Source organism: Semicossyphus pulcher, unplaced genomic scaffold, assembly GCF_022749685.1.
Source record: "Semicossyphus pulcher isolate SPU_LCO1_2020_fin unplaced genomic scaffold, fSemPul1.0.p SCAF_10, whole genome shotgun sequence".
NCBI lineage: Eukaryota > Metazoa > Chordata > Actinopteri > Labriformes > Labridae > Semicossyphus > Semicossyphus pulcher.
Window position 1 is genome coordinate 10,108,273 of NW_027211604.1, and position 243,793 is coordinate 10,352,065.

General features: G+C 41.7%; 11 protein-coding genes across 13 annotated transcripts; 5 read left to right on the forward strand and 6 right to left on the reverse strand.

Moving 5' to 3' along the window:
* Positions 1–36,065: 36,065 nt before the first annotated feature.
* LOC138596757 (carotenoid-cleaving dioxygenase, mitochondrial-like) lies at positions 36,066–46,936 on the reverse strand. Of its 2 annotated transcripts, XM_069668103.1 has the most exons (13): positions 46,826–46,936; positions 44,189–44,275; positions 43,106–43,304; positions 42,810–43,021; positions 42,213–42,328; positions 40,875–40,977; positions 40,650–40,778; positions 40,403–40,563; positions 40,146–40,313; positions 39,842–39,979; positions 38,294–38,476; positions 37,636–37,746; positions 36,066–36,604 (listed from the first exon to the last, which is right to left on the reverse strand). In XM_069668103.1, exons 1-13 carry the CDS (start codon positions 46,851–46,853, stop codon positions 36,491–36,493), a joined length of 1,749 nt encoding a protein of 582 aa, XP_069524204.1. In that variant the 5' UTR covers positions 46,854–46,936; the 3' UTR covers positions 36,066–36,490. The 2 variants fall into 2 exon arrangements, with proteins under 2 accessions (XP_069524204.1, XP_069524214.1); XM_069668113.1 differs by lacking the exon at positions 44,189–44,275.
* An 8,546-nt stretch (positions 46,937–55,482) lies between these two features.
* snx19a (sorting nexin 19a) lies at positions 55,483–63,052 on the forward strand. Its single transcript, XM_069672875.1, has 11 exons — positions 55,483–56,958; positions 57,043–57,181; positions 57,506–57,606; positions 58,065–58,184; positions 59,747–59,865; positions 60,201–60,291; positions 60,388–60,538; positions 60,737–60,860; positions 61,541–61,725; positions 61,830–61,917; positions 62,602–63,052. The coding sequence occupies exons 1-11, from the start codon at positions 55,483–55,485 to the stop codon at positions 62,738–62,740; spliced, it is 2,733 nt and encodes a 910-aa protein (XP_069528976.1). The 3' UTR covers positions 62,741–63,052.
* Positions 63,053–123,280: 60,228 nt separating this feature from the next.
* On the reverse strand, positions 123,281–135,238 carry adamts15a (ADAM metallopeptidase with thrombospondin type 1 motif, 15a). The gene is made up of 8 exons (XM_069675000.1): positions 134,285–135,238; positions 130,547–130,679; positions 130,280–130,447; positions 127,813–128,096; positions 127,549–127,726; positions 127,265–127,437; positions 126,189–126,364; positions 123,281–126,036 (listed from the first exon to the last, which is right to left on the reverse strand). Exons 1-8 carry the CDS (start codon positions 135,212–135,214, stop codon positions 125,244–125,246), a joined length of 2,835 nt encoding a protein of 944 aa, XP_069531101.1. The 5' UTR covers positions 135,215–135,238; the 3' UTR covers positions 123,281–125,243.
* Positions 135,239–137,002: 1,764 nt separating this feature from the next.
* On the forward strand, positions 137,003–143,152 carry stk36 (serine/threonine kinase 36 (fused homolog, Drosophila)). Its single transcript, XM_069675301.1, has 20 exons — positions 137,003–137,126; positions 137,199–137,339; positions 137,468–137,545; positions 137,627–137,757; positions 137,845–138,094; positions 138,561–138,654; positions 138,792–138,979; positions 139,065–139,237; positions 139,328–139,433; positions 139,565–139,696; positions 139,785–139,961; positions 140,048–140,139; positions 140,250–140,313; positions 140,410–140,520; positions 140,601–140,675; positions 140,778–140,889; positions 140,977–141,103; positions 141,214–141,394; positions 141,604–142,527; positions 142,902–143,152. The coding sequence occupies exons 1-20, from the start codon at positions 137,043–137,045 to the stop codon at positions 142,995–142,997; spliced, it is 3,336 nt and encodes a 1,111-aa protein (XP_069531402.1). The 5' UTR covers positions 137,003–137,042; the 3' UTR covers positions 142,998–143,152.
* An 864-nt stretch (positions 143,153–144,016) lies between these two features.
* atf5a (activating transcription factor 5a) lies at positions 144,017–147,664 on the reverse strand. The gene is made up of 3 exons (XM_069675470.1): positions 147,523–147,664; positions 146,025–147,213; positions 144,017–145,940 (listed from the first exon to the last, which is right to left on the reverse strand). The coding sequence occupies exons 1-3, from the start codon at positions 147,662–147,664 to the stop codon at positions 145,754–145,756; spliced, it is 1,518 nt and encodes a 505-aa protein (XP_069531571.1). The 3' UTR covers positions 144,017–145,753.
* Positions 147,665–156,099: 8,435 nt separating this feature from the next.
* On the reverse strand, positions 156,100–183,675 carry phldb1a (pleckstrin homology-like domain, family B, member 1a). 2 transcript variants are annotated; one of them, XM_069673152.1, is made up of 25 exons: positions 183,647–183,675; positions 180,967–181,065; positions 179,853–179,976; positions 178,761–178,931; positions 177,127–177,252; positions 174,962–175,977; positions 171,643–171,864; positions 171,421–171,552; positions 171,198–171,335; positions 170,561–170,689; positions 169,513–169,668; positions 169,315–169,425; positions 169,111–169,200; positions 168,876–169,007; positions 167,762–167,881; positions 167,446–167,604; positions 166,662–166,802; positions 165,743–165,850; positions 165,563–165,641; positions 165,259–165,406; positions 164,931–165,021; positions 163,130–163,276; positions 161,495–161,714; positions 157,708–157,793; positions 156,100–157,052 (listed from the first exon to the last, which is right to left on the reverse strand). In XM_069673152.1, exons 1-25 carry the CDS (start codon positions 183,647–183,649, stop codon positions 156,912–156,914), a joined length of 4,089 nt encoding a protein of 1,362 aa, XP_069529253.1. In that variant the 5' UTR covers positions 183,650–183,675; the 3' UTR covers positions 156,100–156,911. The 2 variants fall into 2 exon arrangements, with proteins under 2 accessions (XP_069529253.1, XP_069529260.1); XM_069673159.1 differs by lacking the exons at positions 166,662–166,802; positions 167,446–167,604; positions 167,762–167,881; positions 168,876–169,007 and having other exon boundaries at positions 171,421–171,864.
* Positions 183,676–189,619: 5,944 nt separating this feature from the next.
* On the reverse strand, positions 189,620–190,282 carry h2ax (H2A.X variant histone). The gene has a single exon (XM_069672862.1). The coding sequence runs from the start codon at positions 190,192–190,194 to the stop codon at positions 189,766–189,768; it is 429 nt and encodes a 142-aa protein (XP_069528963.1). The 5' UTR covers positions 190,195–190,282; the 3' UTR covers positions 189,620–189,765.
* Positions 190,283–190,766: 484 nt separating this feature from the next.
* On the reverse strand, positions 190,767–209,406 carry c2cd2l (c2cd2 like). Its single transcript, XM_069677999.1, has 15 exons — positions 209,348–209,406; positions 208,611–209,052; positions 199,143–199,238; positions 198,788–198,907; positions 198,112–198,222; positions 196,644–196,757; positions 196,415–196,514; positions 196,196–196,328; positions 195,889–195,953; positions 195,530–195,651; positions 194,854–195,025; positions 194,666–194,758; positions 194,096–194,229; positions 193,456–193,669; positions 190,767–192,762 (listed from the first exon to the last, which is right to left on the reverse strand). The coding sequence occupies exons 2-15, from the start codon at positions 208,974–208,976 to the stop codon at positions 192,512–192,514; spliced, it is 2,091 nt and encodes a 696-aa protein (XP_069534100.1). The 5' UTR covers positions 208,977–209,052; positions 209,348–209,406; the 3' UTR covers positions 190,767–192,511.
* A 1,442-nt stretch (positions 209,407–210,848) lies between these two features.
* dpagt1 (dolichyl-phosphate (UDP-N-acetylglucosamine) N-acetylglucosaminephosphotransferase 1 (GlcNAc-1-P transferase)) lies at positions 210,849–215,344 on the forward strand. The gene is made up of 9 exons (XM_069673007.1): positions 210,849–211,286; positions 211,439–211,559; positions 211,647–211,860; positions 212,170–212,316; positions 212,460–212,544; positions 212,657–212,845; positions 212,975–213,062; positions 213,987–214,142; positions 214,241–215,344. The coding sequence occupies exons 1-9, from the start codon at positions 211,120–211,122 to the stop codon at positions 214,304–214,306; spliced, it is 1,233 nt and encodes a 410-aa protein (XP_069529108.1). The 5' UTR covers positions 210,849–211,119; the 3' UTR covers positions 214,307–215,344.
* Positions 215,345–216,044: 700 nt separating this feature from the next.
* hinfp (histone H4 transcription factor) lies at positions 216,045–219,672 on the forward strand. Its single transcript, XM_069673517.1, is given in 10 exon segments — positions 216,045–216,132; positions 216,363–216,521; positions 216,993–217,219; positions 217,314–217,424; positions 217,483–217,663; positions 217,769–217,846; positions 218,131–218,251; positions 218,361–218,499; positions 218,591–218,715; positions 218,790–219,672. Coding segments are annotated over 9 exon segments (1,470 nt in total). The 5' UTR covers positions 216,045–216,132; positions 216,363–216,364; the 3' UTR covers positions 219,121–219,672.
* A 6,451-nt stretch (positions 219,673–226,123) lies between these two features.
* Positions 226,124–243,064, forward strand: abcg4a (ATP-binding cassette, sub-family G (WHITE), member 4a). The gene is made up of 15 exons (XM_069668069.1): positions 226,124–226,244; positions 227,839–228,076; positions 233,094–233,211; positions 233,344–233,476; positions 233,555–233,605; positions 234,583–234,728; positions 234,823–234,946; positions 235,142–235,256; positions 235,336–235,475; positions 237,387–237,485; positions 237,599–237,767; positions 237,860–237,960; positions 238,035–238,193; positions 239,272–239,390; positions 239,572–243,064. The coding sequence occupies exons 2-15, from the start codon at positions 227,848–227,850 to the stop codon at positions 239,795–239,797; spliced, it is 1,929 nt and encodes a 642-aa protein (XP_069524170.1). The 5' UTR covers positions 226,124–226,244; positions 227,839–227,847; the 3' UTR covers positions 239,798–243,064.
* The last annotated feature ends 729 nt before the right edge of the window (positions 243,065–243,793 follow it).

Consider the following 243,793-nt stretch of genomic DNA (forward strand, 5'->3'; position numbering starts at 1 on the left):
AAAACAATTATATAGCATTATTTGTGGCAGTAAGACAAAATTAAATCAATCACAGACCGGAGGACAGAACGCGTACAACATGCAGCAGCAGCGAGGTCTGTGGGCCGCTCTAATGAAAGAGATGCCACTGAAGGGAAACACCATACAGCCGCAGGGGGAAGAATACGGCCTTGGCAGCCAATTATGTAAAAAGTTCAGTATCACTTAACCAAAACGATATATTTCCTCTGCTCAGCTATGTGGTGAAGACACTGCTGTGATGAAAACAGCCAGTAACAACTTTCACTGCTTCAAACCACCAAAGCCACAGGCCCCTCAAATCATCTGTGTCCCTGAAAGCAGTGTAAAATACGCCGCTTTGTTGCTTGATTTGAGGCGTTTACCCAGCAATTTCTTGTGATTTTGTTCAGTTTTCATGTGACTTTTAGTCGCTTTTTTCCAATCATAATTTAGCTGCATAGTTTTGATCTCTGTTGGAGGCTACATTTCTGATCCAGTTTGTTGGAATTTCAGTCATGGGCTCCAGTCGACGCTGAATGTCACTTATGAATAAAATCAAGCAACTTCTGCGTTAAAAGAAAAATTATTTAATCGTTTGCAAAGTTTTTCAAGTCATATTTTACTTAAATAATGCAGTTGTGAAAATTAATCTTTCCTGTTAAATCCTTTTTAGTCCTCCGATAGGGTATTTTCGTTTTACAGTTGTTCGTCCAAACTAATCTAATGCATAAAACGTGACAGTGGATGCGGTTGGAGATGGTGTCCCTGCAGTAAAGTGTGCTGCTGTGTGCAAATGTGTAAAGCATGGAGTGGTATGATGATGAAAGACTGTTTCCACTTAAACCCTTCGCTCTCTGTCCCGAGGCCACCGGGTTCGATGGAGGTGGAGTAAGGAGCTCTGTGGGCCAGAGTGAAGCGGGGGCCTCGGTACGGGGCAGCTTCTGCAGTACGAACGAGCGAGCAGTCACTTACAGTAGATACTAAATGACGGGAAACGTGCTTTGTTTTTTCTTAGTGCTTAATTACCCTGCTCAGTCTGTTACAAGCAAAGTGTTTTTTATTTGCAGCCCCGTCTGTGTGCGATGTTTTGTTGTGGCTTTGGGGTAGTGTGTTACAGTGTACAGCAGGAGGCACGCAGGAGCGCTCCCTGGTGACCCCCCAGCACACACACCCCGCCCTCCTCGTAGAATCTAAGTGTAGGTTTTTGTCTTCAATGAAAATTTCTATAAATAGTCCGGTTTAGCTGTTCTAATGTTAGTTCTGTGTGTGGCTGACTCAAAGCGTCAGCATCACTTTAAAGGAAGGAAAAGTAAAGGAAGGCACATTATAAAACGGAGTTATATGAGCAGAAGCGTCACTGTGCTGAGGTGCATGTGATGTGTTTAGACACCTCAGCGTCTGACGTCTGTGACCCAAAGAGAGGCATCTGAGTTAAATATGAGAAAATTGAATAAGTCTCTTATTATAGTAAAGTCAGAAATAAAAAAGGTGAGTTCTGTTTATGATGTTGTTATCGACCTTCAAATCAAAGACAATATATCCACAAATATATCGGTTCAAACCACAGGAGGGAATGAGGGTGATCGTGTTGGACCACACAGGACATTTTTCTGCTGTCACTGATCTCAGCCCATTGTGTGTTGTCCGTCAGAGAAACCCTGTTCCAGTAATTCCCTTTCTCCCCATTTGTCTCGCTTTCTTACCATCTTGTCCCCCGTCCTTTTTCACATGCCCTCTCTGCTGCTTTACAGCAGCTAATACTTACGAAATATACGGCTCCGCCACACCTCCACCTTTGAGTTACATTTCCTTAACGGCTCCTTGAAGTTGTGAGTTCTCCCTCCCTTACTGCCTTCTTTTCTGTTTCTTTTTCAACTTATGCTGCTTATTGGGGGGTTTTCAGATATGATAGAGGAAGTATATCTGATCCAATCATGGCAAAGATCCACCTTAAATACAGGAAGGTTTGAGCAATGCGCCTGCGTGTTCCTACTTGAAATTATACCTCTGAATGATAGAGGCCGCTCAAGAGCCAATCACACGGATTGCATGAAGGTAGGGCTGAAAACTGGGCCAGAGTTTAGTGTGAAATTACAGACGAAAGAAGGTGGTTCTGGAAATATTCCATTTATTACAACAATGTTTAAATGAGGTAAACACACCATCCAGAAACAGATCAATCAAAGCTTTAATGCCTGTTTCCATCTATGAATGTCTCAACTAGAAAGAAAGCATTAAAGATGTGGTGTGAGTGAATAAGGGACTTAAGGAGGACAACAATCAAACATAATTTTTGGTCAAACCTGCTGAGGAAGTTAACAAATGCATTGAAACTAAGAAGTGTATTGAGAAGGAACTTTAATTTGTATTAAATTAAGACAAACTGCAGCAGACTGGTGCGAACGTCCATGCTGTAAGATTGAGCTCGGTCTGGCCAGTAAGAGGGAAGAAGCTAGCCGCCAAAAGCTGAGAGGATGTATCCGTTACAAAAGAGAAAAAAAACGTATGTTAATCGTTAAATAGAAGGGAGATTATGAGTATTGACAGGCCATCTCAGTAATTGAAAAACAAGTCACTTTTCTGTAGATTTAGTTTGTAGCCTGAGAGGTCATGAAAATGTTCGGGAGTAGAATTAGCAGTCAGACATGAACAGCAGCAAGTCGTCTGCATACAAGGAAACCTTTGGTTCTTGATCTTCTCTTTTGATACCTATTTTTGTGTTATGTCAGAGTAAAAGTGATAAAAGTTTGATGGCAATGGCAAAAGGTAAGGCAGGACCTGTCTTGTACTGGGACCTACATAGAAATATATATGAGGTATTATTAGGGGCACCAGTTAAGCTCAGTCTAGAGTAGGCGACCCATATACGGAGGGGAAGTCCTTGCTCCAATGGCCCCTGGTATGACTCCAACCCTCAGCCCTCTGGTGCATGTCATCCCCACTCTCTCTTATCCATGTCTCTTGTCTCTCTTTAGCTGTCCTATCGATAAAGGCAAAGGGTAATGAATAACCCCCCCCCACACACACACACATTTTTTTGTGAAATTGGGTAGTAAGAATTCCAACAGTGGAGGTCTTCAGGTGTTTCAGTAGACATGTTTGGAAGTAATGGTAATTGGAATAGGTAGACTTTCAACAAACCTGTGCAGGTGATCAGGGTTAGGCCTTTGTTACGAGGTGTAGGGAGGAGCATAGAAATATTTAAAAGGCTTATTAACCTCTTGGAGGTTGCCAGTAAAAACATCCACTTGGTTTTTCACCATGGTTGAGGAAGACGTGTGTGGACCTGATGAGCATTTCTTTAGCGTAAAGTTTCTCTTTTTATTGATTGGCAGATAGACAGATGTTTTATTTTCACTGGGTAAAAGGGCATTCATGTTAACATACAGAGAATATGAACTGACCCCTTGTGTATTTTATAGACATTTCCAATAGTGTGCTTTGATTTATTTCAGAAGTGGTGTCGAGTGATACGAGTCAATTTTACGTAAATAGGAGAGAGTAAAAAAGCAGCTCATTGACACAGTAAGGGATGTTTCTGTAATGAATAAGAAAAATGTCTTCGAGTAGGATTGAGAGAATCAGTTCCTCTTCGGGCTGGTTACAGGTTTTGTAAACTTACTTGGAGAGTCGCGTTAAAGTGAGTTTGCTGTAACTTGCAGAATCTCGACTTCTTGCGTCTCCGCCAGCAGCTTCCCCAAAACGCAGCTCTCTTGATTGACTGATTGATTGATTGATTGATTGATTGATTGATTGCAAGGGAATATATATTATGACCAGACTCTTTAAGACATGGTCCAGATCTGACGCACCTGGGAAGGGATGAGTTGGTGGACGAATAATGAATCCTGATAACAAAATGGTGGTTTTGTTGGTTTTAAGTCCTTTAAATGTTGTCATTCAGGGGCTTTTCTTTCTCCCAAGTATCTCCTGCAGTAGACTGGACACAAATTCAGTTAGGGACCTGCCTTTTTGGCGCTGTGGTGTGCGCACCAAATGTATCTTATATGTCCTTGATCTGTTCTTAGTATCTTCTCACTTGGCTTGGACATCTTGACTACATTTTCTATGGCTCACTGGTTGCTGTTGCCACCTCCTTTAAGCCTCTGTCCTGCTTGTACCTCTGTATGGTGGCCACAGATGAAGTTAGCTCATCTCTGACAGCAGTAATATCTGTCTGTAAACAGCCATCATTGTGTAAATGTCACTTTTTATAAAGTCTAAAACCTTTGTGAACATACCAGCAGCTAGCTTCTCTCCCTCTCTGGGACAGCCTAGCTCCATCTCCTCTGTGGACGAGTTAGCATTAGCACCACGAGTGGACCTGTTATTCGATGGGAGTCTCCCTGGCTCGCTCTCAGAGTCAGTCAGTCTGTGCTGTGGTAGTCTGATATAAAAGGGAACGTTGTTTGATAAGGAATGAAGGTTGGAATCTGCTGTTTGTATGAAAATGAGAAGTCACCTCATGGAGCTTGCATAAAGTTCGCCTACATCTCTTCCGCGCAACAGCGCCCCGCTCCCCCTCCTCCTCCTCCTCCTCCTTTCCTCTTTCAGTCTCTTGGACCCTCCCTCCTTTTCCTCCATGATTGCACGCTGTAATACCCAGTCACTCTCGCAGACACAGAGGGGGAGAGAGACAGGAACAGAATCCCGGACTTGCCGACTGAAGAAGGATTTTTTTTCTTTTCCTAAATGAAAGGGAGCGTGAAAAGAGACGTTGTAAGATAAAAATGTGATTAACTATCTCTGCCTTCTGTCTTTCTCCCTCTGCTCGCGTTTGTCTTTAATCTTTGCCACTTTCTTCCTCGCTCTCTACCTCTTCTTATCTCCGTTTCTCTGCATATATAGCAGGCCTTTCGTCTGTGATTTCAGCTGTGGGGAGGGAAATGAATGGATGATATTTATTTCTCTTTTCCCCCCGCTCTGCTTCTGCTGTTTCACTGCTGTATGTAACAGGCAGAGGGGCAGGCAGAGCCTCTACAGTTTCTCTGCCCTGGGGACTTGAGCCTGCAATCCATGAAGCATGCGAGGCAGAGGAGGGAAAGAAAATACAGAGGCACAGACAGAGAGGTGTGATATAGTGAGACTAAAGCGGCGAGCAGGAGCAGATAGAAAATGTGACACAGATGGAGCCGGGGGAGAGACAGACAGACAGACAGGGGAAGGAAATGATGGGTAGTAGTGTCACATGGAGAAAGAGGGGTGAGTAGCAGCGGCCAGAGGCACTACAGCAACAGGCGTTACACATTTTTTCCTATTATTCACTGCTGTGGCTGTTTGGGCACACAGTCCCAGCTTACTTTCATGGCTTTTAACCATATCTGCAAAATTCAGATGATAACAGGAAGTTCCGTTCGTCTTTGTTTGTTTTTTTAAGGACTTCTGTAAAGCAGGGATTTATCTGGAAACTTGCAGAGATTGTGGGCCCAAGTCCACTTTACTGTACGTGGTATGCATGTGTGTGTTAGGGTTGTGCTTCCTTTTAATTCAAATAATGAATTACTTTCCCTAACCTTACTTAAATGCTGCTCTTTCCTTCCTGTCTTTCTTTCTCATTCTTTTTCTCACATGTCATTTGTTCCTGCTCTGCTGTACCAGTAAGCATGTAGCAGTAAGGCCCATTGATTTTTTTCCTTTTACTATTAAGCACTCTTATTTTGAAAAGCTTTAGGAGAAAAGATTGAGCTTTTTTTGCCTACATTTCATGCTTCTTTCCTCCATACTTTCTGTCCTGTCAGTTCGTCTTCTCCTCTATTGTAATCCCATCTCTGCTTCTTTCCTTGCTCACCTAATATAACCCTTTAACCTCACACCTGCCCTCCCTTTCATCTCTCTGTATCTCTCCCTCTCTCTCTCGCTGCACATGGTATAGTCTTGCATGTCTGAGCAGCAGACGGCTAGACAGCAGCAATCTGCTACAGCAGCCTCATGTGCTAGTGCGAATTATCCATTCAACAAAGCCTGAGCTAGCAGCACTAAAAACCTCTTCCTCTACTCCTCTCTCCAGCGTTCTCTTTTATCGCAGATCTCCCCCTCTCTGTTAGTCTGGCCACATCCTCTGCTCCTCTGACCGGCTCAGACGCACAGCGAGGACTGCGGCAGCCTTCCGCCACCGCGGTCAGCTGGGTGAGTTTTCTTCTTCCCGTCTCTCTCTCGCATCTCGTCTTCCTCCTCCTCCTCTCTGCTCTCGTTCTATCCACCTGAGCTTTCCCTCCATAAAGTCAGAGCTGCGTGATTGACAGGTGCGGTCTCGTAGGAGGGACGAGCTCGCCGTGTCTGGAGAATAGGAAGAATGTAAATGGGGAGAAGCTTTTTCAGTAATGTGGAGGGATTTTTATCGGAGTGAAACCCTGGCGGTCGGGTTATCGGTCTCTGCTGCTGTCCTTGTTGTCTGCCCGCTGCTGCTGCGTGCGAGCACTGTGCAGGATTTTGGCATGTTAAGTAAAAAGAATCAAAGATTATCATTGCAGGCTGTGGCAGCGACAGGGAGGCCAGAATACGCTGAGGCAGAACCTTTTCTTATGAACATCATGTGATGATTAAGTGCTGTCTGTCTGTCTGGGTGTGTTTGGCCATTCAGTGGCAGCACAAGTGTGTACATATGTGTGTGTTCACTTGTAATCAAGTGATGGTATGTGGTCAGTTTTGCTTGTGATTTACGGCGTGTATCTGTATCTAGTTTCATACGCAGAATACCGCAATGCTTATTGTCTTTTACAGTCTGAAACTGTTATGAATGAGTGACAGGGTCGTGCTGACTGTGACTCACTGATCCCCGACTGGAATTAGGGGCAAAACTGAGACTTAGGGTAGAGAAGAGCACAAAGCCAGGCAGAGAGGAAGCTGCCATTGTCTGCTCCAGTCTCTGCCACAGCGCTCTTGCAGCAGATGATCCACTGTGCGTCGCATATGAAAGGCCAGGAGGAGAAAAAAAAAAGCAACCTGTACCTCTCTCATTCCCTGAGACCCTAACTTGTGACGTTTGCTGTGATGTGCACGGGTTGGGTTCTTGGGAGCTGCGAGGGGCACTCACACATCTCTGAAAAAAAAAGAAAAGAAAAGGAAAACATGGCGGAAAGACACAAAGCGAAGCGAAGAAGGGACGGCTTCCCTTTTTTTTTTTTAAGACAGGCACGGTGACAGGGAGTGTTCGTGTCTTCCACCCACACGGCGAATAAAGAAATCGAAAAAGGAAGGGCTTTCTTTCGTTACATGGACGGGTTAGACCCAGAGGCAGGCACGGCGTGTGGGGCGTCGGGTGGGTGGGGGGGTAGATGGGTAGAGGAATGTGGGTATGAAGGACATGTGACTGGGATGGAGGGATGTCCAGACAAGGTGGGGTGATGTGGCGAAACGCTGTGACATTTACAGTATCCTGGGGGTTTTTTGGGGCAGGTACAATGAATGAATGAGGAATTTGTGACTAAGGTTACACCCACAGTGACTAATGTTACACGTGTTAACACAGACGAGCAGCACAAGGAGCTCTCTCTCATACACTTGTAGACGCACTGTGCTGTGTTTACTGTACAGACACACAGTCGTACTTTGCAGAAACCAACAATATATCCAATAAGAGAAATAAAGTTGCATGACTAATATCACTTTGGCTGTAAAGGGAACCCCCCCTTTTATATATTCAGTGTTTTATATTTAAGAGAGAAAAGTCACACATTCATCATGACACTTCTGCAGGCTCTTCATGCCTCATCTTGAGAGCAGCACAAAGTACTGGTGAGAGCGTGACACTGAAAGCTCAGTACACTTGTGTTTGACCTCATGACAATTCTCCTCCTCTGTTTTCACACCTTGCTGCGTCTACCTGTCTTTGTTACACACGAATAGAAGGCAGTGAAAAGGCTGGATGCGTGTGCATGTGTGCAGCAGGGGGACGCCCCCATGGCTGCAGAATGACAGTAAAAGCAGCCGTAGCGTGCATCGTGTTTTAATGGCTCTTAATAAGCGAGACGGTGCTGTACGTGGGGGCACTTCAGGTCTGCAGCTGCAGACCAGCGTATCAAGCTAACTGCTGCTGTTGTTCTGCAGAAACTACCGCTCAGTATGTTGAAATGCGTCTGGAGGCAAATGTCTGTTTCTATAATTGGCCGTTGATCTGTGATCACAGTAACAGCTTCATTTCCAGCTCTCTCCTCCCTTCATCCACACCTACAGCCTGTAACCCTTTCCTGTCTCCTCCTTCCTCTTCAGCCACTCTGAAGCCGCTCTCGCTCTTCCGGAGAGCTTTCAGAAGCATCCGAACAGAGCTGCTGTTTGATGTTTTGTCCTCATTCTTTCATTAGTTTTTCATTAGACGGGATGCGATGCGGCGATTATGCGGTTGAAGGACAGGTAGCTTTGAGCTCTGATTCTATTTTGGGGCTTTGATTTGAAGGCATTTTTAGCCATGTCGGCTTGAAGAAGCAGCTGCCACTTTTGATACCGGCCCCCTCCATGCTTGAGGAATTCACAGATTCATTAAATAGGCATTTTTACTGTGTGTTCAAATGACTTCTGTAAATGTGTAACCCATTCACATTGTCACGCACTTCATATCTCATTGGGACTTTTGCTCCCAGGCCTGGTTTCAGTTTACATTGTGAGAGGATGCAGCTGGAAGAAAGGTTGTCTAAGAATGACTCCAGCTGTGTGTAAGACAGGTTTTCAATTAGAGTAAACAAGCATATGATACCTTAATCATCTCTAAACCTCCTGAACCTGCAGCAGCAGACACCAGTAAAGTCTTATTTCTTTAACATCTGACCTGTGTTACAGCTTGAATCCAGTTTTTTGCACCAGGTTTGTCTTTCATTTTAAGGGTCAGATGTATATCACAGCTGAGGTCTCCAGCTCTGTTTGATCACCTGATTGTTGGGATGTTTGAGCAGCAGTGAGGAGAAGCAGTACACTATCTTGGTCATATGTAAACGCGGTCATGTGATGTCGTCTCGGTTCAGCGGTACTTGGAGCAGCAGTAGGTCAGGGTGTCAGTGTTTTCCTTGTTCAGCAAAAACATGCAGCAGAAGATTACAGACAGACAGACAGAATCTCTGATTAAAAGCAGTGATGGAGGAAAGAGAAAGCTACACTACAACTAGCATTCACACTGTACTTCCATCAGTGTCTGCACGCGTGTCCACATTATTAAGACCTCCCACAACAGCCTTGCCCCCCCCCCCCCCCCCGGCCTCGGCTGGATTTTTTTCCGACGTTTAAAATGGCCGACCACTGAGAGGACCTCAGATCTTTCAGTGTCTGTCACTGACAGCCTGCTACTTGTAAATGTATATTTTTAAAGTGCTACAATGCACATGCAACTGTAGTGCACACAGCTGGACCTGTAGTGGTGGAAACTGATTGACAAGCAAACAAGGCAAACGTTAATCTGAGAGGCTTTTGACGGAAGCAGATGTGATGCTTGTACATTTAGAGATGAAGGAAAAAATAGACCTTAATAATATGTCTTATTTATGTTGCCTGCAGTTTAACATACATTTTATATATATAGTTAAGTGGTGCATGTACAGTCAGTTACTGCTGTCGGTCAGTGTGGTTTCATGATCATAAACACTGTAAAAGGAGACAGTTAGTCCTGCAGTTTAGATCCATGTGAATGCACTGAACGATGAGGTCACACTGTAGATCACAAAGACCCTCAGGGATCTGCTGCTGACTGAACTGGGAGTCAACCTCAAATGCATCATGCAGTTGTCATGTTTCATGTCTAAATGCATGAAAAAACTCATCTGTCATGTGTGTGTGTGTGTACAGCATATGTCAGTGAGTATGGTTTTGTCAGCTTTATGCCCCCCCCCCCCCTCTCTGTCATCTCCAGCTCTTCCCCTGCGCTCTGATCTCACTCACGCTCTCGCGGCGTCCTGAGATAACCTCTGATCGCTGCAGGAGAGGCTGGACTCGCGTTTGAATCCAGCTCCGTCTCTCTCTGTCTGCTGCTTGTTAGAGTGCTGCTGTTGCTCCAGCAGCAGGAGCAGGTGTGTCTACCTCCTGTGTTGCCCCCCCCCCCCCCCCCCCCCCCCTTCCTGTTCCCTTATCACTGCAGTACGGCAGCTCTGTCTGGGAGGCAGCCATTCCATTGTTCTCGCGCCCCCTGCACCTATCGGTGCCCCTGTGGGTGCCGTCTCCGCTCTGCCCGCCCCTACCGGTAGATGGGACCGGCTCCAAATCTCTGTGATACTCGGCCCTCTGTGCCCTGAGCGAGTTGCGCTCGGTTACGCAGGCTTTCTGTCTCTTTTCTCCCTGGACACAGCTTACTACTCCCTGCTGCAGACCGCCGCCATCTTGTTACTGCTCCTGCTGTCGGTCTGCTGCCTCCGCTGCACCCAAACTAAAACATCGAACCCAACCTCAAGTGTTTGCCAGCGTCTCTCTCCTGCCACAGTCTTTCTCTGCCATGCTAATCTGTGTAGCTTTATCGCAGCTCTTCCCCGCACCCGGCTAATGGACGCTTTTCAGATGCATGCGTTGTACCTGAATGTTTGTCACAGAGCAGAGGCTGCAGACTGTCATCACAGCAGATTCATACCTCTTACTGCAAAAAGGAAGTATGTTGTTTGTAAGATATTTTCAAGCACGGACTGGGTGTCTGAATCTCAAACTGGTTGAGTTAGCGGAACCATGACCAAAACTTTACCTGTCATCAGAATTAATCTCATCTTTACTAGACTAACTTAATAAAGCTCTATTCTTTATTATAATCACAATTAAACTGAACAACAACGAACCACAACTTAGCCAAACAGGTGTGCAGATGAACTGTAAACATTATTTTACTAATTTTCAAATGATGTTTTAAAATAATCTCCTTTTTGCAAGATGTGATTGTTGTTGTTTTAAAGTTAATTGTACATCTATGTATGCAGTCTATCCCTGATATTACAGGCATGTCTATTTATGGAGCCTAATGTTTGCTAAACACATTATACTGATACCTTTATTATTTATAGGTTCATGTTTGTGTAAAATGAGCTTTTGTTTTATTGTTTAAATCATCTCTCACTTCCAAATCAAATATTCTCGTTAAGGTCTTTTATTTGCAGAAAATGACGACTGCTTATGAAAACCAAGAGATGCAAAAAATATGAATAATGCAAAGAAAGCATGTTCATGTTTCAACAACAGAATGTTTTAACTTAAAATGAGTATTTGGTGGAATAACATGGTTTTTAATTACAGCGTTCATGCGGCATGCTCTCCACCAGTCTGTCACATTGCTGTTGGGTGACGTTAGGCCGCTCTTGGCGCAGCCCGGCTTTGCTCAGTGGCCTGTGACCATCCATCCTTATTGATTGGAGGTTTTGAATGGGGTTCAGATCTGGATTGGGCTGGCCGTGACATGTAGAGAGAGAGATGCTGATTTCAGGAACATTTGGAGCGGTCTCTTAATTTTTTCTGAAGCTGTACATGTTATCTGTAGATGTATGAGGCAGAGAAGTCCTTAGTCTTATTGTTTGTGTGCTGGTTGACGAGATGTGCAGAGAGCCAACTTTAAACACACAATGACTTCTTCACGCATGTTCACATACACTTCCAAGAACAAGCCTGAAAATTATTCGATTGTATCGATTAAGTAGCTTCAATTATTAACAAATGTCTGCATTTAGCTATTCCTGCCTCAGACAAACATTTATTACCAAAGTATTTAACACGCAAGGACTACCCACTAGTTTTATTTATTTAAACTGTGTGGGCTGAATTGACCCCAATATACTGTAAAACAAGTATCGCAAACCTTCACTAAGACATACAACATTTGGATAATAGAAATAAGCACCTGTTAGATAGGAGACAGAGTTCAGCCTGTCTCTGGGGTGAGCAGGTAGAATTAAGGTGAAGCAAAGGGTACACACTCAGAAGGCATACATCAGCTTACAGTATGGAAATGTTATTGCTGGATTGAACTGAGCTTTGGTGAAAAACGAGTGGATGTGAGTGGGCGGAGGCCAGAGCGATGCAGCAGTGAGTTCAGAAGGTCTTCAATCCTCTCAGACACTCTGCCAAGAAGAAACTATACTAATGCAATCGTAAAGAGGATGAAGAACAACCAAACCGTCCCTCAAGGATACATCCATACATCTGAGGTCGCCTGTTTCACTCTTCCCTTGTGCCTTCGAGCCTACATGCACAGTAGCTTCACGGTGATGCTGTATGTGAAGGGGCCAAAGGCTGCCTCGCTTCAGGGTTAAAATGCTGTCAGCTTTTATCAGACGTTCCTCTTTTCAGGCCCGTGGTTCAGTCAGTCCTCATGTCTGTATCAGCTGCAGAAATGTTGCTAAAGTAATTTTGATACGTTTCCGATGTAAAGGAGAGGTTTCTTTTATTCTATATCAACAGGTTTCATTCCTGACAGATGACACACGGGTATATGTACCGACATCTGCCTTTTTCTTTTGAGGTCAAACTATTAAGGCAGAAAAATCAAGCAAGTTATGACACATATTTAGATTAATTTTGACAATTAACAGAGTTAATAGACAGCCTTATAGTATAGATCAGTCAAATGCAGCAACACCACAGACAGTGTCCCAATCCAGGGGCTGCAGCCTTCGAAGGAGGCGGTCTACGGAGGATGCCCCATTCATAGCCTGCGTGGACCATTAAAGTTGAATGCATCACCAATCGGCGCTGCTGTCACCTAGCAACAGGTAGCTAGCAGGCTAACTAGCTAGCATAACAAACGTCAGGTAAATTAACCAATTATTTTAAAGATGTTTTGGTTCAAGGGCTGCATTTGTCGGCCGCATCTGAAGGAGCCTTCAAATTGGGACGCACTTCTGAGACGCAATCGGCCTTCGTATTTTGTATTTTCTCAGGATTTAGTTTTATTCCACTTTATTTTCAAGTGTTTCTATTTTTGTAAACCCCTGATTCTATGTGTCATTATGAGCAGAGGTAAAGTAAAACAATAATGTCCATGTTTAAATGTGATTGTTTTCACATCACCGTTTCTATGCATAAAAGTGTGTGTAGTTTGGTTCCCCTCTTTGGTCCACCCTGAAATATCTCATCAATTTCTGATAAACTTCTCTACAGATAACCATGGTACCCACCGAGGATGAATCCTAAAGACTTTGCTGTTCCCTTTACTTTTCACATAGCGCCACCAGCAGGTAACATTTCCCGCTTATCCAGTGAAAAATCAACATTTCTCTTTGATACAATGGCAGAAAAATTTTGTACAGACATTTTAGTTTCCCAGTCAATGAATGACATACAGCTCCGGAAAAAAAATAAGAGACCACTGCAAAAATATGTTTTTCTCTTCCGTTTATTGGTTTGTGTAAATAGTGTCTCACTATTTCCAAATAAAATATTCTCATTTAGCTCTTTTATTTGCAGAAAATGACGACTGGTTAATGGAACAAAAAGGTGTTTTTAGACCTGGAATAATGCAAAGAAAACAAGTTCATTTTAAGCAACAGAATACTAATGTGTTAACTCAGGAAGAGTTCAGAGATCAAATTGGCTTTTAACTACAGCTGTCATGGCACGCCCTCTATCAGTCTGTCACATTGCTGTTGGCTGATGTTAGGCGCAGAACTTAAAGCAGCTCATCTTTGCTCGATGGCTTGCGACCATCCATCTTCCTCTTGATCACATTCAGGAGGTTTTCGATGGGGTTCAGATCTGGATTGGGCGGGCCGTGACGTGTAGAGAGAGAGATGCTGATTGAACATTTGGAGTGGTCTCAATATTTTTTCTAGCACCACAAGGTTGACATGTGGTCAATAACTACTGAGTTAATTGCCATGACGCTCATATTCTTTGATGATACCTTAACTTGTCATCCTACACAGTCATCATGTCAACTTACTTTGTTGCTGTTACTTTGTTTTCTAACCAAACACCAGAAAAACACCCCATTTCTATTAACCTCAGCTTTGGTCATGAGCAAATATCATCATACACTAGAATAAGTTGGTGGACATTAACTCTGCTTAATATCAGCATGTTAGCATCATCATTGGGATCATGTTAGCATGGTGATGTTAGCATTTAGCTCCTCTGTGTGCAGCCTCAAAGAGCCACTAACATATCTGAAGACTTGTCGTTACTTTAGTTTTATAACCAAATCTTCTGAAATTTGGTGCTTTGTATTTGTTTATTGTTATATTATGATTTCCCGTATGTTGTTACATTTATGTCTGATTGATGGCGTTTCTTTATGTGGAGTTTCAATGGCATTTATCATGTCTAGACAACATGTCAGACCTTGCGTCTTTTTGTTTTTAACATGTATGTTTCTTTCTTTTTCTGTTTATTATCCACACTGCATATTAGTTTCTCTTTGGGAATCACACAGACCGATATTTTGTGGTGAAGCTGAGCAGGTAGAACCTTGGCGTGCTCCAGCAGTGTGGATAAATCACTTAAAGTTCAGCAGGCCGTCCATCATTAAATCGATCAGTAGTTCCGGTCTTTAATCCCGCTGTATCTGTAAACTAGCTGTGAACACACACCCTACTTTACTGAGGAATAGGATTGTAGTGAATGCAGCAGAGCAGACGTACTGTAGGTTGCATGACATGCTGCAGTTTGCACATAGACTGTAAAGAGATTTCAGGCCGTCGGTGATGAAGGCCAGATGTTTGAGTTATGCAAAGGAAGTCGATTGTCTACAGTTGCTACTGGTTATGACAGTGATGCAGCCAGGCACCAGCACTGGTATCTACTGTATAATCCAATTAAAGTCAGCCCTTGTATATAACCAATACATGTACTCGGTCTTCAAAGGACATTACATAAACAGAAAGGCATAAATATAAATAGAAACTGTAGATGAAGCAAGAGGAGCTGCTTGTGAATTCACGGGTTGCAGTTTGTATAGAAACTAATCCATAAACCTGAACACAGTCAGATTAATTTTGATGATTGGTCGATAACTGAACAAGAATAGATAAATATATTTCTGTAAGGTGAGAACGCCAGGAGTCCCATGTCTTTAGTTTAAAGTCCTATTCATGGTTTACATGTTTCTGTGTGGGAGGAAATAGTTAAACATCTCCAGGTCCTTTAAAACTTCAAAGTCACTCACACACGTCACAGAGAAAAAAAAGCTGAAAAAGGAGTCAGCTTTCTCTTTTTTTCCCCTGTTTTCATCCAAGAGCAGTGACAGGAAAATCAATCACCTGCCAAAGTTTTGGACTTTGAGAAATAATGCATATTTATACGCAGCAGCCAGAGTAACAAACTGAAACTCATCCCCTCCTCCTACTGTAGCCCTTTTCCCTCCTTCTTTCTCTCTGCTTTTTCCTCCTCGTCTTACACACAATTACACACACCCATCTCACACACGCACACACACACACACACCGTCTTTTGTTTGGATTCAGACGGCATTGAAGGCAGATCCTGTGGCCCTTCTGAGGAGAATGTTAATATGGCCGCTCTGGTCTCTCTGGGGACGCAGAGAATGGACTCTGGCTGCTAATGCACTGTCACACTAACCCGCTCACTCCTCTCGCACAGATAGAAACAGCAGCAGTGCACTCATGCAAGCCCTGAAAACTATTCAGCTGCTCTCACAACTTAGTGATTCATTAAAATAATTCAACTTCAAAACAACTTTCCCACATGCATCGAGTCATGCCAGGTGGGCTGCTGTGTACTTTGTTTTACGCCTCTATTTAACCTCCTTTGTTCTGTAAGAGTTTTGTCAGAATGTCACTAAAGAAAGCAGCTGATTGGAGCATTTAGAGATGCTTTCTTATATTTATGTGCACCCTTATTTAAAACCCATATGTTGAAATTTTTTTTTTGTTGACTCATGACCACAACTTAGATAGATAGATTCATAGATTACATTAATGCAATCATCACGGACAGGCGAATATGAGCTCAGTAAAACTTTCTCTGCGTAGTTTATGGAAAAGTTCAGATATTAAGCAACTTTTTTTTTTAAATGGCAAAAGGTAGAAGACATTTTTTTGCTTTGGTTCATTAAAAGAAAACGTAAAGATAGGATATTATGCTGTTTCACATTTTAAGACATATATATAATGTAACAATGTTGGCTGTCAAGTTTCAAATCTGTAGGTCAAAGTATGTTGGAGTAATCCCCAGGCTTCTCAGTTCAGTCTGCTGTGAACGGCAGGTTTCACACAGTTTTTTCTACATACTGCACATTGTGACGTCACAAAGTGCAGCAAGCTTCGGAGAGCTGGCCAATCAGGAGAAAATGGGCTTGTAGGGGCGGGGTTTCTTAAAGAGACAGAGCTGAGTGAGTCGTTTCAGGCAGAAGCTGTATGAGGGCCTGCACAAAGCACCAGTGTGAGAAACATGAAGTAACTGTAAATTATGCTAAGCTACTCCACAGCTCCTTCACAGAGTGAAATATGAAGCTTGAAATTAGCATAATACCCCCCCTTTAAACCCCAAAAAATTCACAATAGAAATTCTTTAATTTGAGCTGTGTTCACTGGAGTTAAAGGCACATTCAGCCAATTTTCCAAACAAAACTTATCCTTGTATCATCCGGTCATTCAGTCATTTTATTCACTCTGGAAAATGGAAAATGAAACAAACAGATCTGCTCTTGTAGTAGATTATCCAAATAAAAAACCTGTGTTTCTAATACAATTTATTTTATTTATGTACAAGCAGAGATATACAAAACAGATACCGTATACAGGAATTAGTATACGACAGGAGTGGAATAACCAGGGGTATAGAGGACAGAAATATTATAAAAGACAAATATTAAGAGTCTTGATGCCTTCTGAGGAGTCAAAGTTAAGAGTTGTGTCCCAAACAAAACGGTGTTTTATTTTCATGATTGTTTCCTATAAGTCATGAACAGACTGACCAGAAGTCAAAGTCATAGCTCAGTTATCTCAGCCTTTCATCATCCACGCAATACAAAGTTCTAACAGGCCTGAAACAGAACTGCTTCTATGACTTTTGGTTGCTGGATATTTCCAATCATTATTTCAGTTTTTTACACATTGTAATGTTGTTGTTTTTTAACAGTTCATTTTTTTGCATTTTCAATTTTTACAACATTTCAATACCCCAATCTACCCTCCTAACCCGCCTTCCACCCCCAACCCAAGCAACCCAACACACACACAAATACACAAAAATGGCTTTGACATATCAGAAAAAAATAAATATATAAATAACTACCAAAATAAATTGATTAATTAATTAATTAATCTGACTTCTTAATTGTGACAGTTTAACAAAATTGTATCTTTTAACTGTGAAAAATGATTACATGCTTTAGAACATTATCTACACGTATTTATTCTGCCAGCTGTGCCAAATGTACTATAATGTACTGCACATCTGCAGGACAAGTAAGCACACATATTTACATGAGCATTATTTATACTCAGATAAAATGTGACTAAACAATCTCAGATCATGATCCACTTATTTGCTTTTTCAGTTTGAAGAGTCAGGAACCATCGCTGTCTTATTTCCCAATACCTGTTAAGCACATATGAGCTAGAAGCAGTAGCCACCTGTTGCTAACACCTACAGTAGGTCTAAAAAGTAGTCCCTTATTGTCAAAACAGTAAATATGTCTCATGTATATACAGTGATTCTGTAAGTCTCAATGAACTTTCCTTCACCGTACTGTAAACTGTAATTGTTCTTTCACTCATTCACTCCTTCTGCTTCTGTTTACCAGCTGTGAGCAGAGAAAGCGCACCACACCTTCCCCCGCTCCCCTCTCCCCCACCACCCGTCTCACTCCCCGTTCACTGAAGTCCTTTCATAATGAATGGCAAGGTACGATAATAGCCTTCAGGTTGCCATAGAAATGAGACAGGGGCCCTGTATGTGATTTTCTTTCCAAGCATAAATGACAAGACTGTGAGGAAAAACTCTTCCTCCCCGCTGTAACACGCAGCTCTGCACTTTGCCTCCATCTTTATTAATCAGCATTTCTTCTTCTTCATGGCCTGTTTCTACCTCGTCGGGTTTGATGTATTTATATAAGAATCATGTCATTTAAAACAGTGTTTGTTCCTCTCATACTGACATCAGAAACAATCTGGACAGTTTGATACCCAGGTGCTCTGAGGTGATCTTTGACCACTCTGCTCAAACAGCCCGGTTACTTTTCAACATTCCTCTGATGCTGAAGAACGATCCAAGACTGGAGGGAGCAGATGGAGCGTTTTCTCCACACGAGGCCTCCGCCCCACTCGGGTCTCCTCCCTGCTTTGAGCGTCTCGCGTGCAGCTGCTCGTGTGGCCGTTGAAACTGAGCTCCCGTGATCTCAGATCGCCACCAACAGCTGCTCTCGAGCTAAACAAAGTATCGATCCAGTCGGTCGTTTTCACACTGCTGGTGATGATCTGTGATGTGTTGCCATTTCTTGCCTGTGGTGTCAAAGTGTGGCCTGGTGAAAGGAATGAGTTATGACTATTAGTTCATATGTCTGTACCCCCATTAGACAGTGTATTAATCTTTATTTATGGATATATTAAACACATAATGGATCAAGCAGACCTGCTGGTGTTGATTAAATGAATGAAGAACAGACTTTTAATCAGCCATGAGCTTCATAAATCATCAAACAGCAGCTAAGAAAACATTGTTAAATCTAACCATCAGCACATATATGAACATCTGCTAATATGCACGTGGCTACAGGACATGAACATAACACTCAATACCCACAATCCATTCAGCATGACATACAGTCGGCTTGAATTGGAAAATAAAACAGGCCTCAAATCAGCCACTTTGAAATTACAATCACTTTGTTAAAAATACACGAGCATTGAAACTATTAGTTATAGAAAGAAAAATAATCAACAACACATTTGATGGTTTATCGATAAAAAGTGATTGGCTGGTTTGGCTTCTCATAAATAATTGATTTTATTTGACCTTTTTTAAAAATGCTGTGAACTGAACTCATTCGGATTTGGAATTAAATTAAATTCAAACTTTCTTACAGACTCCAGATAAAAGACAGAACATTACAGAGAATAAACATCTGTAAACCTTGTTGATTGTTACTGTCACCATATTGATCACCAGTACATAACAAACATAACACACCAAGTCACAAACACATCACATATTTATACACCAAATATTCTCAGGTCAAACAACCCAAATTAAGTAACAATGTTTGAATACTAAAGGAAGTGAGGATTATGTAAATAAGGTTAAAAAAAAAAAATCCATAACAGAAACAATTCTAATCATTATTATAATAAATGTAACAGTCTGTCAGAACGATCCTGTCAAAAAAGGAAAAATAAATAATCAAATAAAATAAATTAAATTTCTACTAATTTCTATTTTCCACCTTTCCAAATGTTTTTTAATGTCTCCATTCATATTTGCAGTATAACCCTCTAAGATAAAATGATGTTTGATAAACATTCTGAAATTATAAATATTCAAGGAGTCTGCTCCAGCAGCTCTAAAGATAAATCTTTTTCCTATCAAAATAATCAATTTAATAATATAGCAATCTGTAAGATCGCCAAATATCACAGAGAAAAAATCTAGTTTAAGGCACAGTTTCCTTACATTGCACATCTCTTCAACCTCCCTCCAAAAGGCAGACACAACATGACAATACCAGAACATGTGTACTGCTGACTCCGATTCCATACAACAAAAACGACACTAATCCGATTCAGCAATACCCCAAATCTTTAGCATTTTCCTGGTAGCCAAAAAGTTATACATTATTTTTGTTATTTTGTTTCCTTTAAGCATCTTGTATTTCTTAAAGCAGGTTTTCACACACAATATCATTTATAAAGCAAACGCCGTGATCAAATACATTCTTCCAAAATATTGGTTTCCCTTCAATAAATATGTTGGAGTTTAACTTTATTATTTGCTGCAGGATTTCATCCCGACTTTCTGGAGGATGAAACTGAAAACACAACCAGCATTGAATTGCTTCCTTTAAAAACAACAAATGATTCACACATTGTATACGAGGTGGCTGAATCTGTAGGAAAGGATAAAGTTGTTTTTTTCAAACAGTGGATGGGCACTCTCCAGTAGCTTACATGAATACCAGTCTTCATACAAGTATACTTTTTGAACAAAGGAGACTTTCAAAGAGAAGCATAAAGCCTCAAGGTTTAATATTTTGAACCCGCCTTGTTCATAATTATTATAAAGGACTCCTCTTTTGATTTTCTCTGGTTTGTTTCTCTAAAGGAATTCAAAAATCTTTCCTTCATGAGACTTGAAAAAGGACTGTGATGGAGTTGGTAGAAACAACCAAGAAATTAAGTGTTAAGGTTTTTCCCTTCCATGGTTGCAAGATCTTATCCATCTTTTTCAGTATGTTGTTGTAATCTATTGTGCAAAGGTCTCCTAAGTTCTCAGGAATCTCAATACCTAAAACATTAACTGGCCCATCAGTCTAGATGATTGGTAACTTACATGGCAATTTATAATTTGTACCTTTCAGCCCCCCAATTCTAAGAATTTTACATTTTTCATAATTTGGTTTCAAACCTGAATACTGTGATTTGAATATTTGAATTGTTTTTGTATATTCCCAACTCTCAGCGCCTCTACGTCCAGGTTAGACCTCACTTTAATGGCTAGTATTTCAACAGCTATTATAAATAAATACGGTGACAAAGGGCATCCTTGTTTTACTCCTCTTGATAAAGAAATTGATTTAGAGATGTATCCATTGTTCATTATCCTACAACTGGTGTCATTATATGACATTCTAACCCAATTGGTTAAGGATACGCCAAAAATTTTAAAAAAAGCCTACACTTTTTAAAATAAATTATAACTGAACCTTATCAAAGGCTTCCTCCAAATCAGCAATACAAATTAACCCAGCTTCACTCTTCAACTCATAATATTGATGAATAATGCATGTCAGCACATTCTTTAATCTATGCGCTATACATTTAGCAAGTATCTTTTTTTAATTTTTTAGATTCACTGGGTCCTTATATTGGCCACTGGGTTCCTGCTTGAGTAACAGGGAGATAAGGCTGAATTAATCTTACCGAGAATCATGTCTCCAGAGTTGGGAATGTTTGCTTGAAGTACTTTATGTTTGAAAAACATGATTTCATTATTTTTATTTGAGGCATCACCCCAGAAAAAAAATTTAAACACAAGATTTCTTAAAACAGTTTGGAAAGTGTTGACTCCTGTAGCCACAAACTGTTCATTTGCTGAACACCATGAAGGTCGCTTAAGTACACGGGGTGTGCATCTCTCCCTTTTCAGACGATCGGATACGCTTCTAGATACACGGGCTGCGATACCATTCATGGACGGTACATTTTAGTTTAGAACGATTCAGTGCGATTTCATTCGATGAAATTTCATACAGTTCTTCACATTTCTTCAAGATATAAATTTTCTATAATAGATTAATTTTTTTTTCTTTAAGGAACGGGGGAAATAGGCCCTAACACGTAGAGATTCTTAGTTCTTCACATTTCTTCAAGATATAAATTTTCTATAATAGATTAATTTTTTTTTCTTTAAGGAACGGGGGAAATAGGCCCTAACACGTAGAGATTCTTAGATCTTACTAATGGCACAAATAAAGCCAAATAAACTAGTAGATTTGATGGGGAAAAACCCTTGTAAAAGATAAATGGTCAGTGTCAGAGTCTCGTGAGATTAAGAATGCTCAGCACAGTGTGCAAGATTAGCAGCAGCTCTTCAGTAAACCCATTCATAACTTTATAATCAGGCCTTCAAGCCAGGGCTCTGTGTACTGATGTAGTCGCATCTGCAACGTTAAAATCAGTTACTGATTCGTCTTAGTGAAGCTTTGCATAGGATCATTCAGAGTAGAGAGGTGTACTATACGCCCTGAACAGAGACATCTTAGACCACTCTTTACACACACTTTAGTTGTGTGAAAGAAAGTTAAGTACACATCTTTTTGCATTGCCTGTTAATATCATCATCTGTCATTTGTTTTGTGATAAACTGTCCAAAATATTTCACATTACAACAAACAAGATTTTTATCAGACAATTCCAAGTCAGAAAATCAAAAGATCCACATCACTCTTTGTTATATTTAATGTTTAACGCCATAAACAGAACCTATATTAAGGAGCAGACTAAAGAGCACAATATCATCTGCATACATAATATGGCTCAAAAGACTATAACCAATCATGCACCCAGTATAACGGGCTGTAAGTAAGGGATAACATATAGTGAGCAGGTTCATCCCGCTCATTACACTGCTTTTTACTTACAAAGTCAATCAATTGAAATGATTGATTTGGAAATAATTTATTAATTTAATAAAAAATCGTCTGTTTCAATCACAGTGAGAGCTGCGTTTATAGCAACGGTTAGCTCTGTAACCTTCTTAAAATGAGCTAACTAAGCTGTTTTCACTCGCATTAAAATGAGCTAACCTTGCTATTATTATATGGCTGTGTTAAATACATGATTCTGATGGTGGTTAATTACGGCATTCCAAGGTCTGTTATTTCTCGATGACAGACCGTTGTCATGAAGGACAGACCGTTGCTAGGGATGTGGCTCTAATCGCACAATCCAGAGGACTAACTGAAATCCTGTAAATTTGACGTCGGTCTGTTAACAGAGGAAAAAAGAAAAGAGACGAAAACAGTGGAGAGAAAACAATAAAGGTTAAACGATGCAAAAACTGTCGGCTACGACAGAGAGATCTACAAAGAACTGAGGACAGATTTTGCTCTTGTCTGACACCTTTAAAGACACTATTTAACATTTTGCTTGAACATGTGTCGGTACTTTGGTTGGAGAAGAAGAATTTATGAATGTAATGTTGATCTGAGAAGCTTGATGAGCACTTTACATCATTTTTAAATTTGACAGACTCAACGATTGGGCCTTGATGAGAAGGTGCATGTTTTGTGAAGTGTCTTTTTTCAGTTGTTTTCTATTGGCAGTCCTGGGCACCTCTGGTTTTAGACAATTGGAGCCTCTCAAGTTTTGCTGGAGCACTCTGAACCACCTGGGCTGAAAAAACTTCACATTGAGCAGAAAGGGACCCAGCATTGACACGTTTGTTTCCCATTGTCCAGCCGGAGGTATTAAGAAGTGTGGAGGTGACGACAAGGTCAACTTTGCTTGGCAACAAGAATTTTGGAGGACAAACTAGAGGCAGCTGTCGGTGCTTATCTGGAGGTTGAGAAAAGACAGAATCCAGGTAATTTTGTGTAGCCAGATATTTTTTTGGGGAGGGGGGTACTGTGCAAAAAATTTAGGCAGGTGTGAAAAAATTTTGTAAACTAAGAATGCTTTCAAAAATATAAATAATAATTGTTTATTTTTATCAATTTACAAAATGATAAAGGAGTGAACAAAAGGAAAATCTAAATCAAATTAATATTTGGTGTTACTACACTTTGCTTTCAAACCAGCATCAATTCTCATAGGTACACCTGCACAAAGTCTGGGACTTTGTAGGATTATAGTCATGTGTATGATCAACCAATTATACCAAACAGGTGCTAATGATCATCAATTTCACATGTAGGTTGAAACACAGTCATTGACTGAAACAGAAACAGCTGTGTAGGAGGCTTAAAACTGGGTGAGGAACAGCCAAACTCTGCTACCAAAGTGAGATTGTGAAGGACATTTTCATGTCACAGGTCATACGCCATGGCAAGACTGAGCACAGACACAAGGTCGTTATACTGCATCAGCAAGGTCTCTCACAGACAAAGATTTCAAAGCAGACTGGGGTTTCAAGATGTGCTGTTCAAGCTCTTTTGAATAAGCACAAAGAAGCAGGCAGCGGTGAGAATCGTAGACGCAGTGGTCGGCCAAGGAAAGTTAGTGCAGCAGATGAAAAACACATCAAGCTTATTTCCCTTCCAAATCGGAGGATGTCCAGCAGTGCCATCAGCTCAGAACCAGTGGGACCCAGGTACACCCATCTACTGTCCGGAGAAGTCTGGCCAGAAGTGGTCTTCATGGAAGAGTTGCAGCCAAAAAGCCTCCGACATGGAAACAAGGCCAAGCGACTTAACTATGCACGAAAACTGGGGTGCAGACAAATGGCAGCAGGTGCTCTGGACTGATGAGACAAAATTAGAAATATTTGGCTGTAGCAGAAGGCAGTTTGTTCGCCGAAGGGCTGGAGAGTGGTGCAATAATGAGTGTCTGCATTTCTTCAAATGGAGTTGGAGATTTGGTCAGGATTAATGGTGTCCTCAATGCTGAGACATACAGGCAGATACTTATCCATCATGCAATACCATCAGGGGGGCGTATGATTGGCCCCACATTTATTCTGCAGCAGGACAACGACCCCAAACATACAGCCAATGTCATTAAGAACTATCTTCAGCGTAAAGAAGAACAAGAGGTCCTGGAAGTGATGGTACGGCCCCCACAGAGCCCTGATCTCAACATCATGGAGTCTGTCTGGGATTACATGAAGAGACAGAAGGAATTGAGGAAGCCTACATCCACAGAAGATCTGTGGTTAGTTCTCCAAGATGTTTGGAACAACCTACCAGCCGAGTACCTTCTAAAACTGTGTGCAAGTGTACCGAGAAGAATTGAAAGGGTGGTCACATGAAATATTGATTTGATTTAGATTTCTCTTCTGTTCATTCACTGCATTTTGTTAATTGGTGAAAATAAACTATTAACACTTCCATTTTTGGAAGCATTCTTAGATTACAGCATTTTTTCACACCTGCCTAAAATTTTTGCACAGTACTGTACATACATCAAATTGTTGAACCCCTGAGACCTTGCCTTCGGTATGTAAGAACTAAAAACTCTATCCTATAAAATATTTATAAAGAAATAAGTGACAATCAAATCAACAGCAACAACAATCTGCTTCATCGTGGCTGTGAGGGGCGCTGATTTAGCTCAGTGGTAAATTGTGCGTCCCATGTACGGATGCTAGGACCAGGGTTTGACTCTCACCAAAGGCCCTTTGCCCGTGTCATCCCCCACCATCTACCCACTGTCCTGTCTCTTTCTATGAAGGCATAAAAGGCAAAAAAACAAAAATGCATTGTGGCTGTGGTTTGATCAAATTTGATTAACAGCAAAATTGAGCAAATGAAGAAAACTTCCTTACTACTTTTTCAACAGCTGAGCAACACTGTAAATAAATCACAATTTTTATCTGATCTCTCTTTTTAAAGACATCATGTGTCTCAAAAGTCTCCCAGGTTAAAAAAGGATAAAATAAATGTCATTAAAATTAGCTTATTTTTACACCATCGCATGAACATCCATTTTTTTTCTCCTCTAAAATTGGGGACATTGTCTGTCGCACTCAAGTTTGAGACGGAGGAAATGAGGTTATTGTGTTATTACAACAGGCACTTTTTAATCACCTTTGTCCAAATGTCAGCGGTTAATTCCTCTTCCTGTTTCTCTCATTAGCGCAGAGTCATGTTTTGATTCTATAGTTTTTCAGGCCAAAGTGTCACATCGATTCCTCTCGCTGGAGCGATCACACGTCTCTTTTGTGTTCACACCAGCAGCTGCACAAACCTGACGCCCTCGTCATTCTTTTATCACGTTTGAAGAGAAATATGGTCACATCTGTCACGAGTACTCTGCGGATCACTGACAGCTCGCCAGAACTTTTCACGTTCTCTCATGTTTGTTTTTAAGTCACCGCAGGCTCAGGCTCAGGCTCAGGCTCAGGCTCAGGCTCACTCCCTCCGCACTGTAATCTATCCAAAGGTGGCTTCAGTGGTTTTGCACTCCCTTCATCCTTTTTTCAGTTCAGTCGGTAGTTTGTTTTATCTTGTGTGCTGTTTAATGAGAGACGCAAACACTATTTTTTGAAATGCAAAAAAAATAATGAAGGAATTCATTCAGCTGCAGCAGCAAAAGTGTCCTTCAGAGTTAAAGTGACTTTACAGCAGAGTCAATGTTAGGCAGCCGGTGGATGAGAGTCACATGAGGTTAATTTCAGCACTATTTCCTGATTATTCTTCTAAAACACACAAATAAAAGAAAGACTCATTTATTAATCAAGCCGATAGAAAAATCATTTTATTCATCACTTTTTGACATTTCAACAAGAGGTTAATCACTCTCTCGTCTTACTAGTCCGCGTCGTGAAATGCTCGACCTCTGAGCGTCCTGATGTTAATTAAGCTGTTAATCAGTGATCAGAGAACTCAGAGATCAGATCATGTCACTCTGAACTGGATCTTAATTTACTTCATAAAGCTACTAAAACTGTTTGTGGAAATGCTCGAGGGGGAAAAGATTCCAAATTGTAGTTTTTAAATAAATAAAACAAAAGCATCATAACGCAAGCATGTAGAAATGACGAGCAGCTAAAGATGTTTCTGAGGTTTGCCAGATAACCACAAGTTTGCCTCATAATTGATTTGTGTTTTAAAATATGTTTGCTTTAAAGCACAGCTCCTGCTTTAAATGATAAATTGTGTCTGATATGTTTTTTCTGCAAAACACTTTTAATTACCTTGTAAAAATCCTCCCAAGGCATCTCCTCCTTCTCCCACATTTATAATTCCTGAATCTGCATCGTCCTCACCCACTATGCACTACGTGTCTCCTTTCAGAAAATTACAGCCAAAAACAAATCATGTCTCTGCCATCGTTTAGTGGCAACTTGTTGAAATGTAGTCATTAGCAGTAGTAACGTTGATGTTAGTAGTCAGTAGTGAGTTTGCAAAAATTACGATGACGGTTACAGCCGGCTCGCGCATCGCCAAAGTGGTTGCCATAGGTTACACATAATGATATGCATAGTGTCACCCCGTCCATGAACGGGATTGGCTCCTTAGGTTTGTGACGTCTCAAACCTGCCAATCTGAAAACGTGTTGTTCAGCCTGTCCTTGGTAAACTGCAGTTTAAAAGCAAACAGGCCCAGCCATGGAGATGACTGCTGATGTTGTCCCTGATATGTCTTGTAGCACATGAAGAACACCAAGATGGAGATGTTTACAAGGTTAATTTGCACTTAATTTTCACCGGAGGGGGTCTTTAAGACTTTCACAAACTCTGAGGTTTGCTGCAGTTTGTCCGTGCATCTAAACTTTAATACGTGTGTCTGTAGTTTTACTGTAAATGTAGCAGCTGCAGTACGGATCTACTGTCTCTGTTTAAAACCTTTAACTAAAGAAAGACAGGGCTTGATATCATCTTCTAATTAACACTAAAGCAAGGTTAGAATACCTGCTTCATTCTTCTAAATCGTCCTTTTTTATTCACCTTATTGAGTTGCTTTATTTAAATTAAATCTTGTGTGGAGTTCATGTAAATGAAATAGAAGGATTCTGCTGCTGTGTCTCACAGAGCAAACGTCCAGGAAGACGTACTTCTTTTTTTACCCTCTTGTATAAAGTCTTTGAGTGACTGTTTTTAACACACGTGCAAGTTTATCCTTGAAAAAATATTGCATGAACAGAAAGTTACCTAAATGTTCATGAAAGTTGGATATTGGACAGTGAGCAAGTAGATGTTCCATCATGTCAGCTTGCTAAGAATGTCTCTTAATAACTGTTGTTACTGAATGAGATGGGTGGGACTAGAACGTTATGTATTTGTGATTGTGTGTGTGTAAAGCTGCTTAAGTTTCAAGGGTGCTTAAAACGCTGTTATGACTGCTCAGCTTTAAGATCTGCATCTTAAAGACTGGATCACTTCAGGTGTTCAGGGCGTCGTCTCTCTTTGAGAGCCATTTAACATCGGATGTCTTCGTGTTGGATATCTGTTGTGACTCATGAAGTCTTAATTTACGCTGATCTTTGTGTTCAAAAAGTTTGTAGCAACAAAACATCTAAATACCCAACATCTGTCCCGGTGCCCTTAGCTCGTTGTCTAGCTAACATTAAGGCGACCACGCCGAGGAGCGCCCGTCTTCCTGTCACGGACGTGTTTTTCGCAGGTCTCTGTGGCCTTTGCAACCCAAGGCTCTCTTGGCCAAAGTCCACGTGGCACAAAAAGGCAGCAGCATTCCTGATGTCTGTGGCTAATCTGTGGTGTCAGCTTGTGTTAACGCCGCACCGCCAAATTTGAGGGCACACAGGGCCGGGGAATATTAAAAACTCCCATCAGCAGCATTCCTCCGCAGAGGAGGGCGGGTCTGACGAGAGCAAGGGTCAGCTAAGGTTGAACGCTGGTTGTGTGTTCGAGCCGCTCGTACTGTAACGGTCTGATCCGGTGGACAGGAGGCGGGGCCGGAGCGGGACGGAGGGAACACACTTCAAAGGCAGAGCGCTCTTTCCTTGTCTGTCCTCATTGAAAGCGGGCTAAATGAGCTTTGTGGGGGCTTTTGTTCCTGCTGTTAGACAATTCAGAGACTGGACGGAAGATGCCGAAAAGGACAGGAGGTCAGATGGGCAGTTAATTATCTGCTTCTCAACCTGCCAGACGCTTTCCACATCCCCCTCCCCAATTGACTTGTAATGACCATGAGATATTGTTCTGCTAAATCTGAGAAGTCCTGCAAGTGTAAGGTCAAACTGTTCCTGCAATTGCTACATGTCAAATTTCACACAGGCATGAGACGGAGACTTCAGTGCCGGCATTTCTCTTCACATATCCGACGCTGCAGCTTCCTACTCTCATTTAGATACACTAAAATCCTTTAGCAAATAAACCGTGACAAAAAACATGTCCGATTAAAAGTACATTCAGACTTCTGAAGCAAACTGCGACCCGTACCTGAGCTCACTTTGAGCAACATGATAACCGAAACATTCAGCTTACTCCTGGTTGTCTGAGGCTGCTGTGCAGACATGTAACATGTGCTCGGCTCTCCCCGACTCCCAGAGGGGCAAGGACAGGAATGCAGCGAGGGTCAGGGGTCGGACAGCCATGTGCACGTGCACCGCTGCAGCCTGGCAAGCAACAGGTGCTGTGCAAGAATCGAAGCCATCTACGGCAAAATATCAATCATGATAAATAACGTTTGTTTTTCATCTGAATTTTTCTTCTTTAGAAAAGTACTTTATCTCGAAATACCTCATTTTTATTATAGTTTTGTTAAATGTTTTAGGTGTTAATAAAGCTTTGAGTGGAACATCTGCACACACACACACACACACACACACACACAGAGAAGCTCGTAGCTCAGAGGCTGGTAGTGTCTCGGGGAAGTGATAGCTCTGTGCCAAGGTATTCCTTCTCCCTCCTGAGAGGCCCCGCCATTCAGCGCTGTGAGGTCAACAAGTACAGACCATTACCCACAATGCCCCTGAACAGAGGAGAAAAAAAACTTAAATATGCAGGGCTGTTCCTTTAAGATGGTAAGACAGGAGCTGCCTGAATGCGCTCGCAGACAGAGCTGCGGCCAAGATGGAGAGAAGGAGGGACAGAGGAGGGAGGAAATCAGAGATCTTCTATTCATGAGGAAAAGATAAACTTGTGTTTCCCTGATTGTGCGGCAAAGCTGTGAAGTTGTAATTATTCATTTTGTCAAATTACGGGTGTCGGTTTGCTGATTGCACCGCGCCGAGAAAAGGAGTCTTGTTGCTAGGAGAGGAGGGATTCAGCCTTCTCTTATTGGCCGCTAGGATGCGTAAGACGGCCCAATGAGAGCCCTCCCCCTCACAGCAGCAGAGCTATAGTGGAGCGACCCCCACATGCAGACCTGATTAATATGTCAGACATGTTTTATGGGTTAACGTGAATCAGGCTGGATGTATTGAAAAGGCTGCAGCGGGGATTCTGTGTGTGTGTGTGTGTGTGTGTGTGTACGTTTGTACAGTATGTGTGCCAGGGGAACACGCCACACCGACATATCACACACACACTCCACTTTGAGGTCAAGTGCTGCTCTGAAAAATGTGAACATACACACACACACATGCAGCACACACACTGTAGTAATGAAGTAACTGGAAACAGACTGGAGCAGGGTGGAAATAGGAAATAGGATTCCTCACATGTGCGTGATTATCAGGAGAATGCAGCACAAGAAAGAGAAACACAAGTGAAACCTTCGCTCTGTTTGTCTTCTGATGTGACTGTATTATATTTAAAACACACTGTACAGATGTTAACATGGCGCCAAGCTCAAAACTGATCTGTCAGGCGGTTTTTTTTTTACCTGTCAGGGGAAGAAAACGTTAATATCTTTATTTCTCTGACAGTGTTAGCTCTGCAAGTCAGATGTGTCTGTATTTTTAAGGCGTTCCCATAATAGCCTGATTCTCTCTATATTCAAAAAGCAGAGCAGGAGTTTAAAAGAAAAACAGCTTGAGAAATAGGTGTGTTTGATGTCTTACCTACAGTCAGATTACAGGATTGACATTGTTATTCCTGTTCCTGTCCAGCGTAGAGACAATTTAGTCCAGATGCATTTCTCAATATGCAATCTTCCATATTTTCATGTGCTAATTCGAGTGCATTCATGCATTTACATTTACATTTACAATTATTGCATTAAACTATTATTAAAAAGTTGATGGTGGAAGGGCAGGAAACGCTGTCGGGATGTAATTTCCAGCTCGTGTAAAAACAGGAAACAGAAAAGCTAAAAGTAAAAGCACATTCAGTGTTATTAATTTTCTTATTTAATATAGAATTTAAGGCAACAACCTGGCAGGTATGTTGGCGGACTACAGCAGCAGGTGTTTTCACTTTCACTGATTAGACGTCTGATCAGGACTCTGAGCGTGTTCTCCTGCACCTGTGAGAAGCTACATGACTTTGTGCAGTTTTTATGTCACAATCCTTCACTGTTAATTTCTATTTTAATTATTTTCTGATATTTGTAACAACTTTATAGTTTGGCTTTTTGGGGAGCTTCTACAGCTCCACTTGACATCAACCTTAAGTGGAGATATAATCAGCTGCAGTTAAAGGAAACATCTGTGCAGGTTACCCCAGGGTTCTGAAAAATTACCTTTAAAACTTTTAAGTCCTGTTTTATACCATAATAATGACATTTTACCCCAATTTCTCTGCCACAGCAACAAAAATAGGAAGTATATAATGGTAATACTGTTTACACAGTAATGAGCTGTAATAGTACTCCGTCTCTACCAGCTAGATTGCGTCAGTGTACAAGTATCAAGAACCCTTTAACCAGCAGAACCTCGGTGGTGGACCAGCATCATTTACCAGATCTTAGTGGTAGAACAGCTTTATCAGCATACCTATACTGCCCTGTGAGCACTGCCATAATGGGTCACCAGCCAAACCAGTACCAGATCAGGACACATTACATTACTTTTCAGCAAATCAAAGTGAAATAAAAATGGATCGAATATGATCTGTGATAAATAACCTTTTTCCTACCTGTGCTCTGTTAGCAGCGAACTCTTTGCAGCAAATCAGAACCGAACATTAAAACAGGATTTAAAATGTAACTGCTCTGCCTCCATCATTTTTAGTGTACGGATGATCTGCTGCGTCAAGTGGTAATTGTACCTGAAGCAAAAGAGGAAAAATAAGAGGGTCAGATTTACAACATCACAGACTGAATGGCAAATAAAAAATGCACTCAAAAGCATGACTTACACTTTGTGCTAATGTAACTGCTCGGCTTTGTTCGGTGGCATGACCAACACTCTTCCTACCAACTCAACACCAACAGCTTTGCATCTTCCGTTAGCTTTCTCTCTAGTGCATATTCAGTAGCTCATACACACTTTATGCAGGATAGAAAACTTTTAACTGCACTTTTTTATAGCCTCAGTAAACATGTTAAACTCCTTCGGCGCACCTAAGGTGGCAGCGTGAGTTACCACTGCCATCTAGCAAAGTTAATTAAGAGCACTTACTGTTAAAACAACACTTCCCTTTCTGAGGCGACAAGCTAACGTTAGCATGTTTGTAGCATGTACGTTTTGCTTTCCGTCAACACGGCAGATTCATGTCAGAGCTCACGTACACTCCGGGGTAAATGTGTGAAACATACACTGTTGAAAAGGTACCTGTACAGTCGCAACATACCTGAGTTATGTTAAACACAAGCAAAACATTTTGTACATGTTTTACAGTGTCATGACTTAATGGTATTTCTCTAATCCTACGAACAGGACAAGAAAAAAAATTAAGACCATTGCTTATTTTGAGAATATTAAATTCTGTACTTTTATCAAACTTTTATCACCCCAAGAGTACCCTGCTGTGTTCGTGCCCAGGGCCCTATAACAGTTTTTAGCTGGGGGCTTGATTTGGCAGATAGCCTGCTGCTGTCTCATATTTACTGTAATCATGTTTGCTTTTCAGTTCCGTGTTTAGTACAAACTAAGCTGACTCTACTCTGCATCTTCATTTCTCAAGACCTACTGTAGTGTATTACTAACATGAGTATAGTTAGTAATACATTCTGTTAGTCTTATTACAATATTAAGTGTCTTTCAGCTCACGTTTTTGACCAACTTTATCACTTGGTTTCTTCTTAAGACTTTTATCAGTGTTGTTTACAGACGCAGTGGGTCGTACATTACCAGCTCAGCAAACTATACACCAAGTTAGCAACTAAAGCTAATAAAATACAGCTGCTAATATTTTCCTCACACATAGGAAGAAAATAACTCTGTGCGACCAACCTTATATTAATTTACCATACAAGAAAAAATTAAATGTAATGACTTCAACCATTTGTAAAAAGATGAGCCATCTTGTCACTGAGTTGTGACAACTCGGAGCATTTATTTTTACTGTTTCAAGTGTTCATCAATTCTATATAGTGAGCATCGGTTAGCGAGCCCCGGAGTGTTTACAACAGTTAGCTATTCAGGGTCTCTAAAATACCTAACTGTATATTTTAGATAGTGAACTTAATAAACAGCTTTCATCATCGTTACAATAAGGTCGTTTCAGTTTTCACTGGAGGTAACAGAGGAGTGTCATATTTTTAGGTCTGTTGTCTGTTTGCTAACCTTTCTGCAAAAACTCCTGCAGACAAAGTCCCATCATTAAAAGTATAATTTAATTCCACTATAATAAAATAGGTCTCAAAGAGTCCTGGTGACTCAGGCAGTACAGATGCTCTCAGCGCGCGCCTGACTTCAAACATTTCTTGAGTTTACACAAAAGGCAGCAGCTTTCAGAGCTATTCATATTACAAAGGAGAAACACGCTAAAAATAAACGCTGTGCTTTTTCTGACACAGCTGATCACAAACTACTACCCTGTCTGAAAATCACACTTCCTGACCTGAGACACATCTGACTGCTTTAATAAATATTACAAACCTGCTGCCACAGAGACGCTCCCTGCAGAGCAGCCAGACTGTGCTAAGGAAGAGAATTTAACCAATATTAAGAAGTCAATAGCTCTGAGTGAGAATTTAGCTAATGCGTGTTTAAAAACAAATACCGATCTTTGCATATGTGACGTAAAATAAACTTTATTTTGAACTTCTATTAACAGGATTTAGATTTTGCTGCAGGGACGACGTCTGTCAGCAGAATAAATCAGAAGCAGCAGCTGGTGGATTCCTGTTCAGTGAGCTGTTCGAACTGAAGCGGATCGATGTAAAATCACGTCAGATCTCTGATTTATCACTGCAATTATCTTTGATTGATTTATTAGGTCTTGTCATGTTACATTCCTTAAGTTGCTGCATGCAAAACGCACTAATGTATTGATTGTGCAGCTTCCCTGCAGAGATAAACGCACACTCAGGAGCCAGTGGTGTGTGTTGCTATGGAAGAAAATCAGAGTACGGTCACATCGTTCTTTAAATCCTTTTTAAGTTGAAGGATTTACTATTGTTCCATCATACTGTAGCCCTCGTTGTAACCATCGATAATGTGTTTTCTGCACTCACAAAGAATCCCTGAAACTTAAAGAGCTCAAACTGTCAGATTTCGAGGTTTTCTTTTAGGAGTTTGGTTCCTGTTGCTTTAACCGGCTGTCAGGAACACACACCGTTTTTTTTTCCTCTCCCTTTTGTTCACTCCTCTATGGAAATGCACATCTGTTCTCCGGCCACACACGCAGCCCAAAAACTGGAATTAGCTAGCTGCCCTGAGTCCTCTGCTTTTATCTCTTTATCCAAATCTTTTATTTTTGGTTATATTTCAAACCGAGGTGTTCTCTTCCTCTCGTCTTCGCTCTCAAAGTGCTCAGATCTATTTTTTTCTTGCGTCTTGTCTTTTAGTTTTTTCCAGTTCAGCCTCTCTGTCTCCAGTGTCCTTTAAATGCAGTAGTTAAGGTCACAGTGTCGGCCCCCCTCTGAACCCCTCTGAGGTTCAATGCCAGCCTGCTCCAGTGTTTGCAGTTTGGGTTTGAAGTAGCTGGCAGTTACAGACTGTGCAATCATCAGAAGGTCACAGGTTTGATCCCTCTTATAGCCGCTGTGGCCATGTTGAGCCCGCCTCCCTCAGAGACGTCGACCCCTTTGTTGTAACAGTTGTATGAAGAAGAAAGTAGATCCGTTAAGACTCACAGTCATGCAGCTGAAAGCATGGACGGCTTCTGTTCACATGGGTTATAATACAGAGAGTCACTGAGGGGGGAAGTTGTCGTCCGATTGCCCACAACACAAGTTTATCTTTCTGCCCTACCTTTTCTTTTCTTAGCATATATTTTTATTAACAAGTCCTGGTCCAGTGAGTTGAGGTCGCTGACAGTCTTTCTGCCGGCCTCATAAATGGGATCGTGTGCTGACCTCTAGTGGCCGATGTGTGAATTACGGTCACAGACATTTAGCACAGATTCTTTTAGGTTTGGCTTCGGGGACTTTCTGCCCTGTACTCAAGAGTTTAATATGCTCGACTTTTAAAAAGCTGTAACTAAAACTAAATCACCCTCCTGGTTATTCAAACAGTGATTTAGATTGATTTATACTCTCCGATAATATGATCAACTAGTAAGAAAGTTTGCAGACTCTTTGTCACAGGACATTTTTTATACCTTGTGTTGGATTGTCCAGTTAAAATCTATGTACTTCAAATGTATATGGAGATTAGACAGGTGTTACCCGTCACCCTGCGGCCACCCTACGGGGCTAACAACTATTCACAATCAAAAATAATCAAATAAAACACCTTTAAACACTCAAATACAGCAAATGTATTGAAGAACACACAAACAACCAAATCATCAACTGAAGACCAACAACACAAAATCCCAGTCTGAGAGCTGGTGTCTTAAATACTGCTCCACGGCCAGGTGCACCTCGTTAACAATCAGGGGAAAAGGGACAAACAGAACAGGCCGTAACAACAGGAAAATGTTTTCATGTGTCCTTTTATAGATGTGTATCCTGTGTATTTAAACCCTCCCTATAAAACTGGTGAGAGAGAGTGTCTACGCAGTGACCCTGTGTGCATCCCAAAAGTCGATTTCCCTCTCAGCGATCACTGTGACCGTTGAATGACAAGATAAGAAATATTGATTTATCATCTGCTGCAGAGCAAGTCTGCCCATTTCTAGTGTCACTGGATGAACACATGTTGTGAAATCAAACTATTCCTTAGTTGTGCTTAAACATTTGCAACACTGTCGTCACTGTTAGACTAATCCGACTCAAAGTTTTAGGAGTTTAACTTTTTTTTTTCTGTGTATATTTTGGGAAGCAAGATTTGAGTTTTTGAGAAATTCTTACTCATGTGAAATGCATTTAAAAAGCAGTTTTTATTTGCAAGCACATTTTATAAAATGACAAATATTGTCAGTGATTTTGTGCGCGTTGTTATGAGAACGACTCAGGGGTTTGGCTCCTGGCGTGTCTAGGGCAAGTTCATTCTCTAACACAAAGTGTGCATAGAAGAGAATAGGCTGGTTGGCAGTGGGTGGTGCGGGGTTTACCTCCGGTCAGCAACAGTGGCTAGCTCTAACAGAGATCTCCCCACGAGCGGCCAGCCCAGGCGGCGTCAGCAGACATTTCTTGTTCATGTTTTATTGTTGGTGGTTGGTCCAGGAGAAATAAACTGGAGATAGTAGGCTTTTAGTCCTGGTCGTTATCAAGGCACAAAACAAAAGGTGCTCTGGCCTCAATCATGTTGTGAAACTAAACCGTTCCTGAATTTTTGAAGGGTTTTTTTCTGTGTATATTTTGGGAAGCAAGATGTTTTTTTTAATTCAAACAATTAAAATAAAATTACTAATAAAATCCTTTCAGAATTAAAGTAGTTTTTATTTTCCAGCACATTTTATAAAAAAAACAACTCTTCACACAGGTGTTTAGAGAAGTACAACTTTAATGGAAAACACAGTTTGTAAAATCATCCTATAAAAAGAGTTTGATTGAAAAGGCGTACAAAAGAAAAGATCGTTGGAGCGTCCTGCAACCTGGGAGTCACAGGTCTGATGCCCACAGAAGAATAACTCATGAGTGCTCTCACCGAGCAACAATGTTAGCTGCAGGTTGACATGAAAAGAATATTTAATACTAGTCTTTAGTATCTTTGAGTTTAGTAATCAATGCCATCACTGTTTGGTTTGTGGTTTGTATTAACATCCGTTTGTACCTCATCAGCATTTAGTAAGTAACAGCACACTTCATCCATCTTTATAGTGCAGCAGAGCGTCAGTACCATGAGGAATATAGTGGTTATAAGGATTAACACTGTTTGGTATTCTTCATGTCATCTTTAATATCAGAAACACTTTGAATGCAACTCATTTATGAGGCGCTGAAGGCACCGTGGAAGCCATACGCCATGTTCACAGGCACGTCAGCTCTGCCCAGCTCTTTGAAGGTTTTAGCATCCAAAACCAGCAGGAATGTTCCTTTATCCTGGAGGGAGAAGGTTTATAGAATTATTATCAAAAACAATACAGAACTATCATTATCACTATGTCAGTATAAGTTGAGTTAGTCCAAACCAAGTACTGAGTGTTTCAGAGTTGCATAATGCATTTATAGAGCAGCTCTGACGGCCTTAAAGGACCAACAAGTATTTTAAAGCACAATGAAATACATTACATCGGGTGTGTGAGTAGCTCAATGAGGCATTTAAAATAGACAAGAAAAATGCAGTGTTATTGAGGAAAAAAAAAAAAAGAATGAACTAAAAAATAAAAGGAAATGTAATTAGGAATATTGGAAAATATTTTGTACTTTGTTGCATAACCTGAAAGTCTCCTGCATGTCGGCCGGTTGAGCCCTTCTATTTGCTTTCCTGTCTTTCATTGTGCAACACTTTGACGTCAGCTCTGTAAAGGTGCTGTATAAATAAACTTGTTGTGCTTTACAGAAACAGCTCAGTTAAGAGAAATGATTAATACACTGCAGCACAACTTCGATTCAAGCTGCCAGGCAGGCTGCAAGGAAGAAGCAAAAACCCCTTAAGATGGTTCACACTCTTCTACAGGCCTTTTAAATATTAATAATATGGCTGAGATCTCTTAAAGCTTCTCTTACACAGAACCAATTTGCTGTATTGATCTCTCAGATCTACAAGAATCTTTAGACACACTTTCTCACTTTCAAAAATTCTAAACTTTAAGCTGAAGATTCATTCTGTGTAAATCTATCAATGAATATTTATGTCTCTGCTCGTCTCCCTCATTAATATTCATGGTGGATTATGTGTCTAGCTGAAAAAAGACTTAAGAGATAATTAACCAAGCTCAGGTGGACTTGAGGCCTGCTGGTGATTAGAACTCAAGAAAGCAACAGGCCTTGTTGCTTTTTATCCAGAGATGAATAGTATGCGGTACTAGCAGGAACTTTCCCTGCTAAACCTTTAACAAAATATTTCACTTTACACGTGCGCTCTCCTGAAATTCCTGTTGCACCTCTTTACTCCTCAGACGGAGTCTTACCTGTGAGGGGGTGAGCACCACAGACAGGATGACACCATCGTCCTCGTCCACAGCATCGGGTGACGGGACAAACACCGGCTCTGACGGGTAGAAACCCTTCTGGTACCACACCTGAGGCCACACACAAGCACACACAGTTATAGTTTATTATCATGACTTCAACCATTCCAGCAGAGGATAGTGTAGATTATAGCTGTTACTCCCTTGAGGTAGCAAACACTTGGATAGACACTTATTCTCTCACGCAAGTTGGCAGTTAGCTTAGCATAAATACTAAAAACAGGGGGAAGCTGCTAGCCTGGCAGAGTCTGATATAATCACACATAAATGTCCTAAAGTAGTGTTTAAAATGTATAAATTAATGTTAGGGGTGCCCTGTGTAGATTTCACTACCTTCCTACATAGCTATGCTAGCTGTTTCCCTGGGTTTATGCTAAGCTAGGCAGACCAGCTGCTGGCTATAGCTTCATATTTAACAGACAGATGCAAGAGCTGTATTCATTCTCATTTAACTCGGCATTAAAGTAAAAAGTGTCGCTATTCCTTGCCTTTGTTGTGTTAAATACTTTTACGCTGACTAAATGTGGTTGAAGCTATACATTTTCTGCTTAGGTGCACAGAGTTACATTTCCCATCGTCCCAGGAGACACACTCTCACCTTGAGCTTCTTGTCCTTCAGGTCCATCTTGAGCAGAGAGTCTCCCACCAGGTGTCTGAAGCCACAGCCGTAGAAGTAACGGTAAGGTTTTGTGTTATATTTGGCGTAGTTGATCTGAGGGAACTCCAGGCCACCGTAGTCCTGCAGGTCATCGCCATGGAGATCCTCGTGTTTGCAGAACACCTGTTGATAATTGATCAAATGTCTGTTATCACTTTGTTTACAGAGTTGTTGTTTTTGTCGTGGTCATGAAGTGAAACCCTCTGTGAGTTCTGAGCTTCAGCTGCAGAGTGCGATGCTCCTGTAGAAAAGACTTTTGGGTTTATTTGTGATTTAGATCAAGCAAAACAGTCCTGTTGATACTATGAACTGGATTTTGTAAATTTGAACATAGTTTTTTTTAAGCAACCCAGAGAAGATGTAAACTGTGGTAAAATATCTATCAGGGGCGTAATGGTAACTACCTTTGGGACTGTGTAGAAGTAGTGAATAGAGACGAAAAAATTACTGTCCAGCTATCTGATGGTAAATAAATAAAAATCCTTTCTTGAATCTGTCATTTTTTGTCTCTATTCATTTCCTGCCCTATCCTTGAAGATTGACCCAGTGCAGCACTCACTTAATTCTTCTCTTGTGTATAAGCAGTATTGTATTTTGAGAATTATAAGTATTTTAGTATTAATAAAATGCAATCATTTTAGAAACCACTGAGAAAAATATGAAAAAAAATATTGTGCTGAGACCCATTTAAAAATGGCCCATAACACATGCTTTATATCCATCCATCCATTATCTAGACCGCTCATCCTGTTCAGGGTCGCGGGGGGCTGGAGCCTATCCCAGCTGTCATTGGGCGAAGGATTGGGTACACCCTGGACTGGTCGCCAGTCAATCACAGGGCTGACACATAGAGACAGACAACCTTTCGCACTCACACCCACACCTATGGGCAATTAAGGTCACCTAAATGTTGGGTCACCAATTAACCTTACGAGCATGTCTTTGGACTGTGGGAGGAAGCCACAGCATGCACGAGGAGAACATGCAAACTCCGCACAGAAAGGCCCACCTAGCCCAAACCGGGGTTTGAACCTTCTAGCTGTGAGGCAACAGCGCTAACCACTGCACCACCGTGCAGCCCCATGCTTAATATATCATTATTAAATCTCTATTGGTTACTTAGCATTTAAGTAGCTATATAAAAAAAAAGTGTAATTTTGTCGTGAGACGTAACAGAGTACATGTACGTAAATATCAGCGTTTTGCCACCACATTGTAATTGATTGGAATACAGATTAAATTTATGTAACACTCGATCATCCTAAATAAATTGAATTGTTGTACATTAATCTACCTAGTAATGTACAAAGTGACTGAATTATTAACAGCTATAACAACAAAAATCTACTCAAGTAAAATTCTTGAATTCAAGACATTTAACGTATTTATTTCATTTACTTTTACACATTAACAGCTTCAAGTTTTAAAATGAATGAACCAAAACAAGTTTGGACGATAAAAATACAGTGAAAACATTTTCTAACTCACCTTATCTTTGTCAGTTTTGACACACGTTGCCTTACTGGAAGGCCGAGTGTTCAGGTTTTGGTCTATCGGGGTTTCATTGGTCACATTCAGGGGGAAGACAAAGCGCCGAGGGAAAGACCTGCACATCGTGTTGTACACCTGGGACACGGTGCAGGAAGAAAGCAGCAGGTGAGCGTTTTAGGGATTCATCTACAGAAAGTCTTTGTCACTTGTTGTAAAAAGAGAAAATTCCATGAAACAAACATTTGATGATATTGTATTTGAGTTTTGTTCTAATAATGTGCCTGCTTTTTTACATGCTGACCTCATCTAAAGCCTCCCCTGACGCGCGTAGGTTCTGGATGAGGTAGTTGTTGATGGCTTGGCCGTCATCTGAGCAGCACAAGTCGAGCATCAGGAACCCATCCTCCTCGAAGGCGTTGATCTGGTGGAAGGTGGCGATGGCTTTGGTGTAGTACTTCACTGAGCTGACCTGGGGGGACAAACAGATTAGATCATTCAGGATTTTTACCCCACAAAAAGTTTCTCCCTACACAGAAAGTCCATTAAATCACATCTCACCTCGCCTGTCCGCTTGTCGATAAGGTGGAAGATAGTTTGCAGCTTTGGATCCCAGTAGATGCCCTCGCTCAGAGCCTTCCCCCTCAGCTTACACGTGACGATCTTCAGCAGGTCCATCTTAATGGGCTGCTCGATGAACACCACGTAGTTCTCAGACATGGCTAGAAGCAGGAGAAGGGATTTACTCAGCAGCAGCGCGACAGATACCAACATCACTAATGAATGATGTCCAGGTGAGCGGGCTTACCAAAGCTGTGGTAGTAGGAGGGGTGGGCCTTGTCTGAAGGTACGATGGAGCAGAGTACCTTGGCTCCTTGTAGGGTGTCTGTGGCAGCTGTCTTCTCAGGAGGCACTTTGATTATGTTGTACAGGGCCCCTAAATAATCATTTACACATTAAATCATCTTAACTGAACATCTCATATTTTATTTATCACAATTAGGCTTTGCTTATAGAGGAGAATGGGTCTAACCTTTGCTTCCATAGGAGTTGCCCATATTGTAGGCAGTACCGTCTGGGTCAATGTGTGGGTGGGCAGTGGCTCCATTTACAGCAATGAACTTGCTCCAGTCTACCTACAAAGCAAAGATTAAAGTGTGTCAATCCTGCTGTATGAGTGGAAATGGGATTATTATAGGCAATAGAGATAGACTACTAGATAAAAGCTGTAACACGGTAACTGGAGAAATATTGTCATTAAACATATCAAACGCTTTCTGTGATTCTTGTGCGGCTAACTCGCTGGTTTCATGAAGAATCTGTTGATGCCCGGTCAGTGTATGTACAGAGTGCTCACAGGTAGGCTGGATTGTAAGATGTCAGGCAGGTAAGCCACCCATTTGATGGACTTTTTAATAGCAAGGCACAGCCTCAAATACCAGACTTTTTGGTCTAGATATTTCAACAAATATGACAAAAATACTTTTAAGATTTACCCTAGCTATATGACATTAACATTTTTTAGGGGGCTTCCAGTGTAGCCAGCATTTCGGGATGAAGGACTCTTTACTGTGCGCTGGTCATATGTTACAGTGAGGCTACTTGAGATGGAAATGGACTGCACATACAGTGCTTTTCTAGTTTTCTTCAGACCACTCAAAAGAGCTTTTGCTCTACATTTCACATTCACCCTTTCACACACATTCACACACTGATGGCAGAGGCTGCTATGCAGTGCAAAGTGCCAATCTCCAAAGAGGGTGTAACCATTCACGCACCAACATACACAGATGGCTATGCCTTCAGGAGCAAATTGGGGTTCAGCGTCTTACCAAAGGTCACTTTTGACATGTAGCATGAAGGCAGTAGCAGCCAGGGATTAAACCCCAAACCTTACAAATGAAAGACGACCGACTCCACCACTGAGCCACAGCAACCAGAACTGAGTATGAAGTTGGAGTGGAGAGACTAAGTTTAAGACCGGATTGTTAGCAGCCAATATATGCAGATGTTTAAGAAGAAAAAATTAAGGGAGCGCTACATTGGGTCAAAATGGGTTTAGATGATCTTGTGGTGAAAAGGTGCTCTTCAAGGATAGGGCGGTTAATGTATAGAAACAAGGAAAATTGCCTTCTCATTTATGTTTAGTCACTTCCGGATGCTTTATCGTGGTCTGATGATTGCTGTCATGTTCTAGTACTGCATAACAACAAGTGCCATCCCCATCGCTTGCTCCCCACACAGACTTTTTTCCTGCATGCAACAGAAGTCTCCAGAAACGTGATTTGCAAACGAGAAAGCTTCCAACACCAGAAATAATATGCAGATGTGTTTTTAGAGATGAGTTAATCATTGGCATTAATGATGGTACCTTTTCCACTGTCTCCAGGTTCTCGGGGTTCACTCTGTGCATGAAATTCGTCTCTGTGCTGACATAGTAGTCTCCTTTGTATTTCACAAAGTTCACACTTGCATTGTCCGTGGAGTCTGAAACAAACAAAAAACAAGGCCTTTTATATCAACAGAAATCTTTTAACATATTCTGCTCCACGATCCGCTGCTCATACTTGGACAAAAAGTTCAGTGGTAATGTAAAACATGAGATGTCTGCTCCCCTCTCTGGCTCCCCACTGTAAAACATGTTATTATGTAACCTTCAATTTACAAGGCTTACATAATGATATTTACTTAAGAGGCTACCACCCAACCGAGGCCTCCCAGATGTAAAAAATAAAGTGTACAAACTGTACAAATTGTTCTTTACGTTAAACTATATCCATATATTTCAGTCGTCCTGCCTCTCCTGCTCCTCCTCGTTTAACCGAGCTGAAACCTCAGAGCAATAACGAAATAAAGTGAGGCAACATTCTTGCACAATAAGTCAACAAACCAACTACAGCTGTCTTCATTGCCCCTCTCCATAGTCTCATACGATCCATCAATGCTTTTACAATCCCTTCCGACTCACCGATCATCTCGAAGCGGGACAGGAAGCGCTGGAAGAAGTTCTTACAAGGGTCGGGCATGGCGAGGGTACCAAACTCTGATATCATGATGCGGTCCCGCTCACTGTTCTTCTTGTAGGCGTCGCTAAGCAGGAACCGACTCATGTAGGTCACCTGGCCTTTGCTGATCTTAAACTGGTGCATCATGGCCATCCCGTCGAACCAGTGGTTGAAGCTGTGATGAAATAGACACAGGCCTCATCACATCTTTTCAGAAACTCTTTTAGTTTTTAGCAGCGGTGTGTTTAGGTGAACTCACTGCGTGTTCCCGAACTCGAACTTCCCTGGGCCGTTGCGGAGCAGGTTGCCATTGATCCAGGAGGGGATGGTGCCGTGTACTTTAGTGGAGATGGGTTCAGGGGTCTCTTTTACAGAGCGGACCAGAGGGGCAATCGTCTCCAGTCCCTTCACTAACGATTTGATACAGTCCTTGGCCTTCCCGTTTTCAACAGGCACATCTGTAGCACACACACAGTATATTATTAGGGGTGTAATCATACCATGTAAATGAAAACAAAGTGAAAATATCAGTCCATATCGTCATCTTTAAAGGACCAATTCGCCCCTGGAAAAAGCAGTCAGTCAAAGCTGGTGTTCTCTGTAATTGATAGAAGCAATAATATTTGAAGTTGACGTCATAGCTTTGGAGAAAGTTGTACAAATAGATCGTGGTTTCGCCCATTCTACATTCCTACAACACCCAGCGTGCATTGCGCCTCTCCCTCTGAAAGGAACGGCCCAGTGAGAGACACTGGAGTGAAATACTACCGTTTCGCTGCGGGCAATGGCTCAGAGCGGTACAGAATCAGAGCTACAATGAGAATATACCGGCGGATCGTCTAAAAAAATCTTCGGGTTACATTACATCTACATTTCGTACCTGACAATTTTGAACGAGACATGACATCTGAGGCGGGCATCCCTGGCCTCCGCCAGACTACGTACAACACGTCATTTGGCATTTTCCAGGGCCCATTGGAGAAGAGGATAGCGTCCTCCAAATCAAAGAGCCAAATTGCATTTTTTTTAACATGACAGGACTGGGGTTAAAAATCAGCGAACTGGCCCTTTAAGATATGTTGACCGATATACCAGTCCACCTACACATTTTTATTGATTCTTTTTTCTTCATATAAATGTCCAACAAGATCAGCAAGGCATTTTAAAATCTTATAAAAAATGTTTGTGTCCATGCAAATGTAAAAACCTTAAGTTTGTACCCATTATCCTGTGCTTTGTTTCCATCTAGTTTCTGACTTTGTTTCTGAGTTTCTTTGCAAAATGTACCCGTAATCTCTTAATTTGACAATAAATTAATGTATTACGGTAGCCGGCCTGTTACCTGCATTCCGGTCCTTTCCTCCTGCCCATCCCATCCCTGAATGAAGTAGCAAACAACATAGCGAAATGGTCTGTTTATGGAGTGAGGCTGATGAGAGAAGTGGAGACAGGTGAGCAGGTGGCCATGGAGGGTAGGGATGCACCATATTATCGGCACGTTATCGGTATCGGCTGATATTGGCTTAAAAATGAACTATCGGATATAGGCCAACACGCCGATAAAATAATGGGCTCCTGCATACTCGATTAAATGCCCGACCTCGGCGCAATGTCCCCGGTGCGAAGAAGACCTGCGCGGCGCAGCGTGATGACGTCACGTGTGTCTACCTGCAGCATGAGAGAGTTAGTAGCCAAAATGTCCGACCGACCGTTGTAACAAATGTGATAAGAGTATCACCATTATACTGTACGCTAATTCCAATACAGAAGAGAGTTGATGATCTCTGCAATTAGGTGTGCAGGAAAAAAATATCGGTATCAGTAATCGGCTAAATGAGTTGTAAAATATCGGCATATCGGTTATCGCCAAAAAATCCAATATCGTGCATCCCTAATGGAGGGTGGGGAAACTGCAGGACTTATTATAACTGGGGACAGGTGTGTGGATTTGGAAAAGAAGGGGGTGCACGAGTGGCAGAATAAGGGAACCAAGGAGGAGACCGTAACAGTGAATGTCTTATAATTAAACTCAATAAAACAAAGAGGATTTTCGAATGCAACATTTCCCTCGCTCTAATTTAACAGTTACAGTATTTCACTTTACTAACGGGAATTAAATTTGAGTTGTACGAAACTTAACCCTCTTGCAGTCCTGCCCCAAACAACAAACAAGCAGAAACTGTGATAAGTCCCTGAACTTTCGCCTCACATGTTTTGTGTCTGTCTGAATATAAAATCATTAGATCTTGTTCAGCCTCTTCACACTCCAGCTGACTGTAAACTCTTAATCTCCATCTTTTACACGCTCATGTTTACAGAAAAGTGGCAGTAAATATGCAGACCGACAACATTCCCAAACCCAGAAATAAACTGAAGGATGAATGCTTCTTATTACACATTCCAGCGTTCCCAAAGACACGTGAGTTAAATCACTGTCAACAGTCGGCTCCATTGTTACCACTGGTCAAAGCCATCTGCTCCTTTAACTCTTAAACTGGTCTTATAAGGAATTCATCTTAGAGTGAAAAAGACTCTTTAGGGAATATACTTTAATGTACATATACAGTCATATATTTAATTAATTACTTACAATGTATTTCTGAATACATGCCGGTAAAATCTGTTAACATGCAAACTAAAAGAAACAACCTCAGGACAGAGTGTTCCCCCCTCACTCAAACATGAGTTTCTTGTGACTGAACTTGAACATTTGCAGATTTGGTAACGCCCATTTAAACCAAAGCACACACTAACTGAGAATTCTTTGGGTTTTTTTATGTACTTGATCGGTTTGGATTGATTAATTGATTACATTTTTATTTATTATTATTGTGCCATGCATAAACAATACGCGTAGCCCAAAAGAGGCTAACAAGCCGGCAAGAAAGAGACCAGAAAAGAAAGTAGACGCAAAGATACCAGAATTGACGTGAAATAAGTAAACCATCCTGATGTTTTATCCTGGCTCTAGAAACAAAACTGGCCAACTTATAAGTATTAAAATTAAACATACATCCCATCCTGTCATCGTCAGTGGCAGTGCAGCAAAGCATGGAAGGATTTTGAACATACAATTAATTCATCAAAGATGACAGTTTGTGTCCAGCATTCGACATTTTAAACAATATTTAAATACACTTTAATTTACAAAACATCACTGGAGGGGAAGTTTGAGTTCTTAACACAAAGCCAAAGTATTAAGTAGTCCAGTCATTAGACAAACTCCATCCTTAAGGAGGATAAAAGTAGCCTATAGTATTTTTGCACAGCAGACCTCGTTACTGAACCTTCTGTGGAGCACACATCAGTTGGGACCGGCAGATGTGGGCGTGTACACACGGGTGGCAGTTTGACTACAGCTCAACAGTTTTTCGTCCTGCGATTGCAGCAACTAAATATGATATAATATTTTATTATATATAAGCTATATAATTAATATCGCAGTAACTGCAGTTTTGTGCCGATATAGTTTGTTTTAGAAACACTCATCTAGCCTACACCGCACGTGTTTCGGCTGTAGTAGGCTACAGTTCAAGTCAAGTTCAGACACATCCTCAGGGAATGCAGAAGGGTTTTTTATTTTAATTTTTGCATACCTTAAATTGCCTTTCAAGATCACTGAAGCTACACGCGTAAAATTATAATTTAAATATATTCAAAAAACTGTGTTGATGACACTTGACACTGTAGCAGAGTGAGGAACAGTTTGTCCTGCCAGCACATGCAGTCTCCATCAGAGCTGTCTGCTCTACAGACACAGACAAAACAGACAGAACCATACAGAATTAGCTCGTGTTGGATATTATGAACATGTGAAATGAGGCTTGACCGACAAAGTGACGTGCTTTTAGCTGCACACGGTTCTGAAAAGGGTCCAGTCGCTGTCTGTGTCTGTACAGTGAAACTGGCAGCAGGTGAAAACACGGAACTGTTTTCTCTGTACAAGAAAACATGCGCAATAAAGATAGAGGATGCTTACCTGAGCTCTCGAGCTTCACTGGAGCCATGACAGTGGTTGGAGAGGATGGATACAGCTTCTGCTCTCTGTATCTGCGTCCCGCTGAACCATAAAACCCCTCGGCAAAGAGCGTGCGTAATTCACAACAGCGCGGTTACGTAAGACGCTTATGTAATACACGTAATACGGTATGAATAGAGAGAAAGAGCGAGAGAGGGTGTGTGAAACATGTAGGCGTAAAAAAAAGCCGCAGTTGTTTACTTTTCTGGTTGTTTCAGACACAGTGATGGGAGGACTCAGTGTACTAACAGTGGTAAAAAAAAAAAACGTGTACTGACTAACCTGCATTCAGATTCTTACTTATGTAAACGTAAAATATAAGCGTCAAAAAACACAAAGAATGAGTAACGACGCGGAGTAGCATATTTTAAAAATAATTAAGTTATAGGCCTAAGTAAATTATAGTTGTTGATGCATTATCCTTTGTTTCTGTTCAGCATCCCGTGAACCTACTGTTATCACCGACATGTTGTTGTTGTTGTTGATGCCTGATTGTGACGTCAGCCTATGCACTTTATTTGTTCTATTTATTCTTTTTTTATTCTTCTTATGGATGGGTAAGATTGTAATAATGAATCGCCCTCTGGAATTGATATAGTGTTCTGAATCTGAATAAATGTGTACGCTACATCACATTAATGTTGCAGGGTAACTTCATCTCCAATTATATTGTATAAGCGTTTATACGATTATATTTTGTATTAATAATCCTAATCTGCTACGTAACTTGTTATTAAAGCTGTCAAATAAATATAGTGGAGTATAAAGTAAAATACTTGTTATAGAGGCTAAGCCAACGCTTTAAGCCACTGAGGTGCTACACCACGGGTAATTGACGCACCTTATCCGGGTCTGACGCATGTCCGTTGAATTATAGTCCGAGAGACAAACTTTTCCTTGGAACACTTGTCCGTTTATTTTCTCTTCCTTTTAGTGTCCATTAAACTCGAACATACAAATACAAGCAACAAACATCCAACACGAGTAACTGCTGCCACCAGTTACTGCAGCGTGTGCGTGCGTGTATGGAGTTCTATCGATATCAATATTAGCAGACAGATGCGCAGCAACGTGTGTGTGCACGCGTGATTAACATGGTAAATTTTGGTACCTATTCCTACCACACCTTTTCCTTTCACTTAACTTTCTATAAATATGCTTGGACACAACACTCTGTGAAAAGCCAGCTTCTTTAGCAATGACCTTTTGTGGCATACCCTTCTTGTGGAGGGTATCAGTGACTGTCTTCTGGACAACTGTCAAGTCAGCAGTCGTCCCCATGATAGTGTAACCTACTGTACCAGACTGAGAGACATTTTAAAGGCTCAGGAAACCTTTGCAGGTGTTTTGAGTTAATTATCTGATTAGTGTATGGCACCGTAAGTCTACAATATTGAACTTCTTCACAATATTCTAATTTTCTGAGATACTGAATTTTGGGTTTTCATTAGCTCTAAGCCATAATCATCAATATTAAAAGAAATGAAGGCTTGAAATATTTCACTTTGTGTGTAATGAATCTATATAATATATGTGTTTCACTTTTTGAATTGAATTACTGAAATAAATAGAACTTTTCCACGCTATTCTAATTTTTTTAGATGCACCCGTATGTCATTTAATCAACCTTGAACTCTGATTTTGATTCAACATCAGTTTACACCCTAAATTAATATTGAAACAATTTTGATTTTCTGACTTAAGATCAACAATATTTCAACTGACATTAAACCACAAAAATGACTAAATATGCCAGGTAACTGGTTGGTATTTTGACAGGTTTATACACTGCTTTTTCTGGTAAAAAAAACGGCTTATTACATTATTATCATTTTCATATTTATTTCTATTTCAGACTTTCTGTTCTTCTTTTGGAGTTTGATCTAATACATTTTTTTTAATACACACACAAAAAAACATAGCAATGGTGAGTGCTGATCCCATAATATGTGGACTGTAATCCCAGCTCCTTACCTAGTGAGCTAACTCTGCCCTTTGTGGTGATGGTACAATAAATATATGTCAATATATAAATATGTCATTCAAATCCTTTCTTCCACAATACTAAAAAAGAACTGTATCTAGGGTACTTACTTTGTGTCTGTGTTTTTCTAATTACATCTAATAATAATACTTAAAAAAAAACTATAATTATACATGTCTGTATAGAGTGTATTATTGGCTTGACGGCACCATCTACTGGATGAGAATGGAACACAGAAATGGAATGAAATAGAGGAAAACTACGTGAGGAGTTCATGTACGCGGACTAGTTTGCGCGATGCAGATCAACTTCCGGTTGCGTAGTTTCAAAAAATGCGAATGCGCGTGTGTGTGGAAGCTTAACAAAATTTCAGTGACAGACGTGCGTGCACACACTGTAAGTGCAGTACGCATGTTCTTTTGACGCGTGATGTAGTGTGCGCACGTAACAACGCACACGTACCAAAATTTACTATGTTAATCACGTGCACACACACGTTGCTGCGAATGTGTCTGCTAATATTGATATGGATAGAACTCCATAGTACGTGTGTGTGTGCCTATGGTCAAAAACTGTTTAGCTTCCGGGCGCAACACCTGACCAGACAAACAGTGGTTCACATTTATAATCTCCGGAGTGCAAATTGGCTCCTACACACCAGCCCCTAATTGTTAGTGCAGGCAGACATAACAATTCAATACAAAACAATATAGGAGCCAAATATGAAAACCTCAAATAGCATACATGGAAATGCTAATTAACATAATTAAATCTACACCTCTTGTATTAAACAAAGTTTTGCTACAGGTCGTCTGTAGCTTGACAGAACGCACTAGGCCCCTTTTGTCAGGAAAAACCTCCAATACTTTGCCGAGAGGCCAGGAACCACGTGAAGCTGAAGAATCCATGATGACGACCACATCACCACCAACTAAACTCCTTTTCCTTTGGTTCCACTTCTGTCTCTCTTGCAGCAATGGCAGGTACTCCCGGACCCAACGCTTCCAAAACAGATCAGAGATGTACTGAACTTGTCTCCATCGACGTTTCACATACATATCAGAGGGTTATACAAGTCCAGGTGGTAAAGCTGGTTCTCTTTTCAATTGTAGAATATGATTTGGCGTGAGAGGTTCCAGATCATTTGGATCGTCAGAGAGCTTGGTGATTGGGCGATCATTTAGAATGGCTTCTACTTCACACATCACTGTGTTGGTACCATTGTCCGACCTGATATGGGCAACTTGCCCATATCTACTGATAAACAGACGTAAAGCATTTATACATGCGTCAGTCTCAAGCGAGTTTGATGAACTGCTCTACTCGCCAAGCAGGTAGCGTTTGCAAGGTCCAAAATAATCAACTCCAACATTGGTAAATGGAGGTAGATCCTGAATAATTGTCTTTTGGAAGATCTGCCATCTTTTGCTCTATAGCTCTTCCATTATAGCATCTGCAAAAGCTGCATTCAGATATGATCTTCCTCACAGCTGAGTGGGCATTTGTTATCCAATACTTCCTCCTCAGTGCAGACAGTGAATGATTTTGACCACTGTGACCTAATAGTTGGTGAATATCTTTGAGGATAAGCTTGGAAATATGCTGAATATTGCTTAATCTTCCTCCAACTCTTAGGAGTCCATCTTCCCAAATCGGATCCAGCTTGTAAATGGAACTTTGTCTGCTTACTGTTCCTTTGTCAGATAACAGAGAAGAAATTTCATCCTGAAACCTTTGCTGCTGCCAATAGCGAATGATAGCCAACCCTGCGTCAAGATGTCACTCTGTTTGATTGTGGCTTTTAGTTTTTCCACTTGAGTAGCTTGTGCATTTCCAGAGGCCTTCAAATCCTTTCTACAGTGACTGAGCTCCAACAAAATTGTTTTCAGCCTGAGAAACCACACCACTGTCACTTTGAGCCTTTTCCAGTCTGAGAAGTAAGTAATGAGCTGATCAGTGGCAGTAAGTGAATCGTCAGCAACGAAATTCACCGAGATGTCCTTTCTGACTTCTGGATCTGGAGTCCACTATGACCTCACCACCATAATTTGCTGGCCAATCTTCCTCAGCCTTCCAAAGAAACTTGGGAACCTCAAGCCAACTGTGGTTCTTTAGAAAATCAGGCACCTTCATTCCTCTGGATGCAGCGTCAGCCGGGTTGTCCTTGGAGTCAATGTGCCTCCATTGGGAAGGTCTTGAAACTTCTCTTATGGCTGTGATCCTATTTTCCACAAAGGTATGGAAACGCTTGTCCTCATTATTAATGTACTTCAGAACTGAAGTACTATCTGTCCAAAACACAGATTCGTCAAACTGAATTTGAAGCTCTGACTTCAGCATCACATCCACTCTTGCAGCCAGGACAGCAGCTGATAGTTCCAGTCGTGGAATGGTTACAGATTTCAGAGGCGTAACTCTGGCCTTACCCAATAGGAAAGCAACATGAACATTGTTTCTGCAGCTCTGCAGCCTGATGTAAGTTAAAGTCCCGTAACCATCAATCAGACTTATTGTCATCTGCAGTTTTCCTCAGCGCATAACTAGCGCAGCTGGGTGATAAAACAGCCCTGAACAAATGTCATCCTGTAGTCCTGGAGCTCCCTGCTGAAGTCTCCTTCTGGCCACCAGAGAAAGCGAAGGAGATCTCTGTCTTGTTTTGCTACCTTCCCCTGATGGAACATAGCTTGTATGACTCCCATAAGTGCCACAGGTTCCTGTCTGAATCGAGTAAGAACTCCAAGCAATGAACTGGTGAGGTTAGGACCTTGCAACAGTTTACTATTTAACGATGTCCCTTTAAATGTGGCCCCGCAATCAAACACCACTCGTAGAGAGCCTTTTCTAGGATGATAAACACTGTGATGTGGAATGTACCATACCTTTCCACTTTTACACTGCAATTGCTGCTGAGGTACTTGCTCCGCGTAACCTTTATCAATACCACCATTAAGATAGCTTGAATATTCCTTGTGCAGCTGTGGATTATTCATAAACTTCCCCCTTAATCCAAGTAGCCTTTGCTTAGCCACTGCAAAGTTATTTGGCAGGAGAACATCAGGTTTCTTAAAGGGGCAACTTCAGGCAATACCTCTTATCCTGTAGTGTTGCAGAGCCTTCCATGATTTCCACAAATCTTAAATCTTCTCTAGACATCTTTGTCCTCTGAGGTCTTTTCATTAAAGTCATGGTTATACTGATTCTTCAGCATGAGCTCCAAGTTGGATACAGAGATTCTATTCACCACAGCAGAAAGAAGCTCCTTGTCAAAATTGCTGCCCTTTCCATTTCCATTTAAAGGACCAGTGATGACCCATCCTAACACCGTTCTTATAGCGTATGGGCCGTCTCCACAGCTGTTGACAATTTCCGAAGGTTACAATACCTTGGGAGCGTCCGTCCCTATCAACATGTCAACATTAGCCTTTATACTGGGGATATGCACTTTTGACATATGAGGCCACCTTTTCACATCTGCAGCAGTAGCAATGTTGTCTGCAGTGACTGGAATTTGCTTCTGGGTGAGGACCTCTGGGAGAGGATAAAAGTTGTTTCCATCAAGACATGACACCTCCAACCCAAATAAGGAGTACGCTGGAACCACCTTTTTCTGTCCCATAGTTTAAGAGAAAATTAGTTATTTTTCCTGTGATGTTCAACTTCTGCATGAGATCTTCAGAACAGAATGTAGCTGAGCTACCAGGATCCAAAAATGCATAGTGTGGTGGCAATTTCTGATGACAAGACCAATAAAGTTCTTTGGGAAACATAGATGTCTTTTGATGTCATTTAATTGAAGAATATTAAAAGATGAGTAAAAGCAATTAACAACTCCAGCTGGCTCAGACCAGTACTACACAGGACGCAGCTGACTGACACAGATTAAAGGTACACAGTGTATTTTATACATTACAGAAAGAATTCCTTCACGCTGAGACAAAGCTAGATGTCATTGTTATGACTTTAGCTGAGGCGCCTGACTATCTAGAGTTTACCCTTGGCCTTGGAGGTCTCAGCCCCAGACAAGGCCACCATCATCAGTACCTTCATTTTCAGACACCCACTCTTTTGTATTGGCAATAAATTCATCACCCGGGGGTCTGATGCATGTCCGTTGAATTATAGTCTGAGAGACAAATTTTTTTCCTTGGAACACTTGTCTGTTTATTTTCTCTTCCTTTTAGTGTCCATAAAACTCTAACATACAAATACAAGCAACACACATCCAACACGAGTAACTGCTGCCATCAGTTACTGCAACGTGTGTACGTGTGTGTGTGTGTGTGTGTGTGTGTGTGTGTGTGTGTGTGTGGGGTCAAAAACTGTTTAGCATCCGGGCGGAACACCTGACCAGACAAACAGTGGTTCCAATTTATAATCTCCGGAGTGCAAATTGGCTCCTACACTTGTCTTGAAACTCCAGATAGTAACAATAAAAAACAAAAGTCCACAGGTAACGCGACAATGAACCAGCCACGAGACAGGGGAGCACAAAGACTAAATAAACTCAAAGGAGGTGACCTTAAAAGACACAAGTGAGACAATCATGGACAGGTGAAAACAATCAGGTCAAGGCACACAATCAAACAAGCGGGAAACACACAAAGGTAGGAAGTGGATATCACTGTCAAAGTAAAACAGGAAATAATCTAACCCATGAAACAAACGAAATGCAAAACTAAACAAGACCAAATCCTGACAAGAACACAGAATAAACTAAATACAAAACTAAACGATGAGAACTCATGACAATAGAAAAAGTGACATGGTAAAACAAGAAATAATACAAGAACACCGAAATACAAGACAAAACCAGAACTAAACGAGAAACTGACAAGATAGAATATTTATTTAATTATTTATGAGTAATTGATTTTTTTTTGTCGTCTGTAAACTCATCCTAGTATTTATATTTAGAGTTTTTATTGTCCCCCACAGAGCTGTGTTTGTTTGCTGGCAGGTGAAGCGGACAGCTAACAGCTAGTTATCTGTCCATATGGGCCATGTCTGTCTCCGTCGACTTGCAGACTGATCCAGATAATCTTTGTTGGAGGATTAAAGTCATGTCCAGGAGGAGGAGGGCGTCCTATACTCCTACTTTCGTGTTATAAAGCTCCTACAATCTTTGAGGTAATGTATGTTTTACTGTGTCCTAGATGCTTTAACAATTGGGATACATATTTGTTTTAACTGCTGTCCAGTGTTTGTAATCTGTTAGACTGCATGCTAACAAGCTAGCTACAAGTGTGCTAGGTGTACATTAAGTGTTAAGTTTTGTGAGGGGCTTTTCTCTAAAGTTTAAGTCAAAGTCCCAAATAAATACTCAAGAAAGCGGTAGCCTTGATGCTTGTAGTCTAACAACAGGAGGACTGACTGTCCATGGACGTTTGCAAGTAGCCATGGCAACAAGTCCGTTCTAACCTGCTAAATGATGAAGTAAGCTCTCAGTAAGCTAGGCTACAACTTATTTGTATACTGTGGCCATTTTTTTTTCTACTACAGTGCAGTGAACTGTTACTATTGTGGAAATACCATTAGTTCTTATGATAAAAAGGTATATATCACATACTATAAAGTTAAGTCAATAACAATAACTCTTCGCTATATTATGTAAAATGTCAACACAGAATCAAAATAATAAGATAGAAGAAATTAGGCAAATGCAAGAAAAGTAAGTAAAACTACAAATAAAAACACTACAAAAAAAGAAAAACAAAAAATTATTGGCTAACATCTGACAATTAAAAGGGAAAGAAAATATGATCATCAATGATTGAGAAGGTCTAGCTGCGCCAACAGGAGTCTTGGAGCAGCTAGCAGTGTAGCTAAGGAAACTACCCTTCACGACAGAACCGACTTTGTTGTTAAAATTTCATGAAGAAAAACAAGATTTTTATTCTCATGATGCAAATTTGCTGACAGAGGCCAAAGCGCTTCACTTAAGTTTGTGTGAGAGCTCTGTGGACGTACATAAGTCTCATAAACAGCCAGTGGAGTGTGTAAATGACAAAGCAGTAAAGCATAGCTGATAAGCCTGTCTCAATTTTACCAGGTCTTTTTTTTAGCACTGTACAGTTGGGAATAAATGTATTAACTTTCTCATACAATATATTTTATAAATTATATATGGGACAGACACACAGTATCAACTCTGCAATACTACTAATAATTATTAACTAATTATTTTTTTAATTAGATGTAAATAATTTTTTCTAGTGTAAGAATGCCCAAATTCTCTGCCTCCAGCTTTTCCATTGTGATTATTTGCTTCTCAGTTTTATAGCACTATAAACTAAAGTTTTAGACAAACAAAAGAAGGAATTTTTCCCTTTTTTCCCAAACATTTCTATTTATGGACCAAATGATGCAACAAAAAACTGACAAAAAATAGTCAGATTAGTTAATAATTAAAGAATGTACTGGTAACCCCCAAGAACAGTGAACAGTTAATCAATATGCAAATATATTGTGCAAGTAGGGTTGCAACTGACTTCATCATGAGTGTATTAGAGCAGTGTTATTTGCTAGTTAATAAATCAAATACAGTTAGCAAAACACTCTTATTCTGGCTGCTTGTTATATGACAGAATGAATCTCTCTATTCTTTCAACAGGACACATTTCACCTACAGACCATAATGCCCTCCAGAAAGAGCTCCAATCACTGGACTCTATCAGAGGTGCTGGGGCAGCGGAGGCTGTTGGGGCTCGGCGCTCTGCTGGCGTGGCTTGTCCTCTTCCACCTCCTCGTGAACGTCTGGCTCCTCTGCGTCTTCACCAGCCTCCTGGTGGTCCTCGGGGGTTGGCTCGGGTCCCGTGCCGCCCTGGATGCAAACAGCCTTTTACACCTGGAACACTTTCTGCCTCTTGGAAAAGTGAACCCGCCTCTGTATTCTCCTGAACACGAGTGGAGGCTGAACCATGAGATCCACAGCGCTGTCCACAAAGCGGTGCGTGACTTTGTGTCCTCGTGGTATCGAACTCTGCTGCCGGAGGTGGAGGGGGAGTTTGAGCGAGCGGTGCGGAATTCGATGCTGGAGTCAGTGATGGAGCTGAAGGAGCGTGCGCGAAGGCTGAATAGAAAAGCGCTGGTTCAGCGTCTGCTAGAGCTTTACGGCTGTCACCTGCAGAGCTACATGACCGCACGGCAGATACAATCAACCCAAAAGGAGAGAATGAGCCTGTGGCAGCTCTACAGTGAGGTAGATTCCCCTCATCCAGCTGTGAGCAGTGCAGCTGCTGAGCTCAGCTACTCCAGGGCTCTTGTAAACCTCGTCCTGCACGTGCTGGTCCCGTACCCTCAGATGGAAACAAGAACCGGAGGCTACGTGGTTACAGAGCTCATCACCTGCAACGTGCTGCTGCCGCTCATAAGCAGAGTGTCTGATCCTGACTGGCTAAACCAGACCATTGTAGACATAATCACCAGGTCCAGAGAACCAATCAACCAATCAATCAATGTGGATGAGCTCCCAGAAGAGGCTCTGTACAGATGTCCGATCCAGCAGGAGTCCTGGACCACGTGCAGGTCGGATTCTTCTTCTGATCCAGCTGGATTCACCTTCAGAAGCGTCTCCGACTGTGACGATCTGCAGAGTCAGAGGGACTCCTCACAGGGCAGCATGGTTAGCCTGATGTCTGCAGGGAGAGTGGAAGGATGCCACGCAGGTTTGCTCACACCGTGCAAAGTAAACTGCTGCTCACTCACATCTGGACGTCACTCCTGCTCATCAGAGACCAAAATGATCTATCTGGACTCCCTGATTCAGTCCGACTCTGAGGATGACCTCACAGGGGGCTTCTGCGACTGCGGTCCTCCGAAGAATTTCTGCACTCTGAAGGACGACGAAGACTTCGGCTGCTTTGGTCCTTTGAAAAATCTCGGGCCCAAGGTGGTGGTGCCCGAGGACTCCCAGTGGCCAGCTAGTATAGCCCAGGAGAAATCCCCTGTTTGCCTTCCAAGGAGAGTTTGTCTGAGCCCCTGCAACTTTGATTCTTCCCCCAACAGCCAGGCTGCAGCTGTGAACATCCAGAACGTGCAGATCTCTGGGACTGTCACTGCCATGGAGCAGCGTGGCACAGGGACACACCCATACACTCTCTACACCGTAAAGGTAACGACAACTCCCACTTCCTCACGTTTGACTTATATTAGAAAATGTAATATTGATTTTCACTTTCTACTTCCTGTGTTACAGTTTGAAACAGTGGCTGATGCAGAAAGTTACGGCGGTCTGCAGCCTCCGTCCTGTCGCACTGTCAACAGGAGATACAGCGAGTTCCTCAACTTACAAACACGTCTAGAGGAGAAACCTGACGTCAAGAAATTAATCAAGAGTAAGAAATGATCCTCTGCTTTTACTGACCTTTGAACTTTGGTGTACCATGACAGATTCAGTATTGCAAGTTGTGGTAGAAATGTATGGACATTAGAGTTTAATTCATTGGACCTTGTTATGTTTTAGACTCCTCTGAAAGTCAAACATGTTGTTTGCTGTAAAGATCTTAAAACTATATTTCTGTGTCCATACATACTAGCTGTACGAAGATCTTATATAGTCTAAGGACAGCTGAGAATCATCAAGTTTATCTTCCTATCCGTAAAAGTATAGATTGAACAGAACGTTTTTCTGCATTACAAGTCAATGTTTTGGTTTTCAGACGTCAAAGGGCCGAAGAAAATGTTCCCTGACCTCTCGTTTGGAAATGCAGACAGCGAGAAGGTGGAAGCACGGAAAAGCCAACTGGACACGTTCCTAAAAGTAAAGTAAAAAGTATTTCGTGCATAATATTAATTAAATGATTTCTGTGGTTATGTAATCTGATACGGGCTGCACGGTGGTGCAGTGGTTAGCTGTGTCGCCTTACAGCTAGAAGGTTCCTTGCTCGAATCCCTGTTCGTATATGGTGGGCCTGTCTGTGTGCATGTTCTCCCCCGTACATGCGTGGGTTCTCTCTGGGTACTCCGGCTTCCTCCCACAGTCCAAAGACATGCTCGTTAGGTTCATTGGTGACTCTAAAAGTGCCCGTAGGAGTGAATGTGAGTGTGAAAGGTGTCTGTCTCTGTGTGTCAGCCCTGTGATTGACTGCCGATCAGGGTGTACCCCGCCTCTCGCCCAATGACAGCTGGGAAAGGATCCAGCACCCCCGCAACCCTGAACAGGATACGTGGTATAGATAATGGTTGGATGTAATTTGACACATTTTTTTTTTATTCTAGCAACTGAACAGCATCCCTGGGACATCCAACAGTGAGGACATGCAGGAGTTCCTCTCTCTCAACTCAGATGTTAGCACATATTTTGAAAAAAAGCCTTTTGTCAAGTCAAGAATTGATAAGGTGAGAAATAACCGTCACACTGCAGATCTCATGAAGACAGGATGTGATTGTAAGAAACATTGTGTTGTGAGATCTGTCAGCTTTTCATTTATTATATGAGAGAATATAAGATAAGTATATGCGACCTGAAGGAATAGTTTGACATTTCGGGAGATACATTTATTCTCTTGCTCGCTTGCTTGAGCTTGACAGACATGTATGCTAAAGGTACATGTTAAACATACATGTCTGTATTCTGAATATGTATCTGAAGTGAGATGCTGCAAGCTTAGCTTAGCATTAAGATGGGAAGAAAGGGGGACAGTTCATATGGCTTTGTCCAAAGGTGCGAAAGTCTGCATAGCAGCACCATTAAAGCTTGCTAATTCACACTACACATTTAGTATGTTCTCCAACATGATTGCCTTTAAAGATGGTGGAACATAAGAGTGTGTTCTCCAACATGAATGCCTTTAATGATGGTGGAACATAAGAGTGTGTTCTCCAACATGATGGCCTTTAAAGATGGTGGAACATAAGAGTGTGTTCTCCAACATGATTGCCTTTAAAGATGGTGGAACATAAGAGTGTGTTCTCCAACATGATTGCCTTTAAAGATGGCGGAACATAAGAGTGTGTTCTCCAACATGATTGCCTTTAAAGATGGCGGAACATAAGAGTGTGTTCTCCAACATGATTGCCTTTAAAGATGGTGGAACATAAGAGTGTGTTCTCCAACATGACTGCCTTTAAAGATGGTGGAACATAAGAGTGTGTTCTCTAACATGATTGCCTTTAAAGATGGTGGAACATAAGAGTGTGTTCTCCAACATGATTGCCTTTAAAGATGGTGGAACATAAGAGTGTGTTCTCCAACATGACTGCCTTTAAAGATGGTGGAACATAAGAGTGTGTTCTCTAACATGATTGCCTTTAAAGATGGTGGAACATAAGAGTGTGTTCTCCAACATGATTGCCTTTAAAGATGGTGGAACATAAGAGTGTGTTCTCCAACATGATTGCCTTTAAAGATGGTGGAACATAAGAGTGTGTTCTCTAACATGACTGCCTTTAAAGATGGTGGAACATAAGAGTGTGTTCTCCAACATGATTGCCTTTAAAGATGGTGGAACATAAGAGTGTGTTCTCTAACATGATTGCCTTTAAAGATGGTGGAACATAAGAGTGTGTTCTCCAACATGATTGCCTTTAAAGATGGTGGAACATAAGAGTGTGTTCTCCAACATGATTGCCTTTAAAGATGGTGGAACACAAGAGTGTGTTCTCCAACATGATTGCCTTTAAAGATGGTGGAACATAAGAGTGTGTTCTCTAACATGATTGCCTTTAAAGATGGTGGAACATAAGAGTGTGTTCTCCAACATGATTGCCTTTAAAGATGGTGGAACATAAGAGTGTGTTCTCCAACATGATTGCCTTTAAAGATGGTGGAACATAAGAGTGTGTTCTCCAACATGATTGCCTTTAAAGATGGTGGAACATAAGAGTGTGTTCTCCAACATGGTTGCCTTTAAAGATGGTGGAACATAAGAGTGTGTTCTCCAACATGGTTGCCTTTAAAGATGGTGGAAAACGCTTTAGACACCTTGAAGACAGCGTTCCCACATCCTGAGCCCCTCAGTCCTGCAGAGGAGCTGGAGGGAGAACCTGATGGAAGAACAATGTACAACAGGAAGTACAGGTGAGAGTTCAAACAAAGAGTCATTCCCCCTTTTAGATTGAGTCTGAATATATGTCATTATTTTAAAAAACGCTAAATTATCCAAAATAGAAAAAGGCAAAAAGTAAATTAATTTTACTGGTAGTAGTAAAGTTTTTTTTCTTGTGTCATATCCACATCTCCCCCCACTTAGAGGCTCCATAACCAGCAGGTGAGGAAACATGCTTCTGTCTCACAACAATCAAACATATATACAACAATAAATACAGAATCGCTACAAAGGACACTGAGTGAAATCGTCTCTCTGGTATTCTTATTAATTTGTTTATCTTCTGGTTTTGTGTTTCGTGCATTAGGAGGCTTATGTTCCCCAGCAAAATCTCCCCGTCTCTCAATATACCCGACCTACATCCTAAAGTGACATACTGCTTTAGTGAAGGCAGCGCAGTAAGTCACTATTCTCTATGTACCATCTCTGATTGTTAAATGTGTGTCTAAAGATGATACTGAGCACAGTTTGCACTCCTCATTGTTTCTCTTCAGGTCCTAAACGGCATGTCCCTGTCTGGTCTGGAGAACTTTGTCAGAGAGCAGGAGAGACTTTTATGTGAGCCGTGTGGAAACAAGACGTCCAGGCAGAGCTGTGAGCAGGCCGGGAAAGACAAGAAGACTTCAGGGAAAGCTCACGGGACAGGTTCAGACTTAACAGACTTGTCTGTTGCAGTACTCCAGTATGACCACTAGGGGGCAGCAACCATCCACAGTTAGTTTAGACATTTGTTGAGTTGCTCTCGTTTGTTTCTATCTTTAATGTATCTGTCTGAAAGGTGTATCACATGTGTTTTTCTGTATCCCACTGTACCTGTTCTTGTGTTTTTTGTGTGCACTGCAGACACAGCTGTGGCAGACGTTGCTTTGAACATCTTATGTCTGCTGATGAAGGACCAGTGGAGCTGGCTGTGCACAGAGAACATACAGAAGACCATCAGGCTGCTCTTTGGCACTTTTATTGAGAGGTTGGATTTTCTCTCAGTTTATGTATTATTAAACAATATATATATAATCTTATGATGATTATTAGAACCATTCAGGCTTTTTTATTCTTAACTTTTCACATACAGCAATTGCAGAAAAGTCTTTCCTGCATTACAATAGAGTCCTGGAAGCAGTCACGTTTACTGCAGTTGATTTGACTTAAATATGAAGTAATGCAACTTAAGACATTCTCTTGCTAGCTTTTGACATTGTTTTTCCTTTACACAGCTGACATCTAATGAGACACCAAGTGGTTTGTAGCATGCATGACAAGCTGCGTGACATTTGAAAATATAATTTCTTTCCTTGAATTTAATGTTTATGGCTTACTGGGAATCTATTACCACTGGGATTTTTTTACCCAACAGTCTGTGGGAACTGTGCTCGTGTAATCTCTCGTGTCCTGCTGTCATTAACTGATTACACTGACCTCTGTTTTGGGAAATGACCTGGGCCTCTGGGAGTTTTGGGGTTCACTAAGCATGTCAGTAAACACTGTTTCTGCAGTGGTCTGTAGAGATTTAAAAATGCTTGTTTGTGTTGCTTCCTCTGTGTGCATGTCTTTCATCCCCTCTGAATCACTTAAAGCATGTTTGCTTGTGTATGTAGTAAGGCAGACACATGATCACAGAGGAACATTAAACTTCTGATTCGGTCTCAGATGGTTGGATGTAGGAGTTGCCCGCCTTACCAGCGCCCCCTGCTGGGTGATTTACCTGCAGGTGCTGCAGGAAGCTGTGTGGCCAGGCGGCACGCTGCCCGCTCAGCCCCGACCTGAGCGCAGTGCTGCAGAAAGAGAGGAAACAAAGGAGGAATGTCTGGACTGTCTGATGCAGCTGCTCCCAGGTAGGCCGCGGCACTCAGACTGTGGTTAGACTGCGGCTTGAGTGCTCATTAAATGTTTGTAACGCTCCTAAAGCCATGAAGTCTCACTGTCTGTGCCTAAACAGAACTCATCACCGACATGCTGGGAAGTGAGAAGTACAGACTGAGCTTGGAGACCATGCTGGAGTCTTTACAGGACCACCACATAAACAAGTGAGTCAACAACCAGACTGTCAATTAAACACATTTTCACATCCCAGCTTTTGTAAGACGCATACAAGCTCTGAAAATGGATCGACACACATCTGTTTACCTACAAGGGATAATGCAAAGCTGTGATCTGTGTCTGTTAGTGTCACATCTATGTGTTTATCTGCAGACAACATTTTTAGGATGAACAATACTTTAGCACTCTTGGCTTTTTATCGTGCACTTCTGAGTCTCTTCCTGACCCCTCAGTTTCTTGTCTTGCTGTTCAATAGTTAATCATGATGTAGAATAACATCTGTGAAACATCAGGGGAGCTTAATCCGGTGTAAACTGTTGAACACTTTAAGGATGAAGCTCGCTGACAATCACAGTTTTTAACTTAAACCTAAGTACACCACCGGGCTTTTAGTCTGTGGGGTATTTGTTTACATTCTGGCACATCTGTATCCCTAAGAGCTCTGCTGCTTGGCCTGCTGGCAGTTCCTGTTTGTACTGTACAGACAAGAATCCACTGGATTACTCTGTCTGAAAAGAAACAGACTCGTACACCACTGGGAATCTGCGGGCCGTATGAATGTGTGTATGATGTTAAAAGAAATGTGTCTCCCATCTAATCTATATAAAAATCTGCATTAACAACAATTGTTGTGAGTCTGTCATGAACCCTGTTTGTGTGATTCTGTGCAGACATCTGATCTACTGCATCTGTGACCTGCTGCTGGAGTTTCTGATCCCGGAGTCGTGTGACGAGAGCTTCCAGAGGTCTCTGCTGCAGAGCCTGGCCAAAGACGCAGACAATCATCACATATGGTCCAAAACACTCTGACTGTGTACAGTTGTAAGACATAGTGTATAAGGGTTGTGACACTTTGATAACAGCCTGTTCACTAGCAAGGACCACACCGTCAACAGGATATGATTTAACAATTTATTGATTAATGAGATTGATGATAATGATGCTTGGAGAGGTCGAAGTTCTTGTGGTTAGCGTTTTGGGGAAGCTTCGCTGGGGATCCGCCGTAGCACCCGGGAACGACGAACCCCCTCAGGGCCCTACGGATAAGAGGACAGAAAAAGCAAAGGGGTGGGAGGGAGGAGGAGAGGGTTAGGCTTGAATTTATGGGAATGCTGGAAGAGGCGCGGGTGAGGTGCGGCCCTGCTCCTGAAACTTTGCTATATAGCATCAATAATACCTCCAGTAGAAGGGGTTATTATTGCACAAATAGCAGCAGTTGTTAGCAGATTGGTCGGGGGTAAAAGGGATCTTGTTCTTTGCCTGTGTGCACATCAGAATCACACGGCCTCACCTTGACTCAGGAACGTATCATAAACTCCTCTTCCTTGTGACTAACTCATATAATATATATATGTGTCCGATCGCATATCAACAACCAGTTACCTCGAGGTAAAAACAGACTTTTGTTGTGTATTGTTTTTACTGAAGCACTTCATTCATTCATTCATTTATATCGGGTTTCAAATGTTGCACAGCCTTTCCAGAAGCCCTTCTAAACCTCTGTGTTTTTAAGATTTGAATCCTAATGTGACTTTTTAAAGCATTTATAAATCATCAACACATCTGTTAAACTATTTGATGTAAGACTTTTAAAATAAATCCATACAGATGTTTTAAGATTGGATATCAGACTTTTGTTTTGTAGCTAAATGTAAAAAGAATTGTCATAAGAGTTTGTATTAGACTGGACTTCACCGTCTGTGGGACCTGTCTCTGGATGAATAAATGAGTCAGTCCTTACTATATAAGTAAAAGCTTTTAAGGTTTGACTCACACACTTGGAGTGATTTATCTGAAATCCCAGACTGAATATTCGTCAAAAAAGTGATTTAACAAACGTGAACGCAGGTGTAGAAGTCTTCCCATGATCCTTGATCCTGACTGGCCTTTGAAAAACACTCACAGCCTCTCTCTATAGCAGCGTGGAAGATGAACACCTTACTGCATGAGTTATGTGACCACGGTGAAAAAGGCTCCTTTTGTATTTGACCAGTGATGCAAATGAAGAAAAACGAGGAACAAAATCACCTTTCACACCTTCTGTGTGGCAAACAACACAAAAAAAGTTTGCTCAAATTAATTTAAATCATATCCATGAATATCTGTATATTTAGGGGCCTTACTGTTCCATCTAAGTAATTTCAGATGTTGCCTTCAATAAAACCAAAGGGTGTCAATATTTTCCATTTGCTCTTTTTTCTCCCCGTGTGTTGGAGGTGTGGACATTTTAATGATGTAAACTATGTGTGATTGTTTTGGTTTCATGTGTTCCTACAGGCAACGCCTTTATTTAGAGGTGTTGCACCAGAACATGTGGAACACTCAGAGAAAATAATGTTTAATAGCTTCCAGGCTCCAAATAGATGCTGAAGAAAAACAAAAGCTTCGGCCAAACCGTCAAACATCCGACGTAGTTAGAGTCACTTTAAAGTGTTTTGGTGAGTTTGATAACTTAAGAGACTTTTGGCCTGCTGACAATTTGTATATGAATCAATAACACCACGCTACAGTGCAGAATGGTTTTGATTTACAGTTATGTATCAGTTCTTGGCAGTGTTTAGATTCAATAGGTGTCTGTATGCCACTAAAATGCAGTCTGCACCCTTCAATATAATTTCCCTGCAACAAATACTGTCCGTGTGAGTCTTTAAGATGACACTGTGCCTTGAAGTTGGGGCCGACACAATAACAGGAACACCTGTCAACGCGACATCTTCCTGACGTTCACACATTGGATCTTGTGTCAGATGTCAGTGTGAACCTGCTCCCTTTGTTTCCAACAACTTCATAAATTGGATCTTAGGAACATTGAGCACAACTCGCTTCCTTTCTCATGATATCATGGGCTGATACTGGCCCGCTCCCACCTCGTGTCTCATGCTTCGGGATTTCACTGGCAACTGGAGGAGACAAAACAGTGGAGCTGCATTGATGGTGGCCCATACGTCTCGCAGCGAAAGCAGCTGTATTTCAGCACTTATCTCTCAGTGGGACAAACATCTGTGAAATTTCACAATTTATCTCTGACTGACGTGTGGACTGATACCATCTCAGATTTATCAACTGCTATTATGGATCAGCTGTGATAACAATTATGTTATTCTTTAAATTCTTTAAAAAAAAATGACTTTAAATATCTTAAATTTGATCATTTTTTAACAAAGACAAAATTCCCATGCCTCATAGTCCATCTTTGGCTGAATATAGAAAATGCAAGACTATACTAGGACTAGTCTGTATTGGGGTTTTAGATCTATCCATCTACTTTCTATACCGCTTATCCTGCTCGGGGTCGCAGGGGGGCTGGAGCCTATCCCAGCTGTCACTGGGCAAGAGGTTGGGTACACCCCGGACTGGTCGCGAGTCAATCACAGGGCTGACACATAGAGACAGACAACCTTTCACGCTCACGCTCACACTTACGGGCAATTTAGGGTCACCAGTGAACCTAACAAGCATGTCTTTGGACTGTGGGAGGAAGGTACCCGGAGGGAACCCACACGTGCACAGGAAGGCCAACTTCGTCCGAACGGGGGTTCGAACTAGGAACCTGCTAGGAGTGAGGCAACAGTGCAGCCCCTGTTGCACAACTATGAGGCCAAAATCGGGCAATGTCAATATGATGCAGACAATCCAAGCAAAGATGCTGAAAGTTATAACATTATACAAGCTTAGCATTAGCATGGTAGCATTGTCAGTGTCACTTTGTAAAAATGAAAGTTCCTTCATAGAAATACAAATAGATGTAATTTATGACTGCAAACGATGACATGGTGCTTTCATTAACCAGTCATTCCCTTAAGTGTTAGTGGGAGTGTTCGCACTTTATGCATCTACTGTCTGCATTCAGGCCATGAGGGATGTTGCTTTGTACTTATGTCTGAGGATATTCGGTCCTCTAACAGCAGAAGCCTTAAAGCAGATGTGGAAAATGTTCTGGATGACGCTCACAGTGTCCTTCATCAATGAAAGACGATAGACTAATAAAACGCTGTTCTTGATTGTGCCCCGGGACATGGATCATTAACATTATTATGATGATGAACTGGACTTGATTTTGTTCTTTAGGCGCCAAACATCAGCTGCCCTGTAGGCCGACATGTGTGTGATATTTGGGGTGCCAGCCAGAGATGACACTTTGCTCACTGACCGCAGTGAGTCCCACCTTCAAACCACGGCGCTGACAGTGGAACTAAAGCAGAGCAGCAGCTGCAGTATCATGAGGTGAGCATGGGGGATTTCCATTTTTAAAAGATGAATGTACACACTCATGAACAATTGTGCGCACACTCCCAGATGTAGCGATTACTCAGAGCGGAGGAGTAGCACCAGCTGAGGTTAACAAATGTGCTGCATCTGAATCGTGACGTAAACCTCCATTTTTCACCCCAACTTTTAGTCGATTTGATGAGGTTTGATTAAAAACAGGATTACGCCTGATTCTTTGCAGATCATCGGTGTTGTAATTTACGATAACATCCAAAAAAACATTGTTGGAATATGAGTGAGAGTGACAGAGAAATGCGTAAACATCTCTGGTAAGCGTGCCTAAGTGCTGATTCTGGTGTCTGACCTTTCAGATGAAGTGAATCTGGTTCCTGTTAGCGGTGTGTCCTCTGCGGCACACTGCAGATGTGCTGTAAGGCCTTTAAGGAGCTCTGACACCCCGCCTCAGTGCCCTACTTACATCTACTTACACTGGAAAAAATCTGATGATCAAGTTTTCTGGGAAACAACAAACATTTTTCAATCGTTATACGACTTTATCCAATTGCGATCCTCCCTCTCACACTCCACCTCTGCGCTGACTGATTTGTCTGTCCTTAAGGTCGAGGAGAAGCATTTAGCGAGCAGACAGACAGGCAGACAACCGTGTGTGAGTGGACTCTTGTGTTCTGTTGTGTTTAAGATTAAAACCTCCTCCTGTGATGAGCAGAGAGAGAGGCATGATACCTCGGGGTTGGGAAAAGTGAGAATGGCGATGTTGACCTCCTCCTGACCTCCTCTTGCCTTGGGACAAAGTCTGAGTCAAACCATCAGTCACTCTCAGTTCTGGTAAGTGTCTGCTTGTGATGACTCCTGACCTCTGGACGAGCTCCTCAAGGTTCATCGGGAGTTTCTGCCAGGTCAACATGAGCTCTTAAAGCCTATTGCACGGATTATTTCAAAACTCAGATTATGGCTGCAATTTTTGGAGATACTTTTACTTAACAGTGTTATTACTAGACCAAAGATTTGACCACTTTAAACCTGCAATAAGTGATTTTTTTTGGGCCTGCAAAAACAAGCTGTGAACCCAGAATTTTTTGTATCATTACCTTTAAATTGATATGGCAAACTTGTAAACAGTCAAGCCTTGTGGTCCATTATTAACCCCCTTAACTCGAGTATCTGGCGCTCTTACAAATGTAAGACCAGTGTTCAAGCAGTATTCAATTTCACATCCGTTTTTTTTTCTCCAACAACTCCTGATGGAAAGTTTTTTCCTCTTTAGTCTCAAAATGCTGCACTATTAAATTGAACTAAATTCATTTTATTTGATACACTGTAACATGGTTCCATTACAGAGTATACAATTGATGCGTTGCGAAGAGTTGAGTCCATAATTGGGCCTTTATTTCCCAGCTACTTGCTGAGTGCTGAGCATATGGTTCAACAAAACCGTTCAGTTGCGGACTGGACGGCTAAGCAATGAGCTAAATCTTACTGTAAAGCTCCATGAAGCTGAGGAGAGCTGCAGGATCAGGTGATTATTCTCTGAAGGAGAACTACGAGCGCCCCCCTTCACACTACACATTTAATACGTTGTACAAATAGTGGTTAGAGACACTTTAACATGCAAAACATATGAGTTTTTAAAGATTGTTTTTTGGGCAGCTGAAGAGAGACAGGAAACACCGGGAGAAGAGGATGGGGGACGACATGCAGCAAAGGGCCGAGGTTGGGAGTCAAACTTGCGGCCGCTGCATTGGGGACTATATCCTCTGTACATGGGGCGCCCACTCCAGCGACCAAGCCAAACCAGCGCCTCACATATTACGAGTTTAAGATGGAGAAGATTGTGTCTCTTATGAGCTTTTTTAAAATATGCTGCCTTGAAAGCTTGCACATCAAAACGCTAACCTCATGCTAATGCTACCACATGCTAACAAGGTAATAAAGGTCAAAGTACAGCTGTAGTAACTTTATAATATAATGACTTCCATGTCCTTTGCCATGTGGTTTTTCCATTATCGTGTCCGTCATAACTGCGTCACAAATTAAAGAGCCCTGTGAAGTAAAGACTCACCAAAGAATGTCCCAAACCAAGTTGTTTTTCTTCGTCCCCTGAAGGGAAAACTCTCCTCTCAGTCCTTCCTCTTCGCTCAGGTCAGCCGGTGTAGAGGCGCCCTGAAGCTGCGGACGAGTCGGCCCTTTGCTCAAAGACACTTCAGCAGTGTGACTACTGGCTGCTGAAAGTTGAGACAAAACCGACGCACTCGTCTCACCACTGTTTCACCACCAGTCATAACAAAGCGAGGCGTTTTGACAGACGTTTCTTCCAGAGGTCAAGGTGCTCTGTTCGGTATGTGTTTCATGGTGGCATGTATTTGACTGTTTGCCTGCACCACAAAATAACATGTCAGAGATCTTAAAATAGTGCGAGTTAGAGCACGTTTGGTAAAAAGATTTGTATCTTCAGTGTGTAATTAGTGGTTGTCATGGGCAGGTTGGTTAACTCTGTCACCAACATGATGCTCACTCCCACAGCTACTGTTTTTACTTTTTATTACAGGCATGAAGAAGGGACAGACCTGTGGTGTGTTTATGGAAAAACTGTCATCATCACGCTCGGCCACTGGTTCTTAAATATATAAGCCTTTGACCCTTTATAGCCAAGCAGGGCTGTGAGCCTCATCACAGGATGCATGTCTAGAGTTGCATCTCAGGTATTTCAAAATAAAAGAGCAAAGGTTTTTGTAAAGAAATAAATAGATAGACACAGAATTCTACAAGAAAAGCTTCTTAGTGATCACTTGTCTTTGCTGAGATGCTGAACCAAGCACTCCAAACACTGTCGAAGTTATTGAGACTGAAGTTTAATAATCACGTGAACCTGCCAGAGAGGGGTCTTACTCTTTATTTTTGTTTTCACTGGACAGTTTTATAGCTCCTCTTAGGAGTTTTTTACTCTGAGGGAATGAAGTCAAATTCTCTGAATCTGAGTGGAAAAATGTTGTTATTGTTATCTCAGTAATTCACAGCAGAACTTCAATGAACCATATAAGGTCAAATCTGCTATTTTTGTGCACCGAAACATCTGAACAGCGTTCTCCACGTTCTCCACGTTCTCCACGTATCCTATTGTTGAGTCTCATCTACCAACATGCGTTATGTACACTTTTAGAGCTGTTGACGATACCTTAGCGGCATTACAGAGAAATACATTGCAAGCAGAGATTTCTTTGCAGCTGTCTCGTGGTGATGAAATGAAGCACGTCAGCGTGAATTCTCTTTTTCACATGTGAACAGACGACAGAGGAGAGGGGTGCCTCTTGAAGTTTAACATTATGCAACCATCTCGTAAAGTTGTTTTTTTTCCTGCAGCTCAGTACACTTTTTTTTAAACATGATAGTAGTTGCACCTCAAAGGAAGTGTAAAAAGTGACACCTGTCATTTTAATAACTAGCCTTTGTAAGCCCTGGGCAGTCTTCTCTGTTTAAAGAGGAACATGGCGATAAGGCTACCACAGGGGTCCTGGTTTGATTTCTACTTCAAACTCTACACAGCTCAGTGCACCACCCTCTGCAATATTATAACACTGATCTGTACAACGTTTAAAATAAAAAGAAAGGTGATGGAGCGAGGTTACATTGGGAAAGCAGTCAAATATGACTTACACCAGGCCCTCATTACTTACCTTTACCTCTATAGAGACAGAGGCATGTGAGCAGTGTTACAGTATGTGTACAAATCAGGACAGAGACCTGAATTATGGAATAATGCATTTTCATGCTAAGTCAGTTTATATGTATGATTATTATTTGATATGGGCATCATGTGGTGCAAGATAAGCTGAAATAAATAAGTGTTTCCCAGGGCTGAGAATAAGATAGGAGGGGCAGATGTTAAGATCTGTAGAGTTTGCAAGGTCTTAAGACCCCCTGAAAAAAGCCCAAGCCCCCCTTCCCTTAATAATTTTGTGATGAAAATATTTATGGGATAAAAACTTTAAGATATACATAAGGAGCCATCGGTCAAGCTTATGTATAGCTCTTTAAAAAATTTAAAAAAAAAAAATTGTAATAATAATGTAATATTTACGTAATGGCGTAACAATGACGTCAAGGACGATAACCGTTGACCTTTGCTGCTTGTTTAGAAACTTTATTTAAAACATGTTTTTAGCGGGTCGTACCATTTCAAGTCTGACTGCGCGTGTGGGACAACATAAACATGCATTACTCTAGCAGTTTCTAGTCAAGGAGTTATCACAATCTGTTTCATTGAAATACAATAAGTTCGCGCGAATCAGCTGATAATTGACCACGTTACTTTTATCAATTGGAAACAAGGGGAAGTTTAAGTTAATGATGTGGGTGGCTACTATCACAGACGGCTAATTCCAGAAATGACACTGCTAACAGATTGTAATCTCCACAGTTGGAGGATAACCGAGACGATGAGGAGACTGCATTTATACAGTAAGTTAGTATCGTGGACTTAAAGTAAGCTACTTCTATAACATGCTGTGTGCCTCGGGCTAAAGTTAGCTACAGCTAGCACGCAGCTGCTAGCTAGCAGGAGCTGTATATGGCTGTTTCCATAGTAATGCTAAATATCTCAGGTAATGAAAATATAGTCATTGCAACGGTCGTTTTTGCTCACAGCCGTAAATCCACAAATGCTTTTTGTGGTGGCTGTGATTTGGATAGTGTATATGGAGTTGTTTTTGTGTACTTTTTGTACACTATTTTAAGCATTAAAGCACCCCCCCCCCCCAGCCCTCTATCTGATAGACGGTCCTGGTATAAGTGCTGAACTACTTGCTGAGCAGGTGTGAAGGTAAAAAGACAGAGACTTTGGTACAACACACTTCTTATATCAAAAATGATAGTCCCACTGACAGAGTTAAGAGTTTCATGTCATGTCATCAGTCAGACAGAGAACTAATGTTCAATACAGAAACTCCCTTTAGTTTTAGTTTAAATAAATCAAGAACAAAAACGCATAAAAGGCTGCAGTTTCATATCACTCATGTCATATAGAATCACTTCTTTTTTAAAATCCTTACAAATTTTGATTGGTGGTTTTTTCAACCCCAGTGAAGTAGGGAAACTGACCCTTTCGTGACATGATATGCATATCACACTGTAGCCCAGTATACATTAGAGAGATGACTGTAAGCTATGTCTATTTTAATGTTTATGTTGAATATATTGCTAACGAAGAGGCTAGGTTCTTGAATTTTGTGTGATGATATAATTGAAACGGTCTCACAGAAGAGACTTCATTCATGTGTTAGAGAAGGAAGCACACAGCCCATCTGCAGGATTTGTAACAAAAGCTTTTTAATCAACTGTTGTATTTGACTGTAGCAGTCGGTTCCTCACACTTGTGCTTTTGACGTGGCCTGGGGGAAATGAGGTCTGAAAGCTTTATTGGGGCTTTGAAACTTGAGGGAAATTGCTGTAATTGGATTTAGACTGGGACTGGTCTCCTATGGTGTGACACAAAAGCTATGACAGGTTTTACAGTAGTTAACACAGTCCATGTTGTTGTTACACAACATGCGATTTAAAACACTATTAATGATTAAACAATCTTATTAAAGTGTGTTTGGGATTGACCCCGAGATATCTTCCAAAACGTCCAAATCAATTTAAAGTTTTTCTTTGATATCGTCAACACCTCGTTTTGTTTTTTAGGGCTACGGTGGCTTAGTTAGGTCATTTGTTTCTTGTGTGATTTGTGTAAAACCATAATTGTGCTAACATTTCTGGCAGCTCTTGCTCTCTGAGAATAATATAAGAATAGGGTTTATTGCCAAGTATTCCCACACAAGGATGCGACCTTGTTATTTGTTGCATAACAGCGGACATAGCAGGAAAAAATAAAGAATAAAAAAATAAAACAATAAGGAGCAAAAATATATAAAATATGTGTATTTTTCAGAGAAACCTGTGCACATAACAATGTGTCAACGCTTCTGTCTGCCGTAAGAGGCCATAGGGGGGCGCTGCAGTGAGCCACATCAGTCTGCAGTGATGAATGCTGTGGGGTGTGTGTATGACATTGCTACAGTCAGTGACAAACCTTCAAACGACCATTGCCTTGCAGACTGTCACACATAAGCCTTGACTTCAGAGGATGCATGTTCTCTCTGTGATCTCGGATGAAGCCTCGTTTCAGAGTGTGAGAGGAAAAATGGGTTAAGAAAAACTTCTCCTCTAACATGCAATACATGAAAAAACCATGACAGCTGATATAACGCAGAGTAACCAGACTGAAGCCAGAGCTGACGTAGGGCTGCAGTCACCTCATCGTCTGTCAGGGCTTAACTCAACCATCATTCGTACGATCGATTCTGACTTATAACACAGAGTAGGAGAGCTGTTTGTGGGCTGCGGGCCAGCAGCCAGAAGGTTTGGCACAAAGATGCTGTGTGGAGAAAGAACAGAAAAGTCTGACTTTACCCAACATGTACAGAAAAAATACTTTTGTAGTTCTTGTATTACAACAAAAATAGATGCTTTAAATCTAACTGTCTTTGTGGTTACAAAGCGATGACAAAGTGGTTACAGTGTAGTCTCTTTTTTTTTGGTGATTCAGCAGCTTGTATAATACATTATGTGATGTGTAAACACAACATTTTATATGTCTTTTTTTACCTGCTTTTTCAGAAGAAGTTTTTCAGAATAAGGAAATTGATTTAACAAGAATCATGCATTGCTTTCCTGTCGCACTTTTTGACACGATTGACCATCACCTCCTGTTCCAGAGACTAGAACAATTAATTGGCCTTACAGGTTACGCCTTAAGTTGGTTTGAATCATATTTATCTTGGTTTGTACAGGTTAATGATATGTCCTCCATGCACACTACCACACTGTTTGTCACGGAGTCCCACAAGGTTCTGTGCTCGGGCCGATTCTTTTCTCCTTATATATTGCTGTTGCTCTGTTTGCTTGTATCTTTCCTGCATCTCCCTCTATCCGACTTTTCGGCCCATCCAGTCAAGGCAGATGGCTGTTCAACATGAGTCTGCTCGAGGTCTCTGCCTGTTAAAAGGAAGTCATTCCTTTCCACTGCTGCCAAATGTTGCCAAGTAGTGCTCATGGTGGATTCATGTCGGGTCTCTCTCTAAATAATAAGGTCTAGACCTGCTCTTTTTTTAAAGTGTCTTGAGATAACTTTGGTTATGATTTGGCACTATACAAATAAAATTGATTGATTGGTTTTGTAACCAAATTTAGTCTTGTAACGACTAAAGTATCAGGAAGCTAAATTTCAAACACTCGGACGGAGAAGGTCAGTAACTACTAACAGCTAAATAAACTGCTGCCGTGTTTATGTGAAGTTGATTTCAGGACGATTGTGATTCCTAAATAACAACATGTTTACTTATAGAGAAAACATGTTTACTGATGAAGTAAACAAAGAAATATATAACAGTCTGCTCTTGTCCCTTTTGGCAAAGATAAATGAACTGAATACCCACCCAGCTGCTCCCCCAGAGAGAGCATGATTGAATTATATTACGCTGTACATTGTGATCACATACATCTCATGCAGGGATGATAAAGAGAGAAATGATATCACTCGACTGTGCTGCTCTTGAACCAGAGCTGGTTTTACCCTCTCCTGTGGAGTCAAAGGGTTTGCATTAATACTTGGCTCCACACAGAGGGACTTTCTGAAACTCGCTCTTGGAAGTTCGCTCTCTGCCACGACTGAGAACAGTCTCAAACAAGGCACAAACACTGAGGAACACGAGCGCAGGGTTTCTGCTCACGTTATCAGACATGAGCTTCATCTTTAAGTGTCTCTGGCATCTCGCTTTGATTGGACTGTGATGGCTAAGCGAGGACTTCATGAGCTCATATCACCACTGTACACACTCATGTTGTTACTTGTATGTTTAAGTTTGTGTTCACATGACTTTTTCCTCTCTGCATGTGATGTATTTATTTTGTTCTTATGGAAACGGCAGCAGGTTTACATCCCAGCTGCGGAGCTGTAATCACAGTTTGAACTGATTTTCATATCTGCTTTGAAAGTCACATATGAAACCCGTTTAGTGGCCCGAACACCGGTTTGTTCCAATGACGTCTTGTTCACATGAACTGTTGCAGTCATTGTTCTTTACATATTTAAAGTTCTAAACATTCTTGTGGCAACTTATCATTGCTATTTTAAATTGCCTTTTTAAGCTAAAGTTGCTGTGATAAATGTGTTCCAGCAAATCCTGTAATTATGAAGCAATGTTATCATACACTGGCTTTGTGTTTCTGGCTACATGACAAATGAACTCTGTTCTAGCTCTACTTTGGTCTCCACCAACACCTCAGAAAATATTTGAGTAGCTCAAAAGATGTTTGACCTGCATGTTCACCAGCTAGGCGGCGACTTTTTTTGGACTTTTGAACTGAAAGCGGATAATTGACAGGATAACAGTTGATATTTCTATGTGAGAAACTCCTTTATAATTACTCATCGTGTGATCTTTTGTTGATTGACTTACAGCACTTGGATGACACCAGTGTCACGCAAACTCCTGGTCGCTGCAGCAGTGAAAACACAGGCAAGAGGAGGCTGCTGTCGAGGACCTCCCAGCAGGTGATGCATGTTGCCTGTAATTGTGTGCACTTTAAATCTTGTGTTGTTTAGATACAAGTGAATTTATTTCTAGTTATTCTGCTGTTGGCTTTTATTGTTTTTGCACAGTAAATGCTGTTGAGATGCAGGTGAAGGTACTTTGTCTTAGTTAATATGCTGTTAGTTTAATTGTGTGTGTAGTATGTGAACTGGTTCAGGTGAAGGAAGTTATTGTGCTAAGAACTGTGGGTACAACTATGTCTCCTATTGACACATCCAGGAAGTACGGAGAAACATAAAGCATTATTTTAAGTTGTGTTTATGGACTCCTTGTGAATGTTAGACTCTAGGTGGTGTAATAATCCCGCCTTGAACTGGCTGTGTGAAAGGGCCCACATATTCACTCTTTTGAGCTCTTGTTTTGTTCCGGGGAGCAAACGAGCCGTAAACAAGCAGTTTGTTTAAATCTGGTTAGCACTGCTAGTTCTCATTGCACATTTTTAACTAATCTTAGCATTGCTGCGCTGCCTCAGCGGTTGTCAAATAACACAAAATAAATGATGCTCTGCGTTTGCTGTGTTTCTAAGTAGGGATGCACGATATTATCGGCACGTTATCGGTATCGGCCGATATTGGCTTAAAAATGAACTATCGGCATGTTGGCCGATATCTGCCGATATAATTCACCGATAAGATAATGGGCTGCTGCATACTTGATTAAATGCCCGACCTCGGTGCAATGTCCCCGGTGCGAAGAAGACCTGCGCGGCGCGGCGTGATGACGTCACGTGTGTCTACCTGCAGCATGAGAGAGTTAGAAGCCAAAATGTCCGTGGTGTGGAAGTTTTTCAAAGTGTCCGAAATAGATAGAAAAACTGCTATTTGCAATGACTGCTCAGCTTCGGTGATGCGAGGAGGAGCCAAGGCAAAGTCTTTCAACACTACAAACTTGATTAACCATCTCAAGACCCGTCACCCAGACCGTTGTAACAAATGTGATAAGAGTTTCACCATTATACTGTACGCTAATCCCTTTTTAGAAGAGAGTTGATGATTTCTGCAATTAGGTGTGCAGGAAAAATTATCGGTATAGGTAATCGGCTAAATGAGTCGTAAAATATCGGCAAAAAATCCAATATGGTGCATCCCTATTTCTAAGTTGATACTGCAAAATAAGCTCAGTAGGCATGCTCAGAATATTCTTCTCTAGTTTTTGATGTTTATTGATGTAGACTTTATGGCCACCTACTGGCTCGGCATGTTTGTTTGACGTTTGGAATCTTTTTCATGATGTGTTGACATATTGTGGACAACAAAGGTTGTGTACACAGGCTAAGATCTAAAACACTTCACAGAGGGGCGCTGCAGAGTTTATCCCAACTCGGTGGATAAAAGCCACAGATTTGTCTCTTCTCCTGGACGACTTCTGTGGGCCCCAACGACATGTTTTATCACTGTTTGTCTCCACTGTGAAGCACCTGTAATGACACCCGTGTGGCAAAGAACCACCCAGCCGTTTAGAAGATGAGTCGGCTCCTGACGGCCCCGCGTCGGGCCTCCACCGCAGGCACTTGTGTGTTTGGCGTCAGTAAACCCCTGCTGGGTTATGTAACACCTACAGGAGTGGGCTGGTGATTTATTGTACAGGTGTTGGGAGGCTCGGAGCCCGGTGGAGTGATGGTCATAAAACAATGCTAGGGGCATGTTCAGTGAGGAGCAGGGTCAATACGCACATGTGGACAGGTGGAGCACACGTTAGCCTTCACTCTTATGTAGCGTTCACACTCACACCTTTATACACACATTTATTAGACAATCACATCCACGACATGAGATTGTCTGGTTTTCTCCTTGGATTCTGTTCTAGTGCCAGGTGTTGTCAAAGTGTGTGTGTGTGTGTGTGTAAGGACGTATAATGAAAGACGAGGAAGGCCTGAGGCTCATCTGTGCTTCTCCAATCTCCTAAATCTCACAGTGAATTGTTTTAAGTCTTTTTCCACATTTTTTATGGTTACAGAGGATTCAGTTTTAAAGTCACAACAAGAGGAGAGATGTTTTTTGACGTTTAGGGGGAAGAAGACTTAGTGATCTCTCGATATGTCCATAAATCCTAACACTCAAATTATGGTTTAACAAACTTTTGTGAGTTCTTGTTTATTTAGCAACACTTGTACATACCGGTAGATATAATGTGACGTCTTTTAGAACGTAGCAATAGCTAAAAAAGACATAGCTTGAAGTGTGATCTTGAAATTCTGTCACGTTCAGCTGAAATGTAGAAGTAATGGAGACTTTTGATCTCTTCTCTTTAATCACAAAGCCAGGGCCGGGAGACAAAAGCCTGCAGACATGAGACGTTCAAATGGTGGGAACTCTTGAGTTGGGTGGAGGAGGGATCCCTGATGTCTCTGAGAGGAGACGAGTATTTTCCAAAGTTTTTTTAATGGCTGACAAATCTCCCTGATCTCTCTGGGAGGGGACGGAAAGGCCTTTGATCGGCCTCAGGAGCAAACTCAAAGAGGATCAGGCCTTCGTGGATGTGGGAGTGAAGAAGTTTCTTCTTTTGTAGACTGGTCTGTGTGAGATTCCTGACGCTTGATTTTTTTAGAAACATTTCAAAAGTTTAGAACGTATTTATTCAGGCTCAGGTCTCTCTTCATCCCAAATATGATTTTTTTTGGTTAAGAGCCACATACAAGTCAGAGACATGTTGACATATTTTTGCTTAAATCAGCATTTCTACTCTCAGTAACATGAAAAATATCCAGAAATGGAAGCAAAGTGGAGAAACTTGGTTTTCGAGCCGTGTTAAAGGTCCACAAATCTTTCATTAGGATTTAAATAATCAGCTCAGGAGTGCAGTCAGGGAATTTACACAGTTAATTTAAGGCGTTAAGTAACATCATATTTTCTCTATTTGCTTACAGGATCGTGATGGAATAAGAGTGATTTATATTGATACATGCTAGCCTTGGATCGGTCTTCACCCTGGTGTCATAAATATTGTCAGGGGGAAAATGTGGTTTGAAAATAAAGAATATTTCAAAGAGGTGATGTTAGGGATACGTTCTGTGGTTGGAGACAGATGTCAACAGGTTGGTTGGTTTGTGTCAAAAGACACAACCTGAGCAAAGTTGTTGTGCTAATGCTAATGCTGTCATTTCTTCTTTAACTTTGACATCAGAAAGCTTCAACACTCCTCAAAAAGAATTACAACCTTTGTTTTATGTCACTTTTTACTTTGGGCTACACTTTAGGCTCGTTCTTAAGTTGGACTTCTTATGTTTGTTTCAAAAGATGCTAATCCCTTTAGTTTCATAAATGACAGAAGTTTTCCCTCCGGTGCTAAACTGACTTTGGCAAGTCTGATTTTATGTCCCTGACTTCAAAACAACGTGCTTCAGAAAAAAAATCATACAATCAAGAACATATTTTGTGATCTAATCTCTATAAACAGAAATCTAAATCCTCAACAAACATTAGCAGAAGGGTTCAGAGATTGCTTCCAGTCTGGTTTGCTCAGACACATCCAGAATATTTCTTCAAATTTTAAATTGAATCATGTAGAGGTTGAAAGAAACTTTATTTTTAGATATAAACTACTCAACATGAAGATGAACAGTCTCTCAACACGGCACCAACAAAAAACAGCCTGGTTGATTCTATGTCTTTTATTCTTTATTTTTTTCCCTCATTGAAAAAGAACAAATATACAAAAAGTCATGTAAGATATCCATTTTTACCTTATAGCAGTTTTCATTGGTTGATTTACATCATGTAATACCATTAAGGGCCTGTGTCCACTAACAGCGTTTTTAGCGCGGGCAATGCCCAGGACCTCAATTCCCAGGACCTCAATTCCCAGTGGCGCTTACTGTTTCTTCCCTTGGTAGTGACTGTGAAGTCTGTTTTAAATTGCTCGGTATGCTTAATATTTGCTTTTATTCAAGGAAATGTAACATAGATCGGAGTCCCGCCCCTTCTTGATTTTGCAGCGATAAACTGTGTTTGTGTATATTATATTATATCCTTCCCCCCCTCCCCCCCATCAGTGTTGGACTCATATTGGAAAACATATTTTTAAAAGATGCTCTATGATAGATGAAACACATCAAAGCACCCCGATGCGTAAAAGCTTCAGACATGCTTAAAAAAGGTTTAGAACCGTTTCACTGTAAATGCATCACTACTGCGTGCAGGTGCCCCTTTAGTTATTTTTGCCCCTGACCCTAGGACAGGCTGAGTACACCACTGGAAGCCCTACTTGCTGAATGTGCAGAGCTTGATTTTCCGTAAGGTCCAGGTGAGGGTAAATCATTCATGATTAGCAGATGGGTATGACGATACTTCAGCTCTATCACAATATGTCCATCGTACATCATGTAAGGTTGTCTTAGCTTGGCAACAAAATAAAAGGTCTGAAATATTTGACTAACAGAATAAACTTTTGCCCTTTGACTCACAGCCCTTAATAAGTATATGAAGAAAATATCTGTACGAGCACAGGCCGTTTAGCTGTTGAAGAACCTCTGCCCTAAATGCTGAGTGTGCCATGTAGAATTACTTCTGTACTCAGTAAAGGGCCAACGGCAACGTGTCTGTTTGTGATTATAGTGTTAAGGTTACCAAGATCATGTGAAACTTCAAACCCTTTGTGAGAATAATGAACATGAACAACTTTGTCCTCTGGATGACTGAAAGGTGCAGTTTGAGGCATTAAATTCATCGCAGTGCCATTAAACTTCAACTGACTTTGGCTGCAAACATTTTAGGGTCCACTCATTGTCTTTTAATCCATATATGGGAATGTTGTCTTTTGTTTATGGACCTTCACGTAGATAATTTAGCTTGTTCAAAGTGCGACTGAGTGTTGAAGTGTGAACACTTACTATCGGTGCCATTTGGAAAACATTAAGAACAATCATCTCTGAAGTAAACCACACTTGCAGTTGTTTTCAGTCAACACTGAGTCTTTCATTAGCTGTAACCACAACTTCAAATAGTCACTTACCATCGATAGGCCGCAGAGTTTGAGTCACTTAACCTAATAAAAAAACAGATTGATCTCAAAATGTTTTTGGATGATTAAGAGGACATTAACTTACCATGACGCAAAGTGCAAGCCACACTATATAAAAAAGTAAACTGACATGCCTATATTAATTGAAACAAAAAAAACAGACAAGTTATGCATTATTAAGCTTTGAAGGCCCTTAAAACTGTAACCTGTGGATTTGATTTCTGGAAGCTATGAGAGAAGGATACATTTATTAGACTTTCACAAACATTAAAAAGTTAATTTAACGATGTGCTGGACCAAACTCTGAATCCAAAGAGATAAAATTGATATTGTTATCTATTATTATTACTGGGAAGTAAGAAAGCAAGAACGATTCCCACAATGTCGCACTCGTAAAAGAGTGAGTAAGTCTGGCACCAGGTCAAAGAGTACAAATGTCAACTTGCATGCATGAGACTCATTCTGGTCATCATAACGAAGCATCCGGGTTTGCACAACCTCTCATACCAAAATGTATTGATTCTTGAATGTTACCTTCCTTGTATCTAACATAGGCAATTATTTTATTAATTTCCAGTGGCCGATAGGTGGCGCTGTGACTATTAATAAATATTTAGTATAAAGATATTTTCAGGTCAGGTCTCTTGTTATTCCTGTGGGGAAAAGTTTGACGTAGATTGGACAAAAACTACAACAAAATTAGTTTGGTTTAGGCCGAGGTCCCAAGAGACTTTATTAAAAGTCTGATATCCTGATGCACCTGGCACTGACTTCCTCAAATAGATGCTGCAGTTTGTTCTATCCAGTACATTTGGCATGGGATCCAAGCACCCCCCACTGCCTGACAGCAGCAACCATAGCAGTTTTCTCTTGCCAGGGCCTGTGACACCCATCGTCAACATCCAACGACAGCGCCGTTTTTCTCTGTCCGAGGGATTTGGCCCTTTGATTCCAGGGTACCCCATTGCCTACAGCCAGCAAATGCACTGGCCTACTCTAGCCAACGCCAGTGCCCCTAGCTGTCAACCATATTAATCTGAAATATTCTTGCTAACTAGAAAAGATTTACCCCCTTCTAAGACTTAAAGCTAAACCATCCACATTAAATTAGTTGTTGTACCAATGCAGCTCCTTCTGCTGTGAATCCAGAATAAAAGATTTGCAGACTCCCACAAGACAGTGGCGCCACCATATCCAACTCTGATCACATGATTACCTTCTCTCAGAAATCCATCCTTAAAAGCATATCAACCCTGACCTCAAAACAAATTGGGGGGAAGAAAACATCCCAACACTGATTACCTTTTCTCTAAATCCCTGACCATAACATTGACAGATCCTCTCTTAACCTTAGAGTCCAGACAAGTAGCTGCTTGATTGTGGTTTCAGCAGTACTTCCACCACCCACGACCTCTGCCTCCCACAAGCCAAGGTAGTGGTTGCTGAGTACAACACATAAAACGAATCATGAGCTGTCGGTCGTTCCACGGGAGCAGCAGTTAAATTCGTGCAAATCTCAAGGATCTTACATCAGTTCAACACGGCATTTAAGTAACTCAAGGTTTTGGGGTCTGTCTTGTGCAGGTCCTCGACGGATTCACGACAGAAGCTTCCCCACAACGCATCCTGAAGGATAATGACTCATGGCCAGAACAATCGTCAAACAACAACCCAGTCTATTAATATATTGTTCAAACGCATCTTGTTGATGATGTGGCGCTTGCTAATAATTTGCAGTAGCTAAGTTTAAGGAGCAGGACCACACCTCAACCGTGACTAAACGCTCTTCCTCAGTTTGGCTCTAGCATCCTGTGTCCCTCCCTCCCATCCCATTTCTCGTTCTTCCTGTCTTACTTCCTTGCTGTGGGGTCCTAAGAGGGTTCATGGTGCCCAGATGCTGTGAATGATTCACTACCAAAGCTTCCCAAAGCGTAATCCTCGCACACCAACCTTTTTCATTAATATTTTAAGGCATCTCTTTGGTGGTGTGGCCCTTACCAGTGAAACTCCCATTAACAAGTCAAACTCATACAAATTTGAAGGAACAAACAATAGTTTTTAAATGTAATTCTTCATATTATCTCTCTCTGAAAGAAGAATTGCTCTCACTATAATGCGTGTAAAGTAAGACCTACTACTCATTTGCATGTGCAGTTATTTAGATTACAGCTGCTTGAGCAAAGTGACCCAGAGACCTGAAAACTGGCCCAGTTATGATGTTACACCTCCTGGACAGTCTTCCCCTCTATTTCCAGGGGTGTAGTTTGGAAGGGAACCTCCAGTTGGGGTTTTTTGGAGATACTGGAAGACTCAAGAGAGCAAGTGTGGTTTTCCTGCTTTGGAGGCTGTTTTCCTGCCAAACCATGGAAATGTGTGCTGTAGCGTTGGGGTTGCTGTGATGTGATGCTGACTCCATTACAACGTGGCAGTGAGTCAATCTCCAGGAACCTCCCTGGGGGTCGAAGTGCCGGGCCCCATCAATCTGTAACAACAACATGACTGAGAAACACAACACATGATTCAAGAGATTAGCTCGCCTCTGCTGTTATTTTCCCCTGAGAGATAGCAGTGGAAACGTTGAGCAGATCAGAGTCTACACATACTGGAACAAGTGAACAGCAATATGGAACATGGATGCCGTCATTGCTTTCCTTTGCCTCTATACTTTAGCAGCACACTTATTGTTGTAAATGATGGTGTTTAAGCTAAATGATGGTTAACTTAATCAGGTTTTACAGTTTTAACATCAAGCGAAAAATGTTATAATCCCTATAAATATATGTTCTTTTACTTCTTGTACCACAACATGGAAATCATTATCACTATCTGCTCCATATGAGTGAATTAAAAGTAATGCTTCAGGTATGTTATATCCCCTCAGCAGGTCGTAGACAGCTCAAGAACAAACTGTCAACAATCTGGATTCAATGTGTCCTAATGAGCAGCTGTCCCCTTCAAAGAGCTTCATAATGGTTAAAAATACAGTACCTCTTGGTTTATTGTGCCTCAGCTTTTCATGCCATACATTATAGAATCACTATATAGTATATGTCCCCTAAAGGACAGGTGTGTGCGATAAAGGTATCCTTAATTTGGACCTGTGAGTGGTTACATCCTGCTGAGTGCAGATGCAGACTCCAGAGATCAGTGTTATAGTCTATACTTCTTTGACCTGCGATATATAACATTTGTATGTAGGATTACACTACGCAGGTGTAAGTATAATATCTGAAACCGACTTGAGACATTCTCTCAGAGTTGTTGTGGAGCATAAATAAGCTCATGCAGCCACACAGCAGTGCTCTATGTAGAAAACCAGCAGAGCAGCTTGAGTAATGCTCTGCAGGGTGCTGCGGTTTTATGAGTCCTCCCTAGTTCATAGACCAAACCCGTAATCCTGAGACACCCAGTGCTTTGAACTGCAGGAGTGAACTCTGGTCGTTCTGTCTGTGCCGTCTTCCAGGAATCACTCACATATGCACACGAGCATGCAGTGTTCCTTGAAGAACGACAAAAGAATAAAACTTTAAAAGCTACAGCTGCAGTTTTACAACATGGAAGGACAACTTGGGATCAGATAACTCTCTTTTTTTTTTGGCTGTGTTGCTCCGTCCACTGTGGTCTTCCTTCTGAATGATACAGCTGAGCGACTATTGGATATATTGCCATGAAATTTGTTTGAGGCATTTATGATCCACTGAAGAGAAATCTTTTGGTGATCCCATGACTTTTCATGTAGCGCCACCAAAGGGTCAAGTGTCATTGTTTATCCTGTGAAATATATCCATCTCGACTGAATGAAATGGATTAGCATAAGATGAGCTAATGACACACAGGCTCCTGGAACAATGAAATGAAGTGACCGGTAACGTCATCGAGTGCCGTTATATACAATTGTAGTTACAGTGATATATGTTTTGAGTTCTGACATTCGTGTTCCCCGAAAGACGAACTGTAAAAACTGTTGGTAACGCCCTGAGATTCCCATCAGCGTCTGCACTATGTATTTTTTTAAATGATAAAGATTGCTTACTCTAGATGATGAAACGGCGGTGGTGTTTTTCCTGCTCGGAGAAGAAAACACCTCGCAGTACGTCAACAAGAAGGGGTTGTGTCATTTAATATTGTGCTTCTATAAAACGTGGAATCCATCACACTGTGACATCAATAGTTTTTCCTCTTTAAATGACATAAAAGCGACAAAGACAGATGAGACTCATTAACTAAAGATATTAGAAGTGAGACACAAATTGGAGTATCGCCGTCCAACGCGAGCTCTGGCATTGTAGCATTTATAGCGGAATGAAACATGCGTCTTGCCAACATTTCGAGAGGCCGCGACCTTAAACCCTGCGAGCTCATTGGATGGATCGCTTTACCAGAACAGTCTGACAACCTGTCTGTCTGTTGCACTCACTAACAGGTGCTTTTCATCAGACTGAAATGTCCTTACATGGTGCTATGCTGCGCCCAAAGATTACTTTTATTTCTCTTCTTCCAAGATAGCAAAATAAAACACATTTATCATGACCAGTCTTTTGAGTTTATGGGGACTGGGCTTACTTAATAAAAGCTTATTGAACAAGTCAGACCACAACACACAACGGGACTCTCTGACTGCCCCGTACTTTGGGGTTAAAAGTGGAAAAATTAATGAAACTCTACTTAAGTGTTGACTTTATAGTCTGGCATCAGTTTGAGTGGCTTTCTTTTCCCATAAACTAAGAAAACAATACTTTCTAAACACAAACTGTTCGTCTTTAGATGACGGAGATTTATACGTTCAGGCCCATCTGTCTAATTGGTTTCAGAGTGTCAGAGTAAACCACATTATAATAACTTTCTCTGTAATAAAAGTAAATTAAACCAAACAAGTAGAGAGGCAGTGATGTAATCTTTAAATACAGAGAGTTAAGCCTTCAAAAGCCGTTCCTGGTGTCTATTAGCTGATCGGCTGCCTTTACTCCCCAGCTTAGAGTTATTTCAGTGGGGAAATTAAAAATTATAGAGAAACATTTGGAGTTGGTGATTGTAATCCTGACTCCATCCCACTCGGCAGTAAACCTCTCAAGTGCACACCAGAGATTAAAAATGTGGCCAAAAGGACGACATCATCGGCAAACAGCACGGGGGCAAAACCAGATGTTTACAAAGCAGAACTCTCGTGCAAAAACTTTTCCCTCTTCTTATTTTAATTGTTTTTGCTTGTGTTCAGGGAGGCTTATTCAGAAAAGTATTAAAGGGCATGTTAAGAAAAGTCTCATACGTGAACAAACTTGTTGTTGAGTGCTTATATCTGCCTGATGAAACCACCTTTTCATAAACAGGTTTGCATTTGTCATATGTAATTTTTTACAATAGTCTACACCAGGAGTGGGAATTGCAGGGTAACTCACGATACGACACACAATACGTGGCCAACAATAACGATAACATAGGCACCACTGTGAAGTTGTGATGCAGTACCAGCCTATTGATTATTGTAGTGCACAAGTCAGGACGACAATATATATTGCCATATTGATATTTTGTCTACACTCCAAATATTGGCACATGAGCTGAGCTGTGTCTCTTCATTTGTGGGAATATTTCATTAACAGTAAAGTTATCAAATAGTCAAAAGAAGACTTTAAAGCTCCTGTGAGGTAGAGGTACGGCTTTGTCCGCAGGGGGCGCCGAAAGCAACATAAACCAAAAGTTCCTCACAGGAGCTTTAACACAGCGGTGAATCTAGTCCTGTTTTGGGAAATCCAAAATTAAGCAGTGTTAGTCGTGTTAGAGGAACATTAAAAATCTGAGCTGCATTGTGCTGTGATACTGGACAGGGACCTCCATGAAAACACATAGAAACTGTCTCACATAAGATATCAACTACTTAACTGTACAGTTGACAAAGTATTACAATAAAACCATAACATGTAAAAAAGAAAGACCTCAATCAGTACGCTGCATGCATAGTCAAACTGAAATAACATCCCTTTCCTTTTTCTTGTCAAGCAAAATGTCAACTTGTTTTTTTTATTGTTGTTTTTTTATGATTTAAAGTTAGAAAAAGACTGTTTTGTATTGTTCCTTTTCTTCTCAGCAGACTGGAGGGTAAGTTTGTGTCTTTATTTGATTGACAGCAGCCAGAAATCAGGGATGTTAGCAGAGCACTTTTATGAAGTGAATTCCTGCTTTAATGCAAGATTTGATTGGCTGTATAGAAATGTGTCTCCCTCTACGTAGATGATACCTGATTCTATTCTGTCAAACAACTACAAAACTATGTGGCCATGTCATGAAACCAAACGTTTTAGGTATCAAATCATCCTGTTTTTTTTTCTTAATGTTTGGATGTTTTTTTCTGTAGCAGCTAAACAATCCTGTGATTTCACTTTCATAAAATATCTGTCACTGCATCAGCAAAACAAGTTCTGTTTCACTCAGGCTGCACCGTGACACCAATGTGGAGCGTTTCCATGACTGGTTGATTATCTGCTCTGCCTGCTCCGTACAATATCACCACTATTCGTCTCTTGTTGTCACTCTAGATCCGGTTATTACACTCCATTATGACCCAAAGGATTTTCAAACTTGAGTCTTTTTTTGTAGTTAAACTATCATCGGTGAGTCTTTCAGTATAAAGCCATTGATTGAGACAATTTTAGCAAAACTATCAAGAGTTTTATTTTGATGGGTTCCTACAGGTATTTCCTTATAGAAACATATTGTAGGTATTCTTTGTACTTCTTCTTCCTCTTGTTGTATTGCACATCCTCTCAAATATCTTACATCAAAAGTTGGATAATAAAAGAGTGGTTTTAATGTAAATGTGAGAGCTCACAATCTGCTTTTCCTGAACATAAAGGGAGGTGAGTTTTTGAAGTAAAGGAAGAAGTCCTGTGTTTTTCCTGTCTCATGTAATCCCCAAATAAAGCCCCGTCAACACCTGTGAGAGTGTTCACTTCCCTCCTGCAGCTCACAGGACGTACAGGAGGAAAAGGATGTGGGTCAGGGGGAACCGCTGCAGGCATGTGTGTTTTCCATCGCTACAGTTATATCTGTCAGTAGATCAACTGTGGCTAAACAAGCACGAACTGGGTGCATTTACCGCACGATGGCTGCTGAAGGAATCTGAAACTGTGCCATGAACTGGCCTACATGTTGCTGAGCAGTAATGGGAATGCAGGCGAGTCACAGTCGACTTGTTGGCTTCCACTTCCTGCTGGCTGTAAGTGACGATTTGGTGCCAGAGTTTGGCAGAAGATTTTACACACTTGACTCTGTTACTACGGTAACACAGGAAATGGCATGCAGGGTGGTGGCTGAATTTGGGAGAAAACTGGCATCCTCACTCGTGTCCTTGGTTCACGCTCCTTCCAGCTGCCGAACACTCACGTGTGTCTGTCCTGAATGAGAGAACAGTTTTATAGATTATTTCAGGCAATATAATAAAAGTAGTTTCCAAGCTTGGTTTAAAAGATTTAACATGTTTTTACTACCGCAGGAATCACTTCGCTTAAAAATTTGATTGCAACACTTGTGTTGGCTGATTCAACTTGAAAACTCTATAATAACAAATAACTCAAAGTTGCAGTTTTATAAGCCATTGATTTATATGTTTAGTGTTGCTTACACACTGACTTATGGCCTACATACAAGATGGAAAAAGAAACACTTTTAGAGTTCGGGTAAAAGTTTCCCAGATAAACTCATGGCGTGAGGATAACAGAGTCCTCATCAGGATTTTTAGATTTATTAAAGCATCTGTGTGTAAATTCCACCTTTGTGTAGCTTTTCTCTCAAGTCACATACTCACACGGTGCAGGCGTGGATCAGAAATATTTATGACTTTGTCTGCCCACCCCGCCGAGCTAACACAGACAGCATCACGGTTACCGTTGCGCTAGCATGCTAACCGCCTGTGAGCTTGTTCTACCCGGTTTGAGGCACCTACCTGTCCAACAGAAAGCAGGCCAACTCTGCGTTGCTCTTTCGCCATGTTCGCCGGTCTGAATGGGGCCCAGTTGCTAATTTGAACCACTCCCACACTCACCTGTACGCTGTGATTGGCTCAGGGAACCAGAACAGCACCCCTCCTGAAAACATCCGGCGCAAAGCAAAACAACAGAATAGATGCAGAGGGAAGGGTCCCACAAGGGTCTGCACACACACTCACCAACACACAAGTATAGAGGCCCATGAGTGATGGTTTATATTATTTTATATTTGTATAATCTATATTTCTATATTTTATTTTTCTAGGAAAATCCAACTCATTATAAGAAAACTGTTCAGTCTTAAGTCTTAAGTCTTTTTCCCAACTGCACCACATTTTACTAATATCAGAAGGCCTATAGGAAGTCAGGTGATTTTTAAAGCCATAAGTCTGCACAACATGGTGGATTGATGGTCAATTAAACACAAAACTGTAATCCTGGAAAGGCCAGTTTGTGTCTCTTGTAAAAACAAAAGTAGCTAGTGATTACTATTCAAACCCAAACCATAATCTCTTCCTAAACTGAACCAAACTGTGACTAATTTACAACCTTAACCCTGTGCTTATAATGCTTTCTTCTGGTCTCGTATGCACTCTGTGTTGGCATTTTTTCTGTGGCTTTGGCATGTCATTTTTACACATCACATTCCACCACCACGTAATGCTGTGTGGAGATGTTATGGTAATTTCAGGGGGGAAAAAACAGGAAAACTAAAGTCCATGTGCACGTATTGATTACATTTCATGACTATTTTAAGAACTGCAGTGATGCTGTGTTGACGGTCTTAGACTTTTCAAATGTAATTTACTGTATTAAACATTTTCTTATGTTTTTGGCAGGAGCTTTAACAACGTGGCAGCATCACTGACAAGAGGCCTGACAGAGCCAGAAACATGATTGGATTTTAAACTATTCCAAACTGTTTTTATGTGAAGAATTATTACTGACATGTCACGTGTACTCGCTGACCACGGCATTCCTGCCTCGTTTATTTGTAGTGATGTTGCAATGATCTCAGCAAATGCTCTGCTGAATGCACTTTTATTATAGCTTTAAATGCAAAAATAAGATCCAAGTAGTAATAAACCGAACTGTTCCTTTAATGTCTTTTACAATATAATGACTGTTTACATGAATTCTAGATAATACATAAGACCTGTTTTATTGCAGTTTGATGACGAATGTCCATCACTGCCTGAAAACAGTTTGACAAACATGAGTCTTTATTGATCGAATGAAGGATTAACAGAATCAACAGTGAGTCAACAGAGAAGTGAGTCAGTGATCGTGAAATTCCTCCGCCTTCATCGGGTCACCTGCAGAGCATCACCTGAGGGGCTTCCTGTCGTAGGCAGTAAAACTGCCTGGGACATGTGTGGGGTTGCCCTCTGCAGAGCAGCGAGCTGCACAGGCCGAGGGGTCAGTCCACCCCGAGTGTATATTTCAACTTCAGTCAGACAAACATCGAGCATGTTACTTTGTGATGCTGAACATCTGTAGCCTCTTTCATGGCTGACAGCAAATGAAGCTTAAGCTTAAACAGCATCAGCCATCGTCTCTTGTTTCAGTGCAGAGTCCTCAGATGACCCTTTGGTTTCACAATCAATCAAACTAAACAGTCCCCATGAAAACGTGACAGTCCGGACAGACGTGCTAATGCTTTCTGCATGCATCCTGTCCAAGTCTAAGCTGCAGCCGGCTGTAAATATCCCGTTTGGCTTTGTGTCCTGACCGATGGCTCAAGCAAAATAAAGGGGTTATTAAGGGTTATAAGGGAGTTGGGACAACTTATTTTATTTACATAAATCACTAGCCCAAATCACGTCATGGTGGTGCAGTGGTTAGCGCTGTCGCCTCACAGCAAAAAGGTTCCTGCTCTGAATCCCGGATCGGACGAAGTGGGCCTTTCAGTGTGGCGTTTGCATGTTTTCCCTGTGTGTTCCCTCCGGGTACTATGGCTTCCTCCCACAGTCCAAAGACATGCTCGTTATGTTCATTGGTGACCCTTAAATTGCCCGTGGGTGTGATTGCAAGTTTGAATGGTAGTCTGTCTCCGTGTATCAGTCCTGTGGTTGACTGGCGATCAGTCCAGGGTGCTCCCCTTCTCTCGCCCAATGACAGCTGGGATAGGCTCCAGCCCCCCATGACACTGAACAGGATAAATAGGATGGATTATTCTAAATCCTATAATGTTACCCTAATGTTCTGATTTGTTGGTGTGACAGTTAATCAGGTACAAAGTTGTGCAGTCACACCTAAAGCAGTGTGTTGAATCCACCTGTGGATTCTCATAAAAAGATTCTTACGTACATCCTTCACTCATGTTTGAATGACTATCTGAATTATATGCTTGGTAAATAATAGCTTACTCCATGCACACAAGCATTATATCATAAAAATGATGTCATCCCTGTTAAGAGGATTAATTATACTGTATAGTATCTGCTGTGGGACTTGATTAAATCATCACTCCTGTTCTTGGATGACTTTTAACTTGAGCTCTTCTGCAAGCCAGCTTTTACATTTTATTCATACGACATGCCTGGAGCCATGCTTCTCCCTCTGCTCTGATGGTGCAGATGAAACACAAATTGCAGGCTGCGCTGAGCTCACAGGCGCCAAGCCTCGGCGAGGCCGAGCTTTATAACGCTGGCAGCTTTCAGGCCTTTTGGTTCTAATTAGAGCTGCTCTCCTCTGAACAAGACGGACACCACAACGATTTATGTCACAGCTTGTTTGGAGGTCTTAAATCATTCGGCGCTTAATATCTTTATATCAGTTATATACATGCAAGGGATACGGAGGAGTACAAATTATCACATAATAAATGAAAGACACCAACGTTGTTCAATAGATAACGATGCATGTGTGTAGGTACTTATCCTATGACAGATCTACGAGTAAGTGTTTCTACGTTGTATCATGTCGTCTCATAAAACAACCATATGGTGACCTTTGATACTCTCCACTGTCTGTTTGTTTACAGCTCTGCCTCCTCTTCCTCCTTCAACACATCCCCTCATCCCCCTCTGCAGTATATCTGCAGCCTATAAAGCTCTAACATTCAAGTTGTTTTTATCCGAGCGAATAACATCAGGTGTTTCTACTTAAGACATCACGTTAGGCTGCATGTCGGTGGTCTCCAGGCCTGGACCCTGTCTCACTATGTGTTAAAGTTTAATTGGATTCATCTTGAATCAATGTTTTCATGCTCCTCCAGACTATTATGTAATCTTTTTATACTTTGATACACTTTAGATATCATCTTATATTTTGACATTTTTGCTGCATTATTTCAAACAGTCATAATAATTGAATTTATCTTCCTTAAACGCTTGCCATGAAAAGTAAATTGCAAAACAATAGTTAAGAGTAATGCGTCATGCGTCTGTGTCATCATGTCTTCAGCTCTCCGTGTTTTTTGTTCTCTTCACCACGTTGTTTTGAACTTTGATAGCAGACGTTATTTTCTGAGAACGGGAAAACAACTGATGACGCATTCTTACTACGAGAAGCGATGAATGTACTCTCAGAATGTGATTACAAACATACGCTGCTGTACGTCTGCACGGGTATAGATTCAAATGTTTGATACTATACATTAAACATGCCCTTTATTTATAACAAGAAGGAGTATTTCTCTTCAATCAGCAGACCTTTTTCTTTTTACAAAAGATTCACTCAACAAAAAAGGTTTATAATGCAGTGTATTTTCTGCTTGTTTTATTGTTGGACGTCGTTCGTTATCCGTTGTGTCAGGAGAGGAGAGACAAGATTCATGGTAGGCCGGCTGTTTTCTGGAAAATATAGTTCTTAAATCTGAGCTGGTTATGTGATCCAATATGAGCCAAGGTGAAGTAAATATTACACACACAATCTTTTACAAACAATAATAAAAGTGACGTTTGTTATTAAAAAGCTTTTTATAAAGTTGTCAGAAAAAAGGCTAAAAAGAAAGTCTATGATCCTCTGTCAATTTTCTATCATTCATTTTAATACTTGCAGTTTTATTGACACTGTGTGAAATCCACTTTATGGACTCCATGTCCTGGAGACAAAAAAACTAATCCCTCGAAACCAACATCAAGATCTCCACGAGGAAGGCTTGGCAGACCTCTCCCCAGTCGCTTCATCTCGCTTTACTCCACGCCGGTGCTGAAAAATAACTCCAGGTATTTCTGTATTTCATGTCCAAGCCCAGTTTTATGTCCAAAGCTGAAGGACACTTTATTGTTCCAGAGCTTAAGAGCAGCTTTAGTGCACCCTGTTGGCTCTGATGTGTTTTCCATGATGCTCGTACCCTCCGTCCAATCAGGCTCCTTCCTGACACGTTTTATTAACCGGATGGGGACAGTCGGTCTTTTTGGGTCTCGCATGAGGCTCAACGTCCTCGGACAGAATTGACTATGTGTGGAGTAAACTAAGCTGTTGGTAATTGTATGTTGAGCTAAAACGGAATTCGCCAAAAGGTCAAAGTTCAACCTTCAAATGAAGTTTTCATGTACATAATTTTCTCCAACTGTTCCAGCTTCCTTATCTGTACTGTAACTCACTTCTTTCATTGGCCTCAGGGAGCCATTGACCTCCCGACAGGCTGTCTGTTGCTCGTCTAAGTGTGAATGTTTACCCTAAACTCGACTGTTTTTGAAACACAAACCCTCCAAAGACCATAAATCCTCCCTCCGTCTTCTTCCGAAAACATCGCCCTGGCTCCATAGAGCAACCACATCGACAAAGAAATATACAAAATATGACCATAAACCCATTTTAATTGTCAGTCTTTTCTTCTCTAAACATAACCAATAAACCTCCCACATGCAAAGTCACAATATGGTTTGGATGCAGGACAACATGTAAACATTGTCAACCAACCAAATTAAAGAGGAAGCAGTGGTGACATTTGTAAAGCTTTGAGAAAATATGACTTGTTTAGTATTTAGTGTTTGTTTAAGTGGTACTTAAGCTGGAAGCGGACGTGGTTTAGCATTAAGATGCTACAGCTGTGTTCAATACCACTGATACAAGAGACATTTGTAACTTTCACTGACCTGTAGATGTTTACCTTTTTGGCTGAATTACATTGTTCATACAACAAGATTTGATTTTGTTGGTAGGTTTCTATAAACTTCTAGAAACCAGACAAAGTCCCGGCCAAGAAATAGTCCCCACATACCCCCTTGTAAATCCACAACCCCAACCCTACCCTGTCAGCCAAGCTAGCTGTGACCCCTGGCCTTATGCTAAGCTAAGCTACCTGTCTGTGGCTCTAGCTCCATTTTGATTGGACAGATAAGAGAGTCCTGGCCATCGTTGATTGAAAATAATTATTTACCTCAATGACAAACTTTTCCTTAAAGAAACTGAACCTTTTTCTTGAGTCCCATCCCCACATTGAATAACTTTAAAATAACGCACTGAGCTAGCACATCTTCTGCTTTTCAGCTAACATGGGTATGCTAACATGTTTTCTGCCTCACTACACATTTCCATGCCGTGTTGCTAACATAAATTCCCCCTCCTACTCATCACTCCTGGCAGCTTTCCCTCATACTGTAAAACCGGCTCTCTGGTTTAACCATTACTCTGGGATATATCAAAGCTGAGATTCTTGACTGAGTTCCACATCCATTAGTTCCCGCTTGCTTAGCGGAAGAACTGTTTGCAGGGAGTGTAATTGTGTGTTATGAACTGTTAAACCAAGAAATAACAGCAGCCACTCCTTTGAGAAAGATTTCAACTTCTTTTGAGTTTGATGAATTTACTGATTGCCAGACGAGAAAACTGTTGACACCACCCGAGCAACGTGTTTCTGGGACTGGGCCTCACTGACAAAAACACAGATCTTTAACTTTAACTGAACTTGATGAAACTGGATCCTATTTTATAGAGACATTGTTTCTGATGGACAGGATAGCTTTGTCTTGGAGCTCTTTGCACCATGAATTTTTGTGTTGGTTTTTAACTAACCATTGTATAAAGAGGTTTATATTTCACAAAATTATATATAATATTGAATATAAAAATTGATGTAAAAGTATCTCCTCAACTGATGTTGCTGTTCATTCCTGGATCTGCCCCCTCTTCTGCTGCTTGTATTTGCAGCGGCTTTTTGGGGTGACAGACTTCTTGAACCTCCTCCACCGAGAGATCTCCTCCATCTCAGGTGTCCTCAACTGTTTCTGGAGTGTCCTCTGTGATCTCAGGAGTGTTTTCCCTACCGTCTCTGATTGTGTTCTCAACAATCTCGGGTGTGTCCTCTACCATTTCGGGAGTGTTCTTGATCGTCTTGCGAGTGCCCTCCACCGTTTCTGTAGTGTCCTCGACTGTCTCTGGTGTGTTGTCAGCCATCTATGGAGTGTTCTCGACAGACTCTGGTGATTCCTGCACCGCCTCTGGTGTGTCGTCAACCACCTTGTGCCCCTCTTCTGCTGCTTGTATTTGCGGCGGCTTTTTGGGGTGACGGACTTCTTGAACTTTCTCCACAGAGAGATAACCTCCATCTCGTGTGAATCCTGCATCGTCTCTGGAGTGTCCTCGACTTTTACTGGAGTGTCCTCGGCTGTCTCTGGAGTGTCCTCAACTGGTTCTGGAGTAACAAAGTAAACTGACCTCCTTTGGTCTGGGGGACTGTGTACACCCATGTCTAGGCCTCATAACCTCCCAGCGGCCTTAATGTCCTTTGTACATTTTTCTGATAGTATACGTTTCACCAAAATCCAGTACCACTTAGTGCCCCCTGCAGGCCTGGAGCACTTCAGCTGATGACTGGATATGCAGCACTTGTTATCTGGGTGTTTTCACTTTGCACCATTTATGTATTGGTGCATGTTTGATGTATTTTTTGAGGACACTTGGCAGCACTTTTTCATTTGTATAATGTAATGTATTTGTTTTGGTGTTTTGAACGTGTTTTGGTATTTTCATCCCGTTTCTCCTCGTGGAAATCTTTTGGGCCGTTGCAAATCATAATTCTAAAGAGGGCGACATGGTGGTGCAGTGGTTGGCACCGGAGAAGAGCCATCTTTGCTGTATGTAAGTTGTGTCAAGATTTGTTCATTCATTCATGTTTGTACTTGAACAAGAGGAAGAAATGACTCGACTCTGACTGATTGCTGTTGATGGTGATGATTTCGAGCTTCCTCTGCGACTGACATTACCATGTTTCTCAGATCCAGACCGTCCCTAGATGTGGTTTAACTTTGGAGGGTAAGCCGTTTGTGAGAAGGAGGTCTGTTCTATACAGCTGTTCTCATTACAGCTGTGGTCAGTGTCACCACCATCCAGAGAGCTTTTCAGATGTGGGAGTAAAGATTCATGGGAAAAATTTAGTTCACTTACCATCTGAGGTCTGCTCAAACTGTGACCACAGCGCGTGTGTGCGCTTGGAAGGCTCTCAGAGGGATGATGAAGTCTCCTTAAAAGGACGAAGATGACCATCTGTCAGCTCTTTATATGTGGCCATTATGTGAAATGGGATTGAAGCCAGTATTTAACAGTGTGATCCTCTGAGAGATCATGTCGATGTAGATCCCTTTATACTCCATCTTGTGCGCATTTACTCCTGCATTTCCACACTTTCACTGTTCGATATCGTCAAACCGAGTGCACCACAACAGAATAAAGCTTAAACTATAAGGGGCTAAAACCATCCAGGCAGTTTGATGGAATTAATTTGAGCTTTTTTCAGGGTTATGAGTTTTCTCTTAATGACTTGCAGGCGCTCGAGCTTCGGTTTGTCGGCCTTAAAGCAAGAAACTAAAGGCAACCTGCAACATTTACAAACTCCCAGGTGAGGAAAGTTACTCTCTCAGATGAACTCATTGTAATCTACATTTTAAAGCCCTGCTGGGCTACATTTAGCTGAACGACCCCTGCTGTTAACAGCCGTTTCCATATGGTCTCAGGTTACTGCCCTCGCACTCGCAGAGTTCCTTAATATATTTCAGCAGATGCACACACATAACCTCCCTTTAAAGCCGTGAAAACACACATTATGCTTCAGGTTTTGACCCCCGTTTGACCCCACAATGGCAGCTTTTCCTGCTCCTCACCTCTCTCCTCAGAAATACATCAACATATCTGATCAGATCATTTGGAAACATCAGGAAACTGCCCCAACCTTTAAAAAAATCTGAACAAGTTAGAAATGAAACTCAACCGTACAGCCGTACAGCTTCACTTCTCATGAGTCTGTTTAGCTGTGGAGCTTTATGCTTATTTTAATTACTGAATGTGCGGCCATTGTTGGAATGTAAAAACTATTTATCTGTGCTGGTGTATCACATCCTGACACATCCTGAGTTACTGTGGATCTGTCGATCATTGTAACATCAACTGTCGAGGTGGTTTTCTGCCAAATGTTCATCAGTTTGACAGTAAATTTTCTCTTTGTGTCAACAGTTTCTGTGGGCTGTGTTTGGGTGGAAAATAAAACAATATGGCAGAGAAGGAGGAGGTAAATGACTCAGCCCTCCTGCTGAAAAAGAACAAGCATCTACAGTAATTAGTTGGGAACTCCCCTGGCTTTAATATCCAGATTCTGTTTACAGGTCATGGGGAGTACAACAGTATTTGTGATGTCATTTGAGTCAGACAACAGGTTTGAAATCTACCCACCTTGATGCTGACGGCTATGTGGGCAGCTACTAGCATAACACACCTGAATCTGACTGAACTGGTAGTCAAGTTGCATTATGGGTAATGTAGGCGTCTAGTTTCAACAAGGAAATAGAATGTCATCCATCCGTTATCTATACTGCTTATCCTGTTCATGGTCACGGGGCGGCTGGAGCCTATCCCAGCTGTCATTGGGCAAGAGGGCAGATCGCCCAGTCAGTCACAGGGCTGACACATAGAGACACTCACATTCAAGGGCAACTTTAGATTCACAAATGAACCTAATGAGCATGTCTTTGGACTGTGGGAGGAAGCTGTAGTACCCTGAGGGAACCCACGCATATACTGGGAGAACTTGCAAACTCCACACTGTGAGGCAACAGTGCTAACCACTGCACCACCAATCTGCATAGTGCACTTACACATGTAATAAGATGGATTTAGAAATCGCATCTGCTAAACAGACGTGATTTCGTTGAGCAATCCAGAGGACCTGTTGTGAGGCTTACGCAATATTTGAATTCTCGTCAAAATCTCGTCCTCACGGTCGACATCGTTCTCTGGAAGTGTGCATCTGTGTGTGCAGAGAGCTGCAGTTACCTACAGGTAAAGGTGTGAAAAAGCAAGCAGGGTTTGACATGGTTTTTGCCTCAGCAAAGTGACGTCCTCTGGGGTGGCTAATCGAATACATGTTAACACACATTACTGACAGTTTACATTGTGTATGAAATTTCTTCCTTAACTTAGTTGCGGTATTTGCAATGTTTCTCAAACTGGACTTTCTGGATTGTATTTCCTGTGTGATGATTTTAAACACAGGACTGTGTTCAGTCTGAAGGCCCTCTAACAGACACTCGTAGGCCCTGACGGCAGATTCACACCTGCAGATAAATAGATGGCTGAGGGCCAAACTCCCCCCAGACCAAAAAACAGCCCCCTAACTTGGAAGTGTGTGACTGTAATTAAAGCTATCACGTTGAGGAGAGTAAACCTCCCACATGGAGAAAAGATTAAAGGTTGAATAAACGCCGATAGAATATCTTTATTATGAGGTAATTGAAGGTTTGTCGGAAGGAGAAATTACAGGACAACAGGTAGAGATACAGCAGACTGCTGCTGCACCTGTATGTGCAGATGACTAGAAACACTTACATTTAAGCACTTTGGAATCTACTATGTTGATCCTTTGAACTACAGATTATGCTTTACCCCATTTCTATCTTCCTACAAACCCAGATCAGCCCCTTCCAGCGAGCTGATGTTCAACAATGTTTCTCACACAGTTTTACCACTTTTTTTCCCCCCCTCTGCACAATTTCATGCCAAGATTTCCATTTTATGTGACACACCATTTGTGGGAGTGCATCTCTACATGTGGAACCAATTTGCTGCGAGATAATGAGTTTCACAGGTGGTTGGAGCTGTTGCGTGCTACACTGTAGTCATGAATGCGGAGCAGATACTGCAGTTTGGCTGAGGTAACGGTTTCCCGCATTGTTAGGGACGGTCGGTCAGATTAGGTTCCATGTTTACCTTTTAATGACGTTTTGTTATCAGATGTTTTCTCTCCACACATAAACAATGGTTATACGTGTGAAATATTGTAATCCGTAACTAAACTTTATTTTCTTTGTTTAATTTCAGCAAGAAGCATGGGTTTAATGTTTCTGTCACTGACACACACATTATACAGCGACGAGCTGCTGATGTGTGACTTTTCTGCAGAAGAAATTAGACTTACACCACAGCTGTTTGAAGGCCTTTGCAAAACACAATGGATGACTTTAGCCTTGGGGAGAAAAAAAAAGAAATGAGGAGGGGAAAAAAGAATATTCTGTGAATGAGTCACTGGGTGAAGGGCGGAGTGATGTCGGCCCAGTCTTCACAGCTGAGAGACAGTGTGTGTGTGTGTGTGTGTGTGTGTGCGTGGTTTGTGTGTTTGTTGGGGATGGAGGAGGGGAGGGGGGCACCATGAGGATCACTGGGGCCTTCTGGACCCAAGCTGTTGTTCTGAGCACAGACAGACACACACGTACACATAAACACGCATGATTGCAGAGAAACAATGAAATAAACTACCCACACTTCAGCTGTCCTCAGACCGGGGTCACTCCTGACACAGCTACTGTCTCTTCAAGCTCAGCATGTAGCAAACACAAGGATAAATGTTTAATTTTCATGACCTTTTGAAACAATGGATACTAATGAGCCCTCAGGAAATGGACGGTACTGGACGATTCTGTACGTCTGAAAAGCTTCGCAGGTTTAATGAGTGAAACTAATCATGTCAAGAAAATAAAGTACATTATCTACATGCTTACTGTAACATACTGTCCACATTAAATATTAATAATTAATTAAAGTCAATCTAACATTTTTTTTCGTTTAAACAAAAGGAATATGTAATTTAAGTAGCAGGAGAGCAAACTGAGCATCCTAACCAAGCTGTCGATGCTAACAATGGCAACAAAAAAAGATGGCCAAATGTTTGAATGATAATGTAACATTTTATAAAGTCATGTCAAACTGATTCTTAAGAAAAATAAGGTTAAAATTGTGGGTCAGTTTTTACCTTTTTGAATCCAGGAGCTGTCATAGCATGAAAAGCACAGGTGCAGCTAATAGTGTTAACGATGGCTCGTTAAGAGAACAACACCTGACATGCAATCACCATACTTAACCACGGGTAGGCAATTTAATCTGGCTTACTTTTGCTTGTTTCACTGAAGATGCCCCAGGTGTTAGCTTGAGTGTGTTAGCAAAAGAATGCTAACATCCAAAACACACAGAGCAACATTTGCTTTTATAGTGAGTCATGTTTGTGGCGACCACACGTTCGTCAAACCTCAGTCTCTTTTTCCTCTGTTTCAGTCTCTCCCAACTTTACCAACTCCAGCTAGCTGCTAACTTTTTTTTTAAATGTTACATTAGGCAGGAAGTGTACAGTCAATATACTAGAGCTTTTATTCTGTTCAAAACAGCAGCCAAATGTCGCACCTAAAAATAATGTATCCGAAACAGTAATCGTTTTAGACTGTGGGGTTTTAAAAGTCAATCTTGGTTACCTTCTAAACATTTCAACAAAATTAATTTAGTATGTTTGAGCCTCTGATTCTCAGAATGTAGACTGCCACATTAAATAGATAGCCAGTGCAAATTCAAGCAGAAGGAAATCATAAAAACTCACAATCAAAAACATATTTATAATCTTAAAACTAGACCAGCACTGTGGGAACACATTAATCTCTGAACACATTTCGTCGTGTGTGTGCGTGTGAGTGTGTGTGTGCAATAAGAAACCGAAGAGGAAAGTATGAATGAAATCTGATCTTCTCTGTTTCAACATAGAGAAACAAGGTGCACAAAAAGAAACAGGTCAATAATACAGCTTGATTTCATAAACCTGTTGCATGACAGCACGCTTGGCTGTAATTATCTACTGTGAATTAATTAAGATGTGTTGAAATTAGCTGATCCAAATTTAACAGACAATCCAAACATCATCACTTCCAGTCAGCTCGTTTGGGTGGCAACCTGACCTTCGTGCATTTTTCCGTCCCACTTTTCAATCCATCAATGACTTGTAGGAGGAGGTAAAAGCAGGATATCCTGCAGGATGATAATGACGTGCTGTAGGCATAGAGACAACTGCCAAAACAAAAGGTTTGAACAATTTCCAGTTTTTATGCCATTGTGGGTTTGAATGGAGAATTCATCCTGAGGTCCCACAGCAACTGCAGTCAGTGAGTCACTTCTCAAGTGACCCACTTCTCTGAGCGTGTGGTGAGGACCTCTTTAAAATAACCACAAGAAATTTACTTTTACCCTCTTTAACCTCTTTAACCACTTTACTCTGCTTTCTTTCCGCCTAAATCCTCCTGTCATCTTTGAGAGGAAGCCTGGTGACGTCCTAATCTCTGTCCCGCCGCTGATTTTAAACTCCATCAACATCCCGCTAATAACTGTAGCTTCAACAGTCGTCCGGGTTGACCCCTTCTTCCATGACGGGGTGATTGAAGTGGTCGCCCTCTTGCAACACAGTTGTGTGAAAAGAAGCAAAACAAACACATTTCGTTGAATAAAAAATGTAATGGTTAGCATATGAGAGTGCAGGAAGTCTTTACCACCATGCGTCCAGGACCACTTGTTTCATGGATGCAGCAGCAGGTCTGGTCTTACTGAGGACAGAAGCAAGTAATTTTCATCCCTTGCACTACTAATTAATGGGGGCAGTAATAACAGTAATGCTTCAAACAATAATGTTACTGCCTAATATAGTGTAGCAGCAAACTAATGTTCGTTTTGTCTCAGCCAGCAACATTTAGACCTTGTAGTTATTGTTACATTCATCTCTAGTTAAGACCTACATTGAAACTATAGCTGGTGCAACAGGCTCCTCTGGAACACTCCACATTTCTACAGTCTTTGTTGCTCTCCAAACTGCCTCCTCTTCCTGCAGTGTTTGGTGCATGTTTCTGTTCTTTTGGTTAATTTGGTTTTGATTGTCTGGGTTTTGTATTGTTTCCTGAGCTGCCACGCAAAGGCTAGTCTCCCTACAAACTCGGAGGCATGCATGATTTGCAAACTTAATATAAACCAGAGTTTAATTAAAAAAAGGCTGAGATCAAAGGATCAGAATTGCTCGGAGAAATCCCAGCAGAGTAATTTCAGGTTACAGACGTCACTTTAGTGCACTGCCTTGTGTTGAGGTGAACTCGCGCACTGACGGCGCCCTCTTATCTGTAACACAGACTCAGACCAGAAACCACACCTGTGTTAAGGGAAGCCAGAGACGTCTGCGTGCTGACAGGGCCCTGAGCGGCTGTGACAGACATGATGAAGACATCCACATCCGCTTCAGATGAACCAGAGTGTCTTTGACTGACGCCTTTGGCAGCCAGCCAGACAGAGCCTGTGGGTCAGGGCTCTGCAGGGGTGATGAGTGAAGGACACAAAGAGACGAATATCCTGCCAGACATGTGAGCACTTGATAAGCTGTTTGAACTAGACTACTCTGGAAAATACATAACGTACAAACACTGTGTGCATGCAGCTACTGATCAGCCTCTCAAAGAGGATTTTTATATTACACAGGGGCCTGCATGGTCCTGTACTTTTTTTTTGGCATTGTGCACAAAATCATAGCCTCATTTGTGCATCTTGTGTTCAGTAACCATCGGTCAAATTTAGACATAATTACCCAGGGGCCTATTATACGTGATGTATCGAGCCATGTTTCCACCAAAAGTACTTTTTATTGTCAGTTATGAGGTTTGTGTTTGTATACTCAGCCTGGGTATCATTTTCAATATTCCAGCATTCACTGCACCTAAATCTCACCAGTTACTTTTTTCAGTGTTTTTCAACAAAACCTTTATTAACATTTAAAAGAAAAAGTACTTACATGTTGTCTTAACACAAGCAGCCACACAGGAACAAAGACTTACATGGGCAAAACGTTGAACATGTTAATCATTAGAAAACACCAATATAGACGTATTTATATGTTTATATTTAAAATTTCAGATTTAAAACACTTGAACGCTCAGAGCGTTTAATTATTGATATTGATGTATTAAACTGTGCGTTCACTCGCCGTCTATACACTCAAGGTTTGGTGACTCGGACTCCACCCCCACTTGAACACTGGGGACTTGAGACTGGACTCGGACTCGAGGTTTGGTGACTCAGATTTGACCCCGACTTGAACACTGGGGACTTGAGACTGGACTCGGACTCAAGGTTTGGTGACTCGGACTCGACCCTGACTTAAACACTGGGGACTTGAGACTGGACTCGGACTCGAGGTTTGGTGACTCGGCTACGACACTGCAATTAGTAAACTAGGACTTGACTCCGACTTGAACACCGGGGACTTGATACTGGACTTGGACTTGAGGTTTTGTGACTCGGACTCGACCCCGACTTGAACACCGGGGACTTGAGACTGGACTCGGACTCGAGGTTTGGTGACTAGGACTCGACTCCGAATCGAACACCGGGGAGTTGAGACTGGACTCGGACTTGAGGTTTGGTGACTAGGACTCGACTCCGAATCGAACACCGGGGACTTGAGACTGGACTCGGACTCGAGGTTTGGTGACTAGGACTCGACTCCGAATCGAACACTGGGGAGTTGAGACTGGACTCGGACTTGAGGTTTGGTGACTCGGACTCGACTCCGACTTGAACGCTGGGGACTTGAGACTGGACTCGGACTTGAGGTTTGGTGACTAGGACTCGACTCCGACTTGAACGCTGGGGACTTGAGACTGGACTCGGACTTGAGGTTTGGTGACTAGGACTCGACTCCGACTTGAACGCTGGGGACTTGAGACTGGACTCGGACTTGAGGTTTGGTGACTCGGACTCGACTCCGACTTCAACACTGGGGACTTGAGACTGGACTCGGACTCGAGGTTTGGCTACAACACTGCAATTAGTAAACAAAGATTGCTAGCAAAGCTGTAAATATCTTTCCTCCCGAGCAGCATGTTTCTGGCTGCACCAGTTGGTGAGCATGTGAAGGGTTAGTAGAAACATCTGCAATCCAGCTAATAAAGAGACGCTGACATCTCTCTGTATTATCAGTGCAGTAAAAACACAGATATACTTAAATGCTGTCTGCAGAAATATGTGTCCTCTCAGCCTCTTGCTTCCTGCATACATAAGATATAAACCATCCTCGGATGTGCTCAGCATGGGAGAAATGTTATTCTAGCATCATACAGTGTTTGGAGAACAGTAAGTCCTACTGCAGTTTTATTACTGACTTTTCTGGCCTCTTGAACATCATTTGTTTTAATCAAGTTACATTACAGCTTTGCTTCACTGGGAGGAAGAGGAGGGAGACATCGATCGTTGATCACTGAGACTAAGGTGTCCCACAGCTCCACATTTCTACATTTATCTCTCAGACTCTGATAAGAGCGAGAGCAGTGACAGGTCCCACGGGCAGAGCTAATTCACTCTGACACTATTTGCATTTCTTGTTCCTCTTGTTTGTGTTCATGCGCAGGAAGAGAGCCGAAGCCTCTGTGGAGCTTCTGTACACAACTCAGCTACTCATGGAGCAGAGTTTAACAGAGTGGATCAGATAAGGTTTACTTGATGAGTGATATTCATGCATGGGGGAATAATGTGAAAAACAGCTCTTGTATGTACTTTGGTCAAGCTACATGTTTTTCTAGTAAGCATATGACCAAAGAAAAAAGTTTGAATAAATCACTTGGGGACTTTTAACAGCAGTTGGTGCTGAAGTAACATTTATTTGTAATGTGTTTTATCTGTTTTAAAAGGTGGTCTAACTTTAGCATACTGCATAAACAATAGAAAACTTCTGCGTTGCACATTTTAAGTCAAAATATCATTAATTATATTACTTTTCTCATGTGTCAGCCTATTAATCTTCATTTAACTGTGAAAGTAGTGAAATAATGAACAATTGGTTTAATTTAGATTAAAAGAAAAGAAACCAAAACATCATTTATCACAATATTTTCGTGGCACAGCAGGAAAATGTTCTGACGTCCTTTGTCAAACAAAACTTTCTGCCTTGTATCTTGTAAGAGGGAAAAATCTGGTAATAGTTTCACATTTATTCGACCACATGTGCTTTAAAAACGGACACAGCGGGCTGCATGAAACAATTAAATAAGAAGTGTGCTCTGACATAACAGAATAAATAAAACAATAATATTGATACTGTGAGATGATACATATAGGTTTCAGTCGTGTCGATGGTATCGGGCTGGAATGTGAACTATTCACCCACCGCTTTACATTTTAAGGACCCTTCCAAACACATATATGGACTCCCATACAGAGATGGTCCACTTGTTTGGAGAGGAAACAAAACAGGTTGTTATCGTTGGAAGAGAATCATGTCCGTGATGAATAAATTGAAAGCAGAATTCATGCAGGCGCTGGATGATTTCTTTGGAAAGGCAATCGGTTATAAAATCGTGAGCCATCAAAAATAACAGAACGAATGCGTAAATTAAAAGTCTGTTTTCATTCGGACTCCATCTAACTTGTTTGTAAAAACTATATTTTACAAACGATCTTAACCTGTACAGACAAATCTGGGTTGTACGCAGAAGTAGACAAGTCACTGTTGCTGCTGCGGTGCCTCAGTTGTAGACTAGAGTTAACACTGAAATGTCCATCCATCCATTATCTGTACTGCCTATCCTGTTCAGGGTCGCGGGGGGTTGGAGCCTATCCCAGCTGTCACTGGGCGAGAGGCGGGGTACACCCTGGACTGATCACCAGTCAATCACAGGGCTGACACATAGAGACAGATTTACACCTATGGGGACTTCTTGAGTCACCAATTACCCTAACGAGCATGTCTTTGGACTGTGGGAGGAAGCCGGAGCACCCGGTCGAACCCACGCATGCACAGGGAGAACATGCACACAGAAAGTCCCACTCCGTCTGAACCGGGATTTAAAACCAGGAACCTTCTAGCTGTGAGGCGTCAGCTATCCGCCTAATGTTTTACTTTTTTTTTAAAGATTATTTTTTTGGCTTTTGCCTTTACTTATAGGACGGCTGAAGATAGACCGGAAATGTTGGGAGTAGAGAGTGGGGAATGACATGATCGGCAGACCGGGAGTCAAACCTGCGATCAGTGCAATGAGGGCTGCAGCCTCTGTACAATGGGGCGCCTGCTCTACTAACTGAGCTAAACCAGCGCCCCTAATATTTTACTTTTTAAGCACTTTTTCCAAGAAAACTGTCCAGGAGATCCTGTAGAACCTGTTCAAAGTTAAAATGATCAAATACAATTACACTTAACTGACTTAAACAGCCAAAACCGAAAGGATTCGCTCAATTCAATCTATTTTACTTTCATACGTCTCCACTGAATCCTCGTGTTTTAATCACATCCTGAGCGGCTACAACCAAACAGGACCGGCCAGGATCTGGTGCTGTTAGTGATCTCTCGCTTTGTTCTTGTACTTTCCGAACTTAATTCCACTTTTACAGAAACATGTGTTTCACATCGTTCTGAAATGAAGCATTTCTTCTGATTACAAAGAAATAATTGAGTTTGATTATTGAAATCATAAGATGGCAACTGATTCCTGCTGAGTTTAAAAATAGATGGTCCACGCAGCACTTTGACATCCACATGGTGGAGGCCTGACAGATGCGGCACATTGATGTGAATCTTCCCCTAAATGCTGCTGACACTGAATTACATCCACATTCACTCAGACTAGCTTCTTCTGATAGATGCTGACTGTCGTTAACAAAATCATCTCTTCTTCTGCACTTGTGAACGCAACACATAAATAATCAGGCGGAGTTGTCTATAGATCAAATTTCATGAGCACCAGGGATGTATGAAGGGTCAAGAAACCCAATTAAAGCTGAAAAATGTTCATTAAAATAATTTGTCCTCTTTTAAGTTCACTTAAAGCCACACATGTCACACAACGCTCTGATTGGAAAAAGGGCTCTTCATATAAACAGTTGAATTTGTTGATAATAAGACCTAGCTGCACTCGCTTCCAGATAAGTAAACATGTTTCTCGATACGTCCCTCGTGCACGCTCCGAACAGCCCGCTGGTCTTTGTGACAAGCCAGACCTTGTAGCTGGAATGTTGTTTATTGGAATTCAACGTCTTCAAGCAAATTCATCCCCCGAAAAACAGTTTCCCAGCCCACTGTGTCACGACCTTGACTCCAGGGACCATTCCCAGGTTCTCGGCTAAAACACGACCATCAATCATAGTTTATACTTTGAAGAAAGTGTGGTGGATAGCAGGAACTCTGGCTGTAGCTGTGGGTTTTCTGACCTCCAGACCTACTTCTCCCGGGACATTTATCAAGCTGAACTGTCTGGCCAACAAAGGCAAAGATCCAAACCAAAACGAAGCCAAGAGAATTTTCTTAATGTTCCTGGGAACGTCCAACCGACACTCACACTCGTCGTTAAATTAGTAATAAATATCACTTTGCAACTCATTTGTTACTCTGTGTGCCTTTCCTTCTGGCGATAAGGTTTTAAGAGTGATATGAGTTTATCTCTGTAATCTTTGCATTATTGTCCGACCCGGGATAATCATAAACCATAATCTCCCTCTCCTGAGACTCAAGCGAACGATTTTGGAACGTGCTCTTACTCCCTGCTTTAGATAAAGACAAACATTAGCAGACCCATGGGTCTGAGGATTTGTTGAGATAAAACAGAACTCATGTCTGATATTTGTGTCATAAAGCAGCTCATGTTAAACTCTGCAGCCACAGCGCTCTGCAGTATCACCTCAGCGCTGGCTTCGGGAGAGAGGAATAAAAATGTTTCCGTGCAGTCTCTCTGTTCACTTTCTCATGGAGCTTTATCTCCTTTGTTCCCACCCAAACCAGACAGACACACTGCAGCTGGGCCCCGCTGGGTTTCAGCTGCAAACTCAGAGAACTACATTTATATAAACAAACGGATTAACTATATTTGTGTCGCTTGCTGATCGCTCTGAACTGCATTCAGATCTTAAAAATGGTTCAATCACTTCGATTACTTTGTGATTGAACCCCCTTTGATCAGCTTTGTCCCCTTTTACTTCATAAGTATTGATTATTGCGTTTATTCATATTTTCATCCATCCATCATCTGTACCGTCATCCTGTTCAGGGTCACGGGGGGCTGCAGCCTATCCCAGCTGTCATTGGGCGAGAGGCGGGGTACACCTTGGACTGATTGCCAGTCAATCACAGGGCTGACCCACAGAGACAGACAACTTTTCACTTATACACTCACACCTAAGGCCAATGTTAGAGTCACTAATTAACCCCATTAACTGTGGGAGGAAGCCGGAGTACCCGGAGGGAACCCACGCATGCACAGGGAGAACATGCAAACTCCACACAGAGAGGCCCACTTCATCTGAACAGAGATTCAAACCAGGAACCTTCTAGCTGTGAGGCGCTGAGCGCTGCACCACTGTGCAGGCTCTCTGAGAAGTTGTTGCGTGCTATTTTAGAAGTTACTGAGCCGACTAAGTCATCGGCTTCGTGCAATATCCACTCCTGCACTCTAGTTTTTGAACGGCAGGTGTCTGATGGACATCTTGTACAAAACAAAAGCATGTCTTTGCATTTTCCCATGAGTTCCAGGGTATTTTATTTTCTGGTCCGTTAATTTATTGTATATTTTGTTATAATTTTGCATCATGTCACGAAAACGACTTTTTGTCTGTAGCTTAAAGATTCCGCGAAATGGAAATCTTATCACTTTAAACTCAACATATTTGATTTTCCTTCGGGTAAACTTTGCTGTACAACTACTTTTGGTATGCTTTTACATTAGGCTCCTTTAAACCATTAAAAAAACAAAAACATTCAAAGCAATTACACTCAAGGCTGATTTAACACTAATAACCTTAAATGAATGATATATTTCAGTCAGTAGATTGCAGGAGAAATGTGAGGGGCACTCACTTTGGCCAGTCATTTAGCTTGGCAGAGGGATCATTAAAGAGCAGAGTCAGGTGTGTGTGTGCCTGATTGCTCTTGATTGAGAGCAGGTGGTGGGAGATTATATATACCCTGGAGTCCAGCACCCAGTGCTGACTCATTGTCTCACCTCCAGAGATAGTGAGAGCATCTCTCTGTGTCTTCCTGCGTTTTCAGTGTGTTTGTAGAAATCAAAATAGCAAACTTTGTTGGGCTTATTATCTCAAAAGCCTTTTCTGTTCTCCTTTCAAATCCCTTGGAGTTTTTTCCAGGGTCTCCCTAAGAGTTTACTTTTGGTTCAGCTGCTTGGCAGTGGCGGTTTAGTTTGCTAAACCCTGACTTTGATTTTGGTTAAAGGAGCCTGCTTTCTGCTCAATATTATTTGTCCTGTCCCACTCCCTTTCAATTGCTTGCGATTTTCAGTGACTATTCCTTCAGGATAGCTTTTAGAACCCCTCCCCAGTCCGCAATTGTGTCCCACTCCCCCGAACCCTGACAAGAAATGACTACATTAATACATTTTGTCATTGTAAACCAGCTGAACTTGAAGATTGTGGATATTTTGGAGAACCCCAGATACTGATTCCTTGCCCAGCTTCAGCCATCAAAAGTTATGTCAGACACATGACAGAAGCTTTGGACCGAATGCCTGAAAAAGTTCATAAAACTGCATGTGATTTTTAAAACCACTGGCAATTCCTCATGCTGTCTTTGTGATTTGTACTTTTCAATCAGTCCAACTTTATTTCACTTACGTTCTATGCTTCAATGTTAACAATCTCCCAAGTGGGTCATCAAAGAGGATTTGTGGGGGCTTACAAACAGGGGAATGGCTCCCAGTATCTTTCCAGTATGTTCTCTGGAAACAGAAAAATGTGGTTTATCATCAGAAAAACAACCAAGTATGCAGCTCCAGGGCAGAGGCAAACACTGGCCGTACAAAAAACCATTGTGTTGACAAAATAATAAAGCAAAGCAATAGCTACCAGAAGACGGACTGAGAAGGAGAAGAAAGACTAACCCCAAACTTTGAAAGATCTTCACTTGGTTTCCAACAAATAAATAAAACGTTTGCTTCAGTGATAGATCAAATGCTTTTTGTACTTCAAATGAAGGTCATGGATCAAACCTTTAAGCCAGCTGACTATTGTTTATCATTGCCTGACCTACTAAACTAAGTTGGTGCTCTGCCATCACAGAATAAGGAGTGTTTTTATCAGACAGTTAAGGAAAATAAATATTTAAAGAAGCTTTTATTTGTAGCTCCATCCACCGGCCTTTCAGAGGTGAAACTTCAACCAGGCCCGGTCGCCTCATGGATTAAACTTTGAATTATCATGACCTGGATGACTGAGAACATTCACAGACGTGTGTGCGCTGCAACCATTTATGTGTACATACTTGTGTGCACCAAACTCTGTGAGGGACTTCCTATTCATCTCTGACACTGTAGCGTGTAACTGTGCACCAGAGGAAGTAAGCGCAACGGAAGGCTGCTGCAGAGGAAAAGCTTAAAAACATGGTGGTTCTTCGCCAAAACCTTTTATAGTGGCTGTATGTCGCTGCTGCTCAGCACATGTGCTGCTTTCTATGTCCTGTTCTCTCTGTTCTCTATAAATAGTTTGGTTCTGATCTGATTGTCTTTGTTTGGAAGGAGGTTGAAGGAAAGGATTGTATTAAGTTTCCCCAAGTCTAATAAGCCAATCATCAACAAGGAGCCACGCCAGTCGCTTCAGTTAGGTATGCATGCTCCTGCACCATACATCAACATTATACCCGCTAAACATTAGCATTTTAACCATGTCATTGTGAACATGTTAGCATAGAGCACAAAGCACCACTGTGCCTATAAACACAGTCTTACGGAGCCGTTGCCATTGTTGCTGCTTCTTGTTGAGTAACCTTTTGGCATAGCTACCGACTGCCTTATGTGCAATCCCTGTCTTGATGCATGTTTTTCCATCATTAGAGTGTGCCAATACACTGAAAACAGCAGCAGAGAGACAGAAAGGAAACGGAGAAGGTGACAGTCTGCCAGTGGAAGGCTTTACAGCTATAGCATGGAGGGTCTTTAACCTCTGGATGATTCCCTCTGAGGTGGAGTAAGGTCTTCCTCAGGACCTCATTCACGTCGACACACATCAGGCTGCACAGTGTTCCCCGCATGGCATCGACTTCAGCCAACTACAAGGCTGCTGAATTATGGTCCCTGCACTTTTCTGTATTGTTCTATGTTTCCATGACCTGTACGACTGAAAACATCTGGCATGCATGCATTGTCTAAAGCCTGCGTTTATCACCATCGATCCTGGTATAAACGCAGGCCCACAATGTGTTTCAGTATACTTAAAATTCTTACATCATTTGCCTTCTTCAGTAAATGTTATTTAGTCCTACATGCATCCTTTTGTAGTTTTGTTACCTCCTCATTAAATGTAGAAAACTACAAAAACCTTTCAGGTCTCCAGGGATCATTCTGAGTTTGCACCAGGTTTAAAACAAAGATCAGTTTTAGAGTCTCATTCTTGTGTTTGAGCTTGGCGATGCACTTGGCTCTCTCACCTCTCTTCATGACATCCCAGTGAGGAACAGGCTCATAATGTTTAATGTCTGGGCCTGGGCTCGGTTTGCGTTTTTCATTCAGACCTCTGTAACGACTCCACAGACCGACCTCATCAACATGTGGGAGCGACTGACACGTGGGAATAGTCTGGTGTTGTTTTGCTCATAAAGTAATAGAATAACAGGGAAATTGTCATCTTGTGACCATTTTAACAAAATTTAGGGTTATGATTATATTTTTCAGCAGTCAGCCGCTCCTGACCCTCTGAGACTGTGATTCAGTCCACAACATTTAAAGAGTCTGGTATATTTGACTCCTCATAAATGACCCTGGCTGATACCTCTGCTCACTAAAGACACATTAGGTCTATGAAACTGATAATTATGTTACAGGGTAAAGGGCACTTTTTTAATGCTAGCTCTTGTTACCCTTGTTTACGTCTCTTGTGCCTTGTTTTCTGTAACTCACAATAAGACGAACAGCCTGCCCTTCATAATAACATTTAGATTGACTTGTTATTTCTTTCAGGCAGCAACTTTTGAAAAGTTCAGCTCCACTTTGTTTGGAAGAATTCATCATTATGCCAGAAAAGTTGCCAAGACCAAATGTGAATAATATGAGCTTTGCAACCAAGCACTTCACTTATATCAATTAATAGGAATATCAATATTATAATTAATGACTGTCGTATTAAAACGCATAGCAAACAAATTGCCAAGCTCATGTTTTATTTGCTCTGGCAGATGCATCTGGTCGTCCTCCTGTTCAGAGTGATTTCCACCCGACCTGGTTTTGGTCAGGCCAATCACAACTCATGACATCAGTCATGTCAGTCTTAAACTAATTGGACATTATTTCCTTAAGATTGTGTCATGCCAAAAGTATTCTGTTGAACCAGCATCCATATCAATTGAATGTTGGAACCATAGACTGTATAAAAAGATGGACGACATGACAGCTCCATAAAAGTGAAGCCAAAACATTTGGGGCGCCCCCTGCTGACTGGCTGCAGTATAGGTCAGAAAGCCCGCCTCCTCCATGTTAACAGGTGGGACATGAGTCAAACTATAAAACAAAATACACGCCTGATACATTTTTCTCAAACATGGTTTCTGTCATTATAGCGAGTTCTTATCATGCTGATTTACGTCCAAGTGTTCATTTTTCTGACAAGTTTATTTTTAATTAGTTATTTGATTCTGTCAAAATGATGATTGACAGCTCTGTTGACAAATTCGGCTCCTGCAGCCGATCAGTTGTGATTGTCAATCACAAATGAACAGAAAGTTCCGGACTCATTCACAATGCTTGTTGGTCTTGTGATGTTTGGCTTTACAGCACAGGAAACAAACAAAAGCCTCTCTGAATTCGAGATCAATCACCAGACAAGCAGAGTGACAAGCTCGTGTAGCTTTAAACAAAGAACTACTTTTTCTGTTGTCAGAATAGAAGAGTAATCAATACCACCAGATGAAGCAAGTCTTTACACGTGTCTTCTTCCGATTTCCCTGCTCTCTGTTTGAGTCTTTAATAGAGTTCATGTCTTTGACCTTTGGCCACGCTGTCTCAGTAACAAGAACCATAATGACACTGTATTTAAAAACTCAATCCATCAGTCTTTTATTTAATCACTCTCAAATGTGCCAGAGCAGCAGTCAAGAGGCTCTTGAGCTTCAGTAAAAACATCACATAAAATTACATAAAGCAGTGATTACCTCCAAAAACCCCAGGCTCTCACCAAAGAGGCAGCGGCTGTTGGACGGTTTATTAAATAAGTTGTGCAGTGAGGAAAATTAAAGAGGGGCTATTATTACCATATGCTGTTTTATGCCATTTTGTTTTTCATTAAGTATAACTGTGTTGATGTCTCCGAGGAGTAAGTGTTTTAATCTGGAAGGTTCCAAAATTTAAAATGGAAACATTTGCTTAACAACACAAACTCTGTTACTGTAATGGCAGAGGAATCCTGACTTTATGACCGCAGTGTTTTACTTTAATTATTATTATAATTTCTGATTCCCAGACTAGACTCTACCATTAGAAACCTGGGCGGGGTCCCCTCCTTTTTGCTACAATTTTAGCATGCTAGCAGCTTAGCTTCAAGGATGTCAATATCAGTGCGTTAGACCAGGGGTTCCCAAACTTTTCCATGCCAAGGCCCCCCAAACAGCATTAGCTTCTGGCCGGGGACCCCCAAACCCACAGACAACAGAGAGTGGGACAGCGTCGATTTTTTTTGGCAGCATCCTCACCAAGCAATTCTCGGACAATGTCTTTGGTAGCTGGTAGAATCAAATCCTCTCCAATTGTGTGAGGTTTTTTAGCACGAGCAATGTGGTATGAGGCTAAAAATGATGCCTTCAGGGCCCGCTCGGCACGGTAGCTTGCTGTGTGAATGCAGCAGATTGCCTGACCAAATGCTCTTCTTTACGTCTGAAGAAGTCTACTGTTTTATCGGCCTCTGCCGGATGTTTTTGCATCAAGTGACGCTGAAGTTTCGAAGGCTTTAAACACTCGTTTGAGAGGGTCTCCAGACAGGACGCATTTCGGGCAATCATGGTCATTTTTCTGTATAGCTGAATTTGAGAATCCGAGATTACGGCAGTTTACGTGTTAGGTTCAGGACAAATGGTTATTAAAAAAAAAATAATAAAAAAATAAAAATATATATATATATTTTTTTTTCTCCTATTTTCTGAGGCCTCCCTAGCTCCCCCTGGCGGCCCCCACTTTGACTGCGTTAGACGGTTCAACACTTTAGCCCAGGGTAAAATCTCAATAATTGTTTCATAGTTTGGCACAAAACTTTGCGCACACTTTCATGTTTCCCATATGATGTATCTGAACGACTCTTTGATCCCCTGACTTTTCCTCTTGTGCCACCACGAGGAACACATTAGTGATTTTGAGGGAAATTTCTCGACATCTCTTACATGGTTTGCTATTGTCAGTACCCGATCCGTCACGGCTGCCCGATCCGTTCTGCCTATGCGTGTCTGTATTGATGACCACGTGATTTTAGTAAAACATCTTTTCACAATAAATGTTAATAAAGCAAGGAGTGATGCAACCTTTCTGTGCTTTTATGTTGGCTAATAACGGCCACGTACTGTTACTTGTATTGCAGTGTAGTGTATTTGTCTAATATTGTGTTGTTAATAAAGTTATTAGAAAAAAGACTTGCTGCCGTCAAATGTTCACGTCTGGTACAAATCGGGCAGGAATAAGTATGCGCATGCGCAGAGCGGATCGGGCAGCCGGGACGGATCGGGTACTGACAGCTATAAATGTGTTGCAGACAAACAGGATGAACTTAAATCCCTCAGTGATCCCCAGACTTTCAAAATAAGATAAATACATCATTTGTGCCATACTTTGGGTAATGACTGTGTACTTATACTTAATGACATTCCCATTAGCCTCAGGCTTACTATAATTAGCAAATGCTAGCCTGCTTATTAGCTAAACCTATGAAGGGAACATGGACAATAATATACCTGTTAGCATTGTCATAGTGAGATTTTTGGCATGCTGATGTTAGCATTTAGCTCAAATCAGACTCAAGGACTATTTGAAGCCCTTTAATATCAGGAGGAACATTAAGTTCTCCTCTTAATTTCATCATCAAACCACAGAATTCACTGCAACAGGGGCGTTTCCAGGGGGTGGCCCGGGGTGGCACAGGCCCTCCCTGAACCACATAATCCTTAACTATGATTGGCTGTCTGCCTAGTCAGAGGCAGGACTATGTTCAGATCAGCCTATTTGACTGTGTAGCAGCAGAAATTTCAATGTAGGGCATTTGTTTTGTTGGTACTTGATACAGTGACTTTTGGAGATGCATCCTAAAAGACTAAGCATGGAAGATTAATTATGGTGCCACTCTGTTACGTCATTAAAAAAAACCTATACAAAGGAACTTAACATCTGTATGATACCGTAAAGTAAGAATGTAAAGTTGATATTTTGGGGGAGAGAAAAAAGCTATTTGGACATCTGTGTGTGCACCCAAACTTCAGCCCCCCCTGCATAAATCAGTTGGGCCACCCCAGTCAAAAAAGTCTATACACGCCCCTGCTGCAGTATCACCACAGTGATGTGCCTGTACCATTTAAACTAACACAGGTTTCAGGTGTATTGATGCACTTTGTCTACATATTTGTCCTAAAACCAAAAGACACGATATATAATTAACTGAAGTAATTTAGCGTCTTCTCATTTTTACCTTCCAAGCTTCTAGAGGATGTGAAGGGTTTGATTGTAGATTTTTAAGAATGTGTCACACAAACATTCAGAGCATGAAATACTACAGCGTGTCTCCTTGTAAATCCTGTCCACATCTTCCCCTCCGTCCCCCCTCGAAATGAGCGTTTACAGGTTGTTTCAAATCTGCCCCCGAGGCTTCTGGCACTCCGCCATCACACAGTTGTTGGTCCCTTTTAGTTTAAACCTTTAGAAAGAACAACAGACATAATTCATCACAAAATATCATATCATTACTCACGTCGGTTTTTGAGGCTCACAGCTGGAGAACGACGATCTGAGGCTGGTTTGATAAATTAAATATCTGCAGAGGCTGAAGCATCAAAAACAGAAGTGCACCTGAAAATAATCCATCAAGTCTGGTGTCTGCATTCTTCTAGTCTAGAATAAAAACACCTTTTTATTAATATATTTTTATAACTTAATACTTTTTCCATCCCTGTACACAGACAGCTTGCTTTTTTTATTGATTAAATGTTTGATGTGACTGAAGTTTGAGGTTGGACACATGTTGCTGCTTGTCATAGACTTTGGCAGAACTTAAGAGAGACACTGCAGGGACATTTGCTATTTATACCCAGCCATGATTAATGAGTTCACTTTTCACTTGTGCTGCTTTTCTGATATGAACACCAGATCGCCACATGCTGAAACAGGAAGCTCAAACTCTGATGTTGTTTTACGCTGTTCTGCTGGACAGGCTCGTCCACTTACTCTCCTCTTTATGTTGATGTACAGGCCTCTGGATCGTAAAACATCCACTTATATGCATGTTGGCCTCGGACATACTGAACTGAACATCAGGTTTGTTTGGTCACAAATCAAAGATGACCAAAATCTCTCCCTTTTAAAGAACTTTATGGAGATGTATACATGTAGAGTAAGCATGCGTCCCTTTAAGTAAAATATGTCACTAAACAGAACATGACTTTGCGTGTGCACCCACTGACACTATCTGATGCATTTTCTCTGCATGTTTTATGGTGATTTGCACGCAGCAGGTTTTGATTAGTGTGATTCTGGCTTCGATTGCTCTTGTTCATAAATAATGACTTATCATTAGAGCGCCCGGCGGCTCATTAAGGTTTGGGCATGAACTTATAATACCTTGTTGTGTGTCGTACATTGTTGTCTACGTTTGGATTCAGACACAGATACGGTAGTATGACAGGGCCTTACTCCTACTGTATTATAGGCTCATTGCTTCATATGACTTCATCCTCTTGCTTCTCCTTTCAAAATGCTCAGCCAACGAGAAATTAACTCAGGCTTCAGGCAGAGACGGAGATGTGGCCGAAATCCAAATACATACAACCCTCAGGCAGCGGGACTTTACTTCTCTTCTGGGCCAAGGTTAAAGGTATTACTTGACGATTTGAAATTCAGCTGATTGTTCCACTCTGCCAGGAAGACGTTACATTATAGGAAAAACTTGCACTGTTGTTCCCCTTAAAAGGCTTGCTAGCATTATTAGCATTCCCCGTTTGAAACCAGGACACCAGCCAGCCAGAGCCTCACAGAAGTGTTGCAGAGAGATGAGGAGTGTTTGCTCTACTGATTATGTTTTGAACATGCAATCCATTTTTTCCTGATGAATAACTGATTGCATTTATTTGCGACCCCTGGACTATTCCTGGGCATGTTAAAGGCGAGTCAAACAAAGGACCCGAAGCAGCCGGACCACCCAAAACATCCATGATTGGGATCCTGAGCGGCCAAAGCAGCGCGCTCCTCCAGTGCTCTGTATACACGCTTTGACTTTGATCACAGCTCCATGATTGATTCCATATTTTTCATTCACATTGAGTTTGTCTTTGTGATCCAAATTATAGTGTGAAGAATGAATGTCAGAACTCTTAAAAGCCCCTCTCACTTCTGGGTACTCGGCATACCCCGTCTCATAAAGACGCACATGGTTCTATTTAATCTCTCTTCATTCTGGGACCTTTAAAAACCTCTTGATTAGAGTTAATGGCATATCAAACCCCAGATTTATGTCTGATGGTGTGCCTTTGGATGGAAACTCAAATGAAACATTAAATTATTTGTCATACGGCTGCACTGAAGCAATAATCAGCTGGCTGCGTTACAGGACGTTCTGTTTGAGCATCACTGGTAGGATCTTTTAACAACAGTCTGTGTCAAAGATATTTCCACATTGACTCCCAAAAAAATGTGTTTTTCACTGACACGTGTTTTCCACATAAATTACATTTTCTAATACGGTTGGTGCGTAAGTTGCTGATTTGAGACCAAATGAAGAACAGTCACATGAAGGCTCGGGGCTAAAGATAATCTGGTTTGAGTTGAGGCACACACTGTTCTTACTGGTTCAATCATTTTTATATTTTCTGGTTGATAAAAGTCAACAATTCTTGTCGACGTTTCACAATGAAAGCCTTTGGAAGAAATTAAGGGATTACCGTTTAACGTCTGAACTCTGGGAAGCACTGTAATGTGAAGTAGATGAGGAATCAGCATTGATAGAAAACAGTAGGACAAAATGACGAATGGGAGAGCTTAGATGGGCTCTCCTCTTAACAGTGCTTCCCTAACGCATGTTTTGTGACCCCTTTGACGAAAAACAGGAATTTAAAAAAGCTCTTTAATTTTACTGATTTATCGATAATTTTAGCGTTTTTATACTTAGATATTGGACTTTCAAACCTCTAAAGTCTTCTTAAATAAGCCGTCTTCTTTTTGAGGAGTTAAGACAAAACATTTGGCAGATGCTTTTCTAAAACGCCAGAAAAGTGTTTCTAATTATAACCTCTGTTTAGTAGTGTTGTTTTTCTTTCTTCAACAGGTAAATAAAGACGTTTTTGACCACTTTTTCAATCCACTTCCTCCAGGCTGGACGACAAGTCCTGCTGCTTCTTGCTGAACCTGCAACTGAAGAAACTAGTTTAACCTTCTCCCTGTTGATTTCCTTCCACAGTTATGAGTAAATAAACCCACCTGTACTTAAAACCAGTACTGGGTCTATTACATTCCAGTTCCTCCTCCTTTTCTTTTGTCCTCAGACTCATACCAAGCTGAAAATGGAAAAAAAGTTTCTGTGTTGCCTAATGTCGACCTAAGTCTTGTTCGAGATGGAGGATGTCATTGGGTGTCTTGGGCTTCCTCTCTACTTGACAGAGATAAACAACGGAAGACTGAAGGACTGAAACCATGGCACTTACCTTCAAACTATTAGTGCCCTTTGCCTCGGCCTCATCTTATCAACATCTCATATCAAGTCTAAAACGTCTGCATTGTGTAACCTCTTATTGAAGCATTGCATTCAGAGCTCTGACACTAAATGTTGAAGCGCAGAAAGTGATAATTACTCGTCTTAAATGCTCTGAGGTTCAGTAAACATGAAGCTCTGTGCAGAGGAACGTCCTCAGTGACCCTCTCCTCACACAGACGCCACGCAAACAGCTCACACTGAAGTCAGGGGTTATCTCTGCTCAGATCTCGACATACTCCCAGCAGCCGACTGTTTTCTGTTTTCCTTTCTTACTAATTTCTGCTTTAAGATTTTTTAAGATTGAATTATAAACAAGACGCAAGGATCGTGTCCAGACATGTTCGCCTTTAAACACAACTTGTTAAACAAACAATGCAGACGATAGTGAGAAAGAGCAGAGCAGATTTCAGAGTTTGTGTTACGTCTGCTGTCCCATTTATCCTGGTACATGTTTCCCCTCAAGCGAGGTCAAAGGTGAGAGTTACAGTGACATGTGACCACACCATCTTTGTAAGGCTTGGAGCTGAGCCACAGAGCTGCAACTACTTTGAATCACCAGTCAACTGGTGCTACTGGTGTATATCCACAGAGGTATCCTGATGCTCCCCTGCACAGAGCCCGTCTTCCTTAATTTCTTCTTCTGTGGTACTTTCTACATATTCAATTTGCCCCCTCCCGTCTCCCCTTGCGCACCATTTCCCATTGAAATGATCATATTCTCATGAACTCATAATCATTTTATACTTCGCAAAATGTAATAATGTCTGTCTCAGCCTGTCAGATCTTTTTTTCTGTGCACATTTCACTGAAATCATCATACTAAGATAAGATTTATATCTGCTAGCTTAAAGCTGCTAGCTTACTTCAAACTAAGCTAACTTGCCTTCTTAATATTTATCTTGCTTGTGTAGGAGCTGGAGCAGAATTCACATGGGCGTTCTGTTTCACTGTGTTTTTCAGAATAAACGGTGGTCCAGTAAAAGAGATCCCGCTGTCACTGCGTCTTTCCCCTAACCAACTCAACGCAGAAGCACATAAGAGTGTTTGCATGTAACTATTAGCTACAAGCCTTGAACAAATGGATACGAGATTGGCATTCTTTGCTTTGGTAAGACACTTTATTTCTCTCATCAATGTCTGCTAAAACAGGTGGATTTTTAGCACTTTAATGTCTTTTTGCATCTACTAGCAGTAGCAGGCTAGCTTAAGCCGCTTTCCCACTGGTCAAAAAATACACTAACACCCGCTAACACGCGGCCTCTTTGCTTAGTGGGAGAGGCTACAATCCGCATTCAGACCCGGGTCAAATGACTCTGCAGTAGACCCGGGTAATTATCTCCTCGGCTCCGATCTGAAATGATGGGAACACAAAACCTGTGTCGACACGCTAATCTCCGCCCCCTCTCCGGCGCGATGCTATGCTCCGTCGGTAACTTCTGCCACTCGTCATCTCAGCTACAAATTCCGCCCGTCTCCGTCCGAGCAGCGCTCGAACATCGTTCCAAATTTGTTGTCCCGAGTTTGATAAACAGACTGAATGAGATACAATAAAGACCTAACCACCGTAACATCTTCACTGTTTACTAACCCTGAGAGCAGTATACTCCACTGACAATGGGAAAAGAGACAATCGGCATCTATAAGCGGGTCTTCCCGGGTCGGAGAAAACGCACTAATTTCGGTGGGACAGGGGTATTATATTGGCATAAAGACTGGAAACAGGGAAACTGCTGGCCTGGCTCTTTTCAAAGGTAACAAATTATTTTTTATGACAGAACTGGAACTCTAAAAACTACAACTCAACTTTATTTATAGAGCACTTTAAAACAACAGAGTTGGCCAAAGTGCTGTACACACACATAAAACACAAAACAGTTAAAACAATAGAAGACAACAATAAAAGCCAGCATCTCAAACTGAGTTAAAAGCCAAAGAAAAAAATGTGTTTTAAGAGAGGATTTAAAAAAACAGGAAGTGAGTCGACCTGCCTAATGTGCAAGGGCAACTCATTTCAGAGTGAATTGAAAACAAATTGCCTTAATGTGCCTATTTCTGGGTTAGGACCAACTGAACATCAACCAGTGGAGAGTCCTGAACCAGTAACAGAGGTAGACTTTGTTACCCCTGCACAGTCGTGCTGTTTCCAATCTTTGTGTTAGCGCAGCTAGCCAGTGGTGCCTTTGTATTTAGTATGAGTGGTTTCAATATTATTAACTTTTTCTGTAGGTTTCCTTTTTAATGAATACACAGTTCAACAAGGTCGCAGAGGACTAAATCATGCATTTGGATATTGCTTTTTACATGTTGATAACATTTGGTGGCTAACGAAGCCACAACCGCACAATAAGCCTGAATGTGTCAGAAAAACATGCATGCAGTTTAACTCAGCCACTCTCAGCTGAATCACTGGAATAGTTTCCATCAGCAGAGGTCAGCTGTGGATCTGTCATCGCTGTTGTTTGCAGAGCGATCCTGTTCTGCTGCAGTCAGCAGACCTCCTCAGAGATGCGCATTAATGAGCTTGTTTATTGAGCCTTTCCACGTACCCATTCAGAATCACATGGGCTGTGTACAAAGCACTTCTCTTAGTGGGGATATCTTCAAAATGCTCTGTGGCATGCAGACCATCTGACTCAGCAAAAGCTGCAAAAACAAAATCTGCTGCATATCAGACACAAGACACCACAGAAGATTTGTCACAGGGCTCCATAATTGCTACCAGGAACCCTTAGGTCTTCATCAGTTTTATAATGGTTTTAGTAATTAGGGGTAGGCCTGTCCTTGGTAGGGGAACTATAAAAAATAAAGAAGCAGAAGAATGTGGAGTTATGTTGTTTTTTTTAAGCGGTAGTGCAATGATGCGCTGCTGGCTCCACCAGCTAGTTAGGACTGTGGCTCAGTTTTAATCTCTTGCTGCGGTGGTAAACGAAGAAGGACTTGCAGAGCTAAAATATTGACCATGCAGAGTGTGTGGTTAAGTGTTCTGCCCAAGGACAAAGGATAATTCTGCTTTATTAAAACGTGGGCCTTATTTACGTAGTTTTGGCTATGAACAATAACATTGTACTCACCAAAGTAATTTCTGAGATCTGGGAACACTTTGGACAAACAAGCAGTTAAATGATCAGATCTGTTGTAAACAAGCCACCAGTGACGCCAGATTACTTTAAGCTCTTCGTTTGGAGGTTAAACCAAAATGTCTTTGGAGGATGTTTTAATTCACAGGAAAACATAATCACAGTAAGTGTGGCAAAGCAGACCAGGAACAGAGGGGACCTTTGATGTGTAAACAGTGAGGGATGCTAACAAAGGGCAAGAATTGTTCTGTTTCAAATAAGTGTTTTGGACCTTTTTTCTAAAATTGTTACCAATGTCGCCATGTTCCTAAATCTAAGCAGGTAGTTTGTTGAGTACAGTGCTAGAAAATCTTATTGAACTTTCAGTCGTGATAATCTCCGTCCATAATCCCTCCGTACTCTTCCTACATCGGAGATTTCATGTTGCAAATTGTCTGTTCTTCTATCACAGATAGTATCAGGACTATGGATATTTGTATAAGGCTCTATAAACTGCACACTGTTTTAAAGACTGAGATCATTAATCCTTGCTATCAAGTTGAAATAAAACATGGGCCCCAAGTGCACAAGATTTATTTTTCCAAATCAAAAACTTCACTTAAGAGAAGCTGCTCGAGCCAAACATTGTTTTTGATAAGAAGTCCGGCCCAATTAAAGCCATACAACGTGCAACTAGATCTGACTGTAAACCCAGGCAAGAGGCAACTAGGGGAAAAAATAAATATTTCCATTGGCTCCCCTCCAGGCTTTCTCTATCTGCTCATATGTAGGTCAGGGTATCCAGCGCTTTGTGACATATTACTTCCTTCACAAAAACTTTAAAAAATGTCTGACACAAGACCTCCCGTGCTAGACTCTGACCCTTTTCCCAAAGTGCCCAGACGCGCATGAGTCATCATGTCAAGAAATCGCAAAATTCAGAATTTCCAGTTTCTCACACACAGCTGCATTCTTGGTCTGGTCATAGACACAGACAGGCAGAATGAGTCCACGTCAACCAGCGGAAAATAGCTGTAGTTGCATGTCTGAAATGTTGACCGTGAAATACAGGCAGAGCAGAGCTGAGTTTATAGGCTACAGTGACCGGCTACAAGGCGTGCTGGCCGCCCATCGTAGCTATGTTTCTCACTGTAGCTGCAGATGTCACAGCTGGTAATTAATCTGGATGTTGCACAGAAAGGAAGCAGAGAACTCAGGCATATGAACTGGCATGTGTTTTAGAGCCCACACTCCCTCTCTTTGTAATGTGTAATTGTAATGCTGACCCTTGCTTTGCTCAGCATGAGCTTTGTCATCTTCTCTCTCTCTGGCAGTGTTTTACATTTGCCGGGGGAAGCTGCTCTTTAAAGCTCCTGTGAGGAACTTTCAGTTTGTGTTGATTTTGGCGCCCCCTGCACATGCTGAAGTGGTGGTTTTAACAGTCATATGTATCACTCACTTTAAATGTTTGCCCTGGAAAATGTAAATCTCTTCGTCTGACACCTACCTCCCGCCAGCGGTTTCAGGCATTAAAATGAACTATATAGAAATAATCTATCTTATTGCTGATCGCCTGTTTGCCTTTGTAGGTCATATAGAGTCATAAGAATTAATTTCAGTCACCAGCTTCAGTCACCAGCTTCAGTACCAGCGAAAAACTCCCCACAGGAGCTTTAAGTTTAAAAGTGCTTTAGGCTTTATTTATCTTTTTATTTTTTGCATCCCTTGTTTACAGCAAAGTGTAAGAATTTAATTTAGCTTATGTACAAATATGTTGAGGTAGTGACCACTGGCTAGGCTAGTTGGTAAACTACTGTAGCGAGTAAGCTAACCACTAACACGCTGGCTAGTTGGGCTAGAGCTAGTCGCTGTTTGTTTGTGTGTCTCCATTTTCTTGTATTGTGTGGTTTACTCCCCTCACTTACTTACGGTCACTGAGCGAGCTCCTTAGGTGAGCTCGGTTGCTAACAGGACCATAAGTTCAGACAGTTTACTCAAATGACATAGCCCACATAGCTTCCTATACCTGATGAATGAATGATGAATAATGGCTCTTAAGAGGAGTATTTTACACTCTGGCGTTGAAGTTAATGCGACACTGTGAGTTAGCAATGGAAGGTGAGAATTTGCGGGTGAAAAGTTAGCCTAGCTTTAGCACAGTCTAAGCAGTGAACCTAGTAATGGCAGCATTTGCATTGAAAGTAATTGAATTCTAGAAATCTAAAATATTGCTGTGTATTGTTTTGTGTTGTATCTATATGCATTGCTGTGTGTGTGTGTGTGTGTGTGTGTGCGTGTGCGTGCGTGCATCATTACAAATCTGGAAAAAATGCAGTACTAGTCAGAACATTTTTATTAATGGCTTTATTTTTGGAATAAATATACTAAAGTCAAAGACAGTTAGGCCTACAAATGCCTGTGTAAAAAAAAAAGATAAAAAAGTATTTACATTATTTTTTGCACAGAGCTGAATGAATGTATACATAGTATACAGTACAGCCCCTGTAGGTCATACGTTTCTTTTGCTGTACAAAGTGCAAAAGCTGATTTTACAAAAAAAAAAAAAAAAAAATGAAAGTGATAATCCAACCAATGCAGGATCCATCCTTTGGTTGAAAGTTTTACTGGACATTGTGGCCCCTTTAAGAAACAAAACAAGTATATAATGGATTACAGGATTTCATCGAGTGTGTAGAAAGAACAGCTTGGCTCAGGCTGCGGGGCCATGAACAAGGAGATCCAAACACTCGTCTGTACAGCATAACAGAAGGTTTGCCAGTTTTTTTTTTTCCCCTCTTCACTTTATTGTTTCATTGATAATAAATTATCTGTTATAACTGTGCCAGACAGGCATGACTTAACATGGTGGAACACTATGAACTGAGAACACCATTGTTGTGGTCACATAATAAAGGAAGTGAGGAAGGCAATCAAACATGCTGCACACATAAGGAAGGAGTTGAACACTCGTGTGAGTTCATGCGAGCCGGGGTGAGTCAATGTGTGAGATCAGGCTAAGCACATATCTGACGACGAGCAGCTCAGTGTTGAGTGCAGCCTGATGAAACCACTGAACCTGCAGCCAATCCAGCTGACAGGGAGAAAAAAACACTGGCCATTGTCCTGTGCTGCTTCGTTTAGTCAGATCTGTCATAAAAGAAGCCATTGTGACTTCAGATTCTAGTTTAAACTGTTTCCATGACTGGTGCTGAGTGAGATCTGGAGGCAATTAGTGTCCTCATCACAGGAGAAATGATAGGTGCGTATAAATGGTCTTTTTCTGGGAACATTTTAGGTGTAAAAAAAGGTAAAAGGTTGTTGTTACTGTGGAAACCTATTCCTTGTTGTATCAACCTCCATTTGAGCTATAGCTGGTCTTTTTTTTTTTAAAAGTTCCCTGAAAAATTTCAGAGTTGTTCTAATACTAATACCAATACCAGTATCGGTATTGGCCTCCGATACAGCCTAAAATACAGTATCGGGTATCAGTGAGTGCACAACTCACCCATCCAAGACCATAAATGATATACCACCCAACTATCAACTGATTTCAGGTAAATTATCATGTGATTATAGTTTTTGCAGAGAATGAAATCTTATTCAAAGCTTGTAAAATGTCAGCAATCAGTGTTTTTCCACCAGTAAAATGAAATCGGTATTTGGAATCAGAAGGGAATTCATGTATTGGCATATCTATAGAAAAATCACCTACAAGATGAATGAAAAGCACACATTCTGTTGAGCAATGAATGTATTGTTCTTCTCTGTGTAAAGCGTTGTGCAGCCCATTGGCATGACCATCAGTGAAGTTTGTAACAGGTTCTACATGTCCATACTGGTATATTTTCTTTTTGAAAAATAAATGAGTGTTTTTTTGGACAACCAGAAGGCTTCATTAATCTTTTCGCAAGACTGAACCAAAACTTTCAAACCTGCAGTTCAAATATTATGAATTGAAATGGGTTCCAGACTCATAAAGTAAACAAGATTGATTGCTTGCAAATGTGCAATCTGTATCTGCTGATAGGAGAAAGTATTTGGCCAAATTTTAATTGACCTTCTAGCAGTTATTTTGCCATCAGAGTTTGACCTGGATAAGGTCTTGTGAAATCATAGTGATGGCATGAAAAATATCTTCCAGCATTCATCCTGCAGCTTTCACTGTCCTTCAAAGATTCTTGTTGTTCTTCTGAGCACGTGTCCCATGATGCAGGTGGAAAACCTGCACCTGACAGACACGGTGGGATTGTATTTGCAGGTGGATTCAATCAATTCAGTCTATATAAAACAAAAATATTTAGTTTGTACATTTCAGTCATTAGCAAGGGCTTAGGTTACAGAAGTCCAGCTCCTGTGGCTTACGTAAGCCAGTGCAGTGGTCCCTGGGGAGTAGATGCCCAGTTTGGGTTTTGCAGTGCAATGGTCGTCTCTTGAAGCCCTTCCCACAGGTTCTGGAACAAGGCGACCACTGCCCAATGTGCCACTCAGGACATGGGTCTCCACAAACCCTGGTGGCTGTGGGTCTTTGTGAAGGATCACAGTCCAACCCTGGCCTACCGTCCGGTCTCAGACACTGCACCATCCTCCTTTGGATCCCTTTGCCGCAGGTCACTGAGCACTGGTCCCAAGCTGAAGACATCCATTTCCCAAGAACGGGATCCTCCTTGCTATACGTGTTCTTCAGGATGTCTACTCCCTTCTCCTTGACACCATCTTCAGCCAGGACACTGTTATGGGAGTTCAGACGCCCCTCCTTCTTCAGAGTCTTGTCCTCCTTGACTTGACGGGCAAGGTAGAAGGAGTAGCGGATCCGAGGAGGCGTCATCTGGCCCGCACACAGCACCTCCACAGTCAGGGATTCTCCCAAGGGCTTCACGACCTGCAGGGTCTCAGAGAGGCCGGCTGTGCCGCTGTAGCGCAGCAGGCTGCTCTTTACAATGATGTCCCTTTCCCCAGCTGACACGATGTAGTTCCCGTTGAGCAGGTAATTGCCCTCACTGTTCTTCACCGCCAAATAGTTGTCATCACTCATCATTCCCTTGTAGCCTCGCTGACGGATGTCTATGTTGGCTGCGCCCACTGGCAACATGACTACAAAGTTGTAGCCGTGCCTAAATGCCAAAACATATCACAGTCAATGAGAGCTTATACTGGACAGTGGATTGCAGGTGCTAATGCTATTATGTTGAAGTAAGGTAGGAAAAAGGATGCTGCAAGCAATTCTCTCAAAGCTCTACCACATGAAAAAATAGGTTTTACTCACTCTGGCTTTGTGAAGAGTCCAGACACCTTCTTGCAGCCCTTGCTATCACCTCCGCAGATTCCACACTTATCAAACTTCTTGTTGGAGCCAATTTTTCCATCACAGCCTGCCTTGATGCACTTCCCTTGGACACACACTCCTGTAGAGTCTGGTGAACATGGAGTCCCATCCACAACCTGTAGAGAACAAACAAGCTTTGAGGTGAGCTCTTCATACACTGACAGCAGAAATCATGAAACCCAGGAAGCAGAAAGAGCTGAGCATCTAACACACTGGACCAGTCTCAGATTGATGGTATAGCTGTTTCTACATAATGTATTCTTTGATGGTTCTGCTACAATAATTCTTACACTGCAGTCCATTGGAAACAGTTTTTCTTGGATCCTTTTTATGTCTCATAAATCTGTTATTCAGAGACATTAATATTCAGCAGTGAACCCAAAGTTTGTTCAATGGAGAAATCAACCACACTCTGACAGAGATATTTGTCATCCTAATGTCTAGACTGTACTCTTAGTTATACTATTTACTGAGACTAAACCAAATCCACCGTTAGTAAGCACTTGGCAACAGTGACAAGGAAAACCTACCTTTTAACAGGCAGAAACCTTGAGCATAACTGGGGTAAAAGGTGGACAGCCATCTGTTTTGACTGATCAGTTAAGCTCAAATTCTAAAATGCACTTTACAAAGAAAGTGCTGTATACTTGTTTTATGGTTCAAAGTCAAGACTGTGGTTAAAAGGTCCAGCTGCTCAGATGATTCAGAGCTACGTGTCCCTCGAGTGCTCTTATCTACTCCTCCTTAGCCAGTATGATGGAGTGAAGTGTGAACTCTGTCTCACTGCTGCTAAAGCTCACTCCACACCCTGCTATCTGAATGGTGTAAACTTTCCTCCTCCTTTTCTTCATTCCTTCCCTCACTATTTGCACTTAGTCCAGAGGCAGCTGGCTGACATAGATTCTTCAACAGAGACTCATTGTTTAAACCTTGATTTGTCCAGACTTTTGTCTAATCAACAAAACAAATATCTTTAGACATGCTCAGGCCAAGCAGACTATACACTTGCTGTTTACCTTGGGTGACAGGACGTAGAAGTAGCCAGTGCCGTTAGCCCTGCAGATGAGTTTACACCTGTCATTCGTGGACACTCCAGAGTACTTGGGTACCCACACCACAGAGTGGGCAATACGGTTGCTGTTGAAATTGCGTCCACTGTTCTCACACTGCTCTTCACGATAAGTCTTACCTACACAGAGTGGATGGAGGAAGGGAGGGAGGGTACAGAAGGTGAGAGGTGGGAACGCTCTAGGGGGAAAAATGTCATTGGACATAGTTGTCTGTCTTGAACGACCCGTACCTGTGTCAGTGCAGCGGTTCAGGTTGCAAGAGCGGTATTTGACCCGAACCCCTTGGCAGTATTTACCCCCATTTGACGGAATTGGGTTGTTACACTCTCTTTTAGACAGTTGGACGCCGCCTCCACATGTGCGGGAGCAGGAACCAAATGGGCCCCACTTACCCCAACGGCCGTCCACCTGGAAGTAAACAAACCAGAGGCATATTGCAATAGGACCACAATGAGCTTCCTTATGTTGAAATCAAGTCCTTGTGTTAACCTTACCTTCACATTTTGAACGTTTTTGTGAGAGCATACCCCTCGGTCGCAGACCTTATCATCTCCACAGTGGGTACCATCCGCCCAGGGGAAGTGCCGAGTCATACACACCAAATGGCCATTGGATTTCCCTGTGCACCACAGGCGGCCACATGGTGGCTGCATAAACGGACAGGGCTTGGAGCCTTCTCCGAATGCGAGCTCACACTGACGGTCAACGTTGTAGGTTGCTCCCGGCGGCACGTCAGAGAGGACCAATGGTTTCTGAGGCTGGTCGAGCAAACATTCCCCTAGAAGAAGGAGACTCAGTTAGCAACACAATGAGGCAATACCAACGCTCATCTCTGGTTTTTGGAATTCTTTACCAGCTTTGAACACTTAAACCAATTTTCTGAAGATGGAAGTTCCACATTTCACCATATTTTCATCCCTAAATCATAGAAAACAGTGTTCACTGTGTACTTGCCACAATACTTTTCATTAAATATATATACTGTATATGTGTGTGTGTGTGTGTGTGTGTGTGTGTTGTGGGTGGGTGGGATTGTGGTTTGGGGATAGTAAGCAACCATTACCCTTGTGATTTTGGCTCTTTTAAGTTAAACCACGACTTGATGCAGTGCATGCAGTGTATGCCACATACCACACACAGACCCATACACACAGCAAATAGAAAAAGCATCCCACACACAGCCACCCACCCTTACCCCATCCTCAACCTTCCCCCCCAAACCCACAACCTTTTGTTTAATCCCGCCCTTGTTGCATGACTTGCAGGATAAAGATAAACAAAAAAAAATCTTAATCTTTTAGATCTGAGCTTAAAACCTTAGCTTTAAACTTTTAACCAAAATGTCCTGTAGCTAGCAGGCAGTGCAAAGGTCAAACGCATGAACTCCATTTACAATAAATGGCACGCAGAAACCTTTCCAGAAACGGGCTAATAATAGAAAGAGTTTGACGAGCAGGCGCTTAGAAACATCAAAGATAAACATTGTTGGATGAGAAGGTTTCCAGGAGGAGGGTTTTATCACGCACAACACGCACAGCTTCTCACCCTCGTGGGGAATTTACACATCCAAAACAAGTCATTTGCACTGGGGAAAGACTGGGTTCACTTACTTAGTTTATTATGCCATTGGCGTTGCGGTGAATTCACAACAAATAATAGGGCAGTTAGGGAATGAGCTGTAAGTGGTGGCAAATTAGTTTCCTCTCATTTCACCGCAAATTTGGTAGAAGAAACGCACTGATTAACTGATAGTCCAAATGTATATAAACAAGTCACTCTACACTGAATAAGCTGAACCTCACCTCTTCCTTCCTTCTCGCTCCAAAGAGCAATCATCAAAAACAATAGCTGGCATTGACAACTGGTTACAAATGATTTTGGACGAAGCACTGTATGAAAACTGTCAAACATGTGGCAACATGTTTTTTTCTCCCAACTGCTTTTTGAAGTTGAGATTTATGACAGGCGGCCTGGAGAAACCAAGTTACAACATTGTTAGAAATGCCTCTCCTGTCAAGTTGAAAATGTTCTTCTGTGTTTCCTTTTGTTCCTAAACCATCTCTTAGATGGACTCAGAAAGAAGCAAAAGAGTTTGTCTATTTGGAGCAAACCTGCATGGGAATCACTGGGCAGATACACCTCGCTGTCCAAACCGCTGTGGTGACTCTCCCCAGAACAAGCCCTCTAATTTGGGACAGATGTGGAGGCAATTTTAAAACAAACGTTTAGCATTGCTCCAAGGCCAAGTCCATGTGGTCTGGCCTGCTTGGCAAACATTCTGCATCAAACCGAGTACATTTCTTTTTGGCTTTTGCTGGTCCTTATTTGAGCATGGTACCAAAGAAGTTTAGGAAGATTTGAATTGTAGATTGATCCTGAAATGAAATCCTCCTCTTACTTGCATTTGCCTCAAATGATTGTAGTCATATTCAAAACCAAGAAGCTGACATCCCAGGATCATGAGCTAAGACCCAGAAAATGTTAAAAGAAAGCAGTACTTGACTTCAATAACTGTATGGAAGTATTATCTTGAGCCACTGACAGACTCATGATCAGACAAACTGCTTGTTTGTTAACTGTTTGCAACCTCCAGACCCCTCAAAAGAAGACTCCAAAGATTGGCGTTGCACTCCTTTATCTATCACTATAATCCAACGATTGAAAGTTTAAAAGGAAAAGAACTGCTACCTCCCCTACCCAAAGTGCAACTCATGTGCTAAGAGAGATTCAGTGGTAGAAATGGCTAATAAAGCCTTGCGCCACCAAATTCAAAGCAAGATGTATTCAGCAACATTATTTCCTTCCAGTTTTTAGATTTCATACAGCTCCTTCTACTGCCAAAATGGCTTAAGTCAAGCTTTTTCCCCCTGTATGCAGTAGTTCTCACCCTTCACACCTCTTCAAACACACTATGAGGCTGTTTGCAGTCAAACACGAGGGTCAGGGTTCGTGGAAACTCACCGTGCCCGCTGTCCAGGAATTCAGTGATGATTGCAGCACTGCAGGGGGACCAGGGGCTGGTGCGGTTGATCTGGATCAGAGTGGGAGACATCATGTGGTTGTCCTGCATTTTCCCAAACACGTCCTCGCAGGCCTTCACGTTGTCGTGCGGCATGTTGAACACGTGTCCTGTCGACAGGGAACAAGATGTTTGATGCATCATGAATACAGTGATGATAATAACAGTGCTAATGTGTTTGAAAGATGGATGATGTAAACTGGGCTCACCGAGCTCATGAGCAGTGGTGAAGGCTGAAGGTAGGCCGTCGTCTTCGATCACGGAGCAGCTCCTCTTGGGGTCGCACATGGTGCCGACATCTGCCATGCCAAGAGTGTCACAGGTGGAGGCTCCACACAGATCCTGGAAAATAAAAATCACTTTTGTATTAGTCAGAACAAAAGGAAAAGCCAGCAGATCACCACACACGTATCATTTCAATCGCAATCTTCATTTCTTTATCTTGACAATGTATTCCCAGGGTACATACACTTAGGGATGCACTCTGACACATTTTCATGATGTTGCATCACTTGGAGTTTCAGGTCTTTCAACATCAGATACCCTGTCATGACCAATCACCTGGCAGCATTAGTGGTAACATTGCAAAAAAAAAGTATAAAGGGGCCTCCGAAAACTTGGTCTTTCAGGGGATCACACAGCAATTCAGCTCATTCTTTAAACTGCTTTTCCTGGAGGTCAAACTTAAACTAGGTACTTCAGAACAGTTGAACGGTAAGTACAATGGACAGTTTGAGCAGTCGGGATTTGGGTTAAAACCTGTAAGTAAGCTCTAAGATTAGTTTTCTAGACACTGGAAAAGAGACGGCAGTGTTAAACAAGACTTTCCACCATCCAGTCTTACAGTGTTGTCAGTGGGCACAAGTGTTTAGAGCACACCTTTTTCTATGACGTAACTTAACTGTCCCCAATCACAACTTTCCCCTGCCAGAGCAGAGTTTCCAGATGACCTATTTCTCCACCACAAGGTTTTTAAACCCAATCTTAGAGAGTATCCATTTGGAGCTGAACCTCCTAATCACAGGACAACATCAGCGGTAACCACCACAGAGAGCCGCCCAAATGCCTGGCCCATAAACAGAACCATCTCTCTCTACATACCTAGAAATACAGAAAAGTAGTGGTCAGCCAAAACGGAGTAGAGCACAGCACTGATTCAATGTCTCACACCCTCTTCAATCCTCTGCTGCACTGAATGTACACACAAAACTAAGTGCCAAGTGAAGATCTCGAGGGCTGTGACAAATCATTCCTAGAATAAACCACAGAACCACAATTGTTGGCCGGTGCAAATCTAGTCCAGATGTTCTCATGTGCAGACGACATCTGAATGTTTGGGCCATTTATGAGCGAAAAATAAAAAAAGTGCAAGACGAACAGGGGAGAAGAAACCGCCGTGTCAATGAGTTTGTTCTTTGCTTTGACCTACTTCCCACATCTGTCATCTATCTTAACATTTTTGTGTGTTTGTGCAATTTAAAAACAATATGCAAGTTATCTCATCCAGTTATATTTCTACTTTATTTTGTGTACACATTTCAGTGCATGTGAATACCATCTGGTATATTACCGTTTGTGTTTTGGCTGAAATATTCAAAACTGTCTAGTTGCTGGGAGTTTCATTTTGTACTCTTTCAATTAAAAACTAGGAGGAGTGGAGAAATGTGTTTGATACAGCAGTATCGAGGCACAGTTTACAACGTCTGAACATATTTGGTTGTACTCGTCTCTTTCCCAACCCATTACCTGTTACGTAAGTTAAAGACACGCTGTGAGGTAAAGTACGACCACCTCTCTCTCTCCCAGGGGAAACATAAATACATCAGATTTACAGTTAGTTAGAGTCTTTTAGAGTTTGGCTGTTCACAATGAACTTTCTGTGTAACTTAACGAACTGAGTAAACATTCTTTTCACAACAATCCTGCTGGCTTGAAGTTTAAAGAAAACCACAGTTGCCTGTGGACAACACCGAGTTGGTCTTCATAAAACCAACAAATTACTCTGTGGGGTGTAAACAGCAGACAATAGACATGTCTGAAATGCCCACTGAAAGCCATGGTAGACCAAAACAGTACCGCTGACTAATTTTTAGTCACCAAGTCAGGATTTACAGAAGATGGGCTGTTGTTTGAGTTTTTGAACTTTGCTGATTCACCGAGCTCTTATGTTGTTTGACATGGACGCAAACACGCATAAAGGCCTGAAAGGTTTGAAAAATATACTCATGTCAGTAAGATTTACAAAACCTGGCAGTTTTACATGTGTTGCATCCTTTTGTTAAAAAGTTCAGTCTGCAGGAATCTGCTTTTTTACACCTCAGGGTTTGGGCCTCAAGATATTTTCTTTGTTCTTTCAATCCTGATACATCTGCCCCTGAAATACAGAATTTGTTTGTACAGTTTGTCAGACTTCCAATCAAAGCAGCTAAACTACCTCACTCAGTCCAATATAATGTTAAGTCTAGCAGTGACCGAATCCTGTGACGTGTGTTGTTCTGCTTTATATAGCACTTTACAGCCACATGACTCACTGTCTGACTGCAGGTCCAGTACCGTTGAATTGGGTCATCTAAATTTGCTATGTTTCTAACATCATCTCTGACCGTGGTGGTCATGATGCTAAAACCTGGTACGTCAAAGACTCTGTATGTGAAAGGCTTTAATGGAAAACACCCATGTGTGTGGAGCCATGGCCTAAACAGGAAGAATATATTATACCTTCATAAAAGCCTTACGGCAAAAAGAATGAATGAAAGAGGAAGTGCATGACGGAGTGAAGAATGTGTTGTAAAGATGCAGCAGTGCAGGCTGAATGCAGCTGTGCAGATCTGCCCCTTTGGACTCGGGGTGAGCAGGTGGGGCAGAAACAGAAACATAAAGGGAACTTCTCTAACATGCAAAAAAAAGCCCCTCTCCTCCTCCTCTTCCTCCATCACTCCCCCCTCACTCCTTCTCTCCCTTCAGGGGCCTGTTTAATGAGGAGCAGGGATGGTGGGTAGGGCTGGAAAACCCACAGCTGGAGGAGGAATGGGAAAGGCTGAGAGAAACAAGACACTTCCGAATGGTGCATCCCTGAGGGCGCGGAGGTTCCTTACATATGGCAAAGTTACAGGTAAAACAAGCGTTTGTTTGAGGTCTTACATGATCATGTTTCATGTCATGTTTGACATTAGCCTAAAGTACCTCAGCACATTATAATGTTATGTTTGACTCTTGATTTCAGAATGGGAGGCTTCAAAACTGTAAATCTGCAGTTTGCAACATTATCTCTCTCGGTTATCTGCCAGGTTGATTTGCCAACTTTTTCCCAAGTCTTCAATGTTGAAATGAACTCAAAATTGCCCAATTCCACAAGGCAGACAGTTCATATCAGTGTGTTACACTCTGACCAATGCATGTGAGCAATGACTTCATCTCTGACCCTGTGTCATCCGCCAAATATTTGGGAGTGCAGAGAAAACTCAGAGGTGGGTTCCAAGTCCATAAAACTTCCCTCTAAGGATCCATGAAGTGCAATCAAGGCTCTCTCTGTTCAGCTCAAGCGATTTCCTATGTGACCCAGCCTCGGAGGCAAAGCTCTGATGGTATTGGTGGACTGTATTCACTCAGTGCCTGCTCCCTGAGTTCACCAGAGGTGGTGAGCATGTTTGGAGAGCAAACCAATTAACTGACACAGCAGGAGAGGATAAGGGGAGTTTGTCGTTTAAAGTTGACAGGATTTTGTGAGCCACGTTTGTCTCTTATCAAACTTAAACTTACCTCATTTAGAAAAGACGGAATGACGGTTTTTTTTGTACCTTAAACGTATTTTAGAACAAGTTAAAACGAAATGATGGGTTTCCAGATTAAAATATCAGATTTACGCATTTCTGTGCGTAATTACGCTCACTAAAACCTCATTATCACCACAGACCCCGCAGTTTCAAATCAAATAAATATTTTATTACCTGTCTAGTGAAAAGGACTGCTGTGTCCCAGTAGTCCGGATGCTTGTCGTTGTTCTTGTTCATCTTCTTTTGCCAAGTGCAGAAGTTTCTCAGCGTCATGGCCGCGTTCCCGGACACCTTGGGTCCTTTGTCCTCCTCGGTTATAATCATGATCTTCACCACTGTGATGCTGATGGAGTTGAGAATACTGGGGTGTTTGTAGAGCCTCGCTGCCACTGACATCAGTGTCAAGAGGTAATGTTTGAGGTCATCGCCATGGAACTCTGCCATGGACTCATCCGCCACCACGAGCGTCTCCACGTACCGGGGCACTGAAGCGAACCTTTTAAATCTCCCTATCTTCTTCAGCATCGTTTCGGTCACATTGTTGTAATCTCTTAGTCGCTTGTATTTCTCCAATGACTGCGCAAGCTGGAGACTGATGTCGCTGTCCACTGCGCACCTAGAGGTGGAATTGAGCTTTAGGTTGTTGCTGGTTCTGCGCCGGATGATGTGCGCGCTCTCCGCGCTCGTGGTGTCATTTTGCACCGGGCTGATAAAATATTCCCATCCCTGGAAGCCAAACGCACCTTGTAAACCTTTACAAAGGCTCAGCGCAGCGTAAGAATACGGGTCTGCATTCACATATCCGGAGTAAAAACACCGGCTCAGGTCAGCTCTTACATCGGTGTTGGAGAGCCTGTCTTGGTTAGAGATGGAGGGAGCGATGAAATTAGAGTCCGGCTGTAAATCGATCACTAACTCCTGCTGGAAAGCTTTTATTTTGAGAACACGTTTTCCATTGAGGATATCCACGTCGTTGTTAAAGTGCCTCCTGTCATAGTTGTGGTTATCCAGTCTAACCGGGAAGCAGAGTTCACTTTCCATGCAACGAACAAGTTTTAAGAGTGTCACCACAAAGTAGAGGAGAAAAGTTGTTCTGATAAACATGACGATGTTTGCATTCAATAAAGAATGCAATGACAAACACAGGAAACAAAACTATATTGAATGTGCAAACTCAGTGGAAGCGCTGACAGCCACGAATGAGGATGAAGAGCATAATCCAAAGCGCAGGACTCTAAAACAATGCAGGTCGTACAAGTCCACTCAGTGCAAACTCCTCCTGGTCATGACCCGTTCCCATTCTCCACCTGTGTGTGCTGAGTCGACTGCTGCCTTCTGTGTCTGTGGACTTTATGCATTTTCGTCATGTGTTAGAAATATGGAAACTCAATCTCTCCTCTGAAGGGGGCAGTCTTTGGAGGCGCTCATTGGATGCGCGTCTCGTGCTTTTTCTGCGGCCACTTGAAACTGAGCAGACAGCAGGCCTATCATCATGTCCCAACACACTGTGAGGAAAGATCAGATCTCCTGTTCCAGGGTTTCTGTGCTGAGTATCTGCCTGACTCCACATAATCTGCAGAACTCCATCAGGTCATTTCTGACTTTACATTTTGGACTACATCGCAGAGATGTAATAACATAACCATGCACCAGATAGCCAGATCAGTATAATCATGCCCCCTATTCCAACTTTGAAATATAACTAATAGGGATTATTTAATCAATTTGCATAACATTGTATCTTTAGTCATCCTAAGTGAGCAGATGAGACATTACAAGGATATCAAAAGAAAGTTAACATGACACAATTCACTGTAACATATTTCAGCTGAAGTCCTTTGAGGTAATATCAGGCTACTGTGATTCTGTACCAGTTTGATGTCATAGTTTGTGTTACTCTGTAGTTCTGTGTACGTAAATCACGTACGACATCTGGTGGACAACAGGAGAACTGGGATCCAGGAATGCAGCTTTATACCTCTACGTTTGAGATGGATGTTTTACTTTTTAATCAGCTGTAGTTTCTAGTTTCGACATTGCAACTTAACTTAACTTAATGACCCACCTCTATTAATATATGTATTTGTTGTATAATAGTTTTATGTCTAACAACAGGCCTGTATTAACACAGTGTGGTACCCTAAGGTGACTTTACACATAACACATTTTTTAATAGGAATAGTCCATAGAATTACTTGAAAGAAGGCTCAGTACACTTGAGTACTTTCAGCCTACTTTAAGTGTAGGCTATTTTGTTAATGACACCTTAATAAATGGGTTGTGTAAAAGGTGGTTTAGACAGCACAGAAAATATGGGTGCATTAACTTTTACTGTATGCATACCGGTATCCTAACTTTTGTCAGTGCATCTGGGGTGTGGCGCCCTCTGCTCGTCATGTGAGCTCACTCTCCTCCCGTTTTGTTTGCCGTTCTCAGCCCGTTGCTAGGTACGCAGCGGTGGTTGCTAAGCTAAGGACCCCTGCTTACGTGTTGTCCACGAAAGAGCCTGTTTCCATTTCTGTTTTACACTTTAAAGAAAGTATTAAAATGTACTGTTTGTTTTCAAAGTAAGCCATCTAACAGCCATGCATAAAAATATATAAAATACACGTGTGGCCAGTCAAACTTTACTGTGTGTTTTGTGTCTTTTGTGAAACGGCAGCTGGATTTGCTCTCTCTGTCATTTTTGTTGTTACCATATCCAAAAAGTTGTGGCACGCAGCGGTTAGCTGTACTTGTTTCACCTAAAACTAACATTAGCTAATACAATTAGCTACAAATTATACCTTGAGGTTTTTTAAATTAAAAGTTTTGAGTTTGAATATACCTGTAATTACACAAAGAATGAAAAAAAACGCGTGTGTACAACCCTAACGGACAACTTACCGCTGTTCATCTTTCTGTCAGTTGTAAGCCAGCGTCAACCGTCGACATGAATTCGTATCATGTTTTGGAGCTGGTGGGAGAGGGCTCGTTTGGTCGAGTACACAAAGGAAGGAAAAGATTTACCGGCCAAGTAAGTTCAATAGTTTGTTAATAGGTTTGTTTAGCCACTCCGTTTTACCATCTGTGTGTCTGTGTCCATCAGGTGGTGGCTCTGAAGTTCATGCCAAAGGTGGGTCGGTCCGAAAAAGAGCTGCGAAGTCTGAAGAGGGAGATTGAGATTATGAGGGACCTTCAACATCCAAATATTGTTCAACTCTATGACAGCTTTGAGACGGAAACTGAGGTCTGTGTACTTCAATCTAAAATTGAAAACACAAACAATTAAAAAAAGTTGCTGTCACTTTAATTCTTTGATCTTTCCATTTGTGTCCATAAGCCCATGACCTATAATCCCTTATATGTCTGTAACAGGTTGTGGTTGTAACTGAGTATGCAGAGGGTCAGTTGTTCCAGATCCTTGAGGATGATGGGAACTTACCTGAGAGCCAGGTATGCATTTACAGTGACCAGAAATATTACAGTAAACAGATGTATTATGGTAAAACCATCTACTTCTCCCTTTCTTCCTAGGTCAGTGAGATCGCCTGCCAGCTGGTCTCTGCTCTGTATTACTTACACTCCCATCGCATTCTTCATCGTGACATGAAACCACAAAATATACTCTTGGGGAAAAGTGGGGTTGTGAAACTCTGTGACTTTGGGTGAGTAAATGCTGTGTATGTCTAAGAAAGTAGCTGAATCGATCATCTCCACAGAGATGAACAATATGCAATGCAATCTCACTGTAGGTTTGCTCGGGCCATGAGCGTCTCCACCTTGGTGCTGACTTCTATCAAGGGAACACCACTGTACATGTCTCCTGAGCTGGTGGAGGAGAAGCCATATGATCACACTGCTGATCTCTGGTCTCTGGGCTGCATCCTGTATGAACTCCACACGGGGGCGCCTCCGTTCTACACAAACTCCATCTTCCACCTGGTGCAGCTCATAGTGAGAGACTCAGTGAAATGGCCAGACACGATGAGCCACACCTGCACGGTAAAACATCAGTCAAGTTGTCCTGTCTCGTGTTTAGAGCAATGCAAAGATCTGCGCTGTAAAAAGATATGTTTTCTCAAACTCAGATTTAATAGTGAAAATCTAAAGCCTTATAGTTTAGTGTCACATCCAGATGTCCTAGAACCCTGCTTAATCATAGGACATTACAAGGATTTTAGGTTTTGAATCCAGTACCTCCCCGACAACCCCTAAACTATTGTAGATCATTTTGACCAGACACTAAAAACAAATGTTTTTAATGATTTGGAGTACTTTCTTGGTTTAAAAGTAATCAATATACGTTTTTTTCCCGTGTCATTTTAACACAAAAATTAAGGATATGTCCCTTTAATCCTCAGTGGTAGCTACAGGCTGCTAAAGGTGCAAACAGAGATGAGACATTAGCTGTTATGATGTCTGAAAAACAGAATCTAATCACACTGCTTATCTGAAATATCTTTTTCAGAGTTTCCTGAAAGGTTTGCTGACCAAAGATCCTCAGAAGCGTTTGTCATGGCCAGACCTGCTGCACCATCCCTTTGTTGCTGATGGGGTATTAGGTGATACTTAAAGCCCTTAATCTTGATCAAATAATTTTCAAATATTCCTGACACTTCTCTGTTTACTGAGATTATTCTGATGTCTGATGTTCTGATGATTTAAACTGCTTTATCCCCATGCTGACATCGTTGCACAGTGCTGCCAGACACCAGTGTTTTCAGCCCTCTGACAATCCCACCCAGCCCAGACGTGCTGGCACTCAAACTTCAGCAGGTGGCAGCAAAGACGGTACCCACTTCTGGAGAGAGCAGACTGTTGCGAAAGGCCCGGGAACAGGCGGAGGGAAATAACAGAGGGAGACCAGTAGGCAGTGACACTGTGAAAGTGAGTCACAAATTGAGTTTTCATTCTTAAATTTAGTTCTGTGGAGATTCATAGAAAAACTCTGTTACACTCTGTGCATTTATAGAAAAAGAAGGATGGAGTGGGAAATGAAAGGGACACCTCTGCGACGGTACCAGCATCCCAGAGAGCCAAACCAGCTTCTAGTGATGTCTCTGTTACCTCAAGTCACTCCGTCATGACAGCTGCTAGTCAAAGCCCCCACCCAAAGAAGGAAGCCTGCGTGAGATCCAAACACAGGTGTTTATCGTAGTACAGATGAAAGGTACAAAATAACACCAGAACAGACTGAGCTGTATTTGTTCATGGTTATGGGTGTTTTGTCTGCAGGGGTCAGATCAGCAGGGACTATGAACAGGAGTTCCCCTCTGTAGAGGTCGGGCCGCGGCTGGTACAGGAATGCAGTGAGAACAGTCGGACCACACCGCAGAGGGAGGTCCGTGTCTGCTGTATCTAGTGATAAAAAATTGTCCATTTTAAAATGTGGCTCGTCCATTAACATAGATTCTCTTTCAGTAGAAAAATACTATTTTACTACAGTATAAATAATTCCTTTTTTTTTTTCAGGATGTTGACAGCGAGGACTACTGGCAAAAACTGGCCCAAGAAACAGACCCAAGCAGGATCAAGCAAGAACCATTAAACCACAGTGCAGTAATACCTCCGCTTAAATCTAAGATCTTAGCTTTAAAAACTCAGGTAATTAGTTACGTTTATGTTTCAACTGAGCATATATTGATTCTACAGCAGAACACTTTACATTAAGTCTGTTTTATTGTTTGCTCAGCTTACAGGTGGTGATGTCAAAAAAGCATGGAGAATTCACCTACCACTCAAGGTATTGCGCAACCTGATTCTGACCTCTGACTCTGAGAAGTCGCACCACATCGGCTGTGAACTTGGACTGCCTCATGTCCTCTTTGACCTAATCCATGATGCCACTGAGAACTCAAATATCAACAAGGTTATACCTGCTGAATAAAACTATATTCAACATTGCATTATTCCTGCAACAGCATTCCTGACTCTCCTGTACGTTTTCTTTATCAGCAACCATGGTGCATACACGCGCTTGGAGAAATGATCGTCGTGCTTGTGATCTACTGGGAGCAGCACAGTGACTGGGTGGAAGAGGAGCAGAGGTTTGATTGTTCCTCTTTTCCTCACTAACACTAATTTTGTTTATAGTGAGTTATGATCACACATTGTGTCACTTAAATACTGCAGCTCATCATCTGTTCTCTTACTGTAGACTGGAAGAGTTTGCAAAGCCCTTTAACACAATTCTCCGTCAAAAGAACTTCATTCCTTTGGCAGTAAGTACTCATTTAAGTTAGTTCGCACTTTATATTGTGAGTGCGACATTTCACTTTTACAGTTGTGAAACAGTTGAATTGTGATCTCCTTTTCAGCCTCTGGCGGCCTCTGTTTTGTCTCTGTTTACACAACATGATGTGGACGTCCAAGTCGATATGGACACTCTCACCTCCTTGTTGAAAAACCTGCGTTTGGACTCATATGAGGTGCTGAATCTGTGAGAAAAACTGAGTATATTTGATGCAAGTTTAATGTAACTCACCATCCTTTCCCCCTTCTGTGTCAGCTCCCGCTTTCTCTTCCTTCTGGCTGGGGACTGTGTGACGGCCTCCTGTCTTTACTGCTGCACACACTCTCTGAGGTCAGACAATCACTCCAATGCAATACAAAAATGACACGGTGGATGCCATGGATTAAAACTGCCATTTTTCCAATTGTGCTTGTCTGTTTTTACTTTTAACAGCATGAAAATATCCCTGCATCTTTATGTTTGGATCCAGTGTTGTCGCTGGATCTGTGGAAAAGAATTGGTACCTCACTAGCAACACCAGACACAAACTTCTGCACAGTTAATGGTAAAAATATGTAACCAATAAGCCCATTGCATTTAAAAAAGCGTATAGTGTTTTAATAATTGTGTTCTTCTTTTCTTTGAACATCAGGGCTGTATTCCTTTCTATCCACTGCGCTGTTTGTCTTCACAAAGGATCCATACGCATGCATTCCTCTGTTTGAGAAGTGTGAATCAAAATGTGTCTACACTCTTGGCCGGCTGCTGGGCACTGACAGGTTAGTGCTCAGATTTGATCATTAACTTAGTCTTTCATTTGCACAACCGTTCTTTAATCCGCACAGCTCCATCGCCTGGAGCTAACAATAACATCTTTTATACCCTACAGTCTTCATTTGTTTGCTGGAGGCAGTCCTGGGAGACGTGATGCGGATCTGAGTCACGACAGTCTGTCTGTGTTAAGCTGCCACTTGTTGTGCTTTCCATTCGCCCTGGACCTGCCTCCACACACCATGTCCACCATCATCCAGCTGTATGACAGTTGTGGTATCGTTACCAGCCTCCTGCAGGTCAGACCCTTCCCATGATCCGATAGAGACCTTGCTGACATACATAATTCTCTGATGCAACACGGGATAACTCTTGCAGCAGGCGCTCATCAGGCAAACACACCGCTGTACATCTTAATGTCTCCTGTGAGAGCGTTGTGTTGTTTGTTGACAGCTGTTTGATCTGTGACAGGCTGTCTGGATGATTTCTGTTTTCCGTGCTTTGGCAGGTAATTCAAACTCTTCCTGCTCCGCTGCTGGAGCTGCCGCTCTCCCTGCTGAGCCGTTTGCTCCTGTGTGACCCAGAGCGCTCTGTTTCCCGCCTCAGAAAAGACGCATGTGGTTTTTTCGTGTCACCAAGGAACAACCACCTCACTGCCACTAAACACCCCGCTCCTCTAACCAGAACTGCCAGCTCTCTGCTGTCTCATTTACTGCAACTGGATGAGCTGTGGGATTCTGCTGTGGAGCTCTTGACTCTGTTGTCCCAAGTGGCCCGTTGTTCTTCCTGCCTCCAGCTTCAGCTTCAGCTGGAGGCCTCCGTGCTCCACCTGACGCTGAATCACCCTCATGAGCAGATCAGGGCGTCCACATGCAGGCTTTTAGGATATTTGGACCCATTCAGGCCCAATTCACTGCATGCTCTTAAACCCGACATTTTCAAATGTATGATTGACTGCCTTCGTGATTCCTGTATGTCTGTCCGGCGGATGGCTTGCAGGGCTGTGGGGAACTGGTTGGGACACGTTGCAGCAGGGTTTAAAATGGGAAGGTACAATGAAAGGGGCAGTGACACTGCAGGGTGGGCCAAAGAGGAGGAACACAATTGTCCACACAGTGAAGCAGCAGGAGATTTGGCTACTATAGCAGAACAGGCGGTGGACGATGAGGAGGTGAGCAGGTGGACGGAGGAAGCCAAGAGGATGGTGGCCATGTTGGCTTCTCTGATCTCTGACCCAGATGCCCTCACACGTCGTCACTGCTGTGCAGCCCTGGGAAACCTGTTAAATGTTGATGGTGTTGTAACTTTGTTGTTGGAGGAAGACGTGTCCAACTTACTCCTAAAAGCTGCGTGCAGTGACTCCCACAATGCAGTGAGACAAGCTGCCATAGCAACCCTGCGCCTGTACAGCGAGCAGGATCCAATACGCCAGGTAATGAAATGAACGGGAGAGCAGATGTCGACATTACAATGAGTCTGTTTCTGTTGTCATCGTTTAGTTTTAAATACCTTTTTGTAATTGTTATGTGTTATACAATTACAACTGGTGTGCTACAGGAGTGTTAGCTTCTTAATGGAAGGAAACAGTTCACACTGTTTCCTTTTAATGACTTGGTTTTCCTACTGAAGTCTTGCCTTAGGCTCCGTCATTCTTTTATATACGTGTGTTAACTGGTCATAATAAAATCCATTTTCTTTCCTGGCTCTGTACAATAATAACTAAATTAGTCACACCTCTGTTAATGTGCTGGTACTTTAAGTATGTATACCTTTTCTTTAAAACACTTCTTTTGTCTTTCTTTGCAGGTCTTAATATCCCTGAATGCCCGTAAGAACCTTCTCCAGGCTTCACAGCATGCGCCTCCACAGTGCGGCTATCAGCAGCTTATTGATCAGCTGTGAGAGGGGTCTGTTCACTGTGAATGTGAGCAGGTTTAAATCTCACCTGTAAAAAATTCTTGTCTTTCTTTTATGATACTACTTCCTCCTGTCATAAGCACTGCTTGGGGATTAAATGGAATTATCAAGTGTCATTTTACAGTGAACAGTGAATAGATCAAAACAATATGGGGCAAAAAAGGAAACTTTTCTCAATGATCTTTGTTGTCGACACTGATTTAGTAGTTTTTTGTTTTTAAATAAAATATTTTGTCCCTGCTGTTTTCTGATCTTTTATTGCGTGACTACACTTGTTTAAATTTCATTCGAAAAGACACGATGTAGCTGTCATCGAAATGACAAAGAGGCGACGGCGGATTTTCTTTGCAGGTCAGGAGGAGATTTTCTTTTTACTTTTCCTCGTCCCCGGAACCAATAATGTAAAGTCGTCATGAGCGAGAGAAATACATTTTGTATCAGACATGTCTCGCTACTTTCACAGCAGCAAATGTTGTATTTTTTGTACGTTTTGGTTGTTTTCAGGTTTAGCGCACGTTATTGATTTAAAGAGAAACGTGGAAGTTGTGCCGATTTTAAAGACATTTCATTTACGGGTAAAGTGAGAATTTGGGCCTACATGACTAAAATGTATTGAACTATCGGGCCAATAATTTTTAGAGGAACACTTTTCGGGAAGTTTAACATTGAATTGTTCATTCCTATTTAAATTCTGCAGCCTTTTTTGTTTAGGTTTTTCCTAATAATTTTGTTGGACCTGTTTCTTTGCCGAGGAATCGAATGAAAAGGGAGCGTATGTCTGCGTCAATCGGAACCCTGGTGTTTTGGACTTTGTCAATAACAAGATGTATTACATTCAAAAAGGCAGAACGCGGTATAAAACACACTTCTCAAGACCGCATGTTTTTTAAAATCAAAGTCGGTGAAGGCAGAAATCATTTCAAGCCAACTCGGAGGGAAACGCCTGAAAAAACACAACGGACTGCGCTGATGACACTTTATTTTTTATAAGGAAAAAAGTTGACGTCACACAGAGGAAATGTGCATTTGTGGTTAAATGAAATTACAGAGCGTTGTAATGTGCTTTCACTTCACATTTTTGGTTTAAACAATCGGAGCTGATAGTACACCGCAGGGGGCTCAAACAATGTGACATGATATTCTTTCAAAACTGAACAAACAATATGAATAAATGTCTGTCATGTCATGAGTCAGCGTTCAAATCCAAGATTGTCTTGAAATAAATATGCATAGAAAATAATCTACCCTCGGTTTAGGCATGTTGAACAGTAACAGTGGAAGTTATTTGCTTAGCAAGAAAAAACTAATTGGAAAATAATTCAGACATTATCCTCTTACACCAAAGCTAACACTGCTAAAGCCTTTACAAATAATCTAATGAGATTTTCTCTGTGTAGATTCTACAAAGAAAAGGCGAACACACTCCACTCCCTGAACATACAAAAGTTGTTAGAAATTAGTGCAGATCAGCCTGAGGCCTAGAAAACTTATTGCCTTAACAAGCAGTTTAGAGAAAGAGTCCCGACTTGTTCTGAAATTCTACATTTTCTATTCCAAGAGAGAGAAAAACATGCAGAGAGAAGCTGCTAAATCTCCACTATAGTTACAATATTTGTACAGAAGGAAAACCTTTTGTGTTTACATCAGGAAAACCCGCAGCAGTGAAATCTTCACCATGTAAAATAAAAGAGAACTCTGTAGTAACTCTCCTGCCGTAAATAATCCACTGATATTGTAGCACTGGAGGACAAATTGCATATCCTGAGCTGCAAAATAGATTGTAATATTTGCAATATGCAATGGAAGAAAATTTTACAAATTGCCACAAAACAATAAAAATGTCAGTATCCACATTCAAAACAGTGCAAATGATAAATTAGTTCTTTTTTAGTCACAGATTCTATAAATTTAACCAAAAACAGTTGATATGTTATATTAAAGGTAATGCAAATATTAGGAAAATAAAAAACAAAAGTTTCTAACAAAGCAGGGTAACATTTTGACATTTTGAAAGAAAAAAGGAACTTCATGTTTTAACATTGTCCTGAACTTTAATCAAAGTATTTGTAATAATATTAAAATAATAAAATGCTGTATTTTGCTCGTATGTATATCAGCGGTTATTTCCGTGATTGTAAAGTCAATACATCTTCTACCACAATTTAAATTTTTTTTTAAATATTCAAAGTATTTGAAATCACATCAGCTGTTCAAGGGAGGCTGGAAATGATCATCTAAAATATTTGGTTTTAACGATGTTTTCAAAAAGAAATATTGCTGTTTCACATGATGACACCAATAACACATTTGACTATTTCTGCTTGATTGAACAGGATGATACAATAACTGAAAATAAAATTGTAAATAATAAAAACACAACATTCTATTGCTGACATCAATCGCAATGTAAGGCTGTTAAAAATATTAAACCTGCAGAATAAATAACAGAACTTCAGAAAGAACCCATTTAAATCCACGCAGTGCGAGTTGTATTGAAAATGATTGTCATTTAAAGCATTGCAACGCCACAGTGCAGGCTCAAGTGATTAGAGTTGCAAAAGCAATGGAAGCATCGGATCGAGTGTTGATTGAAAAAGTCGAAAATAATTTACGTTAGCCAAGCATGCATTTACCCCGCCCGCCATGAAATAAAAAAATTCAACATTCAATTCTGGACAATCTTAAAGACACAAACATGTTCCCTGTTCCGCCTCTTTGAATGTACTTGCAGGAGTTTGGTGTTACGCTGTTGTGTCCTGCTTGAGCCTTTGGCTGCGGGCCTTGTAAACTTCAATCAGCAGGTCTTTGACATATTGGATTTCACGTTCTACCGACTCTGCCTTGTCCCGGAGCTCACGGTTCCTCCCTTCAAGGCAATGCAACTGTTCCTCCAGCGAGTCAAGCTCCGCCCTTTTTCGCTGGCGATACCTGAACAAAGTAAAAAAAAAAAATTAGATTTTTGGAATCAACTTGAAAGTTGTTTTTCATAAAGCAGAAACTAAAATGTTGTACCTGTGAGCGGCAGTTTTGTTCTGATCTCTCTTCTTCTGTTTGCGCTCTCCGCCTTCACCTGGAACGATGTCCACTTCGTATTTCACAGCACAGTGGTCTTCCTTCAGCCTACACGCCTGTCTGTGCCCTGAAGACTCCAAGTTCAGACTCTCCCTCGCCATTAAGAGACATTCTGGACCCTGATCTTCCAGGAAGTTACAGTGTAAATCATGCTGCGCTATCTGCAGACTCTCTGACTTCACCTGCTCGTTGATGTTGTCTAAGAAGCTGTGATAGGCCTCGGACTGTGGTGTTGCTGGAAGATAACAACCTTCACTGCTCTCTGATTTCCAAGACACGCTGGCTTTAGTCACCTCCACACTAGTCTTGATACTATTGAGCACCTCGTTGTTTGCCGTGCCTGCGCTGACCTCCCTCATGCTATACATCAGCAGGTCCTCTTTCTTATGTTGGACGTCAAGAGATCCACCAAAGCCAAAACCACCACCGACAACCTTCGCACCACCAATAACATCTTGACTGAAGCAGCAGTTTTTCTCTTCTTTTGGAAGAACGGCACATCGTCTGACCTCGACTGCACTACCCAGACAGTAGCTTTTCCCTACCAGCTGCTCGTCTTCTGCACAGCCGTAGCTACCTGTGTGTGTCACCGCTGAGTTACCTGAGTTACTTCCTTTGGAACTCAACAAACTGTTATCATAGCCGTCACTGAACCTCACACCGTCAGGGACTCTTTTCCTACCACACCCACTGGGGCGACTGCAGCTATACGGGGCGTGTCTGGGAATTTTGGATCGCCCAATGGGCCCGCCACAGATACTCAGCAAGTCCAGTTCCCCGGTTGCTAGGGTAACAAGGAGTGGGCTTGATTCCGATTGGCTGGATGTGGAGTATGATGCGTATGGCAGCTGAGTGAACGGCTGAGGACCCGCCGGCAGTGGACCCCTGTCGCATTTTCCCAGCCTCGGCCCTTTCTCCGGCAGTGGTTCAGACAGGAAGTAGTCCTCCAGTTGGGCGAGTTCCTCTTGCAGCAGAGAGGTCATGACCTCCAAGTCAGAGGGCACCTGGATATCATTGTGAAGGGGTGAAGGGGGAAGGGAGGCATTGGTGGAGGAGGGAGGGGAAGGAGGGTTTGGGAGGTACGAGGAGAAATCCACTTCTTCCGTCATCCAGTCAGTGATACCATCACCTATGGAGGAGAGAAATAAATGTTACGTTACGAGTTGTTTCATGGAGAAAAAAATTACAGCTACACAATACCGTTCATGCAACGTATACATAAAATATCAGTCATCCCACATTAGCAGTTTTCTAAAGGCAGAATCGGATTAATAACAGTAAATGCAAAGAAAGATTTTCTTTAAATAAAGTTGTAGCATATCGATATATCAGACGTAGCTAGTTTATTACTTACTGTTCAGGAAGGACGAATGTGCTGCAGTGCCGAGCCCACCTGAAATGGGGAAAAATATAAAAAAGCGTGCTCGCTGCAACTCACCAATTAAGTGCTGACTCTCCTCTGACACCTCCCCCCTGCACCCCTGTGATTGGCTGTGGTTAGCCTGTGGGTGAGAGAGAGCGAGGGGGTCTGCCGGGCAGACACGAAGTCTCTTCCAAACAGGAGCTGATGTTGCCATCATTTTGTCTGCTGGTGCTTTGATTCAGTCCAAGTCCAAGCATATGCTGAGAGCAAGCAGGGTCTGACAGATGGGCCACAGAGAGCAGGGCTGGGTGAGCATAATGAAACCTGGAGGGCAAACACAAACAGGGATCAGAGATGCGCCGCTAATAACATACAACTTTTTCAGTCGACTGAACGGATCAGGAATATCCCTCCTGCTGCCCTCAGCAAGTTTCTCAACAAGACTCGTATGTTGATGGAGGAGCTACAATGAAAAAACACCAGCAGACATCACGCAGGAATCATGGGGTTGTCAGCAATATGTCACCAACCCTCAAAAACATGCACCTTTTAAATCATATCAATACACAATAAAAATAATAATAGAGTTTAAACCAACTAATTAATAAACTAACCCTCAGAACTGGTAGTCTATGATACAGAAATGAGAGCTGTGTCCTTTGGGCTTTAACCAGCCTCAAAGCAAAATGCACTTGACTCCTCAAAACACGTGGGACTTAGTGACGCTGTCAGGGGCCAAACTGTTGTCAAGAAGCACCAGAGTAAGTCTCTGTGTGAGTCACTCTGATCATTAAACAGGATTAATGCAGATCAGCTGCTCTAAATCTCTTGCTCTTTTTAAAGTAATCACCTTTGCTTAATCACTTAAAAAGATTGGCAGGCTAGGTGACAATAATCTTAAATGAAAACCTGACAAAAGGACAAAATAAGCCATCTCCGGCTTACAGAGCATACACATTCACAAGAAATATAAGTTAGCATCATAGCAGCTCAAAGTTACAAATCTATCTAATGTTTACCCGTAACACAGCAGCCAAAACAGCCTAAAACCTGAAGGATCGTCTTTGAAAAGCATGAAATATTCAAGCAGTAGTCTATAAAAGGCATTTAAATGAAAGAAATTGTATAAAACTGAGAAACCAGACAAGACACGTAAAAACACAGGCAGGCGGATATAACAGACTGCACGAGCACAAAAACAAACTTGACACAGTAGTAGAGAGAGTTTGACTTACTCCATTATTGCAGAGAAATGTAGAGCTCTTGGGGGTGCGTTGCTAAAGCAAAGCACGGCTTCTTTTCGGGTCCAACTACTAAACGAGTTCAAAGAGCCATGTTTTAGCTCGGAATATCCGGGACAGCGCAAACAAGGACGAGTTGTTGCTTTGTTGTGGTCGACCTGTAAACTGAGGAGCAGCATAATTGTGAGAAAGCATCAGTTCATTCACACCTAGCAACCAGCTGCGTCACCAGGACAAACCGTGCTGCTCAGTGTAGATCCCTCCGCCCCCTCCTACTGCGCGTGGCACCGAAGGACATCCCACAAACTTAATACTCCGCTCCCTTACAATAGATAGTAAGAGAGAGTTTGTTCTTTCAAAAGTAATACGACCAATTAATGTAGAATTAACAGCAAATGAAAATGAAAGACATACTCGTATATAAAGGCAACCTGTGTTAATATATATTAACAAAATTAGGAAATACATCTGTGCAAAGAAGTTACACGTTCATTAAAAAAAACGTGGGGAGATGCTTGTTTGTCAACGCCAATTAAAAAATAAAATATCGAAGAAAAGAAGAAATAACAAGTGGGTTCGACTCGTATAAGTGTCGATATGTCACTATAGTACTCTAACTATTCACATTACTGTAACGCAGTATACCTCACTGTTATTTCCACAGCCCGTTGTTGCTATAGTGACGGGGTTGTGCTGCTAGTTGATATTCAGACGTACACCGCTGTTTAGATGTCTGACCATTACCTGTACCTAACTGAACACAGATGTAAACCACAAACCAATACAATCCGCAGACTTAACTCTACTTTATGGCTTGGTATTGTTTAGGAGGGGGACTATTTGATTCACAACGCACTTTGTTTTTCAGTTAGCACTCTGTTGCATCTCCGTTGCATCAGTGGTCCATGCTGAGAGCGATTGGCTGCGCGTGCTCAGACTGCCGTGTCGTCATTGGTTGGAATCGGCTTCATGTGAAATTTTATTGGTCGCTGGTCGGCAAGGCACAGCGTCACTATGTTGTTATCTTTTTTTTTCCTACAGTGCAGACTGTGCACATGTTTGAGGTAAACAAACCGGGTGTGGATACCTGCGCTGCAGTTTTTAAAGCTGAAAAAGCTCAGACTTTTGGTGTCAGCCAGCTCATTCATATAATGTAAAACAGAATCAAGTCCTTGAAGAAAAAGTGTCTAATTATACAATTAAAAATCTATATGAAAGTTAATACCATTTATTACAAGATTTACTATATATCTAGCCTATAATGGGAATCCATATTGACATCATATGGATGCTACAAGGGCATATTGTTTTGAAAATATTCTATTATAATATGGCAAATCATTTTCATGTTTAAAACTTATTTTATCATTAGCTGTCAGCTCATATGGGTATACTTCAGCAGGGCACTGTTTGTTGAAATTACACTTAGGCTACATTACAGAGTTAAAGAATAATTTAAGATGAAGATGAATCATTCACTCTTTGTTGTTGACAGTTTTCTTAATATACTCTGAGAATCTTTATTTTCATGGCTAATTTGCTGAGACAGCTGCCACAACCAAATTAATTTACTGTTAATGACTGTCAATAGCAATAACTCGAGTTGTAAAGCTTTGTTTTTCTCCTTTCAGCAAATCCCGACGCTGAGTGAATGTGCTGTTCTCCTGTTGCTATAGTAATAGCGGACACTGCCCCCTATTTTAGACTTGTTTTCTGGTTGCTGTTGCCATGGGATTTGCATCTCTCTCTCTCCCTCCCTCTCTCTCTCTCTCTCTCTCTCACCTACCTGCTGTTTTTCTTCCACCTCACCTCTGTTTGTGCAACCCCTCCCTCTCCAAACAGTTCCTCTATCTGATTTGCTGAGTTGCTTCTCTGTGACATTATACTTTTTGCCAAAACCAATTGGCTTGTTTCCAGCTCTGCTGAATTTGCATATTGACGGTACACTAATGTCTTGACTCCGATGGATCTGTCCACAGAACAGCATGTCTGTGTATTGAATAAAAGTCTGAAAACATCTGACTTTAATTGATTGCACACAGTCACATTACTCCCACACAAAGGGAAACATGTCCTTTGAGAAGTACAGAAAGTCTTTATGTGTATTTAATTGAAGTCAAATGTTGAGTAGGACTCTGATATACACAAGTCCATCTGTGTTAATCTGAGTCATTTAAAGGGACAGTCCTGTTACAGCGCAGCTATTCAGCAAAAAGTCCACCTAGGTGTAGCTGCCATATGAGTGGAGCTGGGAGAGATTTGTAGAGAAGCAACCTGATGCAATCTAGATAAATGTAGTTGTAATGGAGACCAGATTGAGATAGTAGAAGCTGGTGAAGTTGGAGGGTCTCCCAGGAAATCGCTGACAGCCCTCTCTGTCGGTATTAATTGGTCCACCGAGAGCTTCCTGTTTGCGCTTCATGAGAGAATCCAAGGTGCTTCTCATGACAGCACTGCTGCATTTCCATGTCGTCTACAATATTAAGTACATTTCCCCTTTGTCATTATATAGGAAAAAAGTCCTTAAAGCACCTAAAGCCTCCTGACACCCTGCGTCCTCATATGGGAACATTACGTTTTGGCTTTACAGCAGCATAATATTTAATTCTGCGAAACTTAGACCCGTTGGTCTCATTCATGGACACTTTGTCCATCACCCTGTGGTCACAAAAGCAAATTACACTGATCAGTGTACATTCAAGATGGCCGTGATCCCGACCAAAATGTGTTACAGTCGGTCTCTACAGAAAACTCAACCAGGTACAAAACCTCTTCAGATCTTACGATTGAAACTTGTTTATTTAATGCGTAACAGTTGTAGCTTGATATGGCAGACAAATTTTATCAATAGCAACAAGCTACAACAACGTTACGACAGAACTCACATGAGGACATTGGGACTTTTTCAATGTAACACAAAGACAATTCTTAGGTTTTATTCTTATTAGGTCCTATTAATCCCCAAAGGGTAGGTGAAATTAAGAATACATACCAAACAAAAGCTCGGGTCTCAGGAGGTTAAGTCTCTCTCTTGGTTTTGGTTATTCAACAGGCTCGGTGTCTCACAGCTAAATCAGGATAAGCTGAATTTTCCAGGTTGTAAAGACGACCAAACCAAACGTAACAACTGTTAATAAAGAGAAACTGGACTTTTGATTTATTTGAGATGTTTGTACAGTAATCAGTTTCTATGCCGAGACAAGGCGGTCCATCAGTTGACATACAAATCATTGTCTGAATATCGTGCATGAGCCGAGAAGTCAGAAAAGTCAATGCTGCATGCCAAGTGCACGTATGGCACGTTAGTGAAGGTTTCACCATCATTTCATCATCATCTCTCTCAGAATTTATTGTCCTCAACTTTTGCCCCTCTTTGAACATACGATGAAAACATGGGATTCAAGTTACAACTTGTGAATGGGCGCCTCTCAGAGGGGATTTGTGGATGTGTTTGTGTGTGTTCAGCTTACAAATCACCCCATTTGTTTCTGTGTTTGGCATTAAAACAGATAATCAGGTCTCCTAAAAGTGACAGGCGGAATATAATTTCCAATCATGAATGCTATCAGGGCTATTTGCATTCAGCCATGACAGATCTAAAGCAGTCAGTCACAGGGTTGTTTATTTACTATTCCTCAAGGACTTCATGGTAAATTAGAGGTGTCGGATGTAAAGGACGACGGCTTCTGTTTTGTCCTCCGCTGGGATGTGACAGCTTTTAGGAGATCTCTCCAAACTCCCTGTAACTGACAGCGTGCCGGGCCAACAAAGCTCAGTGGATACCGACCTGGCATGAAAGAACTCCACACCGTAAGAGTTTACTTCTTATCATCAGGCTGATGAATTTGGCGTAAGTTGTGGATGAAAAACACGTAAAATAAAAGCCATGGAGGCCAAACTCACATTCAAACTTACAGATAAAGTGATTAAAACCAGAACAAAAACAGGAGAATAAACATTGCGAAGGGTTGTTTGGAAAGAGGGAAGGGTTTACTGATTTTTACTGTCCGTGCATCACTTCTAAATTTTAGCTCTTTAAGCTAACACATCCCCCGTGGCTCCTCGTGTCATTCACAGCACTCAGACTGCAAAACCAAGTGGCCCCCGGAGTCTCAGCGTCTGTCACCTTTGAGGCTTTACACAACCAATATTCATTCAGGCCACACGCCTTCTGCTGAACTCAACTGTCACTCAGCTTTAATTTATTTTGACACTGAACTTTAAATTAGAATTTATCTGTTTGAAACTGCTGGCTTTGATGTACGAGCACATTTGTATTCCCTGTTATTCATCAGTTTATTTTCACGTTATGTTTTAGTCAGTTGGCTGATGCTTTTATTCATCATGGCTTGGATCTGATTCCTTCTTCACTGAACTTTCAAGCAAACAAATTGACAGAAAAGGTCAAAGGTCATGGTGCCCATACAATGTTGCACAGAAGGATCACAGAAGAAATGTTAAAACAGAGTGTTATAAAGTGTGCAAACCCGCAAAATGATTTGTTTTGATTAAGAGGAAGGTGTACATTCCTCTCAAACATAATTGTACATAATAATTGTAAAATATGTGTGAATTAAACTTCATGATTTCTTTTATTTTCTGTTTGAATTTATGATAAAATGGGGTGTTTTCATTATTTATTCCTTTTAAAATGGCCGCTTGTGCTTTGAGTTCAGTATTTTTCCTTTGTTCACTCATGCTTAAGTGTAATCAACTCCTGGAGAGGTGAGATTAAGTTCACCTGTGGTCAAGATGGCACTGATTACAGAGGTCACCTGTGATTGGCCTAAAAGCAAGATATAAAAGGTGTGTGAAATCAAGTGTTGGATTGATGTGTGTCAGTTTGGAGGTGAGGGCTATGAGGAGAGCCTGTGTTTTCTGTTTGAATAACCTCCATTTCTTTTGTCTCTACAGAGGACACTTAATGATGATGTTTGATATTTGATTGATAATGATTTTGCTTGTCTGGATGGCCTGAATAAATCTACACCTCGAGTGGTAAATCGTCAACCTGGTTTTGAATCCTTTTTTTTGTCTCACTCACACTGCCTGTCATCCAGAAGCGTAACACAGAGCTAATGTTAAAGCAGCTAAAAGGTACTTTTATTTTGTGTCTTATTCAGTCCTTATCTCTTTACTGATCCTGTCCTGTACGTGTGTGTGCAGTATTCTCCAAATAAAATCTCCTCCTTCTTCCTTTTGACAGTCTGAGGTGCGGCTCACTGTAAAACTTTGGTATTTCCTTATTTTTTTTTAAGGTAACTTTTATGGCTTTTGCCTTTATTATAGGACAGCTGAAGAGAGAGAGGAACTGTTTGGAGTAGAGAGTGGGGGATGACATGCACCAAATGATCGGCAGATCGGGAGTCGAGCCTGCAATCAGTGCGCTGAGGTCTGTAACCTCTGTGCAGTGGGCGCTGACTCTACCAACTGAGCTAAACCAAAGGCCTTTTCTGTCTGTGTGCTGTTATACGACCTGTTGACAACTGAAACAGGCATTAAAGATACTATGAACAGCTCGCTTTTGAAGGTCATATAGAGGCATCTGTTTTAAGTGTTTCATAACCAGTTAAAAACTCTACATAATAAAGCAATAGCCAATCGTTTTCTAATAACTTCACTTACTTACACATGCAGCTTTATTATATATATTTCAAATTGCATGGATAGAATTAGGATTGAACACACACAATAAAACACTTGAAACCGCTTCATTGTTATAGCTGGTATTACTTCAATAAAAAGGATAATATCTCACACTGGGGTGCAGCTGTGGTTCATACAATCTATATTTTCGCCGGCCTCATTAGGTCATCGTGCTGCGCTTTACTTGTTCTCCCCTCTGGATATTTTTCACACATCATTGTTGTGCTTGCCATGAAACATGAAAACATGTTTCTTTTATTGTAACATAATGAAGTGTATATTTTGTGTGTCCTGTTTTGAATGAACGCCTGTCATTTTAGTTGCCTTCAAAGAGAGTGAGGAGGATTTGTTCAAAGCCGTAAACATTAAGAGGGGAACTTTCACTTGTGTATCAGATGCATTTAGTGAAGCTTCTTTCATCTTCTATGTATCTGTGAGTGTGTGTGTGTGTGTGTGTGTGTGTGTGTGTGTTTGTGTGTGTGTGTGTGTGCGTGCGCATGTTCGGGGTTGGGTTTGAGAATTTCCTCTTTAATCTCCTAAATTACCGTGAACTCACATGCGGATATGAAAACGTATAAATTACAAATGTCTGCGCTGAAATTGTGTGAAGGATGTTTGAGAGGAAGTCTCTGACAGGCGCTGGTATGAGCTCGCCCTCTTAGCGGAGAGATATCTCTATTTCATCAGATTATTAGAGCTTGTTTTCAGACAAGGTTAATATCTCCCATTAATATTGACAAAACACATGTGAGACCAGTGCTAATTCACAGCTCAACTATCTTATTTTGGGGCCTGGGGGGGAAGGCCGGTCTGCGCGTGTGAAAGTAAAGCTCATTAATATTTCACTAACAATAAGGCTGGGTGTCACTCACGCTCATCACCGCGGTAATGAGCTCACACCGGCCTCTTAAAGATCTGTTTATTATTCAGACGGCTGCAGCAGAGACTTTAAAGAAAGTGAGCGTGGCACCATGTGTGGAAATCTCTCCCAAGGTCAGAGAGGAAGGCAACTGATGGGAACGTCGTCAATGTAGCTGCAGACAGATAGAAGTAAAGACCTTTAGCGCTGATGAACGGAATTAGATGTTCAATTTTATACATATATATCACTGTTTTTTAACTCTAAAATTAACCCTTCAAGTGCTGAATCTCAGCGGTACCTGTCAGGGGAAACGTGTTTCTGTGATTACCTGCGTGTCTGTTAAATCTCCCAGTGATCCCTGCTGTTAATTAACACAAACTCCTGTCATATCATCTGCACATGCACCTCTCTGTCTTATGTGATTGTGTTTTCATGTAAAAAATTATACAACTTGTTTATGAGGACTTTTTTTCAGATGTTCAAATTTCTCCGTGTTGAATCATGCATGTTAAGTCGCATGTAATTTCACCCCATGTTGTTTTTATTCCATGTGATCTATAGCAGCGCACGGCGAGCCATATAATTAATTACACTGTGCCACAAACACACACATGAAGTCTTATTTTAATGCTTCCTGCGCAGCTTATTAACAAATTAAAAGCTAATTAACTAATTCAACCACCTGACTGTTGTTGTGTAAATAAAGAAGGGTTTTATAGGGAACACCTTTTGTGTGCTCTCGTTTAAATGCAGCTCATTAAAGCGTGTGGGATTATTAAAGGGAAGCTGATAATTAGCAGGAAGCGCTAATTAAAAGACGGGTTTGTAACTGCATGTTCTCAGTTTAGCCAATTTGTGTGCAACAAAGCAGCTCATCAGACGAACAAACCAACAGATGCATCATATATTTTTATTTATTACACGGTAGTTTGACAATATCTTTATAGGACTGTAAATTATGTTTTGTTAAAAATGCTACTAAAATGCTTTCTTTGACATATTTATGTAAAATACAGACACATAAATGCTGCGTTATTTCCGTGAATAAAAAGCCCCTATAACAATATATAAAGTGACATTAACATTTGTTCTGTAGAAATCGGACAAAATGTAACATAAAGTATTTGGCACCAAGTTGAATAAGTAACTTATGAGTCGTTTTTTAAATGTTTTAGCATATTTACTAAGATGTGTATGTATTTTAGAGTTGTAAAATATTAAGATATCATTTTTTTTCATCTGAGAAAAGTTAACAAACTGGAAAAAAAAGTAGAAATGTATCAAAAGGCAGCGGTTAGAGTGATGACACTGCATGCATAGAGCGGCTTCCCAGGCGGAAACAGTTTGAGCTTATAGAAGAATGAAATCTTCAAAATGTTCCTCCCGAAACCTCCAAGTTTTTCATGTAAATATGATCAATACATTTTGCTAACAGAAACAGTTTGATCATAAATCAGCTGGCAGGTTGTTCAAACTATTTTCCTCCTTATATATAAATACAACTCAAATATACTCTTTCACATGGACCTCGGTCATTAATAAACCCTCATTTGCTCAAAGGCATCAGGCGAATTATGAGAGCCCATCTCTTCAAATGTCCGTCTGTCACACACCGTCAGGCTTCAGCTCACACTCCGTCAGTGAGCAGCTCAGGTCGGCTCGCAGGTGCCCTCTCCGCTCATCACCCCTCCCCACATTCGTCACCCGGTGGTCCCTCAGCTCATGAACTGCGTGTAGCCCTCAGCTCCCGTTACTATGACATCCATCCAGATCCTCATGGCCTCGGGGGACGGGGCCACCATGTAGTAGAGGCGGTCGTGGGTTTTCACACAGAAGGTCAAAGATGGGTTTGGGCTCTGGAGGATGAAAGAGAGAGAGAGGAGACTGAAGGCTGCACCTGTTGCATCTTTTCCCTCAGAGACTTCAGTCAGAACAACAGGATACATGAAACAGTGAATTAAACTTGGATCGAAGGTCTGTGTCAACCTTTTTATAGTCTGTAACATCCTGCGTCTGTGCAAGTTAAGATGACAGTACAATTCAATGTAAGAGGGGGAAATAAAGTGAATCCAGTCTGCTGTAAGTTAGATTCTTTCATGCCTCTAAAAATAGATCCCAGTTATTTACACTGTTTAATCTGTTAATATTATAATTTTAATGTAACACAGACACCAAATTTAGCAGATGGACATTTAGATTATGTGTGATCACAGTTTAAAAACAGCTGAGATCTAACAATGGTTTCTAATTTTACACACAGTAAATTGTAGGTGACCCCTTAATTATTATCACTAACATTTAATTATAAAACTAAATTACACGTTGTAGACATTAATTGAGAGTTTGTTAAATTTAACATCTTTATCATAAATATGTCTTTCAGTAGAATAAGAATAAAAATGTAGCATTTTGGAATTAAGTTTAAAGACTTTTTGATACATTTCAAAATAAATATCATGCATGCAAAACATTTGCAGGTGAAGTGCTGAATGGAAAAAGAGCGTTTGTTACCTTTGTGGCACTGCGCAGGTGATCGTAATAAACCTCTTCAATCGCCTGGAAGTAAATGAGCCCTTTCAGTTTGGTCTCATGCTTGTCTGAGAGAAGAAAAAGAAGAAAAAAACATATTAAGACACATTTCATTATGTCTTGTACTGATGCAAGACCTCTGTCAGCCCCAGCAGTACAATCAGACGGAGATGTTGGGAAACATTTCTTCTTTTCTCAACTCTTTTTTCTTTTTATTCTCGGACTTTGGATAAAACCAGTGTAGAAGCAGGAAGACGGACACAAATAATATTTCATTTTACAGAACTCTCAGGACTCGTGCTTTTTTAGTTTCAAATACATTAGAGCCACTTTACCTGAAATTATGGATAAACATAGAATAATCAGAAACAACAAAATAACATATTTACAGAAAATACAGCAGAAAGTAAAAGTCCTTCAACAAGGTGAGACTGATCTTTTTAATACACAGAGGAAACGTAATATTTCCCAGGAAGTCGGACAAAATAAAGTCATTAACAATGTTATTTAAACAGCATCACTTTAAATCCATCAGTGACTCATTTTCTCTTCTCATGAAAGTCTGTTATTCAACATCATTTCCTACTCGAGCCGAACATTTCTCCTTCTGGACAAACGTGCCTCTTGATCTCTACCTGTGTGTCTGAACACTCCAACAGTGATAATACAGATACATTTAAATGAATGAAGACTGTTTGGTAACAAGCGTGATCAGATTACTTTAAAGAGGAACTATTTTTTAATAGTTTTTAGTTTCTATAAAAGTAGTTTGAGTGAAACAGAAAAACACTGAGTTCCATCTCGAAGCAGAAACGAGACACAAAAACAGTTGTGAAGTAAAAAAGGTGTTAACTTTTTTCCCCAGAACACATGAGCCATGAATAGGTATGAGCAGCGCTGTATCAGAGTAAAAGTTAATTACAACAGCAAGTCTATTTCCAGCGATGCCTGCAGTCTTTAAACCCTATTAATCTGACTTGTTTTCTTCACTCCTACTTGTCTCTGTGTTTTTTAGCCTTTTTTCTGCCGGCAAGGTTCACTACTTCTTCTTCTTCTTCTTTTGTAAATCTCACAAAGAAAGCCTCTTTTGTATGTCACATTTGATCTTTTAGCACAGCATTTCCCTTCAAGCAGGTCAGACCTTCTGTCCAGTCCTGTGGATTGCTGTTCTCTATTCACAGAGTTTCTTTAAAGTCACTCTGCAGTGAGAAGTTCTTCAGTTTTGTTTCAGGGAACCTGCGGATACAACTCACCGGACACAGGCATGGCTGTGATGGAGACTTTTTCATGTCTAAAATCAATTTTCTTCATATAAAATGTGTTCTAAGAGTTTCTGTTTTCCACTTCTGCTCAAACAAACTCTGGTCTTTTTGTCTCCTCCGTGCACACTGGAGCGGCCGTCTATAAGAAACAAACATCCGGCAACAATTAAAGGCAATCTTCTGAAACACTTCTGACACTTTCTCCTGCTTCCCCCCTGCTCCAAAAGTCAAATCTGCTTAGTAATGAGATAAATGTTTTTGAAATGTGAGTTTCGTTTTATTAGTCACGAACAAGCCAGGAGCTAGCCTCCTCCCCAAGAAAAACACATCCAGAGAAAGTATTGCATCTTATTTCATCACCATCATCACCATCATCTTCGTCAGGAGTAAGAGGGTGAAAAGGCTAGGCAAGTGAGAGGAGAGAGAGCGGCACAGAGGAGAGGGGCGACAGTAATGAAAATATCCCTGGATTCTATTTTGAACTGGATTGTAAAATAATGTCTCCAAAACACACTCGTGAATTATTCAGAAAACCAACTGTGCTCGTTGCAGATTCAGGGGACAGTCTGATAGCCATGAATTACAAACTGACTCCAGTTTTAACACACAAGAACAAGGCGGAGGATGCCACTTAGTGCAGCTTTAATTGGTGTTTGGATCCGGATGAACAAACGCTGGTCGGGACACAAGTCGGGTTTCAGTGAAAAACACAACAAAGTGAAGCAGTGCTGTCGGCTGAACTGAATACATCAGACCGGGTGTACCGCCTGGAAGTTTCCACTGAAAGTTCTCAGTTTATGAATACGACAGATGAGTTTCTTCTTATGTTCGCAGACTCTGTAAACCAGGCCGGAAACCCGAATGGGTCCTTTATATAAAAAGTTCTTTTAAGTGATGCTGTTGGTCCGTCATGCTGTGAAGCTCTGTCGGTGCAGACGGTATTAAGAAGTCTTTGAGGAGGCTTTAACTTTAAGGCCTCAAAGGAAAGAGGGAGGGAAGGAGGTTACTTACAAAAGTGGCTCTTTAGGTCGTTTTCGCAAATTTGCAGACAATGAAATGGATTTAGAGAGGACGCCTCGACATGTGAAAATGTTCTTTGGACTGATCTTATAAGCATGTTGTGTTGTGTGAGATATGTTAGTCAAGGATGGCTGTGCTTCCAGTTGCTTCTTATTGCTCGTTGTTAAGTTGTTTATCTTTCACAAGTTAACCTTTCTTGTTATCTTAAGAAAACAAAAGGACAATTTCTCGAGATGACCAGATATTAAATAACAGCTACACACCTGAAACGCAAGTCAAGGCATATATGTGGAAGGGCACTGCTGATCTCTGTTAACATTATAAGTCATCAGAGGAAACAACCTTTTGTTTTCATTTGATTACACTTTTTGTCTTGAGATGAAATTGCTTCCATCCATCCTTTATCTATTGCCGCTTAGTCAATCACAGGGCCGACACATAGAGACAATCATTCACGCTGAGATTTACACCTACGGGCAATTTTAGAGTCACAAATGAACCTAACGAGCGTGTCTTATACTGTGGGAGGACGCAGGAATACCCAGAGGGAACCCACGCAGGCACCGTGGAGAACATGCAAACGCCACACACAAAAAGGCCCCCTGCGTCCGAACCGGGATTCAAAGCAGGAACCATCTGGCTGTGAGGCGACAGCACATACCACTGTATGGCTGTATCATGCATCCCATAAAATAGCTTATAAAAGCAACAAAACTATTGCAGGAATGTAAATTCTTCACATATGTCATGTGGCTCTAAACAAGCTTTTTTGTGTGTAAAAAAATCCAATTTGAATATTTAAATATAATGCCAAAGATTTGGAAGCACCAAAGGACTCGTGAAAGAGTGAGCAACTGATGTGTCAGTATAATCCCTGTCTGACAGAGGAAATACATATTGAAGCCTTTTTGTCAACAACTTTCTTAATGTGTGCTTATTGATGGGACTGTGTCGGTATGAATGATCATTGTTTCTTTTATTTTCAGGAACTTCATATTTTAATTATTGTGGTTTCTGTGTTTTCTTTGTTTCTTATAATGTGTATTATCTACAGTATTTAGAGTAACAGTAACTGCTTTTTCAGCCGGTGTCTTTACTAATATGTCTGACAAAAAAAGGCTTTGACTGCAACTATTCTCCTCGCTCTGCTTCAGAGTGCCTGAAGAAAGCGTTCTTTTCTATTGTACGTTTTTTCATCTTCAAAAGCACCTTAAGGTTCCCTCGACTAACTGCGTGTGAAACTGAGCGAGCACTTTGTCTCTTCACTTTTCTGTTGAACTTTATTTGCTTGATTTTTTTCTCAGCAGGTGCATCTTTATAGTGAAAACACATTTAGCTATCATTTAAATTTGTGATTGTTTGATCGAATCATCCAGAAAACAAGTGATTAATCTTCAGATTTCTCTTGATATCAATAAGACGAAGCTCAATTAGCCTCATAAATAAACAAAAATACCCTTATATCACAGATGTGATCGTATCCTCACCAACATAATAGGAGAAGTTCCTCTTGAGACGGTCAAAAACGAACCAGCGTTTCTTCCACGACTTGATCTTGCCCCCCATCTTCACCAGGTGACCCTTACACATCTTCTCAGTGAGGATGACGAAGGGGCAGGTGTCTATGCTGTGGCCCGACGACTCCACGTGGGAACGCAGGTCAAACTCCTCCTTGCGGTTGGGCAGATAGCGCGTCATGGGACGGGCCTGTGGAGAAAATACTTCTTTAATGCTGCTAACCACATGGTTGAAGATATGAGGATAAGGGAGTCATTAGCAGAGCATCTTTTGGGTCCCAAATCTTCACATGCAAATGTCTTCTAAATATTTTCGATCAAAGCTCTTATTTGACTTTCTTAATACAGTTCTTTCCCTTTGGGGTTACTTCTTGAATATTCATAGCGTGAGGCAATACAAGGGCCTTCTGTTTTATTTACTTTTCAATCCTCTGAAGTCTAAAGTTGAGCCTCAAGTCAAATCAAGTCTTTTGGGAATCAACTTCCAAGTGAGACTCTCAAATCCTAATTTTTGTGACTCAAGCCTGCATTAATTGATTTTTTAAAAATGTTTTGCCACCAAATTTCAACGTCATGATGCAGATTAGTAAGAAGTAAAAATGAAGCTTTGTCAGGTCTGTCCTCAAGAGGAGAAGAAAACTACTTTTAAAATGCTCGTTTGTTGAACGGAGGTCAGATGATAATTTCTGATACACTGAACGGCTTTCGTGACACAGCTTCAAGGAAATTTTTCTCAAGTTGAATTTTTGATCTAGAACAGATTGTTAGCTGAACTTGCTGCAGATGTCTGTTTATAGAGATTAATAAGAAGGTTAACCATTGTCAGATAGCCGCTGATGGGAGCCAGAATGTCATTAAGACGCATTACGTTCTGCCTGCTGTTACTCTCCACACGGACTGTTTTTCCTGCATACGCAGCCTGCTGACACGTGATTGGTCAATATTACTCGGACTACAAGCGTAACGGAAACTAGAACATTTGCCATCCCTAAAATCCACGTCCCTGCCTACAGGTTCTACATTTCTATGTAGAATCTGTAAATAGAGATTAAAGGAACGCTACTGACAGCGAGAGAAAGTGAACCAAAACAGTAAAACCAAAACATGAGCTTAAAGAGCCTAAAATGCTATTTTGAGCTGAGGGGAGTTTCATGTTGAACAATTTCTTCCACATAATGAATGCATCATTGATTAAAGTATTGCTGAAAACAGCTTCATGTTGGACTCGAGAACAAAATCAGCTCTAATAATAACCAGAGCTGGTGTTTCTGTGTTTGATATGTCAAGGATGTTTGTTTACTTGCAGCGCTCGTACCACAGTCAGTTGGTAATTAAAAAACACTCAGTCAGGATTAGAGCTTTAATTATGTGCACATTATATTTTTGTGCACCCTCCTATTCATTTTACTGCCTGTTCTTCCTCTCCACCCTCGTCTCCACTCTCTCTCTCTCTCCCTTCCCTCGCAATCTTTGATCTTCCCATATACCCAGCCTCTCTTTAGTGTCTCGCCTCTCATCCTCTCCCTCAAGTCACCGTCCCCTCCTCCCTCCCTCCCTCCCTCTCTGTTCTTCCCGCCGCCCGTCTCCTCCCGCTGCTCCACTGACCTGGGAGAAGTGTTTCTCTCTCATCTTCACCTCCTCCTCCACCAGCCTCTGCCTGTGGGCCGTCTCATCCAGAAGCCTCCTCTCGGCCTCCTCTCGCCTCCGCCGCTCCTCCTCCAACATCTGCCGCCGAGCCTGCACCTCCCTCTCCTGGGAGCGTCGGGAGAGGAGACAGAGGCACAGATGGGGAGAAGAGAAGAAGAAATAACAGGGGGGAAAGGCAGACGGGGACAATATGTAAATGGTAGGCAAATATTGCAAAACAAAGTGAGTGAGTGTCAGAAGAGGCTCCGGAGGATTCAGGTCCCAATCCAGGGTTTTGTAAAATATATCCCTCAAGTGTGTATATAGAAGTTTAGGCTTTGCTGATGTAAAATGATCCTTTGCAGCTTTCAGACACTTACATACAGGTCTCCTTTATTTCAACATGTAGACATAATACAAAGGTAAACAAACTACTTATTACTTTATTTCTCTTTGACAAAGATAGACTGAGTTTTTATCTGTTAAACAAGAGAAACGTGAGACTCCATCATTTCTCGGGGGAAGAGGTGTGTTTGGTGATGATATGATGATACCATGTTACAGTTAAAAAAATCTCCTCTAAGCTGTAAGTAAAAAAACTTATATATAACTAGGTTATATAACGTTTTTTTTAAATTACATGTATATAAGTTTTATTTTATGAAGGGATGCATGCAGGTTTGTTGGGGTGAACCCAATTTGATTCTATCACATGGTGTATGAATTATCCATATTGTCTGGCCCTTACCCCAGAAGTAAAATGTTTAACCATATGATATTTTAAATATTTTCACGGCTGCTAGTTTTATGTTTTTAATATTTGTGAGAAACAAAACTATTTCTACATTTGAGAGTGCTGATCCTCTTGATTGTCACTAGTGAAAAAGATGTTTTATTAGTACAGAAGTCATGACGCCAGAGGTGAGGCGATACGTTCCGTAAAAAGGTCTTCCTGAATCTAGAGCTGCTACTTTAAATTAATTTCATTATTGATTAATCTGCCATTTTTTGTCATGTTTAAGAAATTGATTGTTTTAATTATAAAATGTTGAAGATAGTACAAAAAATCCTACTATTAACCTGCAACCCACATAGATGTAAATAGCTTGTTTTCTGACTAACAGAACAGAGATGTTCAGTTCTGAAATGTGACAGAAAAGCAGCAAATCTTCAAATCTGAATATCTGCAACTATAGTGTGAAGTAGACGGCAGCTCGGTGTGGAGGAACTTGGCTTGGGAGCAGGAGGGTGGGCGGTTTAAGTCTGGTACAGACCAAGTATGGAAATTGGGACTGGTAGCTGGAGAAGTGCTAGTTCATTTCCTGGGCACTGTTAAGTGCCCTTAAGCAAGTCACTGAATCCCCCACCGGCTCAGGGTGCATGTCCATGTGCAGCCCTCATTCTGACATCTCTAAAGTAATGTATGTCTATAAGGTTCTGTTCTGTGTTTCTAATAACAGTGAAAAAATTGAACTTCCCCTCAGGGATAATTAAAGTATATTTTTTCTATATACTTTTTTGTTGATTTGCTTGAAAATAGCAGAAAAATTGTATGGATAAACATAGATGATGGTGAAAATGATTTTCCGACTGACACACTGATCAAATGAGTAATTGTTGTAACTCTATTTAAAAAACGTATTTAATCTTAAGGGAGCAGAAGAAGTGTAAGGTTTAGTAAGTTTGGGAAAAATAAAGATTTTCATCTACATGTTTTTCTAACGTGACCGGGAAGAAGCCTTTACATCCACACCCGGCAGCTCCATAGTCAGACACTCACTCTGTTCTCAATCAGCCGGGCTTTCTCCTGCTGCGCCTCCTTCAGCATCTTCTCCATCTCCTCTATCCTCTGGGCCTCCATCCCGCAGCCACTACAACACACAGATGAGGAGTGTGTAAGCAGCAAACACACACGCCTGACAGAGGAGGAGACTACACAAAGGTTTCTCAGAGCGGCTCTAAACTGAGGCTTTCAACTTCATGAAACACGAGAACAACAAAACATGTTGTCACAGGAACAAAGCACAGTGACCCTTCTCCTGGGAGACGGGGCAGACTTCGGTGTTCCCATGGAAACAGAGCCAAGTGCTCACTTCCTCGTCTCTCACCTTTCGGGGGTACAGGCGGAGTTGTTGCCGGTGGAGACGCTGGTGTCCATGCTGTCTGAGCTCTCCAGGCTCAGGGTGTCGTACGCCTGGCTGCCACACGGGGGCGTCTGATGGTGCAGGATGGAGTGATGCACTGTGGGAGACAGATCTGCGCAGGCAGAGACAGCTGTCACAGACTCACAGCGCCCTCTACTGATGGGAACAAGTCTTTGCTGCTAGTTTATTACAATCAAAGTAAACCTGACACTGTTATAAACAGGTGAGCTCTCCTGTGTGTTGAATATATGAGGTGTGACTGAAGTACCTTTGCTCTGCAGGACAAACTGCCTCCTGGACTCCATGTCTAACGGGTTCGACATCTCTCTCAGCATTAACTGCAACTCCTAAAAACACATAAAAAACATCACAAATTTAACTACTTAGAGGATTTTATGAAACTATTTCCATGTGTTAAAATGATAAAATCACTCTGGTGTGAACTCACCTTGGTGGATGCGTTCCTCTCATGAGCAGCAGCACCTGAGTGTGGCAGAGCTGCAGCGCCGCATGAAGCCGCCTGTCCAACCTCACCATCTGACTTGGACTTTAATAACTGAGGGAAGAAACATAACATTCAAGGAAACAAGTATAACAATCCTTACCCCTTCTACATTCTTATCTTAATCTGGATGAATCTTCCAGAAGAAGAAGACATTTCTGATTTGACTCTAGTTTGTGGTTTTTGTCTTGCTGCTTTCATCCAGGCATCATTTTCTGCTACTTTAGACATTTGTCATCACCACATCGATACCATATATTAAGTAACTAATATTTATTTTGCAGATTCAGATTGATAATGCAAACAAAATCTACTTATAAATCATAATGTGTTATTAAAAGTTCAAATAAGATATATGGCTTTGTTGATCCCTGGTGTGAGAATTCACAAACGTGAACAAAGTAAAAGTGGTGTACAAATGAATGCATCAATGTATATTCTTTGCTAAGGCTTTTGTAATATTAAAAATGTTAAACTTTGGCTTGTAACAGAGTATTTCTACAGTCAGGTATTGCTCTTTTAAAGTGTGAATGCTGAAAATAAACTTTTATTTGTTGGATAAGTAACTATTCGAGTGATGGAAGAAAAGAAGCAGCTGTGAAATGTAGTTATTCTTCTGTCATAGCATCTGGGTGTGGCAGCAGGACAGGTTCACAGTCTGCCATGTCTTAGTTTTGTCCACTAGAGGGCCTCATAGTCATAAAAATGTGGATAGGCTTGATAGCAGTCCAGGAGTCCAAGAGTGTGTTGGCAATCCATTTGGCCTGCTGTTTGTGCACTTTAGCAAGACACTAAATTAAACAGACTGGAAAAATAACAGCCAAGTGAGCATAAAGCTGTGAGCGAGAAAGAGTGGAGAATTTACCTGCCCCTGCCTGCGTGTGGAAAAAGTCTTTGCAGGCAGTGGTGGAGGACATGACTGAGGCTCTCCAGCAGCCATGATGTCCTGGTACCAGCGCTCGAGGTTAAGTGGAGGCATTGCATTCCTGCTCAGCTCAGGCTGGCTCTGAGGTGATGAAAGCATCCAGGCAAAGAGAAGGGAGGCAGTACAGCAAGAGCATCAGTGCCCCCAGCATAAAGCAGGTAGGAAAGATAAACAAGAAACAGTTCTTGTAGAAATATCAAGCTGTAGTGGTGAGAAAAAATATGACCCCACTCATTCACCATATTCACAAGGCGGCCATTTTCCTCTGACATCATGCTCAGGGTGGGAAGCTTCACAAAAGCATTAGCATTCAACCACTTCCTAGCTAACATAACAAATTAACGCCTTACCTTTAGTAACGTGTAACACTACCTTATGGTAATATTAGCTTTTTGCCACTTCCTAGCTAATAGTAATATTATCTAGTTAGTGTGGCTAAATGCTACTGTTAGCTGTTGTCTGAACATAGCTAATTTGATATAAAATATGTTGTTTTAACCCAAAACATAGCCGGATTATCCTTCTGAATTTGGCTTTTCATTGTATTTTCAGCTGCTTGTCAATCAAGAGTCGGTGAAATGATAATGATTATGCCAGTTACCCTTGAGTTATAGGACTTACAACCTGGAACACAGCAGTTCCACATCATAACAACATTTTAGCTTCCCGCCTGCAGCATGACATCAGAGGAAAATGTGAACATGGTCAGTTATGGGTAACAAACCTGTGCAGAGAGAAAGGAGGGAGGTCCACATGCAGTTGAGTGGCATGTGAAGGTGGATTCAGAGGAGGCAAGTTGGAATGATGGAATAGAAGAGGAAGTGGAGCGATCGAGTCTCTGCGTCCCAAAGATCTGGCTTAACTGACTGACTGTGATGTACTCCTTCAAACAGACAACCAGTCAACACAGATACACACAGACACCCGACACATTGAGGAGAAAATAAAGTGGAAAAGTAAGCGAGGAAGCTGCATCTATAAGAAGATATTGCAAATGTTAAAAGTGATAAAATATATCAGAGAGCAGGCAGAGTGTCTACCTCACAGGGCAGAGTTGGAGCGACAGCGAGGGAGAGGCAGTGAAGAGCAGCAGGGGAGGAAGAGTGAGGTTGTAGAGCATTTCCATACATCTTATAGACATCAGAGAGCCTGAGGTACTCCTGCACCGACAGCCGAAACATAGAGATAAGATAGCGGAAGAGCTACGCTTAGAAAAGTCAAGCAAATATGCACAAAGCAAAAATGTTGGCACAAAACTCTGTCGGCCTCTATCTTAGAAGTGAATATGGATAGCAGCTACATTACTTTCTTTTTTTTTTGCTTAATCTTGTTCATGTTATAATTCTCTGTTCAACATATTCACACAGCGGCCATTTTCTTGTGACATCAACCTCAGGGTGGAAATCTCAAATGCTCTTATAATGTTGTCCTGCTCTGTTTAAGATTTGCAAATCATATAATTGTAAAATTATCTATTTAATAGATTAATAACTACCTTTAGACAACAGCTAACATGAACATTCAACCCCTTCCTAGCTAACATTACAGTTTGATAATGCTACACGATAGAGAAGGAAAGGTGTAAATTCCTAGCTAACGGCAATGTTAGCTAGCTAACAATAATGTTAGCTACACTCTACTACAACAGCTTATGTAAGCATTCATCCACTTCCTAACAAACATTAACATTAGATAATGTTACACAACACGACAGGAAAAGTCTGAATTATGTTAGCCAACTAACAATGCTGTTAGCTAGGAATTGGTTGAATGCTAACATTAGCTGTTGTGACTCAGTTGTTTGTAGCTAATAAGTTATCGAATATGTTGTTTTACCTTAAAATATGTCCTGATTTTCCCTATCCATCAAATTTTAAGTTGCTAATCAATCAAGACACATTGAAATGGTAACTTTTGGTAAGATTTCCTTTTTATGTGATTTGAAAACCCAAAAATCAGTAACACAAAATTATAAGAGCATTTGAGTTTCCCATCCTGGGCGTGATGTCTGAGAAAAATGGCAGCCATGTGAATAATATGAATTGCTTCAGTTTTAAAAGTATACCATACAATAGGAGGAAACCAAATACAAAGCAGCACAGTAATTCAAGATTTGTTAGATTTTGTTACAGAGAGAACTATGTTGAGATTTACCTCTTGCGGTCTAACAGGAAAGAGTTCAGGGGAGGGGATGTGAGAGGAGGAGAAGGAGGCAGAGGAGGGACAGGGGCTATGAGGAGGACCGTCCACATAAGCAAGGTCAGGTTCACTGATGTGAAGGAATTCCTGTTTGAAAAGTTTATCTCAGTTTAAGCAATAACAGGACTTCTCCTCCAGCTCAGTAACAACAGACAGACGGGTCCCATGTCTCTCCAATGTTTGTGCTCACCTCTCTGATGCCGCTGTTGAGTTTCGGGAAGTTTCTCCCTCCTGTCACGGCGTGGTACCTCTTCTCCAGGGCACACAACCTGTCCTGCTCCTAAAAGGTAAATCCAGCAGAGACATATTCAACGTTATTTTCACTATTATAGATTAAATGCATACCTCTTTTATAAATAGTAAAGGCTAGGTTTGTTAGCATTGACAGGCTAACCTTGTGTAACAGCTGCAGAGTTAGTGTCCTGTCTTTAACCATCCTCTCACAGTCTTGAGCTGCCTGTAACCCCAGCTGCTTCACCTGAGTCTCAAGAGTGCCCATCTTCTCCTGCAAATCAACAAGTCCACTTACTTAATTCCAGGCAGATGTACATCATATTTCAGCTACATGTGTATGTTTTAAATGTATCCCTACCTTCCTCTTGGCCACGCTGCAGTGATACTCGGCTCGCTCCTGGAGAAGCTGCGAGCTCTGGGTCTCCTTCTTCTCCTCCAGGCTGCTCTCGGACTCCAGCTGGCAGAACTCCAGCTCCTCAAACTGTTTGGTCCCAGACTCCAGAGCTTCAGCTTTCTGAATGTAGATGAACATACAGGTTACTCACACTGTTTGACATCAGTGAAAGCAGAGTAACAATAAAGCAGGCAATATTCTTTAGTTTCCTATTGGTGACAAAATCCTGTGAAAACACCAAAACCAACAATGATTAACTCTGTTGCACTCTGTGGTGTCTCCAAAGCTTGGTCTTATTTGCTTCTGGTAACAGGCTCCTTCCTCATGAGGAAAACTGCTGCTGTAAATGCTAACATGTATTAATATGCAGTGAAATTGTCCCCAAAGAATGCACTGTGTACCCTTCTTATATTTTTTATCGTCCTCAGCAACAACTGATGGTTGCACGGGCAGGCTGTAACAGCTGGAAAGTATTGAGAGAAGGACTAACACATGTTGGTTTTGGTGTTTAAATGGGATTTTTTTCACAATAAGAAAAATAAACTAATGAACATGCCTTATCCTTTCATATCTATGATGAGGAAGCCAAAATGTCATGCCCTCATGTTGGACAATACTCTGCCTATAATCATTAAGTGTGCGTGTGTGACTTGAATCACTCGTGGTAAAAGGCATGCAAATGTTTAGAGCAAAGCAGTTAATGAGATTAATTATTTGCATTTGGCGTTTCAAGCATTATGAAGGAAATGCAGCAGTCTGAAATAGCAGCGGAAGCTTATTGTGAAGTAACTAATGGCACTAATGTAGCAGACCTTTTATGTGTGGATGATGAAGGGCGACAGCAGAAAGAGGGGGAAATGCACAGCCTACTGATTTATGAGTAGCTCTCAGTGCTTCAAAACAGAGTCAGTGTTACGTCTGCAGCTGCTTCTGTGCAGGTCATACAGTACTGTGGTATCTGGTACATTATAACTCACTGTTGCCAGCCTGTGGGCTGCGTGAGAACACTGACCCTGCTGAGCTGCTCCTGTAACTGTTCCCTTAGAGACAAGGGGCACTTATCAAACTGCCTCTTCAGCTCATTGTACTCATTCCTCTGCTTTTCCAGGGCCTTCCGCTCAGCCGACACATTAGCCCTCCCCTAAAAAACACATAGACACACACAGATACACACATCGGGTCCGCATTCACACACACATACGCACACACATACCAACCAAGGGAGAAACAAATAAAAAAAATCACAGACAACTCAAATCCATGCAGCCAAGCTTTAAAGTAAACAAAGGAAGTTAGAGATATGATGCAGAGGTTAGGTGTGCAGGAGTGTTAGAGGTTACAGTGCTTTAGAGATTTGGGTTCCGTTATAAAGGGATATGTGCATATCGGAATCGTCACATCCTGCTGAACACAAAACGTTTGGACACTTGAAAGAGAAGACAGTTTGTGCTTTGTGTTTTAGGGCAGACAGCTGATAATTAAGCAGTGCAAGTCAGTTGAAATCTCAGAAAAGGGTCTATAGATACTGTGTTTCTAGACTGCACATTCAGGAAGGTGTCAGTTTTTGTAAATTCAAGATACTCGAGAGCACGTCCGACATTCACGTGCAATGCATTACTATAACACATAGTTTTGTCCCGGCTGCCCACCTTGTCCTTCTCTTTCTGGGTGGCCTGGTCCAGCTGGCTGAGTTTGAGCTGCAGCTGAGAGATGATTTCATTTTCAGCCTCCACCTGCTCCTGCTCTGCACGCCTCTCCGCCTGCAGCAGGGCCTGCTCCATCTCCACCTACAGGCAAGTATGTGGTCAGAGTCTGCAAACCACCAATGCACTGCAGAGCTGAATAAACACATCAAAATCAAACAGCTTCCACCTCCTGTTTGGTCTCTTGTAGCTGCTGCTCCAGTTCACTGACTCTCTGCTTCAAGTCGTCAACCCGGGCCAGGACCCTGTTCCTCTCCTCCTCCAGGTAGACCTGCTCCTGTCCCACTAACAGCTCTTCACACTGAGGAAAGATTTTTATATAAAAAAGTTTCCTTATCAGAAAAAACATAAGTAACACAATCAAACATTTCTGCATGAGTGCACTTTTTACCTCTTGGTGTGTGCTCTCTGTGCTGCTGGACTCCTCTCTCTGCGTCTCCTCATCGTTCTCTCTCTGGGCTCGGTCTAGTCCATGAAGAGACATCCCCCCTCCCGTGTCCGAGCAGGTTCCTCCCAGCAGCCCACTCCTCACCACCTCAGCCAGCTCCACGGCGCTGTCCTCGTGGTTATACTCTGCACACAGATTCAGGATGGTCTCCAGCCTCTGTCGCTCCTATAGAAGAGATGCGAGACGTCAGCATGCCGTCCTACATTAAAGATCAGATTGCAGATCAGCTTCACGTGTCCTTGGCTGACATTGTCCCGTTTTAGGCAGCTGTCCCTCAGACGCTGGCACGGGACGGGTGAAACCTGATAGCAGGAGAGAAGCTGATGTAGTTTGTCTCTCAGGAGGGGGCTCATACAAAGTAAACACTGTCAGAGCTGGAGCTGTTTATGAAAACATTAAACAAGAGATACTTTCAATGCTTCTCTTTTACATGATTATTCTTCTTTGATTTTCTTCATTGTGTTCTGTAATTCTTTGATTAAACTCCACATGGTTCCAGCTTGTGGCCTGTCTGGGTTTTTTTCACTCCGAACAATGGGCCGCCTGCTTTAATCTACCAAAATAAAAGCGCAGACTATGTGATAATAATTAGGAATCTGGCAAGACGAGGAACAAATGTTCCTCATGTTTTTTGCTGGGGTATTAATTTTTCCACAACCACCAGCCCACTTTGTCTGGTATTTAATGTATTCAGGCTGTTTAAACAACCACAACAACTCTGTGATGCATTGACTTTAACTGCAAGATTTGTGTCTGACACATTTTTTAACCTTGTTTATCCTGATCAGTCCTTGGCGAAATGAGCAACTTTTAACTAAACTCTTGGTGAAGTAAAATATAAGCATATCAGTTATGCTAACTAGCTTAATCTAAATCTATCAGATATTTTGATCAGTTCACATTTAAAGCAAACGTCTAACATTTAGGGAAAGGTCTTTTCAGTTTCCTGCTTGGAGTTTATGAGAATATCGACCCACTCTAATATCGGCCTGTTAAATTCAAGCTAGCTAGCAGCCACTAGCCTGTTAGCGTAGCTTCGCACAAAGACTGGTAACTGGGGGAAACAACTAGCATTGTTTGTTTTTGTCTTGCTACCCGTACATCTAAAGCTCACAGATTAACATGTAATTTCATGATATGTTTTGATCAGGCAGATTTTGTAACAGACAGAGAGTGGTGTCAACCTTCTGATCTTACTCTGGAAAGGAAGTGAATTTCAGTATTTTCCCAACTTTTGCAGGTCATCTAGAGGAGGGAAGCAGTGTAACTGTAAAATAAATCTAGCATACTAATAAGTGGAATGTTGTCTCTTAACTGCGATTGAAATATATATAACTTTAGAAAGCCTCTTCATCAACCACAAGCCCCTCAAATATATAAATATTTGGACTTGCTTGCAAGCCAGCAGTTTGGCCTCTTTCCAGCTGAACCGATGCTAAAATTAACTTTTCTATTATATCTCTTCCTCTCTGCAGTCGCTCTGCCCTTTACTTTTGCTGAGAGATAAAGTGCAGCAGGGTTTTTAAAGTTCAGCATTATCCACGTCTGCAGGTTGTACCCAATAAAGTGAGATTAAATCATTTTGCAAGGTTGTGCCAACTGTGCCAAGAGAGCAGCGCGCCAAATGTAGGGCATTCAATCTACTGAGAGGAAATCCTGTCTTTGTCTCTCACCTATAGGTCTACACTTTATCATTTAAAGTGCTGCTTTCAAGGCTGATAAACCATCAGATAAAGACCAGGATCCAAAACATAGTTCATCACATGCCAGCTAGTAAGTCATCAAACATAGTGCTCAAGTCTACGTATCGATTTCGGGAAGGACAAAAGCATTTGATTATGATGCTGTTAGCTGTCAGACTTCATGTCGCTAATAAGGGGAATTCCAAAAATGGATTACAAGCAAAAACAAAACTCCACCAACTGTTTAAGCTGTGACCCACACGCGCACATACTGTATCCACAGCAGTCACACTCCTGTCAGAATGATGCGTGTTGTCGGTAACTCTCTTATTTGTTACAAGAAACCTTTTGGTTCCTGAAATAGTCCGTGGAGGGCCCGGGAATTACCCCCCACCCATTCCCCTTCCCCCCTCCCTCTGTGGTCCCTTCAGCTGTCAAGAGCAGGCCGGGGTGGGGGCTGAAGAATGGAGGTGTGGGGGCTGCTGGGTGTGGACAGAGGATGGATAACAACTATGCCGTCTATGATCTTGTGTGGGTACAAATAAGAAAGAGCCTTCAGTCAAGCAGAGCCAGCTCTGAAAGTAAAATCCACTCGTCCTTTTGATAAATATAGTGTTGAGCCACGACCGGCCGCACCCTGCGCTCTGGACCTTAAGACATGTGGAAGAATGTTCACCCTGCGCTACTCGGGGCCACATGGCCCGACGATGCCAGTTATGCTCTGGAGAGATGAGCTAGTGGCCGTCTGCCAGGAGATTTAGACAAGATATCTGAATGCAGACATGGTGTCTGCAGTGCCAGAAGTCTCAGCGCCTAATGCACTTAACTGATTTCATGTGCTTCAGAATCGGGAAGGTTGTTATCCCTCTTATGTTTGCCCTTTTTCAACTGTCTGTTGCTATTTTTAATGCTGTATGTTGAAGCCAAATATGCCTTTATTTCACTAAGGAGACAAAAGCTAGCCTGCTAGCTAACAACATTAATAACTTCAGTACACTTACATGTCGAACAATCAAATAGTTTGTAAAATGTAATAAATACTTTTGTTCACAACATTCAAAGAGTTTGTTACCACTCGTGTCTGTCCATTAAATATCAAGCTACAGCCGTTAGCTGGTTAACTTAACTTAGCATAGAGCAGGGGTAAATCGTTAGCCAAGTTGACGTGCACAAATTAAGATCCTGTTTCTGATTGTTAAGCTGTGAACATAATGTGATTGTTAGCTGGTGAAGCTAATTGCCCATCAAGCTAAGCAAATCCACAAATATTTCTCTCTGACTAGGCTCAAAAGACAGTGACAAGACAATGTGTCAATTAGCAATGGAGAGATGCTAACAGTTTGTACTAGATACCGCTGGGGCTCTGTACTTGTCAGCTTCTTTTGATTTATTTCTTGTTGTAGATTTAACATATATACATATTCATCCCTACACCATAGTTTACACAATCATTAAGAGCACCCAGAGCAGCTGTATGACTTCTGTAGCAAAGTTCACATTAGCATCCAGATGTTGGCTGACCCTATCATGTAAAAATTATTATCTATCAAGACGTCAAATCCAAACAAGTCATCACTTACCAGTTTCTCCATTTCCTGCTCGCGCAGCCTCTCCTCTCTCTGCCAGCGGTGATATTCCAGCAGCTCGTCCTCATTGTCGCTGATCTCAGAGATGCTGTTTTTGCGCTCCCTGGTATATGGTTTCATCAGACTCTGGTCCTTGCCGGTTTTTTTTTGGCTACGAGGGCTAGAAAGAGGAGACGAACCAGATAGAGAACCCAGGCCTGACGTGATGGCACTTCCTGGAGCAGGTCTTATCTGCCTGCCTCCAGGCTCCTTCTCCAGCCCAGAGAGTGATGAAGGAGTCTGGGCGTACATTGCCCTCATGGATTCTGCTTTTGAAGCAGTGAGTTTGCGGTGGCCCTGGGGGCTCTCAGGGACAGAAGCCGCACCCTGCTGTCCTGGAGTCCCTCTGCGGGACGTGTAAGGACTGTGAGGAGGGAGATTTCTCAGGCTTGTGGAGGCAGCTGGCTCTGGAGTCCTGATCCTCTGAGGGACTTCCACATGAGAGAGGGGCAGATCTCTCATGGGACTGGGGGATCTCTTCTGCAGGGAGGATCCTCTCACTCGAGGGCTGGATGGAGCTGTCGGGGAAAATTTGACAGGGGATGGTTTTTTAGAGTTTTCTGTGCCCCTGCTTGATGTGGGGCTCGGTGAAGCTTCTGCTCTTGCGTTCCTAAGAAGCTTCGGGCTCTCCTGGCCCCTCTGACCACCACTTGTACCACTTGGAGCCACAGAGAGCGAGCTCCGTGGATGGGGGACAGGGGTGTGGTTGGTATGAGCGGACCTGGAAGGTACTGGAGGGGTTTTGCTGCCGAGGCTCTGACCACGAAAGCTGCTGGAGTCCTCTGCTGTGCATCCGTTTCTCCCATTGAGCATGTTCGAAGAAGAGTGCTGAAGAATCGGCAGCTTAGATCCTGGTGATGAGGAGGTCTTCAGCACCAAAGAGTTCTGCAGGTTCTTTGCAAGGTTGTTATTTTTGGCATCGCCATTGCTGGGGGACGACTGATGGTTCCCGTTCAGGACGCTGTAGGAGTCTGTGCAGGGAGACAGAAACACTTGTGCATGAGTCTAATGGAAGAGGACACTTGAGAGGACAGTTGCAAAAACACTGATAAACAAACACTGTGGGAGGGATCTGACTTGTGTCATCTTTGTCCCACTGACATCCACTTCACCTCAGGTCAGCCCGTATAAGGACAAACACACATGCTGGCACATGTTGTTGCACATATTAACAAACACAGTCTGAAGTGATAAATGCTCCCCGTACGAACAAACCCAGCAGTTGGGATGTTGTGCTACTCAGTTGTGTCATAATCCTGCCGGGATCTGGAGCTGCTAAATATAAAAGCTGCAGCCGTGTAGCTCATTCAGAGCTGATGAAATCAGGGCCTGGTCAGGAAAGAGTGGGCCATACACACACACAGGGCAGGGTGTGGTGGCTCGTGGTGTACAGCTAAAGCAAGAAGGTCAGAGGAGAATGGATTCTAAATACCATCACCATTAAGGATTATATAACATCATCTGAACGTAGCAGTAACAAGGAGGATTATAACAATCTTGTGTCACAATGGGGTCACACCTAGAGCAAAAACCAAGGATGGAAATGAACTAGATCACAATGTAGGCCAAAGATAATTAGTCCTGAACGTGCTATTTCTGCTGCCAGGCGAGGATGGTGACCAATTTTCACTCACACTTAAAGAAACAATTGTGCTGAAGATATGAAAATCAAAAGCAAGTGAACTTGGTGTCAAATTTAACAAGGAAGGACAGTCCATTGAATGTCATCTCAGTAACCATTTTAGTCACCACTTGTTTGGACTCAAGCCCTAAAACGTGGACACTGTCAAAAACGTATTTCATCACAATTGCCATCTTACCCAGAGGGTAAGAGTCTCGCAATTATTTGCAACAGACAAGCACACTCTTTTTTGGCATTTATATAAACTTAAGCAACTTCTTGAGTTGTTACGCTAAAGTTTAAACCAACTGTTACTAAATATCCCAAAGCATTACTCAGCCCAGAATAGCGAGTTGAAACTGTGCAACCTTCATACACACAGTTGTCACTGACCAGCTTATTTCTGCATCTCTGATGAGTTATCATTAGATGCACTACAATATTTCCAGTGTTGGATCTGGAGTTAGTTGTTGTGTACTGATCAAAGCCAGATTTTTACCAGTAAAATGAGTTCTTGTGTTGCTCAGTCCTTGGCTCCCTCCAGGCAGCATGCTCTTCATCCGCAGGGCCTCTTCTGGATGGTTGAAGCGGAAAAAGGCAGACTGACCAAAACAGAGCATGCACCCTGCCAAGAGAAGAGACAACGTGGAGGGAAAGATGTCAGTGATGTGTTAGCAGGTGTAAAATAGATATGTGAGTTTTGGCTGCTTTTTCTGTTGGATTTGAGTCTTAAATGAAAATGATATTTCAGACAGTTTAAATGAAGAAGAAAGAAGAGTGAAAGCAAGTAGCATGACAAAGAGCTTTACATACCTACTGTTTATTTGTCAGTAAAATAACTTTGCTCCTCTCTTTTTTGTGATAGTAAAGCAAAACATAAACTGATATAAATAGCCAGACTAGTTAAACTCACGTGTTATTAACCATTAGGGGAAATCAACTCCTTCTCCGTTCTCTGTATTTCACCGCCTTACAACAACGTCTGAAATATTCCCAGAGAGTCTCACTCTGAAGTTTTGTGTCCAGTTCTTGTTACTCCACACAGAGTACAGACTTATTTCATCCTTCAAAGTGAAGTCAAAGGTCCATATAGCTGCAAAATGGTTCCTTATGATATAAAAGAAACAGACTTCATTCCAGAGTTGAGTCATTCAGCGTTTCATGACAGTCCTCTTGTAGTATTCTTGTTGAGCAGCTACTGCCTCCACACACACACACACCGGCTGATCACCAAGCTTCAAATGACATTCTGCTGTAGCTGCTGGCCTGAGTCCCACAGAGAGGGGACTGAGGGGGGCGGGACTGTTGTGCCTTTTTTTATGACATGTTAGCATGTTACTGGAAGACAGTGTTATTGTCGCCCTCCAATGTATTTAAAACTCAGCAGAATCCAGACTTCACAGGTAAAGAGGATGTAAATAACAGTAGCTTGAATCAAGAGTCTTAAGCCATGCTAGCAGCTAAACAGTGCACATCACTATTTAGAACTAGGTCAGCATGCTAACAGCCTCATAATGACAATAATGCTACTGCTGTATGTACTGTTTCATGATCACCATCCTTGTTTAGCCTCTTAGCATGCTAACAGTTGCGAATTAGCACAGAATATAGAGTATTGAAATGTTTAGCTTGCTTATAACCAACGTATTGGACTAATTAAAAAGTTGACCAGATGATGATTCAAGATAATAATAAAAAAACAGCAGGTGTGCCGGTTTAGCTAAGTTGTTTGCACAGGTTTACCATGTACAGAGGCAAAGTCCTCAATACATTAGCTGCAGAACTTGCGGCCCTTTGGTGCAGGTCTACCCCCTGTCTCTCTTCCCCATTTTTTTATGATTCCTCCTCTAGGCAACATGAATGTCTGTATAATAATTAATGCCAATCTATCAAAGTCATCGTTGCGATATTTCAGTCTGAATCAAAGCGGTGGATCGACTCACAGACTGGTAGCACAAGTAGAAGTAGAACTACTGCTAGCAAAACGTCTACTTAACCTATGTAGAGGACACAATATGCATGAATCCCCACCTCGAACAGTAATATTTTGTCTAATATAAAATTTGATTGATATAAGACTCCAGTAAAACCATTTTTAACACCAGCATTCATTTAATCCTGTGACTGGGCTACCTTGTGTCAGGCGGTATGGTTTGGTGATGGGGAGCCCGTCCACACAGCACTGGTTTCCACATGGGTACAGGGTGATGCTGCCCGCCTGGTTGTCTATGTAGCAGTGCTGCTCTGCGATGCCGGGGCCCTGCAGAGGGATATCTGTCCCCTCACTGCCCAGCGTGGTCCTGCCTGTAACCAGGGAAAACATTTTCTCACAGTCAGTTACCAGAGGGCCAAGTGGGCCGGTGAATACTTTGTGAAGTATTCTTAGGTTGCTGTTTGAAGCCAGAGACGACGGGGGTCACCTCAGAGGTCAAGGCCACGTGGGCGGAGTCACAAAAGCAGTCAGCGCGTGATGTGAGTGACTGTAGAGCGACAGGTGTTAGAGACACCTCAGCCTGGCAGATGAAAGGATTCTTGCCAGATATAATCACTTTAATGTGTTATAATCTGATAATCAGTTATATTAATACAGCCGCTGAGATCAGGAGATTTAACCCGACACAGACACATGATCCAGTTATTCTTATGTGATCAGAGGAGATGGAGAAGGCTTTCCTCTGGGGTGCTAATGTCACGCCCTCTCTTCCTCTGTGGTGTCTGGGCTCAGAGTGAGACAGTTGGGGCAAGAAAACCCCAGACGAGGGTGTAATTGTGTGTGTGGTGCAGTTTGACTCACAACAAGATAGTTAGAGGGGAACGTGTCGTCAGTTTTTGTGAAGTGAACACTAATGAGAAGTCCTACAGCTCACTTATCTTAAACAATGTGCTGATGGAAGTGTCGTTATATTATAACAATAACAGTATAGATCCTGTTGTCTGCAGATGTCAGGGTCTGTAGTTTACGATATAGGTTCAAAAACATGTTGAGTTCCTTGCTCCTAGTAGCTCCTCTTACAGTTACAGTGACATTAGAAGAACTGGTGCAGCATAATAATGCAGTTCTGCATGAATATAAAGCTGTTAATGAGGTAAAGAAATCTATGAAATAAATATATGATCACCTAAATACATTCAATTTAATGAACCCAACAATGTTTAATATCCAGCCATCCCACAAACAACCAAACATTCACTCCAAACCACACACACACACACACGGGTCTTTACCTTCCTGCAGTGGTAACAAGGTGATGGCTGTGCTCAAGCGTCCACTTCCCAAACTAACCAGGTGGGGGCGCTCTGCCTGGACTTTCAGGGACTTGCCTGTCTCAATCAGGTCTAGAGGAGTGCTCTGTAAAGACAATACAATTTGAAAGACATTGTAAGTGGATCTTGGGACTTAGTTACCAGTCTGAGCACTCAGTGAAGTGGGCATCAGTTTTAAGGAATCCATATTTCAACATTAAAAACTACAACAACCAGAAATCTGTCGCTTTTGAACAACTAATAAAATACACAAATGGAAATACATGTGAGGATGCAATATATGGATCTGATAATAAACTATCATAGAGAGTCTAGTTCTGATAATATCAGGACTAGAAACCTGCACTACAACAGTCTGTTAGGTTCTATAGCATTGAACCTGCACTGATAAAAACACTTAACTGTAGCATGCTTATTAAAAGCCTCTTGTACAAACTGGTGCCTTTCACTACCTGTGGAGTAGCTTAGCATAATTAATAGTTAAAAAACTCCTTATTTTTCTCACACTGGTGCTCTGTGCAGGCCCTCATACAGCCTCTGCCTGAAACGACTCATTCAGCTCTGTCCCTTTAAGAAACCCCGCCCCTACAAACCCGCTTTCTTCTGATTGGCCAGCTCTCCGAAGCCTGCTGAAAAAACTGTGTGGAACCTGACGTTAAGCAGTCTGCAGACTGAGCTGAGAAGCCTGGGGATTACTCCAACATACTTTTACCTACAGATTTGAAACTTCACCCACATTTAGTCTGGACATCCAAAATTATAACATTATATATATGTCTTAAAATGTGAAACAGCATTACACCCCCTCTTAATATTTAACAGATGGTTGTAGATTTGATGTCACCATATGTAAAAGCAGATATGTCAATTCTTACTGACCTTAAAGCCTCTTTTGTTTTTTACTTTTTTAAAATTAAATTAAATTTTTAAATACATTTTTTTACAAAAATCTGTCCCCTCTCAGTCAACATTTTGACTCACAGCAGATGTTTAAAGTAATCACTTCCACGTGACTCATCCTCCCTGTTGAATCAGCTGCAAACTGTCTCTGATCCTGAAGTGAGACATGACTCACCTGTAAGACCTGGTGCGTCTGTCGCCCCTGTTCCACTTTGTTCCTGCTCATGCGCTCCATGTCTGCTGGACTGTCAGAGTTATCTGACGCATGAAGATCCTGCAGCAAAGAGAGAGAAAGAGAGGGGAGAGAGAGAGAGAGAGAGCAAGGCATGAATGGGGGCTCTGGGAATACTGCTACTACAGTTGTACTACAATGGGAACACTGCCTTCCTTAGAAACCGTCCTGCCCCACTTATAAGCCCATGTGACCAAACCATTATAGTGGGTAATTGTCTCACCAGAAACGGCCACACAAAGCCATCCATCATAATACAAGCATTGATTTATGCTTTAATATAAGAAAAATTACACATTTAACAACACACATAGCAGCATTAGCCTGCTGTTATGTAATCCTCAGCACAGATGTACGTTTGTAAATGAGCTCTGCAGGTGCCTTTAACATCAGGGGTCAGTTCATTGCCTCCTCAGACCCTGATGACTCACTATGACTCATACACACAGCTCAAACACACACACACACAAACACATAAGCAGACAGATGCTGCAGATTACGTCCAGCTGTCTGCCCATGAGCGCTCACATCAGACGAAAGAGAACTGCGAGGAGCAGACAGACCTCAAACAATCACACACAGACACAAACACGCAGCACAGATGACTCACCATATTTTTCTGCTAGAAGATCGCATCCACGTCTTTCGCCCTCACACACATGCTCGTTCTGGCAACAAGTTAGTATCAGCTCAGCATTCCTGAGCAAAGCTGAGGTAGACACAACTTTTTACTAACCAGTGTCTGTTTTGTCGACCGTGGACCAAACTCTAATGACTGTGTGTCGTGTTTTAAAGTAGAGATCTGAACTTTAATGGTCTGACCGTCTGTAGAAATGATAGACAAGTATCAAATTAAGGAAATATTAAGGGAATAACCAACAAGTACCTCAGTCAGGTGTTGGACCTCCTTTAGCCCCAAAATCAGCTTCAGTGGTTCCTCACTGTAAGTCAGTTCAATGAGCTCCATTAGCCTGACTGTGATGGAGACCGTGTTAACAGCGTCAGGGTCAGGGTCAGGTTTAAAGAGAAGACACGATTACAAACTACAAACCAACAACATGTGTGCGTATGTGTGTGTGTGTGTGTGTGTGTGTGTGTTTTGAGAAAGTTGTATAGTGTGTGTGTGTGTATATGTGTGTGTCTATGTCAGTGTGTGTGTGTTGAGAAAGTTTTATAGTGTGTGAGTGTGTGTGTGTGTGTGTGTGTGTGTGTGTGTGTATGTGTGTGTTAAGAAAGTTCTGTAGTGTGTGTGTGTGTGTCTTTGTGTTGAAAAATGTTTATAGTGTGTGTGTGTGTGCTAAGAAAGTTCTGTAGTGTGTGTGTGTGTGTCTTTGTGTTGAAAAATGTTTATAGTGTGTGCGTGTGTGTTAAGAAAGTTCTGTAGTGTATATGTGTGTGTCTATGTGTTGAAAAATGTTTATAGTGTGTGTGTGTGTGCTAAGAAAGTTATGTAGTGTATATGTGTGTGTCTATGTCAGTGTGTGTGTGTGTGTGTGTGTGTGTGTGTTAAGAAAGTTCTGTAGTGTATATGTGTGTGTCTATGTCAGTGTGTGTGTGCGTGTGTGTTTACAGCTGATGATGTGGGGGTGTTATGTTTATATTTGTGTGTCAGTGTTTTTGTGTGTGTGCAACTTAAAGGTGTATTCCATCACATAGGTGTTATGTTGGTCAGTGGTTGAGATATGTTGACTTTAAAGGCAACATGTGGTTCAGGTCTCTTTCTTTCTCAGAAGTCATTCCCTTTCACCTCTTGACCTGTGTTTCTCCTGTTTTTTACTTCAACTCTCAACCAGTCTGTAGGTCAGGAAATGACCACGTCAGCCCTGTCACACACCATCACATGACTGCTGCATCCTACAGAAACGCTTCAGCTCTTTGTGTCTCCTTTCTGACATCACTGATCATTTTAAATTATCCTAAAAAAAAACCTCCCAAAAACCCTCCACGACTGCCAGGCTCCAAGTTTAGCTCGGGGCCGAGACAACAGGACGTTCTATCTGCGTCTGATGTCACTCCACGCGGCTGAAACCACACATATTTGACAATCCCGTCCAGTGTGTGCGTCTCAGAGGAGCCAGTGACACGGAGAACAGAGCGTCCCCTCTGTTCGGCTCTGACACTGGACCCCTCACGCCTCTGCTGTCAGCCCACCGCCTGTCAACACTGGCCCTCTTTGAGCCACGCAGACAGACACAGGAGCGCAGAATGGGCCTGGAAAAGTGTCTCTGGCTGTCTGACTCACACAGAAACACACACACATTTGCACACACATGCTCCCGCTCCCGCAAGCCTCAGTGATTTAACGTACACACCCAATCCGGAGAATAGTTTTAAAGCTCGAAAATGCAGGGCCTTGCTCTGCAACCTGTCATTACGGGGGCAGATATGTCCTTCAGAGCTGCCATGAGCTTCTGAAAATAGACACTGCCAGCCACACAGTCTGCAATGCTACTCTTAAAGAGGACTGATTTAAGCTGAGAGTGGGAATACGGAATAAAATCCACTCTTAAAATAATAAGTCATATAAAAAAGACTCTTATTTTTGCAGTGCCGTGTAAAAATAGACATAACACAATTTACAAACACAGCAGTGCAGGCAAACACACACACGTGCAGATCTCACCATTTCTCTTCTCTTGTGTCGTCCAAACGACAGCTATCCATTCGTTTTCCTCGAGTTGTTTAATCCACAAAGCAGTGTCCACATGCTTGTTTATGTCTTGCTCTTAGCTTTTTTCATTTACTCACTGAGGTCCTCTGCTATTTCCCTCCTCCCTACCCCTTCTCCTCCCTCATCCCGGTGCAGAGTTACATCCCCGACACGCAGTAGCGGAGGGGGACCCGGCATCTGCACTTGCTCCTGACTTATAGGTGTGTCCTCTTTTTTTTAACGACACCCTTCAAAATAATCTGCATCAAGAGAGGGTCAGAGCTCACTCCTACAGGATTTCCTTTCATTGAAAGACCACAGATGATCAGAGGAGGCTGCAGTGTGTATTAGTAAAGCAGGTGTTCACACTGATCCAGGGAGGAATAAAAACACGGTGTAGGAGTAAGACCTGGAAATGACCCTGCAGCCTCTGACTTCCTGCCCTGAGCTCTGTGCCACTGATGTAACCAACTAAAGAGCGGGTATTTCCACTCTTTTACACAACAATCCATGATAACATGACAAAGCACTGTGTGTAATAAAGCATACACTATGCTGAATACATCAATAATGATAGGATAGAGAAATACTGGGCTCCACAGGAAATGAACAAACACATGTGAGCCATCTTCTCAGACATCCCACAGGAACCGTTTGGCAGAGAGACAGATGGAGGGAGAGTGGAAGAGAGTGGGAGAAAGACTCCACTATTGATCTCTGAAGGCTTTTCCCATGCTCGGTGGGCCAGAGAGGAGACGGAGGAAGTGAAGAGAGAGAGGACTCACCAAGGAGAATATAAACAAACAAACAGAGGCAGCTAAGTAACCAGATGGACTCAAGGCAAAGTCTGCAGAGGAGGAGGATGTTTGGAGTCGGGGATGATGTGGAGGATACAGCTGAGGGGATGAAAAGCCACTGAAAGTCCATTTAATCCTTTTTAAAGGTAGATTAGCCACTGTAGGTACATCAAATAGGGTAATACAGCAGACAAAAGCAATGGAGCCAGTCTCAGCTGTCGTTGGGTGAGAGGCGGGGTACACCCTGGACTGGTTGTCAGTCAATCACAGGGCTGACACATAGAGACAGACAACCTTTCACACTCATACCTACGGGCAATTTAGGGTCATTTAAGGTTATGAAAAGAGTGCTTTATTTATTTCCTTGGCCACATTATTCTGGTCTGTTAGAAACTGATAGCTTAATGACACAAAATGATCCAGCTGGACCGACAATCATGTCAATATCTGTTTGCCATCTGATGTTGTTTTCTAGCCAGTACTGTGACTTTATTTTTCCTGACCAGACTGTAGAGATTCCTCAGCCTTCAAACGGGTTATGAGCGCAGTGGGAGGACGATAAGAGTTCATCACTACTGGTAGATTGGCCAGCTGAAGTGAGGATTTATTACTGATCTTGAGTAATTTGTCTGATTTATGATTCAGATTGGAAAGTCCCTGTGCCCTGCAGTACACTCTGTTCTGTGCTGTCTAGCTGAGGAGCAGACGTCTGCAGCTGGATGCATGACATGATCGTAGGCAGGTGAAGGAATGAGAAAATGCAATCAGGTGTGAAAACGCTCGAGCAGGAAACTCTCTTTGAGTAAATTCAGTTAAAGCGGCACTGAACCCAGTCTGCACTTCCTCTCAGGTCGTGCACAAATCCTTCCTCTTCCACAAAGTGTGACGGACCAAAGCATGACCTTTGCCCTGACCTGGACCTGAACGTAAATGAAACATGCGATGCATGCGAGACTAAACTCAGGACAAAACAGACCCTGATGCAGAAGGAGCAGTGGTAACAGACTATCATCATTCTTGTATAACAAAATGTCTCATTTTGCAACATGTTCAGAAGAATCTAAATATATCCTGTTACACAGCAACAATGTGCACACAAGGATGATATGCCAGTCTGATTCACTCTGCTTCATATAACACCCACATTCTCACATAGCCCGTCTGCAACAAATCGTCCCACAGCACAGAAAGTACCGGCTCACATCATGTATGAATGCTCCTCAGATACGATACAACCAACAAATAAAAAGAACAACAGGAAGCTGCTGATACTCCCAACATCTTTCCTCTGAGTCTCCCATCAAACAGATGTGCTGTCTCCTTCACAACATCTGTCCGCTTGTCTCTCGTAACTTATCAGGGAGAGGCACACACAGGCAAACAACTTGTAATCATGAAGTATATGATATTAAGTCTTCTAAATGCATCATATTTGAAGGTTTCTGACACTTTAAAGTTTAAAATGTACTCACTCAGGCTCGTGTGCAGCTCACACTCCAGTCTGGGAAACTCCTCATCAGTCTCTAACTCCTCCAAAGTGCCTAACTTGATTCACGAGCCCCCGAGGCAGCCTGATCCCACACACACACATAACACATCCATTCACAGAAAGCTCCTAATCTCTCAGATGGTTTCCACCTGCTTCTCTTTTATCCAAGTTATAAATAATCGGCACATGCAAAGACAATAATAAATGGTTACTGAAATAGTCATGAAAGTGTGTAAAACTCTGTCACACACATTTCATTGTGAGTGAGAAATAAGTGGGTCATATGAGGCTGAAAAGCATGAGTGTGGAGCGCAACAATAGCCCCATTATCTCCAACTCTCATTGCAACACACACACATGCGCACACACAGAGTATAAAGCAAATATTTTTGTTTCCCATTACCAGAGCTGGCTCCAAACATCTTCTCGTCTGCTGAACGATTCAGTCCAAAGATAAAAAAACAGAAGAGACGAGGCATCTTCCCAACTCTCCCTGAGAAAACTCTCCCAGCTCTGTCTCTCTCCCCTGCTGGATGGAAATATGCTGTCAGTCCTTCGCAAACATTCAGTGCATCCACATGCATCTTTCTGCTGGGTCCACCCCTCTTTCCGGCCCTTTCTCTCTCCCCACTCATCATTCCTTTTTTCCCATTCGTTTGGCTCTACCCACTGTGTGTCCCCACATTGCTCTGGGGGGCAGATTTGCTGTTTAGATTTCAAGTTGTACAAATAATAACCAGTGAAAACTTTAAATATTTCCCTTTAGTATTCCAGAGTTAGTTTGAAGTATTTTTTTGGACTTTGAGAGACATATTTTCTCTTTAATCAACCATTCCTGTGGCTTTACATCCCTGCTTCATGCTACACAAACACTGTACAGCCACATTAAAGCAGAGGTAAACTGAGGAAACACTGAATGTCTCTGTGTTTTCTTAGCTTTGCTTTGTCCCAAACAGCTGAGAAGAGAAACGCTGGTCAATTTAAAGCCTTTTGACAGAGTGCAAATCAGGAAATTATAGTCATCACAGCCAAAGGACGCTCAGGTTTTTCCTCCCCGGCTGGAATTTTTAGCCCGGCTGTTGGTGTTGGACACGTTGTCAAGGCCCGGGTAATTGGTTCAGCCTGTCCTGGGCTCGGTTCAAACTCGGTGCGTCATGCTGCTTTTCCCAGTCATAAAACAGTCAAAGCAGACAGAAATATCTGCATGCTCCTCCTGTGGAAAGGTTATGGGTGATTTTAGCTGCAGATTTAATCAGGAAACAAGTCATCTGCACCACAGAGGACATTAAATTAACATTTGTAATGGACTGAAAGACTGTGAAGACAGATATTTTACTTTTACATGTTACTGCTGATGATTTTAGGAAACTGTTTCCTGAAGGAGGCATTGTCATCAGATCTTTATGTTTTATGGTGGAAAGCTGAGTGTCTGTTGGAACAATATGTGCGCTGAACTTTCTTAGATTGTTATTAAATGGAAACACACATGGGCATCAACACATGTCACAGATGTCCCAGACTTTGAGGCATGAAACAGTTGACCCCTAGTGGCAAAATGAGTGAAGTGCACCCTCAGCATCTTGTTCACAAGAGTGTGCTGACACGTGGTAAACAGTCTGATATGGTGTAAAGTCCTGCCACATGTAAACTTTAAATAAGGACTAGATATTTCTAAGACCAGTTCAGTAATGCTGATGCGCTGCTTTAATGTAGCAGGCTGCATCAGCTGCATTTGCAGCTCATGGATCGCTCCACTGTGTGGCTCTCTGGCAAAATGACTGAGGCCATAACTTTTTTTAATGTACATTATTGAAATATATACAACAGTACGCTCTGAACAAGTAACCTGATTGGACAAGAGGCATTCCACGAGCATGATATAGAGTATAACAGCACGGGGACTTTAACTGTTAATCAATCTGCGTCTGAATGCTGTTAAAGAACTTTACAGCAGAGGGTCTTTGTCAAGAATTAATCTGATACCTTAAATTCCACTGGTATCATGATAGATGGGAACATACAGATAAATGTAAATGATGCAAGGCAGCTGGTCTGCGGTAACATGAAGACTATATACACATAAGCAAGGTTGCAGAAAATGTTAATGTTAGTGCCTTGGCAACGCTCACGTTTCAGTCAATTTGCAAAAGTTGTTAGAGGAGCCAAATGATTAAAAACAAATAATAATCTGTTGTTGTGGATTGTTTTAACTTCTACATGAAGAACTGTTGTACAGTGTATGAAAGCAATATCACATAAGAGGGAGTGCAGTTGTACTGAACACCGGCACGGCTGGGATTACCTATGACACTCCCTGTCGTGTGATATTGCGGCTGTTGTTGGTGGATAGATCATTTCTTGGAGTATAGATTTGATTTGACCAGTTGCTGGTGTCAGACTGGACAAAACACTGAACAGTTTAAATCTCTAAATCATTACTCACATAGTACACCATGAAACCAGAAGTGGGAATTTGTCTCAAGCTTAATAAACTACTAAAATGACTCTTTATCCAAATGCAGCTATAGGCAGATGGCCTCTGTCTCATGTGACAACAGGTTTGTGTGAGTTAATGATTTCCAGTATAACATCCAGCCCATGATTATGGAATTTATAATAAGAGAGCATTACTGAGGATTACATAAGATCAATAAACTCAGAATGGGTCTTCCTGCAGCAGAGCCACATGTATGTGCATAAGGTGCCACGTTTTTTTTTCACATAAGGAAACACCTGCAGCTCCACACAGAAGAACCGTTACTGTTTTTTTTAAACCACAAACATGCACAAACACTGTTCAGGGCACTTTGACCTGAAACAGATGTTTAACACAAACAATGACAGAAAGACCTGCCTGAATTCTTACTGCAAAAGTGGGTTACTACATCAACATACACCCAGTTCACAGTTTTTTATTTATGCTCATAACTTCAGCAGTTTAATTTAAGTGCTGCTTTGAATGCTACCTTCATGAAGGCTCTTCAAAGCCATTTGAGGGAAGTGTTGATGCAGCTTAATGTTCACTATGGAGGCTGTAGTTTGCAGTGATTCTCATAATTACATTAACAGCCTTGACAATGACCACACATCAATCCCTCTCGACAATTAGGAGGAAGAGGTTGTTGAACTGGTCTGCATAGACCTAAGCTAGGCACACTTTATAAATTGGGAGCAGACTGAATTAGACTGAGTGAAAAGATGCTGTATTGCGGTGAGTGCAGCCGAGCTTTTAGCCAAATAAGATTAGAGCTGCAATGCGCTAAACATGTAAAGTAGAATGTGTTCAGGTTTCCTTTCAATAAAAATAAAGCAACGTAAATCCTGACTAGCACAAAAGCTGCACAACTTTAGCCATGCTTGACAACATGACAAGCATCCTGCAAGTCGGGTAAGTCGATATTGTTGGTCAGTGGGGGCCATGTTTTTATTTTTTCTTTCCCAAGACCTGGACTGGCCTTATGGTAGAAAACTAATTTACTACTCTAATAAAAGGTAAAGCAATCCTGTTAACCAGCTGGCCACATCAACTCAGTATGCCTATATCTCTTATCGAGGTTTGTGTGAGAGCTAAAATGTTATCTAAAAGACTGTAACTAGCATGCTACTCATGCTTAAGTATTGCACAAAATAAGTAGCGTTAGCTTCAGAACAAGGAATAGTGATGACCACTTTACAAAACAGGCGCATTTATTAAATAAAATACTGCGAAAAGTGAAACACAGCCACAACAAAGGACAGTTGCTCTTTCAATGAAGAGTGGGTGGCCCTTAGAAGGGCCTTTGGGGTAAAAGTTATTAGCCAACAAGCTAATACTCCTGGGATTGAGAGGAGGCCTTCTTTCCCGCCTTGCCGGAGCTTGGTGCAGACTGGCCGGTCTTCTTGGGCAGCAGGACTGCCTGGATGTTGGGCAGGACACCGCCCTGGGCGATGGTCACACCGCCGAGCAGTTTGTTCAGCTCCTCGTCGTTACGAACAGCCAGCTGGAGATGACGGGGGATGATACGGGTCTTCTTGTTGTCCCTGGCGGCGTTACCAGCCAACTCCAGGATCTCAGCGGTGAGGTACTCGAGCACTGCAGCCAGGTACACGGGGGCTCCTGCGCCGACCCTCTCAGCGTAGTTACCCTTGCGGAGCAGACGGTGGACACGGCCCACGGGGAACTGCAGTCCGGCGCGGGAGCTACGGGTCTTGGCCTTGGCGCGGGCCTTTGCTCCGGTTTTGCCTCTTCCAGTCATTGTTGGTTGTAAAGTTTATCTGTCAAAGCAGAATGCAGCAATTGAGAGATTGTAAGGGATGTGGAGGAAACGGCTTCACGACCTGGATATAAACCCTGAGCTTTGTCCCTCCCCTAAGACGCGATTGGCAGTTAGAATGGAAATAGCTAAATATGATTGGCTTTGAGAGGTCAACGGGCACAGGAAGTCAGTGGCTATTGGTGTAAATGTTGGAGTGTCACACCAATCATGATGGGCCCTACAGGAGAAACAAAGGCGATTGGCTGTCGATTTTTCTCCTTGTTGTGAGTGGGTCGGATAGAGAGAGGCGGAAATAGAAGACCAATCGAGTATCTTCCCTCCAGCTTCAAGTCTTTGGCGCTACTTTAAAAATGTGCAGCAAGACTAGAGCAAATACAATGCTGGATTTGTAGACATTGCGGATGCATATGAGTTTATGGGTATACCGGGGCCTCTATTGCACCTCCCGACCCGAGCTGATTATAGCTGCCTGTGAGAAAAACATAAATTTGACCAAAAAATGTGTTTCCTCCAAAAACATTATTAAATAAAGGAGTCATAGGTTACCCAGGTGATGCTTCAAAAATAATTTATTTGCAATAAATTAAACATTTCAAATATATCAACAGATATACATATCTGAGCCGTTTTCTGTTTCACATACCGTCCGCAGACAGCATATGATGTGCCTTTAGACAACGAAGTGGCTTTTGTTCATTTTATCAGCATTTTCAATTGGTTTTGTAAAGCACATGGTAAGTTCATTTGAGTCCTTTTGATAGCATTGGCTCAACCTCTGTGATCCCTTTTAATATTAATATTTTAATATATTATTGACAGAAATAAACCTTACACTTAAATCAAAGAAATTTGGTTGTTCTGAGGTCCCATAGTAAATTCTGATTTTATATTTACTCTGATATTACACAAATGTCCAAAAATGTATGTACACCTTTACACACTGGTACTGTCTGCCTTTGAAGGATGCAGCAAGTTTCCTTGTATATCCAGATGCTAGTATCCATTTATTTTCTTGCCCTGAGTATGTCCTCACTCCATCGTTACCCTGTCATAAACTTGGACAATCCTGTTTCTCGTAGTGCGTCAACAGAGCATCTCTTAGCGCTTCCTAAAGACCTACAAGTTTCTTTTTTTTCAGTTAAAATTAAAGAAGTATTCCAGCATTGTCTCTCATATAAGACTTAAAGCATGATGATGTTAATACAGGAGAGGATTAGCTTTTTTAAGATTATGACTATGATATAAGCATTTCCAGCAAATAAATGCCTGCAACACATGGCAGGCATTACCCACAGATTATACAACGTTGCTGTATGGTTGTGATAGTTATTGCAATAATGAAGCGTCCATTTGAGCATCAATTGCAGACTGTATAATGTGACTTAGTTAAAGCAAACAGGAGCCATTAGGAGGGAGGGGAAATCTTTTTTTTTTTTCTTCTTCTTTTTTTTTTTTTTGAAAAATTTCAGAGTTTGAAAGGTCTAAGCTTATTGCATGATTTAGTCTGATAGCGATCCTGGATGCTTGAAGTCTCAAACTGAACTGAAAAGCAGTTTTGATGTTCCACAAACAGTACCTCAATAAAATCAAAAGTACAGTAAATATTATTATTTCTGTGTCTTATATAAGATTCAACATTTAACAACATTCTAAAACCAATTTATAAGCAATAATAAAAGGAGATTACAGCTAGATTAAGACTGTTTTTTGTTTAAAATTACATTTGCATGGAAAAAAAACACACAGCTATGTCTCTATTTTACAGTGCAATGCAAATATGATGACTCCTTTTTTTAGAAGGTAAAATAAATAGCACTTATTTCATGAGATCCACATAATAAATTACATTTATACAACCCAGGAGTTTTACATGTGCTGTTAAAAAAACTTTAAAGTCCAAAGTGCAACCAGTAGCATCATACTGGCATTTTATATCAGTAAATAGCTTTAGAGCATTTCCAGCATTGATCACAGTCAAACACTGTAGTGTGTTTTCCAACAGGGTGCAAGACATGTCATTCCAATAATTACCCTCTAGTCAAAGCACAGCTGATTTCTCCTCGAGATATATGATCACATTTTAAGTTCAGTGATGTGATTCAACATGACTTCTGTCCTGAAGGTGCAACAATTTCTGTCCAGAGGAAAGCCCTCCCAGAGGTGTCCTCCTTTCAAGGTGTAGCAATGACAACCCACCCAGGGTGTTCATCCTATCAAAGACTGGAGTCTTGACAGATCTGGTTGTTCTTCTCGAAGTATTCTCAAGATGACTCGTGTCCCACCCTTACAGTGCCAATCAGTTATCAAGCGAGCTCGCTCCTCCGTTGGTAGCAGTGGCTTTGCCTTTTGATTTGCCTGATGAGCGGAAAGAGAAGCGTTTGATGAGACGCCGGGAGAAGCTGCCGGACTTTTTACGGCTGCTGTTAGCTGCAGCTGCAAAGTTATTTCCCATGTTGGAGATGTCTTCGTGGGAATGGCTGAGGCAGGACTCCTTCTCTCGATGTTTTCTTCGGAATAACAGCTTCGTCCCGCTTTGCAGGAAACCCACTACAGGAAGCAGACAGAACACATCATTGCTTAGGTTTGGTTAGTTGGGTGTGTGCTGCAGAAAGGCCTCCAGAGGGCAGCAGCAGCGCTTTGGTGTTTGTTGTGATGTATGACCAAATTATCATTCAATTATGCAAGTCTATTTAATATTTATTAGCAAAATATTATGATGTGTTAAATAGATTATAAGTTAGCAGTAAATAAGTGATGCAAAATGTACATGTACAAAAGGATGTAGATCTATTCTTATAGATCTTTCTCTCATTTAAATTCATCAATCACAGTATATATATAATATGCATGCCTTTCTACTTTGCCATTGTGTATATACAGTCACTACATTACTGCACAACCTTTTTACGTCACAAAATTTACATTTTACTACAGTATTATATTAATTATTATTTAATAAATTATATTGTATTTCTATATTTTAGCTGCTGCACTATTTTGTCTCAGATTTGTATTATTTTGTTCCCTTCTTTAATTGTCCATCATACCTTTAGCTTTAAACATTTTGTACTCCCCTGCTAGAGAGAGCCAATACTCTTATGTATTCATGCACATCACCTCCAAGAACTTGATCTTGAGTCTTTATTTCAAGGAGAAGTGGACACATCTAATCAAACAGCACCTCTACGTCTGATGATTTTAGTGCACAGACCAGACAGCAAACTACCACGGCTGTTTTACCTTTATGGTCCTTGAGGCTGCGGGTTTCCAAGGCACCATTGGAACCAGTATCTGATTCCACATCGTCCACCGATGGACGCTCCGACACGTCGGAGGGTGTGGTTTCATCCGGGTCCTGGTGATTCCCCGCACCGTAATGGTTACCATGCATGGCTGCGTCCATGGCTGCAGCGTAGCCGCTTGATAACGCACAGTCATCTTCTGCGAGCGGAACCTGATGAGTGAAGGATACTGACATCAAGATTTAAACCCCTCGCACTGAATACACTGCTTAAGGCTCTCAGGACAAAATCAGGTCACAGGAATCTCAGTCTGCCATAATTTGGTCCTTTGTGGGGCTGGGACTAAATTTAGATCAAACTCATTTAGCCTGACTCCTTCTCATTGTATTTAGATTCCATAACAAATGGTTTGCTTAACGGCTCCTGATCACCAACGTTTAAATATTTACAAAAATGGCCGTGCAGGTAACTGACCCACTAATGAGTGCCTAAATACTATGTAAGAGGTTATTAAATCAAAACATTAACACAACACACTGTACTGTACTCCGGCAATGGCCCACAACCTCATTTTAGATATACTGGTTTTGGAACAAACAAACAAGCGGCTTGATTTGAGACACTCTCCATCCTCTGACCTTTGACACGCCCGAGATGATCAGCGTGCTCCTTTTTGTTGGGGTCTTCCGAGCTGCTTTGGAGGCCGACTCTGTCAGCTGCCGAATGGCCGTCTCTGCAACGGGATCCAGGCCATTAGAGAGGCGGCTGCTCTCTGAGCAACAAAACACAGATATGTAAATCAGCACTATACTAGCTAACGGCTTTGTACTGTTTTTTAATAGTGAGTACATTATAGAAGTGCAGGCCAAATTAAAAATGTATGGTTAATCAGAAACTGTATTTTATTCAAACTATGAAGAACATTTATCTAATGTCACCGTGGAATCGTAACTATATTTAAATTTGTCACACATTCTTATCATGTTTATAAGATTTAACATGGTTCTATGCTTTATATAAACAAGTGTGCTCCCTGTGTGAACCTTCTGTAGACCCTGTTAAGGTTTTTGAGCAGGAGTACCTGCACAGAGACATGATGCGTGCTGAAAAGTGCATTCCTCTGCTCTCACGTTACACACCAGCTTGCTGCTTATCCTACTTTGCATGTGTTATGTAAAACATCGTCTGGCCTTCCAGCCTCAACTCACTGCTGGGGTTGGGGCTGCCTTTGCCATCTGACAGGATGGTCGGCTTCTTCTCCGTCACCTCCACTTTGGACGGCGAACGCAAAGGCGAATCACCTGAAAGGCATCAGAGTTATTTTATGTCACAGTTAATAAAATCATGACACTCTTTTATGTTTTTTTTGTGTAAAATGTTAATTTGTCAAATTTACCTGGGCTGCGTTCCAGTTTGAGTCGAGACTGGACGGTCGTGACAGTGGTGACGATGGTTCCATCTGGCATGATGGTTCGGTCCACATCAACTTTCTTGGTGGGGGTGAGTGAGGAGCGAAGTGGCAAAGCATTGTGGGTGCTGCAGGGCTCTTCTGTTTCCACGTACAGCAGCTGGACGAGTCAGAAAACAATACATGTATCTCTGCATGGCTTTGCTCTTTTTGTTTAGCAGATAAAATGTCTAGAGGGGAAAAACACTTCATGGAAACAGGTGCATTTTATCTAAACTGACATGTGGAGCTGCAGGGAGGATTTCAGAATCAGTGCAGGTATAACAGGTTACGGGAGATGCACAGAACAACAGGTAGTGTTAATATAATTGTCAGCCTGCAGTGATGAAGCAGGTGTTACTCCTTTGCTGTCTCTGAAGGAATATGTAAATCACAAGAAGGAGAAAAGGCAACAAGTCTGCTGAGACAGCTGTCACCAGCATGACAATGGGCCGCTGTTATACAACACCCCCTCTCTCCCTTTGTAGTGAATCTTTGTTTCATTCCAGCTTGCTTGATGTTAGATAATAAAACAGTGATGTAACTGCACACTTCAAAGCAGGAGAACGGCTTAGAAAGAGTTGTTGCATTATTTTACAGAAGTGCGCTTCACCTCTTCACTCACCTCTGCCGTGACTGTAGCGTGTGGCGCCAAGCCGTGGCCGGGGCTGATTGACAGGATGTGCTGTCCAGTGGGAACTTTGCTGCGGAGGTCAAAGGTGATGGAGGCGTGGCCAGGCAGGAATTCTATTAAGAAAGAAAGGTCATATTAACATTTCTGTACAAACAGTATAGAAGCTCTGAGGCCACAATGGGAGCATCTCCTGAAATTTTACACAACCCAAAAATGCTAACAAAGACCACTGCAGCCTGCCAACAGCGCATTTAAGGCATCAATGATTCTGCTTAAGCAGTCTAAACATTCCTGCTGATCAGGTTTCTGAACTGCAGCCAATAGTAAATTGCTAAGCAGCAGTGCCTTACGTTCCCTTTTGCCATTCCGCTCCAGAAGTCGGACTCTCAGCTCTTTGGTCTCGAGGCCCAGCTCTCTGCAACACACAGGAAACAACCGTGTTCGAATTAAAGTGAAACCCCATGATCCAGAAATTCACTCGTTGGAATAATGTGACGTTTTTCTCTAGCTAGATAGTTCCTCTATATTCCTTTAAAATAATAATAAAAAAGCCACTATAACATAAATATTCTTGACTAAATCATTAGATTGAGAAAATACGTTTTTAGGGCTTTTGTTTTGGCTTGAAGGACAGATAAATAGCGGCTAAATGTTTACAGAGAAATCTCTTCGCTCCATTCCAGTGAGGCGTTGGGGTCTCTGGGCACAGGCAGGAAGCGTGTCGACCTCTCTGTCGAGGGTTGGTCCAGGTTCAGGACACAGCACAGCTCCCCTGATCTCGACCACTGACCTGCATGCACACAGAGACACAGTGAGACCTCAGCAATCAGCAGGAAGCAGGGCGGAAATGATGTGCGCTGAGGGAAAATGTCTGACCTTTACTTAAGGTCGCCCTGAGCTGCCGGAGCAGGAGTCGTCTCACCAGGACACTCTGGGGTGCAGAGTTTAATCCCACAGACAGATGGTCCATGGGGGCCTGACGAGGATGCAGAAAGAGGGTTCAACAGAAAATCGGTTTAAGCATAAGATTTAAGAAAACATCGAGAGCGAGTTATTTTTTGTATTTCAGCTGAGAAGTTAGTGAAAACATGGAGATATTTCTCACCAAAGGACTGGACACACAAGTCTTGAGGTTGAGGACCATTGCTGGCTGAGTGCTGAACAGAGTGTCCTCTATCAGCCCCTTAATCGTGCCCAGGTCTGCATCAACCTCAGAGCCCTGGGGAGAAAAACAATTAACTGATTACTAAACTAAGTTTTCTTTTTATTAAAAAATAAATTAAAGAAATAAAGAAATAAAGAAATATATGTGTTTGGGATGTTTAAATGTTTATATTATTGTATAGGAGGCAGTGATCTGTATCCATGTTTAGTGACCTCGACAGGTTGGTGTGTGTGTGTGTGTGTGTGTGTGTGTGTGGAGCAAGAAGCATGGCATGTATGGTGGAGACTCTTTTATTGCTTTATTCTCTTTCTTTTGTTTTTATCGTTTTTATTCCCTTTTATACCTTCCATTGCTTTAGCTCTTTTATTGTTTGTATTGCCTTTACTAGTTTTTATCTCTTTTTGCTCCAACAGGTTTTTATTTCTTGTATTGCTTTATTTCCTCTTTTATCTCTCTTGTTTTACTTCTATTTATTGCCTCTCCTTCTTCCTGCTTTGTCCCCTTGGTCTTGTGTCCGGCCATGTTGTGTGGGTTCTCCTGTTGCCTATGTGTCTTGTGCTTTGCCTGTTTTGTGCCTTGCTTGTTTTGTAATCTGCTGATTTTGTGCTTGCTTCTTTTTGTGATTATTTGCTGGTTTTATGATTTGCTTGTTTTGCTTGGTTGTCAAAGCCCTTTGTAAACTTGTTTTTAAAGGTGCTATATAAATAAAGTTATTATTATTATTAATAATACAGCAATGGGGAGGTCAGACCTGGGCATAAATAACAATGAACTGATATGTGTTGGAGCAGGGAGGTCAGCAGACTGAATCATAGACACAAACTGAGGCTTACTACAAAACTTTTCATGCCTGTAATCATCTTACTTCCAATTATATCCAAGAGGAACAAATAGAACGTAATTTCACTGCTTTAATCTCTTAGTTTGTTAAAAAAAAAACTTGCACCTCTGGGGGATTGAACACTGAATATTTCATATGTTCAATTAGCCTAACTACAAAGTAGAAAAAACAGACTGCTGTATTCTTCTTATCAGACTCATAGTTCACCCTTCAGAGCATTCTCCAGCATTAAAACAACATCCTTCTTATTTTTCCTTAATACACTTTGTCACTGTCTCATAACTTGGCACGCACATTTATGCAACAATATTCCAAAGCGGCATTTCCTTCATGACTCACGAGGAGAGTAATGAGGTGGAGAGTGACTCACATGCAAAACATGACATGTTGACGGAGATTTATGAAGTCAGTCTGAGAAAGATTTGACTAATGTGCGATTCTTTTTTTGAATGTACGCAGCTCTTTACTTTGTAAACTCTGAACCGTTTCAGGACACTGATACGATATGTCTGCATGAGTCAAACATATCATATTAGTGGTGTCACTATCAGCATCAGGCGTTCTCACCTGTCTCTGCAGCTTGCAAGGAGACACGGTCAGAGCAAATGAAGGCTGCTTGGAAAGAGTCCAGGACATGAGCAGACCCTCATCCGCCATCTCATCCAGACACACCACCACCTGATGGAGGCAGACAGGGTAAACAGGGATGAAGTAACGACAGATGATAGGAGTAATATAGTGGAATTTATTATTTAGCATTTTCTCATTAATACATAATAAACACACTATTTTATTTTGCTTATTTATAACAAACATGGCCTCCTCCTGGGAGATTGGCAGCCTCTGCTAGCTTCTACATGACATTTTTACATTTGTAGGGTTATTTTATGTTACAGAACATGCAGAGGGACATTTTTATCAAACAAAAAAATGTTTTTTATGCTAGTTGGTGAAAGGGGTGAAGTTTAGATAGAAAATCGCTTGCAACCTATTATCACTGATAATTCCAATAAAAAAGTCTCATATTTATAATAATTCCCTGCATTGCTGAATTGAAACAGATGCTGTTCATTCTCATGACCCGTGAAATATAAACTCCACATGACAGTGCTGACCAGATTACATGTGAATGTTTTTTACATATTTGAATAACAATGCAAATGAGGATCAACATTCTCATTTGTTTTACAAGCCTTCCCTCAAATGTGCAAATTGCAAAAATCCAGGTGGTGAGCTTTTGTACCTTCGCCACCGTAGGTGCTATAGTGATCTGATAGGTGTCCATGGAAACGGCGGCTGGTGACTGCTGGGTGACGGTCACGGGAAATGTCACAGTGTCCACCCAACATTTACAGTGTAACACCTGCAAATAAGAGAAGAGGTGGACATCGGATAATACAACCAACACAGCTTCTCCTTTTAAAATGTGTCTTCATCTTTGGCTCACTTGACGTGTCACAGAAATGTGGGTCAGGATTTCTTTTTTTTTTGTCACGTATTGCCCCAATTAAAATTAACTGGGTGAGTGGCCGAAGATGTCTGCTTCAGATGTTAATCCCTGCATGTGTTAATGAACACAGACTACAAAGGTTACTCACCATCCTCTGAGCTGATTGGTCAGTGCAGGTCACACTATCTATAGCAGAGGCAGCCGTTAGCTGGAGACTGCTGTCAAACGTGATCTGGATGGAGCTCTGGAGGAGGAGGAGAACAAATGTCCTAAATATTACATAAGAGGAAGAGGAGAGACACTCGAGACGACATGAAAGATTTTGTTCTGCAGTGATACGGCCTTTTATGCAGCTGGTTGGCAGTTAGTCACGGTCCTCGTAGATCCTATAGCCTTTAGTCAATGGAACTGCTGCTGTATCATTTCAGGTGAAATGCATGTCAAGAATTTTAAGAAGAGATGTTTCCATACCATTTTATCCTTCTACAATGATTGTGATACCTAGACTTGAATATTGGCCTATTGGAGAACCTCTCTGATACCAACGTGCCAAAAAAAACATAGAATTTAAGCAGCTGTAAGTGCTACTACTTAACCTATATGGATGTGATATGACTGCTTTCATGACCTAAAGGAGTCCTAACAAACAAGCCGTTCCCCCACACGTGCGGTCCCAAGACAGTGAATGACGATTGGTCAGCGAATGTCAGCGAAAGCAGGGTTCTACGTGCAAACCTGCAGCTGTTCTAAACGGCCCATTTTAGAAGCTACCTTTATAAAAATGTCATTCTGGAAAAATACGGAATAATGCAGTTTTCACTTTTTCACTGTGAACAATAAACACCCAAACATGTCATGCAAAATATAAGAATATCCATTCAAAAGCAATGGCCCCTTTAAAAACAGCCTTTTGAACACATTCCTAAAAAAGAAAACTGACAATCTTTGCTGAATGTTTCTTTAGGTAAATTCCTTGAATGCTTCAAAGTTATTAATGCGTGATTATATTCTCATGCCATAGGTGCACCATCACAGGGTAACACTGTCAAAAATGAGTCTCTCTGAAGGTGCCATAATGTGTATGTAACGGCTCTAAAGAATCTGTCGCAGACAAACATGCTTGAATTTATACAACATGGCAAAGCAAATGTGTTTTTTGTCCATGCTGCTCTGTAGATTTGTGTACTGAGATGAATAATGCCTGAAGGTACTGGCAAAAAAAATGACAACATATGTTTGACCAAAGGCTGCTCGGGAAGTCGTGGATTCCCTCTCTGGATCTTGCTAATAGAAAGAGCGGTGACCCTGAGCCTCAGCTATCAGGATCCATTATCAGGACTGCATCAGTCAATGCTTAGTCATTCTCACAGGAAGGCAGCTTTCACCGTAGGAGTGTGAGACTTGGAAGACACCCCCTAACAAGAAGAATTAGTGTCTCAGTTGTAAGAAAAGATCCACCAGAACTGCGGCAACACCATTGGCCTACTATCACTGTGTGAGCGTGCCAGAGGATCTGTTTCAATAGACGGCTTTGACTGTCTCAGGAGATGCAAGAGAGAGGAAACAAATCCCCTATTGTCAGGGCATATGTTCCTCTGGGTCCAAGTCCAATCGCTATCAAACACTACAGTGGAGGCGGGGCAGAGGTGGGAGGATGATATAACAAAGTTTGTGGTGTGTGTCCGTCTGTGTGTGTGTGTGTGTGTGTGTGTGTGTGTGTCTGTGTGAGTGCGTTCTAGCCAGGAGGGCAGGAAGCCAAGTGCAATGCTGCAAGCTTACGTAGGTTCCCTGGACCAGCACTGCAGTCACATGACCACAGAATACAACCGGCTGTGTTTACCTCGGTTGGCTGGAGCCTTGAAAACTGCTCAGTCACCCAACCGTTCATGACATCCAAAGCGCAGAACAAATATGATGTGATGTATTTCAGATTGTGAGGGCTTTGGAGAATCCCAATAATCACGTGGTCGTGATTGTGTGTGGTTTGTAGATGTTGCGTTGGGTCACTGCAGTTCGACACCGGCAGCATCTTTATGATGAGGCTAATCAGAGCTGGCACAATGGTGTGAGCAAATTCTCCTAAATGTCAGGGGTTTTCTGGGACACACATTCTGCAAAAATAAGTTGTATGACATTTTCAGATTTCGAGATTTTGTATTATATTAGAATCTGGTATTACTTTTTTATATTTGTACTTCTATTTAATTTACTTTATTTTATTATATCTGTAATTTTAGTTATTTATTCTACTTCTATTCTCTCTCTCTTAGAATTTCTGATAGTATTATTATAGACAGTAGATATTGGAGGAGAGAGTGAGTATGTCTATTTATACAAATATTTATATACATATTCGTTGCACCTAAATGGCACAGGTCTTAAAAACTAGGCCACTAGAAGCCCCCAAAATGACAATTTTTAAACCTAAAAATCCTCAAATCCAGACGTCAATATATGACAAGTCACAGTGCAATTACATCATAGATCTGTGTTCTTTTAATGTAAAATATGCTAATCCATGACATAAAGAAAAAATACATTTTAATTCAGGACATATAGCAGCAGAGGCTTGCCAATATGTGTCAATCAAAATCTAGCAACCCTAAGGGAAGGTTATATCATCATATTTTGAGTCTGTTGTTTCTGACACGGGGGTGCTGATATAATTGCTGTTGAGAATGACTTTCTCGGTGGAGCTATCATCCCACTGAATGTTGTGGGGTTTTAGGTCTATCATGTCACTGATATGACATATGGTTTAAAAACAATTGAAAATACATCTGTATTTACATTTCTAATGTAAATTGTAGAATAACTGTTCATTTGTTGATGGCTTTCATGAGAGTGTTATTTTTGGCCTCTTGATAGCCAGCTGGTGCTCTGTGGTGTTGTGTATCCTCCTGGCAGAAGCTACAGAGCTCATTTTGTCATGGAGAGGGTAAAGCTAGCGATATAACCACACATTTGTCCTTGTAAAACCACCGCTGTTCACATCAGTGTGTATGTAGAAGGTATTTCTGGAGAGAGACAGTTCCTGAGGACATCCACGGTGTCACTTCAGGTTTATCAGCGTCTCCCCTTTGGGTCCGGCTGTCTGAAAAGCATGTGGGTCAACTGGAAATACACTCCCCCTGTGGCTTTTGTTGACCCTCATCTTCCTTTATGCCTTTTCTTTCAGAAGCTTGTATCTGAGGTTTAGGCTACAAAAAGGTACAGAAATTTTAGATGTTGAAAAAGCTATTTCGAATGTTATAGTTTTCCTTTTTACTTTGAGAAAACAATAAAATATGTTTGTTATATTTCTGGATCATTTGGAAGGATGTTAGCCTTCAAACACAAACCTACTGGTTTGATAAGGTGAGAAAATAAGAAACAATGGCTGATTTCTAACATGCTAGCATGGTAATTGGAGGGATATTAATGTTTGTTAGCAATATTAGCATGTTAACAGTACTAACAAAAAAGCAAAGCTTAGCATGCTAAGTGTGATTGATTGATTGAGTGATTGTTAAGCATGCAAACAAAAAGCAAAGGTTAGGATGCTAAGACAACTAATGAAATAGGAACTTTTAGCATGCCAACACAGCTAACAAAAAGCAGTGGATAGCATGCTAAGACAACTAATGAAATAGGACATTTTAGCATGCTAACATGCTAGCATGGTAATTGGAGGGATATTTTTTGTTAGCAATATTAGCATGCTAACACTACTAACAAAAAAGCAAAGGTTAGCAAGGTAAGAAAACTAATGAAATAGGACATTTAAGCATGCTAACACAGCTAGCAATGAAACATAACAAATGTTAGCATGCCAACACGGAAGACTAAGGAAGTTAAGGGGCTAACAAGGTAAATATTGCCAATTATTAATGTAAGCAGTGTCATTGTTAGCAATATGATTTGCCTATGTTAGCGATTAGCTTCACAGCACAGCTGTAGACAGTGGATTGCTGGATTTAAACACATTTTTAGAAGACATGTCGATTTCAATTGATTGAATTATAGCATTTAAAGAGCCGCTGGTCTAGCGGTTCCTAACACTACTAAATGTAGTTACACAAACACAGTAGCCTGCATAACAATAAACTACAAGATGGAACCCAACTGCAAGAACTCTTATCAGGCGTTAAGGATCTAGCTTCACCTCTAAATGTGTTCTACTATTTTATATTAGAGTGATGGATTATGTGTGTCTCCATTTTAAATAATGAGTCAAAGGAGCAACCTTTCAGATTAATAACTGCCCCGGGGATAAAGTAAATTTTGATAATTAAAGTAAAACTGGCTGGTGAATTTGATTTTAGTCAGTGGCCTGGACTGAAGCAAATGAGCACAGAGAGACAAGCGTCCGCTGTCGTTAAGAAGAAATCTACTTGAGCATAATCACAGGGCATTAATTATCTACTGGCAGCTCACAGCCAGAGAGGGAAGAAGTGAACTGTGCCCTCAAGCTAATCACCGGGCTCTCTTTATAATTGCAGATCTTGAATGGACAGGGAGCTTCCTTCCCTGCAGATGCACACTTGTATCCTCTATTATTCCTCCTCTACCACCCACTGAACCCGGTGACGACGGCTTGGCATCATGTGTCAGCTGCAGATGCACAAAGGGTCTGACGATGCCATTATGATCTGCCGGTCTGAAGAGGCCAACCAGTGCAGTCCTTCAAGCTTCCTGCACAGACTAATCCAGCCAGAGAAATCTGAACAGCTCCATATCAAGTCCTCCTGCCAAGGCAAGATTATATCCAGTGGCTCCCTCAGTAATACTTCAGCAGCAGACATTTCCACTGGATAAACAACTGAGTCATGAAACATGCTGCATCATGGGGTTACAGTCCAACGGTGCAGGAGGGGCTCTTTCTGCTCCTGAACAGATTCATGTATCTTTAATTTCTCTGTCTGCCACTGTTGCTTAATGGCTTGTGTTTAATTTGCATCAGCCTTTGTAGGTATACAATTACATCACTATAATGCATTATTGTAAAGGTGCTGTAGCTACAAGTACATTCAGTGAACTGGTATCTAAACTGGTATCATTTCAGCTAGCATGCTGGTTATCTCACACTTGCACATGTGTGTTTATACATAAAGAGTGCGTCCTTCTGTTGACATTGCAACATACTGTATAAGCAGCTGTGTTGAAGCCTGCAGCCAAGAACTATAAACACAATGTATCTTCAAAACAGTAAAGATCCCAGCTGCAACACATCGCCATCGCTCAACCACTCTGCTTTTCACCCTTAGGTTACAATTGTCTCATCAAATCTATAACAAAATTATCTACTATGAATTCTACTCTTGACATTTATTTTGCCAGGATAAAAAAAACATTTCTCTTCACTAAATATCTTCTTGTAAGAATCAGAAATGCTCACTGACACCTCGTCTCTACAAACCCAAACAGTGATGCTTTGGCTTGTAGCATTTGCTGCTGTTCACTACATTTATGTAACATCCCAAACACTCTGTCATGATTCAGCCCCATAAAGCATTTTTTTTTTGTCTTGTCTTGTTTTTTGAATTCTGCATTTCAGGGGTCAGGGTCAGGTCTCCCCTCAGGAGGATGTGTTCTGGATGCAGCAATGTGACAACCCTCAGAGTCAGTAAGACAGCATGAGCGGCTCTCTAAGCTAGCTGTGTTTACATGGTCCCATGTGAGCTTTGGAGTGGTCCTGGCTGATGTCACTTTCTGCTGCAGTGAAAAGAATATCAATGAGGGCCGCCAAACCAGACCTCCGAAAAACTACAGTATAATAAATAAAATATATATATATAATAACAAGGATAGAAAATGCTTTATGTCAGCAAGCACAGAGGTGCAGCCACGCTTTATAAAGCTCTACCAAGAAAAGCATTTTTGTCTTATGATGACTTTGTTTTCCAAGTTGATCAATATCAAATACCCACAGTGAAAGTGTAAGCAAAAAGCTAAATTAAAAACCTTTGTGGGTTCTGTTGAACACTCGCCAAGTGACTTTGATAGAGTGGAATGTGTTAATCGTGCAGGTCCCGACAGATTATTATTGTTCAATAGGCCAAACTAGCAGGCTACACCAGTCCACATCAGCACCATACTACATTATTAGTTGGTTAAGTTGGACTTCATGCAACTTTTTACCAACTCATTTCATGGTAGAACAATTCAGTCAGTTACAATTAACAGAGGATGTGCTCAGACCAAAAAATACCTCTGCATTGTGTGTGTGTGTGTGTTGATGTAAACGGTAAATGGACTGCACTTACATAGCTCTTTCAAGTCTTCAGACCACTCAAAGTGCTTTTACACTACATGTCACATTCACCCTTTCACACACACATTCATACACTGATGGCAGGGGCTGCTATGCAAAGTACAAATCTCCAATCAGGATTTCACCGTTCACGCTTATTTCTACGCCGTCGGGAGCAATCTGGGGTTCAGTGTCTTGCCCAAGGACGCTTCAACATCGAACCGCCAACCTTCCCACTGGGAGATGACCGACTCTACCACTGAGCCACAGTGTATAATGCTACAGATAATGTTGAGGAAATCAAATAAGATGTATGAAGCCAAAGTTTAAAGGTTGGATCCTTTACTGCCCAGTTACTGAATGATGTGAGATGTCTTGTACGACCAGTCCTTTAATCAATAACTATTTGGCCCCAAAAAAAAAAATGGTTATCATAATTTTAATGCTTGTTTGGTCCAACCAACAGATCAAAACCAGAAGACATTTAGTCTAAAATCGCAGAAGATAAAGAAAACTTCAAAAACTCAATTTGAGCAGCGGCAGACGATCAACGTTAGTCACTTTTGATTGTAAAATAGCTCAAACAATTAAATCGTTATCACAGCATCATATTAAAAAAGGCTTTCTACAGTCCAAAGACATGCTCGTTAGGTTAATTGGTGACTCTAAATTGACCCTGAACAGGATAAGCGATATAGATAATGGACGGATCCTTAACCAATCATACTGGGGCTGCAGAGGAGAGGGTTTTGCTGAACCTTCTCTATTGCTTCAACACATTTAAGTTTCCTTTATTCGGCTGAATTTTAACATAATTATTTAAAGACTTCTGTCAGCATCAATCTTCAATGCCACACAAGTACTTAGGTTAATGCTATAAGGGATTTGCTGCTAATCCCCACACGATGACACTGAAGCCGTATCCGTCTTCCTCCAGGGAAGCTCGTGTTTTGTCCGATGCAGAAACATAATCATGAGACGCGATGTTAGAGGAGAAGGTGAGTCTTTGGGACCATAGCATTACCATTTCCTCTATAGTGTCTGTTTCCAAGTGGCCACGGCAACATGCCCGGCAGGTGGCAGGTGCTTACTGTTTGGGAGAGGCCAAGAATGCGAAGTGACTCGCCTTCGGCCACTTAATACTTGCCACGAACCCCCACAGCAGGTTTTTCCAGTCAGGTTTTAAGGAGGAGGAGAAAAGGCACAAGAATAGGTGAACTATTTACAACTGTGAGTCTTAGCAGTATAAAAATAAAGTAACTTACTGTTACAACACGTTAAATGAACACTTATAGGGTCAAAAATGTGTTCACATTTGATGCCTCTGTGACGCATCAATCAGACAATGTGAAGACATGGATGGTTTCTTCACATCGATGCTGTTTGGCAGACGTGTTTGGGGATTTGCGTTATCAGAATCAAGTTCAAAGCTTTATGAACAAACCCAGAAGTGATTTGCATACGGCCCAGACACATTTGGACAGAATTTAACAGATTGCTCTGCACGCAGACACAATGACTTGCAGATATTTCATTGTGATGAGGAAAGCTTTGGCTCACACTCTCGGTTCACAAAGTAAACAGCACATGGACAGACAGTCACGGGCAGCTCGTCTCTGTCCCTTTGAACACTGAGGAATTTACACAGTCTGAAAATGATCTTCAATTAACAATATATACCATATCACAGGGTTTTTTTTGAGCATTACATGAGCGTAAAGGTCATACAGTCACCGTAAGCAGTAATCAATCTACTCATAGCAGCATCCTGTCTCATTTCTAAGCCTCTCACATGGCCAACAGCTATTAAAAAGGACATTACTAGCTGTTTGACAGAAACGCAACGTCAGGTCTAAAGTCCAGCCAAGGTTCACTCCTATGTTGTGGAGTTTCTTGGTAACTGAGAGCAATGGTCACAATATATCAACGAAATGATTATTAAGCTGGCACACCCTTTTACCTCTAATAACCAGCACAAAAACGATCAACACTCAGATGGAAAGAGATCCGGGCTCAGCAGGGTTAATGCTGCATACCCAAACATAAAGTGGAATGCAGAGAAAATTCAGACAGAAGAACCTTTGACCATGAAGGATTCACATGAGGAGACATGTACATGACTCAACCATGAGCTTCTTTAAGCTCCTCTCTTCCTCGTTTGTGCTCTTTATCTATCGACGAAAGCACTTTGCACTATTTATGCAGTCTAATGGTGTATACATAACTGTATACAGTATGCTACAGAATACAGGTAAATGAGACAAAAGATACCACTTAGTATAGCTTAGCATAACGACTGTAAACAGAGGGAAACATCTAGCTTGGCTCTGAGCTAACAATACCGCTGAAGCAATTTTCAAAAATGTGTTCCTTTAAGATTTAGGTGTCTTACTAGTAAAGCTCGGTGTATCTAAAAAAAGTTAATAATTTGCACCATCAGTGAATGAGTATTTCTCCCTGTTGTAACTTAAACATCTGTGGGGATGCCCTCAATCAACCAAGGTGAGCTGACCTCCTCTGAATCAAGAGTTTTGTTTGTTGTGCAGGTTCGCTCTGTGGATCGATCTGACCCCCTTTAAACTCCCCGCCAACTCATCTCTCATTCAACACTCACACACAGTTTCCAGGTGGGGGGTAGAGGATCCGTCTCCTCTTCCAGCGCTCAGAGGAAACATCTGACTGTGTGGCAGACTTTGATTCACACGGATCAAAGGAGCTACTTAAAAAGGAGAAAGACCTTTAGAAACTTATGGTAAGCCTCTAACACGTGCTAGCCTGCCAACGGTTCGGAGTAGTGACCACACTGAACCCTGTAGTTTAGTGTGAAGCTGTGGTGTTCATGTAGAAATGTGTATGTCTTCAGGCTGATTATATTTAGGCAAACAGTGATGCAGCTATTTATTTAGAATTAAAAATGCAACAATCAGGCTTTTACCTGCTGCAGTTTGATTGCTTTAGGTTATGACAACCATTCTTCTGATGTAGCCTCTTCCCACTCTGATCGAACACATCGTTTCCCCCCCACAGTCCGGGGTATCAGACTATTTTTAAGAGCCGTGGGTGTTCATACTGTCTCTACGCTGCCTGCCTTTGCCTCTCTGCTCTTATGTGCATTGATTCAGAGCTGTTACGCAAGCCTCTGCTCCCCATCCTCTTACCGATTAGACACTCCAACTCCCACACACACCTCAACCTCCCTGCCTACACACACTTCCAGCGCACATGGGCACACCGACTGTATCAGGCCTTGCTTAACTATTTATGCCCCTGCCTAGTGAAGTAACCTTAGGCGTGTTCTTCTACACACTGCCATCATGTTTATTCATTTGTGCCACACACCTCCTCTCTTCATCATGGCTTTAAGATCTCAAATTTAAAACTCACCCCGTGCCTGCATGCCTGCTCGTTCAGGGCTTTGACCCAGCTCCTCTGGAAGTGCTCCCTGAAGGACTTGAAGGAGAACAGAGAGGTCAACAAGCCTTTGACCCCGGCCTCAGATGCAGGATGTCCATCCCGGCCTGAGCGGAGCTTCAGCAAGAAGCCCCACACACCTCCGGCCTGGCTCTGAGGGGGTTTTGTTGGGGAGATCTGCTTCCAGGATGCATCACTCCTGTCCTGCTTGGCTGCCCTCCTGGCTCTCCACAGCCGCAGCACGGTCAGCAGGTACTGGAGCAGCCATCCCAGCACGATGAGTAAGGAGGCGAGGAAGAGACCCACCAGACACAGCCAGCCCAACTCCTGGAGCTCCATCAGCGTCTCCTGGAGCCTCTCATATCACCACGTCCGGACGGAAATATCAGGACTGTCAGTCAGTGCTTCCTCTAGCCTGTGAGAGGCAGCAGCCAGTGTCAGTCATCTTGATTTAATGGACTTACAAGTTATAATTGAGGAATACACAGAAGACACGCTGAGATTGATGCTGTGGCAGCCTTTACTTTAATGTGCTTATTTTAAAGCACATTAAAACAACACTTGTTTATATTTTAAGCACAAAATCTTGTATTTAAAGCTGCGCTCACGTTGCATAGATAGCTGTGAATGGTGCATGCTTTTTAAAAAGGACGATGCAGCGCAGGTAAGCGTGAAAAAACTCATATAATTGCAGTTGCATAATAACCTACCGTTGAACTTAAACAGTCCGAGCTGCAGGCTGCAGGTCATCGACAGCACGGCATCGGTTACATGAAGCTGGCTTCGTGGCGATGTGCAGCGCTGCCAACAACAAATGTGTGTGTCCCATCTCAGAGTCATCAGAGATGTGTCGACGGATGTGTCTCTGCTGTCATCTATCGATTCAAAACATCCCTCTGCTCCGTCAGTGCGCTGCTGACTCCGGTGGGTTTCAAATCTCCGCTCCTTGTACCCTCCTACCTCTCTAACCTCTTCACAATGATGATGTGACGGAGAGCTGCAGTGGCCAACAGGTGGCGCTGCACGAGACGAACACAACAGTAAAACGGAAATGAAGGGCAGAAGATTCAAAATAAAAGCAGCAACATTACAACGTATTTACTTATTTATTTATTCATTTATTGTGGTAATTTCCTTACTTGCCAATTTGTTTGTTTATTTGGATACAATATAAACTTGGTCCTGTATCATACTCTTATGGTCCTGTCATTCAGAGGGGTCCACCAAACCCAGCTCTAAAACCTTTGTGTTTTACTTCACTGAGGAAGTTTAGTTTATATAATAAGTAAAGTTATGTTTCATTTTGTTGCCACACTAAAACTAAGTACAGTTCAATAATTCTGCGCAATTATTTCTTTATTGTGCTCCTGTACATTATTTTATTTAATCCTACAATAATTCTACACACCATCTGTCTTACAATTATTCCTTGCAATTCTTATATGCAATATTCTGCCACAGTCATATCTGTATAATTGAAATGTGTATTTAGTGTATAAGGATTGATATCATTATATCAGTATTGGCACATTTATCGGTCAGTGGGTCTCTGGGCTAAATAAAATTGTGCCCTGTATATCATGGTAATATTAAGGGGCAAGTTAATAAACCCAAGCCCATCTATCTTTACCAGCAGTACAGTGCATTGTATGGAGAGAGAAAAAGATACTTAAATAGCTCATTTATACTTCTTCACCACAAAATTATTACCTGACTACTATACCATTTGTAAAATCCCCCTTTCTACTGATTTTCCTTGTAGTTTATTAATTTGCATCATGTATTTCCTTTTTTAATCTCACCCTACCAAAAGGCTGGTAAAAATGTGAGCTACATGAGAAAGAAAGAAAGAAAGAAAGAAAGAAAGAAAGAAAGAAAATACACTTGTCAACAGATGGCAGAAGTTCATTACACCAATGACATGTCAACCAAAGAAGAAGAAACCACTTCCGTGTCAACACTAGTGACAGGAAGCTGAATGGTTATCTACAAATGTATCAACTGAGCAACAACGAAGCACAGCTAGAATTGTCTTAAAAACAGAGCAAATACTGTGATATTTTGTAAAGGGCAACAAATAATGTACATTCAACATACATGAACCTTTAATGCGGTCATTGTTTACAGTTAATAATAGCAAACGTTGTAATATTGTTTTATTTTGAAGAGTCTCACCGGAACTGCCGCCTCGTAATAACAGTCAGGGCTTAACGGTTCAACTGACAACAGACGTGTAGTTTAGCCAGGCAGTGAACGGATAATGGCATCAATAATGCAGTAATGAAACGCTGTATGGAGTACCTTAGTGACTTATGGACGTATTTTTCTTTAACACTGGAAACACAAGGGTGTATGTTGCTCTAAAATAACATATGACATGTGTTTTACCTACGTAAAGACAGCCAGAGCTTGTTCATCGATCGCCTTAAGGGGCAACGTCAGATTAGCTAGAACGTGATTTGTCTGAAACCTATCCACCAAAATGCCTGCAAACATGTCACCTGTACCCGTCCTACCGCTGGTGATCAACAGCCTCATGTCTGCACTCGGCTGCATGGCCACATTGAAACTCATTCCTGCTTTCAAAGACCACTTCATCTCAGCCAGACTGTACGGAATGGACCTAAACAAAACAGCAAAAAAGGAAGTGTGAGTCATTTTATCATCTATCCGTATTCATTCAATGTCTGTTTTGTAATATTTAGGTAAAATTTAAAATATGTCTAGTTTGGAAGTCAAATGTGCTAGTTTCCTGTCCTAATTCTCGCTTTGTTTCTCTTTCTGTTCATCCCTCTTTGCAGTCCAGAGTCCCAGGGAGTCATCAGTGGTACAGTCTTCCTCATCATCCTCTTCTGCTTCATCCCAGTGCCTTTCCTCAGCTGCTTTGTAGGAGATCAGTGCACAGGCTTCCCACATAATGAGGTGGGTCCTTTCACATAAACATTGTTTGGTTCTCTCAAATCTGAAGCCCAGCCCTGTAATTTGTGTTATTGTTTTGATTTTGATCAGTTTGTGCAGCTGATCGGAGCACTTCTGGCCATATGTTGCATGATCTTCCTGGGCTTTGCTGATGATGTCCTGAACCTGCAATGGAGACACAAGCTCCTGCTTCCCACCATGGCCTCCCTGCCGCTGCTTATGGTCTATTTTACCAACTTCGGCAACACGGTCATCGTGGTTCCCAAACCTTTCAGAGCCCTGCTTGGGCTTCACTTGGATCTGGGTGAGTTGATGTCTGGGTAGCAACAGGCTCCTTCTACCCCAATGGCTTCCTCCAGCTTGTCCTGCAAGGTCACAGGATATTCCCAGAGAAGATGGGATTTAATGTCCTTCCCTTAATGTCTACTATTTTTAAACTGGAAGCCACTCAAAATTAGTGCAGTTGAAATATAAATATCAGTGAAAACATTAATCAGTCATAGTTACTTATGCTCATAGACATACATAAACATTATGTGACATAGGTAATAACTGTGTCGTTGCATTCATGTTGAATCATTCTGTAATAAATGTATGTTCTGATCTTCTGCAGGTATTCTTTATTACGTGTACATGGGAATGCTCGCAGTATTCTGCACAAATGCCATCAACATCCTAGCAGGCATCAATGGCATCGAGTCAGGTCAAGCCCTGTTCATCTCCGGCTCCATCATTGTCTTCAATCTGCTGGAGCTCAGTGGTGTGTGTTTGATTTAATTTTCATCAGAATTACTATACTGAAATTCACGAGTTTGTTATCCAAAATTGATGTTTTCATTTTTATTTAAAACCTTGAAAAAAGTAGTGACATTTGTGTTACACATCTGTTATCTTATTTTTCAGGAGATTACCGTGATGACCATGTTTTCTCCCTCTACTTCATGATACCGTTCTTCTTCACAACATTAGCACTTTTCTACCACAACTGGTAATTTAAATCATTTACCTGCTGTAGTTTTATGGGGAATGTTCCCTGCATTTAAAAATAAAGAGGGATTTATAATATGGTCATTGTACACCTGCAATCTGTTTTATCACAGGTATCCTTCATCTGTGTTTGTGGGAGACACTTTCTGCTACTTTGCCGGGATGACATTTGCTGTAGTCGGCATCCTGGGACACTTCAGCAAAACAATGCTGCTGTTCTTCATTCCTCAAGTTATTAACTTCATCTACTCGTTGCCTCAGCTTTTTCATATCGTCCCCTGTCCAAGACACCGGCTCCCCAGGTAAGATGCTGTGGAGTTGTGGAGATTAGACTTGTGATATCTTTTCGTTCATCATTTACGCTAATTAGGTACTCAAAACGGCTGCCTTTCTTCCTTTTGTCTTTCTCCCAATGTCACTGCTGATGAAAGGCTGAATCCAGACACAGGCAAACTGTGGATGAGCTACTCTAAATTCAAAAGAAAGGACCTCTCTAAATTAGCACACCTCATTCTGAAGGTAAAGCTCTTGATGAATGTTTCACCATTTTCTGTATAAAAACATCTGAATAATGCCTGTCACATTTTCCAAGACACTAAGGTAGTACTCTTCAAATTTCTCATTATGTCTGACCAAGTGTCCAAATTGCTAAGATACTGGGGTGCTGGTTTAGCTCAGTTGGTAGAGCAGGCGCCCCATATATAGAGGCTACTTTCCTCTGCGCACTGATCGCAGGTCGACTCGCAGTCTGCAGATCATTTGGTGCCTGTCATCCCCCACTCTCTACTCCCCACATTTCCTGTCTCTCTTCAGATGTCCTAGCAAATAAAGGCAAAAAGCCCAAAAATAAGCTTTAAATAAAAAAAATATTTAATAATAATTGACATAAAACAGAGAAAAGCAGCAAATTCTCACATTTGAGAAGCTTGTATTGGTAATAGAGAATGTTTGGCAACTTCACTTGTTAATAAACTAAAACAAGTAGGTGATTAGCGAAAAATAAATAATCCCAATTAAATATCTAATTGAATAATACTATGTTGACTTATTAAATCGCCTTATTATTTCTGCTCTATTTAACTGGCATTGATGTAAAATCTGCTTCCTCTTGTACGTCACACCTACAGTCAATTTTACTGTACGCTTGCAGTTAGTATCACAGACCAGTCCTTTACCTGATTAAATCTAAATTCCTCTATTAATTATCCAGATAATGGGACCGTTTTGCCATTATGTTTAACGTCATTATAGTACGAATTGAATTGCTCAAAAAATTGGAGACAAGGGCTGCATTCACAGGTCTTGTACCAGGCTGCCTAGTAAAAAGGCACATGGAGTGAGGATTGGTCTAGGTGGGTAAACACACACACGTGAGGCAGACTAGAAACAGGTCTCCAGCTGTGCTTATTGTTTGAAAATAATAACGCTTTGATTCCTCAACAGGTGGCGGAGTTATTAAAGCTGCTAGAGGTGCGAAGAGGCCAGGAGGGAGATGATGAATTTATTGAATGCAACAACATGACTTTAATAAATCTGGTCCTGAAAGTACTCGGTCCCACTCATGAGAGGAACCTCACAGTCATCATGCTCATCATTCAGGTATTACAAAGCACCTGCTGCTGTATCCTAATAAAGTGGAATATTGTTAATAAGTGTTTGAATGTTTCACTGGATGCTCTCTACTGCCTCTCCCTCAGGTGATGGGCAGCGTTGTGGCATTTGGGATCCGTTATCACCTGGTGCGTCTCTTCTACGACGTCTAGACTTCTCTCCAGGAAAGAGCAGAGAATCCTGACTGAGAGAATATGATTTTTGTTATGAAGCTACTTCACAGGCTCATGTTTCATCTGCCTTTTAATAGATTTCCTTACCTCACTGTTACTTTTCTGCCTCAGACTCGACCTGCAGTAAAGACCCAGAGCGAGGTTTAAAGCCATATTTCACTTTGTCGAACATTTTCACCTATAAGCATGAACCACGAAGGATTACACATAAACAGCTGCAGTTTTTTTCCTATCTCCTAGTATTAGTTACTACAGATCAAACAGGAAAATGTGACCGGGTCTTAATTATCTTGTTTGTGTCCCCTGAAAGTATATTTTCATACTTTTTTAAAGGAAAGGACGATGAGTGGGGATGACTTTTGCTCTTCAGGGCAGCTAATGTTTAAAGCTGACTGCTACTAAATTGTTACCGTTTGATAACAGATTTATGTGGACAAGACAAGTGCTCTACAAATATACAAATATTCACTTAGTGGTTCATGGCTTAAATCTGTTGTTGAACTAAAATGGCTTATGGAAAATGTACCCACTCAAACTATCAATCCATGCATTATGGGTGGGAAAGTTGGTTTCATCTTTGTTCTTTGTTTTTATTTGTTTTGTTTTTACGACTGAACAAACGCACACATAATGGTGATTGTGAAGAAGAGTAGTGAAAAAGATAAGGAGGTTGTAATCAGTCTGAAGAAGAGGGATTTATGGGGGGGACAGGTAAATAGATGGCATATTAGCAGGGATGAAGTGAGATTATAGAGTCTTGATGGTTTTTAAAGTTACTTAACGTCTATGGAAGGTGAAGTTTGTCCTGGCCACAATAGAGAAAATTGATTGTTGATACCATTCTTGGTATTATTGGATACATAACTGTATTTTTATGACTGAGGTGCATTTTTCCTCCTTAAGGCTTCAGCAGGAATCAATGTGAAGTCAACTGGCACTGGACTACTTTGTTAAGGAATATAAGGACAAGCAAGAAACTTTACTGTTGACATGAGAGACTCAAATTGAGAAATAAAAGCGGAGAAATTGTAATATAATTATTGTGCTGTCATTATTTGCTGTGGTGGTTGAAGATGTATAAAGTTGCTTATTAAGAAGCAGCAATTCAACACGACTACTTGACTACAAGTGAAAGATCTGCACTGACAATCTTAAAAGTACACAAATATTATCAGCAACTAGAAACAATATCACATGGTTTTAGGTTATCACAGATCTATTGGTTTTGTATGTAACATGGTGCACCACTAATGACTAAATAAATTGTTGGGTAAACCATGTAATATGTGAAAAACTAAATAATAGCTTTTTGGCTGACTTTGTACATTTGCAGATATCAGTATCAGCCTCAACCATTTTCTCATTAACTGGGCTCTACTACTTTATATGCAGTCATGAGTTTTAATCACTAACACTGCATCAACAGATCATGTAAATTGTATTTATTAACTGGAATGGGACATTGTGGTGTATATTTTATTCTAAGCATTACTAAAATGTTGAGGGGTAGAAGTATAATGAGGCACATATTAAAAAAACTAAGTAAAGTACAAGTACAGTGCTTCAAAATTGCACAAAAGTAAATATTGCTTTAGGGCAAACCTCAAGCAATACTGTTCATAATAAGATTTTTTATTTCGTTTAACATATTACATCCGGAACTAAGTTAAATAGTACTTTGTTTCTGGGGAGACATTTGCGCTGCACACAACCTACGTTTCTCTTGACTGGCCTCGATAACTCAACTGTTTACATTGTGGCAGTGCTTCTTAGCTGCTATTTATTGCATTAAAGCCCCAATTCAAGTAAGGATGTGATTCTTTTTATATTATTTTAATTGTCAGAGTGTTCAAAAATGATGTTTGTACAGCGGAATTACAACTGGTGAGTGTTTTAAAGACACTGTTTACGGTTATCAACCAGCAGGATTTAGCTAGCACTGTTACAAGCCAGGTGATGGTCAAACCTGGAGGACGTTTGTAGTTTCAGTCTGTCTGTGTCAGTCTGTCACATTTAGCCCACTTCTGACTCACAGGGATGCCTGCTAACAAACGGGTTCAGAAGAAAACACTTAAACTGGTGTGTGAATGGAGTTCATGTCAGGAGTCGTTCACTCGGATGGATAACTTCTGCAAGCATGCGGAGGGTCATCTTTCTGCTTTGAACACTGAGGAGGAGGAAGAGGACGCTGAAGGTGAGGAGATTATAATATTTAAATTCAACGTAGCTACCTTTAGCTAACCTCGTGTCGAAATAAAGCACATTTAGATACTGATGCAGATCAAGAGCAGTGGGACACTGACATTTTTCATTAAGTTGGCTCTATTAGTTGCTGTAACACACTGTATTGAAATGAAACTTAAGCTGAGAGGGAACAGTTTTTTTTAAGGCAAATCAATGTAATTTTCTACACTAGCAAAGTCACATGTGTGACCAGTTCAAGAGAGCTCCTTTTTCACTTGATGAAAAACAAAGTAAGAAGTGAAGATGTCAACAGCCAAGGCTTGTGTGTGCTGGTGTCTGTAGGTTGTAGACCTCACCCAGACATTGATTACAAGGGATTTACAAATCAAACATAGATGTGAAGACTTGCACTAGATGCATTGCCTCGCCCCTAAAAACGTTAATCTATACTAATTGCATACTCTTTTCTTTTTGTGCCAAGGGGAGAGAAACTGTCTTTGGAGAGACTGTGGTTTCTGTTCTTTGGAGGGTCCTGAGGAGCTACGAAGACATCTGTTCTTTCACTGCTACCACACTAAGCTGAAGCAGTTGGGTCAGCATGTGCTCGATGCCCAGCCAGAGATCGGCAGCTGCTCCATCGGCTTCCAAAACCGCAACATCATCCCTGAAATCCCCGACAATTTTATCTGCCTTTGGGAGGAATGTGAGGTAAGCCGATGGAGGTAGGCAAGATTGGAAAAGTGAAGGGTGTTAAAATAGCTACTCAAATGCAGGTTTTCTTTTCTGTGCATATTTGTTATAGCAAGCACCATATGAAAACCCAGAGTGGTTCTACCGCCACGTGGAGATGCATAGCCTGTGCATAGATATACCTGTAGGAGACTGTGATATCCAACTACGCTGCGGATGGAAAGTTAAGTAATTTAACTTTTATCTCAAGCCCTCAGTAGTAAGAAAGAAGGACTGTTGAGTCTAATTTCTGAGCCTGTCACCCTACAGATTGTGAAGCCACTGCTAAAGGGCGTCCTAAGCTGCGGGAGCACCTGCGCAGCCACACGCAGGAGAAGATAGTGGCATGTCCGGGCTGTGGGGGGATGTACGCCAACAACACCAAGCTCTTTGACCACATTATACGACAGAGTGCCATGGAAGGTAAAAAAACCCTTTCCGAAGTATGACAGGAAGTGAAACTAAGTCTGTGTAACCTTTTTAGGTTCAAATGTTATCATTTTGTAATTCTTGTTTTGTTGGATGTAGGTCAGAGGTTTCAGTGCTCTCACTGCTCCAAACGTTTCGCAACAGAAAGACTGCTGAGAGACCACATGAGAGTTCACGGTCAGTCTCTCCTTCAGTGTAACCTGTTGTTGCATCCAATGCATGTCTTAGATGTTTAGATTTATCTTCACCTGCCAGGTCTTTTCAGTTTAAACAAGAACTTATAGACTGGTATCATAAAGCATATGATATTCCATCCCAGTAAATATTGCGTCCATTGGTAGATGTTAGTAAGCCTCAACTGACCAGATGCCTGCATCTAACCTGTAAAGAAGTCTCTGTGATAGGTGCTTCTGTTGTTCTAGTATGTTGATTACTGCTTTATCTTTGTGTTGTTGTAACAGTGAGCCACTACAAATGCCCGCTGTGTGACATGACGTGTCCATCACCCTCTTCGCTGCGCAACCACATCAAGTTCCGCCACAGTAACGAGAAGCCGTACAGCTGCGAATACTGCGAATACAGGTGTCACATCCTCCTAAGCTGCAGCACTGCAACACCAAGATTAAGCTGTTAAAGACACACTCACACGATTGCTTTCCTAATACTCCCACACTTGATTTTATTTTTGCAGCTGTAAGAATCTGATCGACCTGCGCAAACACCTGGATACCCACAGCAGCGAGCCGGCCTTCCACTGTGACGTTCCCGCCTGTGGCTTCACGTCTCGTACACTCATCACTATGAAGATTCACCACAAAAGATTGCATGAGGTGAGCGGGGATCTGGTAAAGTACTGTCTTCATACAGATCAGGAGTTTGAATCTTGTTTTTAATTCTCATATGATTCCTCTCTGTAATCAGGGGAATTTCGTAGCTCGGTACAAGTGCCATGTGTGTGATCAGTGCTTCACCAGGGGCAACAACCTCACTGTTCATCTGCACAGAAAGCACCAATTCAAATGGTCCTCTGGACACCCCAGGTTCAGGTAAGAAATCAATTAGTTCAGTAATGTGAATTTAGGTGGAATTGCAGTCCTGATGGCCTCTTCATCACTGTCAGGTACAAGAAACACGAGGACGGCTTCCTGCGGCTGCAGCTGATTCGCTATGAGAGCGTTGAACTGACCGAGCAGCTGATGAGGGAAAGACAAAACAGGCAAGGAGAGGACGATGAGGACGGCGGAGAGGCTGAGGGTCAGGAGATGGGGGAGGAAGCCCTGGGGGCGACTCCTTCAGTGCTGCAGGAAGAACTGAGAGGAGTGCTGCTGGAGGAGCAGAGGACTGACGAGCCGTCCGTCAGCGCTGAGGAGGGGATGTTGTACGTTATCACTGTAGGGGAGGACACTGTCATGCAGGATTCTGCTCAGCATGAAGGAATGCAGGTGGTTTGACTGTCACAACAATCCTACACACTCCTCCTGTACATGACGGGACGTTCTGTAAGAAGCTGTGGTCTTTTACAAATAGACGGCAAATAATGTGGAACTTTTGGGACCAGGACAGAGATTGGGATTTAAATAGAAACTTAATAATCAATCAAAACATCCAAATGAAGGACTATGTGATCCACGATGACCCATACTGACTCTGAGCCTATATTAGGTATGTTATTAAATGTGTTCTGTTAACTAAAGTTGCTTGTGAACAACCTGTTTGCCAGTATATTTACATTATTTTCATTCATTCATTGTATCTCATACTGTAACGTCGTCAGATGTTTGGATACTAATGCTGCACTGCCTTCTGGGTAGTGAGCCTCTCTGTGATGGGGAAGCTGTCCCATGTTAAGAGAGAAATCTGGCACAGCCTTTGAAGGACATTTCAATCAGTAACAGAAATGGCATGTTTGCTTTATATGCACCATAATGTGTGGAAACCAGCAAGGAGGGCCTACCTCATAAAGTGTGTACATTTTGAAGTTTTATCTACAACTTGAATAAACTTGTGACACAAAATCTTTACAAAAATCCAAAGTCAGTTTTGGTGTCTTATTCAGATGGTTTTAATGTTAACTGTTAAACAAAAAAATTAGCCATAAGAGAGGAATAAGCATCATTAATTTAAAGGTCATTGATAGTGTTGACTGTCCGTAATAGCGCCCTCTGCTGAATGTTATTAAATACTACTACAAAAGACATGTTTTAACATTTAAATGTATTGAAGCTTTTGGGAGGCAAACAGATATTAGGCGTCTGGGAACTTTTGGTCTGGAGTATTACTTTTTATCTTAATGCCTTGTTGCTTTGATCCTCTAAAAGACTCCAGTGATCTAGTGACTTAAATCATGGCAGACCTTCTGCCAAAGCAGGCTTTCCCACCCCAGCCTGACACACAGAGCGTACTGTAGTGGCATTAGCTGTGTGAAGAAGATTAGGCAGCACACGCAGCTTAGTCTGAGTGTTACTTCCTGCCCTTTGCTTCTTGATTCGGCAGTCAGTGGGGCAGCTTCCAATGGCTTCATGTCTGTTGACTTTGCAGAGATGACGATGTGTAAAATACTGTCGGATGGGAATAGATAGACTCACAGATCCTTCTGCAGGTTGAGCATCAGAAGATTTACACCATGAGGTTTTTTCTGCTGCTGCTGCTGTTTGGGTCCCACCAAAGAGCCGTTTCTCAGTCACCTGGATGGATCGAAGACCTGGAAGGTAGTGGTAAGACCTATGTACTCTATGTACAAGCAACAACATCTTTCTTCATCATGAACTCAAAGCCTGAAAGTGTTTTTAAGTTGAGCTCTTTTATTAAGTACCTGGATGTTTGTGATTTGTCCATTTCTGATGTAAGAAAATGTGTTAAAGGTGAGACGGACTGGATGCCCCAACCAGATTTCATAGATGACATCTACTGGTCCGGGATAGCCCCCCTGTGTGTGGGAGGCTGTAAGGGGCGGCACCAGGAGCTGAGAAGAGACCCCTGTGGAGACTCGAGCTGCTGCTGGCTCGGGTACAAGTCTCTGTGCAGAGGTGAGCCCACCACAACAATAACAGTCAGTCTGTTTGTGTTAGATTGAATAGATTGATGTCCTTAAACACCGGAAGTGTTATGAAGCTTTGTGTCATGCTCTGCCTTTTCCTTTCCTTTCCCTTGTGTGGCAGTGAACTGTGGGAGCCCAGATGTGGACTATAACGGAGCAGTGTACGGTAACGACTGGTGGGTGGGCTCTGTGGTGAGGTACTCCTGCCGCCCTGGCTTCATGCTGTTGGGAAACTCAACTAGAACATGCCAGTCTAACGGCCTCTGGACCCCCAAACCTACCTGCCTGCGTGAGTACACTGACTACCATGACTTTATTATACCTTATAAGAGCTTAACTCATTATATGACTTTGTGCCTCTATTTTAGGAATGTGTCCGAAGGGACGCATTGAAGTCAGTGAGAGGGAGCTAGGCGGGACGTGCAACTCCACCTGTTCCTATAAGAGCTACTTCGGCCCTCCTAAACGAGGCTGCTCTCGGATAGACAACTGTGATAAGAAGCAGACCGGCTGGAAGCGCTTCTTTGCACAGTGCGTCCCCTGCATTTGTGACTGCGCTTTATCATGTGGTGAGTAGCTCCCCCACTGAACTGTTAAAAATGAATGATGGACTTGTTGAACTAGTAAGAGCAATGTGAAAAGAACGGGTTTGTCCTTTTATTTTTAGCAGCTGCGGGTTAAATCGTGGAGGAAACACCATGTTGACTGTTCAGCAGAGGAAGAGGAAATACACAGACAGCTTGTACATCGCAGAGCCACAGTATGTTTCGCTACAACAACCAACTGGGTGGACGAATGAGTGGACCAAAATCTGGATGTTTAAAGTAATTTATTTAATCACACTGAAGCCAATAATGACTCTTTGGTTTCTGTATGTAGGATTTTAACACAATGACAGGAAGATTGCAGTGCCTCAGGTTCAAATCTGTGTGTGGTGGATGATAAGTAAAGGCGAAATGCTGATTTTAGTCCATTTGTGTGCTGTAAGGTCACAAAAGGGTCAGAAAAAGCTTATTCAGCTAAAAACTGTGTGAGATACGGCGTGAGTCTTGGGTCAATAAGCTTAAAATGCAAAGTTGTAGGTGTGCCAGGTGGTGCCAAAGACTGCTCTATGATTGTTTACAGGACAGTATTTGGAAGCATTTTCTAATTAGTTGAATAAATTTGGGGTTTTCACGACACAGATTTCCTCTACACGTGTGTCTGTGGACATGTTTGCCTCTAAGAGAAAGGAATAAAGACGAGGATAGAGGGAAGTGAAAGCACAGAGATTAGCGTCTCCTCCTCCTCGCTCCTCCTCTCAGTCCATCTGTCCTGGATGGAGATGAAACCTTAATCTTGTTAGAAAGGAGGAGCTTTGGGGTTTGAGTCAAAGTTAATTCGAGGAGTGTTGACGACTTTATCAGCTAATTGTTTTTATAGTTAGAGTACTATGTATGCTCTGTATGTACTCAATAATATTTCACTTTTTATGAAAAATAGTGAAAAAGATCTATTTAAAGATTTATTTTTTTTATAGATGGATTGTTTGAATGTAAAACGATGTCTGGAACATTTGAAAGGAATAAAAGGAAAAACTACTTCTGGCCCATCTGAAGTCAAAACATCCACACACTGATCTCCTCTGCAAACATGCAGTTCATTTATATGCTAAACTCACAGCAGTCTGAGGACATTTACAGAGCACAACGTGTAATCCCAAAGCCTCCTTCTGCAGTGCTTTCCTAAAAAAGAAGTCTTTGTATTTAAGCTTAAAAATGATGCCAGTTGTATTCAAACTTTCTGCACACAAACTCTTTTAATGGACACTTCCTGCCATGTGACATTTCTTCTTATATTGTTTGTGTCGTTTTCACAACTAGATTTACATTTGTTATATGCATTTTTGAAACCTCATCTATTTTTATATTATAAACAACTTAAAGATGACACAAGGGGGTGTAAAAGTTACATACGGTATATTTGATAAAACTGTTACAATATGTGATTATTTGCTCATAAGTTTGATGGAGTTTTAGCCATAAAACTCTCTGAGCTTTGGTTCGATAAATGGCGTTGCTCCTTTGAGCCACTAGATGGCGCTGTTTATTGTCACACGTCAAAACATTTAGCACTGATTTACACTTGATATAAGACAAGATAAATAAGATAAGACAGCCTTTATTGATCCTCCATTAGGGGAAATTTAGTTGTTACAGCAGCTCAAGAGTCAAACAACTCTTACAAATAATAAACAATAAATATACCACTACTAATAATAATTAAATAAAAAAATACACTATGTGCACATTTTGTTTATTTTGATAGGACCAGGACTACTGGAATATACTACTGGAACTTAATAATCCAGAGACAACCATCTATGAAAAAGTGAAAGTCACTGTTTCTAAACAAAAACACTTCAGCTCCCTGATCACTGATAGGGCCGGTTGCTGAACCTGAGGATGATGTGTTCACTTGCTTTAGGTCTGTAGCAGTCAATACCTGTGAAAAGAGACAAGCACAGAGTGCAGATCATAATTTCTGACTCAGATTCTGAGGGGAACACGCTGCACACTATCTTACGCATACAGAGCAATTAGAAGAAAACACCCTCTGTATTCCAAAAACCAAAGAATGACTCTAAAATAACCAAACTGACTGACTACAACTATCGCACCGCCTGCTCATGAGCAGCAAGAATCACACTCAATATAATTATGACACACAGTGAGTCATCGCAACAATAAAAATTAAGAATAATCTCACACAGGGACATCTGGCAGTAAGTGAAAGAACAGCCAATTCTCCTGCTTCATTACAGCTCATTAAGTCTTCCTCAGATCTGCTGCTGCAACTCCGGGGAGGAAACTCACCCACATCCAGCCTGCTGTACTCTCCGGAGCTCTCTGTCAGGATCTCCCAGTACATCTGCTCGCGCTCATTTCCAGATAGTCCATTCACACTCGGCAGCAACAGGCCAAAGTCAGGGTCCTTCTTCACTGTGAAACTGGAGGAACACAGTCAGGACACGAGCCTGCAACAGAAATCGCCTGCCCTTATTAATATGCTTATGGGATCGACAGCTGATGCACCTAGAGGAGCAAAGTGTCGTGTGCAGGGGGTATTAAAGGGGATGTCATGGGTGGTCTTACTTGAAGTCCTGCTGTGTTTCCTGCAGCTTCCTCAGAGCGCCCAGCAGCACTCCTCCCTCCATCAGAGCTGGAACAGGACTTAGGAGTCATGTCAGACGGGTCGCTCTCCACAGACAGTCTGATAAGAAGACTGTACATCATGTTATATTCAGCTATAGTGAACATTTGCATGATGCATACACATTAAAGTGAGTCTTTTAGGGTTATATTTTGTTAAATATTCACCTGTTTTTCTCTTGTCAAACAGAATGAAGCCCACAGAGAGGACAGAGGCTGCTCTTAGTGCCATCCTGTACACAGCAGCTCAGAACATCTAGTCCTAGAACACCTGTTCTCCTGCAGCCTTCGTTCAGTTTTAATATTCAGCCACACACTGAAACTAAAACTAACTCAAGTGATTGCTCTGATTTCACACACGTGAGTCAGTGTTGGATGAATAGAGAGACAGTGTTATCTCTGAAAATGACTTAATGGTCATTTAGCTGATTAATGATCCGTCCTGGGGCCTCTCAAAAGGCATGAACGAGCATTGTTAGATAATTTATGTATGCAAAGTTATTTTGTACAAAGAATGAGAGAAAGGTCACCTCATCTTCTTCAAGGCAAATATCACATTATGCAACCAGGATTAGGCCTTGAAGTAGAATAATAGATTGAGGTAGCACCTCCCTGTCACTATAGCAGTCTAGTTAATGAAGGCTGAAAATGGCTGTGCAACACATTTAAAGGAAGACAAAGCATCTTCATTTTGGATACTGACGTGTCTCCTTCACATTAAGGCTAAAATATAGATAAATATGTGGCTGGTTACAAAGTGCAGCTGATTGTAAGCTTTGTAATCTGTGTGATGGATCCAGCTTTTCATGTGTAACAGTATCTCAGAATACTTTGCAGGTTGATAACATTAGCCAACAATATTGAGACAAATCACTCACAGAGAGAGAGAGAGAGAGAGATGAAGAGAGAGAGTGATGGGGTGCTGTGCTGAATTAATGCTCATGCGGCGAGGCGAGAGCTCGTTTTAATTTGGTCTGATTAAGAGGCAGGTGCGATTGGCTAAAAATGGTCTTGATTTCCTCTCAGGGGTGATGTAAGGCATGTAGGGCCCGCTTGAACGCGAGTAACCCCGGCAGTTTTACCGAAAATAACCCGGGCACTGCAGCATCAGCAGCAGGCAGCTGCGCAGGTGCGGCCTTTAAAGAGACAGAGGGGCCTAAAATCTCACCAAAACCTCTTTCATGTTTACACTGAATGCCAGCAGCAGTGCACTGATGTAGCTCAAATTGATTATCTGTAGCGGTATAATATGGCAGGACGAGAAGGAGAGAGAGAAAGTGTTAATCACGGCGGAGCTTTAGCCTAATTTCATCCGCTTATTCCCATATCTCTGTTTTCCCCAGAGACAACAGCACAAAGTAGTCCCAGAATAGGAAACGGAATACTTAAAGGGTTCAGATCAGCATCTGAGAGGCTAATTTAACGAAACAGGCTTTGTCGGCCATCTGATCGGAATAGATTTAATTAAGTGTGATGTAATTTAAACTTTTAGGTCATTGCTTCAGCCTTAAATAAATGTCATATTATTAAAATGTCTTTATTAGGACTTAAAAGGTGTCTGATCGACTGTTGCACTGCGTTTACAAAATATTTTTTTCTCTGAGATTTTATTTATCTAAAACATGAGTTCCGGATTAGGATTATAGGAGGAAACGATCAAAGCCAAAACAGTATTTTTCCCCCCTCCAGTAGCATCCTGCCAGCAACGCCCTGCATCCCAGACCGGCGTGCGTACCACACAGACGCACCAACCGGTAAGAGGATCACGGCGGCTGCTACACCGAGCTGCTGCTGCTGCTGAAGCATCTGCAGCACTGTACGCCTGTTTTTGTCTCATTCCAGATGTCAGACACTGAAGATTGTCATCATCATCTTCATCAGCACTGCTGAGGATGTGTGTGAGTATCCGGAGTATGCGAGTTCAGGACGGATGGATGTGATGAAGGTAACAATCCTACCGAGGAAGAAAAAAAACATGACAGGCATCCTGTTCCCCTGACGGCTCTCCGGGATGCAGTCATAGTTTGAGGCCGGACATTGCTTTAATCTGTGGAGTTGCTGTAGTGGATGCGGGACGATGTGCGCCGCACCCCGAGACATATTGATAAAGAGAACACAGCTCGGTCCTTGAATGCATCTCAGCGGAACCGGATTTTTCCTGGACTGTGGCGCACAGTGAGCATCTTGTTGTTGTTGTTTTTTTCTGAGCAGGCTAGGACTGTTTGTGGGACCTTCTGATGTGGAGGGATTGTGTGCTTTTACCTGAAGGCATCATCTGAGCACTGTTGCTCTGACCCGGAGAGGAGAAACCAGGGCTGAGCTGCTCACCTGGTCATCATAATAAGAAGTATGTGCAAAAAGGCGCGTGCGTGTGTGCGTGTGCATGTAAAACGCAACACACAGTAGGACTGAATGTATGTACTTGGAACAAGCTCATTTATGACTCATCTACCTTATAAAATAGTCACTTCTCCCTCCTGCTCTCCCTTTCTCCAGCCTGAGTAGTGTCTCATGGTTTCATCCTCATCAGTTTGCTGTTAACAGGTGCTTTTTGAAGAGCAGGGAGCATCTTCATCATCACTGACAAGTCACACTGCAGAGCACAGAATCACTGCAACACTATCAAACACATTTAATACCCATATTTCACTTTAACTACCTAGCTATCTGTGTGCGTCCTTCTGCGTGTGTGCTCACGTGTCCTGGCTTTTGGGCCGCACATAACAGAACATGGAGGCCTTCATCTGACTAAGAGGCCATTAAAGCCTGTCAGTGTTTTTTTTTGCAGAGCTTATATGCAGGCTGGTAATGGAAATTCACTAATGGCGGGGTGGTCAATAGAAGTCACGGTCAATTTTCTTCACTGCTCCTCTTTGCATGAAGATGTTTTACTACACGTACAGCACAGTAGGTCATGGACAGTAGACGGTAACCAGAGAGTACTACAGGCCTGCAGGGCATTGCGATGGAGGAGTTGAATTGTGTATACAGAGTCACTGAGTTAGACCTAGACAATCACTGTTTATGCATGTATATAGGTGTGTTGCCATGTGCTGTTATCTAATTGTATTCTCTTAAAAGGTTCAAAGCTGTCTTTCAGCTTGTCTTTTAGTAGTAATGGTTATTTAGGTCAATTTCAGGCCTTCATGTACACGAAATAAGCATTTATTTTGTTATTCCTAAGTCAACTACTAATAGATTTTCCTCATCCATGAACATTTCATTGATAATTACATGGCTCTTCATATGCAGCTAGACTCTAATCCAAAGTAGGCCACTTGATTAAGTTTAGGAAAGTCATTTAAATTATGCACATAATCCTCTAATTTCATTTCAGTAAGTACTGGAGTATTGTTTTTGCTAATGACTTCATCTTATTATTGAATAACACGATTCTGCAGATATCCTGACGTCGTCAGTATGCTCATATTTTAGGGAAACAACGCGTTTCAGATATTAAAAAGCTAAAGGATCAGCAGCTGCTTTACCTGCTTTAACACACACTTCAGTTTAGGAGGAAATGTCTGTGGATCAGCAGTATAAGCGTGCTGCAGGACTGAAACCAGATCCTGACTCCTCACACTCTGAATCTCATTCCCCTTAAGCAGGCGCTCCATGAGATGAACTGTAATCAGATCATGTGCAGCACCTTGTTTTAAGATGAAGCCTGCAGTCATCCTAAAATCATCTTGCATGCAGCTGCACCTTTGTTTCCACACATCTGCTTAGGAAACAGTTTTATGTTATGCTAGTTGTATGGAGGCCTATAAGTCAGTCGGACATCTACAAAGTAGTAAACAAAGGAAAGTGTGTGTGTGTTTTTTAATGACTTTGTTCAGGTGAAAATAAGTGTGAAAATGAGGCAGGACTGCACCCTCTTATTTTGAAGATAAAAAGTGGAGGAATCAGTCAATATAACTGACGTGTGTCCTCCTTTGCAGCCTTTCAGCATGGCTGAGAGGACCCTGGAGCCGAGCTCGGTCAGCATCCCCATGGAGGAGACCAAACTCCCCGGAGGAGCTCCCCAGGAGGCGCCGCTGCTCACACACCTAAAGAAAGTGGAGAACCACATCACCGAGGCCCAGCGCTTCTCCCACCTCCCACGCCGCTCCGCCGTGGACCTGGAGTTCAATGAGCTCTCTTACACCATCCGCGAGGGGCCCTGGTGGAGGAGGAGAGGTACTGCACGCTCAGCACACATAGTAACCATGATGGATGAGTAAGCCAGCACCACCTGTGCCGATCAATATCTGGAGCGCAGAAATGTTCCAAGGGAAGCATTTTGTGACATTTAAGAAAAATATTGTTTCCTCCGTCTCTCGCGCCTTGCTCTGTTGTTGTGACACATGTAGCCCCGTCCATTCCTCACACACACACACACACACACACACACAGGTCCACCATGTTGTAGCAGTAAGGCTTGCTGCGCTCAGCAGAGTTTAGACATAGTAAATAATTTACACTCGCAGGTTGGCACACTGCTTTCCTCTCTTTTTCCTCTGTTGTCTGATGGCAGGCGGTGGCAGCGAGTCAGGACTGACCTGCTCATGAAACATTTAAACTCACTAACCTTAATAATGACAATCTCTTAAACCTTAAACTGTCCTGTTTGGCTGCTTCTGTTACATTCTGTACATTCAGAAGGGGCGGGGCTTCAGAGGCATCCTGTATTTACATTCTCCATACATAGAGGCCAAACATGATGCATTGCGTGTCGTCTTGTGTTATTCCAGTCTTGTGTAATATTGATGTGCGTTACGAAAGCCTGTCAAAGGACAGCATGAATGTATGGAGAGGATTCATGAGGTTAAAAGGAGGGACACGCAGGGAGTGGTGGTCATTAAGAGCAGCCTTTGTGTGCGCGCTGATGTTGCACATGTTTTCCCTCTTTAAAATCAACCTGTGGTTTCTGCTTTTGTTTGTTATCTCCTCAGGGGGCCTCAGCTCATCAGGCCGGTGATGTGTGAACAGGAAGTGTCTCAGCTTTTACTAATTAAGCCTTTTATTAAGACGCTCGTCTGCCATGTTACTCTCCTTGCAATCTCCCCGGATCCCCCCGTCTTAGACAGCACACACATCCTGCTTTACTGCCTCTCCACTCACATAAAAACGAAAAGCCACACCTACCTTTAATATCAGCGACTTGCTGTATATTTGACCCGTGCTGCTGTTTATTCTGAGCGGCTTGTCGGTGTTTGTGTCTCATTTAACAAGCTAAGCGCAGAGCTGATTCTCTGCAGTGCCTGTCTGCCTGATCAAAGCAGCAAAAAAAAAGAAAACAGGTGTAATCACAGCGAGCTTAAGGCTGTTGTTCTGCTTTTGTACTTATTTCCTCTTGGAAGAAACACATCCTTTGTTATGTTGTTTCTGTCGAATTATATGCAATTACACAGCTGGTAGAGAGGAGAGAGGGGAACAAGGATGACGTGTGGCATGAACCATGAGTTCATCCCATGATGTCATTTGTAATTTGTGTTTTAGTCAAACTACTATGAGTCATTACCTAAAGTGTATGACGAACAGGAAATGATTCTTAAGAGGACGAGGCTGTAAATGCAGTAAATAAAGAGCACATTCTTTTAGTGTAAAAGGGTTCAATCAGGTTAGTTGATAGATGATCTGCGTCTGCGTTTGTTATTGTACCTTGTGTCGTAGGTGAGGGCGGACATTTATCCCTGTTATGATGCTGTGACCTGGTTCTAATGTTCAGGGTATTCTCCTCCTGTTGAGGTATTCTCCCGTTGAAACTCAACACCAACCGTGGAAGGGGGAGGACAGGAAGAGGGAGGGAGGGATGGAGGGAGGGAGAGTAGGATAATGTTGACATGCCCGGAGGTGATTTCAGCTCTGCATTTTGTTATTTACTGCAACAGCATCTCTGCACTGATGGTCAGACTCTGTAAGGAGGAAGAGGAGTGTGGTCATCTTATAGATACAATCACATGTTTTACTCAACAAGCACTGCGTTGCCTAGAACAAACAGGCGATGGAATGTAACAGAGTACATTTACTCAAGGGCTGTACGTACGTAGTGTAAGGTTCTTATACTCCACTTGTGCGCTTTCTTCTCAATCCACTTTATGCATTTAATCCATTACAGTTGAGAGGGATAAAGTGCACTTTTTACATGTATTTGACAGCCTTAGATTTTTTTCACAATAAGATTTAATCTCACAAACAAAAAATGCACTAGTACAGTTTTTGATAATCTTTTCATTGTTCTCGCTTCAGAAATGATAAGAATACAGAAAAATAAAGTAATAATATTTTCACTAATTTTGAGACGGGCATGTATCTCTAAGTATTTATAAACCAAACAATCAATTAATCAATGGAGAAATGAATGAGCTGTTCAATTTATGACAACATGATTTACAGTCCAATACAAAACACTAGAAATCAGCTCAGTCGCAACTACATATCAAATGTTTCATATTTTTCACAAATAAGATGCACATAATATATATTAATCTAATTACATATTATTTATACATTACATTATCCAAAAGGCAATTTCTCTGCATGGAGTACTTGTAAAACTACAAATACATTAATTCTCAATGCAGGACAATTACTTGTCTTAATACCTCCTCTGTCACTGCACCTTTTTAAAAGCATCACAAATTATAAATCAAATGTATGACTGTGAGGCATAGTGAGCTAATCTATGCAACTTCACCACTAACATTTACTTGCAAGATGGTGATGCAAGTTTACAGTTCTCTTAAATCAGATTTAAAAATAAACTCTGTACAAGAAGCTCACTGTGATGTGAAGCAGTCTTGTATTAGCTTATTAATCCTGTTCTGATGTAGACTACAGGGTCAGACGAGGGTCAAACAGCATTCAAAGCCGAGCACTAAGTATTTGTCATACGAAGAATGGTAGCAGTTGATGCAGAGTGAGCATGTTATCTGCTAAATGTGCTAAAGGACCATTAGAAAATGATATTATTGTTTCATTTTGGTTCTTTCATTCCTTAATTTTCGTTTGTACAATTTTAAATATTCGACAAATTAATTTAAAAATATGTCAGCAGTCTATAAAAAAACTTAATTCCACCGTACGAACATATGTATTGCTTATCTTGAAGGTGAAATCCACTATCTTGAAAATTCAAGGTCTGTTCACAGGTTTTGGGGAATACTAAAATATATGCAAGAAAAACGAAAAGCCCTTTGAGTCCAGCGTGAGTTAAGTCAGATATCAAGAGATATCAAATACAGTTAAAGGTGAGGAGGACTACAAGTTTGGAAAAATTATGGGTGCAAAAAATAGGGGTGTAGGGATAGAAAGAAGTGAGCTTACCAGACTTCTGTAGCTTGCTCTTCATCACTGCTATCATCACTAGCTGCTGGAGGCTACATTAGCCGCTACTAGCATAACGGCACTGAATATCTAGTCGAACTGCCAGGGGTGCAGTTGCATTATGGGTTATGTAGGCTCCAGGTTTTGACAAGAAGGAATGTGTGTGATAAAAAAAATATCTCATTGCACTTCTGTAAGTCCAACAAGAAGATATGCTGTTGTCATTAAAATCCATCTTTTCATCCCAAAGTGTGACCACAACCTAGCTAAGAACGTTAGCATACAGGTAAACAAGATAAATACCAATAATCATTGACTGTATGGTACAGTTTACATAATATTAGAATGAAAGGGGAATTAAGGTAAGATATCAAAGAAACACTGGTTGAGTGTTAGAAAAATCTTTTCTTCTTATAGTAAATGGAAACGTTTTATAACTGGTGTAAGGATTCAGCTGCATTTATGTCTTGGGCTGCAATTAAGGCAAGGGATAACCTCGCCTGAACCTTGGCTGATAACCAATTACTTTGACATAAGATTGCTGAGTGTATATTGCCACATGTGTGTCTTCTTGGTGTCATGAGTGGATGGTGAGGCGGTCAGGTCTGTGGCTCTCATGAGACAGGGTGATGTGCCTGCAGCCTCGCACAGATAAGACCATCATTATGTGCGACCTACAGCAGCGGGTTAGATCATCAGTATGCACCACATGCCAGAGCAAGGGCTGCTTCACCGACAGCCGGCTGCTCTGCTGTCTGAGCCGAGGCGTTCTGATGTAATAACAGTGCGAGGAAGGAGGGGGCACTGCCATTAGGCTACTTCGCTCATATAGTAAGGGTTTGAGGGGGCTGGCAGCTCTGCTGAGACCCTAATTACACAGCCTGAGACATGCCTGCAGACAGTTGAGAAATGGGTGAAGCGAGGAAGACAGGGGTGACAAGGAGGCTGGATCCTTACAGTAACTTTATATATAATGAATGTTACTGTTTCCACTGTGCTTAAAGCATCACAAGAGTTAAGGAATGCATCATGACATAACCTGAGCCATCTTCATTAGCAGGCCACACCACTAGGACCACTTTTAAAACCACTGCAGGGAAGTGATGCCGGTGGTTTTTCTGTTGGCGCCACATGGGTCTTTTCTTCAGCTCTCCTAAAATTGTGTAAAATATTTTATTTTCTTCTTATTCGTTACAGCTTCACCTTGAATCCTTTATTTTTCCCAGACACTGATAACAGCTTGCACTCCTTTGTCTGTCTAACTTCCCATTTCCTGCATTTTTAGTATCTTTTTTTTGTAAATGTAGGTTACAGTCAGTGTAGCTTGAAAATAGGGATACTGTTTATATATATATATATATATATATCACAGCATATTTGTTACACTATTATCTGTCTGGGAATTCCTGGTGTTCAGATTTAGTAGAGCGTGACCTTCCTTGCAGGAGCTTGCTATCTGTAAAACCATCCGTAGCACCACTTTAAGAGTCAGTGAACTGAGTTTAAGGGTTCAGTCAGTTACAGCCAAAGAAACAAGCCGTTAGACTGAACCACGACCTCTGTTCCACCTTTTTAACTTTCTCTGTCTCCGACTGAGATATAAAGATGTTATTAAGGTGTGCACAACTGTTCAAGCAGATGGACCATTACTTAAAAGATCACAGGGTAAAGAGAGTATATAGAGAGTAAAATGATTTTATGTCAGCAGAAATGTTCAGTATTCATTCTTGTCAAGAGCAAACATCAATCCATATCTTACTTTTCTATTTGGCTTTTTTTGTCATTAAGACAGAGACAGACAATCTTTGGAAGAACATCTGGTACAAATGAAATACAATTACAAGCCAATAACAGCACCAGAAATGTAACATTTTTCCCTCTTTGTCAGGTTACAAAGCCCTCCTCAAGTGTCTGTCTGGAAGATTTAACAGCAGAGAGCTGATTGGCATCATGGGACCTTCAGGAGCCGGGAAATCCACCCTGATGAATATCCTGGCGGGGTACAGGTGAGATGTGAAATAGCATAGGGTTTGAGCAGATTATAATCTATTACAACTGTGCATGAAATCATATTAACTAATTGAATTTAGTCATTTGAAACTGGCAGGAGTATAATTCTGTTATTTGTTTGTGAACAGGGAGACGGGCATGAAGGGGCAGATCATGGTGAACGGTCGACCGAGGGACCTGAGGACCTTCAGGAAGATGTCCTGCTACATCATGCAGGACGACATGCTGCTGCCACACCTCACTGCGAGGGAGGCCATGATGGTGCGGTCGTCTTAAAATAACACCTCATTAAATCTAATTGTGCAGTTAAAAATGTGCTGACCTCTGTGTGTCTTTCAGGTTTCTGCAAATCTGAAACTGAATGAGAGCATGCAGGTCAAAAAGGAACTTGTGAGTCTAAATGAGTTGATTACATTATATTTCAATCGGTACATGAAACAAACATGCCTTTGTAATGTTGAAATGTTTCAATATGTTTTATTGTGTGAAGTCATTGTGGGTTATACTGCATATAAAGGAGAACACCGGCTTTATCCATTCATTATCTATACTGCTTATCCTGTTCAGGGTCGCGGGGGGGCTGGAGCTATCCCAGCTTTCATGGGTTGAGAGGCGGGATCAATCACAGGGCTCACACATAGAGAAAGATTCACAACTACGGGCAATTTAGAGTCACCAATTAATCTAACGGGCATGTCTTTGGACTGTGGGAGGAAGCTGGAGAACCTGGAGGGAGAACATGCAAACTCCACACAGAAAGGCCCCCTTCGTCCAAACCTGGACACAAACTAGGAATCTTCTAGCTGTGAAGCGACAGCCCTAACCAATGCACCACCGTGCAGCCCCAGCACGTATAAATATTCATATAAATTTACAATTTTTGCGTGAATAAAATTATGCCTCCTGCTTTTAACAATATTTTTATATAATAAAAATAACAATAACTTCTCCTTCTAGCTAGCTTAAGCTACATTTTCACACAAAAACATCTTAAAGTTTTGTTCACACAAATGAACAACACAAGAAAGAACAACAGTCTCCAACCGATGATTTAATTAAGAAAAATGTCACTTGTACTTAGCTGTTTCCAAATACACTTTCACTTGTGTTCCATCCGCAAAGAAAGCCAACACTTCAGCAGAAGAAAAACACTAAACTCTTCAGGCGTTGATCACATGATTTCCTGTTTATATGGATTACACTCAGGTTGATGTCAACCATCTCGTTTACAGCCAGGTCCTTCTTGCATTACCACAGAGAGTTCCACATCAAAACACACATCAATATTATGATATAAGGTTGCATCTATCATGATATCCCTGTCATCATCATGTACCCATATCTGTCCCTGTGTGTGTGTGTGTAAGGTGGATGAGATCCTGACTGCTCTGGGTCTCCAGGAGTGTGCTCAAACGCGCACCAACTGTCTCTCCGGGGGTCAGTGTAAAAGACTGGCCATCGCCCTCGAGCTGGTCAACAATCCTCCTGTCATGTTCTTTGATGAGCCAACCAGGTAAAAAAAAATACCCCCACAGTTTGAATCTGTGTAATCTCAACAGAAATACGGATTAAAAAGAGCGTCTGTCTCCTTTTGCGTCCCATCTCAGTGGTCTGGACAGCGCATCCTGCTTCCAGGTCGTCTCCCTCATGAAGTCTCTGGCTCAGGGCGGACGGACAATCATCTGCACCATCCATCAGCCCAGTGCCAAGCTCTTTGAGATGTTTGATAAGGTAACTTGAGTGCTTAAAGTGCCGGACACTTCTGGCCTTCCATTAGCCGCTGCTCAGACCAGGACAGTACAGGTTAGCATGATTCATTTTATCCAGCGGACGAGTCGATACGCAGGCCTGTTGTTCATTTATTATTCAGAGAGGCAGCGTGTTGGAAACTATGTTGATTACTGTGTTCCTGTGTTCCCCCACCAGCTGTACATCCTCAGTCAGGGTCAGTGCATATACAAGGGCACCGTCCCTTACCTCATCCCATATCTGAAGAACCTGGGCCTGCACTGCCCCACGTATCACAATCCGGCTGACTTCAGTAAGTCAACTACCTCTTTAAGTTCAAATAAAAAAGTTTGTGCCTTTTGTTCTTACTAGCTTTCCCTCTCTGTCCACAGTCATTGAGGTGGCCTCAGGAGAGTACGGGGATCTGAATCCGGTGCTGTTTGAGGCGGTGCAGGGTGGTCTGTGCTCTGAGGAGGGCAAGAAGAACTCCAGAGACAAGAGTGACTCCTCCTGTCCCTCTCAGTGTCACAGTGTGAGTAATACAACCTAAATTCTTACAGATCACATCCTTGCATTACATAATCACAGAAACATGCAAACTCTGTAACCAGGACACTGAGACTGTCTGCGTTTACTCGTCTCAGAGTTTGTTCAATAACAGGAAATCGCATCAGATTTCATCAGTTTCCTTTAGCGGCTTGTGATGGACTAATCTTTTACTAGGAAAAAATAGGTCATACATTCAAATATACAAAGCTAAAGTACTTTAGAAATGATAAATTCTCTCTTTATTCAATAGAAAACGAGTTTTAGTTGCATCCATTTGACCAAAAGTACTCTATAACTTGATTTTAGAGGTTCAAATGTGCTATCACACCCAATAACATTTTACAACCTGGCAAACTTTGCAACATTAAAACAAAATAGTCCATCACCTGTCCACCTTATTACTTATTTTGCCCTAAACTCTTCCTCCTTTCCTCCTCCCCATCGATCAGTCTCCTCAGCCCGTCTCGAGCGAGCTTCCTCTCGCTCGCTCTTTCTCAGCCTCTTAAGTCGTTTTTGATAAGAGCATCAGCTAAATGCTAAAACTGTAAATCTAAACCACCAAAAGCTCTCTACAGCGTTACTCCTACATGCTGCAGATTTGCCCTTCTGCTCCTTTAAACATTTTATCAGTTTATTGATTTCCTCTACGTTGCCCTTTCTTTCTTCTTCTTTCTTTCTTTCTTTGTAGGCATCAGGCAGTAACCTTTACCATAGACAAGGAGATCATTGTGTTCTTTATGCTGCGCTTTTCTTATGTGCTGTACGGTCATGTTGCTATTTTCTGCTATTTTCCTCCTAAGTTTCCTCTTCTTTGATTGCATGATTTAAGATATTGTTTGAACTTTAGTGACCTTTTGGATTCATTTGTCGGCTTCTAAAAAATAATCTGCCATCATTCATCAACTAATGTTTGATGCAGACCCAGTGTGCGATCTGTGTTTGCAGGTCTGAATTCATTCAGGAGCAAAATGTATGTCTATGCTGACATTATAATTGTTAAGAGAAAGTGAAATGTCTCTATAGGGACTTTGGAATATATTTTGTATTATTTGTTGCAATATAAATTGAATAAATGATTAGACCATGTCATCATACTTTTAAGAGCAGTTAAAGATTGATTCCTAACTTGACAATGAATGAAAAGCTATTATTTCTCTTTTTGGCTAATAGTTTTCTCGTGTTTATGTATACAAATAGTTTTCTTTGCCACTCCTGCAGGATGCGAGGTGTCTGACTCGTGCTCTCCAAAAGGCAAACTCCCATGCGATCCAAAAGACGAACGCGACAGATCTAAAATGAAACAATCAGACGCTTTAACAGTTAAATTAATAACGCTAACAGTTCCGTTCACATTCAACTCATTAACTAAAAAGACTACAAGATGCCTGTTATCATATCGGCGACGGTCAGAAAATCTGGTGCTCCCCGTCGTGCTCGCTTGAATGCCTCATCTACAGAGCATGTGCCAACACATGCCAACATGGTTTTTACTACACTTGGTCGTGCTTTACGATACTAGGAACAATTTCTGATAGCAGGATTAACAAATTTAGGGAGCACAGACATCTTTATAAATGTGCTATGATATAGATATAGATGAGATAAGAAAACAAATATCATGGGAATAAGGTTCAAGATAATTCGAAGCTTAATCCAAAAGGCAGCCGGACTTATTTGAAGTTCTTTAAGACGTATTCAAGAACTTCAATCAAGTCGAGTTGCCTTTTGGAAATATAGAAAGATATGAATCAAAGGTACATACCACAGTATATAACTTTTTTATTAACTATTTTCAAATGAGGCACCTTCTGTTAAAATAAACCTAATTTTCTCTACGGCTCTAACGATGTGTATAACATCACTAACTCCTCGTTTTCACTGTCTTTCTCCACAGGACACAGGAACCCTTGAGAAACACAGCTTTGCCACCAGTACATTCACACAGTTCTGCATCCTCTTCAAGCGAACCTTCATCACAATATGCAGGGACATGGTAAAATAAATATTATATAAACTACTCCTGCTCGAACTCAGGCTGTAATTGTCTTGTTGGTATCACTTATAGGGTTCTGGGTAGAGCTGATGTTTGTTTTGTGTGCTGTCCAGGTGCTGACCCACCTCAGGGTGATGTCCCATCTGTGTATTGGAGTTCTGATCGGCCTGCTTTATCTCAAAATTGGAAATGATGCCAGCAAAGTCTTCAACAACACTGGCTTCCTCTTTTTCTCCATGTTGTTCCTCATGTTTGCCGCCCTGATGCCCACCATCCTGACCTGTAAGTGTAAACCAGAGATGGGAAACATTGATTTGTCGTGTCGTTTTCCTGGTTGAAGTGGAAAGTATTTTAACGCTGCTGTTGTTCCACAGTTCCTCTGGAGATGTCTGTGTTTATGAGGGAACATCTCAACTACTGGTACAGTCTGAAGGCCTATTACCTGGCCAAAACCATGGCAGATGTACCGTTCCAGGTAATGTTCAAACACATGATCATACAATGGTTTGGACATTTATACAGAATGTTTGACTGACATCTTCTTTGCAGGTGATCTGTCCGATCATGTACTGTAGTATAGTGTACTGGATGACGGAGCAGCCTCCTGAAGCGGGTCGATACCTGCTCTTTATGGCCTTGTCAACATCCACCGCCCTGGTAGCCCAAAGCCTGGGTCTGCTTATAGGTGCAGCTTCCACATCTCTGCAGGTAGGCAAACCTCCACACCTTTATTTAACCCTCCTCCTTGCTTTTTGTTCATTTGAAAGTTTGGTGGGTGGCATGGTGGTGCAGAGGTTGGCACCGTCGCCTAAAAGCTAGAAGGTTCCTGATTTGAATTCTGCTTCAGCCAAAGGGGGGCTTTCTGTGTGGAGTTTGCATCTTCTTATTGTGCGTGCATGGGCTCACTCCTATTACTGAAGCTGCCTCCCACAGTCCAACGACATGCTTGTAGGTGTGAATGCGAGAGTGAATAGTTCTCTGACTTGTGACCTTGTCCAGAGCGTATCCCGCCTCTCGAATACTGACAGGGATCGGCTCCAGCCTCCTCAAACGGATAAGCAGTATAGAAAATGAATGTTTCGTTTTGACTGCTAGGATTGGACTGTTCGGATTCTCAGACTGGATCTCTAGATTTGCTGAATCGTTTCTGGGCTCACCACGTATATGAGTCTGAGATGTGTACATATGAACACGATTCTTTGACCTAGGAAGCCAGTGATGGTTATTTTTCAAAGTAATATATTTCCACATTCCAGGACAGATATCAAAGTGTGTTTACAGTTGTTGACAGTTGAAACTGATATCAGTACATGCTAGCTTAGTGCAGCATCTTGAGATGGGGGGCCTCCGCCAAGAAAGCAGGCATGTGACTCCTTATTTAAATGTTATGTGTCCTTGGCTTTACTTACCATGTAAGCCACTATTCATCATTTAGGCATAACCAACTTTTGTGTAGAGTTGGGGCTGTGTGTAACCTTATTCTGAGTTTGTGAAAGCGCTGCGTAGTCTGGTAGATGTTAAACGGTCAGTAAATCCCTGTAAATTGTAGGGCTCCCCACTTGTTAAACTCTGTAGCGTATTTCTTGTCTCTGCTAAAGACTAGAAGGTCAACTCTACATTAGCGATAATAACACATCTGTCAGTGCTGCATTGTGGGTAATGTAGGCACAAGGAAGAAGAACGTGTGAAATACAAAATGTCTCTGGTTCTGCTGGATCAGTTTTTATCCTTCTACTTTAACTGTAGGTTTTTTGAATATTGCTAATATTGCTATTTCTTTTCACAGGTGGCAACCTTCGTTGGTCCAGTCACAGCCATACCTGTGCTCCTCTTCTCTGGCTTCTTCGTCAATTTTGACACCATTCCTAAGTACCTACAGTGGAGCTCTTATATTTCCTACGTCAGGTACTTCCACCTACCTCACTCAATTTATACTTCAAAGAGAGCTCAACAAGTCTTTGTACATTTTTGTTTATTTATTTTAGCCATAGGGCTTTGTGGTTGGGCTGTCTCTGATCTGAAATTATTATCTTTGAATGAGCCGGGGTTCATGAGGTTTTGTAAGAAAAAATATGCTTGCTTTCAGGTACGGCTTCGAGGGGGTCATACTCTCCATCTATGGGATGAACCGGTCAGAGCTGGAGTGTCCGGGCGTGGTGTGTAAGTTCCAAAAACCAGAGGAGGTCCTGCAGCTGCTGGACGTGGAGGATGCGAAGCTCTACGTAGACTTCATGGTGCTGGGGGTTTTCTTCCTGGTCCTCAGACTGGCAACTTACCTGGTTCTGCGCTACAAAGTCAAGTCAGAGCGCTAAGACGTCCAGACGGAAACACTGCTGGATTCGGACGCTCGCACATATCCTGGAAGTGTGAGCTCGTAAGCAAATATATAGTCTCTCTTTCTCTGTCTCTACTTCACGTACATGTACAAAGACGAACAAGTCCAGCACGAGGAATCATCAGAAAGTTTTGCTGCACCATTACTCAAACTGTACAGTACAATATCATCTTTGGAATGGTTTATTCAAGACAAAGGAAAGTCCAGACTGTGGATTGTTCTTCTGCCCCTGCCCATTATTAGTTGTCCTCCAGATATTTTTCAGATCATCTTTACCCTCCAGAAGTATCAAGTATCTGCACCATACATACACAGAATACACAACAGAAATTATAGCATGTTTCTTCCGACTGAGAAATCTGGAACTTATTTGATCACTCCAAGAAAGCGCCACATAATTTATGAGCTCAAGCCCCAGAGATTGCGGGGAGCCATAGCAGCCATCCTGGTGCAAGAGTGTCCGACAACTTAAAGATCCTCAGTCCAGTTCCCTCAGAATGTAATCCAACACGTCAAGATACCCCGGGAGCAGGATTTCAACATGGACATCCTTTTATTTCCAGCAGGAAAAGTGGAAACTTTCGTGCCAGGAAACCTTTGTACGGCTCTCCTGTAGGATCATCTCATCGGGTACTCTTACCAAGACACTAATGGCTCATCTCTATGGAAAACTACCAAAACGAACCGACTGCCAGCGGATGACTTTCCACACTTACCATCTACGGTGTGGATCATTTCCGCAGGCCCCATGCCCTACCATTCACAGTGGTAGAGCCATCAGTCATGGAGGAAACGTTTGTAAAAAATGTCCCCCTGCGAGCAGACCTAGGACTCCTTGCTTCCTGAATATACATGTTTGTTTCTGCCATGACTGAGGAAGCATCCAGGCAAAATGTGAAAGCAAGCATGACTGCTATTTCCAGCCTGATGCGGAGGGCTGTCTTAATCATACCGGGTGAAACGGGGGATGAGTGTTGTAGGTGAAGTGCAATAGCATATTCTATTGTAAAAAAAAAAAAGTGTTTGTCAAATCTGTGTCGCTCTTTTGACACAATTCTTTGAACTGCTTGTTTCCACTCTTTAGCTGCCTCCTCTCTGAGCTGCAAAAGGAAGCATCCCTTTTTTTCTCTCCTTCTCTTTCTCTCTGTTCTCTCTGCTTTGCTGATGTCTGACAGATGTGTCTCGTCCAAAACAATGCTAGATACTTGAAACGCAGGCTGGGCAGTTTTTGTGCCTCTGAACTAGAATGATTTCAGTTTCCTCTGCTTCATTTTGTTTGCACAGACAGAACACCTTATTGCAAGGTACATTCTTCACACACAGGTACATATACACACAGGCGCACACACGTACACACACACACACACACACATTCACCCTTGACAACGTTAAGAAGAGCCTCTCCTTGTCACAGGGCAATGCAAATATTTTCAAATAGACTTGCTATGAAATATTTCTTACTCAAACTATGCTACTTAGTAATCCTTATTATAATGCATAAAACAATGTGAGTATATAATCGATGATTGTACAGTGAATATGTCATGCTGTAAACAAATGTACATTTGCACTTTTCAATGTATGTTTATTCTTTTTTTATTTATTTGTATTTAATTTTATTTTTATATATCTATGTGATGAGTGCTGCTTGAAAGTATAACGGGAAAACAGCAACTGAATGTTGCATGTTCACTTTAGGAATGAAATATATGAAATCTTGAGTTTCAGAGTAAAGCATTTCGGTTTTATTTCCTCATCCAGACGTATTTATCCTACCGTGTTTGAGGAGATCGAATCCTCTGCTTTCTGCTGAACATTGTTACGAATATTTGGAATCAAAAGCGTCACGCGTGTAGATAAAAAAGAAATCTGGAGTAAGGTCACCTAGAAGTGTGCGAAACAGGCTTGATGGAAGAAGGCAAATATATCAACCAAATGTATTAAAGTGTAGCTAAACACTGGAGTCCTGCACAGAGAGACGACTGCAGCTGCAGATGTTTGTCATTAATAGCAATAGTGCACATTGTGATGTTTAATTATACCTCCCACTGCTGTGGCATCAGTCACTTTATGTGTTTTGTAATAGGTTTTACAGTTTTAGTATGTGCAATAACCATGCAAAGGTACTTTCGCTCCATGAGACCCATATCATGAAAACAAAATGTGACTTCTCATCTTTAGTTGTGTTTGTGTTGCTTCTTTTTGTTGCTTCTGTTTAACACTGGCTCATTTAGTGGACATGTATGACAGATGACCCTAAGGGGCCTAACTGTAAGGACAGGAGGAGAATAATGATAATAGTAAAATGTACTCTACATGGGTCCTGGATAACTTAAAGCCACTCTTTCCGTCCAGGACAATATAATTGGCTCTTTAGGAAAATGTGTAGCATGGGGAAAATATTGCATAAAGTCAGTTTTACTGCCGACACAGCAGATATGTGTTTTAATTTTCCCCCAAATTGTATCCAAAGCCATGAGCTGGTGGAATATCTGCAAGTTTAGCTTGCTGCAGAAAAGAAACAGCTCCAACCCGAGAACAAAGCAGGGATTATTAGCTGTGCTGAGGTCATTAACCAGTCTGGGAAAGTGTTGGCCTGAGGTCTGAAGGCCTGTGGTACCAAAGAAGAAAACGAATCATCCTTTATCTGCTGCAAAATGTAGAATACAGAGGGAGCAATTCTCAGTAGGATTATGGTTTTAAATGTTCAAATCTGACTAAAGAAGAAAAAGATTTTTCAATCCTAAATTGTTTCTTCTGACATGTCTTGCATTTATTTTCCCTCTCGGGTCACAAACGCGATCACTGACTGATCTGATTTTACTCCAGTGGAGATCCTGAATAACTGACTCTTAATTAGATCTACATAATCATGTGTTAGCTGTATTAATAGGCTCTGGAAGTGATTGCTCTGAATGCAGCTAATGAGAGTGTTATGTTGTAATCAATTTTTCTTCTTCACTTTTATTTATCATGTCACAATTTCGCCTGTTTATCATAATCAGCCACCTGACTTTAGTGCACTCTATCATGCATGTTAAATAATATGCAGGCTATCCCTACAGAACGCTACGATTGTCTGATTTAGTTTTGGAACTGAAGGCTGTTTAACACAGATTATTGTTTTTGTTTTTTGTCTGATATAATTTATCATTTACACTTAAACTAATGGTTTCTCAACTCAAAAAATGCAAGTTCTGTATACTGAACGCTGTTCCAAGGATTATAATAAAGATAATTTATAACCTTTGCTCTTGCTCAGTGATGTGATTTGCTTAAGATTAAACGTCACAGTAGAGGCATCGGAGGCAGCCTGCGATGTTCCTGAAGTTCCCAATATCAGCTTCCACACGCTTCATTTACAGCCCAATGGCGCCATTTTCCTGATGATTGCAGGAGCGGTAATTGCAGGCGAAAGAAATGCAGCAATATGAGAGTGGTTGAAGTGCTTCCACAAAGGCTTCATTCAGAGTGGCGAAGCAGTTTAGTCTAAGCTCATATCCATCATAGCGTTAGACGTCTCAATTAAAGCTGAGAGCAGGTGACAATGAGACTGGTATTCATTGCCTCAATCACACTGCAGCACTATGCACACTCAGAAGAGCTACTTTTAAAAAGACAGTTAGCTAGACGGGGTCAAGTAAGGAATCTATTCCAGACCATGCAGGGCCTTGAGCTACTCTCATCGTTGCATATCAAGTAGGTGAGAGAAAATATATTGGGATGGGGTGGGTGTTGCAGGGGTAGGAGTCAGTGGAGGAAGAAAGGGCAGCTAATGTCAAATCAGTACATACTGCCTACTGAAGAGTTTCCATGGTTGTCATTCAGACAGATCACATATGATATAACTTGTATCTAAATCTCCATTTACCTGTATTAAGCCCCAATTAATGTTGCCAGTGAAGGCAGAAAGCATGTAGGCACATTATGTATAAATGCTTGATTAGGTTGTATACTTCAATAGAGGGCTGTT

Excerpts from the sequence above, each read along its gene's own strand:
- h2ax (XM_069672862.1), bottom strand. The coding sequence starts at position 190,194 with ATGACTGGAAGAGGCAAAACCGGAGCAAAGGCCCGCGCCAAGGCCAAG.
- adamts15a (XM_069675000.1), bottom strand. The coding sequence starts at position 135,214 with ATGTTTATCAGAACAACTTTTCTCCTCTACTTTGTGGTGACACTCTTA. Across the intron at positions 130,448-130,546 it reads CACCACTGCTCATGAGCTCG|GACACGTGTTCAACATGCCG; the intron begins GTGAGCCCAGTT and ends CCCTGTCGACAG. Across the intron at positions 126,037-126,188 it reads GGACTCTTCACAAAGCCAGA|GCACGGCTACAACTTTGTAG; the intron begins GTGAGTAAAACC and ends TTTGGCATTTAG.
- dpagt1 (XM_069673007.1), top strand. The coding sequence starts at position 211,120 with ATGCCTGCAAACATGTCACCTGTACCCGTCCTACCGCTGGTGATCAAC. Across the intron at positions 212,317-212,459 it reads CAATCTGCTGGAGCTCAGTG|GAGATTACCGTGATGACCAT; the intron begins GTGTGTGTTTGA and ends CTTATTTTTCAG. Across the intron at positions 212,545-212,656 it reads GCACTTTTCTACCACAACTG|GTATCCTTCATCTGTGTTTG; the intron begins GTAATTTAAATC and ends GTTTTATCACAG.
- atf5a (XM_069675470.1), bottom strand. The coding sequence starts at position 147,664 with ATGATGGCAACATCAGCTCCTGTTTGGAAGAGACTTCGTGTCTGCCCG. Across the intron at positions 147,214-147,522 it reads GGAGAGTCAGCACTTAATTG|GTGATGGTATCACTGACTGG; the intron begins GTGAGTTGCAGC and ends TCTCCTCCATAG. Across the intron at positions 145,941-146,024 it reads AACAAAACTGCCGCTCACAG|GTATCGCCAGCGAAAAAGGG; the intron begins GTACAACATTTT and ends TACTTTGTTCAG.
- LOC138596757 (XM_069668103.1), bottom strand. The coding sequence starts at position 46,853 with ATGGCTCCAGTGAAGCTCGAGAGCTCAG. Across the intron at positions 39,980-40,145 it reads CAGGGGAGGCTTTAGATGAG|GTGTACAACACGATGTGCAG; the intron begins GTCAGCATGTAA and ends ACCGTGTCCCAG. Across the intron at positions 36,605-37,635 it reads TGGTGCTCACCCCCTCACAG|GATAAAGGAACATTCCTGCT; the intron begins GTAAGACTCCGT and ends TTCTCCCTCCAG.
- stk36 (XM_069675301.1), top strand. The coding sequence starts at position 137,043 with ATGAATTCGTATCATGTTTTGGAGCTGGTGGGAGAGGGCTCGTTTGGT. Across the intron at positions 137,127-137,198 it reads GGAAAAGATTTACCGGCCAA|GTGGTGGCTCTGAAGTTCAT; the intron begins GTAAGTTCAATA and ends TGTGTCCATCAG. Across the intron at positions 139,434-139,564 it reads GGACCACACCGCAGAGGGAG|GATGTTGACAGCGAGGACTA; the intron begins GTCCGTGTCTGC and ends TTTTTTTTTCAG.
- phldb1a (XM_069673152.1), bottom strand. Across the intron at positions 167,605-167,761 it reads CTCCAACTCTGCCCTGTGAG|GAGTACATCACAGTCAGTCA; the intron begins GTAGACACTCTG and ends GTCTGTTTGAAG. Across the intron at positions 165,407-165,562 it reads GTTTGTCCTGCAGAGCAAAG|ATCTGTCTCCCACAGTGCAT; the intron begins GTACTTCAGTCA and ends CTGCCTGCGCAG.
- snx19a (XM_069672875.1), top strand. The coding sequence starts at position 55,483 with ATGCCCTCCAGAAAGAGCTCCAATCACTGGACTCTATCAGAGGTGCTG. Across the intron at positions 57,607-58,064 it reads AACTGGACACGTTCCTAAAA|CAACTGAACAGCATCCCTGG; the intron begins GTAAAGTAAAAA and ends TTTTTATTCTAG. Across the intron at positions 60,861-61,540 it reads TTTGGCACTTTTATTGAGAG|ATGGTTGGATGTAGGAGTTG; the intron begins GTTGGATTTTCT and ends ATTCGGTCTCAG.
- abcg4a (XM_069668069.1), top strand. The coding sequence starts at position 227,848 with ATGGCTGAGAGGACCCTGGAGCCGAGCTCGGTCAGCATCCCCATGGAG. Across the intron at positions 234,947-235,141 it reads TCTTTGAGATGTTTGATAAG|CTGTACATCCTCAGTCAGGG; the intron begins GTAACTTGAGTG and ends TTCCCCCACCAG. Across the intron at positions 237,961-238,034 it reads TGGCAGATGTACCGTTCCAG|GTGATCTGTCCGATCATGTA; the intron begins GTAATGTTCAAA and ends TCTTCTTTGCAG.
- c2cd2l (XM_069677999.1), bottom strand. The coding sequence starts at position 208,976 with ATGGAGCTCCAGGAGTTGGGCTGGCTGTGTCTGGTGGGTCTCTTCCTC. Across the intron at positions 196,758-198,111 it reads CTTGCAAGCTGCAGAGACAG|GGCTCTGAGGTTGATGCAGA; the intron begins GTGAGAACGCCT and ends TTTTCTCCCCAG. Across the intron at positions 195,026-195,529 it reads ACGCTACAGTCACGGCAGAG|CTGCTGTACGTGGAAACAGA; the intron begins GTGAGTGAAGAG and ends TGACTCGTCCAG.